Source organism: Ailuropoda melanoleuca, chromosome 3, assembly GCF_002007445.2.
Source record: "Ailuropoda melanoleuca isolate Jingjing chromosome 3, ASM200744v2, whole genome shotgun sequence".
Taxonomy (NCBI): Eukaryota; Metazoa; Chordata; class Mammalia; order Carnivora; family Ursidae; genus Ailuropoda; species Ailuropoda melanoleuca.
The window spans coordinates 10,346,438-10,614,812 of record NC_048220.1 but is presented as its reverse complement, the minus strand read 5'-3'; the positions used below and the strand labels follow the sequence as shown (position 1 = coordinate 10,614,812).

Below are 268,375 nucleotides of genomic sequence, written 5' to 3'. Positions count from 1 at the left end.
TGAACCATGAGAGACTACGGGCTCTGGGGGGGGCTTCGGAGGGGGGGGATGGGATAGGCTGGGGATGGGTGTTGGGGAGGGCACGTATTGCATGGTGCACTGGGTGTTATGCGCAAGTAATGAATCATGGAACTTCACATCAAAAACTGGGGATGTACTGTATGGTGACTAACATAATTTAAAAAAAAAAAAAGAAAGAAAGAAAGAAAGAAAGAAACAGCAATAGGGAAAAAAAAGAAAAGAAAAGAAAGAAAAAGCAGTAACCACATGGGTCTGTGGACCCTGAAATGAAATACCTTACGAAAATCTGGCAAAGGGGGCTTGAACTATACACCCTGTGGCTAAATACCACAAGGTCAAAAGTTGTGCTTGTCACAAGAAGCAGATTGGATTAACAGACAGTGGATAGCTCTTTAAATAAGGAACATCCAAAGATTCTGTATCTCTTCCATAAAGGTAACACCTGCCCTACACTGAGCACTCATTCAGTTATGCTCACAAAGGTCTGGCAGCAGACCAATCCACTCCTGCGTGCCCACCACATCATGCCAGGCCCAAACATCTAAATTACCAACACCTCCCACCTTGTGAGCCTTCAATACAGAGTCTTCCAACTGATAAGCCATAACAAAATTCATCTTTAAAAATTTGTTGGAAAAAGCTTCCATATGAAACATTTTGATGAAAGAGATTTAAAAAGAAAAAAAAAATTCTCTGGATTCCCTGACTCCAAACTTCTGGTCCTCAAAATGCATTTCTTATTCTTAACAATATATTTATATTTAAAGAGAGTCACCTTGCACCGGCCTTCTGGGTCAAAAATTTACGGCTCACAGTTTACCAAATTCAAGAATTTCCTTTTATACAATGAGTGCCTGACCGACTTTATCAATTCTGTTCAGCTGCGGATTCTGCAAAACTAGCCTACTTTGAAGAAGTTAGAGAGTCAGCCTGAAGGAGGAAAACTTTTGCTAGCAGAAGAATTACTGATGAAATTTGACCTTGACAAATTATTTGATGTAAGCAGTGGTGGCTGACTTGTGATGACAGTACTTTCCATACCAGCTACTCACTAAAAAGAAAAATGTATCAACTTACCAACAACAGATGCACCTCTTTCTGCAAAAGCCAGGGCATAGGCTCGGCCCAGTCCTAATAAGGAAACAAAATCATCAAGACAGTTGAAAATGTTAGCAATTTAGGTGGTCCATTCAATCAACCCCTATCTTAAAGTAACTGGAGGGCCCTCCCTGGTACTCTCCACATCCAGCTCACCTTCTTCTACTTACAGAGGTCAGAAAGCTTAAAACTGGGTTTTCCACCTATTCTGCCTACCATTTCCTACCCCTCCACCTAGCTGCTAGGAAGCTCCAAGTGAACTGGGTTCCACCATTCAAGGCATTTGCACATGTGGAAGGTGGGAATGAGGCAGAAGTTTGCTTACAGTGACCTCGGGCTGTTGCCATTGGTTAAGCAGCTGCTTTCTTGAAGCTTTCCAGATATTAAGAAACAGTGCGTGGAGTGGCAACTTCTTGATCCAGCTCCCTCTTGATCTAGCTCCAGCTGGCAGCTTCCACTTTCTAGACCCTTGGTATCCAGTGGCTGTTTGGGCTGTAGCAGTTCCAACAGCAGCCCCCAGGGTAGCAGCTCCCCTACTGAACCAGTTTCAACGGTGCCACAAGTCATTGCAAGAGGAAGTGCTGAAGACCCAACTGCCTGTGGTGGTTTATTATTATTTTTTTTAATTTTATTTTTCTGAGTAGGCCCATGCCCAACATGGGGCTTGAACTCATGACCCTGAGATTATGAGTCACATGCTCTATGGACTGAGCCAGCCAGGCACCCCTCAACTACCTGTATTAAATCCTTTCTTGCTTCAAATATCTAGCGATTTCTATATCCTGTACTGAACCTTGACTACACAATTACCAAACACAAAAAATATTTAATTTTATTTAATGTAAAAATACAAGGTGTCAATTTGTGATCCAAAATATATACATATACTTATACAGGTTTTAGAGGCATAGAATATCTCAGGAAGATTATATAAGAAACTGGCAATTAAGACGTTACCTCTGAGGAACAGAACTGTGTGACTAGCAACCAAGAGTGGAAGGTTTACTTTTCTATTACTTAAATCGTTTAAACTTGTACACTTTTTTTTAATTTAAATTACTTGATAAATTTAATTAGTAGTTCACATCGGGCTCCTTGCTAGCCTGCTTCTCCCTCTGCCTGCCACTCCCCTTGCTTGTGCACTCTTCTCTCTGATAAATAAATAAATAAATAAATAAATAAATAAATAAATAAATAAATCTTAAAAAAAAAAGAAGAAGAAAGAAAGTGCTGAACCAATACAAATAACTCAAGTCTTGTCATATTTTATCAGATCAAGGCTGAAGCACTTGTTCTAAACATTGTGTTTTTAAGGAAATCAAATGCTTATGACCTGAGGACCGGAACGCAAAATTAATGGTAACACAGTAGAAAATCATCGGATGAAAGGACTGGGGTGGGTCTGTGGTAGAGAGAGTGACCTAATTCAATCAGAGAATTGTCTCAACTTAAAATCAAGTGATATAGTTCTCTCAAAAGATAACATAAGTGATGTTCCTTTATCATTAAGGCCCATATAAACTATACACAAATCTGCAAATAAAGTAAAAAGTGACAGTCTCCTTTCATTTCCCTCCAGATTAGGAAGGGTCCTTGCATGTTTTAATATCTGTGTTTATATAAACATTATTTAAGTACTTTATGTCTATCAGTCTGCCTCCCCAATTAAATTATAAGGTCCTTGATGGCTGAGATTGAATACGCTACTCTTTTGCATTTCCCACAACGCCCAGCACAGCTTTAGAGTCAAATGCAAAAAAAGTTAAATCCAAGAGCCTCTATTTCGTCATAATCTCTTAATACTCCCACACTTTCTTACTTCTTTGTTCTCTTCTTACCCACACCTAAACCCATTGCCAATCACCCTTTCTCCTTTTTTATTTTACCTTAATCTCTTTAGCACTGCCAAATCTCAGTTGATTCTTAACTCAGACTGCTTGTGCAGGGTTCTCTCAGGTGGTTTACACTCCTAAGTTAACAACAAAATTCCTGAAAATAGCTTCCTAGACTATTTCCCTTTCTAGCTTTACCAACTGAAGGAATTCAAATGACTCCAACACCTCTCCTGTGACTTCAGAATCTCCAACTCTCACTAGCTCCAGATCCAACATCTGCTGTCTCAGAACCAACTGAAATTCAAAATGGCTGGACTGACTTCCTTCTTCCATGGCCCAAATCCTCCACTGTCAACAGTTACATCCCCAACAACCACTTCGGTCAGTCAATAAATGGCTATTATACCCTGTTATTCCCGTTATACCACCAATCATGGCAAAACACTCCAGTCGAGTATAGTGCTTGGCTTGACAAACAAAGAGAAGTGCCTGGACAATTCTATAACTCTCCTTCCACGTTTCCCAATAAACTAATCTATATTTCAAGCTAAACGACAGCACCTGAAAAGTGCAGAGATATTTCTTTTATTAAGATTTTATTTATTGCTTTGAGAGACAGAGAGAGAAAGAGCACAAGCAGGGGGAGCCGGCAGAGGGAGAGGGAGAAGCAGGCTCCCTGCTGAGCAAGGAGCTGGATGTGGGACTCGATCCCAGGACTCTGCAATCATGACCTGAGCCAAAGGCAGACCTGAACCACCCAGATGCCCTGATGTGTTTCTTTTTCTCTGTCGAATGGGAGTGGGTTGGAGTCGGACTAATTGTCAGACACAGGTCCAGCAAGCACTCATGGACACCCTCCTGGGACGTTCAGCACTGCCTCAGTTCTATGCGTATGGATCTCTAAATGAGAAAGCCAACACCTCAAGCGCAAGTCTCCGTGACAGAACTTCAATTTGACCTCTGTCTCCCTTCCTCAATGATGACCTAGGACAGTCTTCAACTTCACTTCAAAATTATATTTCTCCCTCAGATCAGCAAGAGCCGATCACCATACCATAATCCAGGCAAGGGAAAGTCTGCAGGGCTTTATAAAACCAGAGGTACTAAGTCCATAACTGTCTACTCACAACTCATTAATGACTCAGAAAATCCATTTAGTAGGTTGCAATATGCATTTACTTAATGAAATAGAAAATTTTAGAGTGCACCTCATTTACCGTGTATCGTGTCATGAATGGGTGTCCTGGGTCATGGTGCAAAATGTATTTCATACTGTGAATCACTCACTATTTGAACAGGCTTAAAACACTTAATTATTTCCATCAAAAGCAAAATGGAAACAAAATGTTTTCCAGGGGTACCTGGGTGGCTCAATTGGTTAAGCAACCAACCCTTAATCTCAGCTCAGATCTCAATCTCAGGGGCTATCAGTTCCAGGCCTGCAATTGGGCTCCACACCCGGCATGGAGCCTACATAAAAAAAAAAAAAAAAGTTCTTCAAAAATATATGATCATTTTAGGATGAATATAGCTATGAGTATAAAATTCTTGGCCACCAATTAACACTAAAAGCACTTTCTGAAAGGTGGCATTAGAATCCATTCTATCAATGGAGATGTAATGATACAAATGGATCAACTGACAGAATTCCACTGTTGTGACTTTTAATATACAAATTAGGTCTATTCTAGATATAAGGTACCACCAGTGGGAATCAAAGGCAAGGAAGGTCAAGATCCCAACACCTGAGGGCATAGAGGTCACCTGCTAGTGGGAAATAGGGTACAATCACCACGGGTATGAGCAGTTTTCATTCTTTTTTTTCTCCTTCAAGAATAGGGTTATTTCATTTTTTTTAATTTTTATTTATTTATTTGAGAGAGGGAGAATGAGAGAGAGAGCATGAGAGGGGGGAGGGTCAGAGAGAGAAGGAGTCTCCCCCTTGAGCAGAAAACCCAAATGCGGGACTCGATCCCAGGACCCCGGGATCATGACCTGAGCTGAAGGCAGTCGCTTAACCAACTGAGCCACCAGGAGTCCAAGAGTACGGTTCTTTCACATAACAAATCCCCATTTTGTTTCTGCTGAAACCTAGGAAGATCTGGCCCACTTCAGAAATATGTCTATTCCTCAGTTCCTACCGTCCCTACCCATCTCCCACCCTAACACCTGCCTGACTCCCGTAGGCATCGAGCAACTTGAGCCAAGACTCCAGTCAGTCTAGTGTAGTGCTTGGCTTGATAAGCATACAAACTCCAACGAGAAGACTCTTATCAGATACCCTCTCTAAAGAAGAACCTCTCCAGAACTTAAAATCACCCGAAAGAGGAAGAGAAACACTGCACTGCTAACTTTTCAAAGCCAAGGGGCTGACAACCCTACTCCTCTGGGGGTGATTCCTGCCGCCTACGGCTTTTCTTCAACCTTCCGAAGACTTGACAGGGCCTAAGACAGGCAAGAAGAGGGGCGATGGAGCATTAGCGAGAACTTTGAGCGAGTCCTGCAAACCGCAGCGCAGCCCAGCCCAGCCTCTCTCTTGGCAGGACCCGGGGACCCGGGAGGCTGTCACGGGGAAGCGGGCTGCAGGGACTATGTGACTCGGTGTTTCCGGACTCAACGCTGGCCAGGCCCACCTCTCCCTCCTCGGCAGAGCCGGCACCTCGAGAACAGCCCTTACCCGTCCTCCCACCCGGCCCACCGGTCCAGTGACTGGTTCTTCAAGCCTCCTCCCCCTGCCGCCCCACCGCTGCCCGCAGCCCAGACTGCGGGACTGCAGCTGCGGCTGCGCGCGTATCCCGGGACGAAAAGGGGGACTCCGGGAGCGAGAGCTAGGCGGGCGTCCGCCCTCCGGCCTTCGCGTGCTCACCTCCCCCCGCGCCGGTGACCAGTACCACCCGCCTGTCGAATCGCAGCGGCGAGGCCATGAGTCCAGCCTGCTGCGACACACACACACGAGCCGAATCGCTGGAGCTCGCACTGCGACACACTGAGGAAAACGGGCACGATGGGAGCAGCCTGAGGGTGTCAGGGAAGGAAAAGGACGCCGTAGTTTCCAAGTGCGCCTGCGCGGGAATCCCTTGGAACTGTGGGAAATGTAGTCCAGGGTGCTTCCAGCGGCTAGGAGAGTCTCCTCAAGAGGTTTGACTTCAAAGGGCCACTTTAGCTGCTAGAAATGATGGAATCCTCTAGGACCTGTGTGGTAAATGGCTGACATGGCATCCATTCTCCCATCGTTTTGTCATTCATTCAACAAAGAGTTTTCTGGACTTAGACGCTAGCCTAGAGAAACAGGAGGCAGCCCCTATCCTTAGCTTTCAGACATAGCCCCGAAGGAAAAAAGGCACTACCAATGGTAAAGATTTCTTAGAATGTAATGCCTGAATCTCGTGCATGAAAATCATCCAAGAACTGTCAAAAATATAGAGTCCTGAACCTTCACACTGACCTCCCAAAGTAGAATCTACGGGGACCATAAGGGAAAAAAAAAAAAAAAAAAGTTTTAAACAAGTGCTTCTAAATGATCTTTGCTTTTGAATATTGAGAAAGGTCATATGTTGTAATTCATTCATTTAACATTTATTAAGCATCTATGGGTGGTAGGCACAAGTTTCCAGGTGAATAAGTTCCTCCAGAGCTATTCAAAGTTATGAAAGGTAAGCCTTTCTTAAAAATGCAGTATGATTAAACATATGATAAATCTGCACAGGTCTGCTAATAGTGATGTGGAGAACAAAGGGAAAAGAAATGTAGAAAAATGAAAACTCCTTACAACATGCAGCCCATTGACAAATACTGGAGGCAGCCAGAGTGACCTTGCTCAAGGAACTCAACTGCCTTAGTGTTAGTATTTGGATAGAAGCGATTGCACTGCAGGGTATTTACCCAAAGGATACAAAAATACACCCTGGAAGGAGTATATGTGCCCTGATGTTTACAGCAGTATTGTCAACAATAGCCAAACTATGGAAAGAATCCAAATGCCCATCTACTGTTAAATGGATAAAGAAAATGTGATATATATATATATATATATATATATACACACACACATATATAGTAGATATCTATATCATATATATATTTCATACATATATGTGTATATATACATACACACAATGGAATAGGCCTCAGCCATCAAAAAGAATAAAATCTTGCCATTTGCAACAATGTGATTGGAGCTAGAGTGTATTATGCTAAGTGAAGTAAGTCAGAGAAAGACAAATACCGTATAATTTCACTCATATGTGAAATTTAACAAAATGGATGAACATTTGGGAGGGGGAGAGAGAGAGAGAGAGGGAAACAAATCCTGAGAGACTCAAGGATAGAAAACAAACAGGGTAGATGGTACGAGGTGGGTGGGGGATGGGCTAGATGGGGGATGGGCATTAAGGAGGGGACTTGTTAGGAAGAGCACTGGGTGTTGTGTGTAAATGATGAGCCACAGAACTCTATTCCTAAAACCAATATTAAACTGTATGTCAACTAACTAGAATTTAAATTTCAAAAATAAAAATATAAAAACAAAAATAAAAATACTTGGCTAGAGGCAAAAAGCAACCTTAGCTTGACATTAACCCAACCTCCAGAATCCTGTAAGTCTTCTTTAACATATAAAAATGCCTTTGGAAACTTCCTTTATCTATACTCCCACCCCCAAAATATATGTGAGCAATCATCCTTCCAACATATTGCCCACTGATATATATCTGAATGGTCTCACGAACCTTATCTTAACAACAGCTAGCCCCTCAAGGTCCTGGAAGACTTGCTTCCAACTTCCTCAGACACTTACGCTCTCCCTAACCCCTACTATCTAAAAGGTATATAATCAGTCACTCCTCACAATCCCAGTGCAGCTCTTTCTGCCCATGGGTTCTGCCCCTGTTGTAGAGGCCACATTTAGGCCAACAGGCTTGAGTGATGGAATGCAGAAAAGACCATAGTAACCACCTGGCTAAATACGGACAGGCCCCTCGGGAGACCCATCTCAAAATACCCATAGGCCCTAACTAACCAACAGGCTATTTACAACTAGGCACGGTTCCCCCCAAAAAAGGGAAGATTCCTCCATCTGTTGCCATACCTCCTCGCCTTCCCCCTTTAAAAACAGCTCCCACCCACTACCTTCTTGGAGACAGCCGCTCCCTTGCAGTGTATTGGATAAACTTCTATTGCCTTTGTTCTGCCTCGGGTGAATACTTTCACCACTGCACCAATGGCCTCCACCAGTTCGTCGCCCCACATTTGGGGGCCCCCATCCGATCAAGAGACACCCCACTTTGACATCACACCTGTGCTTTAATAAAACCACGTTTTGCACTGAAAACATCTCAAGAATTCTTTCTTGATAGCTTGCTCCCAGACCCATATCCAAAACATCACATCAAGAGTGCCCAAAAAAAGGGCCCCTAGCCCTGCTGGGGACAAAGGAAAATGTCCAGAGGAGATGACCCACGAAGAACCTTAGGAAGTGAGCTCTGCAAATAAAGAACATTACAGGCAATGCAAACACTAGCTAGATGGGGCTGAGGGGTGGGGGAGGGGTAAAGCCGCAGAAATAACCAGCCGGTCAGATCACGTTTAGATGTTTTAATTGAGTGCTTCAAACGGTTTTAAGCAAGATTACTCCAGACTACACATTAACATCGCGGAGAGTTCCCTCTGCCCTATTATTGAGGATCGATCAGAAGTGAACAAGGAGAGCAAAAACCTACTGGGAAAAATTATGGAGCCTCCAGTAAAGCAGAGGAAATGTTGGACAGGGAAAACCCGGAGATATTTTTGGAAATGGAGTCAGGTTTTTATGATTTAATTGAATGTGAATGTGAGGGGGTAACGACGGAAATAATAACCCCCGTTATTTGTGGCTTGCGATTCTGAGCACGATTTGGGGCAAACTGCCTCTGGGAAGCTTAGCGACGCAATGGCTGGAGTTGTGTACAGACATCTGGAGCATCCAGTTTGGTTTCATGGCCCAGGCTGTGCAGGAGAGTTTCCTCTGTAACTCCAGCCCAAACCTCCAAAGGCCAGTCCTTTCTTTCACAGAACGCTCACCTCTAAACCAGCATCTTGCTCTCTTAGACATTTGTCCAAGACCTATGACGTTGGACCCCTGGATTCTGGTGTTCCCTGTAACCCTGGAAGGCCAGCCCGGGAGCTCTGGGCCCGAAAACTAAAAAACCGCGTGTTAGGAAAGAAGTCACTTGCGGCGCTTTGGGCGGAACCTCGCCCCGCCCCAGCGCCGCCTCCAACCAATGGGGACGCGCCGCCCGGAGGCGGGGCTCACCTCTGTGTCGCCCACACGGGCTGGTGCCGCCCACCCTCCGCTCTTGCCAGAGGCTCCTCCACGCGCTTCTCGGACCAGACCAACCTCCAACTTCTTTGCGGATAGCTCACGAGGAAGGCCTGGCCTTGGTCTGCAGGCATTTCGAGTAGGCTCTGATCAGGATGTAAAAAAGTGAGCCTGGGGCTGGACCCAATGGCAATCCTAGGTGCAAGAGTGAGCCTGTGTGACAACTCAGCGACTATTGGTCTCCACGTCCCTGCTCCCTTCCCACGAAGGATGGAATTAGGGCGACTGAGCACAGCCAAAATTCCTCAGACTCGATCCCACAAGGAAGCCTAAAGAGAGGTGCGTTGGCTCCTTCACCAAGCCTCCAGTGGCTTCAGGGCCAAATCCCCACGGCGGAACATCGTTTCCATCTTGTGTTGTAATCTTTCTCGTTTAATCCAAATAACCCTGTTCTTCTGTTTTAAAAAAAAAAAGTACAAGGCAAAAACAAAGGCTAGGTTCACGATTCCTACTTTTAGAATGCAGGTGCAAAATCAGCCCAGTTGTAACTGAGGGTGAAGTGCTTTCAACCCAAGGCTTGCAACAGCAGCGGGAAGGAAGGGTTTCTCACCCGCTGAGGGGCAGCCAGTCCAACAGGTCCAAGACTCACAACTGGAGTTGGCCTGTCCCAGACCAGGGGCAAGGGGCATCGGGCTTGAGTAAATGCTAGCGCTTGGTAGAGTGAGTCCCCAAATAAATATGTCCTGAATATGGGAGGTGGTGCAGATTTAGGACACAAATCTTAGAAGTAGAGCAATGTGTGTAAGTTAATACACTGCAGGAGTGCTGCTATGTTAAGATTGTTCTCTAGTGGTCTTACCTTGCTCTCAAGTCCTCTTTCTTGTGGGAGGGAAGGCAAAAAAGGACATTTAAACTTGCCAGTTAAGGGTAACTTGGTCTATTTTGGGGAAACGCGATCTTTCAAGATTCTTCCCTCCTCCTTCTTGCCTAAATGTCACCTTAAAATAGAGGAAAGGTTTGACAGAGGCCGGGGGTGGACCTTAAAGCCATCCTGGCCTCTGCTTTCCTTCTAGCTACTGACAAAAGGGCATGGGTTTCAATATTCCTAGAATCTGCTGTGTGTTCTTTCTCACCCTGAACTATTTTAGCAACTTCTATATAAGTCTAGATTTATAAACATATATAGGCAAATAAAAAATTATTCAAATAGAATTTTAAAACAAGCTAAAAATATATATGTATATATCTCTTCCATGCCAGCCAGGAGCCAAAACAGACAGGAGTAGGACCTTCGGCTCCCCCATCCCATAAACCAAGGCCATTGCCATTCTGCCACAGTTAGTTACCCTTTGCTCATTCAAGGTCACTTGTACTGGCATTGACTTCTCAGAGTCAGAATTATCCTTTTCATGGCCTCATTTCTTCAAGCTCAGGCCCAGGAAGGGAACAGGGGGGCTGGGTCCCTGAAGAAACCATGCTAAGCACACTCCCTCTTAGCTACCTTCCTCATTTTTTTCCATCCTCTCCCCAGTGAGAATTCTACGTCATTTTTCCTGCTGGTCAGAACTCCTCCTAAGTTTGTCCCCTTTGCTCCCACCGTATGGATGTCTCTTTTCTAAGGGGTTACTCTTCTAAGGGAGACACTGAGCTTTATGGCTTAGTCCTGCTGCTCTATGGAGAGTGGGGAGAGCACAGAGGGATACAACAGGGCAGTGAAAGGGGATTCTTTTTGCTGCCAGAGTGAAGCCACTTCCTATTGTTGGAGAATACCTTTAACAGCAATGAACAAGCAGACATCTCTAGGCCTTCTTACATATGGCCCCACTTCATACATATCCCCCAAAGAAGGAGGAATGGCTCACCTGATTGAATGGCCAAAGACACATACATTGAACCACATTTACTACTGAGTGAGGATACCAGGCTGTAAAGGCTGGTAACCAAGCCCCATGTCTCTTTCACTCCCTGCACCGGCACAGAGGGCTTTCCTCTGCTTCCTCTCCTCTATCCCATGGATCAGCAAGCCAGGCAAGACTGCTTCTCAGCTGGGCAGAGGCTCAGCCACCTCCTTCCTGTCCTTTTTTCCCCAATACAGCAGCTTCGTCTCCACGATCACCTGAGCCACGGAGTGGCCAACCTAGACCTGCCTGGCCTTGGGCACTAGGACAAACATATGCTGTTTCTTCATCTGTTTTCTTTTCTTTTATCCTGTGGCATACCTCTTCTAACCCTGTGCTTCCAGAGCTCGGGCTGTGAAATAGGGAGAAGTCCACACTGAACCCCAACACCTGAGCCCAGGGTGGTGAAAGATAAGAATCACCACCCGGGGGCACCTGGGTGGCTCAGCGGTTAAGCGTCTGCCTTCGGCTCAGGGCATGATCCCGGCGTTATGGGATCGAGCCCCACATCAGGCTCCTCTGCTATGAGCCTGCTTCTTCCTCTCCCTCTCCCTCCGTGTGTTCCCTCTCTCGCTGGCTGTCTCTATCTCTGTTGAATAAATAAATAAAATCTTAAAAAAAAAAAAAAGAATCACCACCCGGAACTAAAAGATGACAAGGAATGGTGAAGACATCGGTATTCACCATGGCTAGTTTGACACTGTGCGGGTGTAGGCTGATTTAGGGCAGTTGGAGAGCACAGCTGAGTTGGGGAATCAGCACAGGCTTTCCAGGAGCTCAGACTGCCTGAGTCAGAATCAAATCTTGGATGGGGATAGACGTTTCTTTCCTGAGTCATGTGGAGCTCTCTGGGGGAACCCTAGAGCTGCTGTCCTTTGCATGAATTTCAGACCCACGGCTAGTAGCAGGAACGGAGCCCTTCCGACCTGGCTTTTTCTCAAGCTCAGCTTAGCCAGTAGAAAGCCAATGGATTTTTTTTGGTTACTTGTTTTCTCCGTTAGCTGGTTTCTCAGCCTTGGGTAGATGACCCAAGTTAAACTTGATGCAGTAAGAAGGTATTTTCAGGAAAGAAAGGTTTAGGCTGTTTTGGAGTAGGAAAGTTTCTGTGAGCCTGCCCTCCCTGGACCTCGAAAGCACCATCTCTACAGAGCAGCTGCAGAAAGCCAAGGTCTGTGGAAACACATCTGACCTTTTTACAGAAGATCTCCCCCCCCACCACCCCCACGTTCAGGGTCACAGGTCCTGGCTAACTTGCCCAGTATGACTGATAAGCTGACAAGCTCAGACAAGAAGCTTCTCTCCTTTCTCTGTTCCCCAGATAATCCTAAATCAACGGGCTGGCAACTGCAGTATCAGTCTGGAATTGTGCTGTGATCTGGAAATGTTATTTTTGCCTGTGATAACTGCTGGTGGTATTTTTATAAATATCATGGGAGTGTGGCGGCTGCTACCCTGACCTTACGTATCCTGTGCTCTTTTGGAAGAGTGAAGACACAGGAGTGAACAGCAGTTGGCTCAGTCTTACTCTGCCGTCTTGGAGGAGTTTATGTCCATTCTAGGGTAAGATGCTTAAGTTACGGGGAAAGCTCTTAGTGGTGGCCAGCCTATGAAACTTAGAAGCATGGGTGGCTCAGCTGGTTAAGTGTCTGCCTTTGGCTCGGGTCATGATCCCAGGATCCTGGTATTGAGCCCCGCATCGGGGTCCCTCCTCAGTGGGGAGTCTGCTTCTCCCTCTCCCTCTGCCTGCTGCTGCCCCTGCTTATGTGCTCCCTTTGCTTGTGCATGTGTTCTCTGTCAAATAAATAAAATCTTTAAAAAAAAAAAAGTTAAAAGCATGTATTAAAAGGAGGACCATGTTTTCCATTTTAACCATGTCTCTTGTGCACAGAGAACCCTATGCAGGAGTTAAGATTTGAATATTCATACGTTCCACCTTTATTTATTAATACTCGTGCACTGCGAGTCAGGCATTGTTCTTTGCACTAAGGACCAAACATACAAGGTCCCTAGATTTACTGGGCTTCCATTCTAGAGAAGAGAGATGATAAGCCTACAAATTAAAGAACGATTCCAAATGATTACAAGTGCTAAGGAAAAAAATTAGCCATTTATCAGGGTCCATTATGTTCTAGGCACTTTCTTAGTGTTTTATAAATATTAGCTCATTTGGTCTCATAACAATCTATAAAGGAAAGGCTGTCATTATCCTTGTTTTCAGATGAGGAACCTAAAATCACAAAAACAGTAAATAACCTAGCATGTAGTGGAGGGAGGAGTCAGACCCCCCCCCACCGCCATCCCCGGGTATCTCTCTGTTGCTCTAACAAGGTAGTGGGATTCGGAAGAGACTGCAAGCGGAGACAGGAGGGAGGTACTGATTTAGAGAGGGTATACCTAGGAAAGGTTTGTGAAGAGGTGAGTTTGCAGCTGCATCGTGAACAGTGAGAAGAACCCATCAGACAAGCATTGGGACAGAGGTTTCAGAACAGAAGGAATAGCGTATACAGAGCCCTGTGGGAGAAAACACCCTTACACCACCTGGAACGGTGAGGAGATCAGAGATAGACAAGGACCAGATTGTGTCTAGTCTTGTAAGCCACGGTTGGGAGTATAGATTTTATTCTAAGTATAATGGGAAGCCCTTGAAAAGCAGGGAAATGAAATGATCTGATGTGCAAACTACATTATAAGTATATAAATGGTCGGGGAAAAGCCCAGAAGGAACATACCAGCAGATAACTCGTCAGTTCTCACTGTGGGTTGGGGACCACGGCAGTGATCAAGGAGATTGGCTTTACCTGTTTTTCACATGAAAATGTGCCCGTGTTGTTATATAAGTGAATAATTTTTATAAACAATTCAAGCTCCATACAGTCCCATGTGTTGCAGCTTAAAACCCACTTGACTGCAAGCAGAGACGTCATGCTAAAGAAATCACAGTATTTGTGCAGCTTGTGAAGCCTGTTTTAGAGACACCTGGATTCAGGACGTGTATCTCCCTTAGAGAAAACACAAGCAGGCGTGTGTATTGCTCAGGGAACAAATCTTCGCAGGGAAAAGCTGAGAATACCGAGAAGGGGCATGTTAAGTGAGGCTGCATTGTGTGGACTAAGACCTCCCCTGGTTTCCTCCAGTGGGAAGCAGCCACTAATCCAGGGCATTGTAGAAAGGTTGAAAACCATTTTCAGTATATGGTGAGCTACTGCCATTTCTGTCTTTCTTTACAGAACGAATTTGATGAAATGTGCTCTGGGAGTAAACCTGGCTTATCTTGCACACCTGCTCTTTTGACACTTGAGCCCCTTGGGGTTTAGCGCCCACGTGCATAGCTTGCTGCTTTCAATCTTCTGGCTTCCCCCGTACAACCCGCATTCATCACACGGTGTATTTCTGCTGCCTTGCTGTTCACATCGACTCCCTCCATTCCACTTGGAGCCCTCAGGAACACGTGTGCCGTCTGTCCACTGCCTCCTCGTTATTAATGCTCTCACTTCCAGGGACTTTTTCTATCCAAACCACTGCTGGCATTTTTCTCCCACGGTCACATCCTGGACATGTTCATCGCCTCTTACCACTTCTGAAAATATGTCCAAACATGCCAGCTTTCCAGCTCAAGGGCTACCACTGTGGAATTCTTCCCTATCATCATGACCCCCAGTGCATGACTCCCATGGCTTTCTCGATGCCTACAGCTTCTCCTTGTCTTCCTTTCTGTCTTGCTTAGTCTCTGTGGTTCATCATTAAAATCCACAGCCTTGTTTCTTGTCCTCCTACCACATACTCCCACAAAACTTTCAGGTTTTCCAGTTTTAAATGTTTTCTAGTTTTATTATCATTTCTTTTTTGATACAGGTGTTATTTACAGGTATAGTTCCTTTTTTTTAAGATTTTTATTTATTTGACAGAGAGAGACACAGCGAGCGAGAGAGGGAACACAAGCAGGGGGAGTGGGAGAGGGAGAAGCAGGCTTCCCACTGAGCAGGGAGCCTGATGCGGGGCTCAATCCCAGGACCCTGGGATCATGACCTGAGCCGAAGGAGCCTAAGACAGATGCTTAAGGACTGAGCCACCTAGGCGCCCCTAGAGGTATAGTTCTTAACACCCAACATAAGGGATTGCCTAGGAATCTTTTTGTTGTTGATTTTGAGTTTATTGCATTATTATCAGAGAACACACTCTGATTTCAATCCTTTTAGATATACTGGGGTTGCCTTTAGGACCCACCATGTGGTCAATTTTAGTGAAGATTCTATGTGTATTTAAGAATGTGTATCTTGCAGTTTGGAGCTCACGGTTCTGTATATGGCCTTGAGGTCAAGTTTGCAGATAATGTTATTCAAGTCTTGTTTATCCTTACTGACATTTTGCCTGGTTGTTCTATCAGTTACTGAGAAAAATATGTATCAAATATCTCACTATGATTGTGGACAAGAGGAAGGCCTAACTATTTTTCATGGAGTAGTGGAGGATACAGAAGATTTAAAGGAAGGTTCTGGAAAGACTGATCACTTGAAAGTGACACTTGACTTTTTATCCCATCTCCTCTCCTTCTATCTAAATTATTTAACTACCCTAATCTCCTCCTGAAAGATACCATTTAAGTGTCTAGTAAATCATAAGTGCCAGCACAAATTATTTTTCTTCATTTTATGAGAAGGGATTGATATTTTAATCTAGAACCATGCAGTGATTCTAACTTTATACTCATATTTAACTGTGCATGGCATTCCTGGTATGAACTATGCATCCTCTCCTTCTCGGTACTGAAGAATCTCTTTGACATTCACCTGTGCGAGGCAGCTTAAGAGGCATATGAGCTATCCACTCTACATAACAAATTACTATGAAACCTAGACACTTTAAAATCATAAACATTTACTTATCTCAGTGTTTGTGGGTTAGAATTCTGGGCATGGTATAGCCGGTTATCTCGAGCTCAAAGTCTCTCAAAATGTCTCTCATCAAGGTGTCCACTGTGGCTGTGGTCATCTCAAGGCCCCTGTGGGGAGGGATCCACTGTGAGCTCACTCCTATAGCCATTGGTGGACTTTGCTGACTATTGGGTGGAGAAATCAGTTCTCCGCAACATGGGCGTCTCCATAAGTCTATCCCCAACATGGCAGCTGGCTTTCCTCATAGTGAGCAAATGACAGAGCAAGAGAAGACACCCAAGAGAGAAGCCATGTTTATAAATAAATAAAGCCATATCTATTTAAAAATAAGAAGACTTTTAGAGCAGTTGTGGGGTTCCAACAACAGTGAGCATAAAGGACACAGAGTCTTCACATACCCTCTACCTCTGTCCACACACAACCTCCCACACTGTTGATATCCCTCCCCAGAGCGGTACACTGTTACAATTGATAACCCTACATTGACACGTCATTATCAGCCAAAGTCCCTAGTTTCCATTAGATGTCACTCTTGGTTTTATACATTTTATTGGTTTTGACCAATGTATAATGGCAAGGTAGTATCATACAAAATAGTTTTACTGCCTTAAGGATCCTCTGTGCTCGTTTTATTCATCCCTCCCTCTCTCTAATGCCTGGAAACCACTGATCTTTTTACTGACTCTGTCATCTTGTCTTTTCCAGGACGTCCTATAGTAGAAATCATGCAGTATGTAGACTTTCCAGATGGCCTTCTTTCACTTAGGGACATGCATTTATGTTTCTTCCGTGTCTTTTCCTGGTTTGAGAGCTCACTTCCTTCTAGCGGTGCATAAGATTCCATTGTTGGATGTACCACTTATCCATTCACCTACTGAAGGACATCTTGGTTGCTTCCAGGTTTGGGTAAACCATTGTCTTTTTGAAACCTCATCTTGGAAGTAGCATCCCATTACTTCTGTGGCATTCAATGCCCTGGAAGCAGGTCACGAAGTCCAGCACACACTCAAAGGGGAAAGATCACACAAAGGTATGAATACCAAGAGGGGAGGATCATAGAAACCATGGAGGCTGTCTTCCACTCCAAGGGGAGACAAATGTTTACAGCTACCTTGCCGATGCCCAAGCAGCCAGGCCAGTTACAGAACGCCCTTAATAGGATCTGTGCCTGAAAAGACTCTTGTGTTGATGTAACTTCACATGCCAACATACCAAAGACTAATAGCAACACAGTGAATGCACCTGGCTCGACTGAGAACGATCTGACAGCAACGCACATCACTTTAACATCTGCTGCCCTCTCATTTTCCTCGAAAAACAAAATCTACTTCTGGCGTATTTTCTTGGACAGCTGCCCATCCTGTTCAGGTTTTCAAAAAAGGAATTCCCCAGTTAAAGTGTGCCATTTGTTCCACTCCTGTCTGTGCTGCAGAGTGGGGTATATATCATAGCAGGTAAAAAACCCATAAATAAAATAATTCCAGTATCGCCACGTATTATTATATCACTTATATCATGTCACACATATAAAATATCATTGGAATGTTTATATGGACTCAGCACGTACAATTTTATTCTTTGTTGCCAAAATTTCTAGTATTGACCCTCAGCTGAAATGTAAGGGTGAAAATCCGGTGCTTTTCTTTCCTGCTCAGCTCCTAAACTCCTCTAGGAACCCAACATTTGGTGGAAAAACTGTGAAGCCATCTCTTGGTGGAAACAGGGGATTGACACGCTTATTTACAACTTTTAAAAGTGGAATTCCTTGACTCGCTGAAAAAAGTTTCCACAGGCAGTAGACCCCCTGCCCTTTGCTTTACTGGATTGTTACGTCCAACCTGAGTATGTCCTCACGTTAAACAGCTCGGTGATTTCTGCCTTGGAGGGGGTCTACTGTCGTTTGAAAGCAATGGCACCACATCACCACAAGAGGGAGCACAGAGCCAAGGAAGCGTCTCATTCATTGTGTTTAAGGCTAAGCTCTGCCGTTCTGTTTCTATTTCCCCCATAGTCTTTCCCCTTCTAATAACCCCGAGACCTTCTTCTGGACAAAGGCAGGGCCAATATCTGCAGATCTCTGTAAAGACGAGGCAAATATCGCCCGGAGCCGCTTATTTCTCTTGCTTCTGACTTTGCCAAAGAACGCCCTCCAGGACTGATTCGCATAGAGGTGGGTTCCTGTATGGATCTGGAATGCCCCCTCCAGTGCTTGTCTCCGCTCTCCGATTTGCCACCAGGGCCCAAAGGCCTAGTTTATGAGAGTACTTGCTATGGTCAGTGATTCAAGTAGTCCTTGAATTAATTTATCATGGCAAATGTAATTGGTAGTACAGAGGCCAATGAGTAACTTTCATAGTCCTGCAGTAAGCATTCAGTGAGCAAGAGAAAGGTCAGATTTAAAGCCTGGGAAACACACCTCCCTTGGAATGACATAAATAGAAATCCCCAATTATGATCCGCAATCATTCATGAGTCCTTTGTGCCTGGGGAAGTTCTAAAACTCTGGGCCCCATTAATGGTGATGGCACATGGTATCTAATGACCATACAGGGTGTTTGGGGATTTTTTTTTTTTCATTATTAGGCCAGGCTGGAAAAAGAATAATGAATAGAGCTGAGTAAGATAGTTTTCCCTCAAATGAGTTAGTCAGACGCTGCAGGCAGGATGTCAGGCAAAAATAGAGGGAGGAGTGAATACCTTAGAGCTGTGACAGGAGAAATATGAATCCTTGAGTCCTGGCTGATGCTTACTGATACACACGGAGTCAGCAGAACAGGTTTCCAAGCTACGATCCAAAACAACAACAACAAAAATTGAAAATAAATTTCCAAACGTCCGCCACAAGAATTCATTCTTTCACTGGATATTGTTATGATAACTCTTCTCCAAAGAGTTCCAGGTGCACTAAATAAGAACGTAAGCTTAGACACTGTCAGAGGCAAATCCTCTGGTAGTGGGGGGAGAAAAGATGAGAGATGGCAAAGACAATAACCAAGGAGCCTTAGAAACTGGAGATGACTCCAGATGCCTGAAGAAAGAGCAAGGGCTTGATCTTTTGGCATGAAAACATTTAACTGAAGGACGAAGAAGAATACAGCCAAGGCCCTGGACTATAGCGATCTCGAAAGCCCGGGGGGACCTTATTGCAACTTGGAGGACACGTCAGATCTTGGAGTCCTCCAGCAGGTTTCAAATCCAGAGCCTGTCATGATGTAATTCCCCAAACTCCTCTCCCTGACACCCTTCTGCCATGAACACAGGTCCCTCGAACACAACGCTCATTTATTACAGAGAAATCGGTGCCTCCAACTCACCACAAGCTTGTATTCCAGCCATCGTGTCAGAGCTCCTGCCCAGCTTTAGATCTGCTCAAATCAATATGATTTCACAATGAGGGCCCCAAAGCCCAGGAACTTCTTAGAAGGAGACTGACCGTGTATCCTCAGACTGAGAAGTCACTACGTGGAGGTCTAGCTCAGAAATCTCAGAAAACAAAACAAAACAAAAACACGAAAAAACGCATGGAATCCTGGAGGCTTGTCATTATCCATCCGTGCAATTAGGGGAGTATGAAGCTTTGATTGGTCAGAAGTGGGTCACATGCCACCTTCGGGGCTGGGGGGTGAAATGAGCTCCACCTGCATGGAGATAGGAGAAAAAGTAGATTCCCAGTTAATGTTGGAAGCTGTTAGAAAGAGAATAAATGAATTCTGGGCAGCCCAGAAATAACACATGTCCACCTCAACCATCTTTCAGCCCTCCTCTCTCCATAGCCAAATGGGCATGGGCCCATTTGGCTTCCAGGGAACACTGGATGTCTGAAGACCGTGCAACTGGAACTGTTGGCATTGTGCAATAGGGTGGCCCTGACTATGGGCACATGGGTCATTGCTATGTGATGAGGACCATTAATAGCTATTTCAGTATCTGCTCATATCTTTTGTTAATTTCTATGGTCACCAAGTTACACACACACCCACACACTCACACACACGCACACACGTATCAGGGAAAGAAGCCAAGCTAATGACAACATCTGACAGCAACAACAAAGACCTCCGAAAATAACCCATCACAGTAATTGGGGAAACTTCAAGGATTGCCAGTGTGGTGGAAAGTTTTCATTCCCACTGTTTTAAATTCATCTTAGAACAAGGCACGTAATCTATACAAAATGCACATTAATGACTTGCTTCAAGTAAACATCTCTATTGCCCCCTTTCAGCACTACAGTTGCAAAAAGTTGCTTAAAGAACAGATACTTTTTACCCGCATCTGGTTCCCATATTAACCACATGTAATCAAATCAATGATTGAGTCTTATTAGGAAGGAGTGATTGTCCTTCCACAAAGAGACATCTTTTCCAAATTTTCAGAGCAACAAGGAGATAAAACAATTTTTCCCAGCAAAGACATCCTTTTTCCTCAGAGTGATTCAATTCTGCCCCCACCATCTGTAACTTGCCACTGGAAAATCTCACTCTCAGCCTTTTGGGTGCTCCTGAGGACACTGACTCCTGGGAACTAGGTCTCCTGATGCTCTCAGACCTGCAGTGAGCAAATATGGGCTGGGGAGCCAAAGGGTCAAGACTCCCATCCGCGGGACTTGACGGTGCCCACACAGGGGGCCATGTGTACAAGGGCTCTGGGGTCAGGCAGGCTGGAGTATCTTCCCAGCTCCTTAACTTACCAGCTGTGGGTATGCCTGGGTGGCTCAGTCGATTAAGCTTCTGCCTTTGGCTCAGGTCATGATCTCGTGGTCCTGGGATCGAGTCCTACATTGGGCTCTCTACTCAGCGGGGACTTTGCTTCTCCCTCTGCCTCTCCCCTTGCTTATGCTCTCTTGATCACTCTCTCACTCTCTCTCTCTCTCAAATAAATAAATAAATAAAACATTAAAAAAAAAAACCCACACTTGCCAGGTGTGTGTCTTTGAACCATTCTTTCTTTCTGAGCCTAAATTTTCTCCCCTATAAAATGACAATAGAATTTCTTACCTTCTCAACTTGTGTTGGAAAACAAGTTTAGCCAGGCCCTTAGTACTGAATTAGTTTGGAGTGAGCTTTTTGATTTGTGTTGGGTTTTTTCCCCCTTTTGTTTTTAAGTGCCCGGGGGGATAAAGCTTGGCCTGAACGCTTGCTTCCATCAGGAGAAGGACTATCATTGACACCTTGTAGCAGCCTTAAACTGAGCAAGGGGAACATCAGGTAACCTGGTCCTTCATCAAAAATAAGAAAAAACCAGTACAAAGGTTTCCTTTGGGCTACCAACTTGAAAGAGCTAGCAAACAAACCTTAGGCAGTCTAAAGAATGTTTAACATACCTAATATCCTAGAGAGTTGGTGCTTCTAGCTTACTTTTTATTTTTTTCTCAACAATTAGTTTTTTATTAGTACCACTTTTAGAACTTAATTATTTGGTCTTGGTGACTCGTTCATGAAAACACTGTTTTTTACAGTTAACACTTTTCACTTTTTTTTCTTTTAATGGCTGTATTGGTGCATAATTTATGTAACTAAAAAATTCACCTGTTTTAAGTGTGCAGTGCAATGACTTCTAGTACATTTACAGAGTTATGCAATTATTATTTTTGTTTGTTTAATAGTGAGAGTTCATTTCTGATTGACCCAGTTCTCTGCAATGATGTTTGGAGTTGCATAAAAAACAAGAAGCTGAGCAGCATATTAGAATATTCAGCAAATTTTGGGCGCCTGGGTGGCGCAGTCGTTAAGCGTCTGCCTTCAGCTCAGGGCGTGATCCCGGCGCTCCCGGATCGAGCCCCACGTCAGGCTTCTCCGCTATGAGCCTGCTTCTTCCTCTCCCACTCCCCCTGCTTGTGTTCCCTCTCTCGCTGGCTGTCTCTCTCTCTAATAAATAAATAAATCTTTAAAAAAAAAAAAAAGAATACTCAGCAAATTTGACTACATGTGTATTTACAGCTACTAATCTTTTTTAAAATATTTAATATCATTGCTTATCACTCGTTACACAATTCTGCCTTTCATGTCTCAGATTACACGAGAATCCTACATCGTCGTTTTACATTTTTCTTACGTGTCATGCCGAACGGCAAAATTCTGAATTTTCTTGACTTTATTTTTATTTTTTATGCCTTTTAAAGCTTTTATTTTAATTTCAGTTCGTTAACACAAAGTGTTATATTAGTTTCAAGTGTACAATATAGGAATTCAACACTCCCATAATCACCCAGTGCTCACCACAAATGCACTCCTTAATCCCAATCACCTGTTTCACCCATCCTCCCACCCCTGCCCTCTGGTAACCGGCAGTGTGTTCTCCAAAGTTAAGAGTCTGTTTCTTGATTTATCTCTCTATATCTTCCCCCCACCTTGGCTCGTGTGCTTTGTTTCTTAAAGTCCACAAGTGAGTGAAATCATATGGTGTTTGTCTTTCTCTGACAGACTTCGCTTAGCATAATACTCTCTAGCTCCACCCATGTTCCAGCAAATGGCAAGATTCTTTAGTTTACATTACTTTGACTCTTAATTTTGGCTCAAGGATTTAATATGATCCATCTCACAGTCCAAAAAGGAGAGATTCAGAGCATTATTCACAGTCATAGCTTCTATTTGTCCAGGATGTACTAGACATCCTGTTCTGAGTGCTTTATGCGCCTTTAAATGATCAGAAGTAGGATATACCCACTTTACAGATGAGAAAGCGGTGGCTCCAAGCAATGAAACCACTTTCCCAAGCTTCAAATACAAAGCTTGTTTTCTTCCCCTGAGGACACTTTACAGCTACCCCAATACTTTAAATAAACGATCACAAGTGCTTACAAATAATAAACCTTAATTTGAATCAATACATTCTCATGATTCTTCAGGACAGACTTGAATTCTGCGTTCTAGACAGTTTGTGTCCACGGATCACGCCACGTCCCCACTAGTCTTTCTGGACAAGGTTTCCTGGAACTAGCGGTTTCTTAGGTCCCCTCCCCCTTCTCTATTCCGCAGGGAACGCAAAACCAGCCTAGCAATCACCTGCATCGATCAGAACCGTTTCAGTGATAACGACAGGAACTTGGCTCAAACTGGCTTCAGCAAAAGGTACTGGCTCTTGACTCTAAGAAGACCAAGGGAAGGCTGACTGCAGACGTGGCTCAAAGCGTCACCTCAGATGGTAGCATTAGGACTCACTTTCTCTCTCCTCCTGGAAACACACCGGCTGCCAGAAGCGCCAGACTCAAAACCTCACGGTTTCAAGTCCAGGGGAAGAAGGAGCGGTTCTTTACCTGTTTCTCCAGTGAAAGTTCTAGGGTGATCTAGAGTTGAGCGTGATCCTACGGCTCTATTAAGTATTCGTCCCTGAAATAATGGCTGACTCAACGGGGATGAAATGCTCTGATTGGCCAGACCCAGGTCACGTGCACAATTGTCATTAGAGTTCTCGTCAGCACCTGGATAGAGAGTGCGGGACAGGTGGTTCTCCTAAAGAAAAAACAAGATATTATGTGGGGTTTTTTGTTTGTTTGTGTTTCTAAAGATTTTATTAATTTATTCGTGAGAGACAAAGGCAGAGGGAGAAGCAGGCTCCCCAATGAGCCGGAAGCCCGATTTGGGACTCGATTTTAGAACCCTGGGATCAGGGCCTGAGCCAAAGACAGAGGCTTAACCAACTGAGCCACCCAGGCGCCCTAAGACACCATTACCAATAGAATAAGAATGAATGCCAGACAGCAAATATAAATGACCACAACATAATAGGTCCTAAAGCCCTATTAGCCTAGGGATTCTCGATTACATACATCCTGCAGTCCAGGCACATGGAAAGGCAGGAAGACGGAACATTAGAAATGAAGATAATTCCTGAAATGCAGATAACGACTGCCAACATATGGACAGAGGTCCTATGTTCTGGCTACGTATGGATTCAATCAGTTAATATAAAGCACCTTTCACGCAAAAATTAAGTTATGCCAGAGTCGATACCTGTGTTTCCATAGCAATGTAACAAGTGTCAATCATCCCTCTTCCCCTACGCTCACTTGGTCATGACCTTGGAAATTCCAGGGCTCAAAACAAAGAAGCCATAAGAGAGACTAAAGGAGCCACAGGCAAGCAGGCCCCCCAAATACTCAGTTTATCCTAAAGAGCTAACAGAGGAGAAAATCTCTACTCAGATGGTGTCCATATGGTTTACTTACTATGTACATAGAGTTTATGTCAAACCCGTAGCCAGAGACAAGGGTGATGCGGGAGGAACCGACCAATCACCTTTCTTGGAGCTGGAATCCACCAAGAGCATGACCTGAGCTGGGCACTGGGGAATGAGAGGGGCAATTGTTACAGGAGACAGCAGACTGGTAAGATGGAATTTGGTTTCGGTTGGATGAGACTGGTCGCGCAGCCCCGGTACCCTTGGCGGAGTACGTTATTCTATTCCCAAAGTAAAGAGAAAGGGGCAGCCTGAGAGCTAGTGAGTATTTTCACAATGAAGAATATTTAACTCTGAATCTGAGTCTTCCTCAAATAGAAACTGCTCATTTCAAATGCCCCAAGGATTAGGCAGGTCTCCTCAATAAACTCTCTGAGTATTAGATTCCTTCTTTATAAAACATCAAGGATGATGCCCAAGTATATTTCAAATCTCAAATTTAAGAACCAGCATTTTCTTAGAAAAGGCAGCTGTCAACTACACAGGGATTTCAGCCCAGAGAACTGGCCTCAGCTCACACACAGCACCACCCCTGCACCCCCACATCCTCATCCACAGGTGGTGATGATGATGACGATGGTGGTGGTGGTGGCGGCTCCCAGGAATTGATCACTTACCCAAGTGTTTTACATAAGTAATGTACAGGTACCACAATGATCTCTACTTAACAGATCAAAATAACAAGAGACAGAAAAATAAGTAACCCACACAAAGCGACAACCAGTAAGTGGCTCCCTCACCCACCTGTTTAACCCAATCATCTGATTTGTGGACATGGTAGTAAAGATCTCAATTTTCTCACTTCCGGTTACATGCCTGTTGTTACTTTTAAAAACTGTCAGCCTTCTAATTTGGATATGCGTGAACAAATCTCACAAGGGTAAGGGCGGGACTTAGGTGATTTAGATCATGTTTTGATAGCCACTTTCTTAGACCCACCACCGAACGTTCTGTCTTTGAACACCTAGAACCACAGAAGGTGAATACTAAGAATTCCCCCAGCCACTACCCATTCTGGGAGTTGTAGGACGTCACGCAGAGAATAGGGCTCTTGGCGTCGGTCCCGGGTTCCAGCCCTGGCTACACCGCTTACCCCCTGAGTCACTAGGAAAAGTTCTTATCTTCTTAGGGTCAGTTTCTCTTCTGCAGAGAGTGCATGACACACCTCATATAATATAAAACAGCTAAGAGCTTCGCGTTGGCACACAGGAAATGCTTCATGATAACAGCATCATATTTGGGGTGGGAAACGTTGAATCCCGAGATGATCGATGCAAGATAGCTGCAGAAGGGACAGAATGCTCAGAAGACAGGAAAGGATTAAATTTAGAGATAGCCGTTCTATCTCTGCAAGAAATAATCTTGACTAAAATAACCCCAAATGTGCCACTTCCTCTTTCCTGGAACAAAGAAAGAATGTATCATCTGTGAGAACTTCCATCCACATTTCCCTTGAGCCACTCTCACTTGTACAAACGTTTTCGAATTCTAACTGTTGGAGCCGGGGAGGGGACTGGTGGGGGTGGGGGAGAACAGATCAGGCAGTTTGCCTCCACCTGTATCCAAATGATCTCCGGAATGCCGCTACTTGAGAGGTACTAGGAAGTGGATGGTGGTGACTTATCACACCTCAGGGAAGTATGATCTCTGTTCCAACTCATTCGTCTTCCTTCTTGATGAGAGTGAGTGTGAGTGCAGGGGAGGGGCACAGGGCGGGGCAGAGGGAGAGGAGAGAATCTTGAGCAGGCTCTACCCTCAGCACAGAGCCCAAGGATGTGGGGCTCGATCTCATGACCTTGAAATCGATCCGAGTGGAAATCAAGAGTCAGATCCTTAACCAACTGAGCCATCCCGGCGCCCCATACCAAAGCTATCCTTAAAGCAGCTCTTACTCCCTTGAAAAGATGGATCCAGAAAAAGGTGGTGAGGGTAGGAGGTTGGCTCAGTGGCATATATTTCAGAAGTTGCTTTGGCAGACCATTATCATCATCATTCTGCAACAAGATTCGGTCATTGGTGTTCATCGGGCATCAGAACTACTCGCTGGTTGGCTGCTGACATTAAGTCTCAGTGGGCAGGGAGCCCAGTGCTTTTGTGCCCTAACATTTCACTTCACAACATCCTCATGGTATTTGCCGCCTCAAGTTCGCAGTCTGCCACCCTTAGAGATGTTTGAAGAGAATACTTGATGAATCTTACCAGTAAAAGCAAACACAAAAGGGGCGCCTTGGGTGGTTCAGTCAGTTAAGCGTCTGACTTGGGCTCAGGTCATGATCCCAGGGTCCTGGAATAGAGCCCCATCTCGGGCTCCCCACTCAGCAGAGTCCATTTCTTGCTCTCCCTCTGCCCCTCACCCCTCACCCTGCTTTCTCTCTTTCTCGAATAAATAAATAAATAAAATATTTTTTTTTAAAGCAGACATAAAAGAATATATACTGAATGATTCCATTCATATGAAGTTCAAGGACAAGCAAAACTAGTCTCTAGTGCCAGAATAGTGGCCACCTTGGGTGGGAGACTTCTGGGTAATAGAAATGGTGTTTTGGTTTCTTGTTTTCTAAGAAAGAGAGCATGAGCGCTGGTGGGGAAGGAAGTGGCAGAAGGAGTGGGAGAGAGAGAATTTTAAGTAGTCTCCATGCCCAGCCAGGAACCTAACTTGACCTATCTCAGGACCCGGAAATCATGACCTGAACTGAAAGCGAGAGTTGGACGCTTATCTGACTGAGCCACCCAGGCGCTCCAGAAATGTTCTTTTTTTAATTGAAGTGCTGGTTAACAGGTGGGTTCCCTTTGTGAGAAATGTCCAGAACTGTACCCTTAGGATGTTCTATATACATGTTATACTTTAGTAAGTTTCCTGAGAGGAGGAGGAGGAGAAACAGAGGAAAGAATATAAGAAAATGAATGGACATTTAAAGCAAAAAAAGTAAAATAACTAGAATCTGAAAAGAAGTTTCATTAATTAAAATCACAGTGAGCTCTCACTCTGCATGTATGAGAAGAGCTAAGGTAAAAATGTCGATAATGCCAAATGCTGGCAAGGATTTGGGAAAAAACTGGTTCTCATCCATTGCAGCTGCCAATGTAAAATGGCATAGCTACTCTGGAAAAGAAAATTTCTTTTGCAGTATTTACCATACGAGTCAGTAGTTATGCTTGGGCATTCATCCAAAGAAGTAAAAACTTATTTCACCCAAAAAGATGGACACAAATGTTTATAGCGACTTTATTCATGGTAGAAAAATACTGGAAACAACTCCAATGTCCTTCATTGGACAAATGGTTGAACAGACTCTAGTATATCCATTTAATGGACTATTACTCAGCAATAAAAAGGGGGTGCATTGCTGATACATGCAGCTACCGGGATGGACCCCAAGGGCATTCTACTTGGGGAAAACAATCTATCTCAAAAGATAACATGCTTTAGGATTCCATTTATACAACATTCCCTAAATGAAAACACCACAGAGCTGGAGAACAGATGACTGGTTACTAGGGATGGAAGGGGGATGAAGGGGGTGGGGCGTGAGCACAAGGAGGTAGGTGGCATGAGAGAATTCTTCGGTGGTGATGAATCGGTTCTGCATTGTGATTATGGCGGTAGTCTCACCAATCTCTATATGGGATAAAATTAGGTGGAACACCACACGTGCGTGCACACACACACACACACACACACACACACACACACAAATGCAGGTTCAAAAACAATGAACCCTATTTAGTGGAAATGTAATAAGGCCTGTAGTCTGGTGCCAACATATTGTTGTCAATCCCTGGTTTTGATATCGTACTACACCTACCTGCACAACAGGGCACTGTTGGAGAGAACTGGAGGAAGGGTACCTAGGACTCTGTACTATTTTTACCACTTCTTATGAGTCTATAATTATTTTAAAATGAAAAGTGTAAAAGAAAAAAAAAGAGAAGAATCAATCCTGGCCAGTTTCAGTTAGCCCCATTTGCAAATCCCGTTTCCTTCAGGCGGACTTGTTACCCCATAACTCCTGTGTCTCACCGTCAGGCGCTGTCAGAGGAAAGCACACAGCCCTTATGTGGGACTTCATCTATAGAAAATACTTACAAATGGCGAGGGAAAGAAGCAACCGCACTACGCTTCTTAGGCTCACTGGTTCATGTCTCTTGCTCCTTGAACTTGTATGATTTGCATAATGGGTTTCACATCAACTCTGAATGTAAGACTCTTTTACTGAAAGTGGAATCTTCACATATGTGTACAAAGATTTTCTTAAATATCATGATAACTAAACAGAAGGAAGGCAGGAGGGAAGGGAGACTCGGGAGACAAGTTGGCCAAAGTAAAGCCATTTTGGGTTTTAGGCTGACCCTTACCCTAAAAGTCCATGGGTCATAATAAAAGTGACAAGATCAGACACATGGAAGACCACAAGACCCCACTCCCACTGGCCGTAAAAGTCACGACATTGGCTGGGCATTCTTAAAATTGCTTCCCGTGGGTAATTCCACAACCCTAACACGATAAAACAACTAACCACCCGATGTAAGTGATAATCCCAAAGTTAAAGAGTAAACCCGTCCTTATATGGTTAGTTACTGTTTGAAAATTTACAAAGCCCTTTGTTAGAGGCAAAGGGAAGTGGTCTTCCCCATCTGGGAGGAGAGACCGCTACTTTGTCTATGAAGCAGCACCTTTCTTGCTTTTTTTTTTTTTTTTTAGATTTTATTTATTTGAGAGAGGGAGAGAGAGCAGCAGCAGGGGGAGGGGAAGGGGCAAAGGGAGAGGGAGAAGCAGATTCCCCGCTGATCAGGGACGAGGGACCCCACCCCCAACACCACCACGTGGGGCTCAATCCCAAAACCCGGGATTATGACCTGAGCCAAAGGCAGACGCATCACCAACTGAGCCCCCCAGGTGCCCCACCCCACCTTTCTTACTTCTATACCTAAAAATCTTGTTTCTCTGAAAGTCTTGCTCTTGAATTCTTTCTCATGCAAAGTCAAGAACCCTCCCTTGCAGAGCCTTAGCCCATTTGGTATCAGAAAAGTTCAAGTTAAGCTACTTAGGAAATAATCTGTATTAAAATTAGCACTGGAGAAAGACTGAAAAGCCTATGTTGTCTTAAATTCCAAACTTAGTTCTTGCTGACAGCCACCAGGAAGTCAGAGATGGACTTACCAAGATGGCAGCTTTCTCCCTTTCCTCAAGTTAAAAGGACTGAGAAGCCAGTGTCCTATCAGCGGGATGGGAGAAAGAAATGTAGCAAACACTATCACACAGATGAGAGGTGCCATCTTCTTTCTCAGTCTGCTAATAAATGCCGAACTGGTTCAGAACACAGGGTGGGTTTTAAAGCAATCAGCCATGTTTATATTATTATTCTTGGTTGAAATTCCGTGGTTAGTCAAGACATAGATAAGACAAACTAAAACTAAAATTTCAAAAGCCCATCTTTTTGTCATCAGGAGATACAAAAAAATCCTATCATGAGTTAGCAAGTATAAGGAAGTGCTGTGATTTGTCCAAAAAGGACTCTGGACACCAATTCTTTGAACATACGCCAACGAAAAGGAAAAGCCCCCTGTCCTGTCTGAGAGCCACAGGAAAAGCCACTGGGGGTGAAACACAGTGAGGGTCCAAACCCCACCCTGGGCTCCTTCCTCAGGCTGTGTTTCTGGGCCTTTGCTGGCAAGAGGACATGGTGCTTGTTACTGTTTCCCCTGGAAGACTCAGGGAGCTGGGAAGTGGTCCGCGACAAGCGAGAAGACAGAACGAAATGGTGGGCAGGACCCACTGACATCTGGCTCACTGGCTAGGCTGGCAAGAACAGAGAAGGGCCATGCTCACAGGACCAGTTCAAACCGTGCACTTCTGTGTCCTGGTCTGAAGCCCCAGGGGACGGAGCTCCACCTCCCTGAGCACAAGGATGTGAAGCCAGGGTTTATCGAGCTTCACAAGCCTGGCTGCAATCAACTTCAGGAAGTATGATCTTTAAAATAAAAAAAAAAAAAGTCTTCCCTGTTGCTACGTCTCATCTTTTCCCAAGAATTAAAAGATTAATTAAATGTTAATTAAAATGTGATTTCATAGTTTTCCCTTAGATTCTTCTACTCGGTAGAGTTTCTTTTCTTTTTATTTATTTATGTATTTATCAGGGAGAGAGAGAGCACAAGCAGGGGGAGCAGCAGAGGCAGAGGGAGAAGCAGGCTCCCTGCTGAGCAAGGAGCCCGATGAAGGACTCGATCCCAGAACCCTGGGATCATGACCTGAGTCCAAGGCAGATGCGTAACCAACTGAGCCACCCAGGCACCCTACTTGGTAGAGTTTGTAATCCACTTTTTGCCATGAACTCGTTTACAATCGTTTTTATTTTGAATGAAAAAAAAAAGGACTGTGAATATTTTTCTTTCACCCATACTTTCACATGCACACACACACATTTGCCATTGATTTTGAAAATGAAATTGCCATTACCATGAGCGTACTGCTTTTATTTATTTATTTTTTTCAAAGATATATTTCATTTATTTGAGAGAGAGCGCAGGGGGGAGCGGGTGAGGAGGGGCAAAGGAAGAGGCAGAGGGAGTCTTAAGCAGACTCTTTGATGAACGTGGAGTCTGATATGGGGCTTGATCTCATGACCCTGAGATCACGACTGGATCTGAAACCAAGAGTCGGACGCTTAACCGAGCATATTGCTTTTAAAGTGTCAATTTTATTTTATTTTATTTTTTTTTAAAGATTTTATTTATTTATTTGACAGAGATAGAGACAGCCAGAGAGAGATGGAACACAAGCAGAGGGAGTGGGAGAGGAAGAAGCAGGTTCACAGCAGAGGAGCCCGATGTGGGGCTCGATCCCATAACGCCGGGATCACGCCCTGAGCCGAAGGCAGACGCTTAACCGCTGTGCCACCCAGGTGCCCCTAAAGTGTCAATTTTAAAACTCAAAAACTGTTTGAAAATTTTAAAACCAGGCATCCTATTTGGGGCTAAGTAAGCTTTTCTTGAGATCCTCCTCATCCTGGAAATCTCAATTTTTTTTTTTAAAGATTTTATTTATTTTTTTCGACAGAGATAGAGACAGCCAGCGAGAGAGGGAACACAAGCAGGGGGGAGTGGGAGAGGAAGAAGCAGGCTCACAGTGGAAGAGCCTGATGTGGGGCTCGATCCCACAACGCCAGGATCACGCCCTGAGACGAAGGCAGACGCCCAACCGCTGTGCCACCCAGGTGCCCCAGAAATCTCAATTTTGTACTAACTTACCTGTGCGTGGTCACTGTCCCCACCAGTCAGTAAACTACTCCTCAGATACAGGAATTAGATAATCTCATATAGTTCCAGGCCCCAGCCTGGTGTTGGACACATAAAAGATGTTCAATCATCATTTCTTCAATTGACTAGATTGACTTCCCACACACAGATGGGACTCCCATCTTCATATGGACAAGAATGTGATTATTAACAGGTTAGCCTACTGTTAAATCATTTTTTTTTTCATATATATTTGTTTCCAGTTAAAACAGACTATCCCATGAAGAACTCCAGACACCCTCAGTACTCTATTACCTCTTTCGGAACCATGAGGGGAAAGTAGCGATATGGTACCTCGTTTTCAAAGATGGCCCCAAAGAACCAAGCATCCCAGAATTCATGCCCTTGTGTAGACCTTTCTGTACTAAACCGTAGTAGGCCTTATGTGCGGGAAAGGGGGACCTCTGCAGCTTTGGGATGGTCAAAACTTGTACATTCCAAAGAAAGAACTGACCCTTGACTATAACTCCCAGGAGATAATCTCTAAGTCCTTGATATATCCTCCTTAATTAGAGTATCTCTGTGTATCAAGGGCCTTGGGCCATACCAGATAGTTTATGCTAACCATGTGATTTCTGGGTAACTTCTGTTCTCACTTGCCTGGGACTCTGGACCATCAGATAGATATCAGTTTGACCTCTGGAGGGCGTGGTGACTAACGTAGGTCAGTCATTCCATGCCTCAGCGACTGGCCCCTAAGAAAAACTTAGACATCAAGGCCCAGGTAAGCATCCCCGGTTGTACGTGTTGTTATACATCATTGCTGGGACAACTAAGTGTTGTCTATAAAACTCTACTGGCAGGGGACAACTGGAACCTTGCACCTGATTTCTCTTGGATTCTGTCCTCTGTGCTTTTCTCCCTTACTAATTTGAATCCATACCCTTTTGCTGTAATAAACCTTAACTGTGAGTATAATAGCGTTTCTGAGTTCTGTGAGTCCTTCTGGAAAATCATCAAACCTCAAGGAGGTCATGAGGAGCCTACACATGGCCTGTAGTTTGATTTAATCAACAGAATGATGCATCAGTGACAGCGTGCCTGTTCTGGGCATTTGCCTTAAGAAGGTCCAGAAAAGGGGCACCTTGGTGGCTCGGTTGGTTAAGAATCTGCCTTCAGCTCAGGTCGTGATCCCAGAGTCCTGGGATTGAGCCCCGTGTAGGGCTCCCTGCTCAGTGGAGAGCCTGCTTCTCCCTCTCCCTCTGCCTGCTGCTCTCCCTGCCTGTGCTCTCTCTCTGTGCCAAATAAATAAATAAATAAAATCTTAAAAAAAAAAATCATAAGAAGGCCCAGAAACTTCTACCCCTGCAATTTTGGATGCCCTGAGAAAGAAATAAGTAGAGACCAGGGACAAGGAGGGGCTGGCATAGTCAAATCTCCAGAAAATTCCAGTCTGAGCCACTGTCCGACTGCAACCACATAAGACCCCACTAAAGACAACTGCCCCGTTAAGCTCAGCCAACCCACAGAATCATGGGAGAAAAAAAAAGGTTGTTGTCTTAAACCACTAAATTTTGGGGTGGCTTGTTATGCAGCAGTAGAAAACTAAAGCCAGCAGGAATGATAAAATAATTGAAGAGATTCAACATTTAATTGGCCGAGAGATCAGACCTAAGTAACTGCCGGAAACCATTACGTCCGACAACTCAACCCAAAAGAATTTTCCTAAATTGAAAGCAAAAAGGCATTTATTAAGGAAACCAGAAATTAATAAAAATTCTCTCGGGCTGTGGAAGTCTGTTGTTTATTGAAGGCTCCAAGCTTATTTCCATTGCTTGTTTGGAAAATGGCAACAAGCCATCAATAAACAATACCTCACAAAGGGACAGACTTCAGGTTTCAAAGCCCACCATGTTTTAATTTTATCCTTAAAATGAGAATGGGAGGTAGTTGATCTTACTCAAAGTGTAGGTGAGGCAGGAGAGGTCCCCGGCAGACAAGTCGAAACCCTAGTTTCGACTGCCTGTACCCTGTGTGGTAACCTGTGGGGTTCTACCTGACCCCCCACCAGTGAGTTCCCGGGAGGAAGAGATGCCAAACTCCTGAGCCTTGGTGTTTGAAAATACTGTGGAACATTTCCATGCACGGATTTTGCCGCAAATATTCAGTGAGTATTTTCAGCAAGCTAAAAACGTGACTCCTCAGTCAAGACAACACAAAGTCCATACGCTTAGGCAACAGCAGTAATGGTGGCAATTTAATGATCAAGCCCTCTTCCAGGACAGTAAATGTCTTAAAAAATGTATCATTTGCTTTGCAAGTATTTATCCTTTAGCGAACGTAAGTGGTCTTAGGAAAGAGCAGTAAGAGACCCCGAGCAGTCACTGAGGTTGGTTGAGTGGTAGCTCTTGCTGGGCTCCTAACAGCCCATTTCCGGGAAAATGGAACCTGGATTTCTCATAAAACATCAATCATCCCGGATAATGGTGACAATCCAGGTATGCATACTCAGAGTTTTCACTTCCATGCTTTGAATTTATACCTCACACCAGGCAGGTTTAAATGACTTAATTAATCCATCTGTAAGCTTTTACATGGAAAAACCAAAGTATAGAGAAGCATGTTGTCTTAGGTTGTTCTGTGAGTCAAATCGCATATTTTTAAAAATCATATGTGCTTTCCTTGTGCAGAGAACCAACCCCAAGCACCAAAAAAACAGACTCTTAACTACAGAGAACACACTGATGGTGACCAGAGGGGAGGCGGGTCGGGGGACTGGGTGAGGTAGGTGATGGGATTAAGGTGTGCACTTGTCCTGACCAGCGCTGAGTATTAAAATGTATAGAACCCCTGAGTCACTATATTGCATACCTGACACTAAAATAACACTGTAGGTTAACAAAACTGGAATTTAAAAAAAAAACAACATACAAAAAACAGAATAAACCCCAAGTGCCTGATGAGCACCTCATCTCCGCGAGGCCAAAATAGTTACATAGCTATTAGGGAAGCAGGCAGAGAATTTCTACAGGCATCCAAGAAGGACAATGAGGGGGCCTCATCCATTGGCTGTCTCTTCCCACAAAGATCTCATGGAAATCTGGTGGACATACAGCACAATTCTCTGTACTTAATATCTTCCAAAGCACAGATGTTTTTCTCTTAACTGTGAACGCTGGCTGACTTGTCTGAATCCTTTTCAGGGCTCAGCAGACGGGACATTTTTGGTGTCTTGTCCCCTATAACTTGGGGGCTGATGTTCACTGCGGGATGGAAAACACATCTTTGCCTAGACAGACACGAAAACACATCTTTGGCCACTTACACAAAAATTTTTCCATTTTGGGAAATTCCCTGTGATAAAAGTGTTTTTCTGGCTCTGGTCAGACATAACTACGAGGACACCTCAGTAAAAGAGAAAACAGATTTATAATCGTTTGCCATGATAGTGATATGCGATTTTAAGCCCCTGAGGATTTTCCTGTTGTTTCATTTTAGAAACAAAAAGTTGACTCATTTTTCTGGTTAGTACCTCAGTTTTTTCATTAGGGGGTTTCTATAAAGACTTTAGCTGAATCATCATAAGGAAAATTATTTCAGAGCTTGGATAAAAGTTTATCTCCCATAAACAGCACGGCCTGCTAAAACCTGCTTGGAGTTTAACAAATTACCGAGAAGCTTTATTCCCAGGAAGGCAATATATCAAGTAAAACAGTGATTTTTCAAACACGGCCAAGTTCAACTAGTTTAGATTAACGCAAGTTTGGAACGCAAAATTGACTAAAAATGTCAAAATATTCTTAACATACTAATTAAGTTTGTTTTATTAGAATATTTTAATTTTGGGGTGCTGGGTGGCTCACTCAGTTCAGCGTCTGCCTTCGACTCAGGTCATGGTCCCCGAGTCCTGGGATCGAGCCCCACATCAGGCTCCCTGCTTGGCATGGAGTCTGCTTCTCCCTCTCCCTCTCCAGCTTCTCCTGCTTATATATGCTCTCTCTCTCTAATAAATAAAAATTTTTAAAAAAAGAATATTTTAATTTCTTAGCAATTATGTAGCACTTAACTATTTACTACAAATATTTCATCAAATAGATTCATCTTTCATTTATTATCTGTCAAGGTCAGTATGCTAAATTATAATTAGGTGTTCTCATCAGGGATCTCAAGGATAAATTGAAATTTTCAGTAAATATTCAATTGGTATGTACAGATTATAAAATACCATTTTAATCTTTTGTAGGGGGTGAGACAGGAATGAGAAAGCTTAAGCCTTTCCTATTTTTAAGTATTTACATGATGGGAAAACAGAATTTTCCAGATAATTGTAAATGAGACATTGTTCTATAAGACAAAAAAAAAAAAGCCTTATTTCTGCACCATTAAAGTCTTTTTTTTTTTTTTTAAGATTTTATTTGACAGAGAGAGACAGCCAGCGAGAGAGGGAACACAAGCAGGGTGAGTGGGAGAGGAAGAAGCAGGCTCCTAGAGGAGGAGCGATGTGGGGCTCGATCCCAGAACGCTGGGATCACGCCCTGAGCCGAAGGCAGACGCTTAACGACTGTGCCACCCAGACGCCCCTGTACCGTTAAAGTTCTTAATACTGGATCCTCTTTTAAACTCATTTTGAGTTATGGAAGGTCTAAGAATCGGAAAAACACAAGGCTATTTTAAAAATGACTTGCTCAGATATTTCTAGCCTCTAAACCTGGCAAATAATGGTAACATTTCAAGGTGAAGCCTTACCTTTTCTGGGGAACACAATGGTGAGGCCATGTCTCTCTTGGTTGTGGGCACGTAAAGTGGCTTTCTCATCTATGGAAGGACTGCCTGGGGGGAGGAGCACGTTGTACCCCATGATCAGTGTTGGCTGTGAGCACCCTGAATTGAAGTTCTGGAGGGGTCTGACATTCGAGCCACGAGATGTCCACAAATTAGAAACCATGTTCAAAGTTCGTAAAATGCCTCTGTATAAAATCATACCCATGTCTTTAGAGAATAGATCAGACCTGTATGATTTAAATACCATCTCGAATGTCACTATGTGAAGAACCATTTCAGAACACATTGCCCATTGTTGTCTGAAGCAATGATGTTTTTAGAATGGCCTTTATCCATACCACATTTATTTATTTAAAGATTTTATTAATTTATTTGAGAGAGAGAGAGAGCATTACCAGGGGCGGGGGTGGGGGGCGGTGGGAGCATTACCAGGGGCAGAGGGAGAAGGAGAAGCAGGCTCCCCACTGAGCAGGGAGCCAACACAGGACTCGATCCCAGGACCCTGGGATCATGACCTGAGCTGAAAGCGGATGCTTAACCGACTGAACCACCCAGGTGCCCCCATCCATACGATATTTAAAGAAAAACCGGGTTTTACTGATATCCTGATTTTGACACTTAATAGCTATGTGACCTTGGGCAAATTCCTTAACTTCTTTTGCCTTAGTTCCCTCATCTGTAAAACAGTAAAGTTCATGGTAGGGAATAAATGAGTTAATGTGTCTGGCCCCTAATAACCAGTCTGTGTCAGCTGTTAATCTTAGTATTATCCCTCACCGATTGTATGAACTCATAATGTCTGCAGAAAACCCATCAGCGTGAAGTTTTAAAAAATCAATTTAAAAAACTCAGCTAACAGGACTCTCCCCTTCTAGACAGTCCTCACTGCCTTCCTCCGGTGTGAGATTAAGGGCTGCTCGCTCTTTCTCCCTCATGAACATTTGATTGCTAGCCTGCAGGCACAACTCTATGAGCCAAATGTGCCCAGTCTGATCAAAATGCATCCTCAGAAACCCTCTCTCTCTAGTTGGTCCTGTCCGTAGCTAGAGAGGAGCAAGAAGCACCCCCCCACACTGGCCGGGGACTCCGTTTGGCATACCTGTGCTGAGGGAGGTGTGGTATGGAACAGAAAAGGACCATATCAGTAGTCCCCACAGACATTCAGGAAGGCTGCTGAACTAAACTTAATCAGCAGCTTAATAGGCTGTGAAGCTATGCTCTTGCTACAACATCTAAGAGTCACCTGCCCGCTCTGGGACGTGAGAATGGTTAATTTCAGTTCGGATCTTGGGCTCGAGGATTTTATAGTAAACACAGAGACACTCTGTCTCTGCTGCTTGTCTGGGACAAGCACACGAGGGACCCGGGGAAACTGATCACCTCCTTCCGGCTGGGCTGGGTTAAAGCAGATCACATCCTCTGGAATTTTCAAGTTGTGGGACCTTCCCTGGTGAACTCCCACTTTAATGCCAATCTTCTGGGAGGCAGGCAAATTCAAGGCAAACAAGTACACTAAATCATGGACACAGTGACAATGCAAATATTTAGGGCTGGTAGTTAAGTCTGTTATTTCCTGACAGTTGGCCAGCAGGTTTTTGTTTCTTTGTTTCTTTCTTTCTTTTTTTTTTTTTTAATAAAATACGATGTTTACTTTCTCATCCACATGCATAAAATTATATAGAAACAACACACAAAGTGCTCAGAATGCAAATGTTCTTTGGTTTACTCATCAAAATTACAAATAACAAAATAGCAAAAACCTTATCAGTTAAATAAAAAATGCCACATTCTTTATTTACCTATCAAACCTTATTCGACATTGAAATGCATTTATTTTCATTCTCCTGGTCCACAGCAACAGGCTTTCTTTCTTTTTGGCCCTTTAACCCCCCTAAATTATTTTGATGGGCTCATCTCTAAAATAAAGATTGTTGTACTTTTCTTCCTATCTCTGACTTTTACAAGAACCAACTAGGTTTTTCTTTGTATCTCTTACACCTGAAACGGATACTAAAAATGGAGATTTCTCCAGCAGACATTCACAAATGACCACGCTTTCGAAGGATCACCACGGGTGCGAAAAAACAGGATTCCAGCCCCAAAGACATGACTCACAATGTCAAATACAGTTGGTTCCGACAACTGATTTCAGAGAAGCACTTGCTTTTTCTGAGGGTTCAATCCAACCGCCTCAATTCTTGACTGTCTTAATTCTCCACGAAGTCTTAATTCTTCAATGTCAGTGACAAAGTCTTTAACAAAGGAACACTTAACAAAAGATAAGACTTGCACACTAAATTATCTCAAAAGGAGCATTGGCAGCAAGGGAAAGCTCGGCTTTTTAGAGAGGTACATACACATAGTAAGGAATAACAGCGATTCAAAGTACATAGGCCATACACGTGAGAGACACCCAACGTGCAACTGGCACATCTGACCTAAAAAACACATCCTGAGGTTTGGAGCCATTCAGATCTGCATCACACAACCAGACACCTTCCCCACAATCTGGTAGTTGTGAGGGAGGGAGGTTTCCACCGCAATTTTTGGCAATCTGCTTTTCTTCAAATGAAACAAGCTGCATAAAACGTTACTGACAGTGCCTGACGCCTGAACTGGGCAAAAGCCTTTCTGAAACATGGGTCATCGGTAAAAAATTCATTTTTCCTTCATAAATCAGCAGTGCTCCGCTTTCAAAGAAATCACGAGCGGTCACAGTCTTCATTCACATGATCAGATGTTCTCCTCGTCCAGCATTTTGTTGACCCCATCGCAGAGTTTTTGTAAGTGGGGCTTAAAATTCCCAAAGGGGTTATATAAGGCAGCTAAAAAATCACAATCTGAAAAATGGTCAAAGACGTTATTCACCCGTCCGTGCGACTTGGCCGTGAGGTGACGCTGGATGATCTGGTGGAGCATTTCTCTGCACTCATTCAGCAGCCGGGACAACACGTTCCGGTCAAAGGTGTACTCCACCTGGTGGAAGCTGACCACGGTCATGGCCAGCTGGTGGACCTTCTTCTTAAACTTCTCCATCAGCGCCAGCTCGTCCTGGTTGAACTGGTTATTCCGGTAAAGAATGGCCAGCTTGATGACTGTCTTGATGAGGTTTTTGATGATCTTCTCGGCCTCCTTCTTGTTCTGGGTGTACTCCTTGGTCACTCGGTAGAGCTCATCCAGCACTTCACTGCTCGTGTCATCGATGAGGGTAGTGGCGATGGATTTGGACACCATTTTCCCCAGGATCTTCTTCTGCGCCTGCACGGCCAGGTTTTTGGAATTGAAGACATCTGTGGCCACTACAAAGAGGCAAATTAAACAAAAACAAAGAGATATTAAGATATCAAGGATTTTCCTTTTCACTTTCCCACTATATGGCTGCCTCCCATCTACTGACATTAGTTTCCGTTCAGAAAAGGATTTAAAAATTTTACTACATTTCTGGGCATTAGGTTCTTTCTTTTTCTCTTTTTTAAAGATTTCATTTATTTGTTTAACAGGGAGACACAGAGAGCGCACAAGCAGGGGGAGCAGCAGGCAGAGGGAGCCCGATGCGGGACTCGATCTCAGGACCCTGGGATCATGACCTGAGCCGAAGGCAGACGCTTAACCGACTGAGCCTCCCAGGCAGCCCAAGGAAAGCCCTGGTTTAAACTTCAGCTGCAGAAAGTCAAATTTCCTGAGATGCCATCCCACCCCTTCCAGTTTGGTCATCCTACCCACCCCGAATTTCAACTCCCAGAAGCTGAGTCTTAGAAAAGAACATTCATTCATTCCTTGCAGAGCTCATTGTCACTTGCTGTTTCTGATGACTGGCCATTGTCCGTTCCCTTGAAACGTTTATACATTATATGGAAATAACCATACTTTTATGAGCTACTGAAGTGTACTCCATGAAAAAAACACTTTTGAAAAAGCTGAGACTTAGAGTTTGCTTTAGAAATTACCATCACTTAATGTGACAGCTGTCAGATACACGTAATAATTGTTGTACGTATTAAGTACTAAATGCTGCGTGATGCTTTTAGCTTACAGCCGGTCCGTGAAAATGCTCAGTACATGTTCACTCCCCAAACCAAGTTTAGCTCTTCCCCTAAACTCCCCCCCCCCAACTCTGGGCAAGCTACTTCACCAAACTGCTTTCTCCCTTCCCTTCCAGGTCCTCCGAGCTGGAGTTTTCGGGGTCTCTATCCCCACCGTGGATCCAGGACCAGCTGCTGTCTCTTGTAGGCCAGTGCGTAAGCCCAGGCCTGGGTGTTGGAAAGCAGTCATGTAGTAATGAAAGATAAAAAAGACTGAAATACAGATAGGTAGGAATGAGTCAGGGCGGTAGCGATACACAATTATTTCTAGTTTGGACAGGCTAGCGGCTGAAAGCAGAAAGGCAGCTGCTCCCAGATCCAGGCTCCGAGGGTGTCTAAGAAGAGAGACTCCCTCCATGTGGGGCTGTCATGTTCGATCTGATGCTTGGGCCAAAGTAGCTCGCGGGATATATTCCAGGTAGTGCCCAATGGGACCTCTGGCCAGGAAGCCATTCGTTAATGCAAGGGCCAAATGCCCTGAAGGAAAGCCTTCACCGGACCATAAGCTGTGCCCCACAGAGGTCGATATTTAAACGTCCGAAACATGAACTGAAACTTCAGAAGAACTGAAAATAGATTTTGAGAAGGGAAAGGAAAGCGAAAAAGCATGAGAAACGGTCAACTTGTGAAGGTTTCCCAAGCTTTTTCCTATTTTCATCAGTCACACCCATTTCTATCCCTAAAGGTTTGCAAAAGAGCATATGGGTTAATCCACATTAAATAGTTTGTATCAAAATAAATGGCACACACATAGTTACTATTACCCAGTTAAGAATGGGGACCTTCTTCCATTGCAGAATTTACAATATGGATCTCAATAAATTAACCCGACTTATATAGGAAGAGATCCCCCCACCCCAAATTTCAGATCCACGGTAAATAACACACGATTTAAGAAACCTACATAAAGCGCAAAGGTTATTGTGTTGAACCCATTAGGACGTGACACAGTTTCCCAACACCCATCTGGGATTTACTACAATGTCGAGCTGATGGAAACACTGTACATTATTAAATCGCCGGAACCAGAGGGAGACCCGTAAAAATCCTCTGTACTCCTCTCCAAGACTGGACTTGAACGTCTGCACCTCTTCTAAGTGCCTTTGCTCATTAAACCTCAATCAAACGTTCCATTTGATTTCAAACATAAAGACAATGGAAAATTTTTCATGTAGTAGCCCTTGAACCTCCCACAAGAGAAAGTGCGAAAAGCAATGCCATGGCCACCAAGATCGCTCCCCATTTATCGGTAACAAGTCTCAACCAGGACAGAGAAGCTGACTTCTGAGACTCTCCCACTTGCCCCAGAGGAACTGCAAACCCTCCTCTGGAAACACAGCAGCCACTTCCTCCTTTCGTTTTCTTCTCTGGGTTCTATCCAGCTCAGTCATCTTTGAAAGGGAGGGGGCAGCTCTTTCTCCCCCTTCTTTTTGAGCGTTAGTGAAGGCTTCCGTGGAGCCAGCGGGGACAGGGTTGTGGCTGCGAGTTGCTAGCCAGGGCTGTGTGGTCTGTGATGATGAAATATGACTTTTTTTTCCCCTTGCAAATTAAGTGCCTTTAGTCATTGCCGCTCAAGCTCCTTTGTCAGTTCCTCATCCTTTACCAGATCCCTTAAAGGCCTGGTGTATCTCGGGGCTAGTCCTGGATCACGTTTTTCTCCTTTGCTCCACTCCCAGCCCCGTGTGAGCTCGTCCACTCCGTAGGCTTCAGATGCCCCCAGGTGCCAGCAACTCCCTCACTTAGAACTCACTCTGACCTCTTTCCCAGACTCATTTTGCAAAAGCGTTCAAGTTTTTCCTTTTTCTTGGCTATTCTGCAGGCATTCCAAATGCACCGTGTCTACAATGGAATCCTTGATTCCCTCCGGCCCCCAAAGCGTTCCTCCTCCGTTCTACCTTCAGGAGTAGCATTCCCTTCATCTCTTTGCTCAAGCGGGGGCCTGGCCATCACCCGGCACACCGTCCTCTCTCTTGCCCCGCCCACAATCAAGAGCCTTCCATTCTCCCTTCCCCCACTTCCCTCTATCTCCACGGATACCAGCCTCCTTCAAACCCCTTTCCAATCTCTTCTCACAGAGCAGCCAGAGACTTTCAAAATGTAAATTAGAAAAAGATGCTGACTTCAAGTCTTTGCTAACCAACACACTTACACACTTCCTTGTCCTGAACTCCTCCTCCTTTGCCTAGATTTTGATGGTCTGCCTTTCCTCCCTGGGCCATAAGCGCTCTGTGAGTGGAGATAATCCGTCTGTGCACCAGGGGACCCTCTGGGCCTACTGCTGCACGGCGCTTCTGACCGAAGAGGAAGCCCATTTCCCCTCACCCCTCTCTCCACTTAAACGCTTCCCTATGAAAACTTGCTGGCCTGCAAAACAAGAGTTTTAAATATATATGTGGGGTTTTTTTGTTTATTTGTTTTAAAAGCTAGAGAAACAGATATTTATTTTACCTAGCTAGCTATGTGGTTTTCTTCTCTCGCACTCAAGAGTGTGGTTTCTTTTACTGTCGTCAATCAGGTTTTTTTTTTTTAAAGGACAGATTTGTTGTGTACAATGAGAAAACACCGGAGGACAATAATACAAATATTTAGTATAAAAGCTGATGCAGTGGTTTTGCCTTGTATCTGCTACCACTGGCTACAGTGGCGATCAAACACAGGGCCCACCTCTTCTATGTAACTATGTAACAGAGGGACAGACCCAAGGTATGTCCTGGGAAGCAGCAGAGGTGAATAGGAGGTGTTCTCCAAGGACAAGGTGCTGAAAATATGGTTTCACTTGTGGTTCCTGGGTGGCTCAGTTGGTTAAGTATTTGCCTTTGGCTCAGGTCATGATCCCAGGGTCCTGGAATTGAGTCCCTCACCGGGCTCCCTCTCCCTCTGCCTGCTACTCCCCCTGCTTGTGCTCTGCCTCTTTCTCTCTCTCTCTGTGTGTCAAATGACTAAATAAACATCTTTAAAGGGACCCCTGCCTGGGTGGCTCAGTCGGTTAAGCGTCTGCCTTCAGCTCAGGTCATGATCTCAGGGTCCTGGGATCAAGCCCCGAATCGGGTTCCCTGCTCATTGGGGAGCCTACCTCTTCTCCCTCTCCCTCTGCCCCTCTGCCCTTCTTGTGCTCTCTCTCGCTCTATCTCGAATAAATAGATAAAATTAAAAAATCTTAAAAAAAAAAAGAATTCACTCATGTTTGAAAATATACATGTACATCCTTGACCAAGGAAAACGAAGCTATATATCAAAAATATACCAAGGACTGCCACTAGTAAGACTGTTGTATAGGAAGAGATGTCAATGCTATTTTATGTCTACTTATCTCTGAGCCCTTCCTCTATATCTCTTCATCTCCTGTCTTGGTTTAACGAAATCGTCCATGCCAGCAACGTTTGCTGTAAAGCTAACTGATATTCAGGGAATCCCATTTTTAGCATCAACAATTATTAATTTGGAGATAAAACCTGATGGTAAAAATATACTGATCCCTGTCTATCCAGGGGAAAAAGTGCTCATAAAAAACCCCCCAAAACAAAAACTTTCCATAAAATTAATTAATGAAAAACTATAGTTTGCTGAAATTAACAACGATTCCCCATAATATTATTCCAACTAAGAAATTGCTCATCCAGTAAAGCACTCCAGTGACTTTCCTTACAGCCTCACCAGCAAATAAATAACTTCTTCACCCATCAAATCTGTCATCCTCGGAACTTCGAAGCAGCGACTGCAGACGCCCATGTATGCCATTTCTAATTCCCGCCTAGTTAAACTCTGATCCAGCAGGCCCAGTCTCAGGAAAGATGGAAAAGAAAACAATCTAGAGAGCATGTCTGGCTGTTGTGGGCTGTTAACAAAAGTTCTTTAAACAAATACAATAAAACCTTAGCTCTCTTGCACCTGAGTAACTCCGAAACGAAATAGGGCTTGGTAAAAAAGCAGTGGGTGTAAGAAAGTGGCCACAACGAATGCAAACAGTGTCCCCAGAAGTCAACAGGCTGAGCTGCCCTCCCTGCCTTGGGGTCTGGTGAGCGCTCCCAGTGGAGAAGCAGGGAATCCTCGGAATGGCTGGCGAGAGACCTGCGACACCAGATCCCCATACTCAAAATTCCCCACGCGGGAAATTCAACAGAGGAGAGAAGAAACAACAAACAAATAGAAAGAAAGGGAAAGTGCAGGGGAGGGGAGAGGGTGGCAGGCAAGCAGAAGGAGCTGAGATGCTGACTGTGACAGGGGCTGCCCGCCTTTGAGCTTCAGAAGCACACACCGTGACGGCAATCTGGAGGCAAGCTTACCCACAGAGAAAGAGCCAAGTGCCAGGTACCTGAACCCCCAAATCGGGCCTTTGGGCACACAAATGGAGGCCCTGACATAAAAGAACATCATCTTAAGAGAATCAGTATCCCTGGGGTCCTGCCCCTGATACCAAATGCAGAGGCTGGTGGCTATGCATTTTCCTGCCCCCAAGTGGCAGAAGACCAAGGGTATGCATCATCACCCCGATAAGCTAAAGCATGCACTCCGGGTCTCCTGCCACCTCCAGAAGGAGGACGCACTCACTTTAAAAGCCAACATAATAGGGACACCTGGGTGGCTCAGTCAGTTGGGCATCAGACTCTTGATCTCAGCTCAGGTCTTGATCTCAGGGTGGTGAGTTCAAGCCCTGCACTGGGCTCCACGCTGGGTGTGGAGCCTACTAGGGAAGGGAAGGGAAGAGGGAAGGGAAGAGGGAAGGGAAGAGGGAAAGGAAAAGGGAAGGGAAAAGGGAAGGGAAGGGAAGAAAAAAGAAAAAGAAAGAAAAGAAACGGCAACCTAATAAAGAAAATACGTTAGGAAAAATGGTGACTTTGAAATGGGCCAAAAAAGGAAAAAAAAAATCACTGGGTAGCTTTTCAGTGGAGAACCAGGAACCGTAAAGCATCCTGCCTTGTTCCAGATTCCTTTTCCTGTTCTTTAAGCAGCTACTCTACAACTCTGTAAGTCACAGAAGACTAGCAATATTATTGCAAAGGCCTCTTGTCCATAGAGATACAAATCAATTTTTTTCTAGTGGAGGTGCAACTCAAGTCTTCATTTTCTTGTTTGCCTGTGTTGCACCTGGGATTCTTCTGAATCAATTATAAGAGCTTACTGGTTCCTCGTTAACTACTGAGTTTGGTTCAATCTTCGGCATGGCCATTTTGAATCTGTAGGAGAGTCATGAGTTTACCTTCTTAAAAAACAACCTTTAATGCATATTAGAATTTTTTCATCAATACCATTTAAAGTAGAAAAATTGCAGCATAAACCTTTAGCATACTGGTGAGAATTAGTATACATTTCTTGCAGCAACTTCTCCCACCAGGGGCCTGGAAAAGAGTGTACTTATGAAAGTCCAAAGATTCTGTACCTAGTGGTTCTAGGAACTGCCATACCGCTCAAGGATACAACTGAGACTCAGTTTCCCCATCTGTAAGATGAGAATGATGACGCCCACTTCTGGGAATTGTTCCAAAATGAGTGGACATAGACCATCTCCACAGGTTTCTTTGAAGAACTCAACAAACTAAACTTCGAATGCATTCTGATGCTTTCGAATACTGAATCACATTTGGTCAGAATTAATCAACTCCTTCTGGAAGAAATATGTAGCTGAGAAATGCAAAACGCCAGATGGTTGTGTGAAAACAGAGACCTCACAGAGACCTCAGTTAATAAGGAGTTACATTTCCTTTTCCATGATGACATACAAAAAAAAAAAAAATCTAACGTATATTAAAGCTTTATCAGGGAATTTCTTTTTTTTCAGGTGTTGAATCTCTTGTTAGCAAGGGCTCTGATAGGTAACGTTAAGGGTATTTTGTCCAGAGCAAACTGACCCATGGAGAACAGAATCGAAGATAAGAAGAAAGATGGCATCAGCACCCACGCAAAACTTTGCAACAGGGATAGATGTGGAGCAAATGGGGCAAAAATAAAGCCACAGTAAAAACCCACAACAGCTAACAAGATTACCCCAAAGAGTCAGAGCCTCTCCTGAGAAGTCTGTGTACCAGAGAACCAGACACCCACAGGCAGGGCAGGAGGCCAAGTGAGAGCAGCACAAAGGAGACAGCAGGCTCAAGGTCAAGCATCCTGGGTTGTAAACTTGAGTGCAATTTTAATTCTTGCAACCTCAGTTTTCTCATCTGCTAAGTGGAACCTCATTTCAAGTCAGTACTGCTTGGAGGAGAGTTAAAGAGCTAGGAATCTGAAAACACCCAGCAGGAGGCTAGGCTCATGACCACAGAGCCTTGCTCCCTTATTTAGTACCCCCTGGAATGGATGTGCAGGGATTCAAACCCAACCTATACACTCACTGTGTTCTTTCTCCTCCTATCTCCCAATGTTTCCTTTTTTCCATATCTAAAGACCAGAGGAATCACGTCCTAAAGAAAACACTCTGAAGCCTTTCCCTGTGTGATCTCGGGCTGTTTTTGTTGCTTGAATTCTGGAATCTCTTCAGCATGATTTTAGGATCAACTCCGCGTCCTTGATTCCTGTGGCTTAGTTGTGTGATGATTTTAAAATTGAAAACGTAATTTCCTGAGTCTCAACCCCTTTAAATTCATATTAGACTTCATCGGTGCCCCTTTGTAGTCGACTTGCTGCAGGAATCATGTGATGCCTTGATTTTTTTCTGCATGGCATAAATTCTGGCAAGATGTCTCTGCTGCCTCTAGCTTCACCCAATACCAGGATTGGAAGAGAGGCTGGTGATATTTATATGAAGTAGACCCCAAAGAATGTCTGTCTTGTAAATATTAGTATAGATGATACAAGAATAGAAATGACTTTTATGGTTACCCAAAGTCAGACTGAGAGGTTTACAGTCACGAGGACCCACTAGTTAGCCACCGTATTTTGAACATTTATTACACGATCCCCAGAACCGTCCAGAATCTGCATTATCTTATTGAAGCTTCATAACAATCCCAAGAGGGAGGTTGTTTTGTCCCCATTTTACAGATAAGGCCATTGAGGTCCAGAGAAATTAAGTTACTTTCTCAAGGCCATGCAGTTAGTAAGTGGGAGAGATGGGCTTGAACCCAGATATGTTCAACTCCAAGCTGTTCTCTCAAGAATGACATTACACGACAGGAGCTTTTAAAAAGGGGCTTCTTCTTGAAGGGATGGGAAGCCCTATTATTTGGCTAAGTAACATGAAAGGAAAGGAAAGAAAACAAAAGCAAGAGACTGGTTCGCCTGGAGGGAAGGAAATAGATTCCATATAAAGGAGATCAAACCAGCTGGGTTTAAAATAGCTTGTATATCCAGGGAAAACCCTGAGCAGTTTTTAAACATTTTAAAATATAATGTTAAAAAACAAAAAATATGCTTACGTTGTTCAAAGGCCAGATGTAAATATATAAAGTGAAAAGTCTCTCAGCTTTGCACCCACAACAGTACTTCCCGGACCCCAACTCCTACTTCCCAGAGGCAACAAGTGTTCTTAGATTTCTGGTACCCTTTCAGAGTTGGGCTTTCTCGTGCATAGATAAGCATACGCAAAGATACTGAGCAGCACATAGAAGTCTTACAGGCTTGCAATTCTAAAGAAATGCAACTTTATAAAAAAAAAAGTACTCTCTGGTGAAAGAAATTTGGGAAACAGTGTATACTAAGATACCCTTTGAGATGCACAGAAAACATCAGTAACATTAAAGTCTGGAGGATTAGTAAAACAGTCAAGAAACACCTTACCTTTATTTACCCAAGTTTTCCAAATTAATTACATGAAGGTTCCACTATTTGTACAAATTTGTAGGATAAGGCCAGTGAAAACTACTGGCTAACAAATTGACTTGTTATCCCTCTGGAACAGATTCACAATTGTCCTGTGCAAAGCCAGGCAATGTGAGTACAGACTCCAGAGTCACACTGTCTGGGCTGGAAGTCTGGCTCCGCCACTGAGTGCAGTGTCCCTGGGGCAAATTACCTAACCTCTCCATGCCTCAGTTTCCCCGTGTGCACATGAGGCCACCTGAGGCCTTTATGAGGATTCCGTGAGAATGATCCATATAAAATGAGAACATTAACCCATAGACACGAAGCATTTCACAAAACTTCTGTTGAGTGTCTAGGATGTCTCAGATACTGTGGTTTCAATGATAAAAAACAGTATCCCAGCTTGCACTCACAGGGGGTGGGGGCGGGGCCAGAACCCACCATGATGAGGCCTGTAACAGGAGCGTGTAAACAGGCAACAGTGGCAAAGAGAACATCCCTTTTGCTGGATGCAGTCGTGGAGGGAAGCTAGATTTGAGAACGTTATCATGAAAGGAGACTGACCCAAAACATTGACCTTGAAAGAAAAGATTTTGCCCTCCAGAAGTAAACACGACCATATTCCAGAGCTGGTCCCCACCCCCGGCTGGAGAGGGATTAACAATTCTGCCCGGCGGCATACCTGCAAGTCAGAAGTCCAAAGATACGGGTGGGTCCTATAGATGTTAGAAAAATTGGAAACACAATCTATGTTTCACATGTTGTCTTAGGCCAGGAAAACTCATCACAACAAAGGTGCTCCGTTTTCAAGAGGGCAGTGTTGGGGAGGGGACATCCACAGTGGGTATCTGGGGCAGCAATGTCAATGACCCAGGCCACCCGCCTCAGAAGAATCCGGAGCTTCTTAGAAGTACAAACGGCCCTACCAACTGAATCAGAATGCCCAGGACTACAGTCTAAGAAGCTGCATTTGGATGTGGTTTGAATGTATAAACACTGAGGTGTACGGCCAGAATGCTGTATTTTCAAATGTTCCAACAGACATACTTTGGTCACACAGGCACGCTCTAAGTAGACCCGGGATGGACTTAATTCCCTCTCAAAAACGTTTCACCAAAAAGTAGATGTGAGCTTGTGCACAGAATCCAAAGAAAATGTTTTAAGAATAGAGCTTATTGTATTAAAGTCTCAAAGAATTTTAATACTGTATCCAAGAGAACAGAAAAGTCAGTCTCCCTTAGATGTTACTTAAACCAAAATCTGGACAGGGCCTAACTCCATCACTCATACGGGTTTGAAATGAAATAAAAAATGTCCTACAAGCGTTTATACAAAACAGACTTTAGTGAACCGTTCTTCTTTTAAATTAAATGAAAGCTTCCTTATTTATTATGTTGGATTAAGATAGGTTATGCTTCTCTTAAAGACTTTTCAATGAAGCTGGATTTATTTACACATTTCTTGAGGGCATGGAACATTTCCACTATTGATAAAATCCAATCTTCTACCAGAATGTAGAGGAAAATCCTCTACATGAGCTCTATGATTTTCTTTTATTTTTTCTTAAAGATTTGCTTATCCATTTTAGAGAGCGAGAAAGAGAGAGAGAGCATGAGTGGGACAAGAGGCAGAGAGAGAGAGAATCTCAAGCAGACTCCCCAATGCAGGGCTCGATCCCAGGACCCTGAGATCATGACCTGAGCTGAAACGAAGAGCTGAACGCTTAACCAACTGAGCCACCCAGGTGCCCAAGCTCCATGATTCTCTACACTTTTCCACCTCAATGTTTCCTACCCTGTGAGAGGCCCTGGCTCCTGATGAATATTTATACACACGCAGAGCTTAGAAAACCAGTAACAGATCTTAAAATCCAGCACACAGGAGTGCAGTTTCATTACGGGTATCGGTAGTCAACATAGCCCTTCTGGTCTCATCGGGCTGCTCCTGGTCAAATACTAGGGACAATCAGACAATAAAGTTGCAGCTCACATTTGTGTAGAACTCCAAAGTTTGCAAAATATTTCCCCCACAACAGTTTTTATGTTTACGAAACTGTTGGTTCTGGGTTAGTCCTCTTACTACTTAACCCCGAGGCAAGCAGATGAGAGAGCCCATGATTCAGAAGTCAAGGGACGTGTCCAAGGACATGGCAAAGTTAAGGTACACTGCTTCAGCCCACAGCACATGACCGCTCTGCAAGCAAAGTGCATTTCAGAGAGTTTTCATCGTTTATGAATTTTCTATCGAATGCCATGATGTTGCTGAGCCAGGTCTAGAATCCACTTCTTAGAGCTTGTCTGCTTCCCAGGAGAAAGCCACTCCTTGAATCAGAAAAAGAGAAGGAGCATGGGTCTTACACAATAGAGAACTAAGAAAAAATTATGTATCTACACCCTCTCCCTCTCCCTCCAGCCCTGCCTGAAAAAGCTGAGCTCCTCCTTTCAAGTCAGCCACCTCTACCATGAAGCTTTTCCAAATCCAGTGGCAGAATGATCTCTCCAAATCCAATGCAGAGAATAAATCTCTCCTTTTAATGTGATTTTCTGCCTTGTGGTAGAGTTAAATTCCTATCTTATCATACTTGTCGATGATCCCTGTCAACTGAGGGAGCATATCTATTCATCTTTGTATTCTTCCAATGTGGAGTGAACTCCACGGAACCCATCAACACGTCTCACAGCAATTTGTGAAGATGTGTCAGGAAATCAACTCGATTTCACATATCTAATGCTTAACAAATAAATTTGCTTGTACTTCATGGACAAAAACAGCCCTATGAATGAGACGTACAATATTTTTTTTGTTTTAAAAGAGAGGAATCTACATAAAAGACATGCATTTTCCTTCTCTGTCTCCTGCTTTTCTCCTCTGTCCTTTGCCAAAACATACAGAATAACCAGCCACTTTTGTTTGGAAAAGTGACCATATTTAGCTAACTCAAACCCTACAGCAACTGTTCTGGAATCTTCCATGCAAATATCCCAAACCCATCTGGTTGAGTATTTTAGGAGGAGTAACCTTCCTGGCCTCAGCTTGGGCATCTCTCAAATATGCATCTTGGCACAATCTCCCAACATTCTTGTCAAAGCTTTTCCCCAATAACTGTACTAAACGGTTAAGCTGGTGAAGCATTTTATGGCCATGTCAGGGTCCTAGAGGCTAGATCCTGTTGATGGTAAGCCAACGGTGAGATGGGATTTGCCAGACCTGAAGGGGAACCATCTCATTCCAAGTATCAAGATACACTGAAGCTCTGAAATTCTTGGATGAAATCCTGACAAAACCCCAGAGGTTTCCAGAAGGAGGGTTGCTTCCCGCCAGGTACTTTCAGCTTGGCACTTAGCTCTCTGTGAAGTACTTTCTACCTTTCTTTCTTNTGATGTGGGGCTCGATCCCATAACGCCGGGATCACGCCCTGAGCCGAAGGCAGACGCTTAACCGCTGTGCCACCCAGGCGCCCCTCTGATTTTCTTGAACAATCATAAGATCTGACCAAAACAGGCCCCCATTCCCACATGGCAACAGTGTGGTCTTGAGGTAAACTGTGGCTGCCTCCCTGAGAAGGAGACCACCCTTCCTAGTGTACCACAGGCCCTCCCCGGTCATCTCCACAAGTGTATATTCATTCACCTCCCACACTCTCTAGCTCTTTGTGTGCACGACTCCTTCCTTTAAAGAAATAAATGTAACTATGTCAGAGCCAACCTAAAGAACTCCTACTGGCTCTTCAGGAATTAGAAATTCTAGTTTGTTTGTTTTGTTTTTGTTTAAGTTTTTGTTTTTTTTTTTAGTAATCTCTACACCAAACTTGGGGCTTGAACTCATGACCCTGAGATCGAGAGTCACACACTCTTCCAACTGAGTCAGCCAGACGCCCCAAACAGGAAGTCCTTTTTTAATTAATTACTTAATTAACTAATTAAAAAGATTTTATTTATTTGACAGAGAGAGACAATGAAAGAGGGAACACAAGCGGGGGGAGCTGGAGAGGGAGAAGCAGACTCCCCATTGAGCAGGGAGCCCGACACGGGGCTCGACCCCAGAACCCTGGGATCATGACCTGAACCGAAAGCAGACGCTTAACGGCTGAGCCACCCAGGCGCCCCCGGGAATTAGAAATACTGCCCAGCAGTGAACCTGAATGTCAGACACCGAAGGACCTGTGTACGTCCTACAGATTTTAGAAAGAATTTAAATAGAAGTTATGGATAGCCAGTGAGTGTCTAAGGAGGGTTTGTTGGGAGAAATGGTGGCAAGGTTAAGAGCAATAATGACTTGTTTTCATAACACTTGTTATGTAGTCACTCATTTCAGGAAGCTACAACTGCACACCAAAATCTCCCCCTTTTATCAATAGGCTGTGCTAACTGGGTCACAGACAGGTGGGGAATTTGCCGTATTTATCAATGTCCTAAGAGAAAGTCGAACCTGGATTTTCCATACCAGTTTGGGGCTCACCACAGAAAACAGACTTTTAGCAGAAGAGCCTTCTCTACTCATTGACTCATTCAACACATTTTATGGAGCACCTACAGGGTGCCTGCTCTGAGAAAGCACGGATTCTAGTACACGGAGATGTAAGACGCGAAGTAACAAACCTGTATCAAAATGTCGAGTTGTGACAGAGGCTAGAAGAAAACTAAGGGGTGTGTGTGCACACGCGTGGGCTGGAGAGGAGTGGAGAGGAGTAGGAGGGGAGGGGGTCGAGGGGAGCTATGCTAATCTATCCAGGGCAGTCAAGGAAGGCCTTTCTGAAAAGGGGATATCTGAGTGGAGATGTGAAGGAAGCAAGGGGGAGACATCTTGGGGGTATCTTATCCATTCCCCTACAGTCCATCCCAAGTAGTACGTCTTCTGTTAAGGCTTTATTGACTAACCCAGTCAGAAATGTTCTCTCCTGTCTCTAACTCTTGCTGCAAACTGCTTTATATTTATTTGCTTCCATTTTCCCTGAAAGTTAAACCCTTGGGATTGGTTATAATTTATTATTTATTCCTTGACGTAATAAATGCTCAATTAATCTTTATGGCGTATCTGCTGGTTTTAAAAATTCCCAGGTCCTTTTGGGGGGGTGGGAAGAAAGGGGAGGAGTGGGGGAAGCAATACTGCCTTTTTTATAAGACATAAGCTAAATACGAGACTAGAAATGAATTATAGTACTATTAATTAGGTATCATATCTCAAATACCCTTACTAAGAAACAAACATTGCAATGTCAACCTTTGGAAAAAGTTTATTCTAAACGAGTCCATTCATAACTAAAGATAGGCATCGAAAACAATCAACCTTTGATAACAGTTGGAACTGGTAAGGTTTATTAAACAACCCACACTTTGCAGAGATAATAAGATAAATCTGTTTTTAGGATAGATGTTGCTTCTTAAGATTAAAAAAAGGCCCATTTTTTAGAATAAATGTAAAAGAAACTGGAAATTTTGAAAAGCATGAACTCTCTGGCCTTTGCTAGTTTATTAAGAAAGAAAGAGTTGAAAATTAAGTTAGGATACATTATAAAACCTTTAAGTTCTCTATTTTACCCTTATTGAAATTGGCTAATTTGAAATTCTATTTAGAATTAAAAATAATAAAGCTCCCTGAAAACCATAGAGACAAATAGTTACATTAAAATAATTATAATCCTTTCATGTTGATGACACAGACTTGGTATATTAAACTCATTTTTCAGTTAAAGAAAATAACTAAAAAGGCCACTATAGTCATTCTCTTGTAAGAACTGAAAAACGTTTCTCTAAATATATGAGCTTGCTGTCCCGGAGATGAATTACTTCCCTAATGGTAGATATTTGGGTAAAATAAACTTTGGCAAACAACATAACTTATCAATTTTATGACTGATTGCCAACTAACAACAAAATAAATCACTTCTTTAAAATACTTTGGCCAGGGGCGCCTGGGTGGCTCGGTCATTAAGCGTCTGCCTTCGGCTTAGGGCGTGATCCCGGTGTTCTGGGATCGAGCCCCACATCAGGCTCCTCCGCTGAAAGCCTGCTTCTTCCTCTCCCACTCCCCCTGCTTGTGTTCCCTCTCTTGCTGGCTGTCTCTCTGTCAAATAAATAAATAAAATCTTAAAAAAAAAAAAAAAAAACTTTGGCCAGGCACGCCTGGGTGGTGCAGCCAGTTAAGCGACAGACTCTTGGTTTCAGCTCAAGTCTGATCTCTGGGTCTGAGATCAAGCCCCACGTCTGGCTCTGTGCTCAGCAGGGAGTCTGCTTGAGGATTCTCTCTCCCTCTCCTGCTGCCCCTTCCCCTGTGCACGCGCACGCACACTCTCTCTCTCTCTCAAATAAATAAATTTTAAAAATATATTAAAAAATAAAATACTTTGGCCATCCCCACCTTTTTGTAGCTTTGCCTTTTCATCCATACAGTTTGATGATCCAAAATTAAGGCTACCATTTCTCTTCTCACCGTGCCTCTCACCTGTCCTATTTTTAGAGATGCAAGAAGGCATGGAGACCAGAGGTGGAAACATAGAGGCCCAAGGTCCACACAGGTTATAAGGTTAACTCCCTTAACTGGCTCCCGCTCCCCTGTGGAAAAGTGCTTTTTGTTGGGATTATCAAAAGTAGCAGAGTAATCCCTCTATTTAAAAAGGAGATTACATACCTTGGGCTGGTAACATGTTTTGGTTGGGTGTCCATAATGTGTTTTTCTTTTTCTTTTTTATTATCATTATTTTAAAAGATTCATTTATTTATTTATCAGAGACAGAGAGAAAGAGAGAGAGTACAAGCAGGGGGAGTGGCAGACGGAGGGAGAAGCAGGCTCCCCGCTGAGCAAGGAGCCTGCTGCAGGGACTGGATCCCAGGACCATTGGGATCATGACCTGAGACAAAGGCAGATGCTTAACCAAGTGAGCCAACCACATGTCCCATGTTTTTCTTCTCAAAATTGAGATAAAATTCGGGGCACCTGGGTGGTTCAGTCATTAAGTGTCTGCCTTTGGCTCAGGGCATGATCCCAGGGTCCTGGGACAGAGCCCCGCATCAGACGCGTGCCTCTTCCTCTCCTACTCCCCCTGCTCGTGTTCCCTCTCTCTCTGGCTGTCTCTGTCAAATAAATAAATAAAAATCTTTTTAAAAAAATTGAGATAAAATTCATAGAACATAACGCACCACTGTCACCATTTTAAAAGTGTACAACTGGGTGATTTTTGTTATGTTCACAATGTGCAAACCATCACCACTATCTCCTTCCAGAACGTTTTCATCACCCTCCAAAAGGGCCCTCATAATATTTTAATCTTTTTTGCAATTAGTGAAAAACATGTAAACGTTGGGAGCGTTGACCCAAAACTTCACCTTTCCAGCTTCCCAAGAAAAATCTGACCTTCTGACAACATTGGGGGTGTGGGTGCGATGCAGGGAGAAACGCCCTCCAGTTCATCACCTGGCCAGGAAATCACCCAAGGCATACGAGTTAGCCACCCCTGCTTTAAATGATCAGGAACTTAAGCCCTTCTGAATCACTCTTCAGAGAGACTTGGGTGTGACTGCAGCAGATTCCCGAGTGCTAACAGCCCTCCGTTGCCCGTTCTCAGCGGGCAATCGAGCTGAGCAAGAAGGCTTCCTAGCTCTGACACTCCAACGGTTCTATGGGTTCTAGCAACTTCTTTTTTTCTGAGAGAGAAAGCGAGAGCACACAAGCAGGGGAAGGGGCAGAGGAAGAGGGAGAGAGAATCTCAAGCAGACTCCCTGCTGAGCACAGAGCCTGACACAGGGCTCGATTCCAGGACCCTAAGATCATGACCTGAGCCAAAATCAAGAGTCAGCTGCTTAACCGACTGAGCCACCTCCAGCAACTTCTTCATTCACCTTTTCCTCAAAATGCCTTCCATTTCCCACCCCACAGTATTTGCTGAAATCACTCTTTTCACCTGGAAAGCCATCCCCCATTTACCTGAGTGACATCCTAAACCACTGTCCCTTGAGGATCAACTTCTCAACATGCTTTTGTTTTCCACTCACTATCGTATTTTATTTCCTTGTGATTACTTCATATATTATTAAACAAATAATATTTTTAAAAGGGAATTATATATAGTATGTGAATGGTAAGGTACTACCCCCTTACATATATCATAATGATAAAAATAAGTAAAAAAATTTTAATTATAAAAATTAATTAGAGGAGGAAAAAAACCCAAACACAATACCATTCATTTCTAACCAGAAACTGTTGCCTGCGAAAGGCCATGAGCCCCGTATCTACCTGCACGGTACAAAAGGAGGTGAGTCAGGATGAGTAAGGTAACAAAGGTCACAGAGTCTCAAACACAGACATTCCCAATGGATGATGTAAAGTATTTCAAGGGAACCGAAATGGATGGATCTTCCTGTAATATGACTGAGGATGATTTAACCCTGTGCCTGGAGCCTCCTAAAATCATTCACTGTGCCATCACCAATGGAATACGCACCACACACTTTGGGAAGCAAACACAGCCCCTCCCTCCCAAAGCTTCCTGCCAATGCTATCCATCTCAAGAGCTGTGCCCGAATATCTCAGCCACAGACAGCCCTGCCCCCACCCCTCTAACCCCGATGTGGCATTTCCCTTGCAAGGACTTCCGTGTGTGCAGGTCTAACAGCTCCTAGACTCAACACTGCTCAAGGCTACACAACAGACTTTCCACACTGCAAATCCTTTCCTGGTGAAGGCTACCAGCACTAACTTACATCTGGTCAGATTCCTGGTGTATGCTTGTTCACATCCCTGGCGAGGAAGAGTCCGAAGTGATTTTCAAAAATCGTTTCCTAAATGAACTGAACAAAGTCCTAGTGGATAAAGTGCCCAGGAGGGTAAAAGGTATGGGGATAAATGCCTGCATCTCTTTGTTCTTTCTTAAATTTAGGGATATTATAAACACTGAATACAATGACGGTCGGGAAGGCATTCGTGGTGTGCTAAGAGCGAGCTATTCTGTTGAGGTCTGTTGTTGTTTTAAAGGTTAGTAAGTGTGTCTCGCAGGCTGAGGATGGGGAGGTGGGCAGTTAGGCTTTGTGACTGGAGGGGGCAAAGGGGCTAAGCACCTTCTGTGATGACTCCAGGTGTTACGTGTGCCCGGGAATAACCAGTTCGAGCTACCAGGGTCAACTTGGTAAGGAGACAAAGGACAAAGATCCCCATGGGCAAATAGAAGCAGAGTTAACAAACCTCACATTTAAAAAAAGATGAAAGACAACCTATGATGGTCAATTTGTACTTTTATGGTAACTAGTTTTCTAAAAATTGGAGATCTTATAAGATCTGCTGAAGCCCAGTTGATAAAGCTACAAATATAATTTCACTGATTTAAATGATTAGTCGCGTTTAGGGTCATATCTTTGGGAAATATTACTGATCATATCAAGCAGTTATTTTATAATAAGTTCTTCATAAGTAACAGAACCTCCAATTAAAACCTTGTTTCTAACAAGAAAGACAATCTCCCCGACTGAAATTTTCTTATTCACGTGATCTCTAATATTCTCCCTGCTGCAAAAAGCAGAAGATACCTTAAAAAAGCAAAAATGAATTTACCTCCAAGACGTGAGACAATGTATATTATAACGAGTACATGCTTAGGAAAAAGATGAATCAAGTCTTTAGATGTATGATGGGAGTCGGTTTCTAAATCTGAAAATTTACCCTAACACCAAACTGCTTCCCCCTTGAACTCCTCTCCTCTCATCTCCTGCTGATTTTCATTTTATTCCTTTCAGTCTATGCTTCTGCTTGGAAAAAAGGATGGTGAGCAGAGTTAATGGATTTATGTTTTCGGCATCTATCTTTAATGCCATTTGTTGAACTTGGAATGAAGGAAACAGATGTTACTGTTGGACATAAATGTCATCTCCTACCGTATTTTTAAGCTGTCAGCTGTACAGTTGGGCTTTATATAGGCCGCAAACAAGTGCTTCTCTGTACCTTTATTTCCCCCGAAAGGAAGGAATACACAAATGCCAGAACTCCACCCACATTCCAATGCAAGGGACATTCTATAGCAAATACCCAAAATGAATGCTGCTGTATGTTCCCTGCTGATGAATCAAAACAAAAAAAATTTTTTTCAATAACGTCCTACAGAATAAAATAAAACCATCTGACACGCTGCCCCCACTAAAATATAGGAACTCAGTTTAAGTGAATGTATAGAGATTTTAGCTAACAAAAAAAGGAATTTAAATCTTGAATAGCAACTGTCTAGGATCCATGAGTATGTTTCTTCCATTAAACTGGTATCATCACAAAACAGAACAATCTTAGATACAGGCAAAAGAGAGGGAAAAAAAAAAAAAAAAAGCAAAGCTACAGAATTCTTGGATTAAGATTCCAGGTTCCAAAAGTAGTCCTTAATAATACCCCAGCTCTCCAAGTTCTTAACGGCATCTAACAAAGTATGGAGGAGTCAGGGATCGGGTGATCTTTTCTTGAGCTGACTTCTGGCTCACTGCATTCTGATAGAGGGTAAAGAATCTGAAATATTTTAATACATATTTTCTTAAATCATTAGGGGTACTGAGGAGAAGCCTGAACTCTGGCTGGAGACTGGTGTTGGGTCAGAAGAGGGCTTGGTAACAGCCTTGTCTTTTTTCTCTGGCCTCAGTGCAAAATGGCGGTCCAATCCTAGAAAGACCACCGCTTTGGTCTCAGAGGCAAGATTTTTTTCATGCACAATTCAGATCATTTTGACCAGTAGCTTGCCTTTATCACTCATTATTTGATAGAACTTCAAGGCATAGATGTTGATGATTTAAAGCAGCTTGGGGCCTCTGATCTGCTGTCAAAGTCTGATAAAGCCCAGTTCTCATCTTCTGGGTATAAACTAACAAATGAAAGCTGGAATTTTAGTTGTTAAAAGCATTAAATCAGGTTTAAAGGCCTACTTTACTCAGCCTAAAGAATTTTACATATGAATTTACCTACTCTTTCCCTGTCTCCCAATCATGTAACAACTTTCTCTTCTCCTAAAAGCTGCTTTTTATTTTAAAGTAGACTTAAGAGTAATAAGCATCTCTGGGCTGATCCATGTCCCAGTGGCTGGAACCCAGGAAAAACCCCATAGATATACAATCCTAATGAACCGAAACAGAAAGATGCTTCTGTGGTAAAACAAACAAACAAAAAAACAGTTGGGGGGGGGGGAGAAAAAGCAGACATCTCAAACACAAGGGTTGCCTAAACCACTCCCTTTTCCATTGACCCAGAAACGTTTTGATAATAAAGCCCATCTGACCCAAATTTGAAAGTCAATTCTCCAGTTACCATCACGTTTCCAACAGAGAAAGAAATTACCCTGTTATGGCCTCCAACAGCCTGGACTGACCTGGTTAGTGCCCTCTCATGGGTCTACGCTGAGCTTTGGCGTGACCATTGTATTAAAAACACCAGCTAAGAAACTGAACATCTCCCACATGGCCTCAAAGGGAACGAGCAAGAAGGGCCTACCAGGCCTTCTTAAATGCCCGCCATATGCACGATACACTCTGAACGTCCATCTTGGCTTAGTTGGCTGTTGGAACCATGTGTGGTCCAACTGCTTACTGACTACAACACCATCCTGTACCTACAAACCAGACAGCAAGGACAAATGATGGATCATCACCAATGTTTGGATGATCCATGAAATTGATGAGAACAGTAGAGATTTTAATGCTGCCAAAAATTTTACTCCTGGGCCATATGTCTATTCTCACACTCCATTATTCATCAAGCATTTTCTGTTTGCCTACAATGTGCACATCCATCATAAAGACGAGAAGAGTCTTTCTACTACATGAGTCTTGATGACTGCAACGGTAGAGGAAATAAACACTTTCGATGAAGGAATCGTTTCATTCGATGAACAATGGGCTTGTATAAACACTTCCCTTTTCCTCTTGAAAGCATCCTACTAGAACAGGTAGAGAGTATCTGAGGCACAATTACAGGAATCCCATATTTTCAAAATACTAAACTGTTGTCAAACTCTAACCCAAAGCATAGCAGAGGCTGCAGACTCCATCCTGCCTCCGTCTTGCTAACAGAGGAGGAGACAGTGAGGGGGAAGAATGGGAGAAGAAGCATTTCAGAGTCACAGTCACGTTCGACCCAAGTATGGTAATCACAACCCTGTTCTTTATGGGTTTGGGACTTCTTTCTAAACTTGGCAAACGAAGCCTCATTGTCCCAAAGAAGCATTACTGCCTTTTCCCTAGCCCAAACTAAAAACAATTGCATGCGTTTTGTATTTTAAATCATCACTCCCTGGCCCACTTTCTTGTTTGAAAATCAAACAGAAGCTCAGAGACTAACACTTGCTCAGAGTGAAGGATTCAGAGAGAAAAACACTTTTTATTGTTGCCACAGATGCTCTAATCTAATAAATGCTGGGTCTAATTTAGCATTTCCACAAAATGCGATGGTGTTAAGAATGAAGACCCCAAAAAAGCTCCTCAGGATAAGAAAGAAAGGAGAGAAAAAAATGTATTTCCATGAAGGGAGGGAAGATTACGTTATTTAGAGAGATTGCAAGAAAAACAAAAACATGAAGTTATCTGTAAAGTCCTAAAACAAGAGCTGTAGGCAACGAGATGCCGAAACACCTTTCAGTATCTGATGAAATGCTACATTTTTTCCAGAGCAGGTAAGGAGTTTCACGTTCTCACTCCTTTGAGCCAAAGCTGGTACCTGGGCAGGTGACTTTTGATTATTTCCCCATTTCATACCTCAGGAGTGTGATGATTTAAAAGGAGCTCAAGATAAAAGGCAACAAGGAGAGAATCATGACTCTAGCCGCTTCTCACAACAACTCACATCTCCTCTTATTTCATGAAAAACCAATGAGCCCCATAAAATAAGTTTCAATCTGTCTAATAGAAAATGTCAGGTGAAGCGACAGGACGGAAAAAATGAGAAGGCCGAGTGGCGGGCTTTGAGCTTCATGCTTTAGCGGGGCTGTTGAAATGACTGACAAAGACCTATTCTGTCTAGAAATCCCCCACTTTATTTTTAAGCCTGGAAACTGGTTAGTCATATCTATACAGAACACTTCCTGTCCAGGGGCACGATGATGGCGACGAGCTGCTAAGCTTAGTAGCTGCCTACATTTCGTCAATTGAGTCATTCATGGAATAAAAAACAGCATCGAACATTAAAAAAAAAATCTGACGACGTGAAGCTTTTAAAAGATAGACAATGAAAACAGGTTTGACTGTGTCAGAGGATCGAGATACCATGAAAAAAAAAAGGAAGAAAGAAAGACAACAACAGACGATATTACTCTGAGACTATTTGTTGGTAGTTTCTGGGCTGTTCTTATGACACTTCTCCCACTCCCACCCTTGAGATTAATAGTGCAATTGATACCCCACATTTCTATTTACAAAAACATCTGAACACTCTAGACTCCCTCAAGGAACCAATCAACGGCAACCACATCAATGTATTCCTTTTTTCTCTTATTTTGTTCTGATGATATTTGAAAGGAAGGGCCGCTGGAGAATTTGACAAAAACCAGAAGGCAGAGGACCAAAATGCAGATCAGGACCAGCAACTCTATGGGTGGGTCCAACGCCATCATGTGACATCTAAGAACGTGTGTTTGGGAAAGAGAGGAAAACAAGGATGGTAAAGAAGGGCCTTATCCCCGGCCAGCCTGAGGGCTGTGTCAGGCTTCGGTGAGGCTGCCTCTCCCAACAGCAATTATGATTTTACCTCATTAACCCTTCTGCATGTTGCCACAAGCCGGCTGAAGTTTCACGGCAGAGAAACACAAGGAGCAGCTCCCCTCCCCCAAGCCTGAAGCCCAGGCAAAGAGGGGGCAACCCCAAAGCATGCTGGGACCGAGGGCAACAGCAGGAATGTCAAGTCATCGCTCCTGTGCTTCTAGGGTTATCAGTCTGATCATCAAGTCAGCTATGGTCGAGTGAACCAAATAATCTAAACCAGTTCTACCCATACAAACCCTGGTTCTGAAATTCTTCGGCAAGCCTGCTTCCCATCAGGCTTGTGAGTCGGCCAACCCCCCAGGAGTGAGGGGCAGCTCCACCGGGAGGGGGATGACTGCTCTCTGCTCCTCTAACAGCCATTAACCAAAAGGCCTGCCGGCCTTCCAGAAAATGGATGGCACGGGACAGCAGGCAGCTTTGAAATGGCTCCCTCAGGCTGGCTTTACTGCCCTGTTCTCATTCATCATCTGCCCTTTGCAAGCTTTTTGGGGAAATCATTTTTATAACCCAGCAAGAGTGTCACTGGAAATCCAAGCCAACACAGCACAGCCCTGGCTTTGGACGGGCCCGATTTAGCAGCTGGAAAGGCAGCCGCATTCCTCAGTGTCACGGCCTTGTTTATGGGCCCGGCGTTAATCCCACCCACCCGGGAAGAATCGAGGAGCTTCTGTGCCCTCCACACGCCACTGTTTCCCTGGCCTCCAGGCCTCCAAGCGGGCCTCGTCCTGGGGGGACCGGCTCACCGTCACACCTCCTGTGAACTCACAGTCAGGCAGACCAGATAGACTACCGACACGTCTTACCCCATTACCTCCGTTACACCGCTCCTCACCTCTCTCCTTTTGCCCAAGTTTTTGTTTTTTCTTTTCTTTTTTTTTTTTTCCATTCCAGAGTTATTTCCTTGCTCCTCCCTTCCTCCCTCTCCACAAGCCTACCCCAGTCCCTGGGAGGCTCTGCATTGGGTCTGGATCCCACCCTGCGTCTCCCACCCCTGCCCTCCCCACACTGCTCCCATTACCATTTCTTCCTCATTGTTCCCTTGAAATTTTGAAACCTGCCCAATGGCCACTCCCTCCCTCCACAATCCTCGCTATTCTGGTTTCCCAGCAGCCTTCTCCTTTCCGCTCAGTAGGTACTTGATCTCCTTGAAAACTCCCCCGAGTGCCTCCTTCTTTATTCCCCATCTTCTTTCTCTGGAGAACTGGAGTCCAACGTTTAGGTTAGACTTGGGGATCCTGGGGAAGGATCCATTTTTCATTCTAGTTATTTTGTAACTGGCTTCATCTTAACCCTCCAGAGATGAAAATGATGCTATAAGCGCTTCAGGATAAGGAGAACAGTCGGGGCACTAGTATCTCACTTTTATCAAATAACTTTACAGAAGGAAAGAAGTTCCTTGGGACAAGCCCACCCTCCCCCGCTTTCTACAGAATGTGAAATGGGGACTTGGTCAGGTGAGGTAGGCCTCGGACAGGCTCTGTCTTTGGGTGTCATAGAAGCCTTATTCACACAGCACCTGCCTAGGGAAGCTGTCTCATCAGACACCAGCATACTCTCAGGGGCTCTCAGAGGGGACGAACATGTTTCCACTGCTCTGACAATTGCTTGCCACCTGAGGAGAAATACAAAATATTCTCAGCATGGCTCAACTAATGAGTGTGGCCTAAATCCTATTTAATATGTCTAAGACTAAAGCCCGAAAAGTTCTCGTTCATCTGTCAAATCTAGGGTGTCCCTGGCAAACACATCAGCAGTCTCCCGACGTGCCCTCAGGGAGAAAAGAACCAGCGTTGGGCGGGTGGGGGAGAGGACAGGAAGGCGAAAGGGAGGTGAGAAACAGCCTCTAAGTCTCAGACTGGCCAAAGCTTCTTCCTGGTGGTAAGGGCTGGATTAAATTTCCTGCCAACATTCACTTGTCAGCCTCACGCACCAGTGCTGACTGCGGTCGATGCCACAGAGACAGGGTGGATGGAGGTGATGGGGATCAAGAAGAGGATCTGGGGGCGACTACGACGTGAAGGTGTGCACCAGTGGAGAGGCTGAACGTCCCCCTTCCTCAGGAGACTGGGCACCTGCTCCCGGCGGGGTCAGTCATCCTGCGCCCCACATGCCTCCCCTCATTCCCACTCAGCATCGGCTGAATGTTCATGATGTGTTCTCATCCCTCAGCGGCTGAGATCTTAGGCTCCCAGCTTTTGCTGAGGCCCCAGAGAGAAGGCGGCAAAGCAATGGTCTTCAGAACCTCTCCTTAGACATGGCTGTCACTGTCTCTGCAGGCTCTCCTCCTCCTGGCTTCGAAAGCCTGGTTCTCTCCTGGTCTTCCTCCCACCTCTTGACATACTCCTTATCTGCTTCTTTTACAGGTTGCATTTACCTCTTTCCTCTGACAAAGGGGGATGTTCTCAGAGGCAAAACCCAAGGCCCAGACCCCATCTCCCTTCAGTGTTTCCCTGAGAGATCCCATAAGGAAAGCAACTCTCCTCTTCTGGTTGGATATTCACACACGGCTGCCCCGGCTCCTTTACTCAGGCTCAGTCCTGCCCTTCAGACCAACCCGTGGCTCTTGCCAGCTTGGTATTCCTAAAACACTACTTGGCATCTGCCCTCTTCCAGCTCAAACCCTCCCTCCCTCCACCTCCCAACACCAATTCCCACACAGTAATCCCATTTCCCTCCTAGGGAGGGTTCTTGGGCATGCTTCAGTCTGCTCTCATGCCTGCATGTTCCTAACGAGGAAACTGAAGTTCAGAGACACTAAGTAGTGACTGAAGGCTGTGAGGAACCAAGGGCAAGGTCAGGGGTAGAAGTGGTGTCCTGATTCCCGGAGCCTTGTCTGTTACTCAGTGACCCTCTGGGCAGCCTGGCCTCTTGTCTGGCCCTGTGTACTGCTGCAACATGGCCCACCAATGCCTTCCAGTTCGTAAGCCCTCCACTACACCCTGCTGTGAACTTCCTTCCTTCAGTAACCTCTCCTCTCCCCTTGGCCAAAGGGCCCAGCTGAAGTCCTCACTAACTTCTCTGTGACGTCACTGCTGCCATGATGACGTGTGCTGAATACTCCCTCCTCTAGAGTCCCATAGGGTGCATTGCCTCATCCCTGAGCTGTACTCATGCTAAGCTCTCCATCATGAATGTCATCCTATAAACACACTGTGCTAGTGTAGGATGCCCTGAACCTGAAGTCCTTTGAGGGCAGGGCCCTCCACAGACACACACACACACATCTCTGCTACCCTAGACCCCACAGAGGAGGTTCTGAGGTTCTGACTCAGTTAACGTTTGTGGCTATGGGTCTTTGAGGCCCAGTGATGGGCGAGAGAGGCTGACTCTGGAAGCAGGATTCTACTGGACTTCCATGGCAGACAGAAGAGCCTGTGCTTCTGGGGACACCTCTGGTCCCCCGCTTCTCAGCCTAGCTGGGGGAGCCACAGAAAACACATATCCGGGGCCAGGTGAGCGGGCATCAAGCAGAGAGGACATGTCACACTGGAAGGAGAGAGTTCCTGGGCTGCTCATTCTCCTCTTGCCAGTCAACCCGGACTTGGCCAATAAGGCTCCAGGAGCCCCAAGCTGTCATGGTCACTGAGGGCATTCTGCTTAGTGGCCTCTTTTGCTCCACTGTTTCCTTGGGAGAAACTTTGCTCCTATTCCTTACAAAATGAAATCTGGTCACTGCAAACCTGGAGCGTGTATTCCCGCATGGGCGCACAGACGATCCTACACACGCAAACACCAAACCCCATCTGTCTTTACAACCATAAATGCCATAAGGTACCACCTAATAAGACCGCAGGCTTTGCGGAGTCCTGCAGAACCCCCAGGGCAGCCCCCACAGTCACTGCCAACGCAGCAGTCACTCAGGACACATACAGGTCTGCGTCTCGCTCCTCTTCAAGGATCTCAAGCCCTAAGAACGAGATCTAAGTAATTGCTCTTTCAGATTTCTTGGTCGGCGGCGGGGGAGCAGTGGGCGGACTCCCAGAATGCACCTGGCCCCCGGGGCTCCGGGGTGCCCATGTGTTACTGAGACCACACGTCTGGTGTCTGAACGCTTCCCACCCACACACAGGCACACGTCCTCCCCAAGGAAGAGCGCTCCTGCCCAACCAGCACCCTCCGCAGCTCATTTTCCTCAGTGATGTTTTTCTCAAAGGAATGAAAATAAATGAGCTCACTGCTTAATTGCCTCTCCCTTGGTCTCCCACTTTCTAAGCCAGGGATTGACTAGGACCTATTTGCGGAGCTAAAGTTTAACTCACGATGCCTCCTCATCTTCCTCACCTTTTACTTTCCCGAGTTCCACGTAGGCGAAGGTGAAATAGGAAATCTTCGGTGTTCGACCACTCCCGTTAGGTTTTATCAATTTCCCCACCCCCACAGCTGGTGAATGGTGCCTATACAAACAGATGAGGTCTGTCCTGCCTCAGGGGGAGGGATCTCATGCACAAATCCAGGATACGAAAACTCAGGTCTGCAAAACTTCTTGCTTGTCCAACAGGCATAAGGTTGGGGGGTTCAAGAGGGCCTGGACTTCACCTCTCTGGGCCTCAGTTCTGCATCTCTCTCTCTCTTTTAAGATTGTATTTATTTATTTGACACAGAGGGAGAGCGTGCACAAGCAGGGGGAGCAGTAGAGAGAGAGAGGGAAGCAGGCTCCCTGCTGAGCAGAGAGCTGGACATGGGGCTCCATCCCAGGACCCTGGGATCATGACCTGAGCCGAAGGCAGACGCTTAACCAACTGAGCCACCCAGGCGCCCCCGCATCTCTTAAAATTAGAGGTAAGATAAAAGAGCGTGCAAAAGTTGCTTTTAACTCTAAATAGTGGTGATTCTACTTGTGTTTGCTGGAAAATCATTTTATTTACAAAGTCTTCTTACTGCATATCTTCCTGAAATATTACAGAGACATAATGAGTTGATTTCTTTAACTTTCAACTCGCACTATCGTTTTGCACAACCCACTCGATGAAGAAAGGTACACAACCACGCTCCCCTCCTTCTTTTCCAAAGTTGTCAGCATCTTCCTTGTACAGATGGAAATGTTGACAAATAAAGAGTTTGTGGCAGATCTAGGAACTCCGCATTGTTCTGAGATGAAATCACTACGTCCTGAGATTTTTCCGGCCTCACTGCATTCTCTTTCACCTGCACACTTTTTGGCTACTTCTTGGATTACCAACAGCCAGGAACAGGGAATTTAATCATCTGTGTTATCCTGCTTGTTCCCTGGTGTCATAACTTGGGGACTAGAAAGGCGTGGTACGTACTCAGTCTGATGAAAATTTCAGAAGTGAGGAAGAAAAAGGCCTAGATGTACTGAAGCTGACAGAGCTGGGGGTGTGGGGCGGTTTCAGGTCATCAGTGATGTCCACTGCACAAGAGACAGTGCGACATGGATCTCTAAATGGATTTTCCACTTTTAGTTCTTGGGAGCACACCACACTCCAAAGCTAATGATTACATAAAAGGGAACCGTAATCACATCAAAGTCCGGTGTCTTGGGGCATATGCTGTACCTTTTACATTATACATGACATCAAGGTCAACCGCACCCAGGGCGATGGATTTCATCAGAGCCTTTCCTTTTCGTTCCCTCTGCAAAGCCAGGGCTGGTGCAGGGAGGGATGAGGGGAGAGAACTTAGTACAGTGATGCTGGCTGCTCAAAAATGCGAGGCCCCGCTCTTGTCCCGTAGGTGCTTGGGTCCCTCCCACTGCAGTGGGTGCCAGGCACCTCCTACCAGCCCTGCTGGGCTCTAGGTCCTCTCATCAGGGGGAGAAGGATGCACTTAAGACTCACTACCCACACCCCCCAGACGCACAGAAAGAGCCAGGGCCTGGGCTCTCCACTTTCTCCTCCAAACACCTGTCTCTCCACTCCTGGTTTCTCACACTGGGGTACAAACAGGCGCAAGACCACAGACAGCATCCTCCTGAGAGCCAGGCTTGATGGGGTGTGAGGGCAGCTTTTGGACATTCCCCAGCAGCATCATGTCAGGGTTCAAAGCACAGGTTCTATGGTTAGAACCACAGAAACTCCATTCAAATCCTAGTTCCACTTTTTCTAGCTGTGTGATTTTAGGCACAGTTCCTAACCTCTCTGAATTTCAGATTTCTTTACTGTTTTGTGGAACTGACACAAAAGGTTATTATACAAGGATTCAGTGGGATAATATACATAATCAGATGCTTAGCACCACACCGGGCACAGGAAAGAGCTCAATGCATTTTAGTGTCACAACGGTGTCTTCAGTCTTCCAGACAAGTCACTGTGGACCCTGACCCCAGAGATCAAAGACACAAGCTTGTTTTGACTCTGCCATCAAGAGTGGAGGATTTAAGAAACCCTACATAGGTTTGTCCTTTAGGTTGGGTCTGGAAACCGGCACAAGTGTTCAAAGGTTTTCATCCCATGACATAATCTCATTTTAAACTGATTAATTTGATAATGCTCTATTAGGCTTTCTTCTGTGAGAGGCCCCAGGTCAGCCGCGGGGGATTCAGGAAATAAAACACGCACAGACCTAGCTATCAGAAAGCTTGTCATGAAGTGGAGGCAAAGAAAAAGAAAATCAGTAACAGTAATACGTGAAAATATGGTACAACGGAGGGAAGTTTAGGGTGTTAGGAGAATGAAAAAGCATCTACTCCAAACTGGGTCCCTCTGGAAATAACTACCCATGTGAGAGTGATCCCAACAAAGGATTCCAACAAAGGCTGGACAGGACAAGGGCAGTGGGGTAACAGATATTTGCTGTTGTTTTGGTGATTTCACGTCGGAACTCCCTTCCTGTTTCTGGAGGAGCCCTCACTTTGCAAGAGGTGGTGGGAGTTAGACCCCTGACTCCCACTCCCAAAGCCGGAAGCAGACGTGCCCTCTCCTCGGGGCAGCAAGGGGCAGGTGCACAATCTCACACTGACCAATCCGATAGCTGATTTCAGGGATTTCTGGATGCTGAGGATGGCCAAACACATTCAGCCACATCTCAAGTCCCAGGAATGACAAAGGTGAAAAATACAGCGGAGGCGAAGGCCGCGGTGAGGTCCTAACCAGGCGATTCCAGGGTATGGCCCCGGCTCCATCTCCCCTCCATTTCAGGGGCCCATTCTCAGCCTTTCTGAGATGTATGAACTACGCAATGTGCTTCCAATAAATTCTTCTGCTTACGACAGCAGGAGTCCGTTTCCACTTCTCATAACCAAGAGCCCCGATGACAGAGGGCATTATGGCAACCTTCGGGCTACAAATGCGGAAGGCCTGCACCAAGGCAGGGACGGGAGGAGAGAAGGAGATGCATCTAACAGATAATGAGGAGGATGAAGTGCCAGGTGGAAGGGAAGATAAACTAGAGGGCAGGGTCAAGGACGCCTTGCAGATGTGTAATCTGGAAGCCAAAAACAGAGCAAGCCAAACACAGAGCAACTTATTCAGGGGAAAGACCGAAGGCAGATCAGATTTGCAAAGAGGAAGAAATGATGGGCTCCATCCAGACCTGCTGAGTTGGAGGCTCCTGTGTGACCTTCAAAGTGGGGTGTGTACCAGGCAGCTGGTTCTCAGAAGACCCCCAGCTGGAGGCCCAGGAGATTAGACAGAAAACAGCAAGAAAAAGGAAAGGAGAGCAGGGCAGTGTAGCCTCATAGGAACCCCGGAAAGAGTTGCAGAGCACAGCAACACTGGCCTCCCAGCACAAATGCCAGGGGAAAAAAAAAGTTAAGATCAGGACAGGACGAAATACGAATGCTGGCTCACTGGTGATTTTGGCGGTTTCTGTGGAATGGTGGAGAAAAAGACAGACCTCGGTGGGATAAGCCATGACAAAGATTGAGAAAGTAGGAACTGTGGGGGAGGAATTTTTTTTAAAGATTTTATTTATTTATTTATTTATTTGTCAGAGAGACAGAGAGAGAGAGAGAGAGAGAAGCACAAGCAGGGGGAATCCGCAGGCAGAGGGAGAAGCAGGCTTTCCTCTGAGCAGGGAGCCCAATGTGGGACTCGATCCCCAGACCCTGAGATCAAGACCTGAGCTGAAGGCAGATGCTTAACAGACTCAGCCACTCAGGCGCCCCTCATTTTATAAATAGGCAACAATCACTTCTTACTACTCCCAGTGGGGAAGAGAACAGACATGGTCTTGCCCTCAAGAGCTTGTGGTCTGGAGAAGAGATGCTAAACAGGGCCAGCGACTGGAAGAACGGGTGCTCTGAGAGAGGACAGTCAGGGATCCTAATTCAGGCTGGAGGTTCAACAAAACTGCTCCGAGGAACTGAAAAGGGGGTCAGGTGGGGAGAATGCTATTTCGGGCAAGAGAAGCAGCAAGGGCAAACACTCTCAAGTAGGGAGCTGAGCACATCTCTATGCAGGAAGAAAGGGACCAAGAAAGCCACGGGGCCCACAGGTGGCTGACAAGCCATAGGTGGAAGAGTGGCCATCCACCGAGGAGGGAAGGACCCCTGCTCCACAGGCACCAGGAGGGAGGTTGTGGGTGAAGGTGAGTCTGTCACCCTGGGAGCAGGAAGTCGAGGGCGCTGTCTACGGGCTACTGTTTTCTTTGTGAAATGGCAGGCCTGGTGAGGAGACGAGAGATTCTGGTGGAGAGGTGGTGTCCGTGGGGAAATGTTATTATGGGCCACGGAGGAGGAGCTGAGCTCACTCACCCCTCAACCCTTCCTTCTTCCCAAGTCTCCACACAGCAACCGCTCCCTCGAAGGCCTGTCTCACTTCCTGGTACCAACACTGTAACGGGGACATAGGAGCCCTGGATCCCTTGATGCTTAGCACTAGAAGGGTCCTCAGAGAACTTAGCTGCCATTCATTTTTTCCTATTTCATAATGAAGTACTTTACGCAACAGGACGCCACTACATGTGAAGAATGTGGCATCAACCCATCTCCTCAGGAAGCCCCCGTGCACTGGAAACTGTTGATAGCCTCCTTCCCGTGACCTTCCCCTTTTTAACACACTGGGTTTCTCTCTCGCAATTTCTCTTGCTCTCTTAGTCACATCATGCATGTCTGGCGATCTTAAATTCACTCCGCTTTTACTAAAGCGAGGCCTGGATTCTCTCTGTTTCACACTCAAGTACAATCACCTATTCATTTGTAAGCAGGCAAAATTAAATCAATTCTCTAGGAGGGGGCTCTAGACGAGGATGGGGGTTTAGCCCTCCTGGCACACGGTCAAGTGCGTTCTAAGCTATGATGGCTTAACAATATCCCTAGTCATTTGCTTCCACGGTCACTCACATCCACAAATATGTCGGCCTCCAAGGACTTCTGAGTCGACTTGATATTTTTTTCAGATTCAATCCCAAAGAAAGTATACTAGTCCCTCACTGCGGCTCAGACTTAGAAGTGACTTAAAAGTATCTCCCAATACAGCACATCAGGCACGAAGCATCAGAAGGCAATTTTCGTGCAGTGTAGACACTGTGAAGCATTTGTGGTGATCTCACACTAAATGGGATACTGAAGTCCATCAGGAGGAAAAAAAAAAGCTAAGGAGAGGGAAAAGGATTAGTAAGGATAGAGAAGATAATAAAAAATCATTTACACAGTGTGGCTCTTTTCATAGATATCTGAGAGGCGGTAGCCAAACAGAAGGTTCTAGATCACAGCTAACACCCAGTCTTACAACAACTGCCCAGGACATGGACATGGACACACACACACCCTTTACTTCCTGGCAGAAGTTACGACGATTCTATTAATAAAGTATTCGTTCCGTCTCCCTGAAGAGTTATTCCATATTCTACCCTAACTGCCATCAATTTAAAACTCCAGCACCTCATATTCTTATTATTTTTTAAAAATTCTAGGCTTTCTGTAAAAAGCAGAAGCCAGATAAATTACTGCATATCTGAAGAATGTAAATGATGGCAAGTGGAGGCAAGGTGAGGACAAGGTAGGAAGGGACCCTCGAGGCACCTCGTCACACTCCAGGTTTTAAGTGAACATCCAGAGAGCTGGGCAGGAGGGAACAACGTGGAAACTACTAGAGGAATGTATTAGACACCTTGGGATACCGTGTTTCCACCTTCTTCCCACTTCTTCTTTCCCAGAAGAAAGGAAAAACACACTTAGGAAAAAAAATACCAATTTAAATGCTACTTGTAATCTACAAAAAAGTTCACCAGGCTGGATCCTCTCAGCCTGTTTCCTATTTGCTTTCGACTACTTTTGACTTACTATAAATTGCTGTTACAAAAACAGAAAAAGCATCCATCAGCACATAGCTCCATCAGGACAGAGGCCACAGCAAGGAAACATTAATCCCCCAAGCTCCACATCAAACTCCAAAACAATGCTCCTGGCTGTCATTTTTCATTCACAACAGCCTTGCATTTCTATTAAACAAGCCTCTTTTACGGACTTCTCCCCCCACACCGCGTAATAAGGTAAACATCAGCCCACAGAGACTACATTATGAAACCCAGAGCTTCACTTTGGGAGGGGAATCAGTAAAAGACAGAAGAGGGCAAGTTTCAAGGGATCTCCCTAACTCCTGTCTACCAAATGGAGAATGATGGGGCTCCTTTCTGCTCCCCAAGGTCCCAGCGGCTGCTGTGACTGACTTGAAACTTACCAGTTTCCCAAGAGGCTACTTGAAAAGAAAAGGAATTTTCATAATTATGAACAGTCTCCTTTCCTACTCTCTAATTTTCCCCAACTATCCTCACTCCCACCCCCACTTACAAGAGGACTTTTGTATACACAAAGTTTCAGGAAACAAAGCATACAAACACTCACATACAAATAAACTCCCCCAACTAACACCAGCGTATAATTGTGTTTGGGTTGGAGTTTTTCCAGCCCTGTCACCCGTTCTCTGTTAGGAGTAAATGAAACCCTTTGCTTCAGCAAAGTTAGGAACAGACAAACTCTCTTCAGTTGCAAGCTGCACAAGGAGCCCCTCACATCTCCTCAGCTCCCTTAAGCCCCCAACAAAATGAATTCACTGCTGAAAAGTCAGCAAGGAAAACACACACACACAAACACACACACACACACACACACACACACACACACCCCACCAACCAACCTATTCCCCAAATGAAGATCTTTCACTTCTCCCCCTCACTCAGCTTCCCCTTTTAACCGGAAACACAAGGAGTTTCCAATTTCTGAAACCCTTTTCAAGGGACCCTGGACTCTTTGGGCTCTTCCAAGGGGAGTCGCTTTCGGCTGTCCTGATGTAGGCAGGCAGCCCTTTCTAAAGCACATTTTGCATTCTGGGGAGTCAATACGGGGGCCGTTTCGTTTCCAGATTAATCTACAAAGCAGCGGGCTGGCTGAGCTAGGTCAGACTCTTCCTCCTCTTGTCTCGGAAGGGCTGCCGGCTGAGAAGGCTAACCGAGCTGCGAAGACGCAGGGCGAGGGACAAAGTACCCACCGCTCCCTTTAAAACTCCCATCTGCTCCCCCCTGCTACGCCTTTCCTCCACAGTCCTCCGCGGGACTGGGCCGCTGCCTCCCACCCCCACCCCGAGAAATCAAACTCATACCTTCTTTGGATTCTTCTGTTTCGCAGTGCATGGTGGCAGGGGAACCGGTTGCAGGGGCGATTACCGCGGACATGTACTCGGACGAGCTGCTAGTTCGCTCCGAGGCCAAAACCCGCGCACGACAGAAAATAAAAGGAAGGAAAGCCACTAAAATCAAAACCTCCCCGGGGCGGAGGGCTGGTTCTGGTGCAGGGATTTTCAGGGGGAAAGTTCTGCAAGAGTGACGAATCGCGTCTCAGCTGGGCGGCGGGAGTCCGCCCCCGGGGCCGCGCGCCCCGGCCCGTCGCGGGGCGGAGGCGACCTGGCGCGGCTGGCGGGGCCCGGGCGCACGCAGGTGGGGCGGAGGCCTGGACCGCAGCAGCCCGACTCCCCGAGGAGGCAGGGCCGAGGGGGCGCCGTGGGCAAACGTGACCCGGACGGGCTACGCCTGGGAAATAAATGTGCAGTAAAGAAAAAAGTCTCACTCATCTGAGCGCGCGCAAAGACACACGCAAAGAGACGCCTCTGGATCTCTGGGTTAACATTTTCGGCGCCCATTTAACTTGCCTCGTCCTGGGGGATCTTCAAAGCCATAAAAATAAGGATTTTGAAGCTGCTCCGGTTTGTACGTTATTTTTGCAGGAAAGGAACGTGGACATTGGTCCATGTGGGTGGAAGGACCAGTTTCACCGTGCAGTAGGGCCTTTTGAAGAAAGTGGGGGCGGCCTCCGCCCCTTACCTTTGCACGGGAAAAGCAGACAAGGCGGCTTACTCAGCATAACCCGGGCGAGCACTCTTACTCAAACCCCAGCCCGGGCGCACGAGCTACTCTGGTCTGCCCCAAGAGTGGTCCCCGGATCGAGAGCGCCCTTCCCTCCCCGCGCCACTCAGAACAACCGGGGATAAATTCCTTCCAAACGCCAAAGTGGGAGGCGGGTGTTCGGCTTTTGAAATGCTGATAGACTAGAAAGTCTACGGAGCCTGGGGAAGACAACTCAGTTCTTGCCCTCAGGTCCGATGCCCTGGCTCTTACAACCCGCTGAAAGGTAGGCGTCTTGACTTTGCCAAACCTTGGTTTTATACTCCGAGGAGGGAGGAACGGAGCTGACACTGCGGCGCCTGTCTTTATGGTGGTAGTTTGCACAGCACTAATTCCATCACCAATCTCAGGCAAAAGATCCTCTAAGAACGCACCTGAAAGGTCGATTCGGGAATTTTAAGAAAAGTTATATTCTTTTCCTAAGTTGATTTCCCAACTGCTTTCTTTTTCCTCATTTCCCATTTTTATATGGGCAAAAAAACAAGAGTAGACAGTAGGATCTAAATTTTGTGAAAAGAATACACAAAAGATATGGATTTAAAGAGCCTGAATGAAAATTTATCATTTTTATGACCTTGAGCAAATTCTTTAATCTCTCTGGGCCCCCCTTCCCCTCACATGTAAAATGAGGATTAAAAGTATTTACTTCACAGATTTATGTTTGGTATGAAATAAGGTAATACAAGCAAAAAGGGATTTGAAAACCAGAAGTCCTACACAGATTATTACTAACTATTGCACCATTAAAAGTAAATTTTTGTAACAGATGCTCAGTTGTTTTACTTCAATATTGGGTTCAAGTGGGGAAAAACGGATTTATGCAAGTCACAAGCAGTAAAAGTGATTATAAATATTAATATTTATTAGGCCTAGATATTAAATCACTTCCCACTGCTGAGTGATTCTAACATGCCTAAGACCCTAAGCAGACTTTTATCTCAATTTCAGTGAAAGGGCAGGATGGTGAGAGAAAGACATAGCCAATCGAGAGGAGAGAAGGGGAGAAACATCTGGAAAATATCAGTGCTGCGGAGCCACTTGAAAAGTGACCTCACCACCAAAAGGGTAACAGTGTGCACCCTTCTGAAAGTCACTGTTAACTGCGTGGTTCCCTCTGCCTCACATTCCGGGTCAGGAACGGCGAAGATCCATACCTTTACTCAGTGACCTCAAACCTCCAAAGGAGACGTGATCATTTTGAATGCAGAGATATGCTCCCTCACCAGGAAGAAGCGACCTTTCTGGTCCTGTCCAAGGCATCATTCTGGGAGCCCTCCCACCTACATACATCATCTGCCCTCGCCCTCCCTCCCCGCAGCCCAGAGATGGCCACCAGGAGCCCTACAGGACCTCAGCGGGGCCATGTGCCACACAGATAAGATACCTCCCATTCAGCTATAAGTGGACTAAGACGCAACACCTTGTTCAAGGTGATGATTATGCAGATTCAGACAACCCAAATTCCAAGCCGCACCCGCTGCATGCAGGGCTCCCTTTCACCCTCTTCCTTCAGAACGCGCCCTCCTCAGAATTACTTATTAAAAGTCCTTTTGCAAGTCCAATTACGGACGAACCACATGAGATGTGCTTAAACACGTGACCCTAACGTGCTGCTTGTTTTCACATCGGATTCACAAAAAGGCTCTCAGGTCAGCCAAGGAGAAGGACTGCTGCATGAACAGTCCCACTCCTGCCAGGGCAGCCTTGTAATTCAATTTAGAGTCATTTTAGCAACTCATCTTTGAACACTCACCTGATCCTCAAGAAACCTGGAAAAAGCCTTTTTTAGTTATTTAAATGCAATCCAGCGGTCACCTTGGGCAACGGTGTCCTGTTCTGGCTCAAGACCAAGGAATGCTCAGCTTATTTTAAAAGACTGTATGTGGACAAGGACATGCCTCAGTCACCAGTATAACCTTGGGCAAATGACACGGCCCCAGGGCTCCAGCCTGCAAACTGAAGCCCAAGGGCAGCTGATTCTCCGGGGCTTCCTTGCCTGTCACTTCTGATCTATGCTCCGTGGGTCACTTCATCTTGGTTTTGCTCAGCTTTTGTTCCGAAGGGGATGGGTCACTTTTTAGCCCCCAGAGAATAAGGCTCTTCTACCTTATAATGATTTACCTCCTGTAGGCAGAATCTGTTCACTCTTGAAAATTTAAGAAACACTCCAACTTGCTTCAGACTGGCAATCTGTTTACAAGTCACACCAACAATCATCATAGACCAGCCGATACAAAATAGCGATTAAGTTAGCAGCACTTCTCAGTTAATACCATACTGCACTCAAATACTAGGTTCAACGTCTACTCGTGTCTAATAGTGGATCTCCCCCTTCTGTGCCAAGATGGCAGAGGTAAAAGGTTGCCTAAGATTCTGATGGTTTTTTCATTCATTCGGGCATTATCAAATATGTGTATGTATCACATGCAAATGGGACCTGTCCATCTGGAGCTTAGTGGTGTACGTTTGGTAATCTTCTTCTTCTTTTTTTTAAAATTTGTCAGAGAGAGAGAGAGAGAGAGAGACTGAGCAAGCAGGGGCAGCAGCAGTCAGAGGGAGAAGCAGGCTCCCCCCTGAGCAGGAAGCCCGACTGGGGGATTCGATCCCAGGACCCTGGGATCATTACCTGAGCCAAAGGCAGACGCTTCACTGACTGAGCCACCCAAGCACCCCTAATTTGGGTAATCTTGACCACAGATCTACATAACTCAACCTTCCAAGTGACCTTGATTCTAAGTAACGTTTATTAATTCCACCACTTCGCTGAATTTTATCACAGAACAGCAGAAAAATCTCCTAAATTACACCTCAAAAAAAAAAAAAAGCCGTCTTTAAATAAAAGAAAGCTTAGACTTTGGGGTCTTTGGCTCATAGCTGTCCAGATGTGTATTAAGAACAGGAAGATCGGCATGTTTTCTGGATCACACAAACGAGAAGACCAGCAGAACTGGGGAGAGAAGATGAGGTTTCTTCAGGAGGTGACAAACTCTACTCACATTCAGCAAGGCTGTAAATTCTCTGCAGTGAAAAATACTAAATATAAATGAGTATATATGAGTATAAATGAGTCAGACCTACACTCCCAGGTCACAAGAACGCCAGGTCACAGCAACATGCACTGTATTAATACTTTTTATTTCTACCCTGCCGACAAGTAGCTAAATAGGTACATATGACATTTTAGGTCAGAAAAAAAAAAAAGTTGTCTCCTTAGCATAAAAAGTGGCTTTCTTCTATATGATTTTGAAGCCTTCCTCAACTCTTCCTGCATTACTTACGTCCACACCCTGGAAAGTCTTTGGAAGACTTCCGTATCTACACGTACAGTTAGTCGGCTTTCGGTCTCTCCCCTCACACACAGGAAAGGGCTGTGTTCTTGGTCTCACCTGGATGGGGCTGCAGGCTTTGCAGGCTTGTTAACCTTCTCAGACTCTTCTGTATCTCACCCTCCGAAAAAGAGGTAAGGCTCCATGGGTGTCTCTCCAGAGCCCTCTCCTTCCCCACCGCACCCCCGCCCCCTCCGGGGCCTGGTGATCCCGGTCTCCTTGCCTTGAGAAAATTTTTATTTACCAGAAACGGAGAAGGGGGCACTTACATGAGAGCAGAGGTCACGCACCCAGGTGCTTAGACATTGCTGGGTGCTGCAATGAGGCCGGGGAGCAGGGGGATGGGGCACAGAACTGCTGTGAATCAAGAAAGCTCCACCGAGATTGAGTGTGGCCATGGAGGAAGGGGAAAGCTGCCTCCCAGGACCTGTGTTCTACCCCGGGGACACCGTCAGCAAGTCCTTCATCCTCACTAAGGCTCGGGGTGTGAATGGATAATTCTGAGGGAGTGGAAAGGGTGCGGACGTCCGAGGTGAGCATGTGTGAGGACAGCAGTACATCTGGGATAGTCCTGCTTTCTCGGCTTTCGTTGTTTGTGTTATTTTTCTTCTAAGAAATCTTCCTTTCTTGGGGCGCCTGGGTGGCACAGCGGTTAAGCGTCTGCCTTCGGCTCAGGGCGTGATCCCGGCGTTATGGGATCGAGCCCCACGTCAGGCTCCTCTGCTGTGAGCCTGCTTCTTCCTCTCCCTCTCCCCCTGCTTGTGTTCCCTCTCTCGCTGGCTGTCTCTATCTCTATCGAATAAATAATAAAATCTTTAAAAAAAAAAAAAGAAATCTTCCTTTCTTGCTCAAAAGTGTTCAGCAGATGATTAAACACGCACACACACACACGCAGTCAAAATCATGCGTGAAAATATTATCTGCAGAATGTATGATGCATGGTCTTTCTTTTATAATACTGAGCAATGCTGCCATGTATTTACATAAATTTTAATTTAAAAAAGATTTTTTTAAAGATATTATTTATTTATTTGTTTGCCAGAGAGAGAGCACAAGCAGGCAGAGGGAGAAGCAGGCTCCCCGCTGAACAAGGAGCCCAATGTAGGACTCGATCCCAGGACTCTGGGATCATGATCTGAGCTGAAGGCAGATACTTGACTGACTGAGCTACCCAGACAGGCGTCCCTAAAAAATATATATATTTTATTCAGACTTCCCAATTATCTCCCTTGGGTCATCATACCTATTTTACAGGTAAGTCATTAAAGAAAGGGAGGTTATATGATTTGCTCAAGATCACAAAACAAAGTAGTCGTGTTCTTCAGACTGCAGTCAATGCAGTCTAGGCCTCCTGTGTCCTCTCTCTAGACTTTCTCACTCCATGAAACGACTCATGCAAAATTCGAGTCCCTTAGTTTGCAGAAGGGTAACTCAAAGACGGCCACGTTGGGAAGTTTCCAGAGTTTGAGCTGATCAGCATGCTAGCATAGACTGCTCAGCTCGCTCTGTCTGAATGCTTAGATCGCAGGCTCAAATGAAAGTTACTCCATTCCTGATATTCGAAGCTTTAAATAAGCTGTAAGTTCAATAGCTTCTATTTATTCAGCTACATGAAACCACTACCATTTTTTTTTCTTAATTAAAAGTTCGGTCAGGACCCTAACTAAAGCTGTTGGGCTATGAGGCTGCCAAGAGCAGGAGAAAGACCACCAGGCTCGGTGGGGGAGAACTGGGCAGATCACCATAAACCCAGGAAGCACGGACTCCTGGCTGTTAGGATGGTTTTGTCCTATTCCTTCTCCTCTCACTTTTCTGCTAAAAATGGGCAAGCCAGAGATGCCTGGGTGGTGAAGCCGGTTAAGCGACCGACTGACTCCTGGTTTGGGCTCAGGTCATGACCTCAGGGTCGTGAGATCGAGCCCCTTAGGGAGCCCCACATCAAGCCCGATGTTGGGCTCTGTGCTCAGTGTAGAGTCTACTCGAAATTCTCTCTCCCTCTCCCCTCTGGCAGCCCCTCGTTCTCTCTCTTGCTCTCTAAGATAAATCTTAAAAAAAAATTTTTTTTTACATGGGCAAACCAATGAACCTCTCTGGGCTTCTGTTTGCCCATCTATAAAATGGGTTTCATGCCACTTACTTAACAGAGGAGAAACAATAGTGAAATGAGGCAGGAACGTGACAAAGCGCTGAAAATTCTGAAATCCCCCTTCACCTCTTTCCTGAATACTTTCGTGAATGAGGCCAGGTTGTTTTAGGTGTGGAACATGTATCCGGAAGCCCTAAATGCTGGCCCTACAGACATTCCAGATAGGAATGGCGATCTAACGTGTCGGGTCCAGCGAGAGAAGGTGAATACAGAAGGACTGAACTTCCTTACAGGGCAGCACAGGGATAACATGAGAGGGGTGACTGAAGGGATTCAACAGGAAGATGTAAGGCAAGAGTGAGGCTGAGCCTGAAAGGCATCATGTCACACTGGACCCATGAATTTCTGTCTTTCCTCCGGAAAAGCAGCAAGAGGAAAAAGTGATCAATAATCATAGTCACAGCAACTCTGATTTGGAGGTAACCTTGGAGCTCACTGCTCTAATCCTCTAACTTGCTGGTGAAGCAATCTCTTACCCACATCCCAGGTGATAAGCATTCATCCAAACTCTCCTTGCTGACCTCTAGGCAGAGACTTACTCTTTTCTGATCATTAGGAAGTTCCTCCTTATAATAAACTGCAACTCAAGAGCAGTGATTGTCAAATTACTGCCACTCTAACCACTGCCTTTACACCTTCCAGCAAGGAAATAATTCTTTAACAAGATAAAGATAGGGGTTTTTGGTGGGGGGGGGGAGCAAGAGCGGGAGAGGAAGAGGGCAGAGGGAGGAGAGAACCCCAAGCAGGCTCTAAGCTCAGTGCGGAGCCTGATGCAGGGCTCGATCTCATGACCCTGAGATCATGACCTGAGCTGAAATCAAGAGTCGGTTGCTTAAGCCACCCAGATGCCCCGAAAAACACAGATTTTTAAACTGGATTGTTTTTTTAACAACCCTGGGGAGATCCCCCTCGTATTGGCAATAGTGGATGGCAGTTGAATGCAATGTGGAGACAGTTATGCAATTTTCCAGTGCCAGCCACACATCTGTTACTGGTTATGGAGAAGAATTCAGAAGCAAGCCGCTCTGGATGAGACGGCGGCAGTGATCATCTCTTTTCTCTTCCACGCGCTCATTCTAAGGCCGTAGAAAATGCTGCCAAGACAGGTCGGTTAATTACATCTGAGGAGTTAAGAGGCTTTACTCCGGTTTCCGAACAAAATGTGAAATCCACAAGGAAACAAAAGTCGTGCCTCATATGTAGAATTTGGACCATACATAGACTCCTGGCCTGAGATCCTTTTGAAAGTCTAATCCGCTCCAAGTTGTCCTGATTTGATTTTGACATTGAGTTTCTGACACAGGCAGAATGGCTATTAAATGATCATCTGTGCCAACTAGACACTGTTTAAGAGTCAGAAAGGCTGGTAGGCGGAGCCCCAGGGCTGGGCAGGCTTGCCTGGTGAAAGCAGCCGGGGCTGAAACCCAACAGACAGACTCAGCAGGTGGTAAAAATGTGAATCAAAGCAGAACTTATCCAAACAGGGTTTGGTGGGGACGGGGGGTGGGGGGGGGAAGGCTGTTTTGCAGGTAGCACTGAAAGGAATGGGTCAGTTTTTCCATCGGAACAGGTCAGGTTGCAACACTTCAGTCATTCAGCTTCTCCTTAAAGAAGAGCTATAGAAATATGAAATTGTTATGATTCACCAAGTTGGAGATGTCACCAAAATAAATACCTTTTCTGGGAAACTGCTAATATGAACAGGGTGTCCATCTAACGAGAAAAGGTCTTACAGAACCCGTACGTTTCCCAGCAGAAACAGAAGAGGGCTAAAGCTCATACCTTTCTTAATCTGAAAATCTACTCCAACAGAATTCTGCCTACTGAATTCAGGAACGTGCCATCATATGCCATTTAACTTTCTCAATTTTAACTACGTATAATCAGCCCAAAAGAGAGAGAGAAAACGCCACCATCGAAAGGCATCTGCTGTCATTCCATATAATGACTTTATGACCCAGAGCAAGGCTGAGATAGAGCTGGGAACTGGCTGGTCCCTCCCTGACTCTCGTCTCTGTATGGTCTCCTCACACCATGAGCATCTCAGGCACTGATGGTGAATGTTGTATTTAAGAGTATGTGTTTTTTCCACATCAAAGTGCCTCCGAAGACAAGCCAGCTATTTCATCTCGCAACCCATTCCAGTGGTCGAGGAAACACTTAGACAGTACGTCTTTTACTTACTGGGGAGTGATATGTTATTCTCCAATCTGGTAACTTCCTAAGAGGCTTTCAAAAATAATATTACCCCAGACAGTTTTTATTTTACCCGTGGGTCTTCTGTCCTCTTAACCAAACTGGCACCTTAGATTCTCAGATGTTAGAGTGGTGTGGTCAGAGTTGTTGAAACAGACTCATAATTTTAGCCCCAAGATCTCCAAATTGTATGCCATGGTGCCGAGGGCAAGCTCACAGGGGTGTCACAGGATATTTTAAATTTTTGAGGAAAACAAAGCATTATTCAACATCTCTCAGAAACTGTATGAATGACTACTTCGAGCAAGTTCACAGTGTAACATTAGATTGTGTTACATTTCTTTTCATGACATCATTTCTTTGCAAAGCTAGGCTGTTGGCAGTTGCTGTGATAAAAAGCGAGTATTATATTAAAAAAGTACATAAGACAGGAAATTAGGGTAGTGAGATCCAATCTGATTTCAAGGTTTGAGAAGTTGTGAGTTGGCCAGGGATCAATCTATTGCCCAACAGCCCCAAATTTGCCCTTCATCACCTGAAAAGAAAGACAGGACTTGGAATACATTTTCTCTTTCGTCAGCCAGCACAATTCTAAGCTTTGTCAGTGGGGTGCACTGTAGAGACATTATGGGAAGAAAAACTTTCCCTTCTTGGTTCTGGTGTGTTCTTTCGAAAAACCTCCCCACAGACAGATTTCCTCAGCATCCTAGTGGATGGATTTCCAGCAAGTTCTACCAGCATGGCGCTATGGCGACTTCTCTGCCATCCAAGGAGCTGAGGCTAGCCATCCTCTCTCCATCAAGGAACAACAGGGATGCTCACGGTTGGTGCTCTATCTTGAACCCATGGTAAGTGGTTGCCACATTAGCTATTCCTCTATTCTTAACAATTCTCTTCACTGGCTAGCTAGTCCTCATTAAAGTATTTCTTTTGAATGTTTTCTTTTTTATTATTAATTGTGGTAAAATGTACATCACATAAAATTTGCCATCTTAATAATTTTTAAGGGTACAGTTCAGTTGTACAAAATGCCTTTCCATTGCTGGACAACCCTTACCACCACCCATTTCCAGAACTCTTTTCATCTTGCAAAACTGAAACTCTGTACTCATTAAACACTAACTTTCCATTCTCTCCTCCCTTCAGTCCCCAGCAACCACCGTTCTACTTTCTGTCTCCGAACCTGACCACTACAGACATCCCACGTAAGTGGGGTTACAGAGCATTTGTTTTCTGTGTGATTGCCATATTTCACTTAATGTCCCAAAAGTTCATCTATGTTGTAGCTTGTGCCAGAATCTCCTTCCTTTTTAAGAGTGAATGATAGTCGGGGCGCCTGGGTGGCACAGCGGTTAAGCGTCTGCCTTCGGCTCAGGGCGTGATCCTGGTGTTATGGGATCAAGCCCCACATCAGGCTTCTCTGCTAGGAGCCTGCTTCTTCCTCTCCCACTCCCCCTGCTTGTGTTCCCTCTCTCGCTGGCTGTCTCTGTCTCACAAATAAATAAAGTCTTTAAAAAAAAAAAAGAATGAATGATAGTCTATTGCATGTAGATATCACATATCACATTTTGTTCATTCACGGACCATTCAGTGGGCAACCGGGCCCTTGTGAATAATGCTGCTATGAACATGGGTGGTACCAAGACCTGTTCAAGTCTCTGCTTTCAGTTCTTTGGGGTACATCCCCAGAAATGGAATTTTTAGATTGTACAGTGATTTTCTATTTTTAATCTTTTGAGGAGCCACCTACTATATTCCTAATTCATTTTATTTATATTAAATTTTCCTCATTCCAATTATCGTGTTTTCCGATTGGATCCTGGCTGAACCACGCAAGGCCCCACAGGGGCACTCATTCCATGAGTCACTGTGGTGAAGAATGAAATACAAGCATTCTTTTTTTATCTTTCGATTTATACCTATCATGTTTTCCACACAGCTACCAGGTTATTCGTACAGAAAGACAAAGTAAGTTCTTTAGACCTAAGCACTTAACAAATGGAACTGTGAGGTAGCCCTTGTGTCCAAGAAAATGATGTGAAAAAAAATACAGAGACACTAAGGGGTCCACAGGTGAATACTGTCAGAACTTTTGCTCCTGCCTACACATTTCTGGCTGCCAGAAGGGCCTGCATACTTGGATGACTTCTTGGGTTCCCCCTGTCCAGGAGTATCCTTCCATCTGAAGGCACAGACAGAACCCCCCTCCCACGACCAGCATCGACACACACATACACACACACACACACACACACACACACACACACACACACACAAAGCATCTTGATTTTCTTCACGATATTAAATTATTTCTCACTTAGGCAACGGTGGCTAGAATCCTCCCACGGTCCCTGACTTAGGCTGCTCTGTCTCCCCTTATTTCTAAGCCCTCTAAGTCCCACAGTCACAATGTTTGCTCGACAGACCTTCTTCCCTCCGTTCCTATGGCTGTTAGTCTAACCATCATCTCCAGCTGGTAGAATCTAACAGGCTGTCGGCGGATTTCCCTGCAATGAGCCCAGGGGCAGACACTTCACATGCCCACGGAGGCTAGCTATAGAGCTGTCTGTGTCTGCCAGCATCCCTGGCTGCCTCGGGCCCCGCACCCAGCAAGACACAGAGCTACGCGGGCTGTGGATGAGGCACGCAGGCTGCCAGCCGGAAGACCACCCTCTCCCCCAGAGGGTGAAGGCAACGAAGTACGGATGCAGGACGCCACCAGGGGCAAAACCATGAATGCACACCCCCCTTCCCACCACGAGTAGAAATGAATGATCTGAAAAGTACTCATTCAGAAACTTCGACACTTGTTTTCATTCACTGGAAATTACTGGAAACAAACATGACAGCGAACCATGACACCTTTGCAGCCACAAGCCGCCTTGTGGGAGGAGCTGCTGCTGCCGCCGGTCTGTTTGTCCTGTGTTACACTGTTTTTGGGTTTTTTTGTTCTTTTTGTTTTTTGGGTTTTGTTTTTGTTTTTATGAACCGCTCCCAAAACCTTGCTCAGGTCTGATTCCTGCAGAAAGCCTACGGAAGCCCACAGTGAGCCTACATTTCCAGAGCGAACTTCTATTATGCTTGAAGTTGACCACCTTGATGTTCGTTGTCTTCTGAAGCTGATTTGGAAGCTGCTAAAAATACACGATTACACCTTGTGGGTTTTTTCCTCCTCCTTTTAAAGGAGGAGAACATGTTGGAGGGTTCGAAGGCACTATAGCACTAATAAAATCATCGTTGAATCAGTTTGTCATATTGAATTACGACAACACGTAAGAATAATTTCAATTTCCCCTTCCCTCCAAAGTAAAGTACAAGGAAATGTGTACATAAATCTCTGTGCCCTTCAAAGAAAGAAACACCAAAATAAAATTTGCATTACATCTGAAGAGCTGGCGCTGGTGATTTGCAACAATCCATAAATCTGCCAGGTTTAAAAAAAGGGCATCAGATAAAGAGCCAAGAAGAAAATAACTCTGACAGCTGCAAACCTTCTGTTTTACAACAGGCACAGAATGGACGCACTTCCTTTCAACATCTTCATAAACACAGAGCGAAGAGCAAAGGCAAACATCCCCGGTAGAAGCCACGGGAGTCCAGGCTTCGACTAATGGCTTGGGCTTATCTTTACAGAGGAAGCCTAGCCAGCCACCCACCAAACCCCCCGCAGTTGCCCTCGGAACCACTAGTGAGCTGGACTGAACCCAATTCCATTCCATGGAGGGAATTTCCAGGGCCAGCAAGGTAGCAGCAGCAGCTGCCCACCTTTGAAGCACAGGGACCTCACCATCCTCAGAGCGGGAATTTTGTTTCCTTTAGGTGAAGAACTAACATCCGGCGCTGGGCCACCTGAAGATATCCACTAATAAATCCCAGATGGGAATTCCAGGCACGTCTTCACTCAAGGCATGAATGTCTCTTGGGCGATAAACATCCTATGAGTCCAGTCTCTTAGGAACGAGCTCCCCCTCAGAGGCTGTTTGCGTTTATAGTAGGCTGTGTTTTCTAGAGCCAACTTGGGATCCGTTGTTGCACAATGCGTACTTAATTTTGTCATCTGTGTGCTTAATGGATGAGATTAACCTTTGAATTTAAAAAGGCAGAACCCTGGGAGTCCCAAATATCCTGATATCTGGGCCAGAGGAAGGAAGCAATATTCCAGTTGGCCATCGCCCCAAATTCTGAACAGGCAGCCCGGTTTAGAACCAAGTGATGTTTCTGTTTACATTCAGCTGTCTTAATATGATCAGGCATAATTTATCAAGCACCTACTATGTGCTAAGTCTTGTGCTAGGCACATTTACAGAACACATCTCCATCCTACCACGTCTCAGCAAGGTGGTGCTTTCTAGTTCTTGAAGTGTGTCTGCATATACTGCCCCGATTCTCGTTAACAATCCTGTATGGAAGGAATTTGGGTTATTATTGGCTCCATGTGCTTCTGATGGGGAGATGGATGCTCAGAGACATTAAGGGGCTGGACCAAGGTCGCTTAGCTAGGACTGAGACAGGAAGGAGGGTCCTCTGCCCTTATTCTGTGCTACTTTTCTCTGTGCTATAGAGTCTGGGATTGAGCGGATAACCAAAAATTTTATCTCAAGACAAACACAGCATATGCCCCATCAGAGCAGTTAAGAGAGGTCAGACAGCCAAGCTGACTGGGAGGCTCTGACTTGGAGGAAGAGGGACATTAATAGAAGAGGGGGAAGCCCAGAGAGGAACGGCCGTGGCAAGGGGGAAGGGGAGGAATCCCACTTCACACCTCAGAGTCTGAGGTCTGCGCAGGGCAGCCAGTGGGGGGGGTGCGCTTGAGTCACTTCTATCAGATCAACTTCCCACATGAGCTGGGCTCTTCCATGGAGGGCTGCTGTCTTCTATAAAGCCACAGCTTTGGATGACAATATTTCTAAAACAGATTGCATCGAATATCTCCTCTTCACTAAACAAAGGCTATAGAACATTATTATTATTATTATTATTATTATTTTTATAAAGCAGACTACTATTACTGAACACACTATTCTGTAATACAGATAGGAACCTACTTTTGCTCACTAAACCCTGCTAATAAAGTTGTCCTTTTTCATTGTGGTTACACCCAGTCAACAATTCCTATCCAACTTCAAGACACAGGAGGATGCATGTGATCAAGATTTCACATTCTTAAATGCTCTAGAAAGCCCGTCCCGATATCCAGACCCACAGAGCAGGTGCATTTTTCTTAACATAGCTGAGTCATGTTTTCAGAGGTGAGAAGAGGGACACTGGGTCTCAAATCAGTTAAGCAAAATTGTATATAGTTGAAATTATCTTAAAAACTCCTTAAATGGCCCCAAAAGTACAGTACTGTCTACACACTTTTGTATCTACACAATACTTACCAGTTCCTTTAAGAACTAGTCAATGTTTCTCTAGGACTGCCTATCAGATATTCGAGCTCTCCCTCCATGGTGATGATAAAATCATTAGTCCCCCCTTGCCTGGTTCTCTGAACAATGTGTTTCCTATTCTGTTAGTGGTCAGAACGCTCAAAACTCATCCACTCCACTGGGTTCATCAACAAGGAGCCATCCCTCGTCCAACACAACAATGCAGAGAGTTACTGCCTCGTCAGGAAGTGGTTGAATATGAATGGTCAGGATTTCCTGACACGGGTCTTCTTCCTCAGAGCCAGATGTCACTTTTTATCCACAGCATCTAACTATCCCTTTACATCGACTAACTGGAGGTCCAAGGGACCTGGGGAAAACCAAAGCTTGATGAAGGCAGCCGGGGGTTCATTTCCTGCTCTCGAAGAAGCCATAGATGATGCTGTTCAGATGCCATCTTCATTTGTACAGTTCTTCAGTCTGCAAATACTTATAGAACACTTACCATGTACAGGTACGAAGCAAATAGTGCAGATCAGACAACACTGACACCTGTCCTCACAGAGCCTACAGTACTGGCAGGGGAGGGGGAAGACACTAACGAAAATACAATATAAGTGCAAAAGCAAAAACGTAAGGGGTGCTATGAAAGCTGGTAGGAGAAGTATGTAAATTAGTCCCGGGGGAGGGAGTCAATCAGGGAAGGCTTCCTGAAAGAAGGGATGCCTAAGCTAAAACTTGAGGGTGAAGGAATTAGCCAAGGAAGGGGAGGTGAGGGAGAAAAGAAGGAAGAATGGTTTCTGGTAGAGTTAACAGGTGAAAAAACAACCCACCAGAAAGGAAAGCTAAAGAAAGGCCAATGGATATGATGATGGGATGGCCACTGGCATTTTTGGAGAAAAGACAACTAAGTCATGTGGCTAGACACAGAAGCCAAATTGCAAGGGGTTCCGGGATGAACTGCTGTTAAGGAAGTAGAGAAAGAATCGTGGACTATTCCTTGATGAACTCTCACAGAAAGGGAGAAACTGAGACAGTACTCTGGCGAGTAAGCACTTTTCAGAAGAGCACAATTTCAGCATGGCTTTAACTGAGTGGCTTTGCTGAAGGAATATTTAAACCCCCACAACTCTCCCACTGGCCAGACACAGGGGAGCTGGGCACCATCAGTTTCTTACAAAAACACATTTGCAGGAACTTTCATGGACTCTGACAGGAGTTTGAACGACGTAAATAAAACAGGATGAAGCCAAAACCCCTCTCCACGCTTAGTGGCCCCTCTAGTCCGGCAGGTGTTACTCGAAGCAGGGCTACTAAGGGGCTATCTCTGGGGTGCCTGGAAGGCTCCCAGCCCCAAATTATCCAGTTAGCGCTACAAGAAATACTCTCATTAAAGGAGCATGACTTTTGGCTAAACTTTGCCCTATTTCCTGTTGTACCATCAGGTTCTCTGAAAAACGCAAGTGTCTCTTAAGGCCTGTGGATGACCCACACCTCAGAGCGTAAATGAATCCACTGGTTTTCTTTGTTCCTTCTTGGGGAGCGGGGAGAGCAGGGAGGCAGACATTAAGACTGTGACTGTGGGGGCGCCTGGGTGGCACAGCGGTTAAGCGTCTGCCTTCGGCTCAGGGCGNTAAATAAATAAAATCTTAACAAAAAAAAAAAGAAAAAAAAAGAAAAGTCTGTGACTGTGGGGAGACTTGGAAGGGGTGGGAAAGAGCAAATCCAAGCTGGTCCCGTTCCAGATTCCTCTCTGGTCCCTAGCCCCAAGCCGGCCAATCTCAGAGAAAAGGCCAAGAGGAGTGAATATACCCAGCAGACAAGTGGCAAGGCAGGAGTGTGTCTTCCAAATGCTGGAGGTTCCTTGTTTTTAGTGACGCAAATTTTTAATGATGTAAAATACTCAGAACTGTTTTGAATGAGATTTCCCTCCATGCTTCTCTAAACTGATTCAGCCTCCAACACCCAGGAACCAAGGGAACAATATTCACGAGGGTGTTATTTCTTCAGAAGGATTTCCAATTTGCCGGTCAAAGGTGGGTGGCCTGCTTATCCCAGGGATCGCCTTGTCATCTAAGGTCAAGAGCTAAAATCTACTGAGAAACAAAATTACAAAGGGCTCCCGTCTGTAACATCTGCCATCTCTGAAGCTAAGCAAACGTCAAATGACAGCTGACATTCGCTGATTCATAGACCAGGAATCACACACTGGGAGCCTTAGGTCTGAATCCAGCTATAGAGGGTTTTCTTGGACCAGATAAATTTTGTTTTTCATCTGAATGTCAATGCCTGGGGGTGGGACCCGTTCTCTCCAAGTCAGCCTCAGGCGTCATGACTTCCACTTGTTTGTAGAAAGCAGTATTTCCACATTCCTCTTTCTTACCCGGTTCTTGTAGACATTTGAGTTTGGAACCACTGGCTTATCTAGATTGATACCGGCACAAGTAAACAACCTCTCTCCCATCAAGGTAGAGTCCCAGAGCCAACCGTTTGGGAGTTGGGTAACTGAGCAATGAGAGCACTAAAAACCGAAAACCCACAATGCGTGCAAGGCCACTTGTAATCGGACTTTTAACAAAACAGGAGATCGAAAAACATGGCGGGGCTCGCCGGTCCCAAGATAAGGTACGTGACCACGGCTTTGAAACCACGTTTTAACAGAAGTATCAGCCAGCAGTGGTCACCGTCTGATCTCGCCCCGTGTCCACGGCTCCCGCAAGACCCCTGACATCTGGAACGTCACAGAACACAAGCCTGGCGGCCAGCATCCACGCCGGGCTTGGCTAAGGAAACAGCCCCTCTATTCAGGGAGCTGTGGCTCTGCCCAGGGTCTGTAGTATTCGACTAACAACACGCAAGTTGGAGCCGTTCACACCCAGCCATCAGCCGGTCCAGCCACTTGGTAGTTCCTGAAGATAGCTGTAGCCCGCAGTGCAGAAACTGCCATCACCCGTGTGTCCATATGTCCTGGCACAGAGGATTTCAGCTCCCTACCTTCCACCCCAGCACAGATGTGCATGATGCCTCCATCACACCCTATGCAGAACCCAAGAACCAGAACGTCAGGGCTTAGGGAAGCTTTTCAAGTCCTCTTGCTCAACCTCAGCTCAGACTTGCTCATCAATGAGAAACCAGACCCTGGAAGTTGACACGACACGTCCAGAGTTCACCATGCAAGGGTCTAACTAGAAGCTCCACCCCTCAGACCTCCACTGTGGAGGGGGATAGCCTCTTTGTGACAGAGCATCGTGCCCTTCAAGGCGCCTGCATCCTTCTGCAGCCTCGCCTGGTGTCCTGGACTGGATTTCTGTGACCTGCAGGTGTAGTCCAGCTCACTCGAGGTCGTCATCAGGGTTTTGGTCAAAGCCCACCTATAATAAAGGGCTCCTCGGCCCTGCGTGGCCTTCCGTGTGTCTATTTCCATCAGGGATGTGGCAGGAATACTGGCCGCCTGGGGACTAGGCTCTGGAGTTTGGAATTCCATTCGCTACTCATGGATGTCATGTACAAAGATAAACTCATACCTCTTGTCCTCCAACTTACTTAGCATGAAAGTGGTGATTTTCTTTTTTCTTTCTCTTTCTTTCTCTCTCTCTCTTTCTTTCTGATTTTATTTATTTGACACAGAAAGAGAGCGCACAAGCAGGGGGAGCAGGAGAGAGAGAAGCAGGCTCCCCACTGAGCAGGGAGCCCGATGTGGACCTCGATCCCAGGACCCTGAGATCATGACCTGAGCCCAAGGTAGACGCTTTACCAACTGAGCCACCCACACGCCCCAAAAGTGGTGTTTTTCCTTTGTACACTGTGTCTTTTTCCCCTCCCAGAGCCCTTGTATGTTGCTCTAGTCCCTTCCCCTGACCTTGACGGCCATTCTCCTGGAGGTATCATCTAGAGTAAACAAAATAACATCCTATATGACTCACTGCTCTATTTTGTTTATTCGTGTGGAGTTTCAAATTCTACATTATCCAGAGTCCGGTAATATCAATTACAATAGATAAAATAACCAGATATGACAATTAACCTCATATCTATAAAACATAAGGGTATTCTTTACAGGAACAAATGGCCTTATTACATTGTTTTAAAAGAAAAATCATATCGGAGTTCAATGTTTTATGGGGACATATAATTACCATAGACAGAAGGGCTGCCTGTAATTTATTTTCTCTAGTTCTTATTCTCACTGCTCAGCGCTTACCAGACCAGGTCTACGATAGTTTGGGGATGCTTTATTGACCTCTGCGAATTTGCCTTCCTGATTTGCAATGCTGTTGGGGTTCAAGGATGGTATGACCTTGTTCTTCCTGATAGCATCTGAGTCATTGTCATGGGGGCAGGCGGGTACTGGGAATCCAAGATGCAGGGCTCCATTCACTGTATTATCATACCATCACCAGTCACCAAGTAAGAAGCAACAGGGGAAGAAAACAAAAAAGAAAAAACCACAGTGAAAGGAAGGCTGTTCAGTAGACAACCATGGCCCACTCAACATCACTTCTTGCAGAGCAGCGTGCTGTTTGAGGGAGACACTGAGCCCATCCCTAGCTCTCAGGTTTACCCTGATCATTTCAACTCAGTCACAGTAATCCTAGCCCCTTTGCCATAGAGTGACTGTTTTTTGTTTTTTTTTTTTAAGATTTTTTAAATTTATTTTTCAGAGAGAGAGAGAACATAAGCAGGGGGAGCGGCAGGCAGAGGGAGAAGCAGGCTCCCCACTGCAAGGAGTCCGATGTGGGACTTGATCTCAGGACTCTGAGATCATGACCTGAGCTGACGGCAGACGCTTCACCGACTGAGCCACCCAGGTGCCCCAAGTGACTGGTTTAGACGATGCAAACCTAGCCACTCACCGCCACATTCTACAGTCAATAAACTGGCTTAAGATTAGGCACTGAGACATGAGAAATTTGCTGGGGGCTTCTGGAAAAGGTTGCTTGCTCTGACACACAAAGTCACCAGAAGCCGTTTCTCTCCTCCTGGACAGTGTGTTGTGCATACAAAGTCAGAATTGCTGCAGACATTTAACCACCAGGAGAGAAGCTAGCTGATGATGAAACTTGACCACAGAGGGCAGATTAGAAAGAAAATGGGTTCCTAATTCAAATCAAAACCACACTGAGATACCTACCACCTTACGCCAGTTAGAATGGCAAAAATAGACAAGGCAAGAAACAACAATTGTTGGAGAGGATGTGGAGAAAGGGGGATCCCTCCTACATTGTTGGTGGGAATGCAAGTTGGTACAGCCACTCTGGAAAACAGTGTGGAGGTCCCTTAAAAAGTTAAAAATTGAACTACCCTATGACCCAGCCATTGCACTACTGGGTGTTTACCCCAAAGATACAGACGTAGTAAAGAGAAGGGCCATATGCACCCCAATGTTCATAGCTGCATTGTCCACAATAGCCAAATCATGGAAGGAGCCGAGATGCCCTTCAACAGATGACTGGATTAAGAAGCTGTGGTCCATATATACAATGGAATATTACTCAGCTATCAGAAAGAACGAATTCTCAACATTTGCTGCAACATGGACGGCACTGGAGGAGATAATGCTAAGTGAAATAAGTCAAGCAGAGAAAGACAATTATCATATGGTTTCTCTCATCTATGGAACATAAGAACTAGGATGATCCGTAGGGGAAGAAAGGGATAAAGAAAGGGGGGTAATCAGAAGGGGGAATGAAACATGAGAGACTACGGACTATGAGAAACAAACTGAGGGCTTCAGAGGGGAGGGGGGTGGGGGAATGGGATAGACCGGTGATGGGTAGTAAGGAGGGCACGTATTGCATGGTGCACTGGGTGTTATACGCAACTAATGAATCATCGAACTTTACATTAGAAACCGGGGATGTACTGTATGGTGACTAACATAATATAATAAAAAAACATTAAAAAAAAATAGAAAAGAAAATGGGTTCCTGACATCACTGAGCAGCTAAACTAAATCTCATTCCAGTTATGCAAGCTAATAAAAAATTCTCTTTTGTGTGAGCCAATCCAAACTGGGGTTTCTCTTTCTTGCATAATAAGAGCCATAACTGAAGGACTGTTCTGGACAGCTAATGAGGAGCATGCTAGAATACTTCTAATCTTGCTACCGGCTCTACCACATGCCCAGCCCCTAAAGGACAGTGGGGAAAGGAACCCCGGAATACACAGACGACCAATGCCTTCTCCCCCATTTCCTCAAGCTGGCTGCCTAACGAAGTCAGAGGACCGCCTGGAAACCCCCTCTCCTGCAGAGCCAAGTCTTGCCTGTGTGAGGGCAGTGGTAGCCCATCAGAGACCCACAGTGGGGGGGATGCTGAGGCACAGAAAGGGAAGAGAGTCTGAGGGCCAGGACCTGGGTCCTCCACTCCCAGTATGGCGCTGTCCCACCATCCCTGATGGGAGCCTCCAGAAGGACCCAACAGGGGAACATCCCTGCCACAAGGGGTGGCTGTCTGCCTTGCAAAAACAGCAAGACTTGAAGGCAGGAAAAAGCAAATGCACCCCCCAGGAGTAGCCACTCTCCTAAAGACCCAAACCAAAGGACCCCAGGGATAAACAAAGAGCTTAGCTACCGAAGGGACTACGGATTCCCAAGGATGCAAATCGGTGCTGGTCCTGATTGTCCGACGTAGTGGGATTTCAGGGCTTGTTTAAAAAAAAAAAAAAACAGGGGGCGCCTGGGTGGCATGGTGGTTAAGCATCTGCCTTCGGCTCAGGGCGTGATATCGGCATTCTGGGATCGAGTCCCACAACAGGCTCCTCCGCTATGAGCCTGCTTCTTCCTCTCCCACTCCCCCTGCTTGTGTTCCCTCTCTTGCTGGCTGTCTCTATCTCTGTCGAATAAATAAATAAAATCTTTAAAAAAAAACATAGGCAAATGGACATATGAAATTACTTTGGTTGGCAGAAAATAAAAAGAGAAAGGAAAAAAAGAGGAAAAGTACTATGCCAACAAATGTGCGTGCCAAATAAGATGATGTAAACCTCACATTACCTCTACTGGGAGCTTTGCTTTGAAAGAAAGGGAAGAAAGGAGCAAGAGACTAAGTCACGAGTGTGTTTTCTCCACAGGATGGGGCCAATCTGGTGGCAGGACCTCCCGTCCATAGCATCCAGGCTGTGGCTGATGAGGGAGAGGAGACGGTGTTGGGTTCTCCTGTATACTGAGCTCTAGCCTGACCTTCGTCAGAAAGTGAGATTAGAGGATCTGGCCCGTGTCCAGAGCACAACGGTCATAAGATCTAAAGAAGGTGGAAGGGAGAGGGGGCTTGAAGAGGCTCACAGTAAAGAAAGAAGACAAAGAATGTTGGGCAAAACTGTCCAGGTCCAGCTGCATTTGGTGACAATCAGCGGCTCTCTCCTCACCTGGTGATCCTATCTTCAAATTCTTTTTTTTTTTTTCTAAGATTTTATTTATTTTTTTGAGAGAGAGAGAGGGAGAAAAAGGGAAAGAGAATCCCAAGTGGACTTCCCGCACCCCGCACCCGACACGGGCTTGATCCCCTGATCCTCAGATCATGGCTGGAGCCAAAATCAAGAGTCAGATGCTTAACTGAATGAGCCACCCAGATGCCCCTATTTTCAAATTCATTTTAAGTAACTTTCACTATTCAATCCTGCTAATGCTCATGATGAGAACTGTGATCCACCCCGTAACATGTAAAAATCTTACGTTCACCATCTCCAAGGGACTGCACAATGAACGCGGGGAACCTTCATGAGACTGTAGGTTTAAGGGTTTAACCACTGGTGAAACCCAATGGATTTATCTCCACACCGAAACGAAGGAAGGCAGTATCTGGCAGAGAAGTCCTCTGACATAAGAGGTCTGCTCCTTTCTGTGTTTGCGGTGGTCACGCTAAGGGAAAGACCGGGATGAACCATGCTGACACAGCCGCTGGGGAAGCCCCCAGCCCCGGGCTAATTTAGGACCACTGCACTTAGAAGCCTGAGCCTCCATGGGGTCACGCATCCCCACCGGGGCAGGCTAGGTCAGCGGGAAGAATGCTGGGTTAGAAGGCACGTTCTCATCCCAGCTCCGGCACGAAGATGCTGATTAACCACAGACACCTGACCTGATTTCTTTGTCCTAAGTTTCATTTGTCAAATGAGATTAGGCTAGATTGAACGGCTTCTCCTCTCATGTCCAGGAAACGTCAAATTCGTTTTAACTGTCACCATGGCCCAAACTGCTCTGGCCCCTTCCCATCTCCCTGGTTGTCCTTCCTCTATCAGCCCCCTTGTGGTTTCGGGAACACACGAGGACCATTCCCACCTCAGGGCCTTTGCATCGGCTTGCCCTCTGCCTGGAATGCTCCTCTCCAGGATATGCACATGTCTGGCTTTCTCACACCTTTAGGAGGGACTAATATCACAATCTAAGTGAGGACACACAACTGCAAATCCTCCTTCTGCCCCCACCACCCCACAGCTGTGTACAACAATCCTGATGCCCCCATTTTAGACTTAAAATTTTTTTTCCTCCTTAGCACTTAACAGAATCCCACCCACTATACATTTTACTTCTTTGTTTATTGTTCATCTTTCCCACTAGAATGCCATCACTCCAAGGGCAGGGATTTCTTGATTTCTTTATTTTATTTCTTTATTTTTTCTCATGAACAGGGATCTCTATCTGCTCTTGTCACTGGTGTATTCCCAGTACCCGAAGAGAGCCTGATCGGTAACAGGAACTCAGGATGGATGCAAGGGAGGCTGGGAGGGGTATGGCATGCCACTATGACCTCTACAGTGTCTTCCAGCTCTAAGGTCTGTGGGCTGTGCTGCCTCTGGTGGGAGGGCTATTCTCCGCCACTACTGTATCAGGATGGACTCCATGACCTCCAAACAAGGTCTATGAGAAATGCTTTCTATTGGGATTCAGCTCTATTTCCTAGAGTCAAAATTAACATCATTTGGGGGGCACACAGTTGCATGGATCTCTTCTAATTCCTTATTTAGAATTTCTGGGGAAAAAAAGAAAAGAGCTTCCCTACTGCTAAGACACCACGTGATTTAACCTAAGTGAAGAGGTGGCAGATGCATTTTAGCAGGCTCCACTAGATGGCAACATGGTCAGCGCCCACGGGTATCCAGGTGTGAAATTTACTAGCAACAAACACACAGGAGCAGCTCCCACAAGCCTCTCCTGTCCTCCTCCACACACAGCCCTCCCTTCTTCTTCCCTGGTAGCCTGGCGATTTTCAACCAGTAATTTACAATCTGCTCTCCTACAGTTCACGCTTACTCACTGAATATATCTGACTTAATCACTCCAGCCTTGGAAGCTTTACCTATGCGTCTTCTTTCTGCCAAAGCGTGATACTTACCTCCCTTTGAAACTTCCCCCCCCACCCCTGCAAGCACACTTCTTCCAGGAAACCTTCCCAAGCAAACCTGGCTCTGATCCCAACTGCATGTACGCCGTGAGATACAGTCACAGGCATATAACCGTTTTCAGATATTTGAGAGAATGTGCCTAGATACCTACATAAAGAAAGCAGACAGAATCACATGCACAGCTCTGAGCATCTGGTGTGCAAATGTACATTTAACATGCAGGTGACCACTCTCCATACAAAGGAAGAAGTCACGGCTCTAGGAAATTGCATTGGCTGCCAAAGTTCAATTAGTGGGCCAAGAAACTAGATACACTGATGCCTAGCTACGTCTTCCAATTTCTAATTCCCTCCTCCTATTCAGCTGAAGCTCCAGAAAGTCTACCGAGCAAACTTTAGATGAACGTCAACAAATATTGGGCATAGACGGGAACAAGGGTGCGAATCTCTATATAACTTTCAGGGCTATTTAAATTGTTCTATTTCAATGCTCAAAAAGTTTTCCAATTTACCACAAAAATAAAATTAAGTCTACTTGCAGAAGCTTTAACTATGGCTGAAAACAATCCCAAGACATGTTTTAAAAGTACAAAAGCCCATATATCTGTTAAGTGAAATTGCTTATGGTCTGTTAGGGAGAACAGTATTCTGACAAACACCTACACAACAGGACAATAGAAATAAACATCCCTATGTTTGCAGGCCACTGCCCGACGCACTGGGACCCAGAGACATCTCACAGTTAACAAACACACGGAAAAAGTAAAAAGGAGAAACTTTAAGTGAACCAGCTCTCCAATCTTCTCGGAGTCCCATTTCTGAAGCATTGGATCCTTCCTTTGTTTACAGAGGGAACAATCTACATGCAAACTTCAGATGCCATGTTTTTCCACCCACAGTATTCGTACCTCCCTCAGCTTAAGACCAGGTCCCCACACCCCGTGGTAGAAAAAAGAAAAGCAGTGATTTGGTTGACACAAGCACTTTAAAGCCGCGACGGAATGTTATTCCCTTGCAGACAGCAACGCGGTCTTACTGAGGAATCTGAACGTGAGTCTGAGGGCCCTTCTAACTCACCTAGTTTCAGCATGTTCCCCCTGTCCTCGGCCAGGAGGACGGCTTCACGGTGTCTTGGTGGTCACTCGGCCTGGAGGAACGTACGCAGCCACTCTGCTGATACGGATTCTATGGTAGCTGTGTCGCCTTCAGAAGAGTCAGTCTTCCCAAGAATAATTCCCAAGAATTTATACCATCCTTTAAATAAAAAAAAAAAATCCACCGTACGCTTACCGAACGCACCGAAGATACTGGTCAACAAGAGTCACTTTAAAAGTCGTCTTGCTTGTTACTCTGGGAGCTGGGTTTCGTCATGCATAGTGGAATGCATTAGGTAGCCTTTAATTGTGAATCCAGAGAGGTCCCCGCATCCACAACGGGGAGAGACTGGTTGCTGCCTGCGCTTGCTGCCCGTAAACGAGGGCTCCACAGAAACACAGGGATTACCTGTGATAGGCGAACAGGAGATGTTTTCGAAGTCAAGCAGAAACAGGAAGTCTTAAGGTTTCAACATGCTAAAAAAGAGGAGCCGATACTTAAAAAAAAAAAAAAAAAAGCAGCAGCTCCAATCATAGATGCCGCCTGGGGAAAAAAAAAATTAAAAAAGCTCTTCATTCCTACCTGGCCAGTATAAACATGAATGTCTATTAATAGTAACTACTGCTCAGAGGTATTCTTGTTCTCAGGAGAAGTACAGAACAGAGTTGGACAACGTTGTAACTGAAACCCATTAGCCTTTCACTTTTGAAGAGAGTAGGGGGTCTTTATAAAGAATGCGACTGTATCCAGGCATACACAATGCACACATGTCCGTACAGAAAGATATATGTGTATATACGATCTAATAGTCTCTTCAGAAGCTTGTTGATTTACCTGAGCTTTGGGCAGTTACCACGACCCACAAACTGTTCCCTTATCCAACCCCACTGGACAAGATTCTACCAACCCTGCAAGGCCCACTTCCAAGTGCACCACCTCTGTGAAGACCTTGAGTGTCCTAACAAGGTATGCAGGATCTCAACTTCCCCCTTCAACCTCCATGGCACCTCCCTTGAACTTCCCTGGTAAGACTTTCTGGGTACCTATCACAGTTGTCCGTTTATTATCTTTAGTGGCCTATCCATCTTATCCCCAACTACATGGTAAGTTTCTTGATTTTGTTTTTATTCTCCATAGCAATGACACTATCCTGAGGCTACCAGGTACTCAGCAAGAAAGATACCAAGGGGAAAGCAATGGACGAATACTCTGGAGTCTACTAGTCCTGGTTCATATTCCAGCTCCGCCACTTCCTGGTTTTACAGAACTGCAAGTCACGTCACCTCTCTGAGCAATTTTATCCTCTTGTCAAATGCGAATACCGTCATCTACTTCCTAGAATTGCTGTCAGGATATAAAGAGAGCCGCGGGGACAAATAACACCTTGCCTGATGCACGGTGAGGGCTCAAAGAGCAGCAAGCGTTATGGTTGACCTGAATTATAAACCAAACACCTACTACTGATTCGGGGAGGAGGCTGAAAGAGATAACCAGGTCCGCACCACTTTACCAATGCGTTATCCATTCCTTATGGTCTGTAGCCCACGTTATCGTGTGACTAACTCATGATGGTTTGAAGCTTACACCTGAGAAACCATCCTTATGCGTTCCTTGTGTTATCTCCCCAAATTCTCACTGGCCCCTTCATGCTATGACAAATTTGTCAGAGACAAGGGTCACAGGAGATGCAGACAGACGACGCTCCTCCCCTTGGAAGGACAGGATTCTGAATCACAACGACTTTGCCCACCCTAACCCATTGGCAATTCCAAGCTCCATGGTGTAAAGAGCAGACAGGCCACATCTACACAGAAGAACTGGTCTCTCACATTTCCTTAAAATGTGGTCTTGGTGGTAGATGTGGCTAGGTGGCTACCAAGAACTAGTCTGTCCACTACAGCTGGAGAGGATGGAGCTGTGCCGTGAAGGCCTAGGAAGGGAAGCCTAGAGGAGGGGGCATCCGCCACCAGAGCAAACTGCCGCCAAAATGGCGGCAAGGCCCTCATGGGTCCAGATTCCACTTTGCTAAGGCAATTTGTGCTCAGGAATGCACCTGGCTATCTTTTCTGGGGCGCACAGCTCTTCAGCGGAGGCAAGGTGCCGGTCAGCATCCCACCCCCCTCAATCACCAGCTCCTAGCACGGCTGAAGATTAGAAGTGCTCTGGAGTTTCACCAGGAGGCTAAGTAAGTTAGGCAAGTCAGGGTCCATCTTCTCTGGTATTTCTTCACCATCTATGGGCAACCACATGACTCCGGGACACCAGATTCTCCTCCTCAGTAGGCATGTGCCCCAGGTTATCTAGGCCTCTCGGAGCAAGGCGCTATCACTTACATCATTTCACGGTCCCCACACCCAGAGAAAGTGGGTGGCAATCCCAGTTTCCGCAGAGACTGGCAGAGCAAAAGAGGTTAAGCAGCAGAGTCAACAGGACACTGCAAGCCCTACCCTCCCAGAACCATCTCCAGAGCGCACAGTCTCTCTGGCCTAGTTTCATCGACTGCGTATTATGGACCCCAAGAAAAATACTAACAGTTAACCACATCCTGATCAGCTGCACATTCAACACAATCAGCACAACCATCGTTAGATTTGTGCCTGCATGACCAAGATACCTGCATCTATTTACTTCACCTCATTTTAGAGCTTTAGAGACAGAACTGGAGATGTTTACAAAACACCTTGACCTTCACACTCTGGCATTTCCAAGATGCTCCCTAGTCCCTAGGGTAGGCTGCCATGGCTGCCAAGAAGAGTGGTGATCCCCTTCCCCTTTAGATCCTCTCCGAATCTCCTCTCCTCTGCCTCCTCCAGCCACCTCAACTCTTTCAGTGGCCTCCCCAAAACCATGGCCCCCACCAGAGCTACTCCTCAATTGGACTTGCTTCTCCTTGTCCCTCTGCTGTTCTTCAAGGATGAAGAAGTCAGGGGCAAAGCGGGGAAGAAAGCGGGCTGAGTGGCAGTTATTCCAGGAGAGTCAGTGCCTGAGCTTGGAAAGGTGTTCCAGAAGCATCTCACAGATGCTGCCATCGAGAGGGCAGGTGGTCAGACCCACCCTTTCTCACCAGGGAGGCTCGGCACTGGCAGAGAAGTACACGGTTCATGCCTAGACAAAGATGGGAAAATCCCACCGGTGTCAAGCACCCTCTCGATGCCTAGAAGCATGCATGATGTTCTCCCCAATTCACTCAGTCCTCCCCGAAACCCTGGGTGGTGGGCGCCATGATCCCCAGGTTACAGGTGAAGAGCGTGAGCTCCACACGCTCCATACCTGTAATGTGCCCACTCAGTGAAATGCCAGCCTATGAACCCAGGTATGTCTTCATATCATATTCATGAAAGTGTCCTTGGTTGACCAGACAGAAAGCACAAACAGCTCAGCATCTAGAAAATAAAAGGAACACCTGGCAGCCCACCTTTCACAGCCAGGAGAGCAGTGAGTGCGACAGTGTGAGCTGGAGACCTGGTGCGGGGGGTGGAGTGGGGGGAAGCGCTGGCATCAGAGACAGGACTTGGGGGGGGGGTGACTTCTCAAATCTGTTCCCATGTCTGCTGCCGTTCACAGTCCCCCACCCCCGAAACAAGCTGCATAAAAAAATAAGCATGGGGTGGCAGACTTTTCTATCACATCATATGTGTTCCTATGTTTTAAGCATAAATTTTATAAAATGCTACTCAGAGCCCCTCCCCCCCATAAAAGACCATCTTTCCCTTTTCTTTGTTGAAATTCACCTAACTTCCGATATCATCCAACCTTACTGCACAAGCAAGGAAAGTGAAGCAGCCCAAGGAAGCCAAAAGCCCTGCCCCTAATCGCACCTCTAGCTGGTAAACAGCATAGCTGTAGTGAGGACTGGATCCTAGGACTCCAGAAGGAGCATTTATGTCTGTCTTCCTCAGACACAGGCTCCAAGCTCTCTTCACACCCGCACCACCAATGAAAACACTAGATCAGCATTTACAAGGCAAAATAAGAAAAAAAAAGACCTAACCACCACCGAGCGTCTGCTGCAATAAATATGCTGGCACTTGAATGTGGTTTGCTTTCTGCTGAATCGAACATAAATGGAATCCTGACACTTTCTAGCATTCTTCCACTGCAAACCTTCATGTGAAACTGAGCGTGAGCCTTGGCGACAGAATACTGAACAAATCAAACTTTCTATTTGCCAAGAAAAACTCTCCAATTGCACAGTCAATTTCTCTATAAATTTCTGGAATTTCTAGTTAATATGCAACATATGATATTTCCGGAGCTGAATTCCTCCGCATCCCTCCCCTGCCAAACCTGATTATTTTTCTCTGTGTTTTAATCTCTCTGCCTTTCACTACCTCCCGCCCCCGGCCGTGGTCACTGCGGGTTCCTCTCTCGGCTTGGATGGTCACTCATTCACCATGTCTCGCTGCCCTGCCCGCTGTGTGTCCGCTGTTCTCCTTTTCATTTGGATTCTGTCAAACCCTTTGGTTTAGAGGTGGCACAAGCTGGTTTCTTGAAAAGACAACTTTCCAGGGAATGCCAGCAAGCAGTTCTACTGGTCCTTACTCCTTTAGAGGATAGACAGCTTTGTCATTATGCAGGGTTGTTTTTTTTTTTTAAGATTTTATATATTTATTTGTCAGAGAGAGAGAGTGACAGCAGGAGCGGGGAGAAGGACAAAGGCAGAGGGAGAAGCAGACTCCCTGCTGAGCAGGGAGCCTGACACAGGACTGATCCCAGGACCCTGAGATCATGACCTGAGCCGAAGGTAGACGCTTCACCAACTGAGCCACCCAGATGTCCCTATCATTATGCAGTTTAACCCCCATGGTTATTTTCAAACCTAAAGTAAAAAAAACCAAAAACAAAAAACAAAAAACCCCATAACTTTCAGAAATTTATCCATTTAGAGAGTAATCAGAAACTACAGCATGTCTTGAGTAAAGTTTCTCAGATTTTTCCCATCAGGAAAAACACGTGCCACGTTTGACAGTTTGCAGGGAGGGCGTGCTGTGTCACCGGGGTCTGGGTGACATTTGTACCCAGAGTACTGTGCTCATGCAGCCAACACACACTCTCCCACCTTCCTCAGCCTCACAACTGAACAAATTTACCCCACGGCAAGCTGACACCAAACAGGCTCCTTCCACAGGTGACGGGGAGTAGCCATGGCCAGCAAGCTGCCTCTCAGCCCCTGGGGAGGGACGGGAGCCCCCCTTTCCCTTCCCACTCGGCAGTCAGATGAGAAGGGGGCCATGGGAATCTGAGGCTGCTATCCTGTGGCTTATTTCTGGCCCCCCCTGCCTCTCTCTTCCCATCACCAGAAGCCCTTCAGGGCAAGGGAGGGCACATGAGCTGGTTCAGTCTGCAAAGTGCTCAGTAAGACAGCAGAGGGGTGAACCCAAACTAAAATCCTATGCTCCTGCCCCGTGGAATGGCTTCTCCTCTGGGGCTCCGGATCTCACCTACCCATTGGTCATGCAGACTGGAAACCTCAGTGTCTCTGTGGGCCCCTCGCTCCCCCTACCAGCCTCCAAACCGTTCTGTTCCTCTGCCTGTGAAATGCACCCTCTTTCTTCCTCGTCACCCGCTTCCAGCCAGGCCTCATGCTCTGGCTGGAACTGCTCCTTCCACTTAGCGGCTCTCCCAGGACACCTTCTCACAGTGCAGCTCCGTCTCCTAATACCACCGTCTGTGCCTAGAACTGTGCCTAGTTTAAGAAGGGCTTCCACATCCTTATTTATGTGCCATCCTCTGCACGGGCCTCGAGGTGGCCCCCGGGGTGGCCCCCAGTCCTGGCCACAGCCGGCTTCCCGCTGTCCTCCCTCTAGACCTCCGCTCACTGGCACTCCCTGGCCTCTCGTGTCCTTTCCGCCATCGTCAGTCACAAACCAGGGCCAGTGTCCCGAGGCTCAGCTCACACAAGGCCTGCAGGACGCTAGGAGCTGGAGGCCAGCTCCCACTCCTGTCTCCCTTGGAAGACACTTGGAAACTCTGGCCTAGCATTTAGCACATTTTGCTCCAAGGGACAGCCACTGCTGTCCCCGTTTCCTCCTCCGCACTCCACTATACCATCACAGACGACGGGGAGATCTCTCCATTCATTCAACAGCATCAACCTGTGTTTATCCAGTACCTAGGGCATGCCAGGTACTGACTGAGATGCCGGGAACAGAATGGGAAGGAAAATACACAAGGTTGCCTGAGCTATGAAATTAACATTCGATGGAAGAAAGAGACAGCAACCAACAAAACACATAAATCACTGAGGACAGATGGTGAGAGGTGCCAGACTGGAAATGAACAGGGAGTGGTGACCGAGACCACTCTGGCAGAGATGGCATGGGAGGAGTGTGCCAAGAACCAGAGAAAGAGCAGGCCAGGCGGCAGGAGAAACAGGTGCACCAGCCCAGGACAGGAAAAGCTGAGCACGCCACAGGGAAAGCCGCAGAAAGGGGGCCGGTGGGCTGCATGCTGGAAGCACGGGAAAGAAGGGTGTGAGAAGCAGATGGGAGTCAGGCAAAGGCCCGACTAGATAGTGCCATATGGGACACGGTGAGCGGTATATATGGTGAGAATGCAAAACAGGACAAATGTCTGGAAGGCAGAGTGGCAGTAAAGATCAAAACCTGAAAACTCCACGTCCTTTGAACCACTTCCAGGAATATATCCAATGAAACAGGGACAAGTGTGGGCAGCTGTAATCCAAGGCAGTTGTGTGGTATTCTAATAATGCTGGAGACTGAAAGCAGCCCCAGTACCTGACTGGGGGATGGGTTAAGTGAATTACGGCAGGTCAGTATCATGGCATGTGATACAGTCTTTCAAACTGACCATGTCAAGTAATTAATAACGTGAGAACTCTTTGCAAAGCCTACAAAGCAACAGACAGAAGAAATTTTATTAAGAACCATGTAATTTTTGTAGAGAAAAACTAGAGGTGTACAGGAAACGCTTGGAGTGATATTCTCCGACGTTTTCTCCTGGGTGGCGAAATTAAGGAGTACCTGTCCCCGCCCCCCACCCCATTTTTCATTCTTTCGGTTAAATGATGGTTGATATACTACACAAGCATGTGATACTCTTGTAATAAACAAATGGAAAGAAAAGGTTTTTAAAAACCTGTGAGTAACAAGGAGGCATAGCAGGGTAGGTATCCTAGGAGATCAAAAACTAAATAGAGGCAGTTGATCCGAAGATGGGCCAGGGCAATCTTCTGTCTTTTTAGGGAATCTTCAAAGCAAAACAGAAAAACAAACCATAAAAACTCCCCAGAACTTAGGGCAGGAAGTGTGCCATTCCCTTCTTGCTTATCCCTCTGACTCAGCACTGACTGTTGGCCCTTCTAAGCAGCGTCATGAAGAGGTTACAGATAGGAGTTTGAAGAGGACTGAGACATGGAAACCTCACCCAGGAGCTCCCAGCTCTGCGGGTAGAGTCTGAAACACAGAACCGAATCTTCTGAAGGAAAAAAACCCTTTCCAATTCTCCTTTTGATTCATGACAACAGAGACCGAGAAAGTTCCCCATATGTTACTACAGGTTAAACATGATTAAGTTCTTGTCTGTTCCTTTTCAATCAGATCGGCTACAGATAAGACCCAAGCCACACCGTTGTGTTCCAGCCTCCTTCCCAAACAGGTTTGAAAATGCAGTCAACAGTTTGGACAAGTCCCAGCACGTCTCAGGCATTCGGATCCTGGCTTACGCGTGCCCATGTTGAAAAAGTTCACTGCAGAGGCTCGTCTGCCTTCCTGCGTCCCTGGGTCATGAAGGTGGTTTGCTTCCTCTGCACTGTTTGGCCAGCCTCCGAAGCTCAGCCCTCCACGGCCATTCAAAGAGCACAGACTGCAAATGATTTGCTAGCAGACGTCTACATACTTCTCTTAACTCCATTTTTTTTAAAAAAAATAATCCCCTGGAAACTACGGAGCTGAGGGAAACCCATACACAGGGACTATACGACAACACAGAAATTTCTGACTCTGGAAATCTTTTTCAGTTTTTAAGGCAAGGTAAATCAGAACTGGAAGACGGTGACGATTATCCAGGGCTACTGCCTTCCCACATTTATTCAACAAATATTTATTGAGGTCTTACTGTGCCCCGTGGTAGCCCTGAGGATGCGTAATAAACAAGGGGCCAGAGGAGGTCATGTGCATGTATTCGGGTAATGGGCCGGGGGGTGTGGAAGGAGGAAGGCAGATACTTCCAAGAAATTCCAACAGGTACAGGTTACCTGAGAGCAGGTTATTAAGGATCCTTCCTCTAAGCACTGTTTTAATTAAAACTCCAATAAGGCATCTGAGGCCAAGGATGACACCGTCAGATGGGCATTTCATAAAGACCAATCACCGTACAGGAAGCCAGACTGCTGTGGGGGGGAGGGGAGGGCACAGCATGTGTCTTTGAAGTAATCTAGGTGAGAGGTGATGGAGGTTTGGTCTTGGTCGGTGGCAGCAGATAGTGACAAGCAGTGTATAGATTCTACAGCTATTTCATGTTGGCAATATTGATCACAGTGGCAACTGATGGGGCATAAGGAGGAGGTAGAGGGAGACGCCTTACAGGTCTCAGGTTCGTCAACTGCAGAATTCACCGGGAGGAAACTGCAAGAGAGGGTACGTTCACCTCATTTCACATTGAATTGAGCAGGTAGGATGACCAAGGAAGAGAATGGAATCAAAGAACAGCCGAAAAGTCAGACCAAGGCCAACACTGAAGCGACAGAGAAGAGGGAGGGGGGCTGCACAGGAGATGAAAGGGAACAGAGAGAGAAGCAAGAAGATAACCAGGAGAGTAGATCATCAAGGAAAATGGGCAGGACTTGCTAGTGGATTAGCTGTGTAGCCCCAAGGGAAGGGGGAGGGGGACTCAAGAGGTCACGGAGGCTTTGAGACTGGGAGCTGTATAGCCAATGTGTTGACTGAGAAGGGCAAACCCAGGGGAGGAGCAGGTTTGGGGGGGCAGAGGGAGAGGGTGAAGTGAAGGAAGTGTAAAACAGACAACAGCATAATTGAGTCTGGCATTTGGGAAAGATGAATTACATACATTAATTGGGAGTCCCTAACTGGTATTTGGTATTGATTCCACGGGACTAGATAAAATTGCCTGGATTCTCAATCTGGGCCACACATTCGTAGAGTTAGGTAACAAAAACAAACGAATGAAACATTTTAACAACTGATGTTCATGGTCTTCCTTGGGGATTCTGAATTAATTAAAAAGGACCTGCCTGTGCCCCCCGCCCCCCCCCCCATTTTTCACAGCCCAAGCCAGGTTAAGAACTACAGCCCAGGGAGTGTGGAGAAGAGCCAAGGACGGAGCTGGGGCACTTTAGAATGGAGAGAGCCTCCAAAGGGGAGGTGGTGGAAAAGAGGAAGCCAAGTGAAGAAGACGTTTTAAGGAGAGGGAGGGATGGATGATGCAAAATATGGCGGAGACTACAAGGATGGAGAAGCTGCCATGAGATTTGTTAAAAAGGAGGTCTCTGGTTTTGGAGAGTGGAGGGGTGAGAAGGGGCACTGAGAAGAGGAGACTGTATACAGAGACAACTTTTTTGGGGTTTCCACACCAGTGGAGAGCAGAGAAGCAGGGCGGGAGCTGGCAGGCTACTCTGGGTTGAGGACTTCTGTTTGTCATTTGCCTTCCAAGCAGTGGATCAGTGTTCTGATGCTGATGAAGATGTTCCCAAATGGAGAAAGAAGCTGATGTTGGAGAGGAAGGGGTATAATTGCAGAAGGACTTATAGAAGCTGGAGAGAAAAAAACCATTAGGCAGCCTGAACTCTTGAATCTGAAATCCCCCTTCAAATGCTGGTGTCTTCACTCTTTACTTTACAGCGATGTAATATGTCCTAAAAATCGCACAATGGCTAGACTGGAAAGGGATTTAAAGATCATCTGATCCAATGCTCATTCCCAGGTCCACTGCTCAAATTCCCATGTCCTGTCCCATTTGTGGTCTTCCTGACGACCCCCATTGGAAGGGAATTCCTACAGTTCTTCACTTGATCCACCCCTACCCTTCACCTTCATTAACTCTTTGGACACTCCCTGAAACGGGCTAGAATCTGTTTTCCCATATTTCGATCCACTGGCTCTGGTTATATGCCTTCAGTTCCCACAGAACATGTATGCTCACTCTTCTATGCCTTTCAAACTACAAACTCTTGCCCTACCCTTTAAATCCTTTATTCCCCAAACCAAATCAGTTCTTTTTACATGCATGGACAAACAGCTCCCCGTTCTAGGAAATATCTAGACAGGGCCTACCAATCAACCTAGTTAGTCTTCAATAGGATAAAGGTATAGGCAAACATATTGAAATAAAAGTTATAACCACATATATACAAAAACCCCCACAATAACCCTGGTTTCTAAGCAATCAAAATGGTTCCAGACTCTTTGTACTTCAAGATTTGGGCTGGATCTACTTGGTCCTTAAGCACTAAATTGATTCTCATCCTCCTATTCTGACCCCAATCCCAGAGAAGAACACCCACTCCCAACACAGACAAACACCGCCCCCCCCCAATATGGACACTCACTCAGGCCCTCAGGTAGGAGAATATTTGACCAATTATTATTAAGCACACCTGTTTTTAGCGAACTTTGTATTGGTCCTCATTACACTTGAATTTTAGGGGAAAAAAATCTCTATACCATAAGCGTGGATTAATTTCCTACATACTTCGTACAACAAAACTTCAAAGGCAGAGGAAAAACGTGAATGTTTACATATGCAAAAAGAACTCCCAAAAATGCAATTATAAATTAAGTTAAGGGCACAGCTACAAAAACCAGGCTTGGATAAGGGAGTCATTGCTAAAACTCAATGAAGAAACAGGATATGTTATTCCAACCCTGAAGTCTGGAATATTCACGCCAAATACCACATGAGCTGTTACTCTTCTAGCCTTAATTTAAAACATTCCAACCAGTAGGTGTAAAAGGAACACAGCACACAAGAGTATTGGCTTAGTGCCTCAAGTTACACTAAACTAGGCTCAACAAGTTTTATAGCTATTATACTAATTAATGCAAAATACACATGGGGGGATTGAAATGTTTACTGAATGAATAAACTGCATTACATTGGAGTCAGTTTATGCAATAGGGAGAAAACCCCAGGAGAAAACTGAAAAACGATTATAACCCCAGATTCATGCACATGAACTGAATTCTAGAACAAAAGCTTGACGTAGTTTACCTAGAGCATTACGGGTACCACTTGAAATCTCTTTAAAGGAACAAATTAAAAAAAGAAAAGAATCATCAATCAACCACCTGCATACTAAGATCAATGAATTCAGAGCAACTTCAAGAGCCCTACCTATTCACTTTCGTCAGTTTTTGGAAACACAGTTTTGAGTATATGTAATATGTTATATGCATATTCAATATTAAAACTCACGGCCTCGACTAAACGCTTTAATTTTTTTTGAAGATTTTATTCACTTATTTATTTGACAGAGAGAGAGAGAAAGAACACAAGCAGGCAGAGGGAGAGGGAGAAGCAGACTCCCCGCTGAGCCGGAAGCCCGATGCAGGACTCGATCCCAGGACCCTAGGATCATGACCTGAGCCGAAGGCAGATGCTCAACTGACTGAGCCACCCAGGCACCCCTCAACTAAACACTTTAAACTTCACAAGTGTATACAAACACAAAAACAACTTATTTATGGCAGAGATCTTTTAGTGTGTCACAAGTGGAAACTTGGATGTGTCCAGAGTAAGCCAGAGTTCATGAGATTAATGATTTGATATAATAAATACAGGTTAAAGTTAATCTGTTATAAAGGTGTTCCAGAATGTCTCACAATCAAAGAAAACTATGCTGTGCTAAAATAAAAAAATGCCTTTCCTAGCCTCCTCTTTTCCAGTGGAAAGGAAAGAAAAAGTCAAAGAACTCTTAACAGCACATAAAATCAGATTTTTTAGAGCCCATGCATAACCACTTTCAAATGGTTTATTCCCTCACTTTAGAAAACTTCATAGTAAAAAAACAAGCATCTCACAAGCTTATTTTGAAATCATTTATTTTGGCTAATTTTTATGGGTTTAATTTTCCTAACTTTGGTCTCCTTCCAAACCATTCAAGAACAATCAACTTGTGGAATCACAGGAAGAGATCCTGCCCCCAAAATTAGAACCAGGAGGTGCACCAGCTACAAACACAGGCCAGGACCACATCACTGGACCACATCATGGGACCACATCATAGGACCACCAGGACAGCAGGCGCGGAAGGGACTCAAGGGGAGAGGTACTCACGGAGCCATATCCCTTTCCTCATCTTGCTGGGGGGCCAAAAATGTAAACTTCTACAGGCTGTGATTTCCTCACCATGGGCATATACATTGCTCTGGCATATCCTATATTTTCAGTCTGGTGATTCTAGCGCATTGATTCTCAACCTCAGTACTCTTGACATTTTGAGCCTGACGATTATTCGTTATGGTGCAGCTATCCTGTGCATTGTAAATGTTAAGCAGCATCTACCCACTAGATACCAGTAACACACCCTTCCCCTAGTTGTGACAACCAAAAATATCTCCAGATATTGCCAAACGTCCCTTGGTGGGGGGAGGGGGAGGAGGGAGGGGGAGTGGCAAACTGCCCCTGGTTAAGAGCTACTGTTCTAAAGCTCTGATTCTTAGTTACACATGAGGAAGCACACAAGGGATTTTCAAAAATACTGATTTCAATTCTCACCCTGAGAGATTGTGATTTAGTTCATTTGGCCTAGGTCCAGGGCAGGAGAGGCAGACAAGTATGAGAATCTGTGCCCTAGAGTACATCAGTGACACCAAGTGAGTCCCAAATCCATGTCACGCAACACCAAAATGCCTTCTATTCCCCCGAATTCAAGTAGTCCTTATCTTGGTATCAGAATCGACTATGATGACAGTAAACAGAAAAAAGCAGAGGAAACAGAAAAAACAGGTTAATTGTAGCTCTGACCTGCAAACTTCTTTTCCCTTTTGACTGGACGGGAACTAGAGCATAAAGATTTATTGGAATCCCAGCACTGCCTCTCACAACGCTCTACAGTGTGGGGGATGGAGAGAGAAACCAAGCTTCAGAGGTAGGAAACACAGAACTATTTCTTCACAGGGTGGAAATGCCAGCTGTCCCATGAAGACAGTTTTTTAACGAGTGCCACTAAACCAAGCCTTGGAGAAATGCTGAGTTCATTAAAATAACACATAGATACTCTGTGGGCTGGGAAGAAACCCAGAGAACTCTCATGGGAAGTCACTCAAGTCCTTCCTGGGTTGGTGGGTGGGTGAGGGGGGTCATCCTCGCAGCAGATGATGTGGCCAGGGACCCACCTGGAGCAGACGGTAAACCTGGACTCCCGTGCAAAAGCTCCATGACCACGAACATGGAAATTCTCCCTTCCTTGCTGTTACAACTTGGCATCCCCTGCCCGCTTCCTTGGTCTGCTCAGCAACACTGGGCCTGGTTCCAAGTTTTGCAAAGAATGGCACGCCATGGCGCCCAAGGGCACGGTTCCCCCCAAGTGCCAGTCTGGCAGCGGCCTCCCCATCGACCCTGTGCCAGCCTACCAGTTATACTAACAGATTGACTGCTGTTTCTTTAATTAGGAAAAAAAAAAAAACCAAGTAGACACACACATGCAAACACATGGGACAAGGATTCTTCTCCCAGTTCAGGAATAGAAAGCATCAGCAAACATGACTGAGTGTTTAACTGTTTACTGAACGTTCGGTACTTTGCTAAGCGCCGTGCACGCATTATCTCACCACCAGCGCCGTAAAGGAGATGCTATTACAGTCGCTCTTCAATAGACAGGACAATACTGTCCTTCCTAGGCTCCTCCGTGGCTTATGCAGTGTAAGAAACTCAGCCAAGGCAAAACCAGCACTGATTTATTTCTCTTTGACACCAAAGCCCGGGCTCTTCCCCACCGTATAATGCTGTCTCTCTGGGTTCTCCAAAAAGAACCCAAATCAGTGATTGAACTCCACCAACTGTGAATATCTCAAGCTCTCACTGATTTGGGTTTGAAACTTTAGGTCAGGAGTGAATTTCCCAAACATAGAGAAGAGGCATAATATCCGGAGTCTGTCTCAGACTCCATCCACGGGACCACAGGGCACTGTGTGGGTCTCTTTCTGTTCTTGGCCTCAGTGAACTTGGCGTTCAGCTTTGACCCCTCACACTCACCATGCTTTACTGATTCTTCTTTCAAGTGTCTGCCTAGTGCCCTATTTTCCTTGCGAGGACTCTCATTTCTCACTCCTGGATTGGCAAATGCCTCTGAGCTGGCCTGCGTAACTGTCATCCACCTTGTGCACAGATGTCCAATTTTCTTTCAACGCCACTTGCAAGCTGTCCCTCTTCTGGTCAAAAATCTACAGTAGTTCCCTCTGTCTGATAATCCAAGCTCTTCTGCACACCCTGAAGGCTGAAAGCTTCTTTTGCTCAGATCTTATAATAAGTGGTCAGTGTTCTCCTATTTCCCACTATAAAACCGCAAAAATCTAGGATTAGAGAAATTTCCCATTCCAACTGGAAACTGGAATCAATTGATTGGAATCACTCAATCTGACCAATTTCCACTACCTTCCACAAACACACTGCTCATACCAACCTCTGTGTAATGGCTCTGAGGGTCCCCTTCTTCACAGATGAATCAAGTACTATCTCCTTCACTTTGAATCCTTTCTTGCATTCATTTATTCATCTAGCCGCACGCCTGTGAGTGGATGTATATATGTATGGATGGATTTATGCATATATATGTATAAAGCCTAAGGCAAAACTACGTTACTGGGACACTCAGATCTTTGGATCTGGGGTGGTCTCCTCCCCCTAAAAATTTAGTAAGCAGTGCTAAGCCTTGTTTCAGGTGCCAGAGATGGACCAGCTTCCTATACTCCTGGAGTCTTTCCTCTCCAGATTTCCACAGGACTTTGTATGGCCAAATCGATCATTCCCAAAGACGCCAGGCCCACACACATTAATGCGCAGAGGACTTTTAGTAAATGCGACGGGGCTGTATCTAGCACCCTTCTTGAAGAATCAAAGTAAGAACTCCTGCAGAACACAATCCCGCCTAACCTGACCTAGCATTTGTCAAGGAAACCCCAGCTTTTGTTCAAGCAAGGGAGACAGAGCCATGGACGGAAAGAAACGTCCTACAGAACATAACTGATGAGAAAGCTGGGCTATGACTGGATGTTTGCTATTAGAGAGATACTGTCCTATTTGCTGAAGATTCATGGGTAAACAAAATAGACACAGGCTGTTTTTTGTTTATGTTTTGTTTTGTTTTTTAATTTGAGAGAGTGCCTGGGAGCATGAGCGCAGCCAGCGGCGGGGGGGCGGTGGTGGTGGGAGAGCGGAGGGACAAGGAGACTCCCTGCTCATTGGTCAAGGCTCGATCCCACCACCCTGAGATCAGGACTTGGGCTGAAGTCAGATGCTTAACCAACTGAGCCACCCAGGCGCCCGGGCACGGGCTGTTGTTAACCACTACACTACCGTGCACCTTGCCTCTATTATGTTGCATGCTAATTGCTTTTGAACTAATGACTCTGTCTACAGTGTGCAAACCTAAACTTGGCTCCTGATTTTAACCCCAGACCTAACATACAAATGCCTAGCGTACAATAAGCGCTCAGATTATTTGTTGAATAAATGAATCCAGTCCCCGCCTTGCAATGTAGCCCTTAGTTCACAAGTTACACAAGATACAGGAACATGTGTCATGTACTCGAGCCTTGTCTTCCAGGCAGAGTAGCAACTTCTTAACGACAGGGATCTGCTCATATGTAACAACTAAAACCACTCCATCTTAAGCCACTACTTAATACACAATCGCAGAATTTAAAAGAAGCATGCATAGTTCTTTCTTCTTTCTGTCGTCTGGCAAGGTCACAACTAAGCTAACCTTAGTTCAGTTAGGTTTGGTTAAATTTGATGATCATTTAGGCCCTTTACAATTTTTTCTATCCCATGTAATATTGCAGTGGCTAACCTCAGAACGCATCTGAACATGATACATCCATGCATGCATCCAATTATTACAAAAGAATTAATGCCTGGAAGTGGAATCGCTGGGTCTTTTCAATCGTGATACTACAGTATTGCCAGACTGCTCCCTGGAAGCGTGCCAACTTGCAATCTTCTCAACAGTGTTTGAGATTGAGAATGCCTATTTCCCACTTTCCCTCCAACCCTGGGCTTTGTCAAAGTCTGCCTATCAGATAAGTAAAAAACGACACCCCAAAGCACATGGACCCGGTACCACTCTGTAGTTACCTAACATGTTCCTTCTGATAAACGTAACGCCTGGGTTCCCATTCAAAATGTTCTAGATAAGAGTTCCATTTAAACCGATCCTGAGTTATAATTACAAGGCTATCAGCGATTGCTATTCTCAATAGCCCATATCATGACGCTACATCTATTTTCCACAACAAAAAGAGCCCAGAAAAATAATGCAATAGAAAGGATGCAGAAAAAAAGAGAATCACAGATGGGAGGAGTGGTTTTTAAGGACGGACATGGTGGAAACTGGATAAGAATCCCTGTGCCATGAGGAAGCCAGTTCTGAACTTTGTAATCATCCTGGAGAACAACAGAAGTCATATTCTGCCCAGTCATATTCCAGACATTAATTCTTCTGTAATAATTGGACGCATGCATGGATGTACCCACAGGTCTTTGGGTACTTTTATTCCTCTGCTTAATACTCAAACCCCACAAACCAGAGCTTTGTTCCCCTTCCTGAGTGATTGCCCACAAGGTCCCTTCATCAACACTCCATACTAATTTTACTCCACGTTTGCTATTTTCCTATCCCATCCAGTGGATCGAAAAGGGTTCATTCATTAGGTTCTTAATACTCATTTTAACCTTTCAAAATTCATGTTGTCATTTCCCCCTTTTGTTCCCTTTAAAATGAACACCAAACAAAGCTAGGAATGTTTAAGCGTCTGGAGTATAATGTTTTTGTTCAAAAACTCTTAAGTGGATTTTGGAAAAGAGAGAAGGAAAAGGAGGAGAAGGAAGGGAAGGGGGATCCCTGCTCTCAGAGCATTTTCATCAGCCTTCAAGACTAGGCTTTGCCATGACCGAGTCTGGTTCTCTCTTCTCTCCAAGATTTCTGAGACCTTCCTTTCTTCCACTGTGGAGAGCTGTGCTGTAATCCTCCAGACTCGGGCCTTTCCCAGCGGTGTGTCCCCTGCTGGAGTTACTGACCTGGGCAGAGGGTCAACCTCTGACAAGGAGCACAGGGGCTCCCTCCCCCTGGGCCCTCCTAGGGTGACCCCACACCTTTCCAGTCTTCTGAGACAGTGCCCCCCATGGGCATCCTGTCTGTGTGTTTGGTGGGGGTGGGCAGGGAAGGGGGGTTTTAAGAGTGACTTTATTTCCTAATCTCTGCCCAAGCATGTGCGTCCTGAGAGTTAGAATTCACCTCAGTGCAGTAAGTGATAACTGTTGTTCAGGAATCCATCTCCTTGCAGAAAATCTCTCTACACTGAAGCAAAGATGGACAGAGGAGGGGAAAAGAACAGCCAGCTGCTGAAATCCCACGATGTGCCAGGTGTTTTATTCAGGTTATCCCCAGTTAGGCCTCCCATAATCCTGTGCGCCTGATTTTCTCTCTACCTTCAATGGAAAACCAGTGGCTTAAAAGAAGCAAAGTAACTTGACTGGCCAAGTTATGCATGTCTGGGAAGTATCGGCTCAAATTCAGATAATGGTCAGCTCGGGGCTTCTTGGGGCCACAAGTGACTTCCATCAAGCTGGAGAGCAGATCTTTCTAACCCGAGACCCACAGACCCCTAGCAACCGCTGGGTGCACTATGCAGGTGTCAGAATGGCCCGAGTCTGGGGTGCTGCACCTTTCCTGGGAGGGTCATTTAAAATGTTCCCATTTCGGGGCACCTGGGTGGTTCAGCCGGTTAACCATCTGCCTTCAGCTCGGGTCATGATCCCAGGGTCCTGGGATGGAGCCCTGCATCAGGCTCCCTGCTCAGCGGGGAGTCTGCTTCTCCCTCTCCCTCTGCCTGTCTCTCCCATTTGTGCTCTCTCCCTCTCTCTGAAATAAATGAAATCTTTATAAATAAATAAATAAATAAATAAATAAATAAATAAATAAATAACATGTTCCCATTTCATTATCTTTGCTTCAATCATGGGTGGCCCTGCCCACCTCTAGTCTTTACCTGTTGCAGACCAATCTTACTGTCATCTTTTCATTAGTCTTGAGAGCTATCTTGTTAACCTATTATTTAAGCAACTCTTGAAGGGGGATCACTTTTGGAGAATGGGCCAGAGTGAACCACGGCTCCCTTTGGTTACCAAGCATCACCCCACCACCCTCAAGCTCGCCACAGATTCTCCGAAGGGTCTGTCACCAGAAAAGTCGAAAACTAGCAAGGCACACCTCCATTAACACTTATCTCCCTTAAGATGGAGAAACTTCTCACTCGCCCTCTCAGCACCTTGCAAGACGGTCCGCTCAGAGGTACGGAGCAGCGACTGATGTAGCGGCCCATGTGTCCTGCTGGTGCGACGGAGATATTATTTGCCACTCAGGGTGTGAAAGTAGAATTCGAATGTAAGCTGCAGAGGCCTTGAAGACAGAGGAAGGAAACTGTGGTTTGAGAAGGGGAGGAAACTGCAGAAAAGGTCTTTGATCTTTGTATTTCACAAAAAGCAACTGAACATGTAAATAACTGTCTCCAACAATACCAGCTGACCGTTAACGAGAAGCAGTTCAACAATTTTTATCATACACGCGCATAGCTGCCCTTGCTTTTTGGCCAGGCAGAGGAGAGATAACCAGATAGAAAATGAGTCGACTTCCGTGGAGCAGAGAGGAGCACACATGAGCTCAGACACCCCACCAGGGCACTCTCAGAACAGCCTGAAGAAAGGCCAGGACCGCTAGGGCAGCCAAGAACATCTATTAAGTGCCGACTGTTTAAGACCGGGACCAAGGCCATCCCTGATGTCATGGAAGATTTCTGGTGCCAAGAGGCAGGCGAACTGCACAGCAGCTGGAAAACTAAAAAGTAAGGACGGAGGAAGAGGGGTAGAGAGGAAAATACAGATCTCAAACCTAATTAAACAGAAAGGGAAAGGCAGATGGGAGGGGCTGATTCGCCCACGCCAAGCCCCTGAGAGATAATGGCCGTGGCCCCGTGAGAGCTCACAGGTACAAGACCGCCAGAGAGTCAGCAGGACAGGGGAGAATGCTGTCATCTGTACCAAAGCTATCATTTCCTGACTCAAGGGTGCCCTTGAGCTCGGCCACATTCACTTAATATTATTTTTCTATCTATTCTCAGTTAAGCAAGAGGCACAAAATACCACGTATTGGGCCCCAAGAAGCTTCCTCCTCTGTAAGTTAGGGGTGGGGGCTGGAATCTGCTTCTAAATTTTGTAACTCCAAGTGACATGGCATCACTGTTTGTCAAGCTGCTGTTTACGACTCGATTTTTCCTTGAAATAGGGCTCTTTAGTAAAAGAAGTCTGGCTTTCAAATTACAGGTGCAAATTCTAAAGGAGAGTAGTCGCAGCTGATAAAAACAGGGTGTCTGAAAAACTCTGGCTGGTTTCCAAGACTGCTTCAATGAGAAAAGAATAAAACTTCTCATTTTCATCATTAAAACAGAATAAGAATCATTTCCAAAGAAGTCTGGAAGGGCATCTACATACAAACACATACACTTGACTACATCGTATTTCGTCAGTTCCAAAATGCCATTGATTGTAAGCTACACAATTTACTAGCAGGTGTATTTTTTTTTAAGATTGTATTTATTTACCTGTCAGAGAGAGAGAGAGCACAAGCAGGGGGGAGCAGCAGAGGCAGAGGGAGAAGTAGACTCCCCACTGAGCAAGGAGCCCCATGCGGGACTTCATCCCGTGATCCTGGGATCATGACCTGAGCCGAAGGCAGGCGCTTAACCCACCGAGCCCCCCAGGCGTCCCTAGCAGGTGTTCTGGGGGAAGGACTCCTACCTGACCTGTATACATCCATTTTACAATGTATCCTCAGTTGAGAATTGCTTTACAAATGAAAAATGTGCACCTCAGAAGTGAAAGACTGTGGTCTGAATGGATAAAAAAAAATAGATGCTTAACTAGCGTGTCTACCCACCTTTCCAGAAATTCTCTTTACAAAGGACCCTGACAGAAGCTATTCATCTGTGTGTTGGGTTCCTTTCCAACTCTGAAAACATAAGGAGCCCCTGGTCTTCAAAGAGTCTAATAAAAGTTGCACCCAAAAAACGTATTGCGTGCACACCTTTTGATCCAGCAATTCCATTTCTAGAAACTTACCGTATAAATAGAACTGCTTGTATACAGTGACATACAAACAAGGATGTTTTCTGCAGGACGATGTAGAATATGGAAACCTCTAAGTATTATGAATATTCGATAATAAGGAAATTCTTAAATCATGATACTTTCATAATTTGGGAATACAGAGTATGCATCTGAATACAGATGTGGAATATGGAACACCATGAAGTAAAACAAAAAACAAAGTGAGTCTCAGAAGAGTAATGCTTATATTTTATCACCTGTAAAACACACTTTTCTTCATATCTCAACATCTGTGAAACTGGAGTATATTATACAATCAATGGCACCTTAGAGCCCATGAAATACACTGGTATGATCCCACATGTAGATACATAGACGCATAGAAACTTTCCGGAAAGCTACTTGTAACTCTAAAGGGGAGGGAAAGATGTTTTATTTGTTTTATTTTACTTTACCTTACATTCCTTAAGCTTTGGGGTGTTTCGTTAAACACATATTATTCCCAAATAAAAATGTAACAAACCAAGTGTTAAGTAGTTTCAGGTTTCTAAAAGTTCCTTGGACAACCACCGACAGGCTATCCCTTTTGGGAAAACCACCCCCATGAGACTTTTTATTTTATAAAAAATGAAAAGCAAGGATGAAAGAAAGGGGAACTTCACTAAAAGGAGTTCTGAGCACCTGGTAGAGCTTTGCTTCTTCTCTGTTTCCTGATCACCCAGTAAGTCTTGCCAAAAGCTAGAGCCTGGTGTCCGTGCTGGGTGAGGGTGGAGAGGGTTGGAAATTCAGAGGAAGTCCTGTCCTCTGGAGAGATGGCTCAGCAAAGCAGAGCAAGGGTTCTACTTGGAGGGAGAGAGGGGGAGGGGAAGACAGTATCTGGCCAAGCACAGCCAGCAGAGGCTGGCAGCCAGAAGCACAGCAGCCGGGACCCAAGCACAGGTGGTCTGGGGCCCTGAAGAACCCCCAGAAGGTGAAGACCTTAGGCCAGTGTTTCCCACCTGTGGTCCCTCCATCCTTACTCTCAGCAGGGGAGGCTGGTGAGAATGCAGATACCTCTGCCCACCCAGGTCGAAGGGAGAGTAATTCCCACAAACTCTCCAATAGTGGCCTGTGCTTTCATGACTTGAATATCTGTATTCGCGACCCAAGGTGGGCAACCCTTATAACTTGTGAAAAGTAGATCTGAGGCAGCAGAGTTTCACCAATTTCGTTCCAAATGACTTAAAGTTAGAAATGATACTACCATTCAAACAGGAAGGACCTGCATCTCAGGAAACACACGCCTCCTCTAATATATCCGGTGAAGAAAAAGCTCTCTTAAAAAATCAGTTCCTTTTCGTTTTTTTTTAAAGATTTTATTTATTTATTTGAGACAGAGAGAGAAAGAGAGAGAGCATGAGCAGGAAGGAGGGGCAGTGGGAGAGGGAGAAGCAGACTCCCCACTGAGCAGGGAGCCCCTTTCATGCTCAATCCCAGGACCCTGAGATCACGACCTGAGCAGAAAGCAGATGCTTAACCCACTGAGCCACCCAGGCACCCCCAAAAATCAGTTACTTTTTAAGAGGAGGAACTCTTAATATGAGTATCAAAAAGACGCCTTAAATACCCTATATTTTCTCAGACCTCCCATTATCTTCTGCAGACCAGCTTATTAAGATTCTGCTCATGGGGTGAGCCTGTAACTGGGAACTCAGCATTCCAGAATTTACACTTCAAATGGTTCTTCCTCTGTGTTTCAGCTGAAGCCTAAAGATTTAAGCTTACCTCATGCCCTCTAAGTAATGTGGGGTTATTTTCTCCATGCATCATGATAGAAGGCATAGCACACTGGCTTACTTGCAAATGATTTAATTATATGTCCTCCTTCAAAGATAATTTCCCCCTCACCATTCCTCAGGACTTGTCTGTTCTGCTGCGATGTACTTTCAAGCCCAGGGTTAGAATTTAGAAAACCAATCATTTACGTTAAATTGTATTAAACAGAGATGTGTTGATTGGCTTCCTGATGCATCTGAAAGAGAAACCTATGCTGCCAGATTTAAACAGAAGATGACTGAAAATAATTTCTAAAAGGATATGGTCAGTTTATTGAAAAGAAATTATTTCCTGAAAACAACAACAACAACAACAACAACAAAACAAAACCAGCGGCAGTTATGCTTTCATCTGATAGAAGTGAGTTCATGTAATCGTGATCCTTGATTTCACAACATTCCCAACGAGACAGTAATGGTGACGCCTATACATCATATTCGGTATGGATTCCGAAGGCTTTAAGGACTTTGCCTTGAGTAGCAGTAGGGAAAAGGTTCAGGTTTCCCCTGTGGGTCATGAAGGGCCAGAAGTTTCCAGAAGGTCATCACTACCTTCTGCTGCAGTCAACATTCTACATACCCCCTCCCTCTGCCAACACACACACACACACACACACACACACACACAAGCTCTTAAGAGTGAGACTCAGTGAGACTAGTAGGGGTCACACCAAAACCTGACAATCACCTATGAGGAGGCAGTCAAGTTAAAGAGAATTTAATTTTAATTAATTAATTAATTTTAAGATTTTATTTATTTATTTGAGAGAGAGAGAGAGCAAAAGAACACACAAGCTGGGGGAGAGGGGACGGGCAGAGGGAGAAGCAGACTCCCCAGTGAGCAGGGAGCCTGTTGCTGGGCTTGATTCCAGGACCCTGAGATCATGACCTGAGCTGAAGGCAAATGCTTAACTGACTGAGCCCTTAAAGAGAATTTTAAACGCCATCCAGGCTGTGCGAGTTCACAGTGCAACATGGCGCTCACTCATTCATTCATTCCTATCAACATGACATGCCCACTGGGCGCCCTAAACGGGACCCAGCCCCTGCAGACAGGGGCAGTCGGTGCTGTGGGTGATGCCGTGGAGCCAGCTGGCTGGGAGCAAACCCTCCTCACACCAGCAGGTAGCAGCAAGACTTTGATTAAGGTGAATAGCATCCCGTGACCCAGTGTACTCATCTTTAAGGTGCAGAAAACAATAGTTTCTAATGCAAAGGGTTCCTGTGGCGATTCAATGAGTTAATACAAATAAAACTCTCAGAAAAGCACCCAGTGTTTAGTAACTGCTCAGTAAACGCTAGAGACAGACAGTTCCCAACTTCGGATGGTTTGACAATTTTTCAACTTCACGATGGTACTAAAGTGATAGCAGTCAGTACAAACTGTACTTCGAATTTTGAATTTTGATCTTTTCCCGGACTAGTGTTGTGTGTACGATACTCTCTCGAGATGCTGGATGGCAGCAGGGCGCCCTAGCTCCCACGCAGCCACACGATCACCAGGGTAAACAACCGATACACTCACAACCATTCCATTTTTCACTTTCAGAGCAGTAATTGATAAATTACACGGGGTCTTCAACACTTAATGATAAAAGAGTCTTTGTCTCAGAGGACATTACCCAACTGTGGACTGATTTAAGCATAAGTATTCTGAGCACGTTTAAGGTCGGCTAGACTAAACTAGGATGTCCAGTGGGTTAGGTGTTTTAGATGCATTTTCGACATCACGGTATTTTCAACTTATGGTGGGTTCACCGGGATGTAACCCAGTGAGGTAGGTCAAGAATCATCTGTATTATGACGGTTAGTTGGGGAGGCAGGCCAGGAATCCCACATTTACAGCAGAGGAGTAAGTTCGTGATAGAGGCCCTGGGGGAAACTGGATTTACGGGGCGGGGCGGGGGGGCGTACTTGGAAGCATCTCAAAGCTTGAGTTCAGGGGAATCAGCCAAATGAAGGTCAGGCAATCCAAGCAGAAGAAACAGTATGTGTAAAAGTTTAGATTCATTTAACCGTATGAAATAGTTCAGCGCGGCTGAAGCACAGAGTGCCTTTGGAAGAGGGCAAGGAAATGAGGCTGGGAAGCTGGACTAGAAGCAGATCATCAGACCTTTATCATGTTAGGTGAAGGAGTTCGAACTTGATCCTGAAAACACTTTTAAGAATTTCCAGCTGGGGAATGACAGAATGGGATTTGTCTCTTAGAAAAATCCTTCAAGCCCTCAGAAGGAAGAGCCAGGGAGGTCAGTGTCTCTAAGTATAGAAAAGAAACAAGTTGAGAAAATCTCCATTCAAACTGGTTGAAATGTTGACACTTACCTGGTAAATTTACTTAGGTGAAATATTTCACCCCTTAACAATGGGGCAGGGTGGGGGAACTATTGCACAAGGTGCCAGAAACTAATTGTGGCTGTTTTGTATTTACTTCTTACTATCAGATTCACTTAAACAATGTGACCCGTAAGAACTTGAGGAAAGGGTGACCATCTCATGAAGGCATGTGCCCCCTTGCAGGGAGATTCACTCTTTCTCCCCATCAGTTCCTGTTGCTCCCGTGATTACTCTTTTTCCTTAGCACACACCCTGAGAAACTGCTACTTAAACTCAACTTGTTTTTCCTTTCTGTTCTATTTGTTCGAAGCAAGCATTCAACCTTCTGATTTCATGCTGTTATCTATCGCTTTGGATTTACTTCGCTCACTTGCACCCACAAGATGGCGGAAGAGAAAGTATTGTCTCCAATCTCTGAGGGATCTGGGCTTCAACTCAAGACACACGGCTGCATTTATCCACAAGAGGGGCAGGTACATATAACTGAGCCCAGCCCAGAGCACACAGTTTTGCTCATACTGTACACCTCATGGGAGAACAGAGGCAGAAAAAAAAGGAGCTGAACTGTTTTCTGCATAATATGCTACCAGTAGCAAAACATTAACTGGGACCCAATCCACAGGCTCTGAGCATTTTCTACCAGACAACACACACTTTAAACAAAACACAACGCTCATTAAAGTGTGCGTATTCTTCATGACCTCACTGGCACGGGTAATAGAAAACCAAGAAGTTATCTCTAACCGAATTGGAATGTTTATTCTGGCTGCAGAGCTGTTCCCCTAAAGGAATCCGCCAGGAAACCAGACCCTGGTTCCCCAATTTCCTAGTTTGTGGTTTCTGCTCTGTAGGACACCACAGTGCAGGAGGAGTCTTTCTCAGAGAAGAGAAGCAAGGGAGACAAGTGGGGCTCTTCAAGTAGATTTCTAAACCTATATAATAGAACCAAATGAATGAAGACAGAAATTATAGTCACTAATGACTCAAAGTATAACAATTACAATATCAGCTCTCCACCCAGAATTTGAAATCCCAATTAGGAGCTATCTCTCATCACTGATGCAAAATTAGGGCAGGGAGAAAGTCCAAGAATATTTTCACTTTTCTTCTGTGCTCCTTGGTGTATGACAGGAGACTTGCTTGGCTTTGCAGTCCTGTGTTTTCATTTCTGTGGGTGAACCCTCTTAGATCATACACTTGTAAGTGTTAATTAAGAATGGAAATGAATGCATAGATCCAGCTAACCTCAGTGAAAAAAATGACAGTCAGATGAGGAACACCCTCCAGGTGAGCTCATAAAATGACCACTAGGGGCGTCTGGGTGGTGCAGTCGGTTAAGCATTGGACTCTTGATTTCGGCTCAGGTTGTGATCTCAGAGTCTTAAGATGGAGCCCCTGAGGCGGCTCCGTGCTCAGCGGGGAGTCTGCTTAAGATTCTCTCTCTCCTTCTCCTTCTGCCCCTCCTCCCCCTCTCTCTCTGTCTAAAAAGAAAAAAAAAAAAGACAATGGGAAAAAGTTGTGAAGCAAATGCGGAACATTAGATTCTGGTCCCACTTGATATGGGTGAATAATTTGACAGCTCTGCACAGAGAACCGTTTCTCAAGAGAAATACAACTCATTTTTAGCCCATCCTTCCTGAAGAAAGGTGTATGTTTATTTTTAACTTTTACCCAGTGACTAAGGGGAAATATATTAGAAGCAGAGGAGGGGAGAAAAAACTAGTCAGGGTTCTCTAGGGATGCTTATATTTCTGGATTATCTCTGGAATATAAGCCTTTGAAGCTGTCACCCCTGAAAGCATGGGGATCTCTAGAGCACAAGATGCCAGTAAACAGTTGCAGGATATCTACACCTCAGAACCAAATGATCTGGACATAGTTTGAAGGTCAAGTTCAATGCACTGGCCAGTCTGACCTCAAACAGGTCACCAAATTTGGCCCTCTGATTCCAAATATCTAGCGAATGAATAATCAACTCTTCCTTTCTCTTATTTGCTAAGATGAGGACAGAAACCACTAAAAGTATTTCAGGGTTTGATGGATCTTAGAAATTATGTAATCTAAGTGTTGTCTTCTTTCCGAAGGACAAAGTGGAAAATTCCTAGGAAAATCTATCCCTCTCCAGTTCTTGGATTCACATTTTCTTCCACTTTCCCCAATACAAAAGAGTTAGATGTGACACCGGACTGGGGAAAGAACACAGTGGGAAAATTCTTGGTATCTTGGCTAATACTTGGAATATATTTCACCCTAAGAAATAGGACTACTCTTCTGGTACATTATGAATATATGCCTTAATACTTCCAGATCAGTTCCAATTCTTTTCCATATAAAAAATGATTTGTTAATCGTAAAAAATCATAAATGACGGGGCGCCTAGGTGGCTCAGTTAAGCGTCTGCCTTCAGCTCAGGTCATGATCTCAGGGTCCTGGGACCGAGTTTCACATGGGGCTCCCTGCTCAGCGGGAAGTCTGCTTCTCCCTCTCCCTCTGTCCCTCTCTCCACTCATGCTCGCTCTCTCTCAAATAAATAAACTCTTAAAAAAAAATGAAATGGAATGTTGCTTCTAGGTTTCAGGCATAGAAAAATCCAGCTATCAGAGCTCTTACAAATGACATGGTTTTAGAAGGTCTACTTCTCTAAGATTAAGACTTCCCATGAACTAAACTTTACTTTAATGTTACCCTTCCCCAAATGCATCACACTTACTAAAACAGAATATGCCTACGAAAATTTAACCTTCTTCCTGATGACGTGATCACCGTGATTTTCTCAAGTGCCTGCTAAGGTACTGGGAAAAGCTAACACATTAAAAGTGACTTGATATTCTGGGGATTTGGTGTCAGTGGGGGGTTAAATCATATCCCAAGAGTGTCTAGAACCTTCCCCACTGTAAAATGTAAAACATAGGCTGTGAGTGTTATCTGACCGCCACACAATAACAGGCTTGTGATTGCTTTTTTTTGTTTCATCCTTAGGTTTTTTTAACTCTCTTATTTACACAAAATTTCAAACACACGCAAAAGTAGAAAGAAGACTATAAGGAGCCCTCGTTACTCCTTAAACACCTTCAACAATAATCAACATATTGCCAATCTTGTTTCACTACTACCTCTCCCCGCTCCCACCCCTCGTTGGCTACCTTGTCCTTTTTACAGCTTTATTGGGGTATAATTTACAAGCATACAATAGAAGCACATACAATTGTAATTGGACAATGCCGTGATTTGGGTAAATTTAGAAAGTTGTACAAACATCACCAAGAGCCATTTTTAGAACATTTCATCATCCCCAAAGTGCCTCCTTGCATTTAATTTCCATTCTCATCTCAGCTTCAGACAACCAGTAATCTACTTCTTGTCTTCATACATTTGTCTTTTCTGGACATTGCTTTAATTAAAGGGAAACGTACAACACGTAGTCTTGCATCCAGTTTCTTCCACTTAGGGTAGTGTTTTTGAAGGTCATCCATGTCATAGCTGATAAAGCTCTTTCTTCTTTTTTATTGCTGAATCGTATTCCCTTGTATAAGTATCTAACATTTTTTTTTAAAGATTTTATTTATTTATTTGACAGAGAGAGAGAGACAGCCAGAGAGAGAGGGAACACAAGCAGGGGTAGTGGGAGAGGAAGAAGCAGGCTCCCAGCGATGCAGGGAGCCCAACGCGGGACTCGATCCCAGGACTCCGAGATCACGCCCTGAGCCGAAGGCACACGCTTAATGACTGAGCCACCCAGGCACCCGTAAATATTTAACATTTTGTTATCCATTCACCAATGGGTGGCTCTTTGCTGTTTCTGGTCTGGGGCTTTTATGTAGAATATGTCTGTGAATATTTGCATAGAAGAGTTCGAGTGGACATATATTTTCATTTCTTTTAGTTAGACACATTGGAGTAGAATTGCTGGGGTTTTTAGTGCTTTGTTTACCCAGTAGAATCACAACATATCAGAGTTTGGACCCTAAACATTCTATGTTCCAATGTTTTTTTGTTCTTGTTTTTGTTTTAATTTTATGTATTTGTCAGAGAGAGAGAGTGCGTGCACAAGTAGGGGGAGGGGCAGAGGGAGAAGCAGACTCTCCACTGAGCAGGGAGCCCGATGAGGAACTCGATCCCAGGACCCTGAGCCAAAGGCAGATGCTTCACCGACGGAGCCACCCAGGTGCCCCTGCTCCAACCTTTTTTTTAACAAACGAGGAAAGTAAAGTCCAAACATACTGATTTGTTTACATTCACAGATCACTGGTGACAGAGACAGGATTCAAACCCAGAACTTCCCATTCTTCCTTTTTTCTTCATTTTTCATCAGTTTCATTGTGCCTTCCAGAAACAACCGTGCTGCCCACACCGGACTGGCTGCTTTGTTCCAGAGCTGCCGTGGAGGGACTTCCCTGCTTCGTTCTCTTGAGAATCCTCCTCACTCCTTACTAACTCTGACATCCCCTCTCCCACCCTGAGGCCCTGGGCCTCCCCTCTGTGGAACCTGGGGACCCCCATTTCTGGGCCTTCCTGGGACTCTGAGAGCACATCGGTTGCTTCTGGCCTGCTCCCCTTCCCCTCCCGCAAACACTCTCTTCTGGACCCCTTTCTCTCTGCAAACTCATTTGCTGCCGCCTTGTCTGCTTTCTCTCTTCAAGTCCTGGGTGGTTCAAGGTTACAGAGGTCTCCTAGGTTTTTGGTAACAGAGACTGCATTCCTGAGTTTTTGCTTCTTGGGTTGTCTGATGGAGATTTTCAAGAGAACACTGTCTTTGCCTGCTTGAAACCAGACCTCTCCCGCTTTCATGGGACTAGGGTGCAATCCTGACTTGCTCAATGAAAACACATGGACAATGATCGTTTCATTCAAACTGAGGAAGAGGGGGAGGGAGACAAAACCCAGCCCCAAATTCTGAACAAGAGCTTTATTCCAGAAACATCTTACATGTGCATGAATGAGCCTGCCCTTCACTATTGAAAGAGGCAAGCAGCCTGTCTTTCGCTCTGTGCCTGGTTATTACTTCCCTTGCCTCACTGAGGCAAACTAAGAATTCTCTTTGAAGCTGAAAATAAACCACGGGTTTTTAAAAATAAAACTATTATTCCAAGTTTCCTATATTTTGGCAAATGCCAAGCACACAAAACTGGTTCAGAACACTTTTTCCAGCTTACATAAATCAGATCCACTGCAAACTGCTCGCTCTTTTGAAAAAGGTTTCACTGTAAATTACACACCACAGGCTGGAAGCAGGGGCTGTACGCACACATAGTAATTGCTTGCTATTATCCAATCAGTGAGCAAATATTTATTGGGCACCCAGTGCACCAGGCACGGCAAGGGAAACAGAAATGGATAAAGATATGGCCCTTATGGCCCTTGTAATCTACTTACGATAAGACAGAAACATGAAAATCTAACAGTCCCAGGTAGGATGGGATCAAGGGGCACAGGCGGAGAAGTGCTACAGAATTTTCGAAATTAGAGGGTTGCCAAGCTGGATGGTACAGAGGGGCCAAAGGAAGGAAGGGCACGGAAAACCTAAAGCTAAAGATGAAAGTAAATAGGCCAACGATTAGGTCACTCACCTGCTCAAAAACTTCCCATGACTCATCCCTGATAATCAAAGAAAGTCCAAACTCCCTGGCCTGGCCTTCGAGACCTCACAGTCACTGGCTCCTTTACCTGGCCAGGCTTTGCTCTGGCAAATGTTCCTTGAACACACAGATACCCGTCTCTTCCTGACCTTCTTTCCTCTTGATGCTCCATCCTTCTCAACGCTCTCTCTTGCCGCATCAGCTACTGAAAAATCCTCCCGTTTCACAGTCCGCCTCCTTCCGGAGGCCCCCCAACATTGACTTTTACTTACTACACAAGATCTCTGCCCCTTGGGAGAGCCAGTCCCCAAGATGGCCTGCAATGCTTCCCACTCCCCGGCATCCCCACCCTGGTGTGGCCTCCACCCACAATAGATGGTAACAGCTGTGTAACCAATGAGATATTGTGCAGGTGACGGTGTAGGGCGTTCAAGACTTGACTGTGAAAGACGTGAGAGACTTCTACTTGAACGTGCAGGAAGCCATTCACCGCGTCTTGAGGACACTGCATGGAGGTGGAGGGGACGGCATGGTGAGTGACGGAGGCCTCCGGTTCAGAGCCAGCACTGATTTGCAGCCATGCAAGTGATTCACCTTGGAATTAGATCCTTAGGAGAAAACGTGCGCGCGTGCATGCACGCGCGCGCGCGCACACACACACACACACACACACACGAAAAATCTTCAGATGTCTGCAAACCTGGCCAACTCACTGACTCCTGAGAGAATCCAAGTCAGAATGGCCCAGCTAAGTTGCTCCCAGATTCCAGACCCACAAACACTTATGTAATAACAGCTGTTTATTGTTGTTCTTAGCTGCTAGCTTTAGGGCAATTTGTTACGCAGCAGCAGATAACCGATAGACCTCTTTGATGTGGTCTCCATCACATTCCAATTATTTGTATCCTAACCTTTTTCTTAGAACTAGATGAACATTTCCCAGAGGGCAAGGGACCTCCTTTGTTGTTCTTCAATTCTCTGCTAGCTTTAGTAAATCACTCAGTCATCATGAGTCGATTGACTGAATGATAAGAACAGAAAAAACAAAAGCCTTGGTGAAGTTGTGCCTTGGGCTGACCTCAGAGTGGCTTTGGATAGTTCTGTGGTTTTTAATTCTTTCTTTTCTTTTTCTTTTTTCTTTTCTTTTCTTTCTTTCTTTCTTTTTTTTTTTTAACTGTAAGAACTTGGTCATATGGAAGGAGTAACAGCTGTCGTCTGGAGAGCCTGATCACAGCCCTTGATTTTAAGAAATCCTGCCAGGAATACAGAGGACCTCACCTCACCTCTACCCCAGGACTTGCCTCCCTAACTTATTTCTGGGCAAGAGCGGCTTTGCAGTGTCACAGGTGATAAACAGGCCAGAGTCAGAGAAGGTAATGAAGGGAGGAGGCCGGCAATAATAAACAGCAACAGCTTTAAAAGGTTTGCTGTCAGCCACATCCAAACAGCCCGAACCCAGCAGAACCCCCACCCCCACCCCCATCGCAGGCACCCTGGCCCCAGTCCCAGGAACTGAAGCTATTTCATAGATTTCTCATTGAGAAGATTTCTTCTGAATCCTCCAATATTTTAAAGAGGATTCCAGCCCAGTGCAGGTCCTCTCTTGAATTCAGGAGTAAGTTAGGACCTAACAGAGCCCTTCTCGTAAGATCTGTCCCCCTTGGGACTCATTGTAACTGGTCTGGGTGGCTAGCAAGACTGAATACCTCTCTTTATGCCAAAAATTAAAACAGAGAGAAAAAACAGGAACAATCTCGTGTGGGTCCTTTTATAGACCAAGCCATGGGAGCCACACCAAGATGCAGTCACCCCTCTAGGAAACACAAAGAAATCTGATCATCAACTCTGTGCTCAATTATAAGAGATTATATACAATAAGTATGGAAAAACAACATAATTATAAAGTATACTATTCCTGACGGGGAAGCTGACCAGGAAGGCAAATTTACCTTGATCGCCATTTGTATTAACAACTATGACTGATGATAGAAACAGCAAAATAATGAAGAACCCCCAACCAGCTATATCATCATGTTAGGAGACAGTTGGTTAATATCACAAAAAGGAGTCCATGTGGCTGTAAGTCAACAAAGGGAGTAGGAATCTAGTCGATTTAGCCTAAGGCCAGAGCAAGATTTGATCCAACAAGGAAAGTACAGTGCTTGTAAGGATTCTGGGCAGTTAATTTTCAAGGCCCCACTCTCTCTTTGGAGACTATATGCACAGACCTCAAAGAGATTCTGGTAGTTAGCCCTAATGATTTCCTTATGTACAGCACACCTCATTGCCTACAGGCACCAGCCAGATTCGTTTCTTCTGAAAAAGGAGGCTAGGGATTGATTCTTCTATGTAAAATTATTCCATCCTATTAGTGCTGGAGCCCTGAAATTCATTAGCAAACAACTTGGGGCTGATAAGGGAAGGCTGCCTTCCAGCTGTTCCCAACAGGCCTTTGTAAATATAAAAAGGCATTGCTTGGGAAAAACTCCGTCTAATCTCTTAAAGATGTGTATTTATTTAAGAAAACGGTTTAAAGCGGCTCAGGATCTTAATCTCATTTACTGGGCTGCAAACTTCAGTCAAAGCGTGTGTTCCTATTCCTGCTCCAGTGCATCTCAGCAATATCAGAATAAGATCGCTTCTTTTAGAAAAAATATGCAATGCTGACATTCCCCCAGGCTACATCTCTGTTCTACACGCTCCATTCCTTGCTGGAGAAAGGCAACAAAGAACTGAACTCCAATGGTTTCATGGAGCACCAGAATCAAACGTCCATAAAGACATCGGAAAATGTGTAGGAAATAATGTGAAGAGAAAATAAGAATATTAAACTGTGTATACCCTATGGTCACCACTATAATAGGGATTATAACATAGATCCATGTAACTGTGGGTAAGAATGGAAAGAAACAGGAAAATGAAACAGTTTTCTCCCATACATCTACAACCTTACTCTGTAATTTCTTTCTAAATTTCCTTTACCTCTGCTGGGAGTTGTCTTAATAGTGGGTGTAGTTTGTTTGCTTTCTTAAAATTATCAGGATAAGATCTCACCTCAGCAGACAAGAACTTAGCAGCCAGTTACTCACGTAAAGGGTGGGGATTGTGCGGACCACCCCAGATAAATGTCTGTCTCTTCCTGAACATTCTTCAGGGACAGCAGTTCTACAACTTCTAAGTTTAACCCCTGAAAGGGGAAAGAAACTCTGTCTAACCTGCTAATAATAGTGCATTTCAGGGAAACGTCCTTTTTTTTTTTTTTTTAGCTTTGACCTAAAATAATCCTTTAAATGAAAGTAAAATAATACTTGGGCAAATCATAAAAATGAAGTCACTCATTAACACATACTTACTGAGAATGTGGGAACAAAGACGAGTTCCAGAGATGAACAAGAATTAGTCACTGTGCTCAGGAAGGCTATCTAGCAATGCTCAGACAGCCGTAAACTAAGGAAGTTGTCATCGGTGATATAATCATTATAAAGATAGGAAGACAGAGCTTACTCTGAAGAGGAAGAGAATACAGCTGGCCTTTATTTTTTTCCTAGTAAAGAAGAGAACCAGGAAAGATGGTGTGGAGGCCACATCTGAACTGGATCCCAAAAGATAGTCTAATTCTATCCAGGAAGAAGCACTGGACCTGGAAGACTAGGGAGCCATGGCCAGCAAAGACAAAAGCAGAGAGGAATGGGGTGTGTTCTGGGACAATGCAGCTTAGAAATGGGGACTAAAGGAAATATGCAGAGGAAGAATGGGGGTCAGGCCTAGCCTTGAACGTGGAGGGAAGGGTGGAGCAAGGGAGCAAATATTGTCCTTTGGGGCCTGAGCGAAGAGCCTTTGGTGTTGTATTTACTCCTGACAATGAGTTGTTTTACAAGATTTTTTTTTTTAAGATTTTATGTATTTATCTGAAAGAGAAAGGGCAAGAGAGCACAAGCAGGGGGAGGGGCAGAAGGAGAGGGAAAAGCAGGCTCCCCTCTGAGCAGGGAGCCCGATGTGGGGCTCAATCTCAGGACCCTGGGATCATGACCTGAGCCAAAGTCAGACACTTAACCGACTGAGCCACCCAGGCGCCCACAAGTAAGAACCTTCTAAGCTGAGGCTCCAACAAGTCAGACTTGTCTCTGAACAGCATGTCATTCACCTACATTCCCAAGCAAGCACCGTGCCTGGTCCCTGACGAATGCTGCCGGAATGCACGGAACACAGACCACAAGACTATGATTTGCTGCTCCATCCTATTGCTCTCCGGGCCTGGTTTTGTTGGACATTGGCAGCCACTGACAATTCTGCATGAGAGGGATAATGCAATCACTGGGGAGCTGTGTGTGGAGAGGATGGAGTAAAAGCCAGGGAGGTGGTGCGGTGGGGAGAGGTGTCCTCATGTTCAGAGCCTCAAGTGTTTACAGACAACATCTTGCTTTTGCTTAGAAGGCTCTGTTTAGACAGATTTTTCTAAAGATGTATTAGCATCCCTGAAAAACCCAACTGAAATCTAAATCCTCTCCTCTACTATGAAATATAAGCACTGTGGAAAGGTATCGAATGAAAAAGTTAAACTCCTTCCCAATCTTCCAACCCACAGCCCCACTCTTTATAGCGTATTGTTCATTCCTGTAAAAAAAAAAAAAATGCTGGGGGCGCCTGGGTGGCACAGTTTAAGTGTCTGCCTTCGGCTCAGGGCGTGATCCCGGCGTTCTGGGATCGAGCCCCACATCAGGCTCCTCCACTAGGAGCCTGCTCTTCCTCTTCCTCTCCCTCTCCCTCTGCGTGTGTTCCCTCTCTCGCTGGCTGTCTCTATCTCTGTTGAATAAATAAATAAAATCTTTAAAAAAAAAATGCTGATGCACTCATACACATATAATGCGCTTTTAAAAACATAATGAGATCATTATTTTGCTTTTTATTTAATCTCTCTTGGAGATCTTTTCCTATCAGGGCACAGAGACCGGCCTTGTTCTAAAAGCGCATAATGTTTCAGCTCAAGGAAGTACCGTAATATGTATTAGCAGTTGATGAATATATTTAAGTTGCTTAGAGGTTTTTTCCCCCCTTTTTAAAATCAACACTGTAATGAACTCTTTTTGTCCCAGAATGAATTCACTTGCGGTTAGCTGTATCAGCGTCTTGGATACAGATGGGCTCTCTCGTGTAAGACATAATTCAGTCTATTTCCTCATATGTTAATGCAGTTAACAATTGCTTATCTTAGCAATGAAGGGGAACATAAAGATAATCTAAAAATAAATTCACTCGCAGGAGTATCTTAGGACGTTCTGGAGCCCTGGAGCCTTCTGGAAAGACTCAGGGCCAGAGTCCTGCCTTCCGAGCCTGAGCCCCCTCGTGCAAAATTCTTCATTCCACACTGGGGCAGGACAGTGTTCCTTCCAGAGGGTCCCAAGGCTCTCCCCTTCTTGCTCTACCAGGAGCTTCAGCCTCCCTGGCTGACAGGCTTCAAATGACAATGAGAAGCGCAGGTGACAAGAATCATAGCATTTCAGAGCTGGGGGTGGGGAGGGGCAGGTTCGAGATTATGGAGTCGATACCTTCTATTTCTTAGATGTGGCAGTTCTGACCCAGAGGTTTATATCCCAGCGAGATCACATGGCCAGCCACTCCACAGCCCACCCTCCAAGCACTGTCCAGAGCTTTTTCCAGTATTTAGTAAATCTGCATGCTCTTCTTAATTACTTCAAAAAGACCACAGAAGCAAAATTTGTCTATGCTATTCCCCTGGGTAGATAGAATGATGCTTAAAAAAAGGGGGGGGGGAGGGAGAAAGTAGGAAAATAGGCAAAACAGGTGAAGGGCAGTAAGAGGTACAAACACTTGTAGTTATAAAAGTAAATACGCCACAAGGATGAACAGCACAGCAGAGGGAATACAGTCAATAAAATTGTAATAATTTTGTACGGTGACAGATGGTGACTCCACTTATCATGGTAAGTGTTCTGTAATGTATATATTTGCCAAATCATTATATTGTACACCTAAAACTAACATAATATAATATGCCAACTACACTTCAATTAAAAATTCAAAAAAAAAAAACCAAACAGGTGTATGAAATAAGGTTTGCTGATCGTGCATGACCCAGCTTCAGAAGCACCATTTAAATTATCATCTTTGTGGATGGTGTCCCCCACAATTGTGCAGTGCGCAACCTAAGTGGCCATACATGGTCATCCTGAGGAAATTAAAAAAAAAAAAAAAGGAACATTCTGAGAACATATACATATAGAGAGACGGCACACTTAGTAAGAAATCCAACAACGTTATTTTTAAATCATTTTAACTTCCTTCTCCACTGAATTCACTACTAGAATGTCTAACAAGTTTCAGAATTGACACATTTGGGTTTCACCTCGGTCTCCTGTCCCCTGTTGAGGTGTTAACAAGCAAGTGCTGGTAACACTGCTGACTTATAACACTTGAAACAGACAGCTCTCAACAACGGATTTTCTTTTTTTCTTTTTAAAGATTTTCTTTTCTGACAGAGAGAGAGTACAAGCAGGGGGAACGGCACAGAGAGGGAGAAGGCCGGAGATCATGACCTGAGCCGAAGGCAGATGCTTAACTGTCTGAGCCACCCAGGTGCCCCAACAACGGATTTTCAAACCTGGGGCAACGCAAGGCCATGAGACTCTAGACCCATATTGGTATTACTCCCCTCCCACTGATGCTACAGTCTAAATCAGGGATCTCCAATAGCTCCGAGAAAAGTCTGTTCAAGATCTAAATGTCACAGAGTGGCCAGCTCCACCTTCCGATCCTTGAAGCCCAGCTCTGTCACTTACGGCAAGCACCTGCAAACCGGCGAGGTAAAAATCTGTGTTTTTGCAAAAGGAAGTAGAGCGATGTGGTTAAGAACCAATAGATTTAAATATCAGCTTTGCTTTTGACTTGGGTAACGACTGTGACTCTTGCGGTCTCAGTTTCCTCGTTTTTAAAATGGGTATGATAATGACAGAACCTAGGACTTGGCAACATACCTAAAAGCTTAGCATAATGCCCGGCATACAGTAAGCGCTCGGTAAATCCGGAGCCTCTCCCGCCCTAGCTGGTTCCCATGAGGGCCAACCAGAGGCAAAAGGCAAAAATGCAGCTGCCTAGGAGCCGGAAAAGAAGAAAAAGTCTGCAGTATGATTTCTGCTGACTTAATAAAAGCAGAATGGAAAATGCTTACGTTTTCACACAAGTCCATAGCCATCCATGGAAACTCCTAGGAGCAAAGAGTCATTCCCATGACTGTTTTGATCGACGCTTGAAATGCTACATCTGGGGAAAACCTCATGAGGGCAGGTCAGCCACGGGACTGCAGAACCTGAGTGCGGTTCCTCTCCTCAGGGCCACTGACCAAGAACAGAAAAGTCTGGCAACCAGAGTAATTTTGCACATCATGGGCAGTTTTTCCATATCACTGACTCACTGGTGCCAGTGAGATTTCTCTGATGTGCTCCAGGCTATGGGGTTTCAATCCTTCTGGATACCTGAGATCACGTCGCTGTTCACATCTGTTGGAGAAGAGCAACTATTCCGTTACTTCTGGAATCTTCTTTTTTTCCCCCTAAGATTTTATTTATTTATTTGAGAGAGAGAGAGTGCATGCACAAGCAGGGGGAGCAGCAGGCAGAGGGAGAGGGAGAAGCAGACTCCCCCCTCAGAAAGGACTGGATGCAGGGCTCAATCCCACGACCGTGGGAGCATGACCTGACCCAAAGGCAGACACTTAACCGACTGAGCTACCCAGGTGCCCCTTTCTGGAATCTTCTTATCATTGCTTTTGTAGGGTGAATATTTGTAAAAGCTACGTATTACATTTTTTTTTCTGTTAATTGCACGGCACTGAGTTGTTCAGGAGAAAGGGGAAAAAAATTCTGCAAGTCCCACAGTCCGGGGCCTAAGGAAAAGAGCCAGGGTAAGGATGTTGCTGGGCTAGTGCCGGCCAGGCATAGAAGTGGACAGCCCATGGGTGATGCCCAATGGCAAATGCTCTGAGAGGTATGAGATAGCAGAAGGTAGAGGTTCCAAACATGCTGTCCACAGGAAGCAGGCAGATGAATGAAATGTGTGACAGAGCAGGCTGATTCAGCAGCAAGCAGCAGAGGCTTTGGCCAAACTGGCATCCATGCCCCACTCACTGGCATCTCATCTTTACAAACTAAACATAGTGCGCGTGTTGAACCAAAAGCATCCATTCTGTGGTCCTGCCATGGGTTCTGGCAGCCAAGAAGTGACAAGCAGAAAGGTGAGCCAAGACAGGAAAGGACAGGTGGCAGCTCTAGTCCCATGAGAGGCTAGGGTCTGGGCCCACATGCCAGGGGCCTGAGCCTTAAAACCCACAAGAAGAGGTCAAGGTACAGTCAACGGGGAGTGCAAGCAGGCATGGGGCCACCATGGCATTCCGCGTGGGGCCAGACCCTCTGGGAGCCAGGGGTTCCCAGGGTGCTGGTAACATGAGAACATGGCCTGACAACCTGACCCTATGTCCACAAGAATAACCCAGGGCCCACGGGGCGCTGCAGCCCCACACCTGCTGCTGGGGGTGGAGCCTGCCTCAGTGCGTGGGGCCGGGTCTGGGGCCAAGCCGCGCCTGATTGGAGGACCGAGCCGAAGGGGCGGGGCAGTCCCTGACAGGCTAAAAAGGAAAGGAAAAAACCCACATCCTTCCCCAACGTTTATTTCATAAACAAGTATATATTTAGCGCTAACTCTGTGCACTTTACAAGGTACAGCTGAGGTTACAAAGATAAGAAGCTATACTTACTGAGAGTAAGTGGCTTATTTTGGGTTAACAGGAGAGAGCGATTATTTGGCACCAGGGCTGGCCAAGTCACAAACTGGGGTTTGGTAACATTTTAGCTCACTAATCATTGTATTGGAAGAGTAAGTAGATAGTCCATGGAAGGGAACAGGCATACAGCTGAGGCTCTCAAGTGCTGAAAGAATAGGTCATACAGAGGGAAAGAAAATTAAATGATCATCATCAGAATCTTGACACAAAATACGTGATCAGAAGAAAATGGAGTGACGTATTGAGATTCTTAAGAAAAGGAAATATGGGCCAAGGACATTAATATAAAGGTCACAATGTGCTATCACGAAATTAGAGGATGGGGAACACGGCTGGCTCAGTCCCTGGAGCGTGCAACTCAGTCTCGGAGTTGTGAGTTCAAGCCCCACGTTGGGTGTAATGATTATTTAAAAATAAAACTTTTTAAAGATTAGGGGGAAAAATTAGGGTAACAAGCAAACAAACAAACAAACAAAAATTGGGGAATCACCCAAGGAATCTATCAGAGAAACAGCTATAGCCAAAATGTCTAGAGACACTGATATGAGAAATGATAATAAGCAAGACATACATAGCAGGAATAAGACTAAATGAGGATTAAAAGGGAGATATTTTAATATATAATGCCTATAGGATCTGACAGTGTGGATAAAGTACAACCATTAAAAAAAAAAAAACTGGAGAAGAATGAGTAGGGTGTATGCCAAAGACATTATTTTTACTGTTTCAGCAATCAAAACTGATTATTTGGAGATGGCTTATGTATAAGGCAGGACACTCGGATGGGTAATTATGACATTCTATCTCTCCTGTGACTAAATAACCAGGATTCTAAGTCTCTAAGAAAGAAAATACAAATGTAATAAAGAAGAGGTTAAACAAAAACCTGTAATCTTGAACTTGCCTTGGAAATATCATTATGAACTCACAGTACATTTTATTTTTATATAGGTACATATATGCTTGTATGTAGATGTATATATGGCTATGTGTGTGTTTTCCCAGTGCTGGCCAGTAAAAAGACTTAAAAACAATGACCACTCCAGTGAATGAGCATCCCTAGTGCCTGGGTTATGGTCCTGAAATATCATTTCTCATTAAAAACAAACAAATGAACAAACAAGCAGGGACTCTTGAAGAAACGGCTGATTCCAGGTCTAGGCAGGAAACGTACAAGACAAGCCTGGATAACCTTAACATACCAAGTAGCTGGGAAGCTATCAAAGATTACCAAGGTCATGTCAGAAAGACTAAGGAGCCAACAAGAAAAAGATCCCACTGGTGAAAGATGGGACGATCTGAGTCTTGGTAAAAGTTAAAATTTCAGTGGACAGCAACCCATCAGATACATTTAATTCCATGATTATAACAATAAACAATAAAAAAAAAAAAACACCTAACTGGTCACTTTTGGAAAATGACATGAAGCCAATTCTTCAAAAGTGGGTAAATCAAAGGAAAGAACCAAACATTCACTCTGGTTTTTCTATGTGAACTGTACCACTGGGTAACTGAATCATAGTTTGAAGGGGAGTCTATCCTGATAAGATGATGGCAGCTGAGAAATGAAATCAAAATGGTGCAATTAGAATATAGGAGTGTGCAATCCCCAGTGAACTCATAGACCCAGACAGCGAGGATCAACGGCTGCAAAGAACAAAAAAACAGTGGGAGAAGCAGACATCTTCTGCCTCCCGTGAAAGAATCCAACGGCACCCACCATCTTGCCAAAGGGATCAAACCTGAGTCTGATCAAGCCTCTGGACCCAGATGCTGGAAACACATAGCAAAGGCCCAAGCTGAACTTCACCATGAGTGCACATCTTGTTATCAACACCGTGGGAAACTCTACAGATCAAACAGCCCAGGTCCTTCAACAAAAAAACAAACAAAAAACAGATACATATTTTTTTAAATGGGGGAGGATGTTAAAGGAACCTGTAGATTCAAAGAGATCTAAAAGACACATCAAGGTTTTTAAAAAATGAGCAAGCCTGAACTATCTTGACTATCATGGGTCAGGCTGCTCTTTTGAGTGATAAAACCATAAAGAGGTGCAAGGACGTGATTACTATAAAAGTCAGGATGGCATTTGCTTTTGGAGGGACAGAGGAGAATATGACCAGGGCTGGGTATGTGAAGGCCCTTTGTGGAGTGGCTGGCCAAATGTTATTTCTTTCTGGAGGGATGGTTATATGAGTGTTTGTCTTACAGTAAGTCACTAAAGTGTGTATTTGCTTTGTGTGGGCTTTGGTATTTATGTTTCATTTTATAATAAAAAGGTTAAAAAAAAGCATTAGGAAAATCTAGGCATGTCAACACAGAAAGAGCTGACTGCTGGAGGGGATCACAAAGTGTAGAGGGGAAAGGGCCCAGCAGTAGACCAACAGGGAGCAGGTGTCTGATGAAGGCCTTCTGTTTCAATGCACTTTTCATGTTTAAGAAAAATGACTGCATCTATAATGTTTTGATTAAAATTTGCCTTATAACACTTCCAACAATTTCCTAAAGCTTACAGCAAATGGTGGGCTCCAAAATATGCCAAAGGCAATCTCAATGCAAAATGTCCTCTGGGGTGCCTACGGGAATTGCCAAAAGCTGCTGGATATGGGGTTCTTACGGACGTGAGAGTCTTCAACTTGACTCAAAGTTATAGCATCAACCTACCTGTTTCAAGTTCCCAGAATTAGACAAGGAAGGTACACCCTTTACTCTCTCCCTTACTTGGCCCCCCATGCAAGCTATTAGCAACAGGGAGAGAGAATAAACAAAACTTTCCCCGCCAAACTTTAGCAATCCTCAAGTCTAACCAAACTGTCACACCCAAGGTGTTGTTACAGCTTTAGCAACGTGAGTTCAGGAACTAAGTGAAGCAATACAGGCTCCCGGGGTCAGCCCTGGTTCTGAGCTGTGGGGACGTGACGTTGGAGCAATGGGTTGCAAAGCCACCGGACGAGACACACACAGAGCCCTGCATCTCCTATGGCCGACCCCCAACTGCCCAGGTCTTCTGGGGGAGGGGCAGTCTCTGCACAGTGACTGTGGAGAATCTGTCCCCGCTCTTAGAAAACGTGCCTCCCACAAGGACTCTATAAACCAGAGGACCCATTTGCCATCACTCAGACTAGAGCTCTGTAGCATGAGTCAGTGATGAAAGATACATTTCTCTGGGTTAAGAAACCTGTCCACCTTTTTCCCTTTACAAAATAGGACATCAGAGTTATCCTCTCAACTGGAAAAGCTCAGTTCCCTGGGTTTTGACGTCCACCCTCCTACCTTTGAAAGGTGAATGACATCGGAAATAATCCTAGGACTTTTGTCCATGAAGTGGACAGTGGCTGGCTGGAGAGGGAACAGCCTATGAGAGTCCACCGAAATTGAGGGAGTTCGTACCAGGTTTATAGAGGGATAATGCCCTGTAGCAGCTCAGAGCACGCGTAAGGGGGGCGGGAGAACTTCTGCCGTGTGACTCCCAGCGCGGCCAGGCACCTGCGGGCTTACTTAACCTCCCCAAACCTCAATTCCTCATCTGTAAATGCAGATTAACACTCATACCCTTCTCATACATCGGCTTTGAAGATGAAATTATCAGCATGGTGCTCGATCCACTATGAGTACTCCATAAATGCGTGACATTATTGCTATTACAGAAACATGAAGAACTCCTTATTTTTTGGACATCTTCCACGTTTGAATGTAGGATGCTGTCTCCAAAGTAAGTTGTGCTATTTTTCTAAATCCATGGCCCTTCGCATTAAAAAGTCACTACTAAGAGTAATTACGTATAGGTGGTTTTCCACACCTCTCACATCTTCTGTTTTTCTCCCAACTCTTCATCATGGGTGGTTAAATTCCAACAAAACCTGGTTTTATCATTCTCAGGAATAGTGACGGCCTTGACTACACATTTTCTAGAGCGTGGGAGTCTGGGGACAGTGCAGGTGCTGTGTGCCCACTTGTCAGGACCTCTCCCTTCTTCTTATTGGCACAGCCAACCTCCCACAGTAGTTTTCCCCTAATGACTTCTACTCACTTTCACAGTTTCTCTTGTAGCCGTGACTCAGTTGTGCCCCGTGAGGCACAATTCTACTTCCGGATAGAAAGAGATGGACACTGCAGGAGAATGGATTCATCATTGCCCTCTCTGTGCCCTACCTCTCCCCTCCATATACACACACACTTCATGCCTTTGCATGAGGCTGGGGGCAGTGTGCGATACCTGGTGCTGAGGATGCTCTTTTCCACCCATGAGGCAGCAAGTCTGCCGAAGAAAAGGTAACGTGCTAACGATGGCAGAGCAGAAGGACAGAAAGAACCTGGTCCCTGGTGATATTGTTTGAGCCACTGGATCAACCCTGCATTGGACCATCCGCAGACTACCCTTCACGAAAGATAATTTAATGACTTTACTGCTCATACCTGTTAGTTGGGCATTCTCTTACGTGCTGCCTAAAGCATCCTGATTGTTACGGCCTACATTGTGTCCCCCTCCAAAATTCAAATGTTGAAGCCCAAGCCCCCAAGACCTCAAAACAGGACTGTATTTGGAGAGAAGATCTTTAAAGACATGATTCAACTAAAATGAGGCCGTTCAGGAAAGCCCTAAGACAACATGACTGGTGTCCTAACTTATAAGAAGGAAATTGAACACACAGACATGAAAGGCCCCGCACAGAGGAAGTTGAGAGCATTTGCTGCCCTCAGATCTGAGCTACAAGAATTAATAAAGGAAGTTCTTCAGGCTGAGAGACAAGAAAATGCCCTGATGGAAATGGGTCTACGCTAAAGAATGAAGAGCCCCAAACATAGTAAATAAGTAGATAAACGGAAAAAAAGCTCTTTTCTCATGTTTTAGTTTTTTCAAAAGATAGTTGTTTAAAGTAAAAAGTAATAACTGTGACTTGTGAACACTCTACATAGTAGATGGAAACTGTACAACGCTAACACAAAAACTATCATTTGTAATGCCCTTCACAAAGGTGACTGTTGCAGAGAGAATTCTGTCCCCCAACAAATTCATATTTGGAAGACCCAACCCCCAATGTGACTGTATTCAGAGATATACTCTTCAGAGAGATAATTATGGTGAAATGAGATCACAAGGGTGGGCCCTAATCCGACACGGCTGGTGTTCTTACATAAAGAGAGAGAAACCCCAGGGATGCCCACACAGAGAAAAGGCCAGGGGAGGAAATAATAGAATGCAGCCATTTGGAAGCCACAGAGAGAGGCCTCAGGAGACACCAAACTTGCTGACTCCTTGATCTTGGCCTTCCAGCCTCCAGAATTGGGAGAAATACAGATCCGCTGTTAAAGCCGTCCAGTCTGGCATTTTCTTACAGCAGCCTAAGCAACGCAATACGGTAATATAGCATAGTATTTTTTACCAGGAACATACAAACTCTAAGGGCAACCATAAAAGGGAACAGAACTTAGAACAGAGGGACGGAAGATAAATTTGGGGTAGGTGTGCCTGGAGGGAGCTCAGAGTCTGGGTGTGCTCCTGCCGCCCGTCTCTGCAAGCCACTGCCCAACCTCCTACAACTACCCCCTTTCCCAAACTGCAAGGCTCGAAGCCCCCCCCCCCACCACCCCCACCGGTGTGCCGCAGGACGGCTGCCTAGAGAGGGGGGCTCAAGCATGACTCAGAGTAGTCCCTGTTCATCCTTGTTGGTCCCTGGTCAAATATTTATTGATTGATTTATTTATTTATTTAAAAGATTTTATTTATTTATTTGACAGAGATAGAGACAGCCAGCGAGAGAGGGAACACAAGCAGGGGGAGCGGGAGAGGAAGAAGCAGGCTCATAGCTGAGGAGCCTGATGTGGGGCTCGATCCCATAACGCCGGGATCACGCCCTGAGCCGAAGGCAGACGCTTAACCGCTGTGCTACCCAGGCGCCCCCCTGGTCAAATATTTAAACTTAACTTCAGGGAAAGACAGAAGCTCTACTAAAATGAGTATTATACATCATCAGAAGCAGACCTTTAATCTACTCCATGGCTCTTACAAGCGTGATAAATTGAGAAGTGACCAGAATTCAGAAATAGGGAAGAAAGTGTCAAGGACTGGTCCAACTCAACATGCAAAAAAAAAAAAAAGAATTTAAAAAAAAAAGAAGGGGAAGGAGAGGAGGAAGTGGAGGAAGTTACAGCAAGGTGGCTGCAAAGAAAGAAACTGTGTTCTCCACCTTGCCATTGTCCACCATTTTGAAATGAGAGGGGCACACCAAGAACAGGACAGCCCTGGAGATGCCCGGACCTCAGGACAGGGAATGGGACCTAGGGTAGGTCTCACTGGCCACTTGGTGACTAAATCTGGGGCCTGGAGCCCCTCTCATCATCTGCCATTGTTGAAAAGGAGCGCCCATCCCAAGAGTGATCTACAAAGTCACAGGAGATGGCCACCAGTCGGCTGGATGACGTCAGCATAGCCAGTGACTGGTAATCTAGATTTTTAACTAACGAACCCTGAGCAGATTCCCCAGGGTCCCTGCTTCATGGCTCTCAATTCCTGGATCTATTCTTGGGACACCACTGTTGGTTTTGGTTATTTTTTCGTTTCTGACCTCATCGTTGGTCAACATTTCTCAACCTGGTGAGGACCTACTAGAAAAACCACTTTGTTGTTTCTTTGGATACATACACAGGTGTTCATTTTGTGCGAGTTCATTTTAATCTTCTTTAAACTTTTAAAACTGCTCTGTACTTTCAAGAGATTTGCTCTTTCCACTGCCAAAACCACACCCCCCCACCCCGCAAAAACAAACAAAAAACAACCCTACAGGTAATCTGCTGTCTGAATAGACTTCTTTACAGAACAAGACATTAAAACTCGTCTCCCAGGCAAGGGGTCTAGAATTTACTATGCATCAGTCAAGGCGGGGGGGGGGGGGGGGGGGGGGGGTCAGAAATACAGAGTCCCAGGCCCAGCTAACCTAGCTGGAGCCCAGGAATCTGCACCTTTGGTATTGAGGGTCCCAGGGGATTGTGACTTGCAGTCAGGTGGGGAGCTCCGGCCCTGATGGGTCCCACATTACCGCAGCTCGCTGGAGAAGTTCAAAGCTTCATTTGGTCTGTCACCTTGTGGCTGCCCAGATACTCGTGTGTTCAAACCATCCCACTTGGGGCACGCAGGGCAGGGACCCCCAGAGCCCCTGCTTCCTCAAAAGGCTCCCCATGGACACACGGTGTCTGACCCTGACAAGTCATAGCAGCCTGAGCTTTCCAGGCCAGAAGAGCAAAGGAGCAAAATGGCTCAGTGGAGCAAAATGGCTCAGTGCCACACAGAGGGGAGGTCTGAGCCCGCTCACCTGTCCCAGGTACACTCTGTGAGCTCCTGGGAGCCTGTCCCTTCACCCAGGCACAAGGGATTACAACGCTGAGTCAGGACTGCTCTGCCCTTGGGCGGTGATACCATGGAATCAAACACCAGTCTTTTCCAGAAAACTACCTCATCTTTTTCAAGAGAGAAGAGGGGCGCCTGGGTGGCTCAGTCAGTCAAGCATCTGCCTTTGGCTCCAGTCATGATCCCAGGGTCCTGGGCTCTCTGCTCAGTGGGGGGTCTGTTTCTCCCTCTCCCTCTGTGCTCTCTCTGTCTCAAATAAATAAATAAAATCTTTTAAAAAAGAGAGAAGAAAGAAACACAAAGGAGTTATTTCCTGATCACTGAGTGGTGGAACTGAGTGGGAGACTTACTCCTTAAAGGTTTGGATCGTCAAAAATTGTTCTGAACTCTGCAATCTGGCGTCTGCAGATTTTCTCGGAAGACGGGCGTTTCTGCAGAATTCCTTTGTCTGCGTGTGTGTGTGTGTGTGTGTGTGTGTGTGTGTGTGTGAAAGAGCCTGAAAACAATCAGCTCAAGGGCTTGGGGTAGGGAAGGATGAAGACAGGTCTTCACAAACACACATCACAACCGTTGCTTCCTTCCTTCATTTTGGTATTTTCGTTAACAGTTATATTGCAAGAAACTTTTTTTTTTAATGGTCAGAAGCGGAGACAGTTGGCTCATTTCAAATATACATGAGGGTACTGCATGCCCTGGAGATAGAGAGAGAGAAGACAGAGAGAGAGAAGTGTGCCCAGCAGACAACCGTGAAGATGCACTGTTGCCCTCTGGAAATCTCACCACTTCCCCTGAAGATGTGCCAGCCCTGGTCCCTTTGTGACACCGAGGACAGCTGACACATACCTGTTTTAAACAAGGGCCTGCAGAAGTGAAAGGTCAACCCACTGCTCACATCTTAACTGTAACAGGTTTCTTAAAAGCTTCCCTCTTGGGGCACCTGGGTGGCTCCATCAGTTGAGCGTCCAGACTCTTGATTTCAGCTCAGGTCATGATCTCAGGGTCGTGAGATGGAGCCCCCTGGTTGGGCTGCGCACTGGATGTGGAGTCTGACTAAGATTCTCTCCCTCCCTCTCCCTCTGCCCAGCCCCCTGCCCCTGCATTCTCTCTCTCTCTCCAGGAAGGAAGGAAGGAAAGGAGGAAGGGAAAGGAAAGGAAAGAAAGGAAAGCAGGGGAAGGAAGGAAGGAAGGAAGGAAGGAAGGAAGGAAGGAAGGAAGGAAGGAAGGAAGGAAGGAAGGAAGGGAGGGAGGGAGGGAGGGAGGGAGGGAGGGAGGAAGGAAGGGAGAAAAGCTTCCTCATACAGGGAGGTTCCCAGGATGCTGTGGCTCTTCTCTTGCTCAGACACACAAAACCCAGATGCCCTGGCTCATTTCTCTCCAGCAGCAGGAGCAAGATTTCCCTCCATAATCACATGACCCTGCAGCTGGGAATCACTGAAATTGTGCTATATTCAGCCCATTCTCTGGGCTCCTCTGGCATCATTACAGGGAAAAAAGAAAGTTCATGCTAAAAACACATGTGGTACAAGTTATGCCTCTTCCTCTCCCCTCCACTCAGACCCAGTAGAAACACCGTCCTCTTGAAATGAGCCCAATCTGGCCAATCCAGAAAAGCCCACCCTTTGCTGAGTGCCTTCCTCACACTGGACACCAGGACAGGGACATTCTGCTCTAATCCACACCACAAAACCCATGATGGAAATACGATCCCCAGTTTTGAGGTGGGGACAGAGGCTCAGAGAGCTTGAGTGGATTGTCCAAAGTCACACAGCCAGTGTGGATGAGACGGGAATGGCCTGCAGAGTCATGTGAACCAACCATGTCGTGACTAACCGAGAAGTCATCCTTATTCCCATTGTTTACGGAAACTACAAGTGGAATTTTGGATTTAATTCCATTCTCTGTTATTAAAGAAACAAACCTCGATGTGTTTATAATAGTCAGCGTGGGGTACTTGAGCAGAGGCCCATTCCTATGATCGCTCGTCCATTTTTTTTTCCTTTGTGGTGGGGCAGATCCCTGTATGCCTGGCCCCCAGGCACCTTGAGAGAAACATCCCCATGTCAGTCCATCACCTCTCCTGTTCTAGATAAAAAAGCACACCCCAGGAAAACAAACTTGTACATGCCGATCCAGCTTTGCGGCTGGTTCTGAACATCCACGACCTTGGTTCTGAACCGTAAATACTTGCCTCTAGAGAAAAAGCAACGGCTCTCTAAAAGGATGGGTGGACATTACTTGATTGTAGCAGAGCCCGTGACGTTTTAAAACACGTTTCTCAGGTAACTTCTCCACTCGGCATGAAAGGCCAAGGAAACAAAGTCCTCTGGAATTGGGCTGATTGCAATTACATCCCTGGCTATTTGAAATGGACATCAGAAGAAAGGTGCTTATTTCAGTTTCTTATTTGAAAATGGTTCTTCTATCCTAAGGAAGTGCCTTTACTTCCCTTTGTGAAACAGAAGAATTCTAAACCCACTTTTGCCACCGTCAACTTACATGCAGGGGCCCGTTCTTACCAACATTTTCCTGCAATTTGCCAGCCCTCCTGTGAACACGAGAGGGTTATGCGGTGCTGTGCACACAGGAGGAGCTTAATAAATGCCTCCCATGTGAATGAACGGTGCTCCCTGCCCACAAGCTGGCTGAGGGGACACACCTCCAGATTTGTGTAACAGTGGACGTTATGGTCTTAGACTATAGGCCAGATGGTTTCTCAGGTGCCTGGATGCCTCTTGTTCCTAGAATTATCTACCTTCCACTTGTAGCTCATTTCCTCCTTTTACTCCGAAATGTCGAACGCATACTAATGTCCACTGGCTACTACTATTTGACCCCATTTATGTTTTGCAACAAGGTTCGCTGAATTTTTTTTTTTTTAACCCTCAATCATCCATTTCAGCTGTTGGTAAGCACCACTTGCGGACAGAAGTCTAGAAACCTCAGTCAACTCAGACTCCAGGGCCAGAGTCATCAAAACCAGGGACAGGAGAGCGGAAAGGAACTGTTACCCACAGAGAAACATAAAGGTTGGGGTGTTAAAAGCTCCTTTTTAGTGTTTGTTCAGAGTTCTTACCGTGTGCATTTGGTATTGAATGCAGGATGTGGGCAGCGTGAGGAGGGGCGAGGTGATAAAAGTTAATCCTTCCCCACACACAGTGCCTTCCATCAACTTCTGTCTCAGAGCTGAGCTGACTGAGAATGCCAAACGGGGGTCAAGGGTCCATTTTTTTTTAACCCAGGTTGGTCCTGTGCATGGCCCCAGGGCCCAAGTCAGTGGTCCTGGGACTGGGGTTGCACGAACACTGCCTTCCCTCTCTGTGAGAAAACAGGTGATCCTCCCCTACTTCCCGAAGGTTCCCCCACTTTCCCTCCCTTCCATGTGTGCAAACATGGAGGGGATGGGGAACAGACTCTTCTGAGAGGTGCGCCAGCAAAGTTCAGTCCTGACTGAGAGCACATGAACTCAAGGAGGAAATGTCTTTGCTCCCAGAGGCTGTCCTAAGCAGAAGAGGATTAACTGGATCTGTGAACTCCGGGACCTCCATGGTGCCCAGCACGGTGGAGGCTCAACGGCGAGGAGCAACTATCTGAAATTCCCCAAGCCAGAAACCATCTAGAAACCCGCCCCTCCTCCACATGGCATTTCCTAATGAGCGCTGTTTGGATGCAATCATTTCTCTCCACACATCCTTTCCTCCAATTTCAACAGAACGAAGAACTGCAGAGAGCAGGCCTCATAAAGCGCTCTTCCGGCGGGGACACGCGCACCCTCAGTTTCTCGGCCATTCTGTGGGGAACCCAGAACGGCACTGTACTCACAACACCTTGCTACAAAAATGAACACTGTATCTGGCAATAAAGTCAGAAACGGAAAATTAAGGGCCAACGAAGATGAGATTTTCCAGCTCACGCCTCCCCATTTCTCATTGAATTTAAGCACGCGAGACCAAAAGGCACAAGAGATTAAACTCTCCCTTAAAGAACAAAATTCCAGGGCCCGCTTGTGCAGAATCACTACGCTTTGGGGGGACCCTTCTCACATGCAGTGATTTCTCAATGATTCTTAAATTATCCGATAAACTAGATGAATATAATGGTTTATAAGGCCTACATCTGGTCATGCAAAAACGGTGAATACAAAACGGTCAATATCTAAAGCATTCACATTTTACAGGGAGGTAGGTTGTATCCACTTCCCGAAACTATTTACTCAAATAACAGGTAGAAACTCAAAAGGTGGGCCAAGGGTGGGGGAGGCAATTAACATGTACCAAGGGGAACAGCCATCCAAAAAATCTACAAAAAAGCTAATTGTGTTACCAGCTAGAAAATTAGCAATAACTTGCTGACTTAACTCCCCATGACAGATCTAATTAGAAGGTGGCAATAAATGTTTCCAGGTGTTTAATTAAGTGTGATAATTATTTCTTTCCTTTAAGAGAGATGGAGTCATATGTTTACATTTCATAGCATAATGTTTCCTTAGTTAAAACACTGTGGAAACACTTTTGTGTAACACAGGATTGAAACCAGGATAAAAATATCTGCTGTGATAAGCAGCACTTAAAGTGATTTATCAGCTCTTGCTTTCATATGCCAATGTACAATGGCAACGTAAAGGCTGCTCTGTTCTGGTAATTTCCTTTAGCCACACAGCTTTCTGCCACCCTCACACCTCAATGAAAAATTTCTATTCGACATGTCATTTCCCTATAAGCATGTCTTAAATGAATTCTTATCAAGGAAGCGGGGAAATTTTATGGGGATCTCTACTTTCACAGTAAGAACATAGCAAGAATAAATGAGATACAGGAGAATTCGGAGACTATTAGAAGTGGATGGACATCCTCAGCAACTAGGGAATAATTTTATGGATGGATTCAAGTACAGGGCGGCTATCAATTAACCTTTTTTTTTAAAATGCAGAAATGTACTCTACCTTGCGACAGTATTGACCACCCCGCCCCCCATAAAATAATTTACAGAGGGATGGAATTATCAGTCTTAAGTAACTCAAGGATTTTGTTGCAAGGCTGGGCTCTCAACTACTGTCACCTTCCTTTCATCATCCCGCAGGGTCTGCTCTAACTACTGCTGTGTTTTAGGAAATCAGTTGGCTTTAGCATCATGGTGTCACTGAATCAGTAGACATCCTTTAGGTGTCAAAGTTTGGTTGGTCAGCCTGGTCTTGAACATGCCTATCTATCAGCCTCCCTGGCGCTCATCAGGTGTTCCTCCATCAGGTGCTTAAGGCTCGAGTGTCACACGAGCGCGCGCAAGGACACACACACAAAACTTTCTTCTTTAAAGGCAGTCTCCCCCGAACGATCTCGAGGCAAAAACGCTAGTGTGCCCGTTTTACAATGCAGGGTTGGATTACAATCTCAGGCCAGCATCTCGGTCTGCAATCTGGGGCATCGTGATAACCCGGGCAGTCCTTTGGACAGCCTGAGCTGTTAACAGGCGGCATGACATATAGCGGGGGCCGCGTCCACAGAAGGAAGGAAGGAACCGCAAGTGGGGGCTCAGAGGAGGACGTGGAAGTGAAGGAAAGGGTCGGCCCGAGTCTGTAGGGGCTGCTAGCCCGAGGTCTCAGGCAGTCGCCGCGACGCAGAAACTGGGTAAAACTTCGGGGAGTTTCCCGGGCTGTGCGCGCCTGCACACACACTTACACACACTAGCTCACAGGCACCCACTCACTCCCGAAAGTCTGGGGGAGCGGAAAGAGAGCCCCCAGGGGCAGCCTGCAGCCCAGCGACCCGGGAAGCCCCGAGAGGGTGTGTGTCAGAGACTCGCGCGCTAGGAGTTACTTACTCGGAAGAGAGGGCGCGGTGGCGCCGGGACACAGAGGCGAACCTGGTGATCTGACGGCGCGGAGTTCCCTAGCGGCTCGCACGCTCGCGGGCTTCCGCGGACGGATCAGCAGAGCGCGGGCCTGAGCCGGAGGGAGAAAAGGAGGCAGGGAACGGGGGCGGGGCGGACCAGGCAGGGGGAGGAGCGAAGCGGCCGAGGCAGGGCAGGAGAGAGGGAGTCGGGGGCGTGGCCACGAGGAGCTAGGAGTCCGGCGGAGGAGCTGCGAGGAGGAGCTAGGAGGGTGGGGGCAGAGCGGGCCGGGAGGGGGCGGGGATACAGGCGGGGCTAGACGGTCGGGGACGGAGCTTAGAGGAGGAGCCCGGAAGCTGGGGGCAGAGCGGGGCAGGTAGGAGGACCCAGTGGCGGAGATGTGGGAGGAGCTAGATTGTCGGGGGCTAGCCACGAGGAGCAAGAAGGTCGGGGGCGGAGCTGAGAGGAGGAGCTAGGAGTCCCGGGGCAGAGCCTGAGGGGAAGAGGAGCCCAGAGGCGTAGAAGTAGCGGGAGCCGAGGAGCGACGGGGCTAGCAGAAGGACCGAGGAGCTTAGGGGAGGGGAGGAGAAGCCAGGTATCCCGGACTGGGCGAACCCAGCCTGACACTAGGTTGACGCGGCAGGTGCTTCTAAGGCAGAAGAGGGCTGGACAGCGGCCTGGGAGCTGGATCCGGACTGGAAGGAGGGACCTCTGGACGCGAGGGGTCAGGACTGGCTTGAGGAACACATTCGGGCCTCTATTTCTTCAGTCGGAAAAATGAGATAACCAGCCTCATAGTGTATTGAGACGGTTAAATGAGCTCATGCATGTTTACCGTGCCTGGCACGAAACAGGTATGCATGACTGTTACCGACTGTTGCTATTATTGTTGATTAGAACTATCCATATAAGCCCCTAAATCCCACCTGCTCTTACCTTTTTTTCCCTTTTTTTTCCCCTTTCCAGCTTCTACTGGCCTTAAGTCTACCCAGCGATGTCTGACGCATTCATGACTCCTGGTTGCCATTCGCAGAGATTGCAGGGCTTCCTCTCTCAGTTAAAGGCTCATTGGCTCCTGGGAAGCCGGTCTGGTCTCAGCCGCTTCCGTGGAATTCACTGTGACTGCTTCTGCTTGTGGGGGCAGAGGCTAGCTTTCCCCCGGAATGGGACAGAATCTGTTCCTTCCTTCTGCGAAGGAGCCCCCACTCGGGGTAGCGGTTCATGAAAGTGCTGACCTTCGTGGGAGCACAGCGAATCCATCCACACCGCACACATTCATGGTGTGCTCTGTGCAGAGCGCTCTTCATAATACTAGCAAAACTTAGTACTTGCGGGTCACCGTTCTAATCCTCACAACAGCCTATAATGTAGATTCTAAGGCTACCTTAATTTTACAAAGGGAAAGGGGGGTATAGTAAATTAAAATAGCCTGCCCAGGGGCGCCTGGGTGGTGCAGTCATTAAGCTGCCTTTGGCTCAGGGCGTGATCCCAGCGTTCTGGGATCGAGCCCCACATCAGGCTTGCCGGCTGGGAGCCTGCTTCTTCCTCTCCCACTCCCCCTGCTTGAGTTCCCTCTCTCGCTGGCTGTCTCTTTCTCTCAAATAAATAAATAAAATCTTTAAAAAAAAATAAAATAAAATAGCCTGCCCAAAATTACACATTCAGGAAGTGGCACAGTATGGCTGGGAGACAGATAATTAAACATTTTGTAGGTGAAGTAGACCAGAAAATCACAACGCATTCATGTTTAATGCCCCAAATAAGAATATGGACAAGGTTCAGTGGTGTTTAGAAAAAAAAACACTGTCCTGTGGTTATAGCTATGGGGAGGAGAGTGTCAGGAAGGCTTCCTGGAGGAGGTGAGGTCTGAGCTGGGTTTGGAAGAAGGAATAGGAGTTTCAGGAGCAGCTACAGGTGGAGAAATGAGCACAAACAACAATTTTCAAGTATTCAGAAGGGTTGGGAAAAAGTAGAGTGTAGATTGGAATGAAGCTAAAATAACAAAAGAGGACCAAATCCAAGTGTTTTTGTTGTTGTTGTTTTCTCCTATAGGAGCTAAAGAGCATTAATTTGACCCCTGGTTAGTAGAAAGCCAGAAGGATTTTAATCATGGGAAACACGTCAATTGTTGTTCCAGAAAGTTTAATCCGAAAACAGCAAAGAGAAAGCCAGAGTCAGGAAACTTGCTTATGAAGTTACTGAAATCTGACAGGTTTGGATACTGTGGTAGGCAGAATAATGAATCCGGGAAGGATGTCCACTCCCTAATCCCTGAACACTTTGCAGATGTGCTGAAGTTTAAAAACAATGAGATGGGGAGCTTATCCTGGATTATTTGAGTGGGTCTAATCTAATCATGTGAGTTCCTAACGTGAGAGAGTGGGTCAGAGAGATTCAAAATATGAGAGGAACTGGACCTAGTTCCGAAGCCAAGGAATGGGTGGCCTCTAGAAGCTGGAAATGGACCTCAGCCAACAAAAAGTGGGAATCTCAGTCCTACGGCCACAAGGAAGTGAATTCTGCCAATAACCCAACTGAGCAGGGGAAAGGGCATCTTCCCTTAGAGCCTATGGAAGGGAACTCAGCTCTTGAGGTGACACTTTGATTTTATCCTGTTGAGACCCACACTGGAATTCTGCCCTACAGTACTATAAAATAATAAATTTTGTTGTTTTAAAACCTTATATTGGTGGTAATTTGTTTGACAGTAAAAGGAAATGAATACAGAAGCTGAAGGCCTACACTAAGTGGTTGGAAAGGAGATGGCTCATGCAGGCCCTGAAACCTGATGGGATGTTGGGGTTGAGGGAAGCAGAGTCATCTAGGTTGATTCACAGGGTTTCTGGTTTGGCAGGCTCAGCCTTTGGTGGTGCCACCCATTAGAGGGAGGGACAAAGGCATTGAGTTTCTAAACACTTTTTGAGTCTGCAGTGACACAACTAAATTAGGATTAAGAGTCTGTACACTCCCATCCTTCCCCGCCCCCAAATAATTAGAAATGATTCCTGCCTGAATGCCCACGGGCAGTGATATTTGTCACCACCAACTGAGCACTGTTTTGTGTATCTGCTCTGTGAAAGCTGGATTGACTTAGGACAAAGCAGGAAGCGTTAAGGAGACCTGGCTTCTGCTGTCTGGGATAGGAGGAGGCGACTGTCTGCATGACTGCTGTGAGAGTCAGCCAGTGTGTCATGGTGTCTGCAAACTCAGCTCCAGGAACTGTCCCCATTGTTTCACTTCTGTCTCCCTTGTTCCCAGCTGCACCCTAAAACAGCACTGCCCAGAGCCCCTTCTATCTTTATCATGGTTTTATAATACATCTTCAATGCTCTTTTTTTTTTTTTTAAATATTTATTTGACAGCGAGAGAGAGAGAAAGCACAAGCAGGGGGAGTGACAGAGGGAGGGGAAGAAGCAGATTCCCTACTGAGCGGAGAGCCCGAAGTGGGATTGACCCTGGGATCATGACCTGAGCCGAAGGTGCCAAAGGCAGATGCTTAACCACTGAGCCACCCAAGTGTTCCTCCCTTCTCTTTTATCCTCAACCTCTCAAGCTCTATACTTTCCTTGCAAAATTTTAGGGGAGCTCAGTCGGTTAAGTGACCAACTCTTGGTTTCGGCTCAGGTCATGATCTCAGGGTCATGAGATGGAGCCACATGTCAGGCTCCGTGCTGAGTGTGAGGTTCTCAGCCCCTCCTCCCACTTACATGCACTCTCGCTCTAAAATAAATAAATATTTAAAAATGCTAAAAATAAAATAATGCAAAATTAGAAATTCCCCATGGACCCTGCCACCTTCTCTCACCACAACCCACTTTACTAGGGCCATCTAGACCTGACAAGCCACAGGACCTGCTAATAGAAACATTGCAGAGGGGCCATCACCTCAGGGCTTACTTTAGGGGGCTGGGGAAGGAGAGGGACTCTACAGTCTCAGGCAACTTGCATTACTGTCTTAAAGAACTATTATTCTTCCACCATATTTCACAGTGTGATCATTTTTAAAAGTTAGAAAAGTTATTAACTTTCCTATCTTACTTGAGCAAATAAACACTTGGATCACTTCATTTCAAATTAGCTCTTGTGTGTTTCCAATGTGGGGTCATAAAAAAAAGTATTGGCATCCAGGAATCTTCTAATCACTAGTCTATTAGTGAGTGGCTAAATATATTATTAAATACTTGTTGCTCCATCTGGATTAATGAATCCTCCCAGACCAAAAACCCAAGACACAAGATCCCAAGACCCTATAAATCACACAAAGTAGAGATAGCTGTAACTCTAGCCACCTGCCAAAAATACCTCTGTGCATACCTGTTTTTGCTTCTACCAGCTGAAGGTAGGAACTAACTTTAGATACATTTGTAAGTTTTAAAAAATCTTCTGATCCTGTTTCTCCTGTCCTCTCCTCTCTCGTCTGAAATCTCTACTGTGCTTACTGAGCAGCAAAAAAAAAAAAAAAAAAAAAAAATTTTTTTTTTTTTTTAGTGCAAAGAACTAGGTGGTAGCATGACATGTGCAATAAAAATGTATGCACATATACTCTGGGCGGAGAGTGCGAGTGACTCGTATTGCCTGGATGAACAGGGAAGATTTCACAAAGAAGCTTCCATCCAACCAAGTCAAAAAGGATGAGTTTTCCAGGCGGGGACAGAAGGGTTCTCCAGGAAGTGTGGAGAAAGAGATCATCAGGTCTAACATTTTCCAGCAGGCTAAAAGCACTGAAGCAAGGCTGTGCACCTTAAACACAGCCGAGGGAAATGCTTATGTGGTCTTCATGCTTTAACCACATTTTCATGCAAGTCTGTCAAAGAACGTGCCTGATTCAAAACAGGGCTATAACTTCACCATCCTCCAAACTCATCATCTGACGGCTGCTTCAACTCTTTCCAAGCCTATTTCTCTTTTCAGAGCATTATCATAACACGTCATCTTGTCCTTAATGTAACCATGAGTAAAGAGTATATGCATTTTTCCAAATAAAGATGCAGATTGGGTCGGGTAGGAGAATTGTTCAATGTCAGGCAAACTAGAATTTGAGCATAAAATAAAAATTTTGGAATCAAATTTTGATCTTTGGGATCAAAATTTTTATCTTTTCTATTACTTCCATAGACCACACCCCAACTCATAGCTAGTACAGATCACTGGTGATTACATCTTCATCAGAGTATTTTTATCTCTTTATTCAGAATTACTTACCTTCTATGATAAGTCACTAAAATGCACCTCTTCTGAAGAAAGCTTGCTACAACTATTGCCTGCATCCAAGGGCGACTTTATCCACAATCTTAGCTGATTCAATCAACCACCCTCCCCATGAAAATGAGTTCTCTCCATGTTTCCAGATGTTCAACCTTTGAGCCATTCTGTATAGAAACTAAAGTGCTGCCCCTAGTTAGAACCCTTATTTTTCTGTGGTTGCACCACTGGACTCCTTGTCTACATAGGTTCTTCCTCACCTGAGGTTTTTTCTTTTTGACTCTCTCAAATCTCACTTGAGCCTATCCCAAACACTACAAAGCTTAGTTTTGTTTTGTCTTTGGCCGTGTAATTCTACTTTGAAGATTTTCTCCTACAAACACGGTCTAAAATCCTCGGAGTTCTCTTGTGTACTTACCCATGAAATGCTAGTCCCAGTTGGCAACCCTGCGCTTGATTTTAAACCAGGAAGGCTCCCACCTTACTGCTTGAATTCTCCCAGCACAGCACCCTCACCTGGTGGGCTCTTGTTCTCCTGGAATAATAGCCTCTCACTTTTCCCTCCACTCACCAATCTTCAGAGTGAAGAGTTGCTGTGCCAGCTCCTTGTTATGTGGGATTATCTGTGTCTGTGTGAGCACGCATGCCTCTGTCTACATAACAATGGCCTCATGGATATATATATTTTTTAAGATTTTATTTATTTATTTGGCAGAGAGAAAGGCAGCCAGTGAGAGAGGGAACACAAGCAGGGGGAGTGGGAGAGGAAGAAGCAGGCTCATAGCAGAGGAGCCTGATGTGGGGCTCGATCCCAGGACTCTGGGATCATGCCCTGAGCTGAAGGCCAACGCTAACAACTGAGCCACCCAGGCACCCCTCATGGATATTTTTTTAAATTATCCAATATTGTAGTCGATTACAAATTGTCTTGGAATAGAGACACGACCAATGTTGTGTTTAAATCCTTTTGTCGAGATTTCAGAAAAATTCAAGGGTGTGCCATGTAGACCTTTTCATGAGATACTAGAATTTCTAAGAATCTTAATGTGGTATACTAACTATAGCAATCTTGGAGGAAGCTCAAGGTAGGTAAGAGCTCATTTCAGAAAAAGAAGTGTGAGTGTGCCTTTTTTCCCTGAGTGGATTAATTAATACAGAAGAAACACACAAAGGTTTTTAAAGCAATTTTACTAGAATGGACAGGAATAGCACAAAATGTAAAGAGGATTCTGAACCCTGAAACAACTCTTGCCAAGAAATAGGCCAATACTTTTTCAGTTAAAAACATGGGCCACGGGGCACCTGGGTGGTTTAGTCGTTAGGTGTCTGCCTTCGGCTCAGAGCATAATCCCAGGGTCCTGGGATTGAGCCCTGCATCAGGCTCCCTGCTCTGCTGCGAGCCTGCTTCTTCCTCTCCCACTCCCCCTGCTTGTGTTCCCTCTCTCACTGGCTGTCTCTGTCAAATAAATAAAATCTTAAAAAAACAAAACAAAACAAAACATGGGCGGCTTTTACAGAAAAAAGCTCACTCAGAATTTAAAGGAAAAAACAGCCCAAGGGAGGGGCCAAGAGTTGTGGAGAATTAATTTGAGGATTACTCAAGGGACTGGTGACTTCTCAGCTAAACTTCAGAATCTCAATGGACTGGGTACCACTGTGTGACTATTTCCCCTCTTTTAGAGTGGGAAATAGTCATACTACCTCTGTCTCACAACTGCATGTTCGGTGTGTGCAAGGCACATAACTATCTCATTAGTTCATAGGTCTCTAGACTGAGAAGTACTCTACACAAGGAACCTCATTCAAGGAGCCAAATACACACTAGGACTTGACTTTGATAATGGGATCCTGGGGCTCAAGCCTGACTTGGAAGCGATAACAGGATGAAAATACTGGAGTTTTGGGGAGTATTTTGCATGTGGGGAGAGAGATAGATTTTAAAATGATTTAACACTTATCCGGGACCGATGTACTGTACTGCTTAAATTCTGTTACATAGGTCATACCTACACTGGGTGGACAATTGCGCAGGAGTAAAACATCTCTACTGTGGAAAGAAATGGGTTATCACACCAATGATTTTATCACCCATGTGTATTTGCTGTGGGAGAACTTAAGAAATATTTCTTACTACCAAGAGCCTTGTGAAACAATGTGATACTCTGATGGCATGAGCTATACACATTTCTATAAGACCTTTAAGTAACAGATGTTCAACTTTTTCCAGGTACTCCAAAGGACAACATTTTAACCTTTCTACTTAAATACATATTAAGCATCAAAACATCTCAATCCAAAGAGTATTCTTGACAAGGCCACTTCAGTCAACAGAGCAGCTCTCAGTCATTAAGTACTATGTGGTTTAAAGATACAGATTTTCTCTCTCTATTTGATATACTGCTACTGAGGTTCAAAGGAGTTTGGAAAAGTATTAACTCCTTCTTCCCTTCTCCCATGTTAAACTTTTATGTATTCCTCCATACATATTTGTCTGTATATACATATAGGACTAAAAAACCTAATACAATATGGGGTATTTACCTTTTACTTAGCAATTTTTCTCACGAACCTCTTTTTAGATCAACGGATACCAATCCGGCATTCTTTTAGTGTTGAGAGTATTCAATTCCATGGATGTTTGACAATTTAACCATTTACCTACTAATTAACACTTAGATTTCTAGTTTTTTTTTTTCCCTCCAGATAGTTCAATAAACATCTATGTACACATATTTATGTGCATAGGTGCTGTTATCCTTGTAGGATAAGTTCTCAAGACTGTTTAGTGAAAGTATGTGCATTCAAACTTGACAGGCATCTAGGTGACTGCGTGGCAACTTACTCCTACCAGTAGTGTTTCAGGGCATCTGCTTCCTTATATCTCCGCCAAACTGATGTTGTCCCTTGACTTTATACCAATTTGACAGATGACAAGTGGTATCACATTGTTGCTTTTTTTTTTTCAACATTCCTTTTACCATTAGTGAAGATGAACATAGTTTATACTTGCTTTTCCAATGTCCTGTTCTGTGAATTGATCTCTCCAACAATTTCATTTTAAAGTTCTCTATGCATATGTGGACATTAATAATTTTCCTATTACTATACAAATAGTTCTTATAGTCTACCTGTTCTTTTAACTTTGACGATGGTCCCTGCCATGCCATTACGTATTTCTGTTTAATAAAATTTGTCTGTCTGGCTTTCCAACCCTGTTAAAAAGATCATCACCACTTTAAGATTGTATAAGGACTTTCTTAAAGTGGGTATCTTTGTATTATACTCCAACTGTTGAGATCAGTGTGAGAAATTCTTGCAATTTTTTAAAGTAATTTTTTAAAAAAGGAAAAATCAATTTGGGCAAAACAAAAGAACAACAAAGGAGGATGGAATTGACTGTCCCATGATTCTACTTAAGAAAAATCATCCATTTCAGAAAATGAGACTTGCAATGTTGTGAACTTTTCCATCATTACAAAGCCACATTCTCAGAAAATGCACAATTTAAAAAACATATTTTGATGTACCCATTCCATTAATGTGGCTAAAATTTTACATGTATGTACATCATTTTATACTTAAATATACATTTCAACTTTTTAGTCTCACCTTTTTCTGAATAAGGTTTATATATTAAGTTAAAAAGGAAGAACAAGATATTTAGGAAAATTACTCAATCCTTCCTATATTTACCAAATATAAATACAGAAATTCTCTATCTTAATATGTTACATATACTTTAAGTCAATTAAAGTTGCATAAATATTACTTAAAACAATAGCATGCTAAAAAAAAGTTACTGCATGATTGTTTATTTAAAATATTATGACTCTGATGTAAATACATATGGGCTTACATAATTTATTACTCATATAAACCCTCAATTAAAATGCTTAATTGTTCATCCACAATGCCTTTTTTCTAATAAGCATAATAAATTTTCTATCTCATTGAAAGTGTTTAAAGCCTTTTGAATCTTGATTTGTGCAGTTACTGAAAAATAACTTAGGCTGAGCTACATCACACAGCAGTATCGTTTGCAATGATGCCACAGATCTCTCTGTGGCAAAACAGTTACATATGGTTACTGTTATTGCACGGTTATAGATACAGGTTATTATGTGCACATAAACTCTCTACATAATCAATGACAGTGATTTCACTGCAACTAGCTTAACACATTTAAAATTATGAACACAATTTACAAAATCTTTAACAATATACTTTTAAGACAAAAGTATCCTGAGGATATTACAAAATTCATTTTACCAGCCCTTCATTTCTTCGCTTTGACTCTTTAATTTCCAAGATAATAGTTGTTCATATTTTGTTACATAAAAATGTTTTTATAGTTCCTATTAACAAAATATATTTAAGCTACATAGTATATAATTGTCCCTTAAACACTTAGTCCCATCTGCCTCCAGGCTCCTTGACTAAAATCAAGTATTTATCAAGTTGTCTTTAATTTTTAATCAGAAAAGGTATAGCACAAAACAGACAGAAATAGGGTTATTAGCACATTTAAGTTAAAAGCATTGTGCATTTTTAATATTTTGGTCATATTTTATAGTAAAATAATATATTTTGGCAAAAATAATAAAATATAAGGTTTAGTTTATTTTCTATTAGTGGTAGATCTGGCAGGTATTTTACATTTGTAAATATTATCTATTTAATTTGTCTGTTTTCACATTTGTTTCTAAAAACACTGCTATAAGGTGTTCAGAACTTTGAGACTAAAAGCACCTAAAAAAAAAAAAAAGTAAATAAAATGTTTGGTGCTCTAAAATCCTTTGACAATTTTATAAACTTACTTTTGAGTGTCTCATATATGCCAACACAGAAGCATTATTGCCTGCTAAGACTTATTTGACTCAAGATAATCTTTAAAATAATAATCTTGGATGTCTTCCTTCCTGAAATTATTTGAAAACTAGGATGGGAATTCAAAAATTAAGAACAAAAAAACATGGAAAAAACATCTGCAAAAAAAGTTGCTATTCTAGTGGCAGTAGTTGCTATGGCACAAAAACACATGAAAAGACTTGTAATTTTCTCTAATATATACACAAACTAAGTTCAAATAAGATATGTGAGATATATTACATATATACAAACACACTTGGGCTCCAAGCAGGAAATGGGGAATTTCATATAATAAGCCATTTGGGACATATATCACTTAAGCCCCAATTGACAGTTTTTAATGAAGATGTTCATTACATTTTTTATTCTTGCCCAATTATCAATCTATCATTAACTAACACAAGAAGAGTTTGAGATGTATTAGCTCGAAAAAAAGAAGTAAGGGTGTGGTAGATTAAGTGATGACTGATGTCAACTGCCTTTACATAAAGGGTATTTTTACTGTTAAAGAAATTCATACAGAGACATCTACAGAAGAGTTTATCAACAATAAGAACACAAAACTCCTTTAACACTATGACATACTCACTATAACATACTATAAATATGTATTATTACAGTATTACTTATACATTCTACTTTAGGCAATATAGTCTAATTCTGAATGACCTTGTTAATTTTTAAGGCATCAGTGCATCAAGGGCAAAGCTCCATAAAATAAATATGAAAACAAGAAAGCATTAGCTTATCTGTGGCAGAAAGAGTGATCACTGTACATTATATGTTGGCCACTTCCATGGAATAGGGAATAAATTATACATCTTATTGTCAAAATGTTATAGCATAAATTTCACATCATTTTTCAACACTTCATTTAATGGGCTAAACTGATCAGGCAGTATCCTCATTTTCATTGTTCCATCAGCTCCACATGAAAAAATGTGATTTGCTGGTCCTGTCTCAATTTGCATCACTCCAGTTCCAATATTTCTGAAAATGGACTGCCGGGCATGTTCATTGATAAAAGTGTGGAGAAGACTAAAGGTGGACAGACTCCAAATCTGAAAGACATTAGGAACAAAATTAAAAATTGAGGTTGGCGATTACCTTAAAAATCCAAATGAAAAATTTAAGCCTGTTTTTGTGTGCAAGTAAGTAATTTCTAAAACAAAGATGGAAAAAAACCTGTGTAAGCCTAAGGTCACAACCTTTTGACTCTGTGCTGCAATTTTCCAAATCCCTTTGATATTATTACATTCTTCAAAATCCATCCATTTAGAAAGAAAATATTTTAAACCCTGCATTGGAGAGAAGAACTTAGGTAGAGGAGGTTGAGTGTACAATGCTATAGAAACTTGTAATATTATAGGGACTCTCAGCAAAGCTTGTGCTGTGTAGTTTACAATGGGGTAAACGTTTATAATACCCAGCAAGGGGTTAGAACCACTGGAAAGATAGCCTCAGAAAGTTGTTCCAACTGCAAGATAAATTACCACAACTTTAGTATAATTTATTGAGATTTTCTATTTGTAGTCTCTACCAAAATAAATGTGCCTGTTATTAAAGTAAATTACTTATAATTTTTTTTTTTAAAGATTTTAATTTATTCATTCGACAGAGATAGAGACAGCCAGCGAGAGAGGGAACACAAGCAGGGGGAGTGGGAGAGGAAGAAGCAGGCTCATAGCGGAGGAGCCTGATGTGGGGCTCGATCCCATAACGCCGGGATCATGCCCTGAGCCGAAGGCAGACGCTTAACCTCTGTGCCACCCAGGCGCCCCATTATAAAATAATTTATAAGTATTTTCACTTACGTGAAGGACTTAAATGCTTTCAGGACATCTGTTTTAAATTTAGGGAAATCCAATTAATTCCTGATTTTTTTAGATCACTTTTTATTTATTTATTTGTTTGTTTGTTTATTTATTTATTTTTTAATCTTTCTTTCTCCTAAGAAATTCTTTAGTTCATACTACTCTGGACAGGATTGTTAAGTCCTGACTTCTGAATACTTACACAGGTTTTGTTCAATGGTACAGTTTCTAATCTTTTTTTACTTGATTAAATAATAAACCTCAAGATCAGAGCACAAACTAATCTAAAATACAATACATCTTGTTCTTTTTTTTTTTTTTTTTTTAAGATTTTATTTATTTGACAGAGATAGAGACAGCCAGAGAGAGAGGGAACACAAGCAGGGGGAGTGGGAGAGGAAGAAGCAGGCTCATAGTGGAGGAGCCTGATGTGGGGCTCGATCCCACAAGCCAGGATCACGCCCTGAGCCGAAGGCAGACGCTTAACCACTGTGCCACCCAGGCGCCCCAATACATCTTGTTCTAAACTGAAGACTGTTCAAATAAGAAACTAGCTTCAAACTGAAGGAAAATAATTCTGTATGGAAGTTGGTGTATATAATTGATAGAAAAGCCTTTTTGAAATTAAACAATTCTAGTTAATTTTTTTTCTGGCTGATAATTATGAAAACAATATGCAGGTTCTAACAAATAGTCTCACTAAGGATTAAAACAATGGATTCTAAGAATGTAGGCTCCTTCAGTGGGTTGCTGACCATTACAGTAACTTACAGACGAGTCTAAACTAACTTATCCCTGCAGATCTTTCCAAGTGTGGCCAGAGGACCCTCCATCAAGACTGCTAGGTATGCACTATAAAAATACACATTACTGAGCTTTAGAGTTACAATCGGAGTATATCTGGGGTGGGACCTAGCAACAGTATTTCTAGGATGGGATGCGTTTTAATAAGCTGCTTAACATTTTAAACAACCTCTAAGATTTAAACACAGTGGTGTTTGAGAAGGACGGGGTTTATCCAGGTACATTCAAAATTCTTGAATCAGGCACCGAGTGGCTGGATGCTAATGCTACAAATGAAAAAAAAAAGGGGAGTAATTCAGGATAAAGGAATATGTTAGTATATTTCATAGTATCCGAAACTGCATTCAGTGACTCTGAAAATGGGAGTCAAGACTAATTCCAATGCCTGAAATATGTTTGTATGTATGGAAAATCAAGTTCTTTTGCACATTAATTAAGCATATTTGAAAACAGTTGAAAAAGAGACAATTTCAAGTTAAGCATCATTTCATTCATTAAAAAGTTGATTAAAGAGCAACTGAAATGTTGACCACAAGTAGGAGTTAATATTTCTATTATTTAAATATACTGGTATCATCAATATGATTAAAGACTTAAGGTTTCTGAAGATTTCTTTTCCTTTTGTAGATACTGTGACATTACTGTATTTACCTTTATGTTTCCTTCAGCAGATCCTGTAACAAAGTACTCTTCTGTTGGATCAATAGCAATGGCTTTAACAGGAGAATCATGGCTCTGGAAAAGCTGCCTCTGCTGTCGTTGCCGAAGGTCAAATGCACACGTAAAGCCTTTTCTGCCACCTGATATTAGTAGCTGATGTTTTGGAGCATATGCTAACACGGTAGCTCCACTATCATGGCATGTAAAAGCTAAAAGATAAAAAAAATAATAATAAAATAAAATGGAAGAGGAAAAGCCATTTAATAGTATAAGAAACAGACTTCTGACTTCTGGCCAAGGCAGAATGATAGATTAGCAGACTTACCCACCTACCTGAAACAATTTAAAAAATTAAATGACATATAGGAAACAAACGTTTGAGACACTGGACATCAAGCAAAGAAAGATGGGAAGTAAACTTGGGTGAGCCATACAATTGCCCCTGTTTATTGACTACAGAGTGCTTTCTGGCCATGGCACAAGGGGCCCCCAAGTTGGTCTGGGTCCTACTCCCACCAGCCATAGTGGAAAACCTTGTAATTCACAAGGCACAGAATACTCAGAAGGGTTTGCCTCAGATGTAGGTAAAATTCATAATGCCTGGCATCTAATAAAAAATTAACAGGCATGGAAAATACAATCCATAACAAGAAAATCTGTCCACTGAAACCAACTTAGAAATTACACAGATGATAGAATTAGTAGATAAAGAAATTAAAAGTCATTATAATTAAATCCCCTATGTTCAAGAAGTTGGATGAAAGATCAGGCTTGTTAAGTAGAGACATGAAAGATACAAATAAAAGGTCCAGAGATTAAAAACTATAATATTCAAATGAAAAATACACTGCATCAGATTAAGAGATTAAACAATGCCATAAAAAAAAAACCAACCAACCCCAAACTGGTGAACTCGAAGACATAACAATATAAGTATCAGAAATACATAAATACAATGAATATTTTTTTCTTAAAAAAAAAAAAAAGTCTAGCCTTACAAATCTTAGGGGAAAAAAGTCTGTAAATAGCTCAAAGACAATAAGGCATAAAGATGAAGAATGAAAATTTGGGAGTTAGAATGTCAAGATTTATTTAATTTATTTATAAAAGATTTTACTTATTTATTTGACAGAGAGAGAGAGAGAGCACACAAGCAGGGTGAGCAGCAGGCAGAGGGAGAGGGAGAAGCAGGCTCCCCACTGAGCAGAGAGCCCAATGTGGGGCTCCAGCCCAGAGCCCTGAGATCATGACCTGAGCTGAAGGCAGACGCTTAACTGACTGAGCCACCCTGGCGCCCCTAGAATGTCAAGATTTAAATCTTGTTTATTTTGCATGGGTTTAAATGTATACCTTAGGTGAATTCCTTTTTCTTTTTTTAATGTAAATCTCAGTTTTATCATTTGTAAAAAGATATAATCCAGTCTGCCTAATAGGTTTTTGTGAGGATTAAATTAGTTAATACATTCAAAACACACAGAGTGCCCGGCATATACTAAGTACTCAATATACTTATTGTTAAGAATCTGAAGAAAAAATTATAGAGAAGGATTCTTTGAGTTTTACCAGTACTCTGAGATGTAACTAACAAAGAGTAAAATGTAGAAAATCTAAGTGTACACCTTTGATGGGCTTTGACGAATGGAGACATCTGTGTAACCATCACTCAGGTAAAGACACAGAATGCTGTCATCGTCCCAGAAAGTTCCCTCACACCTCTCTGCAGTCAACCCTCCTCTCCCACAAAGGCAATCACTACTCTGATTTCTACCTGATTAGGTTTACCTGCTCCTGAACTTCACATACATGGAATTTTATGATATATACTCTATTGTGCCTGGCTGCTTCTCCTTCAACATAATGTTTTATTGATTGATTGATTGATTGAATATTTTTTTATTTATTTGACACAGAGAGAGACAGCCAGCGAGAGAGGCAACATAAGCAGGGAGGGTGGGAGAGGAAGAAACAGGCTCCCAGAAGAGCAGGGAGCCCGATGTGGGGCTCGATCCCAGGAGCTGAAGGCAGACGCTTAACGACTGAGCCACCCAGGCGCCCCTCAACATAATGTTTTAGAGATTAATGAATATTGTTCCATGTATCGTAGGTAATGCCTTTTTTTTTTTTCTTAATAGTATTCTATTACATAAAGAGACCAGGCTCCTGTTGGACATGTTTGTGTTGTTTTTAGTTTTTGGCTATTATAAATAAAGCTGCTAAGAACGTTCCTATACAAGTGCTTTTATGGACATGTGTTTTCATTTCTCTTGGGCATATATATAGGTGCATGTTTAACTTTGTTAGAAACTGCCAATCAGTTTTCCAAAGCAGCTGTACCATTTTATACTCTATCAGCAAATCATGAGGGTTCCAGGTTCTCTACGTCCTCACCAATACTTGGTGTTCTCGAATCATTGATTTTGGCCATTTTAGGGTATACTGTAGTATCTTATGGTGAATGTTGTTTCCATTTCCCTAATGACTACTGATGTTAAGGACCTATTCATATGCTTACGTGCCATTTAGATACTGAGAAAAGGGTAATTTTTTAAAGTCTTAAATGTATCATTTCTTTCATGGACTGTGCTTTAGATGTTGTATCTAAAAACTCATGACTAAACCCAAAGTCACACAGATTTTCTCCTCTATTTCCTTCTAGAAGGGTTATAGTTTCCATTCCATGATCTGTGTCTATTCTTAACCCATAACATAATGTCTTTCACTACTGTAGTTTTATAGTAAGTCCTGAAATCAGGTAGTGTTTTTCTTCAGTATCCAGTATTCTAGGTCTGCTTTTAGAACCAGTTTGTTGATATCTACAACACAGTTTGCTGGGATTTTAATTAGGATTCCATTTAATCTGTGAAGTTGGGAGGCACTGACATCTTAACAACATTGGATAACAATAATGGATGTGGACTAACTCTCCATTTATTTAGATCTTTGATTTCTTTTATCTTTTTTCTATAGTTTTCCCTAACAGAGGTTATACATATTTTGTTAGATTTATACCTCAGTACTTCATTATTTTGGGTGCTATTATAAATGGTGGTTTTTTAAAATTTCAAATCCCAATTGTTCATTGCTGGTACATATGAAAACAAATGTCTTTAGTTCATTGACCTGGTATCCCATGATTCTACTATACTTGCACATTAGTTCTAAAAGTTTCTATTTTATTTTGGGTTTTTTTGGTAGAGTCTTTAAGATTTTCTACACAATTATGTCATCTGTGAATAAAGGCAGTTTTATTACTTCTCTTCCAAATGAATACCTTTTAATTCTTTTTCTTGTCTTACTGCACTTGTTAGGACTCCCAGAACAATGTGGAATAGTAGTGGTTATCAGATCCAAAGTAAAAACATGATTTTTACATTATCTATTTTCTACTACTGTCCTTCACAGTAAAGAGTTAATTGTTTATCTTGCATTTTTCTGCTTTCACACTCTGTGCCACTGTGGGCAAAATAAACCTCACAGGCTAATAAACACGTGTCATTAAAGACAAATCCATCAAAAAATTCTTTTAGTTTATGAATTTCTTGACTTCCAAAACTTATAAAATGCTTTCAAAACTTACCATGGACTAAACTATTGGCAGGTGCTACGAGAGTATCCCACAAACATATGTTCCTGAAAAAACAAATCACTTCTTGAGTGACACAAGATTTTAACAACAGAATAAAAAGTAAGCTTGTCTCATATAGTTACATAGCATTTGAACCTTGCTTTCACAAAAAGTTCTTAAATTTATAGAAGAACCAAATACAAGTAACCAGTATATTTATGCATGATTAATTTTCACACAAAATTAAAAAAACAACATAAGAAACTGAGCAGCTTTAGACTGACATGTATTTACAAAAAATACTATATGAAGCCTGAAGGCAGAAACTACTTTTTGTATTTGTTGATTCTCTAATCTTAACAGAGGGACTGACCTATACCAATAGCAGGATACATTGAATTTTTCAGAGCACAAAGAAAACTTATTTCTGCTACGAATAGGAGTAGCTTTTACTCCTTTCTACGAGTTGCAAAGGAGGCACCAATATATGTAAGAATTTCTATGCAAGATGGGCTGAAAACCCCATATTCCTACAATCCAATTTCTAGTACAAAATAAGGCCTCAAAGATAAATAGAAAAGTTCAGCAACCTCAGTTGGCATTTACTCAGAACTCCACTGAAGTTTAACAGGGGGTTGTGGAGACTGAGGCAGGAGGAGACATTGCACATACTCAAGGTTTTGGGGGAAATGGGGATAGGCTGCCACTCACTAGCTACTGTTCAACTACAAAGACTTTTGAGTTTCTAGTTTTCTTATCATTAAACGCTGATAGTACCTACCTAATAGAGCCACTGTGAGGATTAATGAGAAAGGTAGACCAATAAATAATAGTTTTTTTTCTGCCTCAAGCTCTCTTAACACATAAGGAATAATAAGAAGAAAAATTAATTTCACTATCAAAGCCTTTTCTCCTAAAGTCTTAACATTAGAATTAATAATACAGAAGGAATGGATTTTGTTTTTAATGCCACGAGAATTTCCCTAGCTTTACAATTAGAACACTAAAACTGCTCTAAGAAAAAAGTCTTTATAATAAAAATATTGAAAAGCATAATTGTGAAAACATTCTTGACACAAAAATATAAAGCAAATAAAAAATAAAGTTCGGCCATACAGATGCACACTTAAATTTCCGTTAAAATCTCTCACCTATTGTCAGTTGAAAGACCAGCTGTAGCTATCAAAGAGGAGGAACTAACGAAGACAAAATCATTGGCTGTTTTGTTGTGACACTGCCAAGTCTGGAACAGTTAGAAACAAATGTTACTGCTGTCACTAGCAATTTTATAACCAAGCAGATGCATTAATCAAAAAGCAATCATGTAATTTGTGGCTCCCCACCAAAAAGTTTAGATAAGTTTCAAGAGTAATACAGAGAATTCTCATAAACCAATTATTCAGATTCACCATTTTGAACATTTTGCCACATTCGTTTTGCCTCTCCTCTTCTCTCTCACACACATACACTTTCCTTGAACCATATGCATTTTAAGTCTTTATGAGATCTTGTGCTTTTGTTCATCGAAAAGTTCAAAAGAAAACAAAAGGAGGTTAAATGTTAAATATATCTCCTAGAATATTTATGAAATTTTTTTCTTAGAAAAAACTAGAATTTTAGATTACCTCAGACTAAATTATTTATTTTCAGAAATGTTTAAACTCTTAAATAATTTTTCTTTTTTTAATTTAAATTCAATTAGCCAACATATAGTACATCATTTGTTTCAGATGTAGAGGTCAGTAATTCAGCAGTTGTGTGTAATACCCAGTGCTCATCACATCACGTGCCCTCCTTAATTGCCCATCCCCTAGTTACCCCATCTCCTCAGCCCCCTCCCCTCCAGTAACCCTCAGTTTGTTTCCTATAGTTAAGAGTCTCTCATGGTTAAATAATTTTTCAAATATGTGAATAAATAACATACTATTAAATCAACAAAACTAGAAAATTTACAATGTTTCTGAATACTCCATCAAACAGTAACTTAATATGAAAGGTTTAGTCTATTACAAAGACTTGTTCAGATGTTTCTCTTCAATAAAAAATGATTTTTTTTTAAGTATGTCAAAATCATCACATAAAAGATTCTTCCTCTGAGTTACTTCCGCATTTCCCCTGACTACCACTGGAGCTGGGCTAGATATGTCCTTAAAACAAACAAAATATACTTGAACTCCGTGAAACCAATAACGTACATTTTCAATCCAATTTATCTTTTTAGAACTTAAAAAAAAAAAAAAAGCTCCTAAGGGAACATAAGCATATATTTAAATCCATTGGCTTATAAAAATACGAGGAAAAATATTCTTTCAAAGTACCCTCACCAACCCTCCCTTTGCTTACTTTCACTTAGATCAGTACCATATTCCAGGATTTAACCTTGAGTGAATTACCAGAACCTTAACTCATATTCTTAATAATTGGGCTTCATTAAAGAATATATTAAATACAAACTCAGTGTTCTATGAAGCTGTGGAAGGTTAAGCTTGTGCAGTTCTAAATAGAGATGTATCAATTAAAAAAAAAACATGGGCAAAGGGTGCCTGGGTGGCTCAGTCAATTAAGCTCTGACTCTTGATTTCCACTTGGGTCATGATTTCAGGGTTGTGAGATCGAGCCCCACATTGGGCTCTGCACTTAGCATGGAGTCTGCTTGTCCCTCTCCCTCTCCTCTTCCCCCACCCAAATAAATAAATAAAATCTTAAAAAAAAAAAAAAGACATGGACAAGAAAATAATTGTGCCAGCTATAGCATATCCTTTCTACTTTGATCATGAGGGCTAATTGCAAAAAAAACCAAAAACAAACAAACACACACTCCACCAGGTGCATGGTCTGTTGATCATTCTTTGTAGGTATAATCCCCACTGTAGCTTAGTGAGGCTGGAAAAGGGCTTGAGTAACCCATATGTTGCATGGGTCTCTGGAGGTACCATGTTTTTTTGATACAGGTTAATTTTCCAAGTTACCAGAGACTTAGAATTTTTATACCTCACAGACTAATTTTCACATAACACAAGGACAGGAGCTTATAGTAAAGTGACTGAATACACAGAACTATATAGATTTTACTTTTTGGCTTTAATGTTTATTGCCTCAAATATATATTCTTGATTTCTTTAAAACAAAAATTCAAGGGGCATCTGGGTGGCTCAGTCAGTTAAGCATCCTACTCTTGGTTTTGGCTCAGGTCGTGATCTCGGGATTGTGACACTGAGCCCCATGTAGGGCTCTATGCTGGGCATGGAGCCTACCTGGTGTTCTCTCTCTTCCCCGGCCCTTCCCCTGACTCTCTCTCTGTGTCTTTTTTTTTTTTTTTAAATTTATTTATTCGACAGAGATAGAGACAGCCAGCGAGAGAGGGAACACAAGCAGGGGGAGTGGGAGAGGAAGAAGCAGGCTCACGGCGGAGGAGCCTGATGTGGGGCTCGATCCCATAACCCCGGGATCATGCCCTGAGCCGAAGGCAGACGCTTAACCGCTGTGCCACCCAGGCGCCCCTCTCTCTCTGTGTCTTAATAATAACAAAAATAAAATAAAATGAAAATTCTAAAAAGTTTAAAGGTAAGAATTTTTGGCTTACCAGGTATGGCTTAGGCATGCTTCCAGTTACTGGGCAACATTTCCAGTTTGTTTGATATAAACTTAGATATCCATCAGCATCAACTATTCCAAACTTGGAGAAAAAATAAATTTTAAGTATCTAATACTAATACAAAAGCATGTATCAACCCATACTTTCACTGTGAATCTCGTATTTTATCTTAAATATTTAATTGATAAACTGACTTTTACTTCACCTATGTATATCTAGTCAGAAAAATATTTAGCTGCTGCTTAAAAAAATTCCAGGTGACACAGAAGAAACAAACATCAGACACATTTCATTATACTAACCAAAAGCAGAGTCTATATATTCTCTAAAAGTACTCAAAAAATAGGATACTGGGTTTACACATTAAGTCATGCAACTAATGTTTAGTATACATAAGATAGAAAACTGTCATTATGACAAAGAAAAAATAAGGACTTCTAGATATATATAAGAAAAACGTGTCAACAAGAGTAGAAAATAAAATGAAACAAAGATTGTTACAGTAAAAGAATTCCCACTATGGGAACTCAGGGTAATCTGACTGAGAAAATGTCAAAATTATCCAATGAGGGAGTATATGTTACAGATATAAAAGGATGAGTAAGACTAAGCATTTTTTTCTTTAGATTACAAAAATAACATTTACTTACATACAGTTTATAAAATAAAATTAATGTCTACTTTGGACTCCTGCCCTCTCCCATCTCCAGATATAGCAACTATTAACAATCTGATGTGTTCCATTTCAAATTTGTTCTATGAATAGTCAAACATTCGTACAGGGTTTTTTAAAAAAATGAGAAGCACAATAAATATATAGTTCTACAATTACATTTTTTACCTATTACAGCCATCGTTTCATATCAGTACATTTAATCTACTTCATTCTTGTGCTGTGTAGTATTACACTATATAGTTGTATCAAAACTTTTTTTGAAAACTTTCTCCATATAGTTTCCAATTTTCCCTATTACAAAGTGCTTGTTTAAAAATTCTGGTACAGGGATCCTGATCTCAGAGTCCTGGGATTGAGCCCCATGTCGGGATCCTTACTCAGGGATCCCTGCTTCTCCCTCTTCCTCTCCCCCCACCCCTGCTTGTGTCTCTTTCTTGCTCACTCTCTCTCCCTTACTCTCTCTAATAAATAAAATCCTTAAAATAAGTAAATATTCTGGTACATAAACCTTTGAGTATTTATATAGGACAGATATCTAGAAATGGGACAGCTTTGTCAAGTGGCATCATTTAACATCAGCAGGCGAAGCTAAAATTTAATCCTAAGTGGTAATATCAATTTACACACCCTTTTTTCTTACACATTAGTCAACACTGCGTATTACTAAAATTTTAAATATTTGTTAGTATACAGAAAAAAAGGCTAATTTTAATGTGCATTTCTTCAATTATTAGTCAGGATTGTTGGCTATGCATACTTGTTTTGTAAATTGACCTATCATATCCTTTATCTACTTCTCTATTAAGTTGTCTTTTAAAAAATTTGACTGATAAGGCGAATATTAGAAACATTAACTCATTGTTTACTATATTTGTTACAGATAATTTCCCAAGATCTATCCTTTTTGTGATTTATCCTGTTTTCTGGAGAAGATCTACACACGGCCTTCAGAAAGGATATATGGAATGTGTTAAGCCTCTGCACACTTAGAAATACATATTTTTATATATTTTTCATCAAATTTGAAAGACTGGACAGATGATGCCACCTAATTCCCATTCATTGTCCATCAGAAGTCTGTGAATATTGCTTTTGTATGTGTAATCTTTATTTTTGAGTAGGCGAATGCCATTAATTTTCGAGGGGAGGGGTGGAGAGGTTCTAAGTAATCATTTTACCCCTATCCCTTCCTAGAAGCTCTTTATCCTTGGGTTAAAAAAAAAAAAATCAAATAATCAGGATGTGTCTAGGCATGTGATGTTTCTCAACACTTCTGCCTAGTACTTGCTAGGTTCTTTTCAAAAATTCTATTTTTCTTTGTTTTGGGAATATTTTTATTCTAATAACTCCTTTGAATATAGTGCTTCCTTCTGTTCCATCATTTTTTCCCTTCTTCTGAAATACCTTTTAAATGTCTTTTATAAATTTTCCTGGGTCTAGTCTTAATTTGTTTCTTGCATTATTTTTATCAAAGGATAATTTCCTAATATGTTCTTTCAGGCACAAACTTGATTTTCTAATATTTACATTCTGCAATTCAGCCCTTAAAATGAGTAGTAGTTCTTCCACTAAACCAATTTTGGGAATCACATGTTTTAAATTCCAAAGAATTCTTTCCTGTTCTTCTACTGCCTTTACTTCATAGCAGCTTATTTTTATTTTAGAATGCAGTATCTTCCTGAATCTGAGGAACTGTTCCTCACAGGTCACCTATTCCGCTTAATGTCTCTTTTTTAGGCTCAATAACTTTTGGCAGCCCATTTCTATTCATAATTGACAAACTGGCCAGCATAACTGTCCTCTGTTCTATTTACCATAGGAGGCTTCCCTACATGAAGGGAGACAGCCTGCTTAGGTGTTGTGCTGTTTGGCTCCATCATACCTATGGTGAACAGACAACAAGTTGACTGCCTGTTAAATATACTTGGGCAGGTAATGAAGAATAGTTTTTTGGGCCTTAAAATAGTATATGTGGAAAGCTATAGTAAGTATTAAGTCTATAAAATAATTCACACTATAGAAGGTATTGAATGCCATGCTAAAGAATATGGGCTTCTAGATACAATGAGGGGCCTTGAAGGGCTCTTGAAAAGAACAATAATGTGATCTGCCTTACAGTGTGGTTGCAGAACTATATTATTTGTTACATAACTTTGTTGGAAACATGAAGGATGCATTAGAAAGGTAAGAGTGGAAGTACAGAGCCTAGCTAAGGAGCAATATAATATTGACAACCAAAGTAGAAAAGCAGGAGCACTAAACTATATATAACACAACTGAAATTACAGTAGAATTGTAAAAGCTTCTAGATTAAGTCTCCTCAATTACCCCTTAAGGGGCAAAGAATGCTGCCAGTTCGTATTAAGAAACTATGTGCTCTCAAAAGTTTGTTTCAAAGCTACATGAAAAATTATCATTGACTTTAGTGAAATGGTAACACAGCCAAGTGATAAATGTGGCAGGCAGTAAATGTGCAGCATACCAAGATACAAACAACACATGAGGAGAGCTGAAGGTTTGGAAATCGAGAGAAAAGGAAAGGCAAGACGGACCATCTGTGAGGGCGCTGTGTCTTTTTAGTGAAGCACAGCTCTGCAGACAAAGAGCAGGCTGATTTCCCTTATAATTGCTGTTAAAGTGATAGTGAAACTGGGGGGTGGGGAGGGTAGAGGCACTCTGAGGAAAATGGAATTATGGGAAGTGAAGATAGTAAGGGATATTCTACAGCAGGGTTGAAAAACCATTTCTTAAAGGGTCATATAGTAAATATTTTAGGCTTGCTGTCTATAAAGTCCTTGCTTTCCTGAACTCTGTTGTTGTAGTGGAAAAGTAATTATAGAAAACAAATAATGAGTGAGGTAGCTGTGTTCTAATAAAGCTTTATTTACAAATAAAATGTAGCTAGGCCATGCTTTGTTGATGCCCTGTTCTAGAATAGTCCTCAGAAGTTTAATGTGGGTACAAATCACAAAAGTATCTGGGTAAAATGCAGAGGGTGACTCAGCAGGTCTGCAGTAGAGTTAATAATCAGCATTTTTTTTTTTTTTTAAATATAGAACACTTCACAAATTTGTGTGTCATCCTTGCGCAGGGGCCATGCTAATCTTCTCTGTATCATTCCGATTTTAGTATACGTGCTGCTGAACTGAGCACGATAATCTGCATTTTTAATAACTTCCCAGATTTTACTTGCTACTTGACCATGCTTTCAGTAGGTTTCAGAGGACAAAGAAAGTAGAAGTATTTAATCAAAGAATGTGTAATATAGGGTGGTCCTATAATCATTTGGTCCTTAATCATCATTTAAGTGAATTTCAATGGACACATATACACACACATACACACACAACACGCATACGCATACACAAAATGTCATTCCAGGAAGAACGAAATGAATGTAAGTGTTTTTTGAAGAGACTTTTATAAAAAAAGAACTCCTATAGATTAATACTTTATCATTAGCTCACTGAGCTGTTCTCTTCAGAAACACAGACTAGTAACATTTATAAACTTCCAACATAATCAAACCATATTCCCATTTATATTTATTATATACTACCTTATTTCCTTGGTAGTTAAATCTCATTCTTGTAATTCTTGAATTGCCACCAGATCGAAAACAGGTTATTTGTTGAGAATGGCCCCATTCAAACATTCTGACACTTCCATCTTGAGCTCCTGTCAGATCTGCATTATAAAGGGCAAAAATTGCAAATTTATTGTAGTAATCTTTGTAAGGTTTATTTTTGAATCCAAGTGAAAACCTTTATGAAAGAAACACCTTTGAAATGAATCATAGTCAATTTACATGAACTTACCTTTGTTATGAAATTTCACTTATTTTTAATCTTAAAAACAGTTTTATGATGTACTTTCCTTTGACTAAGAATATACACTTACACTACACAACAGAAGCAATTAAATCAGACCTCTGTAAATTTATTTCCTTCTGAAATTATCTCAATGATGTTTAAATAGCCTTTAATAAATACCTTGTATAATAACCAGTTAACAAATTCCTGGGTAAACTAAAGAGCCAATTCTTATCAGTCCTACTATTAATGTTTGAACTTACACATTTTCTCTGGAAAAGAAAAAAAAAGACTTTAGAAAGTCTTGAACGTCATGCATGGTAAAGAAAAAATTACTTCTAATAGTTATTCTGATTGACTTGATACCTCAAATGTGTTATATGTTTCACCAAGGAATATGAACAAGCTAAATAATTATTAATTCATCGCTTTGCCATTTACTAATTTTGTGATACTAGGAACCTTATTTAATCTCCCTGAGCCCATTTAAAATTGTCCTGTAAAAGGGGAGTAATGATATGTAAGTTAATGGACAGCTATGAGAAGTAAATGAGATAATGCATATAAATCATTTAGAAATAGGCTTAACATGGACAACTCAATTTATGTTAAGTATAATTATCAGTAGTAATGTGGTATTCAATGTAGTAAAAACACTGATTGATTTTTACATTATTTCACACCTTTAGCCTAAGTAATAGAAGTTACTCTCTTCATTTTAAATATATGGTTCTCTTGAACCCTTTTGGACGTTGGTATATAAGTTTGATAATAGCTGCTTGTAAGTACTTAGGACAGTGAAGTAGATAAGAACACTGGTTTTGTCAAATATATTTTACCAGAATCTCTCTCATTATAAAAGTAGTATAATTTTTTATATGTTACAAAATTGAAGGAACATGAATATTTTTTAATCAATAGGCTCTGTGCTTATTACTGTGCGGTAGGACAACTTGATGACAGGCACAACTTAAAAATCATATTAAAAAAAACTTGAATACTGAGATGCCAATAAGAATACTGATTCCAACCCACAAGTGTTTTTAAAGTTGTCTTTATTGTTTTTTCTCTGCTTCAATATGTCAAATAAATCCCCCATTAGTGAAGCTCTTTGTTAAAGCAGAAAAACGTTTGAGATTCCCAGGAATACTAACTGAAAATAATATATCCTGCCTGAGAATGTAAGAACTTACTAATAACCACTTTTCTATGCCTACTATTAGTGTGTCTGATAAAAGGCAAACGGACAAAATATTAATAAAATACAAAGTGACTATGATGAGGTAATAAATGACCAAGACATGGTTCTGATCTATGTAATAAAAGATGGGAATGATCCCATTGTTAAAACAGTAATTATGACTGTAACTCACAATTGTATAAAGAGCCCAGAAATGTTCAAAAATAAAATGTTCTAATTTAGAAATATGCAGTCAACATAGTAAAGATTTATAGCATCAAGTTAGCCTTCTCTGTTAATTCAAGAAAATTTCTTTTTCTATTGTTATCCAATTTTGAAATGAAGATTTTATTTGCTAGCAGACATTCTCTACAAAAAAAGTAAAATAGTTGACTACCTTTCAATTGACCCTGCTTTAAATTCCTTAGAACACTGGTTAATTATTATCAACTTACAGTAAGGAAGAGTTGGATGAGAAGTCATTCTTCTGACATTATTAATGGCTTTCTTAATCATCTGTTAACAAAGAAAAATCATTCTTCTATAGTTACAATAAAAAGTAGTATTAAAAATACAAATTATGACAGGAAATTCAAATAACATTTATTTATTTATTTTTATGTGATTCCTAACTACCATTGTGGATGCTAAAAATACTGAACGTAATAACAAATTAAATTTAATAGCTCAGCTCTCTTACATTTAAGTGTATATATTTTCTGCATCATTGACTAAGCTCTAAGAACAAATTCACCTTGAGAATTTAGTCTTACCTCCTTTCTTGCCAATTCTTTTCTGATCCCATTAATTTTATTGGAATAATCCTGAATAGTATAAGGTTAAAAAGACAGGCAGAAGCATGTGAAAAAAAAAAAGAGGTAAACAGAAAATTGTATAAATTTTTAATTGATAGTGTGGAACTGTTTATTTATCCATTTTAAAATCATGTATTGAATGATTTAAGTAGCCTGTCAAATAAGAACATGTGCAATTAAAGAGATCATAGAACAATTCCTATTTATACAGCACCATAACTACAATTATATGTTATCCTAAGTTTGTAGCATCAGTGTTGAGTAGATTTTTTGTTGTTGTTGTTCTTGTGGATTTTAAGTTGTCCATTAGACTAAAGTTGTGAGTAAAGTGGGGATTGGGTAAGGAGGAAGAGAGCAGGCCAGCAGAAGTGGTGAAGGACAGAACCACTGAAAGATGGTTATGGTTGTAATTTTACTGCAAAACAGCAGAAATTGGTCACAACGAGTATTCTTTTTTGCTAGAATTAATAATTCAGTAAAGCAATAGAATTAAGAAAACATTTCATTAATTTTCCACACACACAAAAAATGAAAACCTGCTGAATGTTACTTCTGTTTAGCAAACTTGATGGTGAAATCTCATGTTCCTTTTAATTAAAGAAATGCCTAAATATTCCTATTCTTTTACTTTTCTTTCTGACTAAAGTATCAAAGTAAAACCATAAGCAAAACAATACATAAACACAGGTTTAATAAAATTTCTAAGAGCATATGCAGAACATTATAAAGGAAAGAAATCATAATTTATTTTAGAAGATCCTTATAAAAAAGAATCACCTGATTATACTGGTGGTCTTTTTCTTGAGGATGGAGTAGGACCAATTAGACTAATTACGCTAACAAAGCACAATGATCCCCTCTAAAAAGAGGTCCTTTTAAGACTTAGATAGAAAGGAAATGCCATCCTAACAAGAATGACAAAGGTGAATTTCTGTATTATAATACTTTGAAGTAAAAACAAGTATTTTCTGAGCACTGACTATGCTAAATGCCCTTCTAGTTAGAGATCATCAGTGTCTAAGGCAGGTATGATAATCTCTCACAGAGTTTACATTAGAGAGTACATTAAAAAAGGCAAATAGTGAACAAATAACTTCAAAAATTGATAGAGGCCATTAAATATGTTAAAATGGGGGATAATATGACATACAGAGTGACTACAGGTACAGTAGGGAGGGACAGACAGATGCCTTCACTAGGGAAGCAAGGGAAATCTCTGGGAACGGGATATCTGAATGGTAAAAGAAAAAAAGAACATTTGAAGCAGAAAGTAAGGCAAAGGTTCTGACAGGGCAATGAGCTTGATGTTTTCAAGAGACAGAGAGCCACTGTAATTAGAGCAAAGTGAATCAGGTACCGAATGAACAGAGATGAGGCTGTAGAGGTTGGCGGGGGTTAAATCACAGAGGACAGAGGACCATAGAGGCCACCTTAAGGACTTGTTTTTTTTTAAAGTTATACTGGGAAATCCGAAAGTTTTAAACACCGGAGTGACAACCTAAACAATGCTTTAGAAAAGAGCAACTCTGTAAGAGGGATCCCCTTTCTCAACATCCTCTCCAACATTTGTTGTTTCTTGCCTTGTCAATTTTAGCCATTCTAACTAGCGGAAGGTGATATCTCAATGTGGTTTTGATTCGAATTTCCCTGATGGCTAATGATTTTGAACATTTTTCATGTGTCTATTAGCCATTTGTATGTCTTCATTGGAAAAACAGTGTGGAGGTCCCTTAGAAAGTTAAAAATTGAGCTACCCTATGATCTAGCAATTGCACTACTGGGTATTTACCCCAAAGATACAGACGTAGTGAAGAGAAGGGCCATATGCACCCCAATGTTCATAGCAGCATTGTCCACAATAGCTAAATCGTGGAAGGAGCCGAGATGCCCTTCAACAGATGACTGGATTAAGAAGATGTGGTCCATATATACAATGGAATATTACTCAGCCATCAGAAAGAACAATTACCCAACATTTGCAGCAACATGGATGGGACTGGAGGAGATTATGCTAAGTGAAATACGTGAAGCAGAGAAAGACAATTATCATATGGTTTCACTCATTAAGAAATAGCAGGAAGATCAGTAGGAGAAGGAAGGGAAAAATGAAGGGGGGGTAAACAGAAGGGAGAATGAACCATGAGAGACTATGGACTCTGGGAAACAAACTGAGGGCTTCGGGCAGGGCGGGGGGATTGGAATAGGCCGGTGATGGGTATTAAGGAGGGCACATATTACATGGTGCACTGGGTGATACACGCAAATAATCATGGAACACTACATCAAAAACTAAGGATGTACTGTATGGTGACTAACATAATATAGTAAAAAATTATTATTAAAAAAAAAAAAAAGAGCAACTCTGGCCGCTGTATCCAGAACACAGGGAGCAAGTGTGGAAGCAGAGAGACCAGCAAGGTATCTGTTACGGGAAGAAGTGCATTGTATTCTCCGAAATTGGAGGTGGAAAAACTGCCTATTATTCCTTTTTATATATTTTGTATATTCTCTTTAAGTTCCCTATAAAAGATGATAATATCAGTAGGTTCTACAAGTGAATTTTAATGTATCTGTCAGTTGGAAAAAAACGAACTATAAATAACCAAGATAGTTCACTTAAATAATTACTAGATTGCTTTTAAAACTCTTCAAGACTTCAAACACTCCTACCTGAAATCAATGAACTAAGAGGAATGGAAGGCTTTAATATAAGCTCTACCAAAAATTTGAGATAATGACCTAAGTTAAATCACTAGACTTTTCTGGATCTTAAGCTTCATCCGAAAAATGATAAAGAGGAGTTATAACAGCTTTCTCAACAGATATCTCAAAGCATAATAAGGTTATATGAGCATAAGAGGAACTACATTAATATAAAATACTATCAGGTATTATTAAGGACGATTAAGCAGTTACTTAAATAACTACCCTTACTGATTAGTTAAAAAAAAAAAGTGGTCTATGTGTTGTGGGGGATGGGGAGGCCAAGGAAAGAATTCTACAGGAATTAGGAAACTGAAAATAACCACACTACCTGAAAGTCACTGAAAGAATTACTTGTTCTGGGTTTCTCTGACTCTATGTATCATTAAGTATTAATAAAGGAATCTCACTGAGGGATAAACATGGATCACATCTTAATCAGGGCTCAAGAAGATCCTCAGACAAAATATAAACAAATGAGTGTGGTACATTCCAATGAAGCTTTACTTATAGATAATGAAATCTGAATTTCACATAACTTTCATGTGTCATAAAATACCATTCTTTTGACTTTTTTTTTCTACCATGAAAAATGTAAATGCTATTCTCAAGCATGTTTATACAAATACAGTTTGACACACAGACCACAGCTTGCTGATGCCTGATTTGTACCAGTAAGTTCCAAATAATTATTACTTAAAATACAGCTCTTTGTATTTTAAATTATTTAAAATAATTTCATTATCTTTTTCATATGAAAACATATTATTCTTCACAATCTAAATTTATAATTTCCACCAAGTATGACTTACTAAAAAGTTAAGAATTTTTTAAAAAATATGTTTAAATCATCCTTTATCTATTAAACTAGAGGGGGTAAAAGGGACATTTTTTTTTTTAAGATTTTATTTATTTATTTGACAGAGAGAGACAACGAGAGAGGGAACACAAGCAGGGGGAGTGGGAGAGGGAAAAGCAGGCTTCCTGCTGAGCAGGGAGCCCGATGAAGGGCTCAATCCCAGGACCCCGGGATCATGACCTGAGCAGAAGGCAGACGCTTAACTACTGAACCACCCAGGCACCCGGTAAAAGGGACATTGAAACACAGTATTTTTACTTTGTGTGGGTTTGTTTTTTTTTTAAAGTAGGCTCCATGCCCAGCATGGAACCCAATGCAGGACCTGAACTCGCAACCCTGAGATCAAGGCCTGAGCTGAAATCAAGAGTTGGAAGCTTAGCCGACTGAGCCCCCCAGAAGTCCCCCAGAAGTCCCTATCAGTTCAGTATGCTGAACTCTACCTACCACAGACGCTCCTCTGCCAGTCTGCGTGCTGCCGAGCCACGGCATGTTGATTGGAGTGCCGGGATTGCTATGTGTGTATGGGGTTGTACCCTGCACAGCTGTTAAATCATCACGAGCATGTACAACCAAGAAATCTTCTGATCTACAAAAGAATGTCAACTGGAATGAAAGCAACCCATCAGTTCTTCATTTCTTCTTTTACACCTGAAATCTCTAATATATGCGTTTGTGTTTCCCTCTAAAATTTTCTTCAGCTCTTAACTCTTAACTCGTAGACAGTAACTTTGTATGTGAACAATTGCAGAATCTCTCACTTTACTCTCTTCTAATCCTCAATTCTTTTCTTTAAAGGACCTGCCACCCTTTCTTTACTCTATCATATCAGCATCCACTACACTTACAATCTAGGAATATTCCTCTAAAAGTCTTTTGAAAGTTATAGTTCTGTGGATATCATCATTTTTAACACAGTGTTACTGAATTAAAAACAAAGTATAAAAGTACCCTTTGGTTTCCATTTCAGCATCATCATCTACCCAAGTATAGATCTGTGTAGCCAGAATTCCAGAAACATCCAGTTCTTGAACATCATGGCTTGAAGCAATTGCTATGCAGTTTCTATTCGCCTGAAAAACAAATCATATCATAGGTTTTAAATAAAAAAAGCACAATATGTATATGAGCTACTTTTAAAAATGGAAACTACAAAATAGCCCCTAGAAACTTTAAGATACAGAAAAGACAGCATTTTCACAAATGAATACTTAAAATTAATTTTAATAATTAAATCTGGAAAGTAATAATTATCAGCTTGAGTTTGGAGATATGTTTATGTTCTAAGAATTCAAGACCATCTAACAGAAAGCCTCCTCTAAATGGTAACGCATATACCACTTTATTTCTTCTCCCAGCACTCTCTCTCCAGTCTGCTAGTACGGTACAATCTCCCTCAGGTTTGCACAGTTCCAAAATGTGGAGGGAGGTGCTGGACAGAAGCTCTAGAAGGTAGAAAAAGGTGAGGGAGATAAGTAACATCAAACTAAAGAAATAATAGTACATATTCAAATAAGATAGTATCACTTTCACCTCCAGCTTTTCAGTCTTGAACAAGAAAAACAGAATTTGGAAAAGGGTCACAAAGGAAAGGTATAGGGGTAGAAAAAGAGTGGGAAAAGTATGTCAGAATAAATCATAAATTAAAAGTTGTTTACATTAGGGGCACCTGAGCAGCGCAGTCGGTGAAGTGTCTGACTGTTAGTTTCAGCTCAGGTTGTGATCTCAGGGTTGTGAGATCAAGGCTCAGTGCAGAGTGTGTTAAGGTTTCTCCCTCTCAGGCGCTGAGATGGCTCAGTTGGTTAAGCATCTGCCTTCAGCTCAGGTCATGATCCCAGCATCCCGGGATCGAGTCCCACATGGGGCTCCCTGCTTAGTGGGGAGTCTGCTTCTCCCTCTGCCCTTCACCCTGTTTGTGTTCTCTCTTGCTTTTTCTCTTAAATAAATAAATAAAATCTTAAAAAAAAAAAGTTTCTCTTTCCCTCTGCCCTCTCATCCACCCCCATGCTCTCTGTCTGTCTCTATCCCTCTTTAAAATAAATAAATAAATCTTTAACAAAAAAAGAGTTGGTCAGATTAAATGACAAAAAATTTTAAACATCTATGAACTGAAAATGTACATCTCTAAAAGAGATAATAAAATGATGACAGCAAAGAGAAAACAGGATTAACATTTCCATTATGTAAAATGCTAATACAAACTGAAACAAAAAAAATGAATACCCCAGACATAAATGGAAAAAGGATGTGACAAGACTGCTCGGAGATAATTCTCCACAGGTCTCTCTGTTTCTGAATGTCCAATGAGGGGCGCCTGGGTGGCACAGTGGTTAAGCGTCTGCCTTCGGTTCAGGGCGTGATCCCGGCGTTATGGGATGGAGCCCCACATCAGGCTCTTCCTCTATGAGCCTGCTTCTTCCTCTCCCACTCCCCCTGCTTGTGTTCCCTCTCTTGCTGGCTGTCTCTATCTCTGTCGAATAAATAAATTAAAAAAAAAAATCTTTGAATGTCCAATGAGTGACTTATACTGCTATTTGTTCTGCAGAATGGCTATATACCTATAGTGTCTCCTGCCAGATCAAAGGGCAGGTATACTTAATGTCCATTAGAGGAGATTTAAGTTCCCTAAACTCAGTGCTCCCTTCCTATAATGCAATCTACTCTGTGTGCAGTTATCATGTGGCCCCCCTCTCTGCCACATAAAGGCTGATATTCTGGATACTGCTTCTGCTGTTAGTAATAAACTGTCTTTTGTCTCTGGTCCAGGAGTCTTGTGTCTTCTTACAGCATCCATTAAACTGAGCAAGATAACTTGTTAGCTTGAATGCAGGAAAAATCTCAGACCTTTCACAGTTCTTAACACAAATAATTCACAAATAAACAACTGGGAAAAAGTTCAATCTCATCATTAAAATAATGCAATTTAAAGCAAAAGGTATTACTTCTCATCTACAAATTTAGCAAGAATGTAAAACAATAATCAACCCGGAGAAATAAAAATTAAACACGTACACTTCTTGCACAGTGAACAACAGATTTTATCTAATATGTGAATGACTATTCGTTACTAGTTACTTACATATGTCCAAAAAGGAAAAGAAAAAGAAGAGAGTCTGTTTTATAGCACAGAATATTTAAAATATTTTTTTCAAGGAAGGAAGATACCTGTTGGGCGTAGACAATAATTTTGTATTTGTATCTGACATATATATATACCATACTGCACAGATAATACAATAGGAGAATTGCCTGGTTAAGGGGCTGATTCCAAACCTGCCTGTCTTCAACAGAACTAGTCACTGTTCAGGGCTGTGTATAAGAGGGAAATGAGACAAAGGACATAGGGAAAAATAAGAACAGAAGGATAAAGGAACTATCCAGGAGAAATCAAAGAAAAGAAAGACGTATCATAGGAAGATGGAGAACCACCTGGTGAAATGATTACTGAATGCATACTGCCATAGGGTATTTATCTAAATAATATTTAAAAATTATTTTAAAATTAGGAACATGTGAAAAAGGAGATATACATACTTAAGTGTACATATGTATTTGTGTGTGTCTGTGTGTGCGTGCGTGCGCACGCAAATAAAACTATGCAGCAAGGCATTTAGAGAGAAGGAGAAAATGATTAAGATAAATTGGACTTTGGGCGACTGTATATCTAAGGCTACCCCTTCTTTAAGGGGCTCACGGACAGCTTTAAGGAATATGTTGAGTAGAAGACTAAGGAATGTAAAGGAAAAACTAGTTAGGCAGCTACTGTAGCTGTAAGTCAATGAGTGAGAATTTCTGTAAGTCATATAAAAGCTTGAATTTGATCTAATATTAATAATCACATTCAACATATTCATATAAAGAAAATAAAAAAACTGTTTTTTGGATTAAATGCTATAATGTGTTGTATGAAGTAACTTATTCAGATTGCAATTTAGGCAGGGGGAATTAGCTTTGGGAAAGAGAAATACTAATACTGCATAAACTGACAAAACAGGAGACATTCTTCAACAATGAATACTTAATAATCAAAGAATAAAAAGTCTATGGACTTACTTTATTAACGGCAAAGGCAGTAATGATGTCAGATTCCTTGTGAATAATCCTTGCTTTACCTCCAGGATATCCCAAGTCTGCTTCTATCTAAATGGAAGGAAAGAAAACAGAAAAATACAGTGATTTTAGTCAGAGAAAAAATAGTATATGCCAATCTGTCATTTAATACTTGCACTAATTAAGAAACTTTTTAGACATTTCCTAGCCAAACGTACTATTTTACATGCTCATTGTCCCTAAAACAAAACTTATTTGACCAGGGAAATTAAAATTTTTTCCAGCTTTCCCTTCCATATATAAAAAGACAGTTGATACAACATACAACTTCATTAATTGCTTATGTTCCCAATAAATTAACACAAATGAATTAACTTTAAAGGATCAAGACATTCTAATTATTTAAAAAAGATTTATCATATTTCTTAGCATTATAGCCCTTGGAAAATATTTTATAAATATTGGAAGGCCAAAAGGTAAATGTTTTTAGGTTTTGCACACCAAAGAGGATCACTGTTGCATATTAATCTTTTTTTTTAAACAACCTTTTAAAAATATAAGGACCATTCTTGGTTTACTGCCTATAGAAGAACAGGTCAAATATGGCCAGCTGAATATAGTTTACAGACTCCTAGTCTAAAACAACTTTTAATTTATAAAAACAAAAAAAAACAAAGAAAAAAACCCAATCTGAAACCCTGAAAGGCACAGTAATTTGCCCAGGTCAGTAGTCATTTTAATAGATGAATAAATCATAACTCAACATACTTTAGATGAGAGAAATATAGCAACCTTCTTCTTACCCCAGAGAAGGTATATACAAGGCCTTTGACTGCAGAAGAGAATACTGTATAAAATCAACATTTACTAAAATAAACAGGTAAAAGGAGGGGGCAATTATTAAGAGTTAGAAATGTTAATGTAGGATATTGTTTCATCTTATTTTACTGCCTAACCTTCAATCTTTACAATGAATTAGTATAAAATAGTTCACAAATCATTCTGAAGTACAGAAGTTATTAATCTGACATAAAAATGTAACAAACTTGAGGCATGTGGCTAGCTACGTCAGTAGAGCACGCAGCTCTTGGTCTCAGGGTTGGGAGGCTGCGCAGCACATAGGGTGTAGAGATTACTTAAAAATAAAATTTTCAAAAAAAAAAGAGAGAATATAACAAATAGAATTCCTGCAAAGTTCAGATAAAAACATCACCAATGCCTGTCTATCCTTTGACCAACAGAAGTGAGTTAGCACGATTTTTTTTTTAAATGGTAAATAAGAAGCCTGTTGAATAGCAAAGTTGAGACTTAAAAACCCAAACAATCCTATGCAAACAAAACTCATGGTCACTGAATATAAAGATGTCAAATATATTCTAATCTAAAATACAATCTGATAACAAACATAAAAGAATTTCAATGATTGCCAAACACTGTGGTTGATTTCAGGGTCAACTTCTTTTCTAAGGAAAATCTTACCTCTGGCTACAAGAGGCCCATCAAATGTATATAATGTATAAGTCAAATTCTGTAATTTTATGACAAAATCCCAACTCAGTCACCTATCTGCCTGCTATCTAAAGCATATTAAGTGTCCACCACTGGATTTTGAAGCAACTGGAGAGACAGACAACAAATGATATTTGCAGGCCACAGAGGAGTATGTTATTTGCTGGTTATGGGTAGGTGGGGAGAAAAATATTCATTTTACCTGCAGAGCTTTTTCAAACTTTACATTTACGGGGAAGAAAGCTCCAATAGGCATAAACTTCAAAAAAGTCTCTTCAATGTGAAAATACATTCCAGTCCTCTCCTAACCTAGATTTAATAGAACATTCTTAATACTGTGGCCTCAAGATCATCTGCATGAGAATCAACTGGAGAGAGGGGAAAAGAATGGTGTTTAGCATCTCAAAAGCTTATGCATATTTAATTGAGAACAATGGCAAGTGGTAGGAAATGAGCTTGGAAACCAGGCAGGATTCAGCTTGCAGAGGTCCTCAAAAGCCTTAATAGAGTTCAGATTTTATTTTAAAGCAAGGAAGCCAGTGCAGGGTTTAGATGATTCTGGATGTTGTGAGGCAAAGTATACAGGGTGTGAGAATGGCAGCCAAATCAGTTATGAGGCTACTTCAGCAGCTGGAGGGAGAGGTAAAGGGGGATTTGATTAGGGTCCTAGCAATGATGGTAGTGATGAGTGGTTGGAATTAGGATAAATTTTGCTAATGGACTGAAATTACAGTAGAAGCAAAAGAGAAAAAGCAAGGATAACTCCTAGATTTCAGTCCCGATAACTGGGTGAGTGAAGGTACCATTTAAAGAGACAGAGGTGAAGAAAAAGTAGGGATTTAGATTAAGATTAGGAGAAGAAAGAAAATTCTGTGTTTAGACATCAGCCGCAATGTAGCTATGAGATTAATAAGGCACGTCCAGGGTTCAGGAAATGAATGGGCTAGAGAGAACTGATTTAAGAGTTATTTAAGAGCTAGCTGTGGATGATAGTTAAACCATGAGATAACCCAAAGAGAAAAGTAAAGACAGAGAAGAGAAAAGTTTACAGAAATAAGTCCTGAGACACCCAACGTTTCCAAGAAAGGAAAAAGATAAGCCAATTCAAGATGGAAGTAATCTGGGGAAAGAAATACTGACAGAATAAATCGATAGAACAGGGAACATTCTGACAGAACAGGAAACACAGTCCAACTATGAATACTTAATCATCAAATATGATGTTACAGAAACCAAGTGAAGCAAGTTTCAAGAAGGTGACTGTGGTCAACAGTATCAAATGACACTGAAAAACTGAATTAAAGGAAGACAGAACTGACTACTGAATTTAGCATCCTGAAAGTCAAGGGTGAGTGACTTTGACTAGTAAAATTTCAGGGGAGTGGGCTGGAGATAACACTTAACTAGATTAGAGAGGCATGTGAATAGGGAGGGAAGTCCATTGGGGAAAATGCACAGGGGCATTCAACTGAATTGATAATGTTTTATTTCTTAAAGTGGGTGGTTCCTCCACAGGGTTTCTGCAACATTACTCTTTAAATCATCTTTGAGGATTTTATAGGTGATTTTATAAATGAATTTTTCTAGATAGGGGATTACAGAAATGGGGGAATAGAATGATTCAAGGATAGGTTTTTTGGTTTTCATTTCAAAGTAAGATAATAAAATACATTTGCTTATGCTGAGAATAATCTACGAAAAAGATAACTATTTATCATGGAAGAGGGAGGGAGGATAACTACTGAAGCAAAGTCCTCGGGTAGATAAAGGGGAGATAGAATAAATGTACAAATGGAAGATCTGGTCTTGGACAAAAAGTGACAGCCTATCTAGTGTTAGAGAAGGCAGAACAAAATATCTGCATTTAGAGCAGAAGTTAGATTTGGTGGTGAGAGTATTAGTCTAAATTCCCTGCTCTTATTTCGATGGCAAAATAAGGTTACCAGTAGGAAACAACAAAGGAATACTGGAGGTTTGAGGAAAGAGGGCAAAAGTGGTGAGAATGGAAAAGAGAACAGGAAACAAATTTACTAGAGTAATTTATTTTGATTATCAGGTAGTTTAATTTGGGATTTGTGGCTATAAATTTCGAGCCACGTCCCCATGGTTTGTGCTTTTTCTTCATCCATGTTCAGCTATTTGGGTGAATATGTCACCAACTAGACCCCAAGACCTGACCTTTAAGGCCCACTTGCTTGTACTCACCCACCTCTGTCCCACATTTTTCCTTGAGTTCTTCTTTCCAGCTTCTCTCTTAAGTCAGGCAGAGAGAAACCAAAACTGTCCCTCCAGCAATAGCGTCTGCCCTGACAAGACCTCCAGCCGGCCCAGGCCACCCAGACCAGTGTGATCCGAACTCCTGACTTCTACCTGCACAAATGGACCAGAGAGTGACCTCTGGAATGAGGATGACTACCTTTACCTCATTTAGTACTAAACCTCCACCCAAGGAGGAGCACACGCCTCATTTACATAACATACGATGTGTGTATAGGCATGTTTCCTGAAGGCGCATGTGTGACCTTGCGCCCACCTGTGCATAGGATGACCAGGCTTCCCCATCTAAATATGCATCCTAATCCTAAATAAAAAGAACCCAACCACCCAGGGAGTCACAGCTTTGGAAGCCTTTGCCCATGATTTCCTTATTTGCTGCAAATAAAGTTTTCTTTGTGTGACAACTCAACCTGCAGTTTGTGACTCACCAAGGAGGGAACTCACACCGGTTTGGTTACAATGGCACAGAGTAGACAGAAAGTTGCATTTAAACAGGTTTGGGAATTTTCAAGGCAAATACACCAGAGAGAGAAGAGGACAAAAGAGTTGAGGATTTTTGCTAAGGATTGATCACAATGATGGATCATGAAATCTAAGGTAGGAAAGGAAGGAAGTGGAAACACGATGTGGTCAGCTAAAAAAAGACAACTTGCATGTGCTATAAACATAATTTAATTTGCTAAAGGCCATACAACATAAAATCATAGTAAAAAAAATAACCCACAATGAATATGGTCTTAACGTAAAGGTTAATATAAGTTTAATATAAACCTTAATGCAAGGTTTCAGACTATGCTTTAAAATATGATTGGGCTGGATATATGAGGAAAAAAAGAATCCAAATATTAGTGATAAAAGAGATTTTAAGAGATTATGCAGATCACAAAGTAAACATAGATTTACCATAGATTCCAGCAATTCCATTTCTGGGTATATATCCAAAAGAACTGAAAGCAGAGACTTAAACAGATATGTGTGTATCAATGTTCACAGCAAAAGATGGAAACAGTCTGAATATCCATCGACAGATGAATGGCTACACAGTATGTGTGACACATACACAATGGAATATGATTTAAGATTAAAAACAAAGGAGATTCTGACTACACACGATATACATACTACAAGATGGTGACCTAAGTGAAATAAGCCAGTCCCAAAATGACAGATACTGTATGAATCCACTTAATACAGATGCCCAGGGTAGTAAAATTCACAGAGACATAGAGCAGATGGCGGTTGGTGGGCTCAGTGAGGAGGGGGGCAGAAAATGGAGAGCTACTGTCTATTGGGGACAGGGTTTCAGTTTGGGAAGATGAAAAAGCTCTGGAGATGGACGGTGGTGATGGCTACACAATATGAATGAACTTAATGCCACATAACTGTACGCTTAGAACAATTAAAATGGTAAAGTTTACATGTATATTTTACCACAATTTAAACAAAGACAAATTTTATACAGGAACTGATCTAAATAATGTTCAAGTTCTGCAGGCTTCCTTTAAGAACTGAAGAGAGGACCACAACAGACTAAATCCAGGACTTCACTACTGTTTAAATTAGAGCTAACTGCTCTAATCAACCCTAATTTTATACATTAGTAAAGAAGGTTTAAAAGGTGTAAAGAGCTCAAGGTCTCACAACAGATGTACAGAAAAATTGACTTGAGACCCTAAGTCTCATTGGTGATTTTCAGTTACTATCACCTTCCACAATGGGAAGCTGAGCATTTGGATTCCTTCAGCACTACAGTAATGATGTAATAAAACAGAACAGAAAGTAAAAGGAGATTTAAAGAGTATCAAAGGCATATTGCAAGGAAATGGGAAGCTTCCAAGTGAGCATAAAAGCACACCACTACCTTAAATATTAGTAAATAAAAATATTCAAGAAGTAATTTTGTTTTCAAAACTGAAGCAGAAAAAAGAAAGGTGACATCACCATAGATTTCACTGTGTTAAAAAAAAATAGGGGAACATTATAAATAACTTTATACCTATAAATCTGACAGGTGAAGCAGATAAATTTCTTCGTTCTTAAAATTTTACGTATTATTTATTTTAGAGAGGGACAGAGGCAGGAAGGGCATAGGGAGAGAGAGAATCGCAAACAGGCTCCACACCCGGCGCAGAGGCTGATACAGGGCTCCATCTCACAATCCTGAGATTATAACCTAAGCCAAAATCAAGAGTTGGACACTTAACCGACAGAGCCACCCTGGCGCCCTAGACAGACAAATTTCTTTAAAGACATGGACTACTAATGCTCACTCAAGAAGAAATAAATAACCTGACTTGCCCTATATCTGTTAAAGAAACTGAATTTGTAGATAAAAAACTCCAAGCCCAGGTGGTTTCTCTGGTGAATTCCACCAAACACTTAAGTAAGAAATAATAGTAATTCTACACAAATTTTTCTGAAAAATTAAAGAGAATATTTCAGAACTCATCTATGAATCCAGCTTTAGTTTAAAAACAAAAAAAGAACCCCAAAACATTAAGAAAACCATTAACCAATATTCCTCATCAACATAAATGCAAAAATTCTTAACAGATCTACCAATACATAAAAAAGATAAACATTATGACCAAATGAAGATTAGTCAGACAATGAAAGCCTGGTTTAACATAAACTAATCCATTAACCTATTTAGCCATATTAACAGACTAAAATAAGAACCATATGAACATCTCAACAGTAGCCAAGAAAAACCCCAAAAAACAAAAAACAAAAACGTGACAAAATCCAACATCTATTACTGATTAAAAACTTTCAACAAGCTAGGAACAGAAAATCTTCCTCAACCTTATAAAGGATATCTGAAACAACCTTATAGATAACAGCATACCTAACGATCAGGAACAAAATAAAAATGTCTGCTTTTACCACTTCTATTCAATATTGGACTGGAAGTTCTAGTCAACGCAGTCAGACAGTGGGAGATTAGTATAAAGATAAATAGATCAATGGTCCAAAACAGAATCCAGGACACATACATATTAATTGGTTTTTTTAAAAGGAGGAAAAGCAATTCAATGGAGGAAAAGATAATCTAATCTTTGCAGAAAAGATTGATAAATAACTGATACACAGATTATAAAAAATAACTGCAACCCATACTTTCTGCCATATAAAAAGTGACTTAAAAATTTTTTTGTAGGATTTAAACAATGCCTTTGGGTTGTGATTTCTTTGTAGAGCAGAGCTTTAGATTTCTTTTTCACTGGGAAGTTGCAGTAATGGAAGTAATTTCACTAATTGTAAAACTAAAACTAGAGCAAAGCAGGAGAAAATCTTTGTGACTTTTAGGTTAGGCAAAGATTTCTTATATATGACACCAAAAAGAATGTCCATACACAGAACAAATTTTGATGAGGTCCAGTATTATCCATTAAAAACTTCTCAGTTTAAAACAAATTGTAAAGGGATTAAAAAGACACACAACATATATTTAAAATAAAGAACTGTTAAAACTCTATTAAGAAAACAACGCAATCAAAGAAAGACACATTTGAAAAGACACTTAAACCAAAGTTATACAAATGATAAACAAGCACATGAGAAGATGCTCAATGCAAATTAAAACCACTACACACCTACTGGAATGGCTAAAATAAAAGGGCTGAGCATGTCAGGTGTTGGTGAGGAGGTAAAGCACCTGAGATTTCATGCATTGCTGCTGGGGGTGTAAAATGGTACCACCACCTGGGAAAATACTTGAGTGGTTTCTTAAAAAGTTAACCACACACCTACAATGTAATCTGGCCATTCCACTCCTAAGCATTTGCGCAAGACAAATGAAAGCATATGCCCATACACAGAGACTTGTGTGTGACCATTCTGAGTATTCTTATTTGAAATAGTTCTGAAATGGGAAGAGCTCAAGTGTTCACCAACACGTACAAAAATAAGTAAGTTATGGTACAGTGATACAATGAACACACCTCAGTGATAAAAAGCAATGAATTACTAAAATACCCAATATGGAGGAATCTCAAAATAATTATGCTGGGGGAAAAAAGATATATGAGTCTATTTACATAAAATTCCAGAAAATGAAAACTAATCTATAACATGAGGAAGCAGATTGGTAGCTACCTGTAGAGGAAGAGAGCAGAGGTGGGAGGAAATCAGGAAGAAGGAAATTAAAGTTTTGGGGGTGATGACTATATTCATTTTCTCAATTGTGGTGATGGCTTAACCAGTGCATACATATGCCAAGATCAGTCAAACTACACTTTAATAAATATGTGCAGTTGTTTTAACTCAGGTATACCTAACCAACCTGTTTAAAACAAAACTGTAGCAGACACTTGGAAAATTCTGGCCAAAAATAGTTATGATGTTAACTCACCAAACAGAATGACTACCTTTTAAAGTAGTGTGATTACTATAGAAATACCACATTCTGATTATTAACATCTTATAAATAGTGTGAAAAGAAAAATCTTTGGATGAGAATTCATGATAACGTACAGACTAGTAATCAATGATTACTTAGGCAAGGACTTATCGTTAACTGATTAGAAGTTTGAACTATATTCTTTCAAAAGTCCCAAAGGCCAGTAAATATTTCCGAAGTATGAACTGCACAAAGTTATTTTGCCAAAGTTTGACTTATAATATACACTTGACAGCTAATCCGTCTTTTCAGTTAATTGCATAGAATTATTTTTCCTATTTTTACCAAAAGATTTTCTTGGAGAAAGAATTAACAGTGGGAATTAGTACCCTTAAAAAAAATATCTTTCAAGAAATTTTTCCCTAAAAATTACTTTGTTGAGAGGGACTTAAAATCTGAAGAAGAAACACATGAGTCAAATATCAACTTAATAAAAGTTATATTTGAATGTATGATCCTAGAACATTTGGTAGATAGTTCATGCTTATACAAATTCCTACAATTTTTGCTCTTGATCTCAAGTGTTATGAGAAATTGCTACACACAAGGCAATGTGCTATATGCTATTTCTACCAGAAAAATAAATATTACATAAAAATATTTGATGTATTTTAAGGAATTAACAGCACAGGAGAGAATGTTAACTTCAAAAGTGACACTTGCAAAAACAGACCAATACCACTATAATTCTATAATGGCTATTGTAATTACATTTTATTAAGAAATTCAGTTGTATTTACTCAGAAAAATCTGTAGCCAAAACAGGTTACATTCAACTCCCTTTAAAATTGCATTCTCTTATTAACAAAACAGAAACAATTTTTATGAATGCATATTTAAGTTGTTGAAACCAAAGAAGAGTAATTTGAGGGAACAATGATTTAACTGCATTGGAAACAAAGTCCAGTTCAAAACTAAAATGCAAACAAGTTTTTCTTGTTAAAGAATGCAATTTCTAATTTCAGTTGAATGATATTTTGTACCTTATTGATGTTTGGCTCCTCCATCATAGAATTTTTGATGGTTTCACAGTTGTCCTCTAATGACTTCATCAAGAAAGAATAACCACATGACAAAGAGTAAAGACGAGATATAACATGCAAAATACTGGGGATATTTTTTAAATTATATTTTTAACCGAATTTACTAGAAAACAACACTGGATGAGTTATTACTTTTTAAATATCATACATCTTAAAAGGAGCATGTGGGGGGTCATGGTGAGGGGTTGGGGAAAACTTAATCCCTCAGAACTCATTAACCACCACCATAAATTTTATTTCACTTCCCAAGAAATTTTAAGCGACTTATTTTTGAAATGTTGACATTAAAGCAAAATTGAACCCACAGTTCTTAATATTACAAATTCCAGAGCTACTGGTGCCACAGTACTCTCACCTGAAAATTAAAGTCAAATTGCTCTTCTTCATACATCCTACTATGTCCTGTCTCCATTATGGTATCTCACTCCTCAAGAAAATCTCCTGATTAGAAAATCTAGAATTTTAGGTTTCTAATTATTTCTCTTTATTTAGCCAGAAATAGTCAATAAACTGCTTGAAGGCACACATCATTCTCAAAAGGGGATATTAGCATTTGTTAAAGAAGTGGTTCAACACCTTTAGTTCTCAGAAAATGAAAGAAAACAGAAATATTAAGTAGGGGGCCAAAGACGATAGCTATCAAGTATTTTTTTCTGGTTGGAAACCATTCAGATATAGTCTATTTGCAACTATCTGTACTTAATTTCAAAATAAACATAAACTGGAAAGACCTTCTATTTTAAAAACGCAGTATATAAAAAGAAAAGATCTGAGGATAGACCAGGATTTTAAATTTTAACATCAGATGGAGAAAACTTCATTTTCAAACACATAAGGAATAAAGAAGCAGCAGCAGTTTCAGAATCCTCCCATCAAAACATAGGGCCTGTCTGGTATCTATTTCCTAAACACCTGAAAAGTCACAGTGACTTGGACTCAAACTACTTAAATACAGTCATCATTTTATAAAAAAAAGAGATGGAAGGTAATTTTGTTAATACCAAAAATAAGCTAGTCAACTGTCCAGTAAAGATTAAATAATAATATACTAATTCTATGAAGTTAATATTCTGTTTAATTACATCCAATCTATGATTCACCATATAAATTTTTCATTTTCATATTCCCTTTATCAAAATATCACTACTTTTAAGAATATCACCATCAAGAATAAAACAATAAAAAACAGAAATAAATTTTAAAAAAGAATAAAATAAAGCGGTAATAATTAATTTCTAGTAACTACCATTAATTATGCCAGGTTTTAAATAAGTTAGATCTACTGGTCAAAAACTGCATATTAAGGGGTATTATACTCATTTTGCAGATAAAAAGCCTAAAATTCAGAGAAAATATTTAGCTTACTAATAATTATAAAGCTTTTAGTCCAACTTCCATAAGCATGCTTTTGATTAAAATAATAACAAAAATAACTTTTAAATTTTCTTAAGGTATCATCAAACTCCTAAGAAAACTAAAACTACAATAGCAAAGGAATTAAAAAGGTGTACTTATTCTCATTTACCTGCTACCCTTCCTTATGCATTCTGGCTTGCTCATACTACCCTCTTTCCTTAGTGATACTATTGCCTGATTCAGCTAGATGATCTATGGTGTAATAGCTTTTTGTTCAGCTAGACGGTCTAATGGTGTAATACCTTTTTGTTTTGTTTGAGAACTATTTAATTTCCCAAATACAATGACTACATCAGCAGTAGAGAAATGTTTTTATTTTTATACCTATATTAATCAAATATGGCCATGTCTTTTAAAAAATGATTTTGTACGTGAAATTATTATGCCAACTTCCATATTCATATTATAAGCTACATCAGAAAAACAAAGAAATAACAGAGTAAACATACTTTTTATATAGAATAATGCAGCAGGTCTTTATAAATTATTGTGAGAATGTTTTAACTTTTAATACATTATTTTAGGCAAAGATGTATTTAATATAAAATAAGAAACATTACCTCACCAGTAAATACACCCTAATTATGTTTCTGATCCAGTACCTCTTTAATTTCATGTATCGCAAAATTTTCTTTCTTTTTTTTTTTTTTAAAGATTTTATTTATTTATGTGACAGCCAGCCAGCGAGAGAGGGAACACAGCAGGGGAGTGGGAGAGGAAGAAGCAGGCTCCCAGCGGAGGAGCCTGAAGTGGGACTTGATCCCGGAACGCCAGAATCACGCCCTGAGCCAAAGGCAGACGCTTAAAGACTGCGCTACCCAGGCGCCCCGATGTATCCCAAAATTTTCTTGAACCGTTTAATGGTAATTCATATACTTGATATTTAAGATACATTTTACATAAGGTAAAATAAAAATACTTCATTTGTATTATATCTATTGTTAGCTTAGTTTTCAATGTTATGCTAAGGTGCATATATCAGAAGTTTTCTAAGTTAGCCAAAAATTATGCCTGTTTCCTGGCTTGGCTAATTCAAATATACAATCTGGCAAAAACTAAATAATAGTGCACACAGTTGCCTCTTATAAAACAGTGTTTAAACCGAGAGGCAATGAGATCTGTGTAATTTTTCCTTTTTTTCATTAAGGTTATATGCCATCTTGCTTTTTGCTAACTTGTTTATTAAGAAGCTATTCTGATGCATAAACTTGTTGCATCACTAAGCTGTACACCTGAAACTAATGTAACATTGTATGTCGAATGTCTCAAAAATTTTTTTTAAAAAAAGAATGAAATTAGGAAAAAGAAGCCATTCTATTTCCTTACTTCTCCAAGTGAAATACTTCTTGTTTTCCCTCCCATTTAAAAAACCATTCAAGGCTTGCTTTAAGCCTAGTTCAATGCTTCTCAAAATGTGATCCACAGACCAGCTGCCCGTCTTGAAACTCTTTTGTTACTAGTCCATGAGACATAAGGAATTAGTACCATTACTAAGTCCACTACTGAGTTTACCCAATATCTTCTAATTGCAATACTGTCACAACAAAAGACGTATTATGTTAATATGAGAAAAATGATCATTATAAGGATAATATCAAAGTATAATCAACTAGAGTATACTTGTAAATTGTGTTTATAAAATTTCATTAAGAAGCATAATCAAAAGAATAAAGAGAAAATGTACATATTTGAAATGTTCTCAGTACACCAACCTAGTTTCAACTAAACTTCTAAGATAAACTTCTTTTAATTATCATGAAAATCATGGGAAATTTCTACTTTGTCTCCTAACTAGGCAATCATGACAACTCAAAGCACAGCAAACAAGATGCTGAATCTTCACTCAAACAATATTTTTTTTGGGAAAAAAAGTTCCAAATACATCTGAATTAGTTACTTTAAATTAACTTGATTTAGGAAAATACCCTCTCTTTCTCCTTTTCAATCACTTTTTCTATCTACTAACTGCATAATAAATGTTTATGATACAAAAGTGAGTTTTTTTAAAAGTCTGTAAAATGCAACTTATTTTTTATGATTACATAATACAAAAGACTTCAGTAATAATAGAGTAAAAAGGTTTTAACTTATACAGACCTCATTTAGACATCTTTTCTTTGTGAATATATTTCTGATAAAGGTTTCCTGAATTTCTTCCTGCTTCACTAAGTACTGCCAAAGTCTCTTCACAGACAGTGCCAGATGGTGTTTGGATCTACAGAGACAGGATATTTAATTATACACTTTGGAGATTTCTGATTAACTTGACCACATTTCCTTGGTGCTCTATGAATGTTTATAATAACAAATTAATTGGAATCAGACCGACCATATCACTGAGAACAGCAGTCTACAAACTTTTTCTTAAAAAAAACAAGATAGTAAATATTTTAAGCTTTGTGGGTTATCTTTCAACCACTCAACTCAGTCACTGATAGAAAGTACCCATAGAAATATGAAAATGAAAGGGTATGGCTGTGATCCAATAAAACTTTATTTACATTGTAGGAGGATGGGTGGATATGGCTTCACGGCTGCAGTTTGCTGACCCCTAGAAACATAGTATCTACCAAAATAGATCTCTCCTAGAAGAGATCTAGAAGAAGTGATACTCACAGGGTCTGTGAACACACACCAGTCCATGAACTCTGTTACTGATGCTCACTAAGGTAAGAACGTGTGAAATAATGTAAATCAACTATGTCATTAAGCCACTAAGTACACTGTTTATTAATTCGGTTAACACTTTGTAGCAAGACTTTATTGATGAAGCAAGCATTGTATTGATTTACCTTTTGGTGCAAATGCTTCATCTCCTTCCTCATGGATGGTAAAATAGCTTGCTAGCTAAATATTTTGAACAGCACTCTTCCAGAGTGGGCGGAAGTAAACTATGGCCCACAGGTCAAATTCAGCCTGCCTTTCATTCATCCAATAAAGTTTATTGGATCACAGCCATGTCCATTTGTTTACTTATTGTCTATGGTTGCTTTCACTCTACAATGACAGTTTAATAGCAGCAACAAGGATTATAGGGTCCACAAAGCCTAAAATATTTACTATCTGGACCTTTGCAGGAAATGTTTGCTAAGCCTGCAATATACATCAAACAAAGACAGAGATATGAGCCAAGAACCACAAAGGAAACACAGAAGGTCTAAAATAATTTTTTTAAAGTACTAATTGATAACATTCTCATTTATTAAAAGTCTGACTTAAAAACAGTATCCACAGGACAACCTACTTGAAAGGAGTGTTTGTAGGTTCCAGCAAAGCTTTATGGCGGAGAATTGCAGGACCTGCAGACAAGCTCTCTTCAGAGGTATGACTTGCAATGTAGTTTTGAGGTGGCCCACCATGGATTTCGAGTCGTCGGAGAAGAACTTGCTCCCAACACTGAAGAGTTTTTAGAACTGCATGACAAAGTGGTGAACTAACTGGAAGCTCTAAAAAGAGAAAATATACATGACCCACGTTTGTCTTCTTCAGTACAATGCTACAGTCGAGGGTAAGAATGACTGGAGACAGACATTTTGGAAGAGGAGATGTGCAAGAGAGGTGGGGAGAGACCTCCAGAGGATTTAAAAAAAAAAAAAAAGATGTAATAAATCTCTATTTCAACATAATTAGGTGGCCCAGAACAATAGAAAAAAGTAATCTGAGTTGAAATTATATCACAGTTTTACTACTACAACTTGGAATAATATTTATGACTTGTGATATAAAGTACTGCTATATCATTGCTGCTTTTTGCTTTAATTTCACATGAAAAATTATACCCAAATATTATGAAAATATGTTCGAGGGGAAAAATAATTGCTTTAAATCTTTGCATCAGCCCAATTTTTATACAGTATGTAACTAAGATTTGTTTAGAAAATTAAGATACACAAAGGTTAAAAAAAAAAAAGTTAAACAACACTTAACCATGAAATCCAGCACTTTCTAGTTCTGTACTTTCATTCTCCTGATCCTCACTCCACTCTCAACTTTTAGCTATTCTTGCTGTTCACCTCCAAAAATCGAAATAATATGCCTATCCTGTGAGTTCTGGATTTTTCCATTTTAGAAATGATGTACTCATTTATTACTATGGAATATGAGAATAAACTACTCTATCATTCCAATGTAGTCACATAATAATTTTTGGTTAAATTGCTGTTTTTGTGTTTACTCTGTTATTTATAATTATAAATATAGATCACAGCTGGACCATGTGGTATACTATTTACACCTCTTTCTTCCTGTACAATCTTTTCTTGCCCTGGAGTTAATAATCACTAAGTTTCTAAGTTTGCTTAGCTTTCTATGTGTCTACTGCTATTAAATCCCCCAACACCTCCAACTAGAGGTCTCAATACAATCAATCACATCAGGTTCAGATCCCCTGCTTTCTTGGACATCCTCCTAACGGCACCTAACAACATGATAGACACATTTACAGATGGCTGGTCTGGTTAAAAGAAACTTATCTTCTACAACAGGAAGTTACCAAAGTTTTGCTCGACTATTTGAAAAAAAAAAAAGTACAAAACAGTAATTCAAAAGCAATGGGAATAATTATTAGTTCATGTTAAGATATTCATTACCTGCAAGATCATGACCTGCAAAGGGATAGAAAGTCTTCAAATTGTTGAGCACCAACTGCACCATTGCCAAGCGCATCAATGACCAACTAAAAATAAAACAACAGTAGATTCTGTTAAAAATTTACTTAGGGCTTCAGAAGCGTACACCACTCTTTAATCCAACAATTTTACTACCAAGAATCTACTCTGCAGATACACTTCCAGAAAAACAAAACAATATATACATGCAGTTACTCATGTCAGCTTTACCTATAAGAGCAAGAGCAGAAACAACCAATAATCTGCCAGAAGAGTACAAATCTTGAAGTGTTAATATGAAGCGAACTCCAGTATGTATTAATAAATAATCAAATTATAGAACATTATATATACTATGCCACCTGCTACCTTCCATGAAAGAAAGCAGAGAAAAAAGATTTTACACACCTATAAACACACTTATTTTGCAAACAGAAGGATAAAAAAGAAACTAATAAAAATGGGTATATGTAGAAGGTGTAGAGGAGAAATTCGGTGGAAGACAGAAATGTGAGACTTCCAATTTCACATTTTATATAGTTTTGCTTTTTTTAATTAAAAAAAGAACTTTCAACTTCTCTTTTAAAGTGAAACACATTTATTTCTTAGAGTACTGGCTTTTTATTACTTTAAATTGTATATAAAGAGTTTACCATCTTAACTATTTTTAAGTGTACAGTTAAGTGGCATTAAGTATATTCAACCAACATCGCCATCTATCTCTAGAACTCTTTTCATCTTGCAAAACTGCACTACCCCCATTAAGCAATAATTCCCCATTTCCCCCTTCTCTTAGCCTCTGGCAATCACCATTCTACCTTCTGTCTCTATGAATTTGACTACTCTAAGCATCTCATATATGGAATTATGCACCATTGCCATGGTGTTTGTCTATTTGGGACTGGTTTATTTCACTGAGCATAATGTCCTCAAAGTTCATCCACATTGTAACATGTGTCAGAATTTCCATCCTTTTTTTTTAGGTTGAATACTATTCCATTACATGAATATACCACATTTTGTTTATGCATTCATCTGTCAACAGATACTTGGTGTTTTTATCCCTTGACCATTATGAATTATGCTGTTATGAACACGGTTTCTACATATACTGATCCTATTTTTTTAGTATATGTGCTGTCGAAGCAGGCACGGTTTGTACAAATATCTATTCAAGACCCTGCTTTTAATTCCTTTGGGTATATACTCAGAAGTGAAATTGCTGGATCATACGGTAATTCTATTTTTAATTTCCTAACTACCATGCGTTTCTCCATAGTGGCTGTGCTATTTCTCATTCCCACCAACAGTACACAAGGGTTCCAATTTCTCCACATTCTTGCCAACACTGTTATTTTCTGTTTTTTTGGATAGTAGTCATGGTATGGTTTGGAGTCATGGGTATGGAGTGATTTCTCATTGTCATTTCAATTAGCATTTCCCTAATGATAAATGACAGCATCTTTTCTTGTGCTTATTGGCCATTTGTGTATCTTCTTTGGAAAAATATCTATTCGTCATTTGCCTGCTTTTTTAATTGGGTTGTTTGATTTCTGTTGTTATTAAGCTACAGAGTTTGAATGACTTTTGAGACATGTAAATATTTTCGTATATTCAAAAAACAAAATTGGGTCAACAGGAAAAAACCAATATACTAGTAAGTAAAAATCTCATAATAATTCTTCCTCTCAAAAATGAGTATTTCGTTTTTGTTAATATACTACTTATTTCCTGTGGAAAATTTCTATTTTTCTATCATACCGTTAACATACAGTGTTTTAATAAAATATATACACCTTTCAGAGACATATGACGTATCAAGAGGGACAAGATAATATCCTGTTACTTCTGCTTGTAAGGATAAAGAAGCATGGGAGCTGAGGGTGAACATTTTGAACATTTATGACTTTTATAATATGTGGAAGCCATTTTTAAGACAGTAATCACTGACATCTTAGAGTATTAGTATTATACTAAAATGATTACATTTTCTAGGCTAAAACAGTGGAGTTTGTTTATCTCAGGGAGCAAAGAGCAAGGAATAGTCAGACAGCATTTGTGAGTACCGATTCATGGTTAATAAAAAACTAACTGTGGAATTATTCTTAAAGAAAGGAATTTAACAATTTCATCTAAAGAAGTCTGAGTTATAATGTGTGTTATAATTCAATAAGCTATCAATTTCATACGCATTATTTTCAAAAATATGTATATAAGCCAAGATGAATTTTTAAAATGAAGCTTAAAATTAAATATTCCATACCTATATGAATTTGAATTAGAATGTTCTTGGAGATGGAAATCTGAGGCTAAAACATCATCATTGTCGTCATCACTTTCCAGACTCTCCTCTGAATCGTATTCTGCTCTACTTTGGGAAGGGGGTAGAAAAGGCTAAAATAAAAAAGTTACAGAATTTATCATTCTACCCTCTAATTTAAAACATTCAATTACAGAGTCTCATATTAGCAATTTATCCCATTTTCAGGTACTTCAATGTAAAAAAAGTAAAGTAACCAGTATTTGGCTGCTTCTTTTTTTGACATTCTATACCTTCAACATCACTTTACACAATTTTCTTATTAATTCGGCCATTCAACAAAAAATTTATCAACTATCAATATGTCAAAAACTATACTTGCCATAATAATTTTTTTCTTTTAAGTAGGCTCCACGCCCCAGTCTGGAGCCCAACATGGGGCTTGAACTCACAACCTTGAGATCAAGACCTGACCTCAAGAGTCAACGCTTAACCATCTGGGTGGCGCCCTTGCTATAAGGATTTTTAAGACATAAACACAGTCACTGCACTGAGAGAGCTTACATTTTCACACAAAAAAACAACAGAAAACTGAATAGAAATTGTATTTAGTTGTGCCATACAGAAAAGAGGACAGATGGGATTGAGAACAGTAACAAGAACTGACAGAAGCTGATCATGAAAGGCCTCTGCATAAAGTGGCACTTAAGTGAGACTGAAAGGACAAGAGGTAAGCAATAGAACAAGAGGGAAGAAAAGCATTTTAGACTGTGGAAATCGTAGGCAGAAAGGCTTTAATGTGAAAGAGTTTGGTGTGGAAAGGAAGTGGTCTGACCGACGCCCACTGTCGCAGGAGGGTAAGTGTTGAGATGAACACTGAAGACAATGGAAGGAGACATGTGGGTCAGGGTTTTTGTAGGTCACAGTAAAGAGGGTAATGGAATGCCACCAGTGAGTTTTATTTTTTATTTTTATTTTTTAAAGATTTTATTTATTTATTTGACAGAGAGAGAGAGAGCCAGCGAGAGAGGGAACACAAGCAGGGGGAGTGGGAGAGGAAGAAGCAGGCTCATAGCAGAGAAGCCTGATGTGGGGCTCGATCCCATAACGCCGGGATCACGCCCTGAGCCGAAGGCAGATGCTTAACCGCTGTGCCACCCAGGCGCCCCGCCACCAGCGAGTTTTAAATAGAGGACAGGTATTGAGATTTCTTAAAATATGACTATGCCCACTCTTTTATGAGAAAAAAAAACTCAAATGGCAAGACCAGAAATGGAGACCTGAGTAGCCAAGTAAGGCAAGAGTTGACAGTCTGGATGAAACCACTATAGAAATGTAAAGATGGATGGAAATTTGGATGGACACACTGTGCTTCAGCAAGGCCTGGCTTTAAACTGAACATATTTTTCTCTTCCTCATTCTTGAAGCCCCCCACCCCGACTTTTTTCTGTAGGAACTCAGTATCAATGTGGACATCTCGCTGACTTCAGTGTGTACTCAGTCGTGAGATTCAGATGGCTGGCACCTGCACTAGTCAGAGACCACCTTGGAAGACATGATGAACAGAGCTGCCAGCTCCCACCAGATTCCTATCTAAACCATCCAGATTCTGTATTTTCCTCTAAAACCCCACAGCCTTTTACCCTATGTGGGTCTGCACTTTTGAAAGCACTGGCCGGCTACAGCTTCCTTTACCTGGCAAAGCAATAAAACTATCATTCTTCTTTATCCCCAAACTCTGTCTTTGTGTTATATTTTGGCTCTAGATCACAGAGGTTGGTTTCCAACAACATGGATGTATGTGTTAGTGAGAAATATGGAGAGAAATAACATACTGACAGTATATTTTGGGGAGAGCACTGACAGATATGCCAATAAGTATGGACAGCAAGGGACAGAGAAGAAAAAAACTATTTGTACAATTAGTTTTTTGTAGGTTTCTGGCTTGAGCCAGCTATTAGGATGAAGATGCCATTTACTGGTTCGAGAGAACTTTGGTTATAAAAGGAAGGTTCTGGACAAAATAAATATCAAAAACCCAAATCTTGAAGAAGATCAAGATTCACAGGTCAAGTGGAAAGGGAAGAATGAAGAAAGGAGACTATGAAAGAATAAATAGTAAGGTTAGGGAAAAAAAAAAACTGGAAGAGAATGGCATTAAGAGAACAAGACAAAAAAGCATTTTCAAGGAGGAAATGGTCACATGTGTTGAATAATGCTAAGAGTTCAAATGAGATGATGATAAAAAAGTTTCAGTTATATGTGACAACATGGATGCCCCCTGAATCTCAAAAGCAGCTTCAGTGGGGTTGCTGTGTCAGAAGTCACACAGTGGGTAACTATGAAAGGGACCTAAGGTAACAGGAAAAAAATGTGTATATAGTTTTAAAAAGCTGAATGATAACAGGAAGCAGAGAAATGGAGTAATAGCTGGAAAAAGTACCGGGATCGAAGCAGGATTTGGAATAACAGACAGTAGAGCACACTTCTGTCCTGATGGGAAGCAGTCAACAGACATGAGAGTCAAGAGTAGAGAAGAAAAGCACAATTGGGATTCAGAACAGAAAATGAAGTCTCTGATAGGAAGGACTCTTCCTCTTTAATAACAGGAGGAATGAGAAAGATGGGAACAAATGTTACAGCTTCATGACAGGATGGTTAGAGTCTTGTGTGATTCTATGTTTTAATGCCTTATAACTTACAGTTAAGAGTGAAGACGGAAGACGAGGTATGGGAAATCTGAAGTTATAAAATCTTTGGTGTAGGAAAGCCCAGTGAAGATACATAGGAGGGATGGGAGAACTCTGAAAGAGCTGAGAGAGAAGCTCGTAAGTCCTTCACCAGAAAGCAAAAGTAAAACTGCACAAAGTTGTAAAAAAGAACCATTTAAAGATACTGGAAATTCATCAATGCATACAACACACAGAGAAGCATTTACTCAAGAAAAATCTACTGGAATCTCTGGAGAAACAGCGAGAACCTGGCATTTTGATCGGGGCACTGCTACCCCACCCCCGCCGCTCTGTTCTACGGGGGGAAGCAGGGCAGTCCACCAGCACCAAGAATTCTGCTGCATGGCCAGAGGCGGCTGATTTGAGTAAAAATCCCAGGCCCAGTGGCACTGTCAAAAACAGAGATCTCAGTACCAAACACCAAGGAAAGGCTAAGCTCTCAACTAGACTGAGGTGATATGAATTGGGACAATGGCAGATCAGCCAGAAATTGAACAAGATCCAGGAACAAGAGAGTTAAAGAAGGCCTTCCTGATCACGAATCCTCTATCAATTAAAACTGTGCTTCAAAAATGAAGATGACATAAAGATATTCCCATATCAATAAGAGGCTCAACAAACATTTGTTGAATAAATGAATGACTCTGCAAAAGGCAATGAGGAACAAGAAAAGACAAATACCTGTCTTTATCCAAGTATACAGGATACAAGAAAAATAAAAGCTATTGCTTAACATGCATAAAGGATTGGTGTCAGCAGCAAATAGTTAGGTATCAAATAATGGAAGAAAATAAGAAGAACATCCACAAGTTGAGAATGTGAAAGATGTGGCTGATCACAGGAGAAGCAGAAGATACAAACAGGCCATTTTTGCTTTGTGTAGTAGCACAGGAACATGAAAATGACCATGCAAGCTGAAACCACTGTAAAGTAATCTTAATAAACAAAAGAAAAATGACAAATATTCTGTGACTAGGAAAAATATTTTTCAAAACAATAAAACTCTTATGGTTGGCAATAAATGTATAGGGAAATGAAAAAATAGTAAAAATAATATTTATTTAGCACACTGTAATCAAAATATTAGAAATATTGAGAATTTAAGTTTTTATTTATTTATTTATTTAAGATTTTTATTTATTTGAAAGAGAGAACGAACAAGTGAGAGGCAGAGGGAGAAGCAGACTCCCTGCCGAGCAGGGAGCCTGATTCAGGACTCGATCCCACGACCTTGAGATCATGACCTGAGCTGAAGGTAGATGCTTAATCGAGTGAGCCACCCAGGCACCCCATCAAGTGTTTCATTTCTTTGTAAAAAATTTATCAAGAGTACTTTGAATAGTGCTTGCCTTCTTCTAACTCTGTAATTTAGGACAAAGCAAGCAACTTTCCTAATCCTTGGCAAACCATCATACTTGTTTCTAAGTTTGTATCAGCTTCCAACATTTTATTCTTCACACTTTCAATGCTGTGAAATATTAGCCAGAATTCCTTTAATTTCACTATCTCTAGAACATCCTCATTCCTGTGTTCCACTTTCCTCACTTCTGTTGACAAGTTAGCCTTCACTAACTCCTCTGGTTGCACATCCAGAGTCTCTCAAATGACAGCAATGTCAGTAGCCCCAATGTGAGCTATTTTTCCGTAACTTTGTTTATATTTGATTTTTTTTTTGTAAAAAGCATCTTTCATTTTCTATTTATATTCGATTAGTCAACATACCGCTTATATTCCATCTCAATGTCACTTACAGTGCCACCACTTGTCACTGTGTGGTTGCACTTCCTCTTTGTAAGCCAATTTCCTCTTCTGATTATCCAGTTTTGTAGAATGTCACTTGAGCTTGTCGCTTTGCTGTCTGTATACGAACTGAGTAACGGGCCCTAAATGACCAGTTGCCAAGAGACTTGGAAAGAACCACTGTGACTGATCACTGCACATGAGGCGCAACTGCCATTTCCACAGTGATGTGTGCACAGAAGAGCCAGCGGAGAAATTCATACTTGAGGTAACTCCTCACAGTTAATAGACTGTTGCCGAGGGACTCGTTACTTAACAGCAGAAACTATAACGTGTATATAAAGAACGATGCACACCTGTCTGCAGTACAGAAAAGGAATGACAGCACGAATGACCCTGCGAGTTCTAGCAGTCTGGATTCCTTAATTACCATCAAGTACATTAGCACTAAGGTGTTGACCAATTTATCTTTTCATCTAAGAACTGTATTTTGTTTAAAATAATAGAAATCGTAACTTATCAAAGTACTGCCTTAAAAACTGGATGGAAATGGCCAAATATTTTTGAGGGTTTTTTGTTTTGTTTTGTTATGCAGCCTGACAAAATGAAATCTTTCTAAACCAGAGTGGGAAAATACTTGGAAGCAGCAACAGTCCACTTATTCCAAACATTTTCATTTCATTTCGTTGCATAAATGTTGTTCTAGGTGGCACTTTTATTACCTTGGCTATGAAATAGTCCCAGATACTGAGCTCCGGTGGGATAAACTTCTCTTGGACTGCCAGTGACTCCTGGCTGACTACTGATGAGGAAGAGGTTGGTGGGGCAGATTCTCTGCAAGAAATTTTTGATGGCCTAAAACGTTTGTTCTGTTTCTCTCCTTCTTCCACAAGTGAAGAAACTAATAAAAACAAAATAAAGTATTATTAAAGTAAGTACTATTTCCATTGTACTAATTTCACCTATCTTTACATAAGATTTAAGGTTACAAATAAGCACAAACACAAAACTGAGATCATTATTATGACAGTAAGGTAAAAAAATAAAATAGGTACAAGTGAGACAAAAATTACTGTGAAAAGCAGTCTTTATCTCAACTTATTCTTCACTCTCTGAATGTTAACTTTTCTATTGCATATGTGGGCAATAGGATATAATATCTGCCTATAAATGAGTCCACAATTGAGCTAAGATCATGAAAGAAAATTATCTACATCCCTTTACTTTGAAGCATACCATGGAAAACAGTATCTTGGGATGTCAACATCAATTGACGGCAACAACTCACTTACGAGGTTCTTTAGTAATCCCCTGGCCTTTTATCTACATATAAAATTGAATGTTTTCACTGAAAATATAAAAAAAAATTCAAATACATAACAAGCGAATTAAACTGACTCAGACTTTTGGAAATGGCTTGCACACAGAATTTCCTGGTCAGTGGAATAACAAAGAGGGAGAAAATGCAATCTTTGTTGTTTTAACTTTTAAACACTTAATGGTTAGTATTCTCTTAATATTTTACTTTAGAGTATTATAGGCCTCAGGAAAGAAAAACAAGTTACACAAATCTATAAATAACAAATACTAAGTCACAAGATGCAAATCACCAATATAGAACCAAGGATGTCCCAAACAAAGAAGCTTATGTCTAATCAACAAGTGAACAACCCCGCAATAAGGCACACCAATATTCTCCTTCAACGGTTCCGGTGAGAACTGACTTACCTTCCAAAGGAATGCAAATATGTGTTCTGTAATATAATTTTGTTTTACTGTTTGAAGCTACTCAGCTTGCATAAACAGCATGCTCATGCATTGTATCAAGCTACAGCCAAGCTGAGTATAACAAAGTGATTTAGTGATTTCAGGAAAAAAGGAAATTAAAATGGATAAAAATTCTAAAAGATTGCTAAGACGTGGTATGATTATTACATAACTCCCAAATGATTTTAAAAGGAACTTTCAGATTAAATGTGTAAATTTCTGCCTTTTTAAAAAAGATTTATTTATTTATTTGAGAGAGAGAGCGTGCGTGCATGAGTGGGAGGAGGGGCAGAAGGAGAAGGACCCTGAGGACACTGCGCGGGGGTCTGACGTGGGGCTGATCTCAAGACCCTGAAAACACGACCTGACTCGAAACCAAGAGCCAGATGCTTAACTAACTGAGCCACTCAGGTGCCCCAATTTTTTTTCTGTTTTTAAAATCAACTGACAGTCAACAATCATATTTCTAATATATGTTGCATACATTCATATTCATTCTAAAACTTAAACAGTGGTTCTACCAAATTCTGATCAAGTAAAAAATTCAGTCTATAAGGATATTCTTTACCTTTCAAAAAACTAATGCTGTGGTTTAAAATAAATTAATGATTTGACTTCAGCATTACTATTTTGCTTTTTTTGTTTTTAGATTAGAAGGCATATGAACATAGAAGCTTAAAGGATCTCTGGAAAAATAAAACTTACAAACAACACTAAATGAATATATTTTTGCCAAGATATTTTTATATAATAAAAAATCAGAGTTTTTTTTATGTTTTTTTTTTAAAGATTTTATTTATTTATTTGACAGAGAGAGAGAGACAGACAGCAAGAGAGGGAACACAAGCAGGGGGAGTGGGAGAGGAAGAAGCAGGCTCCCGGCAGAGCAGGGAGCCCGATGCAGGGCTCGATCCCAGGACCCCAGGATCACATCCTGAGCTGAAGGCAGACACTTACCGACTGAGCCACCCAGCCGCCCCCAAAAATCAGAGTTTTAAAGCCAAAACCTACGAATACTTTTTAAAAAGAAAAAAATTTACAAGTACAGTCAATGAACCCAGACACTGACATGAAAATAAGAAAAGTTACCATACTGGGGGCTAAATGTTTAAAATTACAGACTCGATACCAGAAATATAAAACCACTTATTAAAATACTTTTGATGAACAAAGGAAAAAAATGGCAAACAGATTCATAGTGAATGTTCTATTACTTGAAATGCTATAAACAAAGGGACCTCAGTGATACCTCCCAGCAAACAAGAAATAACCTGCAGCTTCTCATTAGCGTAAACACTTCTTCTTTTCCCATAAATTACAGCAAGACTTAAGACAATTTTATGTTTAAATCACAGTGGGTTAGCAGTCATGAAGGACTGATAGAGACCACACAGTGGCTGACCTGATTTTTGAAAATGCTAATAATCAAATATCAAGAACCTCTGTCACTCCTTGGATAAAAACTGACTCTACTGTTCCATTACCAAGGAGGTAAATGGCTACTTTACTAGTAATGGAAGAAAAAAACCAGTATTAGTGAGGACTGAAAAGGAACTTGAATGTGGTGTTTAGAAATTATAAGAAACACAGAGAGGCTAGAAAGTGGGTAAAGAAAAACCAACATACCCATAGGTAAGAAAAGAGAGAATCACTCACTAACATAAATTTCTTAAATTTCTTAGCTGCTTTGGATTCATGGAAAGTACTTTTAAGAAGTACTTTTAAAGTCAAGATAGTGGACTTTCCCTCCATTTTAAGAACCTTTATCCTCACTCCTAGTACTGCAGTGACTTCCGGGAACTATGGACGTGACGCCCTAAAGAACACAAAACAGAAATGGAGAAATGGTTAAGAGGCTACATCTAAAGAATGGGCAGAATAGGTACAGAGGAGTTAGAAAGACAATGTTGCTTTTTTATCATAAATTCTTCTGGAATATGGATTTATTACCATGCATATATACTGCTTTGATTAAAATCAAAACGTAAGAGGAAGGCTAACAAGCTAACACTTTCTGAGTTTATAATTTTATGTTTTAAAAGAATTTGTTTGAGAGAGAGCATGAGCAAGCATGACCATGGGTGGTGGTGAAGGTGGGACAGTGAAAGTGGAACAGAGGTAGAGGGAGAAGCAGACTCCTGCTGAGTGGGGAGTCTGACATGGGGCTTGATCCCAGGATCCCGAAGTCATGACCTGAGCTGAAGGCAGACGCTCAACCGAATGAGCCATGCAGGTGCCCCTAAATTAATAATTTTAAATCAAAATTAATATTCTAAATCTAGACTTAAATGTTATTTCTTTTAAAAAGTGACCTCAAAGTAACCAGCAGAATGATCTCACTCTCTGCTTCTCAATCTAAGGCACATTTATCACAAGACCATTCATGAGTGTGCCAGACAGTGCACGAAACTTCAGGGGGGACAATGATCTGGGCCATCAAGTTTAGCTCCAAAATTTAGGGGGTGGGAGGATGAAGGTAAATCATTTAAATGATGATTGAAAATATTTTATTGGAAAGAAACAAAGATATGGAGAAGATAAAAGTCATGTAAGTTCAAGATAAAATAGATCCCGAATCTATTTCTTGCTTNAAATATATATATATATATATATATATAAATATATTTACTCCCCTCTAGCATCCTCATGCAACAAGTTTGAGAAGTACAAATATAGGCCAACACAAATTAAATAAAAAAACAAATTCTCAAAATTATATGTAAAACATGACTTTATAAGTAAACTTCAAAGATTCTTAAAAGGAAAAGACCAAAACAGATTCAAGGAGTAGTAAATTTAAGGTATTTCTTAATCCTCAAAGAATAAAATTAACGCTAAAAAAAATGTCTGACAGGTGATATTTTCCAGATTTTAGAAAGACTGAGTCTCAAGGATCGATCGGTAGGGTACAGTATAATACCTTGTACCTGCTTCATAAGTACCTATAAAAATAAAATGATGACTATCTTAGTAGAAAGTAGTGATTTGTCTCCAAATCACAGAGCAAGTAGTTTCCAAGGTAGTTGGTGTTCAAAGTGGTTCTCTGGAATATGGAAAGAAAATATTACAATTACTACTTAGATTTATTTTTTAATAAGCAGAAGTGAGGAAAAGGAAGAGAAGAGAAACAGGGTAAGAAGGGGAGAAGGAGGGGCACCTGGGTGGCACAGCGGTTAAGCGTCTGCCTTCGGCTCAGGGCGTGATCCCGGCGTTATGGGATGGAGCCCCACATCAGGCTCTTCTGCTATGAGCCTGCTTCTTCCTCTCCCACTCCCCCTGCTTGTGTTCCCACTCTCGCTGGCTGTCTCTATCTCTGTCGAAAATAAATAAAATCTTAAAAAAAAAAAAAAAAAGAAGGGGAGAAGGAAAAGAAGAGAGGAGGAGGGGGAGTGGAGGAGGAGAAAGAAAGAGAAGGCAGTAGAGGAAGAAAAAGAAAGGGGGGGTGAAAAAAGGGGAGGGAAGTGGTAAGGGGAAGAAGAAAATCTGTCAATGTTTAATATCTGGATCAGCAAGAGTACGTGTATTTATAAATAAGTAAACACACACATACTGAGGATTTGCTCAAGCATGTTTTGTGGATAGGGTTATGTAATAAAAAAATCTGGAGATCACACTACTTTCCATCACCCTGAAGACCACGATGCAGAGGTGCCTGTTAAGATTTCAGCTCCGGCTCAAATGACTTATTAAAAGTGAGAAAGGAGTACATACATACATTGAAATATTACTCAGCTGTACAAAGAAAACTCTATCATGTGCCACAACATGGATGAACCTTAAGGAGATTGTGCCAAGTGAAATAAGCCTGTCACAAAAGGACAAATATGGTAGTTATGAAATGAACAGATAATTTTTTAATGAAAATTTATATCTATCCCTCAAAAAAATGTCTGTCCAAGGAGTCTAACAAAAGATGTATTCCCTTCTCCGGCAAACTAGTTATTTTTCGGTTCAGTGGCCTGTTAAAATTATTGGGCAAATTCATCTGTATTGTAAACAGCTGATCGTTTTCTATTTTAAAAATGCTGAAGTCTTATACTTTTTCTGGTCAAGAAGTGTTACTATTTTATATATTTTGCTGAAGGAAGGATAGCAATGACATCTATAACCACTAAATACTGAATAGAAAAATTTTATTTTTATACAAGTTTTAAGGGAAAAGCAAAACATTTGGATTTTCTGATCCATATTTAACATAAATAATCAAATGGCAAAAATATACTTTAAAATGTCTAAAACATCATCAGCAGTCTCATAGTTAAAAAAAAAGATATGCTTACCACAAATAAAATATTCATTTTATATTTTATTCCTCAATGCGAAGACATAAAAAATCATTACTATAAATTTATCAAGATGAAGATGGAAAATTCAGTTCTCATAGTTGCAAATATTATGACAAAATACAATAAAAATTCTTCAATAAAAACACTGCTTTGCTTTATAATATGCAATGAAAAGCAAAGTATGGATTTCTAACTGTTAGCAAAAAAAAAAAAAAATCATTTTTCCAAACTTGCTATTGCTCACCTGATTATCTATTTTAAAAATTAACCATAATAACAAAATAATTCCTAACTCCACGAACATAAACTTGCACTGATTCATTAGGAAAAAAATCCTTCGTTAATATATGATGTGCAATTCACCAAATTAAATTTGATTAAAAAAATAATAATAAATCACTGATTACATCAACATTTTTGTTAAGCATTCTAACCTGCCAAACTGAAATCTAATAGAAATCATCTACCGTTTTCTTAACATTATAAAGCTTAGTCATATTTAAATTTTGTCACTAAAAATATTAGTGCATTAAGTATATAAAAGACGTGTACAGAGAAATATAATTTAGTTCATGATGATGATGTACTATATGTTGGCTAACTGAATTTAAATAAAAAGGAAAAGAGAAAAAAGAAAAATAATAATTTAGTTCATGAGACCATCATTGAAAAGAAAACTGAAATCAGAATTTACACCAGAACAAGGAAAACAAACGGTGACTTTTAATTCCTCTTCTGGCACTAAGTTACATCTATGATTGATACCACATAGTTTCTAGGTTCTCAAAGACAGAAGAGTATCACATAACCTGGATATGGCCTTAGCACTAAGTGAACCACGCATTTTAAGTATTCTGTGTTATTTGCCACCAAGGCACTAAATGTACAGATGCAGGTAATTTTCAGTCACTTTCACTATTTAGGGTTCAGTAAGTGATGGAATACAGATTATGATGGTACCTACAAGATAATTTATATAATGGTATTTGTGTGTAGAAACAACTAAAACTGAGTGGTTCAACAAAGAACTTAGGCTTTGAGTAACGTTCTTTACACATCTGTGCTCAGTAGAAATGGTTGGAATTGAGACCTGGTGACTGGTTAGCAAGAATATTTTTTTTTTAAAGATTTTTTATTTATTTATTTGACAGAGAGAGAGCCAGCGAGAGAAGGAACACAAGGAGGGGGAGTGGGAGAGGAAGAAGAAGGCTCCCAGTGGAGGAGCCCGATGCAGGGCTCGATCCCAGGAATCCAGGATCACGCCCTGAGCCAAAGGCAGACGTTTAACGACTGCGCCACCCAGGCGCCCCTAGTAAGAATATTTTTAATTTTACAGGTATTTGGATATTCCATAGCAAGAATTTATCCCTTTTTAATATTTCATATTAACCCATATTAACCAGATCAAAGTTTTAAATGATTTTCTCTTAGGACACATTAAAAACAGGGCCACAATTAGTTTACCAGTTTCTTTAATGCTACTCTCAGTACAGCTATAAATCTTACTCCCTCTTAGACTTTGAAAGTTTTTCTTTAATTGAATTCAGATAGCTGAAGTTAAATATATATATATATATGTATGTTCCAAGGCAAATTTCATGAAAAGTTAGTCTTTTTCTTTTTTGTCCATATAAAAAATGAAGCAGAGGGAACTACTCCTTAAAAATTAGGAGATGTCATAAAAATGAAAGTATTTTTAAAAATATGAAAACTAAGATTATCACATATGGGCTACTAAATTACAAAAGGAAAATTTAACAGCTAGGTAGAAGGTATTATGAAGATTCTTCTCATGTCAAGATATAATATATATATAGTTTCAATATTAAAAAGTTTAGAAACAAGGATACAGTTGTTTAAAATAATTACTTTTCCTGGTATTATGAACACTTAGAAATCCACAACCCCTAATGGCTAGAATCATAGTATGCAAAACATAAAGCAGCCTCATTGGAAATGTTTTCCAGACATTTCAAGCCATAGTCTGATTTACCATGATTAGCACTGACATTTATTTCTACACATTTAAAAAGATGTTAAAGTCTAAGGAATAGAAAACATCAAAGGAAATAATTTAAAAGCAGAATAAAAAGCAGAGATGGTTTTCTGAAATGTTAATCATTATTTTAAATCAGAAATATGGCTTGATTAAAGGTTTGATTATTTTCTATTTTAAGTGCCATACAAAATAAAACGGGCCCAAGGTACCCCAACCCCTCCAAAACAACACAAAGCAAGCTGAGCCGTAAAAGCCTATTTCTAAAGCTAGTATCTTGCCTGCACAACTGGGAGGGCTATGAGAACTGATGGTTGAAAGAGCTTTCGTAAAGCCCACACATTCCATGGAGAATACCACTACCTGGTGGGGGCTAGGCACAGCAAAGTGCCTTCCTGCCAAAGAAAGAAGAGAGAATCTGTATTTGGGATAGAACAAAGACCAATGTTACAGTATATTTCAAAAACAAATGATCATTTCAACAGCAAAAGATTTAAGAAAATCACATTAGATAGTTCTAATCACTGGTGCACGAGTGTCTTATAGTTTGAAAACTGCACCAGAAACCTGACACTGCATTTTCACCATTTGTTCATGCTTTAAGAAAATGATCTGTAACAAAAACTTTCTGTGAATAAATTAAAATGTAATTACACTCGACAAAGTTATCATTCAGACGAAGAAATAAAGTTTCAGTCTTAAAAATAAACAAACAAACAAACAAACATGAGAAAACTAACCGGGTAAAGCTTTCGAGCGTGCGTGGTCTTTGCTGGGAACATGTGCACCTCCACCAAACACAGCAGACCACATTTTTTCGTTCAGAGGATGGGCCACAATCCGAAACAGTTCATTACTAGAATGTGTTGCCAGGCCATGGATGAAGAGACTCAGATACACTGCTGTGAGAATCTCACAGAGCAAGACTGTAAGCCCTGACTGGGCTTCCTCACCAGAAGAATTCAAAAGTCTAATCAGAGACGTGATTCCTAGAACAAACAAACACAGCTACCACTGACAATAAATTTTAAAAATAAAAAACTATTATTTTTTAATTTTTGAAAAAACTTTATTAGATTAGGATTAAAGTTTTTTCTTCTCTAGGTTCACAGACTAGAAGTTATATACAGATAATGCACAAATACTGAGCTATTTGTTCGATTTAGAGAAACAATGAAAATCTATTATCTAATACAAATCTGATAGATAAATTTAATTCCCACAACAAATGTTTTTCTATTATGACAAAAAAATTGTAACAAGTGATACAACAAAACATTTGAGTCATTTTAGTAAAATGGCCAAGGAAATACCAATGTTAAGTAACTGCGAAATTTATAATGAGTGGTAAATACTGAAGTGGTATCAATTCTAACAATATTGAACAGTGATTATCATGAAGCAAAACCACACCGAATATACTTTTTCCTCATCTGATTAAATTCAATAAGGCTAAGAAAAAATTCATATATATTTATTTACGTATATATATACATAAATTATTTATACCTGGCCATTGTGCTGGTGATGTATTAGGAGTTATTGCTTCATCTAAGCTTCCCGCTTTCAAAGAATGTCGATGGGGAAGCAGTACCGTCTGATACATCATTCCAGTAAACTGATTTGTTTGAAATGAACTAAGAGAAGAAAACATTTAAATAAGAATAATCTATAATAATAACAATATATGAAAATAATAATGAAATATAATGATCTAAAATGAATTTCACATGTAATATTTCCATGTTTTAGATCTAACTTCCAGGGTATCTTAAAATTCAAATTTTTATTAGTTATGCTGCTATTACTGATCTAAGTACTGTTCTATATAGTCTGGTGGTATATTAAAACCAAGTATCCTTTAAGTGCAAACATGCAAATTTTCTAAATTAAAATACATGTGATAGGTTTTAAGTATATTTATTTAATGAAAGATATAGAATATACAAATGAGAAAACTAAATCATTCTTGACCACAAATAGCAAGCTATTCTAACAAAGTTCAAAACAAGGTTATCTGGTTGAAAATAAAGTTTAGGTTGAGTTTGATATTTAATGGCTGTCAACCCTACATCAGGATAGGTTATATCAGGTATATGCACAAGGTACCAGGGATATAATGTAAAATGTGGTTTCTATATCCATGAAATTTATAGTCTGGTGGAGGAATCAGACAGAAATAATTTTATCATATTGCTTTTCTTTTCTTTTTCTTTTTTTGAGAGAGAGTGGGGGGGGGAGCACAGGGATAGGGAGAGAGAGAGAATCCCAAGCAGACTCCATATCCAGCACAAAGCCAGAAGTGTGGCTTGATCCCACAGCCCTGATATTATGACTGGAGACAAAATCAAGAGTCAGGCGCCCCTATCATATTGCTTTTAGAGACAAAACCTACGCATACAAGGTTATGAAAGCAAAAGGGGGGGAGTGTTTTACACAATTTGGAAATTTACACAATTCAGCTTCTCCAAGTAAATGGCACTTTAAACTAAAACTAAATAAATAGATGAATGAACAAAGGAACTTGCAGCTTGACATAAACTATGAAATATATCTGACAGAAGATGGTACAAAAATTTTTGTTAAATCCTCTCAGAAATCCCTATATCAAATGTGAAGTAAATGAATGTCATATTTAAATACGGCACACTTATTGGTTTAGATTTGCTCTGTCAAGTCTTCTCTCAGTCATAATATTTTGATGCATTTGTAAATAGTTTCGCTTGCTTTATTTTGCAGCTTCGAGATGGCAGGTTGCCAACAAAAAAAATCCCCCTGCTACAATAAATCTATGGAAATGATGAAAAAAGATAAAGATACATTGATAAAAATAAAGCCACACTCAGTAACAAGAAAGTGAACTCTTGGAGGACAAAGGCCAAAGAAATCAAGTTGAAGCTACCTTGGGAATATAGAAACAGATTAGTAAATTGAGACTCCTATGGGAGGGAGAATTGAAACACATAAGACAAGCAAAAATCAACACCAAGGAAGGCTAAATTATGTAAGAAACAACAAACTCAGTGAATGACCTGCACCTGAGGAAGCAGACTTATCAGAACATGACAGAAGGTGCTTTATATTCAGAGAGGTTAAAACAATTAAGAAATACAGACAATAAGTTATAAAAATAAAAGTGGCCATTAAAATCAACAAGGAGATCTTAAAAATGAAAAACAGAATTTCTAAAACACGAACTCAGGCTAAATAAAAGATAAGACATTGCTGAAGAAGGAGTGAGCATATGGAAAATGAAACCAGGATTTCTCCTGAAATGAGGCAAAAAAAAATAAAGAAAAAAATATGAGATGAAAGCTAAAAGGAAAATAAGAGAAACCTGTAAGCTCCAATACCTGTCTAATAAGAAACAGGAGAGAGAAGACGAAATATTTAAAGAAGGGGCGCCTGGGTGGCGGAGTCGTTAAGCATCTGCCTTCAGCTCAGGGCGTGATCCCAGCGTTCTGGGATCGAGCCCCACATCAGGCTCCTCCGCTATGAACCTGCTTCTTCTTCTCCCACTCCCCCTGCTTGTGTTCCCCCTCTCACTGGCTGTCTCTGTCAAATAAATAAATAAAATCTTTAAAAAAAAATTTAAAGAAATACAGTCAAGAAACAAAACAAAGGATCATAGGGGAAAAAGAAAAGACAGGCAAACCAAGAAACATATTTTAACTCTAGAGAACAAATTGATGGGTTACCAGAGGGGAGGTGGGTGGGGGGGATGGGTGAAACAGGTGATGGGGATTAAGGAGGGCATCACAGGGTGATGTACTGAAGTGTTGTATCACTATATTGTACACCTAAAATGAATATTACACTGTTAACTAACAGGAATTTAAATAAAAATTTTTAAAAAAGGACAGAGAATTTCAAAGATACCAAAATGTCAGACCAAAGGAAGATACCAAAGTATCGAACAGTATGTTTTAAAAGTCTAGCTAAATTATAGTGAAACCTTAGGCTATAAAGAGAAAAATCATAAACATCACTCTTTGGTAAAATTTTTCTCTATTTCAAGTCCATTACTCCTTCCTTTGTGCTTCCTGAGCCTTTCACTATATTATAATTATACAATATAGTACATTATAATATTATAGTTTATAAATATAAATAATATATATAACTACAATATAATTATAACTATACTATAGTGCTTATTACTTAAGTGCAATGTCATGTTACATGTATCACTTATCAACTTCTATGTTTGTTTCTAACTAGACGGACCTCAAGAAAGGAGAACTTATCTTAGTGCATATCACAATGCCTGGCATTAGGCAGTGATCAATAAAAGCTAGCTAAATTAGTTATACTGACAAGGGTCTACTTAACATTCATTTGCCATAAAGACAGAAGCTAAAATTCAAAGATGGAAAAATAGTACTCATCACTTCAAATGCTTTCTGCATTATTCAGACTGTCATAAATTTTTTCTACCGCAAAAGTACACAAATTCTGAAACCTCATCAGTTACCGCAAACAGTCCTAAATTTCACAAAAAGGTACTTACCTGTAGTTATGACTACCACAAAGGCACTGATAAATACAAGCAGAAAGTGAGGCTGCTAAAGTATGCATTACATATACCTGAAAAACAAACAAACAAAATTAAGTACAACTTTTAAAAAATCAAACTTGTTTCAAGAGCTACTATAATCTAGCAATGTAAAAAAGATGGAAAAACTACTGTCCTTAAAAACTATTTCCGTTTTTTCCTTAACAATCATTTATGCCTATAGAGATCACACTACAAATTAAAAACACTAAGGCCGTTGACAGAAATCATAAAACACAGACACCTGCTACCTAATTTCTATTTCAAGAACAAATGGGAAGAGATGTTAGCTATTCAGTAGTGCATAAGCCGCGTATTAAAAGAAAACTCTCCAAGATTCAACCTGCTTCCTCAACCAAAATAAGTAAAAGCTCAGTGTGATAAATGAGAGTTTACCTATGGACAGGTCACTGAAGCATATGGTACCATATATTCTAGCTACTAGAGAAAACAAGCATCTAAAGAAAGTGCAATTATTTAGAGAAAGAAGGTTTGAAAGACAGCAACTGAAGGGCAAACATTTGTATTAAGAAAGAGAAGGTTCTAAACATGGCACGACAAGCAAAGAGAGAGGTAGATCTGAGACACACACCTAGGTCAGAAAGCTAACTAGATTAGACTATTTAAAACACTAGGTACTCGATCTAATCATGAAGTATGATGGTCTTCTATGTAGATAAAAATGGGAGTCAGAGATAAAAATCAAATTGCTATTTCCCCTTCAATTATCAATAAGATGTGTGGTATGAATTAAAATCAAGAATATCACCATAAAAATGAAGACAGCAAGTCCAAATATGGGAAATTGCAAAAATGATCAGAATATTTTCTAGCTTCTCTAGGAAGGGAAGAATGAAGAAGGGGTAAACAGAAGGGGGAATGAACCATGAGAGACTGTGGACTCTGGGAAACAAACTGAGGGCTTCAGAGGGGAGGGGGGCTGGGGGATTGGGATAGGCTGGTGATGGGTATTAAGGAGGGCACGTATTGCATGATGCACTCGGTGTTATACGCAAATAATGAATCGGAACATTGCATCAAAAACTGGGGATGTACTGTATGGTGACTAATATAACAAAATAAAAATTATAAAAAAAAAGAATATTTTCTAACTTCTCCAATCAAAAAGTGGAGTCTATTTCTCCATTACTGTATCCGGACTAGCCTTGGGACTTCCTTTGACCAAGAGGGCAAAATGATATGTGATTTCTGAACCTAGTCCTCAAAAGGCCTTACAAATTCTACTCTTGCTGCTTTTTATTTTATTTTATTTTATTTTATTTTATTTTTTTTTAAAGATTTTATTTATTTATTTGACAGAGATAGAGACAGCCAGCGAGAGAGGGAACACAAGCAGGGGGAGTGAGAGAGGAAGAAGCAGGCTCATAGCGGAAGAGCCTGATGTGGGGCTCGATCCCACAACGCCGGGATCACGCCCTGAGCCGAAGGCAGACGCTTAACCGCTGTGCCACCCAGGTGCCCCTCTTGCTGCTTTTTAAATCCCTGCAACCACTATGTGAAATAACCTAGGCGTGATGGTTAATTTTATGTATCAACTTAACTGGATCAAGGGGTGCCCAGACATTTGGCCAAACATTCTGGGCGTTTATCTGTAAGGCTGATGGGGGATGCAATTAACATTGGTAGAAGTGGTAGACTAAGTAAGGAAGACTGCTTTCCCTAATGTGGGTAGGCCTCATCCAATCAGATGAAGACCTAAATAGAACAATAAAGCTGTAAAAAGGGAACTTCTGCCTGGTTGCCCTGAGCTGGAACATTGGTGTTTTCCAGCCTCTGGGCTAGAACAGAAGCTGGGCTCTTCTTGGGTCTTAAGCCCACTGGCTTTCAGACTAACCCTTACACTTTATTGGCTCTCCTGGTTCTCAGGCCTCTGGACCCAGACTGGAACTACACAATAGGTCCTGGGTCTCCAGCTTGACAACCGCCAATCTTGGGACTTCTCAGCCTCCATAATTATGTGAGCCAATCGCTTATAAAACAAAGTTCTCTCTCTCTCTCTCTATACACACACACACACACACACACACACACACACACACACACACACCCTATTGGTTTCTATTGGTTTTTTCTAGAAAACCCGGGCTTGCTTGATAGTCGATGAGACACATATGACCCAGATTCCCCTATCATCCCTGGAAACAGTCTGCCAACCACCAAAAATGTAAATACAGTCATCCTAATCCAGAATTCAGCCAGCCTACCAGCTGACCAAAGACAAGGGAAAATATCCAGAGGCCAGTCCAGCCGGCCCAAATTAGAAGAAGCCAACCCACTGAATCATAAGCAAAATAAATGATGGCCATTTGAAGATACTAATGCTTTGGAGTGATTCTTAAGCAGCAAAAGCTGCTTATTATTAAAATTGTGTATGCTTACTATTCAAATTAAATATGAGATACAGTTTGGCTAAAATGAGCACAATCTGGAAGAAATTAAATTCCTTACTATACAACAAACCATGTGGCCATTTATACTACAGAAGAGTCCAGGAAAAGTGACAAAATTAAATTACAAGGGTTAAGGTTATCCAAGAGGGTAAAACTGTAGGAGAGGCCACCATTAAGCAAGCAGAATATCGAACTGGTGTGATATCACAGCCTGTGAGGTGGGTGAGAACCAGATGACAGATTAAGAAAAAAAAAAGAGAGAGAAAAATAGTCAAACTTGGACATACTTTAAAGGATTTCAGTATGTTTGGAGAGTAAAGATGAAACATGACGTGTGATATTAATGGTACCTAAAGGCAGTGATGATGGATGGCAAGATGATGTGGATGATTAGATAACTATATGATTAGTTATGCATCAGAATCACCTGAGAAACTTCCTAAAAAATACATATTCTTGGGACTCACTCTCACACACTGATTGAATAGGTTTGGAGTCAACTTAAGAATCTGAACTTTTAATAAACATGCCAGGTGATTCTGCTGTAGCTGATTAATAAAACACTGCCTGGCCTAGAGAAACGACAGAGGCAAAATACATTATCCTTAGAATATATAATGTTTTAATATTAACAGAGGAAAACTTTACTTGTATATTAAGAATTTTACACCAAACTTATTTCTAAAAGTTTCTATTTTAAAAGGCAATCAGGGGCGCCTGGGTGGCACAGCGGTTAAGCGTCTGCCTTCGGCTCAGGGCATGATCCCGGCATTGTGGGATCGAGCCCCATATCAGGCTCCTCCTCTATAAGCCTGCCTCTTCCTCTCCCACTCCCCCTGCTTATGTTCCCTTTCTCGCTGGCTGTCTCTATCTCTGTCGAATAAATAAATAAAATCTTAAAAAAAAAAATTAAAAAAAAATAAAATAAAAGGCAATCAGCTTTTTGCCTAAGTGTAATACTAAAAGAACGACTCGTGTATCTGTATACAAACCCATTACTCTTATCTTACTAAAGTGGCTAAATAAGAGTAAATAACTAGCACTGTGATTAAAAACTCAAGTACCCTACTGGGTTAAGAACAAAGTGAGGTGAGCCTGGCCTACAACCGCAAGTTTTCCTTGATCAAAAAATATATATAAGTGGTAATGTAACAATTCCTATGTGTAGTCTGATGTTTCAAACTGTTTCTAAAAAGTGCTGCTTTACCTTTTTCTTTTGGTTTTATCATAAGAAGTACCTAAGTTTTAAAAAATGACAAAAGTGTACTTACTTTACTGCTCTGGATGTCAGGATGGGGTGGTGAATCGAAGTTTATGATGGCATGCAGAATATCATGTGTGAGGTTACTGAGGTGCAGTAACGGGTTGGCAACGACGGTCTTGGCACTGGCTGTACAGGCGAAGAGGAGGGGTACCGAGGTCTGCTCTGACAGACGGCTGGGAAATATTGGTTCTGAGGTTTCCTTAAAAACGAAGGGAAAAGAAGGTTAATCGACTCTTTATAGTTAAAATCCATTATTTAACTAATTCAGGGGTCTCTTGGGAAAAACTTTAAAACAATTAAAAATGAAAAGCCTGACAGAAACTTTTATAGAATTAGATGGGACCTGAGGAGGTCAACATTCCACCAACTATATTGAAAAACGAGGGGACAATACCCTCTTATCCGAACGAGAAGCTTATCACCTTACACGGCACTCAGACAACAATTCAGAGTATGAATTCACCTGATCACAGGGCCCGATGCTGAATGATCCTGAAACCATCACACACACACAACTCCACAAATTCATAATACATAGCACCACACAAAAAACAGCATTCCTTAAAACAACCATAATGAAGAAAACCAAAAATTTTAATACTTAAAGACAAAAAGAACAATACCAAAAGCCATTTCTCCTATGTGTACTATTTTAGCTGGTGATCGTCTAAATTACATACCTGCTGAGATTCTTGTAAAAGCAAAATCAATTCCATTCTCACAGAGGCAAGACCACCACCATGGGACCCATGAAGTATGCAGTAACTCAGAAACATCCTCAAGAGTGACTGATATTTCAAAAGCCACTGTCGTTTTTCCTGAAAATTTTCTCTCAACTGTTTCACTTTTGTTTGCTGAAGCAAATCTTCAGCATCTCCATTTAATCCAAATTCATCTGCATTTTGGCCAAATGCAGCCTGTAAGTCTTCGCCATCTGAACAATAGTCACAAGTCCTCTGAAGAGCTATCACCTCTTTTTCAAGCCAGTGGTAGAGCTGGTAACGCAGTTTTCCACCATCTATTTCATAGCCTGTAGATAACGTACGAAGTTCTACTGTAAGAATCTTTAAACATGCTCTAAATTTTAACTGAACTGCAATTATATCTTCCGATGGACTTAAAACGTCATTTTCATCTAGTGTGCTGAGAGATTCTGTGTAATTGGAACTTGTTTCATCTATTTTTTCCCCCATTTTCCTCTGTAAAGGTTTTAGTTCTTTCATTGAAATAGGGAGATCCTCATCTTCTTCATCATTATCACTGTCCCATTTTAATTCTAAAGAGTCATCCTGAAATACAACACTCGGTTGGCTCCAGTCAAAAGAAAGAGTAGAGTTTGACTGCTTCTCTGAGGAACCTTCTGAAGAAGATCCAAAACCATTTATTAGTGACTGTGACCAATCAACAGCAGAAGACTTATCTTCCCTTGTATCCAATTTTAATGGAGAAGAAGGAGAACAGTCTTCACTAGTATCCAGAAAACCAGATGTTCTGCAAAATGGTTTTGTTTTCTTGATGACTTTTGGCATCTTCGATAATACTTCCAAAGCTAACATAGGGCAGCCAGCTTTCAAATGAGCACTGGCAGTAGTAAAAAATAATCTTCTTTCACTTAAATTAATTGTTCCTGCCAGTCCACTTTTTCCTGTTAAACTCATGTGTGTGGACAATATATCAGATGATCCAAAATGACGTCTTAGCAAAAGAGGATGTGTTCTCAGGTAATTGTAGAAATTAAAAACTGCAGGATTACAGGTTGACGTCATGACTTGATCTGAAAGATAATTCACTCTATCAGCTAAGAAAAGTTCAAGAGTTATACTGCAGTCCTTTTTCTCTACTATGGCACCCTTATCTACCTGGTCTTTCGACAACATTTTACTAAGAGAACCTCTAATACACAGCATTGAATAGACAAGAATATATTTGTAACTGAAGTGTTTTAACACAAAAGAAAAACAAAGGTTATACTCATTTCACACCTCTTCAAGTAACAATATAAAATTATTTAAAACACTCGCTTTCACACTCAAAGTTCTTATTCTCCTACTTCCCTCAACATTCCTTCCCAGTCTGCTTTGCTAAATCTTCCTCATCTCTACTTTAGAATGTTAAGAGTGTCCCTGAGTTCAAGGCTTGACTTCTGTTCCCTCTATATTCCATGAGTCAACTCATACAGTCCCATGGCTTCAAACACCATCAAGACATGGATAACTTGTGTATCTATTTCAGGCCCAACTTTACCCTATACATCTAAACTGCTATATCCACATGCCTACATTACATTTCCATTTCCGTGCACACACTCTTGTCTCAAAGTCTTTTTAGTGAGCCTTTAGCATAAACCACTCTTGACCCAATAAGCAATTACACTGACCTCATGACACTCACGTCTCTGCTCACAGGTCACATTACCAGAGAAGTCTTCTTTAGCTAAAACAACACTCTCCCACACCTGCTCCTGGTCTTGCCCATATCATTTATCTCAAGCTAAAAACTTAGAGGAGTTTTCAAAATTGACTATTACTCCCTTTACATTCCATAACCAATCCTATCTACTCCACCTGAAAATTATATTCCAAATCCAACCATTTTTCTCTGCCTCCACTCCTATCACCCTGGTCCGAACCACTATTACCTCTTAAAATTTTCTTCTAGAATACAGATTTAATTGGCTCTAAAAGTATGTGATTACGTATTAATTCTGAATCAAAATACGTTTTTGACATGAATATGTGTAGGCATAAAAAGGTGACAAGAAAAGGCCTTTTCTGGGGCGCCTGGGTGGCACAGCGGTTAAGCGTCTGCCTTCGGCTCAGGGCGTGATCCCGGCGTTATGGGATCGAGCCCCCACGTCAGGCTCCTCTACTATGAGCCTGCTTCTTCCTCTCCCACTCCCCCTGCTTGTGTTCCCTCTCTCTTGCTAGCTATCTCTATCTCTGTCAAATAAATAANTCAAAAAAAAAAAAAAAAATTTTAAAAAAAAAAAAAAAAAAAAAAAAAAGAAAAGGCCTTTTCTTTTCCCCCATCATTACATAGAAGCCAGTATGGAAATCTTCAGCTCAGACGGCCAAGACGCTTGAACAACTGAATATGGCTTTCTCACAAGTCTTTCACAGTAAGACACATGATACACTTCCTGATTAAAGGATGCTATGTAAAAAGCCATGAACTAAAATCCTTGCCAGTTAGTATTCCAAACGATATGACACCTATGATACCAGCTATCAGAACCAATTCAATTCTACCTATGGAAAAATATTTGAAAAGCATATGTCATCATTTTTATATAATTTATACAAAGATTTCCATTTTATACTAACCTCCAGAAAAGCTCCAGCAAATGGGATTTCTAAAACAAAAGGCAGAAGTAGATCCCCAAAAAATAAGTTATAAGAAATTCTCTACTACACTCTCATAAAAAATTAATCGTATCACTTAAATCTTTACACTGAATATTTTTATTATAAAAATTATAAAACTGATTAACAAATACACAAACTTCCACCTAAGAAAACCATCCTTACACACTCTTTTCTCCAAAATTTATACTGAAATGTTGATAATACTTATGTTCAATACATTCATTTTATAAAAACAGAAAATCTGAAGTTCTTGGTTTTCAAAGGATTTTTCTGAAAAAAAGACTCCCCCACCACCCCCCCAAAAAAAACCCCAAAAACACATACATAACTCTGTGTTCCCACCTAAACCTTAAAAGTCTTAGTCCATGTTTTCAACTTGCTTTGTATTACCTTTAGCACCCAACGGTGTGTTCTCTACCCAGCAAATACTAACAACTCTTTATTTTTAATATCTTAGAAATGCAGCTTACCATCATCCTCTCTGACAGGCTGCTTTATTAATGTTTCCAGAGCACCACTATAATCTTCCAAAATCCAATATGCCATACTCCGAAGAAAAGGATCATAATGCATATTTATGTTCAGTGAATTGAGTTCATTGACAGAATCAATCCCCAAAACTTTTTTACGTAAAATAGATTTATATGTTGCAGATGTATCAAATTCAGACTCATAGAGTCTTGCTATTACAAGAGCCAACTGAATGTCGTTCAGTTTTTCAAGACATACCTTCAAAAAAAAGAACTACTGGTCATAAATAAGCAGGGGTATATTTCATTTTAAGATACACTCAACTGACTCACCAATAACTAGAATGAATAAAAGGCAATGTTAATATCTGAACTAAGTGAACAAAGATAATAACAAATAAAACATATACTGCTTGCTTTAGCAAATCTACCTGCTAGTACTAAATACCTACTTGCAAAAAGAATTAGCCTATAAATATTAAATAACTCTCAAGAGATCCAATTCAAAGGACATTNTTTTTTTTTTTTTTTTTTTTTTTTTTTTTTTTTTTTTTGAGAGAGAGAGAGAGAGAGAGAGAGAGAGAGAGAGAGAGAGAGAGACAGCGGGGAGAGGGGCAGAGCAAGAGGGAGAGAAAATCCTAAGCAGGCTCCGTAGCACAGAGCCTGACTTGGCTTTTAATCTTACAACCCTGAGATCGTGACCCAAACTGAAATCAAGAGTAGGATGCTTTGTTTTGCTTTGTTTTGTTTTTTGAGATTTTGAGAGAGAGAGAGAGAGCAGGAGCAAAGAGAAGGGCCAGAGGGAGAGGGAGAAGCAGACTCCCTGCTAAGCAGGGAGCCTAATGTGACGATGCAGGACTCAATCCCAGGACCCTGGGATCATGACCTGAGCTGAAGGCAGACACTTACCCTACTGAGCCACCCAAGCATCCTGACATTTTGTTTCTTGAACTTCTACTCTTCCCCATCTGTTTTGAATCACTTGTATGAAACTGAGCAAAACGGCAATTTGAGGCGTGCCTGGGCGGCTCAGTCAGTGAAGCGGCTGTCTTCAGCTCAAGTCATGATACCGGGATACTGGGATTGAGCCCTGTGTTGGGCTTCCTGCTCAGCAGGTAGTCTGATTCTCCTTCCCCCTCACCCCCTCCCCTCCACTCCTGCTCTCTCTTTTGTGTTCCCTCTCTCTCAAATACATTTTTTTAAAGAAAAGAGCAATTTGAGATAGACAGGTCATACCTTAAATGTTTTAATTTTTTAAGGTTTACTGAAAAATAATCAGTTAAAAATATGCTAAGGTTAATCAACTAAGACAGAGTCAAATATAGATTCACATATGTTTAAACTGATAGGACAAACTTTTCATTAACGTGTTCATAAATATTCTTAAAAGTTAGATCAACTATCTCCAACACAATGTGGTTAATCTTCATTCTGTATAAGTATCATTCAAGCTAAATGGCAAAATTTTAAAAGTCACTGTTAAATAGTACTAAGTATTTAGCCTTATGTAATTCCCACTATACTTATATTGAAATTAAAAAAAAATTTGAGCCCAGAGAAAAAGCTTAAAAGGATGACAGTGCTTTTTTAAAAAAGTTTCATCATTACCTCAATTGCATCTCTGAGGCAACCAGCTAAAAGAAAAAAGGCTGCAGAATGCTCAAATCTTTGTTTGCCTAACAAAGAAAAAGCATTCTTTAAAGCTGCTCTACGCCATCGCTCATCCTCAAAATTGTGTCCAAAAAACTGTGTCATCTTGGGGTCTTTTTGGGATCTAGAAAGAAAAAAAGTGTATAAAAATTTTGAAACACAGTGTTTCCACAATAAGAACAAATTTGAACCAAAGTTCGCCATTTAAATATTAGGACTCAAAAGGAACACTTGCCAGTGTATAAAGTACTATATACAAATCTGCTCCTTTTCTGAGCAAAAGATTACTTACCAGTAAACATCTACTTCTTCATATAAATCTCAGAGATAAAACTGCTTTGGCAGTACTGCAAGAAATTATGCCTAAATCCATGCAAAATATAAACTTAGATAAACTTGTGTGGTACTTCACCATTTAAACTTCATCAATCACCTTCACCCCCACTGCCCACCTGATCTATGAATGGTAATCAAAACCTAAGGAATTTGTCCTTATTCAAAACAATCCTAAAAGATCTAGTCTTTTAGAAAACTGACTGGTGCCCATGATTTTCCCCCAAAGGTTGCTATTCATATGGAATCACCTGGAACTGAATGCAAAATAAATGGTGAACTATTTTTGTGATCATGTTTATCAAGTCTTGCTGAGAACTAGTGAGAGAAAAATTCCAAGCGACCCTAGCTCAAGAGTGGGGTCAGGTCAGAGACCACTGGAGGGTAGTTTGGTGGGATGGCCCAGCCCACGAGCTCGTAATAAGGCAGAGGGTGGATGCCTGCCTCTTCAAGACTCCACCAATTCATCTTTCCCACTCCAGATGCAAGTTTTTGGTTTAGTTCTTTGTTCTAGAGAAGCATCATGGGAAGTTCTTAAAATAAACAAACAAACAAAAATGTTCTTCTGGACTGATACACCTGAAAACAAACTAAAGTGACCTCATCAAGATTCTTTTGCTCTGGAAAATACCTGAGCTTCTTTCTTATGAATCTCTCCTTAAATGCAAAAATAACTAAGAATCTACAAAATCACACTTAACAAGAAAAATAAATCTTTACTTTTACTTCATACATTTACTCCTCATGGAGAGTTTTCCATTTTAAAGCACAGTTTTCTCACCTACCTATATAATCCCCAAATCACAGCTTTCTTTCTCATTGCAAGGTAAAAAATGGCAGCATCTAAAGGATCATTCTTTCTATAAAAGGCTGCTTTGGCTACCTGTAATTAGAAAATATTAGTCAAAGTATCACAGAAACAATTTTTAAATACACAAAATAATTTCTCTCACATTCAAGAGGGGCACACAGTATTTAAATGTTCAGTAAATTTAGAAATTAAGTACACTAATGCATGGATGTATATACACACAGATGAACACATATTATACACATACACAGACATACATGTATTTTTTTATAATTTCAAAAGTAATTCATGGTGGCCTCCAAAGACACAGAGAGGTGGGAACACAGTACAATGCTTTTCATTACAAGCTCTTCAGTACTATTTTTCCAAAGATGTGTACACATTATTTTGTAAAAATCAGACGTATGCTACCAAATAAATGTGTCAACTAGCAATTTAAGAATTAGAATATAAACATTAAAAACCTGCATTAATGTGATATATTGAAATATAATGGCTATTTAAATGCATTTTACTGCTTCAATTAAAAAAAGAGAAACAAGAAAGGAAATATGGAATGTCCTTTTAAGAAACATCCAGAATATATTAATTCATTTTTTTAAAAGATTTTATTTATTTATTTGGGGGAGGCAGAGAGAGAGCACAAGCAGGGGGAGCAGCAGAGGGAGGGAGAGAAGCAAACTCCCCGCTGAGCAGGGAGCCCCATGCAGGACTCGATCCCAGGACCCCGGGAGTCCTGGGATCATGACCTGAGCTGAAGGCAGACGCTTAACTGCCTGAGCCACCCAGGTGCCCCTGAATTCATTTTTATATCAAAATAAAATACAACTTACCTTCTCTATGCACTTGCGTAAGGTGCGTGTATTCCGGACCCACCACCCCACACCCATTGCTCTCAGTTCAGACCAAGTTGGATCATCTTTCTGCATGGCTGGCAACATATTCAGTAGCTCTTCTTCTGCTACTGAGTGAAATGCCCAGGCGAAATGACTAGTAGACAGGCCTGAAGAAATGTCAAAAATAATGTTTATAAGAAATATAAACGTTTATATAATGATTACCAGAAATGTGTGTTCCATATTTGCCATAAAAATGTCTAAACTTTTTATGAGACTCACAGAGTTACAATTAAGTAATTAAGGTTGGAGGGAATATGTTTGTTTTTCTTGCTTCTCCTAACAACTCTATCACTTCATTGTTTTCTATAATAAGCATATATTTTCTATAATTAAAACACATATTTTAAAAGATAAAAAATGCAAATGCCACTATGCTGATTATTTTTGTTCTCTAGCTACTACCCATGACCTTTCTTAGAAAATGAGAAACACATAAAGCTTTATTCTATGCTGAAATGATTGTTCTTCATTGCTGACTCTCACTGTCCTTTGGCCAACATTTGTTTTTGTGGATTTAAATCCATGGAATTAAAAGAACATCAAGTAGATGGGACAGTGCACTGAACAGAACTTGACTGTAGACTCTGGAATCAGAATATATACAATAAGCCCAGCCCAAACCCTAACTACAAAACTGTGGGCAAGCTACTTAGTCTCCCGATACCTCCATTTCCTCATTTATAAAATGTGAATGAATAATCACGGCACGACCACCTCATTACAGTGTTGTGAGGAATAAAATACTATAGTTAAAGCACTTAGGATAGTACCGTACCTGGCACATAATAACTAGTATGTTAGATACTTTTCTAGTTAAACAGCATTATTTACATCAGCAATTCTCTCAACCAACTGGCAGGTACGTGTGATATTTCTTGTTGAGCTTCTATTTTATCTCTTCACAGTACATTCTGTTTAGTCTTTCTGGGTGAAGTACATGCTTAATTATAAGATGTGGCTTTGACATATATGGACTCAAAATTTAAAACTAATATCAAATGCCAAGGACTATGAAGTGTTCACTATACCCAAGTCTTTGGAAAGAAAGAAACAGCAATTAAAAAAAAAAAAAAACCTACGCAGTGAATAGACTGCTATTCTAAACTATTTTTATATTCCTATTATCTCTCAACCAAGTTCAAAAATGTTTCATAAATAAACACTTTGACTTTTAAGCTTTACTTTTCCAAAGCTAAATAGAAAATGAGGGGAAGGAGGAAGCAGAAAGACAGAAAGAAAGGAAAAGAGAGAGCCAGAGACAGACACCACTGAGCAGAGGCAAACTTGTGGAGTACCAATAACACTGTTTAAACCTACAGATCCAATAATGTTGGAACGAAGCTCTACCTCTGAGCTTCCTGGGCACTTAGCCAAGAAACACCCTGTTTTAAGTTACCCTAAATTTCAGTACAGCATTTCTGTTACTTTGGAGTCCTAACTACATAAGAGTATCTGAAAGATTACTAAACTAATATCTGAAATACACATTAACGTTAACAGTTTTGGGGGTAAGGGAATTTTTACTTTAAAAGTTCTGTACTCTGTATGTAAGACAATTAGAAATTGAATATATATTATTTCTATAACAAAAATGTTACTCAAATTTTGGGTAAAAAACTGAACTTCAGTAAATGTCAAACAGGAGAAAGAAGATAACCTAAAGAAGTTAAAGAGAATAAAACAGTATTAATTGGCCTTTAATGTATGATGCATTTGAAAATGTAACATGGAATATCCAATTGCCCAATATCCATTTCTTCATTAACTCTTTCCATCTACCAAAAAATTTCCAGTATTTTAAGCAAAGAAAATTAAGTGGAAATAAATATTTTTACAAGTAAATTAAGGAAACTTAGAACGTGTCAAATTTGTAATTGTTATCATATCTGGGCAAAAAAAAAGAAATGTACTCCAGCCCCTCTCTACTTTTACTCCCATTCCTTTGAGTAGATTACTACTAAAATCACCTTGGTGAAGGAGCTGAGCTCGGTAAGCTGGAAGGGAAGTTGTAAGGAACGTATGAAGTCGAACAGCCAAAAGAAATTTTAACCCACATTCATCAAGAGTTTCTCCACCTACAAAAAACAAAACAAAACAAAAAGTATTTACTTATTTGTATTTATAAGAAAACCATTTCAATAGTAAAATCCAAGTAAATGTTAATAATTCTGGTAAGTAGCATATGTCACAGCACCAAATACTGGGGCGAAACATTCTGAAACCAACAAAAGCTATCAAGGCTAAATACTATCTAGCATTTCTTTCTTCTATACAACCATACATTACAGACAAAAGTAGCATAGCTAAATATTCTGAAAAATATTAAAGAGAATTAATTGGCTCAGGATTAGTGATATTTTCTATCACCTGACCTCCTCAGATCTGATCTTATTTAAATCAAAACGTGACTAAATTTTAAAATAGTTTAACCATTGTGGAGTACATTATTTTCCGTGTTGATTCAAGTCCTAGACCCATCCCCAATGATCTGCTGCTAATATGGGAAAGAATAGTTGTGTATGTTCCTTTCAAGCATAGTTCAACGGGTGCATCCCACTGTCCTATGCACAAAGCTGGACTTGTTAATTTCAGATCTTATTGAGATGTGATGGAAATTCTACATTCATTTTTTTTTAAATAACTCACAAGATTAAGAAGAAAAAATTGCTCTCTGGGTGAGGAAAAGACTTAATTTTAACATACTTATTTTTGTCATTCTAGGTAGGAATATACATTAGTGCTAATTTTAAGAAAACCTCAATATTTTAAAAACCAAATTAATAGTAACTATAACATGAGAAAAAGTAAAGCAGAAAGCACTTTTTATTTTCATATATCTAAAGTGATTAGTTAATAAGAATGTTAACTTTTGCCAAACTCCGAAGGATTCAGTTGGATCTTTAACATTATTAAGTAATTAGCTAAAAATGGCTGGCATAATGAATCTTTGCATATTTTCTCAAAATACTACGATATATGCGATAAACAGCATATATTAAAGTTAAAACTATTGAGAAGGGAACAATAATGATTTAAAAAAACCTTCCTGGGTGTAATTTTTATAAAAATTACTTAAGATTATTTTCTATGTAAATAAGCAAACATATTAGTTTCTCCTCCAATCCTGTACCCAGTTTAGTTTTACCTTGGCTTCTGTCTCTGCTCTCCCCGATATCAGTGCTGGTGGTAGCAATTGTATCTGCTAAGGCCATCAGAGACATCTGCTCCATCCGGCTGAGTCCTGGTAAACTGGAATGAAGTAAGTGGCCAGAAAGAACCTGAGCGTGCTCAGGACCAAAGTAAGTTGGACTGTACTGTGAAAGGTCAATGACCCTGGGCTTGGTATTTTCCTCCTCTGTCTCTAACACTTGATCATCAGTCATTAAAGTTGGGATCTGAAAAAGCTCATCATAACTTTCTTTTGACAACTGGTTTGAGTTATTCAAGGTACTCTGATTACTAGACTTTTCTAAAGATGAGTAGCAGCTATCATCATCTGCCGCAAGTAAGGCATATAAAGGAAGTGGAGGGACAGAATCTATTTCTGTGTAATCTGTATTTTCACTTTTGTTGAAAGCCTGGGGGTCTCTGGTAGTGCTTCCACTAGCACTGATAGTGAGAGACCTGAGGCGGCGCTCGTGATTGGATTCAGCTTCATTCAGAGCCACAACCTCCCCAGCAATGCACTTGACAAGGTGCGACAAGATGGCCTTTGCTCTCCGAACTTTGCCAAGGTCCATGAGTTCCAAAAGCTGCAAGGGATGGTATTGAGGTAAAGTTGGGGAAAGAACATGAGCTGCTTCAAAAAGACCTGAATCTTCCGTATCCACCGAAGGATCGAAGGCAGTTTTCTTTCCACAGATTTTCTGTGCAAGACTGGTCATGGACCGAGTCAGAGTTTTCTTTGGAGGATGTAATCCAGAACTCGATGAATTGCTCTGTTTTATTAAACTTATTATAGATGGAGTGCTCCCATTGTACGAATCTGTTGTAACAGGTTCCTGCTTAGAAGTTGGCTGCCACTGGGAATATACATGCATTTCACAATCCATTCCTACCACCAGGATGCCATCCCGGACCCATGATAAAGAAACAGGAAAAGGTGGAGAGCCTTCCACAGAAGAAACCAAGTCCATACTTCTTAAGAGGACGAATTTAGAAAGAGGCACAGCTTTAGTGCTCTCCCAGAGAGGAAAGGCTAGGCTTTCCTTACCAGCCTGTTCTTGTACCTTGCCAGCCAGGGGTCCATACATAAAAAGTTTTGATCCAATTCCTACAGTAAGGATATGAGAACCATCTTCTCTAGACATCCAATCTAAGTGAACTAAATGCTTTATGTTTGAGGTGATACTCTCTTTACTGGATAAAAACACCTCTTGTTTATTATAAGCCACTAAATTGCTATCGATACTAATACCAGAATCTAACACTGTATTCAATTCATCTAAATGAATCGTCTGTTCAAGGACCCAACATGAACCTCCTGTAGACTCACATTCAAAAATACTGACATGCATCAGAAAGTCCTGAGAAGACCTACTATTAGATGCAGGCTGCTTATACGCTACTGCTAACCGATTTGTATGTGCGCAGCTAACTTCTACAGGCCTACCAGGGACGGTTATACTACTATTGCTATGAAGTCCATCTTCAATAAGTAATGGCCATTCTTCCCAAATGTATACAAGATTCATTTTTCCATTCTTTGATGTGTCAGACTCTCCATCTGTTACTCTGCACCTCCAGAATCTTACTTTCTCATCCGAACATGAAGTTGCCAATAAATAAGGAGCACTGCACACAGGATATATGGAAGAAGAACTCAGATGTCCTAAAATAAAAATAATCTATTAACAAAATGTCATATTTGGTTAAATATTTTTTTCGTGTACCAAAGGTTTTAGTCTTTGTATAGACTACTGGTAACAAGACAGCCTACACTTAAGAGTCAACAAGATCAGTAAAAAGCTTTTAATGACATCAAAAAGGTACACAAAAGGGAAATATTACCAAATCCTAGAGCTGAAAGAGAACTCTGAGGTAACTTCAATTCCTAAATTTTGTAGGTAAGGACCCTTGAATAAATGTGTGTAGTATCTTACGCTAAATCAAACAACTAGAATAAGGCAGAATTAGAAAACCTGAATTCTAGTCCTGGTTTTCAGGCCAGCATTCTTTTCACCCAATTCTTAACAAGTGCATTTTAAAGATACCAATACATTTTTAAAACTGTGTCAACATTTATTGACTCCTCCTCTTCAGTGTTTTAACCATTTTGTGAGCAGCCCATGCTTACTTATGTACTACATGGGCCCTCCATAACTGAGGGGTATTTGATACTACTGATGTCACTTAGATTCCTAAGCGGGATAAAACATTTGCTGTCCTTAATGTAATTATATACTCTTAATTTCCTAAACCATGGGCAAGCTTTCTTTTTCTTCAAGATAGTAGTGACTATTTTAGGCTTTACTAGCCACAGAGTTTCTGCTGCAATTATTCCACCCTGCCAATCGAGAGCAAAAGCAGGTATACCCAAAAGTAAACCACAGGTGTGTCTAGATTCAATCAAATGTATTTACAAAACAGGTAGGTGGTCCACAGTCTGCCAATCCCTGTTCTAAATTACTAAATATAAACTACTAATTATAATATAAAAATGTTATACAGGACATCTGTCATATTTTAAAAGCATTTCAACATAATTTTAATAATTTTTTTAAAAAGTCCTCAAGGAGTATAGCAGTGTTGCAGAAGGACACAATTAGCACTGCCCAATGGTATCTCTGAGCTGAACAGAGAACACGTCTAAGAGACGTGATTAAAAACAAAATTCTTAACACTAGTATTTACTGTATGCTGTTTTTGCCAAACAAAACGAATTTCTTCTTTCTCCCTAGAACTCCCTAGAACTCCTCTTCCTCTGCCAAACTCCACTTGGCCAAAGTTAAATAAGAGGACTGTTTCTAGAAATATTTCTCTTACATTTGCCATATGTTTTACCTGGAGCTCAGCAGTGAAGATCATACTGTTTTGGCTAAGGGAACAGCTCTGAAAATTGTGTCAATGCAAACATCATTTTTTTTCAAACTTTAACTTTCCTTGCACTGATGCCTCTTTTAGTAAAATATACAAAAAAGCAGAATTAAGAGTTATCAGAACAATGTTAATACCCCAATTCTTGCTAGAAATTAGAAAAGATTAAGTACCTGAAAACACAGCACTGAAAAGCATTAAGTCATCAGTCCAAAAAATGACAGAGAAGTAGAAAAGACCAAAAATGCACACTCTGACTACAAAAAACAAAGAACTGGGATAAAAGAGGGATTTTGTGTTGGTTTCCTTGATACCCTAGAACTGTGTTTCATGATCTATGTGATCTATTGTGTGCAATTAGAGTCACTTGGGACCCTTGTTAAAACAGCCTGGTACGTGCACCCCAGAGTTTGTGATTCAGTAAATCCTGGGTATAGTCCTAGAATTTTTATTTCTTTTTTTTTTTAATTTTTTTTTTTTTTAAGATTTTTAAAATTTATTTGACAGAGATAGAGACAGCCAGCGAGAGAGGGAACACAAGCAGAGGGAGTGGGAGAGGAAGAAGCAGGCTCCTAGAGGAGGAGCCTGATGTGGGGCTCGATCCCATAACGCCGGGATCACGCCCTGAGCCGAAGGCAGACGCTTAACCGCTGTGCCACCCAGGTGCCCCTAGAATTTTTATTTCCAACAAGGTGCCAGATAATACTGATGCTGCCGGTCTGAGGACCACATTTTGAGAACCACTGCACTAGGATAAGGATGATAAATATATACGAGGACCCACAAACTCAGAACACTTCAGAGCACACAGCTTCAGGCAGTCACTACCAATATTACCAAAGGTGGCAAATAAGGCACAACCTCGTTATTATCTCTGCCCGGGAAACATAGTTTTTCTTCATAAAGGCATCATGACAATTTGTTTCAGAAATCAGTATTTAAGACTACAACTAGCTGACAAATGTCAGAATAATCTGAAAACATAATGAGAATTTATTTAAGTTTTCAATGTAGGGTACTTAAAATAGTATTTCCATTTCTGCTTCCATGTGGATTTACAAACAGAAGTTGTGCCTCTTTTTAAATACCTTACTAAATATTCATGGATTATCAAGTCTGATTAGTCTCTTTCCACAAACTTTACAAACCTGCTGATGGCTTAACACTTATTATTTCAACTCCTTCTGGCAAATTCAACTCTTGGCTATAAACCATTTCTGAAGTCAGAGTCAACTTGCTGGTACTCTGGAGATTTGCTCTGCAAGCCTGATACTTCTGTGAAAAAGGAGATACGATCCTCTCTGGAGAAGAAGAATAATGTTCTTCCGGCTGCCAAACTGCTTCAGATATTTTTGTTTCTACTTTTTCATCTATAAAACATAAGAAAAGAACCAAAAACTGGGGGGAAAGACCCTATAAGTATTAAAACTGCTATATTTTATAATCCCAAAGCCTTATATAAGATAAGAAAACATATTAATAGGATTCTTTATGGAAAGAAAATCAGAGAATCCATTTGCTTTTTTAATTAACTGAATTAACTACAACTATTTTCACTCAAAAAGAATAGGTTTAAGAAATACGCACTGAAGTATCTAACCATATATAATTTGTTAATTTAAGACTAAAGTTCAAAAGATTTAAAAAAAAAAAAAAAGGCTCACCCAATGAGACAGGAATGGACTTTAAATGTAAATTCCACATGTGTAACAACGAACGGTTGTCTTGGGTACACTCTATTACAATTAGGTAGAATTTCTCAGAAAATCCATTAGGTGAGCTTCCTGTTGGTATTAATATTTATCACTATTAACATGGATAAATGAGATAACTTATTAAATATGCCAAGTTAAAATAAATGAATTTTTAAAAAATTACAAAACTCTTACCTAAAGTTCTATATACAAAGTAGCATTATAGAAGTCAACTTTTTGATCACATGAATTTGTATTAAATTAAAATTTTAACAATTATATGTATGCTATACTTTTCATTTCTGAATTGACAGGCTTAAAAAAAATCACATATCACAGTAATCACTATCACATGATGTTCACATAGGTTAGACTATAAGGACATTTCTGAACAGGTGGGAACTATGTGACAGACACTTTAAATCAACATATCATGATTAAAACTGTATTGCCAAACATATTTCAAAGCAAATAACTTCCATAATGGAATGACCTATTAATGAAGTTTATCTAAGAACCAAAATAAAAGTATTCATCATTCACATTATTTAAGAAAACTTTTCTTAGTCAAAACTGCATGATTTAAGCAGCACATAAGCTGTTCAAAATAAAAAAACTGCATCTAAAATATAAAATCAGTGACTCATTATTGCCTGAAAAAAAATTAACTTGGTTTAATGATGGACTTTAATTCAAGTTTTCTCAATTAAAGAAAAATTATAAAGACTATATAAAAGAAAGAAAAATTATAAAAACTATATAAATCACAGAATATATAAAAATCAGAAAAATAACCACAAACATCTTAAGTTATATTGTGTTAAGAGACTAAATGAAAAGGTAACTTTGGGAATGTGTTCTGAGTGAGTGAGGCATTTAAATTACACGAATTAAGAAGAAGGAGGGGATAAGGGATTATGATTAAAGAAAAAACATCAGAGATCAATCTATTTCTGATAATTTTACTAACAAGAAAGAATGTCCTAAAAATTAAAGTATCTGTGAAATGTTTCTTCTCTTCTTGACATTAGAACAAAGTAAGATGAATGCGTCATACCTTGGGTGTTTTCTGGAAAACCCTGATAATGAAGATGATAGTTTTTAAGTAAAAGTAAGAATTCCCAAAATATTTTTAAGAAAAAAATAGGAGAAATATATACATATATATATATATATTTTTAGATATGAAAGGGAAGCTCCCTTCCCTTTTTTTTTTTTTTTTAAAAGATTTTATTTGTTTATTCGACAGAGATAGAGACAGCCAGTGAGAGAGGGAACACAAGCAGGGGGAGTGGAGAGGNTTTTTTTTTAAAGATTTTATTTGTTTATTCGACAGAGATAGAGACAGCCAGTGAGAGAGGGAACACAAGCAGGGGGAGTGGAGAGGAAGAAGCAGGCTCACAGCAGAAGAGCCCCATGTGGGGCTTGATCCCATAATGCCGGGATCACACCCTGAGCTGAAGGCAGATGCTTAACCACTGTGCCACCCAGGCGCCCCGAAATATTCAGTTTTAAAGAGAAAAAAATAAATTAAAAATTGAAGAGTCCTAGAAAAGAAAATGCCAGAGTAGATTTAAGATCACAATAAAACTCCACCTTAAGCATAAGAGAGTAATTTCTTTTAAAAAAAAACCTTAAAGAGATTTGAATCATTAACAATATTGTTATCAATATTTCAATATAAAAAAGGAAAAATAAAGAACATTTTGTTGATATAAATAGCCCTTTATCCTGTACCTGACATCTTTATTTCCCATTTTCAGTATCTTTCCACCATTATATTAAGAGCTTACCAAGGAATTGTGTTTTTTGCACAGTTCACCAATTCTCAGGGAAAATGACTTAGCGAAAACAGTGGTAAGATATTAGACATTCCATGTTAACAGTGCAAAACTCATAGTAAAAGAAAAATGGAAAAATATGGAATTAAGAAACAGTGTGCAAGAGAAGTAAGAAAAATAGTCTGGAACAAATACAGAATGAAAATAGTATTATGTGGGGCTTAATAACAGACTTTTAAAAGCACCAGGCACAAACTGTATGGTTCATTTATAAGGAAAGTCATTTCTGAGGTTGGTTTGGCTCTGTAATTAAAACTGATGACCAAGAGATTTGAGCTTCATTTTGTTCTGTTTTCCTCTGTGCAAAATAACAGTTAATTTTAAGTGGTGGAGTTTAATATAATTTTTTAAAATGTTTAACTCTAAAAGTATTAATTAAAACACTTTGTCTTTAAATTATAACTTGAAGTTTTCACCTTCTGCTTTAAATTGTAGATTTCTAAAAGGTCAGGCATCCATATTATCCAAATTGTTAGGGCAGGACTATATCCATGCAAAGAGTACTCATATACTACTAATTAAAAAATCTCTATTATGCTTTTTAAAAAATATAATTGACAAACCCTTTTAATTTTTTCATGTTTATTTCCTAGTTTAAGAATTAAAAAACTACTGGGCACCTGGGTGGCTCAGTCAGTTGAGCATCTGCCTTCGACTCAGGTCATGATCCCAGGGTCCTGGGATCAAGCTCTGCCTTGGGCTCCCTGCTCAGTGGGGAGTCTGCTCCCTCCACCCCTCCCCCTGCTCATGCTCTCTCTCTCTCCAATAAATAAATTAAAATGTTAAAAAAAAAAAAAGAAGAGAAAAGAATAAAAAACTGCTGGTATTTATATGGTAAATAAGATCACAAACCTACACAGGAAAATTTAAAGTTCATATAGATATGAAACATATATCAACTTATCTTTATTTACTGTTTAACATACTCCACACAGTATTTCTCATTACATAAAAAAACAATTCTTTACCTGCATCAGATAATATTCTGTCTTTTCCCAGACTTTTCTTCTCAAGGTTATTCAAAATGAAATCTTCTTGAAAAACATGAAGCAGCTGTGTTTTTCTGCCTTGCTGAATGTAAATAAACACCAACATAAGTTGACATATATGTTATTTACCTAATGCTGAGTGGCCGAAAAAATAATACTTACAAGTTTGGTAATGGGATCTAACGCGATAATGCATCCTGGCCTGGCTGTTGACTGTTGACTTACGATGTTAAACACTTCACCAACGTATTTCTGTTTTTTAAAAAAAAAATGGATATTTCCCTTATTAAACAATTAAATTAAAAAATCATTAATAAATAATATGAAATTTCAGTTATAGTAGATAAATAATAAATAAGTTCAAGTGGGGCTAAATAAATTCACAAGTCACTTTCATTATAAACATTCCAGGACTTTACCTTACTATTCATTACAGGGGAATGAACAAGGGTTACGGGTCAGTCAATGCAGAGAAGAACAAAAGCAATGTGTGGTGATCGTTAGAGGGAAGAATATTTTACCTCTATAAATGTGAAAGACTGACTTCAATGTCACAGAAATGTTCTAAGAATCAATGCTTTTTAGGCATTAACTTTGAGGTGAGACAGATGGTGCTGAAGAAACAAGTTGCTATAGTACTTACGTATGCTGATTTCTCAAGCTATGCATGTCCTGACTGCTCTAGTCAAGGCCACATTGTTAAATTTGATCTTCGTCACACTTAATCTATGAGCAGCATTTGATTCTAGTGATCACTCCCTTCTTGAAATAACTGTCCTCACGTGGCTTCCACTATATATCACATTCACCCCGCTTTTAACAGTGGGATGCCCCAGGGTTCAATCCTATCACTTCTACTTTCCTTCCGTGATCTCATCCAGCTTCACACCTTTAAATTCATTTTCCGACAACTACTTATTTTATAGCTTCAGATCAGACCTCCCTTTAAATTACAGACTAGCATACTAGATCTCTTGGGTGTCAAACAGTCATCTCAAAATCAACATGTTCAACACTAGGCTCTCAAATCCACCTATTTTTCAAAATCAGCCTCTTAGACATTCCTCTCAACTCAACTCAAAGTCATTCTATTCTTCCCTGTGCTCACATACAAACATGAGGCATCATCCTCTTTTTCTCACACAAGCTCCACATCCAGTTCAATCCTGCCTATTCAATGTTCAAACCACATCCAGATTTGACCAATTTTATCATCTTTACCACTACCACTTGCTACGATTCTATACCCCTTTGAGTCTCTCCTGGACTACTGTATGTATACTGTACAGATTCTTGCACTGGCCTCTCTGATGCTACTTCTGCTTCCCATGTCTGATCTATACAGCAGCCAGGAAGATCCTTTCAAAACCTAAGTGAGATCATATCAATCTGGCATTGTCTTCAGTGGTTTGTATGTTATTCACAGTAAAAGCCAAAGTTACCACAATGGTCCAGAAGGGCTTGTAAGATCGGCCTAGGCTAATTTTCTACCTTTATCCCTGCCTACATTCTATCTCTCTTACTCCGCCCCAGCCACGATGTCCTCCTTGCTGCTCCTTTACATACCAAACATGCCCTGACCTCAGGATTTCTGCCCTGGCTGCTTCTCTTCCTAAAATACTCTTCCTCTAAATATCCACATCCATGTCCTTCATTTCCTGCAGGTCCTTACTCAAATGGTACCTTTTCTGTGAGGCTTTTTCTGACGAGCACCTTACCCGGCATTCCCTTCTGCAACACGGTTTCTCCATATAGTATTTACTGATATATTTTTACCTTTTTTTTTCTATACCCCTTTCACTAGAATGTAATCTCAGATTTTTGTCTGTTCTCTTCACATCTAAATTCCCAGCACTTAAATAAGATATGAAAAATAGAAGGCCCTCAATAAATATACATGTTTCTATTATAACACTGTTATATGTATTTTGAAAAGCCTTGCATTCTGAAAAACCACACATTAAAAATAATTCAGGGGAAAGATAGGATTGGAGCAGACCACTGACACTTATGCAGCTGTATAACCAGAACATTAACAAAAACATTAACTGGTCGCTGAGGAGATGGCTTGAATCTCCTAAACAAGAAGCTCAGTATGGCTGAAGGTTACCTCAGGGGATACTGAAAAATAGCAGAACTCAGAGCAGAAATACTAGCTTGCTGGAGGCGCTAAGACAATGCAGATGGTGGGTTGCTATTAGCTGTGCACAGGAAGAAGTGCCACCTGTCACAAGACAAAGGCTTTGCGATGGTGTTGGAAGGACTCCTAACTGTACTGCAACCAAGCTGAAAGCTTTTTCCTTTCTTGGTTAAGATCAAAATTCTACTGCTGTTACTCCAGCTCCCACTGCCTTGAAAAAAACTGCAGATGAACCAACATAACTTCCACATTTATATTGCCAGTAGTCCTCATTTATCTCTGAGCAAAAAAGCATTAGAGAAACACATATTGTATGACACTAGACTCTATTTTTGGAATGAATGAAAGAAATGGTTTCTTTTTAAAGAAGCTGAGAACGCTGTAATGGTACATTGCAAGTGTGAAAAAAAATAAACTAACTACAAAATATACATCTATTTATTACAAAATTATATGTCACAATTCTAGAAGATGCCTAAAAAGTATAAATGAAGTATCTAAAAACTTCATACTTACACTTAATTTTAAAGGCCATTTACTTACAGAAATTTCAGGATTAGAAAGCTCATACAGAAGTTTCTTGGCATCAATAACAGCTTCATATAATCTCAGATATTGTCCATCACTTGCTACAAAGCATGCACTGGGAGAGTTGCAGTATGCACCTAGAAAGTATTTACAAACATTTAAAATTTAACCCTTAAACGATAATATCAGAAAAGCTAAATTTCTTAAATAAAATTCAGAAAGCTTACCTAGACAGTAACTGGGTATAAGAGTGGGCAGCCAGGCCACATTGGAAAATGCAGAAACATGTAGAGAATTAATCCGGGCAAGTTCAGAAACACCTCCAGAAAAAGACAATGGCCCAACCGGATCAACTCTCCAAAGAATAAGCTCACTATAAACTGCATTGGGATCCTGAAATGTCACGTCAACGCTGCTTTTATTCTGTTGTGCCATAGAACATTCTTCAGTATTTACAGGATCGCAAGGTTGCTTTTGGTTATCAACATCTGGTGTCCTTAGTGCATTATGGTGTGACGTTGTCAGCAATAATGGTAATACTGAGTGGCAAGCTAAATCATTAAGATGAAAGCGATGACCACAATATCTGGATTTGTGAGAAATACTGAGAACTGTAGAAAAAGCAGATTCTTCAGCAAAACTGACCAGCCACTGATTCAGAGAGCCATCAGCATGCTTTGAAATCATCATAACATTGGGAGTAAAAATACTTAATTTTAAACTATTAGTTGATTTACTGTGGCCAGCAGAGATAAGCATTGATGTAGACCGTGTGAGGCTGGCAGGTTTTTGTTTCCCTTGCTGAATAGCCAAGTCAACATTCTTGGTGCAGGCATACATCACTATGCTTTTACAGAGAGAGTTCGCATCACCTGTGGGAAAAGCTACAGGAATTCTGGAAACAAAGGACACCTAGAATTAAGAAAGTAAGTATTAGAACATATGAAATAACACAAGGAAATAATACAAAACAGTACCCACATTTAATGAGAAGCAGCTCTCCAGAGTTCATAATAATAGTACCTGGACTTGACGAAACATACCAGGCTGGTATTCGTCCAGCCAATCCACATGCCAAACTAGCAAAGAGCCATCCATGGGATGAATACTGAATAGCATGTCTGCATTTTTACTCCATTCAGACAGAAGTACTTCAATCTGATGATCAATGGCAGCTGATGGTAATGGTACAAAACTTGAATTTGGTACCATTTTATCACTGCCCAATTCCTTTTTTTCATGATTTATTTTCAGATCATCCACACCATCATCCATTTCTATAAGCAAAAGAATTCATGAACCAAGTAAATACAATCAAGCTATTAAGAAAGATCTTTGTAAACACATTCAAGATGAAAAACATAAAAGCTTTCACATAAACAAGAAATTGGCTCCCCTTTAAAAATAAATTTGCTCTAGGGATATAAGGCCACTAGAGTTAACTCAGCAGTCAGAGGGCCTATAGGACTGAGTCAGTGGATTAATGGTAGAGGACTGATACTGGACTGGAAAATAGGTAAACTGGTTGTACCACAATTCAGAAGTAAAACACACTACACTTCCCTGGACCTTAGTTTTTCTCAATGAAGGAGGAAGAATTGAGTCTAAAATTCTGGGGTGAATTATTCAAATATATTATTGGAGTGTAATTTGTACTTTCTTCATAATATTGGATTTTTAAAAACCTGAGTCTGCTACACTAGAGATGTTCTAGGTATATGCACTTATAACTAATATAATGCCTTCAAGAAGCTATTTTAAAGGAATACATTTACAGTGTCCAATTTCCAGATTTCCTTCTATACACAGGTAATTTCTAACAAGTTCCCAGGTAATGTCAATGCTACTAGGCCACAGACAGTCCTTTAAGTAGCTAGGCCCTAGCGACTGACAGATGCATAAGCATAGAGAGCCTGTATTATTCTCTAAGAGAAAGACACTGGGAACAGGAATACCAAAACCGGATTATTAACTGAGCTAGTCGAAAGCTGCATTAAGACACTGCAATTTTGAGTTTCTGAAGCTAGTAGCTAGTGTTACCCCAATATAAAAATCTTAGCTATTGTCAACAAAACTTAACATTTTTTTATCCTTCTTAAAGCTTTACCTTCATCAGATTTTACATCTGCCTGATTAGAGTCTTCCACACTGGCCTCAGAAGATGGTTGTTCAAAACTTTTTCTAAGTTGCTGTAAAAAGACTTCCATGGACAAAGTAAAATGCAACTCTTTGTTGTTCAGCCAGTGTACCACAAAAGGCCCACTCTTCTCATTATTTTCACTTAGACTTAGAGATGTGATAGAAGGAAGAAGTGGAATGTCTATAAAGAACAACAAAACACACACACATAATTAATATTTCTATCATTCCAGTATATAAAACATTTCATGTCTCCTATTTTTACTACTGCTAACCTGTAAACCTCTGTACAAGATTTGAAATAAGACTCCCAATATAATGTTTGCCACGATTATTATCAATGATCACAGCTTTAAAAATGGTAAATTTAACATAACTATTAAAAAGGAAAACAATTACATATTCTAGGTCATAGAACATAATTTATTTATATATACATAGATATTTTCTTCAGTTCAAAAAATATTCTCATTAAGAAATAAATCTATATTTTGTAGACATGTTAAGAGGAAAGTATCCTTAAAAATTTCTCCAAGAAAAAATGCCATCAATACGTCAAAGGAATAAGTGACTTATCTCAATTTTAACAACTTATTAACTTAAATTTTTAAATGACCTACCTAACTCTAAGCTAGATAATGCCAATTTATTAGCATCAAGATTCAAGTTGGAAAGTAGAAACTGAGATCCCCATCTTATATTCAAGGAAGGCATTCAAGACAAAACCAGGTAAAAAAATTCTTTCTTGGTATTATTTTTCATCTAATTGTTAAATTAAGTATACTGAAGTACAAATTCAGAGTAAATTGTGACAAATGATAATCCCTAATTAATAGAGAGGTGAAGAAAAGTTTGTCTATCATACTAAATCACATCTAAACTAAATCATGCTGGTATCTGCTGAACAGTAAAGGCTAAAATGGATTCAGGGAAAGTAAACTATTTTCCACAGAACAAATTTGTTGACTTTTTTAAAAGAAAAGAAAAATAATTTGACTTAATTACTGCTGGAACAATGTATCAATTATTAGACACCAATAAAAACAGTATTATAGAGGATGAATGATAAAGGAAAGGATAAAAGAACCTTTCTCCTTTCTGTTGGAGGAAAGTTCTAAGAGTTCATAGATATATCCAATTCAATCCAAGACCTCTGTTTATAAATGCAGATTCATTACTATAATTATTTGATTAGTATTTATCTATCCCCTTCCTAATGACAGGCTTCAGGAGAGCAAGGATCACACCAGTTTCCAACACCACTATACCTTCAGTTCCTACCACTATCTCTAGTTGCTATTTGGCACAGACTAAACACTTAGTAAAAGTCTTGAGGGACTGTACTGCCAATCCTATTATACCTAGGTGGATATACATTAGTGCCAGGGAATCAAAGAGGTCCCTCAAGAATCTTATTCAGTATGATTTTCTGATTTTCAAGTAACAATCAACACAAGAGAAATCAGCAATGACTCTAGGAGACCACAGGCCTAGCTGTTAAATATGCCAAGCAGAGGCTAATGCAGGCTTTTAGCAGCAGTATTCTCAGTAAAAGGAACCTTACCATTTCTTCTATCTCCTGACCTCAAAGAATTTCATTAAAGGCATTTTTTATGAGAGATCTTCAGGGTAAGGGCATAAGAACTAGAATTAAAAGAACATGCTCTTATGAGCTCTTCTCCTCTATTTCTATTGATGTGCAAATAAGTGAAGCTCTATCTGAAAGTTTGGCCTTGAACAAGAAACACAGCATCCAGAAAGATCATTCCAAAAGGTCTAACTCAGGGAAAGGAGACCTCCATAGTGTCTAATCTAGCTGCTAATAATATTATTCTGCTTTGATTTGTTCTACATATATGGATTTTCCTTAAGGACCTATTATCTAAAGAAAGGTTTCAGAGTTTTCCTTATTGGAAGGTTGTCAAGGAGATGCTACACTGGAACTTAGGGTTTATTTTTCTGTAACCCCTCAGCCTTTTCCACTACAGGTAAGAATCCAAGCTTTCTTTATTCTCAAAATGTTGTCCTTTATTCAGAAGAGAATTTCACAACAACTCCAGTAGTCTCAGAGCTGCCTCTGGGTATTACAAGCACTGCCAGTGTATGTTTTTTGATAAGGGTAAGGGTATTTCCCAAGCCTATATAAAGTTTTACTAAAAATAGTTCAATATCGTCCCCCTTCATTTTCTCGGCTCATGGATTCTTTTAGAGCTGGGACTGTTGTTAACCAAATGAAAGCTAAGAAAATCAGCAAATACTCTTTATTCCTGGTGGAAGTATCTCTACTCTGAACTTACCAGAACATTTCTCACTTTGATTCAGGTAACTAATGAACCACATTTATTGTTATGTTTCCTTGAAGAATGTAATATTACTGCAAATCTAGGGAGACGAACTGTAAGAGACGCTTAACCATAGGAAACAAACTGAGGGTTGCTGGAGGGGAAAGGATGGGAGGATGGGGCAACTGGGTGATGGACATCAAGGAGGGCGCTGGGTGTTATGTAAGACTGATGAATCACTGAACTCCATCTCTGAAACTAATAATACACTATATATTAGTTAACTGAATTTAAATAATAAAAAATAAATTTAAAAATTAATGGAATATTAAAAAATAGGTAATGCTTATTTTATGCATAAGAATATCTCCATATATACAAAAACTCAATAGTGGTTAGCTATAGGGGAGAAGGATTAGGGTGGGGCAAAGGTGAAAAGAGGCTCTCACTTTCCACTTTCTGTACAGATGGTATTTATCATGTGCAAATGCTGTTTTTAATCTTTTCCCCAGTAATATTCCAAGATTCCACTTTAAATGCCACAACTCTGGGGGCGCCTGGGTGGCACAGCAGTTAAGCATCTGCCTTCGGCTCAGGGCGTGATCCCGGCGTTATGGGATCGAGCCCCACATCAGGCTCCTCTGCTGTGAGCCTGCTTCTTCCTCTCCCACTCCCCCTGCTTGTGTTCCCTCTCTCGCTGGCTGTCTCTATCTCTGTCAAATAAATAAATAAAATCTTTAAAAAAAAATAAAATAAATAAAATAAATAAATAAATGCCACAACTCTGATCATTTGTTTTATAAACTCACAGAAAACATTTACCAAAAGATGAGCACTTTAAATCTTCAAATTCACAGATAAATCCAGATATTCTAGATTTTTAAAAATCTGTCTAATAGTACATATTTGACTACAGGAGGTAAGTTTCTTAATTCTTCCAGTTATAACTTCTACATATTTCTGCCCTATTTCTGGAAGATCGCCTAAGATCAAGCATTAGACACAATGGTTTTATTTTAACAACTCTACAATAGTTAAAAAATACTATTCTGTGGTGTTAACCTGATAAGTGTTAGCTCAAATCTCAACTTTTAAATAAACTAATTAAGAATCTCAGTGACTTATTAAGATCTTAATCATAAACCAAATCATAGCTTTAAAAAGCAAGTAAGCAAAGACCTATTTTTATGTAATTAATGAGATGGCTATAATGAAAAGTTAGATAAGCAAGTCACCTTCAATTTATTTCTTATTCAAAACCAGAAATAAAATATCTTTCTTATAAAATTAATTTACTCAAGTCCAAGAACAGCTGTTGAACACTGTTCTATTACCTGTGGCTGGGTTGATGCTGGCGGCAATGTGGAAGTGGCAAAGTGCGTTGGCATGCAGTGGAGCATTCCTGTGGACATGATGAGGGTCCTGCTGGTGTGGCAGGTACCCTGTGTGTGCTACAACAGCAAGTGATCTCCTACGACCTCTGCGAAAATGTCTCAGATTTACCTGTATGAGTAAAAACAAAGTAAAACCAGCGGCTACAATGTCATAAGCACATATATTTATCAGTTACAAAATGATTGTTAGACATTATTCTTGATTTCATTTTTCCATTTTAATTAATTTTTAATTCCAGTATATTAACAGCATTATGTTGTTTGAGGTGTACAATATGGTGATTCAACAATTCCATACATTACTCAGGGCTCATCATGGTAAGTGTACTCTTAATTCCCTTCACTTATTTCACCCATCCTCCCACCCACCTCCCCACAGGTAACCATCTCTTTGGTTTTTTATCTCTTTTCTTTGTTCCTTTCTTTTGTTTTTTAAATTCCACATGAGTGAAAGCATATGGTATTTGCCTGACTCTTACTGACTTATTTCATATATTTTCTATTTCAGATGAGTTTATATGTACAAACATCTTTCAGTGCTTTTGGGCAGCAAATTTAAAACCTGAAGAATAAGCTTAGCACTAAACTGCCTAACTTCTTTTAAAAATCACACAATATTTTGCAATTTTTATTTGGTTTATTTTCTGATAATTAATTGTTATAAAACAAAAATTCACAACGTGTCTGTGGATAATGATGTCTCTATGCATACTGCTCCCTTTGTATCCAGTTTACTCCCTATGACCATAAAGCATTGGACAATATTGCCATCATACATTAAGATGATAATTCAAGTATCGTGGCTAATCTGCTAAGCTTCTTCACAGAGATCATGTCATCTGACCCATAAGGCAGAGTGCTGATATCTGTTTATTCTCATCTTTCATATGATAAAATAGTTTCTACAGAACGCAAGTTCATCTAAACATAGAATGAGAGTCCTCTTTCCTTGTCAAGAGCCACTTTCAGGTATTATTACACATAACCATTTTATCAGTTGTTAAGTCTCCAGGCAATATATATTTAATTATATTCTGAGCCCTGAGAATACTCTCCAAGTTTGACAAATAGTTTTTCCATAATTATACAAAGCAAAGACAAATCACTTTTAGATCTCTTTGTTTTCCATATCAAGAAAGTAAGAATCTGTATTACTAGTCTATGTTCAATTAATCTAAACATCAAAGATTTACTTTTACTTTCTATACTAATCATTAAAATAAACACTTCAAGGGGCACCTGGGTGGTTCAGGCAGTTGAGTGTCAGACTTTTGATTTCAGCTCAGGTCATTATCTCAGGGTCATGAGATTGAGGCCCTGGTTGGGCTCCAAGCTGGGCATGGAGACTACTTAGGATTCTCTCTCTCCCTTTCCCTCTGCACCCTGCCCCACTGTACTCTCTCGTTGTCTCCAAAAAACAAAACACCCCACAAAAACAAACAAAACAAAAAACTTCAAGTTCCGGGAGGTTCTAAAGATAACAAATATAGAACAGAATCAGATAAACTATTCTAATCATTCCTGTAATTATGATAGGACAAAACACCCCAACCTCTAAACCAAGTAAAAATATAAATAATTCTTACAGTCAAATCTTTGCACTCTCAGATTTTCATTTGTTATTTTAGCTAAGTCAAGTGTGATCTTCCTTTTGTTATCATCAGTTAACCTAAGATTAATTTCATAATTATAAGTAGTTTTATGCTCTTAAATACTTAAGCATATTTTTGAACCAAATAAAATAGAAAGTTTTCTGAGAGGGGCGCCTGGGTGGCGCAGTCGTTAAGTGTTTGCCTTCAGCTCAGGGCGTGATCCCAGCATTATGGGATCGAGCCCCACATCAGGCTCCTCCGCTATGAGCCTGCTTCTTCCTCTCCCACTCCCCCTGCTTGTGTTCCCTCTCTCACTGGCTGTCTCTATTTCTGTTAAATAAGTAAATAAAATCTTTAAAAAAAAATTTAAAAAATTTTTCTGAGAATTGTTTTCCTTATATATTTTTCATAACTAACCATATAACCTGCAATATTAATTAGGATGAATGTTACAAAAAAGGCAATGTACAAAAGGTTTTAAAACTTGTAGGAAATAACATCTAATAAAAATACTTACATCCAAAGCATTTTGAACTCGTTCTTTACTGGAAGTATTTCTTTTGAAGTTATTTGTTAAATTAATTGGCTCCACCCAATGGTTGCAGTCACCTCCATATAACAAACAATCATTTGGTAAAAATGTCTCTACCCAAAGACGACATACATTATCTTTGCAGCAAGTCAACAATACATTACATACAGAGGCCCTGAGGAATAAAAAGATTTTAGAGGCAAAAATATAAATTTCACACATTCTACAGTGTTTCTGTAATTAAACACAACAAAGGTACCAATGAAGAAAATGTCAATATACACTTATGCAATGTATTCAGTCAAAACCATTAAAATTGAGTGGGCATTTGATTTCATCACAGCAAATATCTGCTAACCCATTTCTTTTCTGCCTAGAATTTGGTAGTTCTTGTTTTAAGAAAATATACTTCTTACAGCCAAAGAACAAAGACTGAGACAATGCCATAATCTTTCAGTCAGTAAGTAAGGAAAAAACCTACATCTTCTTTTAAAATGTTGTGATTTATTCAGTGGATGGTTACCATTCAGATTCCTTCATAATACTTCATTTTTACTTTCTGTAAAGCTACAAGCACACTGGTCAGTAACAAGCTACACTTACTATTTAGTACACTTATTCTCTCCTTGCTCAACATTTGCAAAAAGCAGTGACTGCGTGAATAGAAAAATCACAATAAAATAATTACTAGTCGCCTCCTTCCTTATTCTTGACTTCTACTGAATTCATTGTCTTTCCAGTCACAAAATAAAAGCAAGATCAATTACATACATATTAATAAACCCCATAAGCATCAGGAGCTCAAAGGTTGAACCCCCATCAACAAAGACTACCTTTATTGGGTAACTCATCAAAAAAAAAAAAAAAAGCAAAGAAAGAAAAAGAAGTCACAATGTCCTGTAGTAGACACATTTTCAAACACATCAGACTGAAAAACAACAATCAGTACAAGGCTTCTAACAATTAACTCAATAAGTTAAAGAAAAATAAAGCAGAAATCCAAATATTTTGTAGTAGTCGCTTTGTTAAACATATCTGCTTGATTTGAAAAATGAACTCTAACAAAGGGGAAGAAAAAGGAAGCCATCACGTTTTACGTGAGTTGTTTCTCCCCTTCAGCTTCCGTCCTCTGTTCTCTCACCTCTCCCTTCCCCACTCCTTCCTCTGCCTACCCTCCTGCGTTTCCCCTATTTCTATCTACTCTCTGAGCCTCCCCTCTCTGTGCTCTCCCCCAGGACTCTGCTTCTCAGCCTCTCCAGGCCACTCTCCCTTTGCACCTCTCCCCACGTGCTAGGGCCCCTCCTTCTTTCCTTTCTAAATTCTGTTTCTCCTTCCTTTCCCCACCCTCATGTCTTTCCCTCCTTCTTCACTTTTTCTCTGTCCCCTTCTGACCTCCTACCTCCTTCCTTCTCTCCATGTCTGTCTAGCACATTCACATACACACAGGCAGTGACAAGGAGATTAAAAGTAGGCAATCAGAAACAGAAGAAAATACATCAAAAGGCAATATGGAAAGCTGAAGGCTCGCAGTGCCCATCTGTAACTGGCAGAATGTGCAGAATTATGAAGGAAGAGCAGAAGGTAGTAGACTGAACTAATGAATAGAGAGCAATCAGAAGAGGCATAAGAACTTAGGTGAAAGGAACAAAACAAGCAAGAAAGATGCACAACTCTGAAGCCTGGAGAGGGTTTTGACCTGGGAGTGTGGGTAGCCCCAGGTGACCCTCCTCAGGATACTAGGCCTTATAGACAATCAGTACGAAGAGGTGCCAGGTAATCTAAGGAGAGCAGATACAAATACCCTGCTCTGTCTGAGGCACTTCTCCGGCAATACCTCCTTTCCTTACGTCTTAACAGGGTACCTTATTTTCTCTTCAGTGGCACGTCATATTTAGGTTTAACCGCTCCCTCCCTCAAAATAAAAGGTATGAAAGACAACCACATGATGGTAAGTGTCTGCAACACCTGTCCTTTCTTGATGTAAAAACAGGCTAAGATGGTTTTGAAACTAGCTGTCTAGAACCAAATTTTCGGATGTTTTGGGGAGGGTATAACAAACCTCCCAACTTACCCTACATTCATCAGCGTTTAGTTAGTGAAGAAGTATATACTCATTACAAACACTACCCCATCCTTCTCTCTCGAGCCAGTAGTACCCCTGCATAAAGTATTACCATTTGGCTAAGTACCTTAATTTTATGTGAAAAACAATGCACATGTATAGCCCAGTGAAAATGCCTTATCAGAAAGAGCAATGGTTCTTGATTTTAATGGGGTCTCTGTCATTTTCATGAGAAAGGGTCAGCCTTCCCACCATATACCTGTAGGCAGCTGGTAAAGCAAAAATGAAATGTACAAGAGCTCAGGGAGATTAGCTGGTTCTTAAATGACATGGACCAAAAGTAAAATTCTTGAGACCTCCAAGAGATACCCTAACAAACAGAAAATTCTAGTTCCATAACACAGTTCTTTATGCTGCAGAATATAGTTGGTAGGGATAAAATGAACACAGGCAGGAATAGAAATTGATATGTCTCGCTGGTGTTATCAGGCATTTGTCATGGCCCAGGGTAAGGCATCTGCCTCTGCCTCCACTGTGATCACTTGTACCATTACTGAGTGAACTAGGTCAGGAACAGGTGTGACTGTCCTCTCTCAAAGATATAATACTTCACAAATCCCTTTTTTAGTACTCTTGTGGTCTAACCACGTGCAAATGAAAACACTTGTCTGTATCAGAAGAAATCAGTCTCTGAAATGATGTAATCTTCATGGTTTGTGATGACAGTTACTTTTATTGGGGCCATACAACTTTTAAAATGAGAATTAACATATGCCAGAGCTCATTATATTCTAAACAGATTTTTATATACATTGGCAATGATCTCAGGAGTACTGGAGCAATAGTTCTCAAAGTGAAGCCGGCTTTTGCTAACTGTAGATTCTCCACACTACCCTCCCTTAGCCTGAAGACTCAGGCACATGCTCCTAACAAGAGAACCATTACTGTTCTTATAGTGTCCTACTCCTACGCTTTATTGGACTGGTCAGCTGGGGTAGGAGGAATAGTAGCTACTGTACTAGAAAAAGCTCAAAAAAAATCAGGTAACAATGATGGAAACCTGTCATTCTACATTTGTCTAAAACCATACAGTGCACAAAACCAAGAGCAAACCATAATCTAAACTATGGACTTTTATGTGATAATGTGTTGATGCAGGTTCATCAGTTATAACTATCCCACTCAGGGGGAGGCTATCTATGCATGTGTGAGTACAAGGGATATATGGGAAGTCTCTCTACCTTGCCCTCAATTTTAAACTACTCTTTAAAAATCAGTCTTAATATACATTTTTTTAAAAAAAATCTGGATATACTCTGCTGGCTCAGAAGACCAAAACTTAAGTCAACAAATGACCCAGGTATCCTACTAAAGATCAGGGATAAAAGATTAAGGGAAAAACTGTACTGCTCCATGATGTGGCCAAATTGAAAATGGCCATGAAACAAAAAGCAATTTCTACCTACACTTAAGAAACAGGTCTCTGTATCTTACTAAGTATAGGCAAAAATTCAATGGGATATCAGGTCTTGCAAGGTCACAGGAAAGAAAGGAAGTATTGAGAGATGTGTTCACGCATGCACGTATAGGCTAAACTAATACCTAGTTCAGGGCATACTAATCTATTACTGCACACTCTTTTCCACAAAGATGTCGGATACAGTTAAAGAAATGTTTGAGGCCTCACGGTATATCCTCTCAATAAAACTGTTAAAAACAAAAAGGAAACCAGAGGAGATACACAGAGAAGTTACCAAATTAGGGAGTGAAATATGAAAAACTCCACACAAATGGCAATATGGGGAATGACTAAAAAACAAAAGAACAGGACACCTAACACAGAGAAGGAAAGATGTACAACTCTGTCACGTAAAGGCATCAAAGATGGAAGTAAAGTATCCTTTTACATGGCTCTCCTCTGAAGCATCAATCATAGCTGACCCATGGCTAGACATCTGCAGGCCAAGGACTGTGTAATATTACTAAAATCTTCCTAGGCAATAGCTATAGATTCTTAAAGTGAGAAGAGCAATCAATGTCAAAATGGCATTTTCTTAATACACAGACAAAATAACTAAATCGCTGACCTAGGCATGTATTTGCTTGTTTTACGCCAGGAAAATCCATTTACAGCTCGAGGATGGGCCAGATATACAAAGGAAAAGTCCATTTCTCCTTGGGATTGTTTTTCTGAACTTTTATCCGGAGAGGTAACAGCTGTCCGCCAGTTTTCTACATTATACCATACCTTTAAAAGACAGTCATCCTAAAAAAAAAAGAAAAAAGAAAAACATCCACATCAGAATTAAAGATTCAGTCAAACAGCAAAGGTAAGAATTTTCTCCCCAGGGGCACCTGGGTGGCACAGCGGTTAAGCGTCTGCCTTCGGCTCAGGGCGTGATCCCAGCATTATGGGATCGAGCCCCACATCAGGCTCCTCCACTATGAGCCTGCTTCTTCCTCTCCCACTCCCCCTGCTTGTGTTCCCTCTCTCACTGGCTGTCTCTATCTCTGTCAAATAAATAAATAAAATCTTAAAAAAAAAAAAAAAAAAGAATTTTCTCCCCAATCACAGAACTTTAGGGATGAGAGGAAGGTGGGGTCCAGAGGAACTGAGAAGAAAATCTCTAATTCTGATACTTTTCTTTCAGCATTCCATAATTGTGCTTTGAGAATTAAAGTGCGTGAATGTATACTTTGTAAGGAATGGATCAAGGAAAATACTAGTTATCATACACTATGCTAAATGGACTCACTGAAGAAGACTATAGATGAAGGGTTCATTTTCCCACTTAGCCAAACATCAAATAAGAAATCATTACCACCAGCAGGCTTATGAAGACTGCTAATTTTTGAAAACAAGAGTTTTCATGAAGTATCACATGAATGCTCAAAGTAAATGTTGGCAATGATAATAACGAGTTAATAGCTACTACTATATAAAATATTCTAAGTACAATTAAAATAGCATCTCTTAATTTGGGGAGTAAGGGAAAAACAAGGGGACTAGAATGTACCAGGTTCTGCTTTTAAGCTATAATTGCATTCTGATGCTTACAGTCAACCAGAACAAACAGCTTCACTTCTCTCCTAACAAAAACCTCCCTGAGGATTTAGGGTATCTCACATCCTCTGTCTACAGAAAGCTACAATCCATGAGAACAATGAACTTCACACATGGAGTTGTAAGTGAACTATTCGGTGAACCAATAATTACAAATAAATAATTTCAAGGAAATATACTGTTCTAACATCAGCAGGTAAAAACGTGAAAATGATTACAAATATCCTCCTAGAAAGTCTGTAAATTCTTATATTTGCTCAAAAAGATTAACCACTGGACCAAAATCAAAAAGTTGGTAAATGGCAGATTTATATCCAGATATACCTTTAAGTCTTTGTTTCAATTATACCATATTGCCTTTTAACACAATAATATTTAGCCAATTTTTGCTATTTAACATTTTAATAGAAAATATTTTCAATGTAAATAAATTAATGAAGCCAGTTCATGTTTCTGATGTCTCAAAATAAACCAATAGTAACAGCATTTTCACAAATTACCTTCCCAGCAGTGGCAAAAAATTCTCCATCCGGTGAAAATTTCATTAAATGAATTTGGGAAGCAGTTCTGTAAATCAAACAGGTAAGAAATAATTTTTAAGGAAAATTAGAGAGAATTCAATATTCTATAAACTACGTTCAGCAACTTGCTTCAAATAATGGAAAATTTTGTGATAACACAAGTTTCAAACTCAATTTTAAGTATACCTCACATATATAAAATAAAAAGTATAAATGTTTAAATTAAATATAAAAATTATTTTATGTGAAATTATCTAAGAATCTTACAAGAATGACTGACATTATCGGTCTTTAAAGCATAGGACAAAGAATCATAGCTCTCATCGCCTTAGAATATAAGAAAGAGAAAGATTTCATTTTCCAGTTTGGAAATCTAATTTCCAAAGCCATTAGATACCTATATTTTAACATACACTTTCATGGACAATACATCAAGATTTTGAAATGAATTCTCGCTTAAGGTAGCATTTACCTAATTAAAGATTATGTGCGGGATACTGGGGGACTTGCAAGCAGGCCGGAGTCAGCCTGCTGGCTTCACCTACACACTTGGTGCACACTTGCCTTTTTCTTCTTCAAGCAGCTTTGGCTCTTGTCCCTTCATTGCCTTCCCTTCTGGCTACCCTGTACACTGATCTCAAGACCACCCTCACTATCCCTGCTTTCCTTTTCTTCACCCAATTTCCTGCTTAGACAGATTCGTCTTTAATTTATTTGTGAAGGAGGCCAAAGAGGAATTCTGTCACAGTTTATTCCAAATTAAAATAACTTCTTCTAGGAAACAAACTGAAGGTTGCTGGAGGAGAGATTGGGGGGGGGGGGATGGGATAACTAGGTGATGGGCATTAAGGAGGGCATGTGATGTAATAAGCACTGGGTGTTACAGGCAACTGATGAAACACTAAATTCTACCTCTGAAACTAATAAAAACATTAACTTTTCTTCTTGATTTTAAATGTAAAAAATATGTAATAGAAAATATTGATACATATGTATGAAAAGAAGAAAATGAAATCATCAGTTTCACCAATACCACACACCCATTCCCAGGCAAAACCATTGCTAACATTTTAAGACACAGACTTCCAGACCCATCTCTCCACCCTCTCTACTTTCTGTGATAGGATATGAGGAAGGAGGGGATGGAAAGTGAGGTCATATTTACAATTTGCTTTGTAATATTTATTTTAAAGTATGTAACAAACATGTTTGCATATCAATGTGTATAGGTCTGTATTATCTTACTGGCTATGCTATTCCACTACAGTATATGCAATGCCTCAAAATAATTTATTTAACTATTCACTGCTTTTTTCTCATTTTTGCTGCTACAAAAAAACTGGTGCAGTGAACATTCTTGTATATGCATTTTTATGCATCTGGTTAATTCTGAGGATATTCTTAAAACAAATAATTAAAAGTGCCTGATCTTCATGGCAGTCCTCTCCATGACTATGACCTTTGTCTCCAGGTCTTCTCAAAACAGCAGTTAAGGCAGGTTCTTTTAAAGGGGAAATCAGTCCTCAGTGCTCTCTCGGCTCAAAATCCTCAAAAGAGCTTCCCAACTCGGAATAAAAGGCAAAAGCCTCACAACAACCTCTATGCGGCCTTTACTCCAGACACAAGCTACGCGCACCCTGACCACAGAGTCTGTGCTCGAGGTTCCCTCTGCCTGCAGGGTCCTTCGCCTGCTCCCTCAAGTCCCCAGGTCTATACTCAGAAGTCACCTCTACTCTTCTTCCTCTTGGCCTACTTACTTTTCTCTATCGTACTACTGATCTTCATCTAACATGTATAAAAAGTGTTTTAAATGCATCACAAGGGGCGCGTGGGTGGCACAGCGGTTAAGCGTCTGCCTTCAGCTCAGGGCGTGATCCAGCGTTATGGGATCGAGCCCCATATCAGCCTCCTCCGCTATAAGCCTGCTTCTTCCTCTCCCACGCCCCCTGCTTGTGTTCCCTCTCTCGCTGGCTGTCTCTTTCTCTGTCAAATAAATAAATAAAATCTTTAAAAAAAAATAAATGCATCACAAAAGGAATGTGATCAAACTCGATGTTTTAAATGTGTTCCAGTTAGTGCAATAATCAGCTGCTTCTAAATTGAAACCCGAGTGCCATGGCTTTTTGCTTAATTAAATAACCATCTTGAACAAATAGTATGTCTAATCTAAGTTATTACTATACACTCTGACCTTGATTTAACTTAAGATTCTTCCTCTCTCCCAAATGCACGAAACACATTTCAAATTCTCAGTTGAACCCACAGAAGCCCTGCGGTGAAGGCAATATAACACTTTGCTGCTTCCTCTCCACAAGCTTACAGGAACTCTTGCTAAAGAATTTTCTATGCAAAATCCTATTCCCTCTCCATAGGTTAACCCTTTTTAAAACCTATGACCTAGCTGAGGAGCGCAAAATACATGGAACCAGCTGCTCTGAAACCTCTTTTCTGAACTCTCTATACCAGGTCTACCTTACTCTTGCTTTGGGATCTGATATATTTCTTACTACTGTTTCATATAAAACTGACTCAGGAAAAATGCAATTTAACATTCTGTCATATGGATTTACTGGTTTATAGTCTCTCTCTCCCTACCTGATCAGTACTATAATCCAAGCACTTTTACCACTGCCTGAAACATGATAAACACTCAGCAAATATTTGTTGCATGAATGAATGAAACTTGGAGTTAGTATCTCAAGGGTATTAAAGAAATTAAGCCTGTTGATTCATACTTCCAAATTGCTTTACAGAAAAATACCAACTGCACTCCCTTATTTCAGAATATAAGAGTACCTGTTCTCCAAACACTCACTAATAATGGATATATTATTCATCCTATTCTTTCTGGATATTTTGCATTTCTTGATTTTGAGTGAGGTCCATTAACTCTTACTTAATTTGCTATTATTCCTATGTACCACCATTTACAATTTTTCTCTTCATTGTCCATTTTTGTTTACTATTATCTGTTTTTTTCCTAGTTAATTTTTAAGACCTCCTTTTAAAAAAGGCATTAACTCCAAATTGCAAATATTTCCCCTCAACTTTTTAGTTTCCTTCTTTACAGAAACTTTTTATTGATACGGTTCCAACTATCGATGTTTTCCTTTCCCTTCCTTTCAGTTTGTAGTTCTGGTATCATACCTAGAAAGTCTTCCCTAACCTAAGGCAGCATTTTTCATGCAACAGTGATAGAACATAAACATCAAATGTTAAATTTACTAGTAGCCACATTTTTAAAAAGTAAAAAAACAGGTGAAATTATTCTATTTAAGGGGAGCCTGGGTGGCTCACTGGTTAAGCATCTGGCTTCAGCTCAAGTCATGATCCTAGAATCCCAGGGATCCAGCCCCCTGCCTCTGTGCTCAGAGAGGAGCCTGCTTCTCCCTCTCCCTCTGCTCCTCCCACCGCCCATGTGCGCAATCATGCGCTTACAGGCGCTCTCTCTCTCTAGCACACTCTCTCTCAAATAAATGAAATCTGAAAAAAAATAAATTATTTTATTTAAGCTAATATATCAAAAATATTACCATTTCAACATGTATCAATTTAAAAAATTAGCGATATTTTACATTGTTTTCCTTTGCGTTAAGTTCTTGAAATCCAGTGTATATCGTATACCTACAGCTCATCTCAATTCAGACTGGTCACATTTCAAGGGCTCAAAAGTGGTATGTCATTAGTTGCTACCATAATGGTCACTGCAGTTCTAAATTACAAAAATTCACCTGTATTTTCTTCTAGTATTTGTTTCATTGTATAGAAATTCAATGGTTCCTTCTTTTGACACTGATTGTGGTGTCAGGTATGAAACAGACTCTAATTTCATTTTCTCCACAGGGCTACCAAGTTTACCCCATGATGTAAAATGACACTTTATATATTGAATCTCCCTGTAACTGTGTCTAATCCTGGACCCTAATCTGTTTCTACATCAAAAACAAACTGCTTGACCAGCTCTAGCTTTAGAATTCATTTTACTATGCTATCTTCATTTTTTTATTTCTTTCAGTTTCCCTGATTTTTCCATATTTAACTTTTTTTTTTTTTTTTTTTTTTTTTTTTTAAGATTTTATTTATTTATTCGACAGAGACAGCCAGTGAGAGAGGGAACACAAGAAGGGGGGAGTGGGAGAGGAAGAAGCAGGCTCATAGCGGAAGAGCCTGACGTGGGGCTCGATCCCATAACGCGGAGATCACGCCCTGAGCCGAAGGCAGACGCTTAACCGCTGTGCCACCCAGGCGCCCCCATATTTAACCTTTTAAAAGAAGTTTAAAACTATGCTCAAAAGTAGAAATTCCAATGGAATTTTGACAAGGATTATGTTCAATACATAAAGTAACTTGGGAAAAAAACACTTCTTCACAAAAGGAAAACTTCTAGTCAAAAGCATGGAAAGGGTCTCTGTCTCCTTTTGTATAATTTGGCAAGTTTCTACTTAATGATAATCATACAAGCTTAACAAATTTCTTATGTTTCTTTCCAGGTGTTTTATTCAATAATTAAAAAAACTGGATCTGCTGACATGGGAAATAGTGCATCCCCTGTGTATAAGAAAAGACCTATCACAGAATAAAAAATCAATATTTCTATGTTAGTGTAGTTTTACACAAACTAAAAGACATTCACAAAAAAACCCACATGAACAGGTTTATCATTTTAATCCCCTAATTAATTGCTTACTTGCAATGCCAAATGCATCTCCAGTCCCCCAAATTAAGATCTGTTTTATCTGGATTTTCATCTTCAGATGGTTTCTCCAAGTTAGCATTGGACCACAGTTGCAAACAGCTAGAACCAGTTAAAAGACGATTGCCTAAAAATATATATACATTATTCACCATTTATTATTTATTTAATTAGTGAGTTAAGTCACACGGTCAAGAGTTTCATATAATACTATAAAAATAACACAACTTCTAAGAAAAGTTAAATAACGAAAAGATTTGGGGGAGAGACAGAGGCTGTATTTTAATTCTGTTGAAGCAGCTTGGGAAAAAAGGGAATAGGTCATATAATCTCTGATTTAACAAACATTTAATGAGCATCTTCTTTGTACCAAGCACTGCACTAGCCACTGGGGGGGAATACAACGACAAGTGAAGCACTGTCCTTTTTCATGATGACTTCACATTCTGGTAGAGACATACTGTAAAGAGAGACATGAAGTCATACAAGTTCAAATATATTCCCAAGAATGATTCATAATCTCGTTTATGGTTAAGGAATAAGGTGCACAGTAGACTTAGAAAAAGAAATAAGGTTGGAAAAGTTTCTGGGGTCAGACTGTAAAGCATTTTCAAAGTTTATAAGGATTTGGACCTTGTTATAGATGGTTGGGAGCTTTAAGTCTGTGGGGGTTATATAAGTGGATCTGTATTTTAGAACAAGGAGTCTGAACTAGGGTGGGGAGATGTCAACAGATGGACTTGAAGAGGCCTGTAAAGCTCCCTCTGCTGAGATAATACGCAAAATTTATCTGCATAGCATGTACATTTTTCTAGAGACGTAACTCATAATTTTCACCATGCTTTCAAAGACTCCACTACACAAAGAAAGGTAAAGATTCTTTTTAAAAACTAAGACTAGAGATAGATGAGATAAGGAAAAACAAAAACACAGGGAAACCTGGTTAACTGACTATAATACACAAAGGAAATCATGAGGATCTGAATCAAATATGAAAATAAAAGCAAGGATTTGAAAACCATTTCAAAAGCAGAATTTTCAAGGCTTGACACCAACTAAAAAACAGGAGATACAAGAGGTTTTAAGGACAGATTTCAACTTATGACTTGGGTAATTGAGGAGGCGGCTATGTTGTCATCCAATCAAAAAAGAGAAAGGAAGAGACACAACTGTGGTCAAAAAGTTTAAAATAAGTAAGGCATTCACTTTGGCAATTAAGGACTGTGGAATTGTGTATCTCTAGAAAGATCACTTTACTTCAAAAGGAAAGTGGGTCTGTAACAAAACAGACTGTAGATCAGAAACTCTTGTGTCTAAATCCCAAATAAGTCACTTAGTCAGTCATGTGAATTTGATCTAGTGGGACAAACTCTGAGCCTCAATTTTCTTCTCACCTATAAAATCATAAGTGTGATACAGCTGTTGCAATGATTAGCTATAATATGTATAACCCATCTAATACAGGCCAGGCACTTAGCAGAAGCTCAATAAACAGTAGCAACTAGATAGAAAGCCTCATGAACAGATAAAAACAGCTTAGAAAGCACCAATGAGACATTCCATTTACATTTGGTTATTATTCCACTGTTTAGAATAACAACAGACACAAGTTTTCTTTTTTTAAATTGAGATATAACTTACATATAACATTATATTCATTGCAGGTGTACAATATAATGATCTGATTTTGCATATACTGCAAAATGGCAGCACAGTAAATCTAGTTAACATCTGTCACCACAATTGGTTACCATTTTTTTCTTGTGATGCCAGAATTTCTAAGATCCACTCTCTTAGCAACTTTCAAATATACAATTAAGTATTGTTAACTATGGTCACCATGCTGTACATTGCATCCTCAGGACTTGTTTATTTTATAACTGGAATTTTGTACCTTTTGTACCACCCCCCCTCACGTATTTCATCTACCCCTCAATTCCTGCCTCTGGCAATCGCCAATCTCACCTCTGTATTTATGAGCTTGGTTTCTACAAATTTTCTTTAACATAAGCTGAAGTTGAAATTAAGACACAGCATAAAGGATTAAGAGATTAATACAGAATACAAAATAATTCTAGTTATGAAATGATACAAAAATAGCTAAAGTGTGGTACAGTATATTGACCTGAATACAAAGGGTGGAGGTATGAATAGTAAAGTAGGGAAACAAAGCATACATAAAAAGTCTTAAAGAGAAAATCTTATGATTTAAGCCAGATGCCATAGTGGATCTGGAGAAAATACAAAGGTACTACAGTCAATTTAGTAGCATCATCTGAAAAAATTTCTTTATATTCCAATACCTGGCATATAGTTAAGTATCAATCAAAACCAAAATACTAATAACTCACTTAAAATATTTAAAATCTGTTTATAAATAATTAAAGCTCACTTGGAAAAATAATATACTAATTGTTTCCAAATATTTATTATGACAATAATCCATTTCTTAACCAAACCATTAAATTTTAAACTTTTTAATTATGAAAAGTAAAATAATAAACTTCTACGTGAATTTTAACTTAATCATAACAAAGAGATAATGGTCATAAGCTGTTGTCAAGTCACTACTAGACAGTTAAGAAAATAAGTAATTATCTTTTGATACAACTCTGTAATGATGACAGAGGAATTTAACATTAATACTATCCTCCAAAGCATTAGTACTGATAGACCAATGGTACAAAATTTCCAATCAACTATTATGTTATTACTAAAGAAATATCAGTTAATTCTAACGTGAAATGTTTTTATTGCAGTTATAAATATGACACTTCAAGTAGCTAGTTTACTTGCTAACACTATTTTTATAGGGCTCTTATCATTTACCAAGTACTTTCAAATACACTGCCGTATCTGATCATTAAAAACCTTGCTTGTGAAATAGTTATTACCTGAATTTACAAGAGAGTTAACCATTCTTGATCTGTTAAGTAATTTCATGATCATAAAACTTATAGTCAAATATGTGAACATTTACTGAAAGCCCCAAATGGCCCCCCCCAAAATAAAATACTGAATAAAATAGAATCTCAGCCCTTGTCTAATCAAAAATTTAAACCATGTCAACAAATAATTACAATAGAATGTTGGGCTATAATACAATAACCCTATAATATATCATCCATATAGGAACTTTTTTGAGAGCAAAAGGTGACACTATTAACAATCACTGGAGAAACAGGCATTAACTGGGACCTAAGTCTCACTATCTATAGTAGAGTTACACATAAATGGCTGTACTAAACTAAATGGCAAATTTGAAACCAGGTCTGATCTCTTTCTACTGTATGCATAAAATATACATATAGGTTACCGGCTAGAAGGCGAGAATCCTACATCCTTACATAAGAAAAAGCATTTTAAAACACTGATTTTTTTTTTAAAAAGTATCTCAAAGATAATCTTTATCTTCTAAAAAATTTCCAAGCATTCTGAACTTTGTTTTTCTAAATAAACATTTTTTCTTATCCATTTCACCTACTATATGAAAATGCAAACTATCTTATCTAAACCGATGGCTTCTATGTTTAAACATAACTTCTTATATTCTAGAAATTTCTATATTTTGGATATTGCTATATGGTATGCAAGCATGTCAAATTGTACATGTCCAAACAAAACCTATGTTCCACCATCTATAACTCCTACATATCACTCTTCTTGTGAACACAGATATTCTCAAAATACTCTAAAATCCAACTGTCAAGTAATGTCTATTCTATCGCCTAAATCCTTTTCATATCTATACACTCCTTTCATTAGTCATTCAACATTAATTAAGCACCTATTACATTAAAGGTCCTGAAATAAATTCTTATTTCTCATTCACACTACTGTGAATGCATACTGTGCAAAGGTAATTAGGAATAATTATAAATATTTATCCTCCTGTTCCTTCCAACTTACTGCTACCAGAAAAATCATACAAAACCATAAATCTTAGCTTGTCAGGAGCCACTTTCAAAACATATAATATTTTTCTGGATAGTCAAAAAGAATTAAAATCAAATACCTTAGCATAACTTTAAAGGCCTTCCATAATATGCTGCAGTCTTATCTCCTTATCACCAGACTCACTCCAGCCTCAATGAAGTCCTAAGCATTAAGAGAATGTACCTTATGCTTTCTTTCTCTGTGCCTCTACTCACTGTGGTAGATTGGCAAAAATGGCTTTGAAATTTTTTTTTAATGCGGAAATACGTAAGTGATACATACAGACATTATCTTTCCTTAGAATTTACTTCTTTTTCTCTCCTCCCATCTATCCCCAATCTCAAAGTTAAAATCTACCTAATCATCGCAGGTCAAAAAGCTCCTCTTCAATTAAACTTCAATTTTCCAGAAAGAATTAAAGTCTCTTTCCCAAAACAACAGGTATTACAGTGAGTATTTGTCTTCATTTCAGTATAAGCTCTAAAAGAACATAATGTTTTACCCATTTTTTATTCCCCACAATCTCACGCAAAGCAGAACTGAAATATAGGACAGTAATAAAAGAAATAGCCTAGCAAGTGATATTTCATTTCAGTTATTTCTTACCTGAAGGATCCCAAGTTATGTTGTGTGCTATTGATTCCAGAAAAAACTGGCCACTTTTCTGCCATTGACTATATAATTCCTAAAATTAAAATAGAAAAACTCCTTTAGCCAATTATTATTGGCAGCTTTTCTCTATCAAATATATACATTCATGCTTATTATTTAGTCATATATGAAGTCATTTTTTTTTTTGAGGTATAAGTGACCATGCAGTCATTTTTAGTGGGGAACAAAATGTTCAATTTCAGCTGAGAATAATAAGAAATATGTGATGGAAGAGATTAGTAAGAGAATGAATACCCATTCCTGGAGGTCCAAAAGCCTGTCTTCACCGTAAACAACCAGTAAGCATGTGCCACTTTGGACAGCGTTCTCGTTAACCTGATATTTTTAAAATTACAATGATTACCTTATATTATTATAGTTACGAAGGTTTAATTTTAAATGTATATGTGTCTGTGCTGAGGCTTCCTTCTCTTTTAATGTTTCATCCTCATCTGATATCAAAAAGTACGTGTGAAAACTCACATTACGAGATATAACACTTCCATTATCTAAGAGTTTTTTCATTCATTAAAGCAACATTTTTTCAAAAATTTTTACTTGTAAACCAGTAAGAAATATATGTTGCAATAGGACCCAAAACACACATACACACACACACACACACACACACAAATGCAATCTAGGTTTACCCTTACTACATGTGATGCACTCTAACATTTTCCATTTTACTTCCTTTCAAGTTCAGGCTATGGGCTACTAAGTTGATTTCACTAACCTCTAAAAGACTGAAACCCATAAACAGTCTTTTAATGTAGTGGTTCTTATACTTTAGTACAATAACCTGAGATGTTTACTAAGAATTCAGATTTCTGAGACACATATCCAAAGGTTCAGGCTCAAAAAAACCAGAATGAGGAATGTGTACTTTAAATGAACACCCCAGGCGATTCTCTACAGGGGGTCTGCAAAATATGCTTTTATGAAACACTGCCTTGTAGGAATGGCTCTTAATCATAGTGCACATCGCAGCCCTCTCTAGAAACAGACATAGAAGTGCCTAGGCACAACCCCACACCTACAGATTGAGAAATCCCGAGGGCAGGATCTGGAACATAGTCCAACTAGTGATTCTGAACTTTTCCTCTCATAAAGAATCACCACCTTAAACGAATATTCTAAAATGTACACAGGAAAGGAAATAATACCTCTTTTATGAGAATCTACAGATCCTCTGAGACTCTACCCAGGAATTACAGATTCTGTGTACCTTCCAAGTCCATTTTTCCATTTGATCCAGCTTTCCCTTTATTCATCAAGCTTTTTCTAAACCCGTTCTGCAAAGTCAGTGCTGCCTATCAATAAACCAGCCTCTTCTCACTGACTTTTTGGCATTACATTAAACAATTTTATTTAGTACATGAGAAAATGGGCAGAAACTAAAATTCTTGGTTCTACCCTTTGTAATAAAGGCATTTTAACATAACATACCAACTTTTTTTAAAAGTCAGTTACCTCATTCAATAAATACTTATGGAATACTATCTCAAATAAATCATTCTGAGCAGAGTAATCACTTACGTTTAATACTATCAATAACTAATTCATAGGTTATCAGGGCCTCTAATATTGGATTCATTAGGTAATACACAACACAAATATAAATCAGTGGAGGACTGTGGACTCTTTTTCCATGAAATTTTTAAATGAGTATCAGTTAACCTAGAGAAAATGTTTTTTCATTAACACATGGTAGGGAAAAGAATGCTCACACTTCGGAATCAATACAGCTGGTTTTACTTAGTTCTGTGGCTCAGCAGCTATTTCAATGGTCAACCAATTAATTTTCTTTGGGGCTCTGTTGTCTTATTTATAAAAAAGAAATAACAGCTGTCATACCAAGACAGAGGGAATTTTTTTTTTTTTTAAGATTTTATTTATTTGACAGAGATAGAGACAGCCAGCGAGAGAGGGAACACAAGCAGGGGAGTGGGAGAGGAAGAAGCAGGCTCATAGCAGAGGAGCCTGATGTGGGGCTCGATCCCACAACGCCGGGATCACGCCCTGAGCCGAAGGCAGGCGCTTAACCGCTGTGCCACCCAGGCGCCCCAAGACAGAGGGAATTTTAAGATACTAATGAGCTAAGCAAAAATGAAATGAAAAATATTAAAAGATATATAAAAGGTATGTATATTATTAAAACATATTAATTATTTATGGTTAACATACTTCTGCACAGTTTTTGACATCATGTTATCATTCTAATATTCCCAGGAATAATGAATAGCTATTAACCAATTTCAGAATTGAGCAAAGAGCCTAATAAGACTGACTGGCTTTGGGGCGCCTGGGTGGCACAGCGGTTGAGCGTCTGCCTTCGGCTCAGGGCGTGATCCCGGCGTTTATGGGATC

At 41.1% G+C, this 268,375-nt stretch overlaps 3 protein-coding genes, 2 long non-coding RNA genes and 1 other non-coding gene across 10 annotated transcripts in view; 1 reads left to right on the top strand and 5 right to left on the bottom strand.

The window, feature by feature from the left end:
- The window catches only part of HSD17B4 (hydroxysteroid 17-beta dehydrogenase 4), a 92,288-nt gene extending 86,279 nt beyond the window's left edge, over positions 1-6,009 (bottom strand). Inside the window, exons 1-2 of the mRNA XM_002915448.4 lie at positions 5,821-6,009; positions 1,099-1,152 (exon numbers count right to left, since the gene is read on the bottom strand). Coding sequence (XP_002915494.2) covers positions 1,099-1,152; positions 5,821-5,878 — 112 coding nt within the window. The 5' untranslated portion in view covers positions 5,879-6,009. The remainder of the gene's footprint in view (positions 1-1,098; positions 1,153-5,820) is intronic.
- Positions 6,010-16,176: 10,167 nt separating this feature from the next.
- On the bottom strand, positions 16,177-23,500 carry LOC117801454. The gene is made up of 4 exons (XR_004623981.1): positions 23,295-23,500; positions 19,354-19,677; positions 18,737-18,824; positions 16,177-17,044 (listed from the first exon to the last, which is right to left on the bottom strand). It is a non-coding gene; the product is annotated as an uncharacterized LOC117801454 (long non-coding RNA).
- A 14,434-nt stretch (positions 23,501-37,934) lies between these two features.
- On the bottom strand, positions 37,935-149,664 carry TNFAIP8 (TNF alpha induced protein 8). Of its 4 annotated transcripts, XM_019795525.2 has the most exons (3): positions 149,509-149,664; positions 97,513-97,689; positions 37,935-39,534 (listed from the first exon to the last, which is right to left on the bottom strand). In XM_019795525.2, exons 2-3 carry the CDS (start codon positions 97,523-97,525, stop codon positions 38,969-38,971), a joined length of 579 nt encoding a protein of 192 aa, XP_019651084.1. In that variant the 5' UTR covers positions 97,526-97,689; positions 149,509-149,664; the 3' UTR covers positions 37,935-38,968. The 4 variants fall into 4 exon arrangements, with proteins under 4 accessions (XP_019651084.1, XP_002915499.1, XP_019651085.1 ...); XM_002915453.4 differs by lacking the exon at positions 97,513-97,689 and having other exon boundaries at positions 149,509-149,663; XM_019795526.2 differs by lacking the exons at positions 97,513-97,689; positions 149,509-149,664 and adding an exon at positions 97,726-97,957.
- On the top strand, positions 116,290-117,156 carry LOC117801453. Its single transcript, XR_004623980.1, has 3 exons — positions 116,290-116,567; positions 116,844-116,897; positions 117,046-117,156. It is a non-coding gene; the product is annotated as an uncharacterized LOC117801453 (long non-coding RNA).
- Positions 149,665-158,515: 8,851 nt separating the features above from the next.
- DMXL1 (Dmx like 1) overlaps positions 158,516-268,375 on the bottom strand; it is a 128,467-nt gene continuing 18,607 nt past the window's right edge. The window contains exons 4-44 of one of the 2 annotated variants that reach the window (XM_011220019.3): positions 265,961-266,039; positions 261,413-261,545; positions 256,705-256,771; positions 255,228-255,406; positions 251,064-251,253; positions 248,895-249,063; positions 245,247-245,459; positions 244,163-244,416; positions 243,367-244,051; positions 243,155-243,276; positions 240,634-240,723; positions 240,451-240,553; positions 237,612-237,731; positions 237,096-237,317; positions 233,057-234,742; positions 231,879-231,986; positions 229,846-230,015; positions 228,987-229,084; positions 227,827-227,992; positions 226,219-226,477; positions 223,064-224,157; positions 222,391-222,582; positions 218,664-218,740; positions 215,663-215,790; positions 214,894-215,142; positions 206,827-207,005; positions 201,636-201,766; positions 199,355-199,440; positions 198,010-198,211; positions 196,863-196,980; positions 193,290-193,352; positions 184,122-184,208; positions 181,020-181,141; positions 180,516-180,657; positions 176,150-176,210; positions 174,262-174,389; positions 170,015-170,107; positions 167,583-167,674; positions 166,444-166,496; positions 162,858-163,075; positions 158,516-160,649 (exon numbers count right to left, since the gene is read on the bottom strand). In XM_011220019.3, coding sequence (XP_011218321.1) covers positions 160,425-160,649; positions 162,858-163,075; positions 166,444-166,496; positions 167,583-167,674; positions 170,015-170,107; positions 174,262-174,389; positions 176,150-176,210; positions 180,516-180,657; positions 181,020-181,141; positions 184,122-184,208; positions 193,290-193,352; positions 196,863-196,980; positions 198,010-198,211; positions 199,355-199,440; positions 201,636-201,766; positions 206,827-207,005; positions 214,894-215,142; positions 215,663-215,790; positions 218,664-218,740; positions 222,391-222,582; positions 223,064-224,157; positions 226,219-226,477; positions 227,827-227,992; positions 228,987-229,084; positions 229,846-230,015; positions 231,879-231,986; positions 233,057-234,742; positions 237,096-237,317; positions 237,612-237,731; positions 240,451-240,553; positions 240,634-240,723; positions 243,155-243,276; positions 243,367-244,051; positions 244,163-244,416; positions 245,247-245,459; positions 248,895-249,063; positions 251,064-251,253; positions 255,228-255,406; positions 256,705-256,771; positions 261,413-261,545; positions 265,961-266,039 — 8,853 coding nt within the window. In that variant the 3' untranslated portion in view covers positions 158,516-160,424. The remainder of the gene's footprint in view (positions 160,650-162,857; positions 163,076-166,443; positions 166,497-167,582; positions 167,675-170,014; positions 170,108-174,261; positions 174,390-176,149; positions 176,211-180,515; positions 180,658-181,019; positions 181,142-184,121; positions 184,209-193,289; positions 193,353-196,862; positions 196,981-198,009; positions 198,212-199,354; positions 199,441-201,635; positions 201,767-206,826; positions 207,006-214,893; positions 215,143-215,662; positions 215,791-218,663; positions 218,741-222,390; positions 222,583-223,063; positions 224,158-226,218; positions 226,478-227,826; positions 227,993-228,986; positions 229,085-229,845; positions 230,016-231,878; positions 231,987-233,056; positions 234,743-237,095; positions 237,318-237,611; positions 237,732-240,450; positions 240,554-240,633; positions 240,724-243,154; positions 243,277-243,366; positions 244,052-244,162; positions 244,417-245,246; positions 245,460-248,894; positions 249,064-251,063; positions 251,254-255,227; positions 255,407-256,704; positions 256,772-261,412; positions 261,546-265,960; positions 266,040-268,375) is intronic. The other variant, XM_002915452.4, reaches the window with a different exon arrangement.
- Positions 173,749-173,855, bottom strand: LOC117801719. Its single transcript, XR_004624454.1, has one exon. It is a non-coding gene; the product is annotated as a U6 spliceosomal RNA (small nuclear RNA).

Bases quoted from the DNA above. Each gene is read 5' to 3' on its own strand.
- TNFAIP8 (XM_011220021.3), bottom strand. From the start codon at position 73,334: ATGTCCGCGGTAATCGCCCCTGCAACCGGTTCCCCTGCCACCATGCAC. The intron at 39,535-73,261 runs GTATGAGTTTGA...GCCTCTTTGTAG, and splicing joins AACAGAAGAATCCAAAGAAG to TGGCCACAGATGTCTTCAAT.